Source organism: Lonchura striata, chromosome 35 (genome assembly GCF_050655825.1).
Source record: "Lonchura striata isolate lonStrDom1 chromosome 35, ASM5065582v1, whole genome shotgun sequence".
Classification (NCBI taxonomy): Eukaryota; Metazoa; Chordata; class Aves; order Passeriformes; family Estrildidae; genus Lonchura; species Lonchura striata.
This window is the reverse complement of record NC_140737.1, coordinates 4,065,876-4,314,858: the sequence shown is the minus strand read 5'-3', so window position 1 is coordinate 4,314,858 and position 248,983 is coordinate 4,065,876. Positions and strand designations below refer to the sequence as shown.

The 248,983-nt window shown below is 52.2% G+C and overlaps 7 protein-coding genes and 1 long non-coding RNA gene across 8 annotated transcripts; 2 read left to right on the top strand and 6 right to left on the bottom strand.

The window, feature by feature from the left end:
- Window positions 1-6,582: 6,582 nt before the first annotated feature.
- LOC146764288 (uncharacterized) lies at window positions 6,583-9,319 on the bottom strand. The gene is made up of 2 exons (XR_014950944.1): window positions 8,689-9,319; window positions 6,583-8,242 (listed from the first exon to the last, which is right to left on the bottom strand). It is a non-coding gene; the product is annotated as an uncharacterized LOC146764288 (long non-coding RNA).
- Window positions 9,320-25,806: 16,487 nt separating this feature from the next.
- On the top strand, window positions 25,807-246,310 carry LOC146764282 (uncharacterized). Its single transcript, XM_085564993.1, is given in 15 exon segments — window positions 25,807-25,841; window positions 26,219-26,246; window positions 26,675-26,780; window positions 40,291-40,971; window positions 41,148-41,235; window positions 42,066-42,114; window positions 43,127-43,236; window positions 43,991-44,108; window positions 44,501-44,600; window positions 45,018-45,214; window positions 45,631-45,768; window positions 226,123-226,441; window positions 226,444-226,993; window positions 232,765-232,767; window positions 244,659-246,310. Coding segments are annotated over 15 exon segments (3,363 nt in total). The 3' UTR covers window positions 245,500-246,310.
- LOC146764287 (uncharacterized) lies at window positions 94,743-98,150 on the bottom strand. The gene has a single exon (XM_085565344.1). It carries the CDS (start codon window positions 96,041-96,043, stop codon window positions 95,219-95,221), a length of 825 nt encoding a protein of 274 aa, XP_085421470.1. The 5' UTR covers window positions 96,044-98,150; the 3' UTR covers window positions 94,743-95,218.
- On the bottom strand, window positions 148,298-149,132 carry LOC146764286 (olfactory receptor 14J1-like). The gene has a single exon (XM_085564962.1). The coding sequence runs from the start codon at window positions 148,985-148,987 to the stop codon at window positions 148,298-148,300; it is 690 nt and encodes a 229-aa protein (XP_085421088.1). The 5' UTR covers window positions 148,988-149,132.
- LOC146764285 (olfactory receptor 14J1-like) lies at window positions 168,510-170,569 on the bottom strand. Its single transcript, XM_085565301.1, has one exon. The coding sequence runs from the start codon at window positions 169,794-169,796 to the stop codon at window positions 168,864-168,866; it is 933 nt and encodes a 310-aa protein (XP_085421427.1). The 5' UTR covers window positions 169,797-170,569; the 3' UTR covers window positions 168,510-168,863.
- Window positions 197,333-198,970, top strand: LOC146764284 (olfactory receptor 14A16-like). Its single transcript, XM_085565306.1, has one exon. The coding sequence runs from the start codon at window positions 197,518-197,520 to the stop codon at window positions 198,448-198,450; it is 933 nt and encodes a 310-aa protein (XP_085421432.1). The 5' UTR covers window positions 197,333-197,517; the 3' UTR covers window positions 198,451-198,970.
- On the bottom strand, window positions 211,778-213,254 carry LOC144248755 (olfactory receptor 14J1-like). The gene has a single exon (XM_077790747.2). The coding sequence runs from the start codon at window positions 213,041-213,043 to the stop codon at window positions 212,111-212,113; it is 933 nt and encodes a 310-aa protein (XP_077646873.2). The 5' UTR covers window positions 213,044-213,254; the 3' UTR covers window positions 211,778-212,110.
- Window positions 234,306-242,576, bottom strand: LOC146764283 (uncharacterized). Its single transcript, XM_085564961.1, has 2 exons — window positions 242,485-242,576; window positions 234,306-235,719 (listed from the first exon to the last, which is right to left on the bottom strand). The coding sequence occupies exons 1-2, from the start codon at window positions 242,574-242,576 to the stop codon at window positions 234,957-234,959; spliced, it is 855 nt and encodes a 284-aa protein (XP_085421087.1). The 3' UTR covers window positions 234,306-234,956.
- Window positions 246,311-248,983: the final 2,673 nt, after the last annotated feature.

Below are 248,983 nucleotides of genomic sequence, written 5' to 3'. Positions count from 1 at the left end.
CCAACACCTACCCCAGACACTGCCCCCGGCAGGGCTGCAGACACCTGGTCTGCAAAAGGCTGAGAAGGAAATCCAGCAATTCCCACCTCATTAACAGCAGAAGCAAAGAAATCCGGGTCCAATAGGAAACCAAATACTAAAAACTGCATGACTTGAAACAACAGAACATTAAACCAATGCATTTAGACTGTATCCAGTTTGGGAAAAATAGACTAAAACCCACGTGTTATGGAACAATTTTCTTTGCACACCCGGGCTGTGTGGGGATGGAATGATTTCTGTTGCACATCCTGGCCAGAATCAAGGAATGCCTTGACTCTAACACTAAACCTATTGGTGGAGTTTTTCTTTTTCCTGCAGTTCCAATGCAAACTTTAGAGAATTAGAGTATTTTCTTCTAATAATCCCTCTTCTATATTGCCGGTTATGTTTGGGTCAGAGATGTGAAAATGAATTTTTACTCCAAGGAGAAGTAGAAAAAAACTGAATTGCGTTGGAATTTTTTGAGTATGTTTCTGTAAGAGATACAAAAATTTTTTTCTGGGTTTTTCAACATTCACCTTTAGGCTGTACTTCGCAAAAATAGAAGAGATTTAAAGGTCACCCTTTAAGTCACAAATATTAAATGGATCATTTGAAGGGGAAAAAAAAAAAAAGCAGCAGGTTGTGGGGGGGGCACATGTGAGGTGCTGAAGCTCCTCTGGAAGAGAAGCTGCATTCCAGGCACCCAGAAGGAGCTTTAGAAATGCAAATTAACACCGCTGGGGCAAAGTGGGGACAATGTACCTGGCTCTTCTTGCCTGGGGCAGGAATTGGCTGATTCCCTCTGCCCCTCACCCCAAGCTCTGCCTGCTTGCACAGATGGAATCTGCACAGCTGAAGGCAGAGCCCATGCTGAGGATCTCTGACTCTGCAACAGAAACGGCTGAAGCTGCAAAGGGAAACAGCAAATGGAGAATGTTGGGAAAACTGCACTAAAATAAGGGGGGGATCATCCCTCTGCCCACTCCAACATCTGCTGTCACTGTCTGTGCTGTACAGGGTGTATCAGAGCACTGGGGTTGTTGCTAAAACAAGTTCAAGGAAATCAGTTGGAATTCAACTATTTGATAATGTAATTAGAAAAAAGCAATCAATTGACGCAGCCCCGGATGGAGGGAACACACAAAAATGGGCAAAAGAATTAAAGGACCATCAGAACAAATCCTACAACACCATGGACCAGCCCCTGGGACCCGAATCAATTAATATCAGGACACAGAGAACCCATTTATTATTTCAATGGCATCATTAGATTACAAGCTGTCCTCGGAATAAGAACCAACCAGACAGCTCCAGCTCCTGACCTTCCTGCCGACCAAGCCACTGAAATGAGGAACACAACATTTCACCAAAGGATGGGATCAGATTATCTGTGAGCAGAAAAAACAGGAGTCTGGGGGAAGCAAAGTGGCTCAAACTGCAGTCGGCAAAGACATGACAAGAGAAAACTGCTAAAAAAGATAACAAAGGAATTAGGAGAGCACTTTATGTATTGGTACAAACATGGAAAGGATGGGAATGGGACACAGTTCCCCGGTTCCCCAGCAGACCAGGAATCAAATGAATGCTGCTTCTCCTCTTCTGTGCTGCAGCAACTCTCATCTTTTTACCATGCTCCCCACCTTGGCAGTGCAGCTCATCCAGCAGCTGAGCCAGGGCATGCAGGTGGCAGCCAGGCCTCCTGATCCACAAACGGCTACAAAAGGACAGGGAATGAGGGCACCGAGAATAATCCCAAAACCAAAGAGGACCCGGGAATAACAAAACAGAGTCAAGGAGTGAATCTGCCTGGAGATAGGGCCAGGCACTTGTAGATAAGGGGAGAAACCATCAGGTCCAATAAATGTTTCAAATAGACACAGACAGCTGCTCAAAGTGCCGCTACGTTCCCGAACTTCGAGGAGAAGAACAAAGACTTAACAGAGCCATGAATATCGGCTGTTCTACAAAAGGAGGGTGCACATTAACGAGGACAGGCTCCAGGCGCATCGGGAAGTCGGAACCTTCCAAGGAACTCAGCCGGTGGGCAAAGGCAGAGGGAGATGCGGCCGGGAAAATGAGGATAAAAAGGAGGCTGCGGACTACAGCCACGGCAGAGAGCGCACGGCAAATGCCCCACGGCCTCTGCCCCTGCTCGGCAATAAAGTCACTTTGACAGGACTCCTCGCTCTCCGCCGGGCACACGAACCTCCGGCGACGGGAATTTCCCCGCCCGCTCCCGGCCGCGGGGCAGCCCCTCTGTCCTACCCACAGCAGCCGGGCCGAGCCAGCGCTGCTCCGGCAGCGGCTCCTGCCCGGCCCCGGCGGGAAGGAGACCGCGGGCAGCCGCTCCCGCAGCGCCCTCAGCCCGGGGCCGGCACGGGCCGGACACGGCACCGGCGAGCCGCCGGAGCCCCCTGCCGCCCCCTCCGCCCGCAGCCAGCCCCGAGCCCCCGCAGAGCCCAGCGCGGCTCCCACCTGCGCCGGGGCCGCCTCCGAGCTCCGCCGCCGCCGCCTCACCGCGCTCCGGCCGCTGCCGCCGCTGCCGGGCCCGCACAGCCGCTCGGCCAATGGCGGCGCTGCGCGGCCACGGCCGCCCTCAGCCCGCCGCCGGGGCCGCGCCGCGCCCCGCTCCGCCAATCAGCGCGCCGCAACTGCGACTGACGGCACCGGCGGCCAATGGCAGCGAGCTCGGGGCGGGCTCTGCGCACGGCCCCGCCTCGCCCCGCGCTCTCGGCGCCCCCGGGCTGCGTGAGGGGAAAGCCGGAGATGAGGAACAGCCCCGGCACGGGCCCGGGCCGAGCCGGGATTGAGCTGCCCACACAAACAAACTTCTCCGCGCCTCCCGCCACGGCTTTCCCGGCCCTGCGCCTCCCGTGCCTCCGCCTCTGCGGGAAGCCCAGGAGCCTCACTTCTCCTGCCCCTCGTTAGCGCATCAGTGCTTCGCTTTGATTTCCCCCGAAAAGGGAAACCTGCCCCAAGCCCTGTGGGTGGGTGGGGCAGGGGAGAGATTTCTGGCAGAAAACTCCAAAGACTCGGAGCAGGAGAAGGAGAAGTCAGTGCAGAGCCTTAAATGCAGCTTTCCCCACGCCTCCCTGCTCCCAGCTGCACCTCCTCCCCCGGCAGGGCAGGAGACAGGGAATGGGGCCATGCTCAGCTCATCCCCCGGGGCTTCTCCCTCTGCTCAGGGACAGGAGTCGTTCCCTGCTGCACCCTGCGCTCTCTCCCGGCCGAGACTTCTCCAGGAACTTCTCGGAGCGGAGTCCATCCCCTGGGCACAGCCCCCTCCGAGTGCTGCAGCGTGGGTCACTGTGCCACGGGCTCAGTCCTGCCAGGACAGGCTGCTCCAGCGGGGCCCCTCTGCCCGCGGGCTCACAGCCTCCTCTCAGGCATCGCCGAGCTCCAGCCCGGCTCCTGCAGGGGCTGCGGGGGATCTCTGCATCCCCATGGACCTGCAGGGGATCTCTGCATCCCCATGGACCTGCAGGGGATCTCTGCATCCCCCTGGACCTGCAGGGGATCTCTGCATCCCCATGGACCTGCAGGGGGATCTCTGCATCCCCATGGACCTGCAGGGGATCTCTGCAGCCCCATTGTAATATATGTTGTGGAATAATTCGTGCTTATGAAAAATATACATCAAGTCAGTTGTGCTTGTACAAAAAGATTCTTAAAGTTTTAAATGACCAGTGGCTGCAGCCGGGGCTGGAGACACCACAGTTGGCAGAGAAACAAAGACCTAATTTACAAATGAAAAAAGGTAGCTTGGTGCAGAGATGGGCCCTTTCCGGGGAAAATCCAGGAGAGTCCCAACGTTTAACCCCTGCTCTGCTGGGGAGCCACGAAAGTGTGTCCCATTCCCATCCTTTACATGCTTGGACCAATACATAAACTGCTTTCCTATTTCCTTTTTTATCTTTTTCAACACTTTCCCCTTGTCATCTCTTTGCCAGCAGCAGTTTGAGTCATTTAGTTTTCCACAAACTCCTCCTTTTTCTGCTCACAGATAATCTGATCCCATCCCCTGGTGAAATGTTGTGTTCCTCATTTCAGTGGCTTGGTCAGCAGGAAGGTCAGGAGCTGGAGCTGTCTGGTTGGTTCTCATTCCGAGGACAGTTTGTAATCTAATGATGCCATTGAAATTATAAATGGTTTCTCTGTCTCCTGATAGGAATTTTTGAAAAATGCCGATCATTTGGTTTTTAGAATTTTAAAAGTTTACTAATAATAAAATGGTGAAAAAAATAGGAATAGAATTAGACTGATAAAAAATTAGAGTTAGGACAATTACAAGACAATAAAAAGGAAAGAATATCTGAGGTCCAGATGCTCTCAGGCACTTAAGCCAAGATAAATGTACCCTGTGAATGAAGGAATCACCCCTAAAACAATACACTGTTGCATATTCATATATCCTTCATGGTTATGCATACATTCTATTTGAAACAAAAAACTCTGTCTGTTGTATGTCAACTGCTTTCTTTAATTCCCACGGGGTCTTCGAGTCTGAGCAAGGCGTGAAGAAATCAGCTTCTTCTAATAAGAAAACCATAAATTGCTCTTCTCTGGAGAATTTGCGTGTTCCTTGAAGCGAGTATCTCATTCCTTAAACCCCCCCCCCCCAACACACACATACATAGTTTCTTTTTTAACTACTAAAGCTTCATTTTATCTACAAAGCTACCTTTACCATACTGTTATATGTAGCAGATATAATTGGCGCCATTTCTAGCACGATATATGTGATATTGAATATTTGTTAGATTTGTTAGAACACTCTAACACTCTACACGTTTGTATTAGGATTCCCCCCCTCCCTCGCAGGTGAGACCGGGTGTATATTGGAAACTGATTTACAAGTAAGAAGGTGCGGCTCCCCAGGAGATGGGCCATGGCTGGGGAGATACAGGAACCCCCGGTGCTGATCCTTGCCTGAAGGACCCGAGATGGATATCATGGAAATCCTTGGGCAGACACAGGTGAATGCAGCATTCCCTCCCGTAAATTTCATCAAGGGATTCAACAAACTCCAGACACTGAATTGTTCTCCCTCATCACCGAAGCAGAAAATCTTATTAACATGTGGACTCTTAATGAAAGAAAAGACTGACTGCTGAAATCTTGGCCTCAGGCAGAATTTTCCCTATAACAACTGCTTGTGCCAGGATGGAGGTGTGTGGGCATAGAGGAAAACCTCTGCTGAGGCTGACCTCTTTGTTGCACACCCAGGGCTGAACCCGGGCTCCGCTCTGTTCTTTCCTTGTGGCTGGCCAGGTAGAATTTGATTGCAAAATAAATATTTTATTTTTTCATATTAATTTGGCTGGACAAATTTTCATTTATAACAGTTGTAACACATAAAAGGAAGAATCCCTATTTCTTCCACCATCCCATCCTCAATACATTACCCCACCAGTTAGTTTTTAACACTGTTTTCCCATTTTTGGATTGGTGTCTGGGTTGTTTTTTTCTAGGATGACCTCCCCATTGTCATCTATTTTCAACAGTCTGATACATTAAACTTTCCATAAACACCCTGTTCATTAGCCAATAAACAGTCTAAAGCCAACCTATTCTAGTACACTGCAGTTTTTCCCCATTTTGCCTGCAGGTACTCAATTTGGGTGGGTCTGTGGCTGTTGACATGGGTGTGTGTACCAAAAAGGAACTTTGGTTTCTTTCCATGTAATACTTTCTGTAGCATTTGTGACATGATCTTGCTTGTATCTCAGAAGGGAAAAGACAACAAATGGGAGACAGAAACAGGAATGACAGAGGTCTGGCATGGCTTATAGCCCCACCTCCCCTGCCTGTGGGGTTGCTGCCCACAGCAGGTACGTGTGATCTTCTCACTGGTGAGTACAGTGCTCAATCCAGGCTTGCCCTCTGTTTCGCTTGTCACTCCTTTTTGCTGATTTTTCTATGCAAGTCCTTTTCAACACTCCTTTGGTGTGTTTTGGTGTTGTCCATTTTAGATGTGATAGTCCATTCCTCACGTTTCTTCACAAGTCCTCTGCCTCTGTTTCCCACTTTCTCTAACAACCTGAATACCACCTTCTTTCAACTACTCAAAAAGTCCTTTCTCTCAATATACCATTCAACACAATCCACCTGCCTCCAAGGAGATAAAGTAAAGCTCAAAATAAACAATCTACATTATATTATATACTTCCATTCATCTACATTTACTCACTTTTATTTTTCACTCACTCTCACATACAAGGTACCTTTTGCTTTCAAACAGTCTACATTACATATCTACACCCTGAGTGCTCATGGAATGTTAATCCATCAACCCAGCAGGTTTAATCCTGGATGTCTCTCAACCCAGCAGAATTTTAGGTGTTACTGTTTTCCAGCCCCAGATCCCCTTGGACATTTTTAACCTACAGTCCAGCTGTGTTGTCCAACCCCAGATCCCCTTGGGCATAACCTCAACATGCAACCCTGAGTGCTCTTGGAATGCAAATCCCCCAAATCCTCCTCTGGAAGGAGCCCCCAGAAAACAAACCCCCACGGCTCCTCCCCACCCACCTGATTTGGGAAGAATTTTCTCTGAGAGAAGTGGAAAAGAACCTGTTTATTTAACAAACAAAACACTCCCCAGCACTAAAAAAAATGAACAACACCAGATGACAACAAAACTCTTTCACCACTCTGAAGAGATGACAAATCCAGAAAGTCTCTCCTGGGGGTGGTCGCCCGGGTCTGGGCGCTGGGGATTGCTCTGGGCACTGGGGATGGCTGCTGCAGATCACAGAGCGCAGGCTCCCGGTGCTCCTCGGGGTTCCCAGGTCCCAGACCAGAGCAGGTTGGATGGTATTCAGAAGAAGGAAAGGGAAAGAAACAGTCCAGGGAAAAAAATGGAATGCCTAGTTCAACTAACTAACAGGAAAAAGCAAAGGCAAGAGCGGAAGCAAGAGCAAGCAAACAAAGCCAGCAAAAGCAAGCCAAGCCAGCCCACACAAGCCTCTTGTGGAGAACAGACCATGGGGGGAGGTGAGCCAGCTGATAACAAGACAAAACAAACCTTCACTTTCAGAGTCAGTTCTGAGAGCACAGAACAGAATATCAAACATGAACAGAACCCATGATTGGGGATACAAACACCAGAACCTCACCCTGGGACACCTGGGTTTCCACATCAGCAGGAGACAGTTCCTGACAGTTGAAGGGTCAGCGGCAGGGTCCTCAGCACACCCGTTCCTTAAATGTTATCTGGCCATGCAGACGGTTTTAGCTACTTCCACAAGTACTTTAAATCAACATTGGCTGTTTCACAAATACCTCTGAGTTATTACTGTCAGTTAGTTACAAAAATAAAAGCATTAGTTATTATTTCACAACTACAGCTACTTCTGCAAAAGTTAACATTCTAATGCACAACACATGGCATCCACTTCAATATTTTGCAAAAGCCAAAACTAGTATGTATGTTTTTCACACTGTGCACAAACTAAACTATCATCCATGAATGATGTTCTGAGGATATGAGCTACACAGGGACCAGGGCATTGACCACAAAAAGCTGACAAATTATACTACAGCAAAAGCACTTAAAATTGATTACAAATTGCACTGTATCAAAATCGTTGTGATTAAGAATAAGTTGCAGAAGTCAAGACATAAGAGCAAAAGCCACCAACTACATAGTTCTCTATAACAAACCCAGGGCAGGTGTTTCCCTTGCAGGGAGCACTGGGGCCTTCCCCGGGCCCCTTCTGCCCTCTGGCAGAGCCGGTGGCATTTTCCAGCACACGCAGTTTGTAACCAAGAGTCGGGTGCAGCCCAGAAGGCTCCGAGCGCCTCCTCCCAGGCTGACTCTGCAGATCCGAGGCTGCTCTGGGCTCTGCCAGGGCTCTGCTGGGGCTCAGCTCTGGGCCAGGCTGGGCCCGCTCTCCCCTCACATTGCTCCGGGCAGCCGAGTCACGGAGGGAGGAGGAAGGGACACCTCAAGGGAGTTGAGGTTTAAGAGAGTTTTTATTCAAAAAACTGCCATACCAAACAGGCTGTCATAAGAGCCATAACAAACAGGCTGTCCTAACTACCATAACCAACTAGCACTGCTAACTACCATCACTAATTAGTTGTCCTCACTAACTACTGTAACTAAAAGCTGTCCTCAAGTGCTTCATCTCCTCTGCTGCTCCCTCAGTTGCTTTGCTGCGGTGATCAGAGGGGTCAGGCTGGAGAGAGGCTTGGCTGATGATAAAAATGGGTGCTGCCCAAAGGATAAAAAAGAAAGAAATGAACTGTTACTTTGCAGAGTCAACTTCCTCACAGACTCTGTTGCAACAGGACAAAGGGAAATGGTCTGAAACTCAGGAGAGGGAAGCAGGCTCAGGTTAGATCGAAGGCAGAATCTTTTTGCCAGGAGTGGGGAAACGCTGACAGAAGGTGCCCAGGGATGTGGGAGGTGCCTCCTCCCTGGGAACATCCAAGCTCAGGCCAGGCAGGGCTCTGAGCACCGAACCTGCCTGAAGATGGCCCTGCTCCTTGTGGGGCACCAGGGGCAGATGACCTCGAAAGGACCCTGCCAAGCCAAACCCGGCGAGGATTCTGCTTGCTTTGCGTGTGGAACGCAGCGAGGCTGGAGACTATCGGAGGGGCCCCAGCAGAAAACCCCTCCCTGGCGCTGCTGCTTCCCCTCAGCCGCTCGGCATTCACCTGCAGCAGCTCCTGGGCAGACCAGCGCTGCTCCTCGTCCGGCTCCAGGCTGCACTCGAGGAAGTCCCGCAGCAGAGCCGACAGGCGCCGGGGCTCCTGCAGCTGCGGGGTCCCGTTGTGCCGGATCAGAGCGCGAGCCTGCAGGAAAAGCAAACTCAGCGCTCTGCCAGCTTCCTTCCCACCCACAGGTGCTCACAGCGACCCCGGGTTCTCAGCCCCAGCTCCAGGGGCACTTTCCTCCCTGGCACAGATGCTGCTCACAGCTCATTGTCCTGTGCTAACCAAAAAACCCAAACACTGGTGCTGCCACAGCCATTGGAAAGAGCTGATGCTCTTGATTCACATTTTCAGGTCATCCTCACAGACAGAAGAGCTGGAACAGCATAAATCCCAAAGCAAATTGTTGCTGGAGACTGCAGAATATTTGTTTGTGTTGAGGCTTGAGTGCTCTGCGAATTCCCTTTCCCAGGTGCAGAAACCTCCAGCTGCTGCTCCCAGTGCAGGGTCACCCTGTGCTCACAGGGCTCTGCAGCCCCTGGAGAATTTGCCTCTTACCATGGCCCTTGTTTCCTTGAAGTAAGGAGGTTCTCCTTCCACCATCTCAATGGTCACAATGCCAAAGGACCAGATGTCCACCTAAGGGCCATAAGGAGAACTGGTCACAACTTCTGGGGCCATCCAGTGAGCAGTGCCAACCATGGAGCTGCACCGGTCCTGCTCAGAGCTGAGCTGAGCACAGAGGCCAAAATCAGCTGAGGACAGAAACAAACACTGTCAAAGGCAGCTGGAATGAGGAAACCAAGCACCAAGACTCCCCACTCTCAGTCTGAGAATGCAGTAGTGAAGTCAGCTGGAAAAGTGCTCAGGGCTGTAGCCAAGGGAAGGTGGAACTGGACCCTTAAAGAAACCCTCAGCTTTTGTGCAGTGGCTTTTACTGATTCCCTTGAAGCTTTAGATTCCAACTCCTGCCCCTCTGGCTGGGCCATACCCAGAGCAAAGCCACCCCTGGCACCCTGCTGCTCTCCGGAGCTCTCTGCAGGGGCAGCCACTCTCAGCTGGCAGCAGGGGCCGGGCAGTGCCCCCAGCAGCCCTTGTGGGGCTCTGGCCGGCACTGGGAAGCAGCCCCACAGCCGCACCCGGGAGCGCCGTGCCTGGCCAGGAACACCCACCCAGCTTGACAGAGCCGGCCATGCCCAGGAGGATGTTGGAGCTCTTCAGATCTCTGTGGATCACCCGGTTCGCATGGAGGAAATCCAGGCCCTGCAGGCACTGAGAGAGAACAAGAAACACCAGGACAAAAACCAATGGCTGGAATCTATCACACAAGAAAGGACAGTTCTGAATTGTGCCAGCAGCAGCTTTGCTGTGACAGGCCAGGAGTGCAGAGCAGACAGGCTCCAGGCAAACGGTTCAAGGCAAAGCTGAGAACAGCACATCAAATCCAGAACAGACAGAGAGTGCCACAACAGCAGGAAAGAGAGCAAGAACAGAGCAGAAGTGCAGCGATGCTGGCAGGCCGTTCACTGCAGAGGCTCTTTCTTCTCCAGCTCATAAAAACAACAGAGAAACAGAGCCCTGAGCATGGAGCCACTCCTGTTCTCACGCCTCTGTGGAAGGACCATCGTGCCCAAGCCGTGGCAGCCACAGGCAGGATCCCTCACCTCCCGACTGACAGCTGCCATCTCTCCTTCAGCCATGCATGTCTGTCTGACAACGTCCTGCAAAGTTCCTCCATCCATGTATTCCATCACCAGCCAGAGATCTCCGTCAACAAGGAAGCTGGAAGAGGAAAGCAGTGACATGGAGACGAATGTGCAGTGCTCAATTCCCCCATGGAAAAGCCTGGAGTGGAGTTTTGTTTCCAGGTCACTTGTCCATGAGGATAGAATCAGATGGAGAGACATTCCTGCCAGGCTGCAGAGTCCTTGGAATCTGCACAGTCTAAAGGAGGAGACACCTGTGAGAAAGGAGAGGCCTTAGATGGCAAGCAGGTGAAAAATGAAGTTTAGCAACAGCCCAGATCAGTGTGGAACCACAACACTGGCCCCCAGCTGGTTCAGCTTCTGAGCTCATCAGTTCCACCATTCCCTGCAGAACAAGGCAACACAACTCCCAGGGTTATCCAGGGGAGGAGGCCTTGCAGCACTTGGGACAAAAGCAATCAGAAAACCTTTCAGAAAGTCCCTTCAGAAACAGGCAAGGCCAATGCAAAATGGGCAAATGAGGCATTTCTGGAAAAAAGGCCCTGGTTTTCCTGGCATCTGCAGCAATGGAAAAGGGCTGGGAAGAAGAAGCCAAGGGAAATAATTTCTGCTGTAATTTATCAGCACTTGTTGTAAGACACAGAAAACGGGGTCAACTTGAAGGGAAAACCAAACCAAAGCAACCAAAGCACATGGAGGGAGCGAACTGCCAGGCTGCTGTTTTGGGAAGATATGGCTGGGTCAGGCATTTTCAAAACAGGCTACAGACTACGGGTGCCAGGAAAGGTTAAGGCAGGGCCCGTGCATGGGATGAGGCCTGGAGCACTCACCTGTCCAAAGAGTTGACAATGTTGGGGTTCTTCGTGTCCTTCAGGAGCAGGAGCTCATTCACAGCGCGTTCCCCGTTCTGCCCTCTGAGACTCATTTTCTTTATGGCCACCTGAGGGGACATTGCAGACCTTTAACTGGAGGAGTCTGTGGCAGGAGGCCACAGCCAACACGGGGCGAGGCTTTTTGGAGCGACGGAGCCGGGCTGTGCCAAACTGCCCTGGGATGGGCACCAGAGCTCAGCAAGGGCCACTCCCACAGCCCATTGCTCTGCTCGCTGGGGCTGCTTACAGGACACACGGCCAGAGACATTTGGCCTTGCAAGCTCTGCAGAAATGGCCCCTCAGCTGTCAGCCTCCAAGCTCTAACCACATTCTCTGCACCTACAGTCTTCTCAAATGGCCTCAACACTCTCATTACTATTCAAACACATTTTGCAAGCGGGAGGTAATTCTGGTTCTGTGAAAACAGAGCAAGACAGCCAGGAACCCTTTAGCAATTGCATGGGATTTGGTCATGATTTCAGATGCAGCTGCTTTTTTTGGGATTGCACAACAAAGCAAACACACACATCCATTGCTCAGGTGATCCCTGCCACAGGCTGTCACTGACCCCAGACCCAAACAACTGCAGGGTTTAGGAGAGAGTTTTGCCCTGGACATCCATCTTCTCATTTCTCTCCCTCTCTCTCTGTGGACAGCTGAAGCGGAATTAAATCCCCAAATTGAGCCCAAGCAGGATCTCACCCTAATTAGGCCTTGAGGTACCCTTTGAAGATGAAAGGCAGGATGGAAAAACTGCTAAATAGTGTTCCTGTCTGAGGCTGGGGTGAAGATAAATTGGGCCTCAGTCTCCAGCACTGATGCATTCACACTTTTAGATGTGAAGAGCAAGCCAGCATGTCCTGCTCTGACAGACACCTCTGCCCTCCTTGCATCCCTTTGGGCACTCCAGAAGGACCAAGTGTGTCCCAACTGTGCTCTGCAGGCTGACACTGCTCTGCCTTCAGAGGAGCAGCCTGTGCAGGAAAGCTCTGCTGGCCCCCAGAGCTCCAGCCACAGCTCCCAGCAGAGGGGAGAGCCCTGGAGAGCTGCCACATGTGTATATTTCCTAAAATATGAATATCGATCTAATATCGATCTCCAACTGAGACAGACAAAAACTCTCTAAGAGTTTAAAGTTAGAAAGTGTATGTTTATTGAGACAGCCAGGCAGTACGTGGGATAATTCCCTCATGCACACTGCAAAAATCACAGGTATTACAAAGCTTTTTTATTTACAGAAGTCTTGAATACACAAAATATGAATGCATATTCATATCCCTGTCACTTCCTCTGCTCCGCTTCACATGCTAATTGGCAAAAAGGCAATTAAGCATGTGTGGTTCTGTTCCCTGAAATGACTCGGGGGTCCATTTTGGGGAGGGATCTCCAAAATGAAGAAGTAAAATAAGTCTTCCTCGTTCTGACCTTTCTGCCTTTCCCATGCACACGTGACAAATGAATCCTTGCCGTTTCCCTGTGCTTAATGGATTCCTAAAGAATGGGAAGTCTGCAACTTTTTTTATCATCTTCACTTTTGGCCCTGGCCCACACTGGGAAGGAGTTAGATAAACCCGTGTGGGCATTTCTCTTCCCAAGGGGCTCCTGGGGAGACAAAGGAGACAAGAAGGATTCCCCATCTCGTGACATTCCCTTTTTTCCTTCAGTAGCCCTATTGCAGTCACTGCATACAAGAGTTTACTTGATCCCTTTGGTGCCAGGGAGCACCCAGAACTTGAACCTCGCTGGATCCAGCCCTGTCTGCCCATCACAGAGGGAAAAGATAAAGAACCTGGGTGGGGGTTGAGCCAAAATGGCATTTTGCCACTTCTGATCTGCTCCCAGCTTTTGCAGCAGGGCAACAACCCCATCTCTGCAAACCACTCCCTTTTGCAAGGCACACGTGGACCTCGCTGGCAGCTCAGGGCTCCTGAAGGGGCTGCTGCAGTTGGCAACTAGAGCTGTTGTTGAACTTTTCACATTGCTAAACCCCCCCTGCCAAATGCCATCAACTGCTTGAGGAAGGACACAAAAATATTACCCTGGAGGAAGTGGGGCCAAAAGCTTGGAAAAGGATGAAAGAAATGTTCTGATGATGACAATGTCAAAAAACCACAATTTATTTTTGATAGCAAATGAGTACCCACAGCCCTCCAGCCCTCCCAGACTGGCAGGCCAAGTGGGGCCGTTTCCATGGCGTGAGGAGCTGGCAGCCTGCAGAGAGAAACCAGAGAGCCACGGTCAGTCACAGAAGGCTCCTGTGCCCCTGTCCCACCACGGCCTGTGCCTGGGCCAGGCTCCTGTGTGCTCAGAGCCCAAACCCCCCAACCCATTCTCCGTTTTTAGCAAAGGGCAGAGTGGTAAGCCATATTCCATCTCCTCTGCTGAAGCACAGCCCAGCAGCCTCCTCAGCAGCTGCAAGGGCGGGGTGCCCGTGAGCCTGGTTTCCTGGCTCCCTGGCAGACCAGGGGTTAAACGTTGGGTGTCTCCTGGATTTTCCCCGGAAAGGGCCCATCTCTGCACCGAGCTACCTTTTTTCATTTGTAAATTAGGTCTTTCTTTCTCTGCCAACTGTGGTGTCTCCAGCCCCGGCTGCAGCCACTGGTCATTTAAAACTTGAAGATTCTTTTTCTACAAGCAAAACTGACATGATGTATATTTTACAAAAGCACAAATTATTCCATAACATATATTACAATGGGGCCGCAGAGATCCCCTGCAGGTCCATGGGGATGCAGAGATCCCCTGCAGCCCCTGCAGGAGCCGGGCTGGAGCTCGGCGATGCCTGAGAGGAGGCTGTGAGCCCGCGGGCAGAGGGGCCCCGCTGGAGCAGGCTGTCCTGGCAGGACCGAGCCCGTGGCACAGTGACCCACGCTGCAGCACTCGGAGGGGGCTGTGCCCAGGGGATGGACTCCGCTCCGAGAAGTTCCGGGAGAAGTCTCGGCCGGGAGAGAGCGCAGGGTGCAGCAGGGAACGACTCCTGTCCCTGAGCAGAGGGAGAAGCCCCGGGGGATGAGCTGAGCATGGCCCCATTCCCTGTCTCCTGCCCTGCCGGGGGAGGAGGTGCAGCTGGGAGCAGGGAGGCGTGGGGAAAGCTGCATTTAAGGCTCTGCGCTGACTTCTCCTTCTTCTGCTCTGAGTCTTTGGAGTTTTCTGACAGAAATCTCTCCCCTGCCCCACCCACCCACAGGGCTTGGGGCAGGTTTCCCTTTAGGGGGGAAATCAAAGCGAAGCACTGATGCGCTAACGAGGGGCAGGAGAAGTGAGGCTCCTGGGCTTCCCGCAGAGGCGGAGGCACGGAAGGCGCAGGGCCGGGAAAGCCGTGGCGGGAGGCGCGGAGAAGTTTGTTTGTGTGGGCAGCTCAATCCCGGCTCGGCCCGGGCCCGTGCCGGGGCTGTTGCTCATCTCCGGCTTTCCCCTCACGCAGCCCGGGGGCGCCGAGAGCGCGGGGCGAGGCGGGGCCGTGCGCAGAGCCCGCCCCGAGCTCGCTGCCATTGGCCGCCGGTGCCGTCAGTCGCGGTTGCGGCGCGCTGATTGGTGGGAGCGGGGCGCGGCGCGGCCCCGGCGGCGGGCTGAGGGCGGCCGTAGCCGCCCGGCGCCGCCATTGGCCGAGCGGCTGTGCGGGCCCGGCAGCGGCGGCAGTGGCCGGAGCGCGGTGAGGCGGCGGCGGCGGAGCTCGGAGGCGGCCCCGGCGCAGGTGGGAGCCGCGCCGGGCTCTGCGGGGGCTCGGGGCCGGCTGCGGGCGGAGGGGGCGGCAGGGGGTGAGATAAGTGGAAGATCATTTGTTCACTGTGGTATGCTCGCTTACCTTGGTTTGCATAAGAATGTACTGGTGTGTCTTTGAAATGCTTATTTGCTTACAAGGTGATAAGGACGTTGAGATTAGAGTCCTGGGTGTGTGTATCTGGTCTGCTTGCTGTATCTCAAAAAAAGAGACTTAGAAGCTATCACAACGACCAGACTCAGACTACATCTGGAGAGTCACGCCTGCAAGGAGAAGGGGGGGGATAAAAGGAAGGTTGGGAGAGAACATTTTTGCGCGCCGTTGGTGGAGCAGGAGACTCCCCGGCCGCCCAGCGCTGTGCTTTGCCTGCCTTACTCGCTTGCTATTTTAAATAAAATTGCTTTATTGAATTAAGACACTTCAAATTGTCGTATCACAATTTATAACAATTTGGTGCCGTGACTCAGATGGAGAAGTAGATCAGTCGCTACGGGACGATCGGGAGGCGCCCCGCCCTTATGGCGGCCCGGCTGCCCCAGGCTTTCTGATCACTCTCCACTGACGAACCTAAATTGAGTAACGGGCAAAGGAGAACTGGTTACCCCTGTAAACTTTGTGCACAAAGAACCAGCGAAGACGCAGGACGCGTGAGTATAGGCCGGTTTCCCGCTCGGTTTGGGGTGGTTTTCCCGGAGTGCTGTGTGTGAGAGGTCTCGTGGAGACCAAGTGAGTGCGGACTCTGTATTAGTGCGTTTTCCATTCCCCGCGAGGGGCTGGGCCACGAACCAGGGGAGCATGTGTGTGAGAAATTGAGTGCACTCCGGAAGATGGGACAGAGGAAAAGCAAGCCCTCTGGTCCCATGGGAGAGGGGACCCATGCTAAGCTTCCCCAGATTCCCAGGGATAGCCCCTTGGGTTTGATGATAATTAATTGGGATGCTTTCCCATCTAGAAAAGGGAAAGACAAAGTTAAAATGATACATTATTGTATGGAAGTGGGGGGGGGGGAAACAAATTAGGGGAGACCATTTGTATTGGCCGGTATTCGGGTCCTTTGAGGATTGGATTTGTCAGGCTCTAAATATATATGTTAACTCAAAGGAAGCCTTTGATTCAGAAGAGAGCGAATATGCTTCCCTGTGGACAGTTGGGGAGACAAGGACAAAACTATTTGCCTTATCAGCCAGGGAAAAGAACAAGAAAAACAAGGAGGAAGATAATATGCCCCCCTACATTCCTCCTCCATATATTCCTCCACTCCCGCCCCCTGCTAGTCAAAATATATATCCCCAGCTGCCTGCGGACCCGGTTGGCCCCGGGGTCCCCACGGCTCCTTCAGACTCTGATGATGAGGCAGAGAGTGGAGGAACAAGGGAAAACAATCGTAGGGTAACTAGAAGTCAGACTTGGAAAAAGGAACAGGAATTGGGGATGTTTCCCCTAAGAGAACAAAGCATTGGTATGATCCCAAATCCCCAAGCGGGACAGGAGAAGAAACAGTGAGGCAAGAAAGTATTAAATTACTAAACTTCCTAAGCCTAAAAGGACTAAAAGTATCCAAATCTAAATTACAGTTTGTAGAGGAGGAGGTGAAGTATTTGGGGCATTATTTAAGTGGAGGGGTAAAAGATTGATCCTGAAAGAGTGAAAGGAATCCTCTCGATTCCAGCCCCCAGAAATAAAAGGCAAGTTCGTCAGCTACTGGGGTTAATTGCATATTGCAGACAATGGATTGAAAATTACAGTCAGAAGGTCAGATTCCTCTATGATAAATTAAGCCAAGATAGCCTAATGAAATGGAGCCCCACGGATGATCAGCGACTCCAGAAGCTCCAGAATGATTTGGTAAACGCGCCAGTCCTCAGCCTACCTGATTTTAAAAGACCCTTCTATTTGTTTGTTAATACGGAGGGGGGAACAGCATACGGGGTTTTAACCCAAGAATGGGTGGATAAAAAGAAGCCTGTAGCATATTTATCTAAATTACTGGATCCGGTGAGCAGAGGATGGCCTACATGCTTGCAGGCTATAGTAGCCACTGCCCTTTTGGTAGAAGAGGCTCATAAAATAACTTTTAATGGAAAATTGAAAGTATTATCCCCACATAATATCAGAGGAATCTTACAACAGAAAGCTGATAAATGGATTACAGATTCTAGGCTTCTGAAGTATGAAGGTATTTTAATTGATTCCCCCAATTTGTCACTTGAAGTGGTTACCTCGCAAAATCCTGCCCAATTTTTGTATGGGAAACCCTGTGATGAAAAGTTAGCACATGACTGTTTTCAAACTATTGAAAGTCAAACAAAAATTAGACCCGATCTGGAAGAGGAAGAATTGGACGAAGGGGAGCGATTGTTTGTAGATGGTTCTTCTCGGGTTGTAGAAGGGAAAAGAAAGTCAGGATATGCTATAATTGCGGAAAAAGATTTAAAGGTAATTGAATCCGGACCACTAAGTAACTCCTGGTCTGCACAAGCTTGTGAATTATATGCAGTACTCAGGGCTTTAAGGTTATTAAAAGGAAAAATTGGAACAATATACACAGACTCTAAATATGCATATGGGGTAGTGCACACATTTGGAAAAATTTGGGAAGAGAGGGGACTTATAAACTCACAGGGAAAAGATCTAATTCATCAAGAGCTAATTGTCCAAGTTTTAAATGCCTTAAGGGGCCCGGCTCAAATTGCTGTGGTCCACTTAAGGGGACACCAGAGAGGATTGGACTTTAGAAACAGGGGAAATAATTTAGCTGACCAAGAAGCCAAGAAAGCAGCCCTACGAACTCGGGGGGACATGGGGCAGAGCGACACTGTATCTGTGGACTCCCCCAAAGAAAAATGGCAAATATATAGTTTTACCACTCAAGAAAAGGAAAAATTACAAAAGATGGGAATTGAGGAGGGGTCTGAAGGGCAATGGAAGCTCCCAGATGGGAGAACTGTTTTACCTAAAAGCAAGGCCTCAGAAATTTTGCAAAGATTGCATGACCAGACTCATTGGGGAACTCAGGCATTAGTAGATCAATTTGCCACTAAATATATGAGTATTGGAATCTATGATTTGGCTAAAAGAGTAGTGGGAGATTGTCTGATCTGTCAAAAAGTAAACAGAAAACATCTTAGAGAAAGGCCCATGGGAGGAAGGGAATTAGCTCACAGGCCTTTTGCCAAAATAAAAATAGACTTCACTGAATTGCCTAAAGTGGGTAGATATAAATATTTGTTAGTAATAGTAGATCATCTCACCCATTTTGTAGAAGCTTACCCCACTACTCGGACTACTGCTCAGACAGTGGTCAGAATATTATTAGAAGAAATAATCCCTAGATATGGGATAGTAGAAACAATAGATTCTGATAGGGGGACCCCACTTTGTGTCCAAAATAACTGAGGATATCTCACATGCTCTGGGAATTAAGTGGGAATACCATACCCCATGGCATCCCCAAAGTTCGGGAAGAGTGGAAAGAATGAATGGGGAACTAAAAAAGCAATTAACCAAATTAATAATAGAAACAAAATTGACATGGGTCAAGTGTCTCCCTTTAGCCCTATTGTACATAAGAACAAGACCCAGAGCAGATGTTGGGATTTCCTCTTTTGAAATGCTATACGGGATGCCATATGATTTGGAGGAACCCCGAGACCACCCCCGGTTGAAGGACTATAAAATAACCTCATATATTATTGCCTTAATGAAACGCCGCAATGAACTTTGGGAAAAAGGAATCATTACGCAAAGACCCCCTTTAGATTTAAAAATACATAAAATATACCCAGGAGACTATGTGTTAATAAAATCCTGGAAAGAATCTACACTAACCCCACAATGGGAAGGTCCTTATCTTGTGTTACTCACTACAGAAACTGCAATTCGGACTGCAGAAAGAGGATGGACACATGCCAGTCGAGTAAAAGGACCAGTTAACAACACTGTGTGGCAAGTAACCAGTCCTCCCGGGAACCTGAAATTGAAGTTACAGAGAAACTAATGGACTCTTCTCAGATTGAATACACATCAGACTTATATTACTTAGATAGTAGACTAATTAGTAATTCAAGTGTTAGAGTAAAGTGTAAAAATCAAGATTGTAATTGCTATCCTTTTGTATGCTATATCTGTAAGGTGTGTGGGGAACGGTGGTGGTCACATTGCAACAGAGGGTATCCTCCACGAGGAACTTGCAATTCCTGTTGGAATGTACAAAGAGAGATTACAGCTTGGGTACTGACCTGTAAAGTGACTAGAGGGGAAATCCGATTGGAATCTAAAGAGTGGTGGGAAATTTTCTCAAAAGGCATTCACCCAGACTATTACTGCTACCATACAAACGAGCCGAGCCCACTTGTGGCAGAGGTCATAGAAGGCCTTTGTAGGAAAGACCTAAAAGGGGTCAGTTGTACCGCACCAGAGGTAAAAGATCAGAATTGGCGTTCTTACTGCATGCGGCAAGGCACTAGAGGGCATAAATCCCCTCCTGAAGAATATTCTTGCTGCCGAGAAGATGGTACACCCTGTGGCTCGAAGCACCCGAGTCGACAGGCGAGGCAGAGAAGTAAACAGCTGTGGAGGAAGGAGCCCTCAGGATGGAATACGCAAGCAATATTTGCGGAACTACCCCGGGACTGGGAGTAACAAAGGCAGAAATAGTTTTTGGGCTCAAGGGTATTTTGGTGATAACCAGTTAATAGAGGGAAAGAAGTCACAAGGATATAATTGTTGCAGTGTGAGAAACCAGACCCCACATGCCATTTGCTTACTGCTTGTGATTTTCCTTTGTATATCTTGTAATACTGCGGAAGTAACAACTCATGAACCTTTCAAGTGGACTTTAGGAAGATGGGAGGATTCACGAGTTATAAGGAGCAATACTACAGCTGGAGCTCCCACTTTCCAGTTACCTGTGGCATCCTTAGGTACTCGTTGGGGTTCCCATTGGGTTTCATCGTTTTATATGTGTCCTGCTTCGAATCCTGGTAAAGGGTATTGCAATAGTCCTGGACAATATTACTGTGCATATTGGGGTTGTGAAACAATAGCTGGTACATGGGACCCCCCCACTCCTGATCCATACATTAAGGTGGTCTGGAAGCCAGATGGTTGTATTCCTCCCGGCTACAGGGCAGGTCATAAACCCCCAGAAAATATTTGCAGGAATATACAAATTACTGCATTAAGGCCAGAGGATAGTATATGGTTAATTGGAAAAACTTGGGGCGTTCATTTATATTCGGCTGATTTTGGCAATTTTGGTAGCTTAATATTTATAAAGAAGGAAATTGTGCCCCCTGATCCTGAACCTGTAGGGCCAAACCCAGTGTTATTAGAAAAGGAGGTTGTTTTAGCCAACCAAACAAAAGAAAGGGATCAGACCCAGAATAAAATTCAGAATGAAAACACTTCAGGAGTCGAACAGGAAAAAACCCAGGAAGGTAATATACTCTGGAAGATTATGAAAGCGAGTTATGGTGTCCTAAACAGAACCAACCCAAAACTGACGGAAGACTGTTGGCTGTGCTATAATTTAAGACCCCCATTTTATGAAGCCATAGGAGTCACTGCAAAGCCCAGAAGAGTGAATGGAACTAATCCGAATCAGTGTTTGTGGAAAAAGGGTAAAGAGACAACACCGGGGCTTACCTTGGCTCAGGTAACAGGGAAAGGGAGATGCATAGGAAAAATCCCAACACAAAGAGAATACCTTTGTGGAGTAATAGAAACAGGTGGGAAGAAACCGGCTGACTGGCTATTGCCAGCAGCTAACACTAAGTGGGTATGTAACACTCTGGGTGTCACACCGTGCATCTCACTGAAACTGTTTAATCCAAACCAAGACTACTGCATCCAGGTAACGATTATACCCAGAATTACCTACCATACAAGTGACTACATATATGAACAACAAACTGTGCCAGAACACCATCTAATGAAAAGGGAACCCCTCACTGCCTTAACTATTGCAACTCTCCTTACCATCGGGGGAATAGGAGCTGGAACTGGGGTGGCATCCCTAGTAAATCAACAAAAGAAATTTAAAGCATTAAGAATTTCAGTAGATGAAGATCTGAGTAAAATTGAGCAGGCCATCGATGGATTGGTAAAATCATTAAGGTCCCTATCTGAGGTGGTGTTGCAGAACAGAAGGGGTTTAGACTTGCTATTATTACAACAAGGGGGATTGTGTGTAGCCCTGAAGGAGGAATGCTGTGCATACGCTGATCATACTGGAGTTGTTACAGACACCATGGCAGAATTAAGGAGAAGATTAGAGCAGAGAAAGAGGGAAAGAGAGGCACAGCAAAGTTGGTATGAATCATGGTTCAATCAATCTCCTTGGTTAACTACCTTGTTATCCACCCTTGCAGGACCTCTGATACTGATAATATTGGGACTGACCTTTGGGCCATGCATCTTCAATAAGGCAATAAAAATAGTAAAGGGACGCTTAGAGGCAGCACATTTAATGCTCATTAGGGCAAAACATGAACCCATACACGATGTAGATGAGACCCTAATACTAAGTCACCAAGAGTTACAAAGATTCAGTGAACAAAATAAAGATGAACAAGAAAAAGGGGGGAATTGAGATAAGTGGAAGATCATTTGTTCACTGAAGCAAGACTGTGGTATGCTTACTTACCTAGGTTTGCATAAGAATGTACTGGTGTGTCTTTGAAATGCTTATTTGCTTACAAGGTGATAAGGAGGTTGAGATTAAAGTCCTGGGTGTGTGTGTATCTGGTCTGCTTGCTGTATCTCAAAAGAAGAGACTTAGAAGCTATCACAACGACCAGACTCAGACTACATCTGGATAGTCACGTCTGCAAGGAGGAGGGGGGGGATAAAAGGAAGGTTGGGAGAGAACATTTTTGCGCGCCGTTGGTGGAGCAGGAGACTCCCCGGCCGCCCAGCACTGTGCTTTGCCTGCCTTACTCGCTTGCTGTTTTAAATAAAATTGCTTTATTGAATTAAGACACTTCAAATTGTCGTGTCACAATTTATAACACTAATCAATGTAACCGTCTTGGTTTGACAAGACAGGAGTCTGTGAAGGAGGGCAAAGCCTCCTGTGCAATGGAGAAGGTAAACCCCCCTCCCTCCGAATTACCAGGATTTTTAAATTAAAAGGCTCTCAGGCAAAGATATGGGAATGGGAGTAACAATTCTTTACTAGGAGAAACTAAATAACAATTTAAAAAGGCAAATGCAATCGGTAGAAACAAAACTAGTGAAAAAAGTCCACAACCTGAGGATTCGGGGTGTTGGTAGCAGTCCGGTTGAAATGACAGCTGCTCCTCTTGCAGTGGCTGATGAATTGCAGCTGAAGTGGCGATCTTTAGAAGGGTATAGTTTTCTCTGAAGATCTGGTGGCAGTTGGGCTGGTCTTCCTCTGGGAATCCAGCGAAGGGGCCACTTCTCTGGGAATCCCACCGAAGGTGCCGCTTCTCTGAATCCCGCAAAGAGAGAGCTGCTCTGTCCCCCCAAAAGCTACCCCTTTATACCATAAAAGAGTGCTTGGCTTCCCCCTCTGGGTGGAGCATCTCACAATGGGATGGTGTTACGTTACCAGCCCTGCAGTGAGCCAGTCAATGGCCCATTAACAAACGATTACCTCTTCGGAGCAAACCATTGTCTTTGGGAGAGATAACAAACCTGCCCAACCTCCAACAGATGGCAAATAGAATACAAGCTTATATTACAAACCAGGCCAATAACATAATACAAATCCTATTCAATTTAATACCTGCAAAAAGCCAACCATAAAATATGCATTTTTCACAGAGGACATCTGGAGGCTGCTGCAGGGACAGCGATGTCACCGCTGTGACGTCCTCGGGGACGGTGACATCATCAGGGACATCGCTGCTGTCACTTCTCCCCTCTCCACAAACCACACTGGATTTGAGACGAATTTGGGGAATTTTCTGGGAATTTTCATTGCAATTGTCCCAAATGCCGATGGGAATTCCTGGGGTGATGTCATTGGGGACACTTGGGGACATTCTGAGGATGCTCTGGGGACACTGATGGGGGTGGCGGTGGGTCAGGGGATGAATGAGCCCCTCGGTGCCTTGCAGCAGAGCCGGGTTATAAATGACAATAGAATAATCAGCTTTTGAAATTCTGTATTGCCTTCTGCACGTTGTTATTGAGCACGAGGATTTTGCTGTGGTACTTGATATTGATTACTGATAATTCCTTGCAGCTGCTCGCTGGTACAATAAAATCGCTCCCTTTATGTGTGCAGTGTATAATAAATTTACTGCTAGAGTAATAAACAGATATTATGTCATAGGCCTTAGAATATTAAAAATAGATAATCATTAAATAGATCAATAATAAATATTGAAATAGAGACTATGCAATGTTAAAATACTTTTGTGTGACTGACTCAGGTGTAAAACAATTCAGTTGTTTCCCACATCTGCGGACCAGCCTCACCAGGTGATACCAGTGACACAAAGCTCAGAAGAATTTATGAATTTATCGGGGGCCTGAAACAACAGGGTGGAACCATGAGAAGAAATCAAAAATATTGACTTAATCTACAGAATGTCCTGCAGACAAGACAGATGTGAGACCCAAACACGAGTTCCTGGGACACCCAAACCTCCCGGGAGTGTTTGAATAATGTCAAAACTCAGGAATGTGTTCGTGGCCTTGCAGTGGAACTGGATCCAGAGAACGAAGGTTTAAGTTGAGGGCCAGTTCTTTGGCCAAGCCCCAAAACCCTTTTTTATCCCTGATTAAACTTTATTTAGTAATCCCTTAGTGAACTTTGTTTTTCACACCCGGCTGGGATTTGGGGGGGCCGGGGGGGTCCCTGGACAGCCCCGCTGCTGAGCACTGACCCCCCCTCACTGAGCACCGGGACCCCCCAAAAAACGCACCCACACCTCTTCAGTGCCCCCGACCCCCCGAACACCGGGCCCGGACCCCCCTTTGTGCCCCCCACCCATCACGGGGGTTCCGCCCCCTCCCCTTTGACCCCCCAGAGCCGCGGGACCCCCGGGAACAGTGCCGGGACCGGGGGGGCCCAGGGATGTGAGAATTGGATTCGTAAAGGATTCCCAAATCCTGGCAGAAAGCTCACACTGCCTTGGACTTGTCCATGCAAACTCTGAGATTTTATTGTGCCAGCGAGCAGCTGCAAGGAATTATCAATAATCAATATCAGTATGAGCACCTGAGCAAAATGCTGGGAGTCAATAGTAACCTGCAAAAGGCAATAGAGAAATGCCAAACCCAATAGAAAAAGCAGAAAAATGCAAAAGGCAGCAGGGGAATGCAAAAGCCTTCTGAGTGCTCTCAGAATGTCCCCAGGTGCAGCTGGTAACATCATCCCAGAAACTCCCATCAGCATGTGGGACAATGCCCATGAAAATTCCCAGAAAATTCTCCAAATTGGTCTCAAATCCCGCGCAAGGAGGGGACTGGTGATGCCAGCGCTGTCCACCAGGATGTCACTGTCCCTGATGCCATCAGAGCGGTGCCATCGCTGCAGCAGCCTGGGGAGATCCTCCATGGCTTTTTGGCACCGCTGGGCCAGGGCGCGCCTGCTGGGGTCACCGGGGCCGCCGGAGCCACCACAGGGACTCAAGAGGAGGTCGTGGATGTCCCCAAGTGTCCCCAGCAGGTGATCCTTGCCCAGGCAGGCACTGACATCCCACGGCTGCTCAAACTCGGCCACTTCGGCCACCAAGGCCTCAGGGACATCGGGGGACTCCTTCTTTGTCCCCTCCAGGATGGCCTCGATGTCCCCAAGCCGGCGCTGCAGCTCCTCGGGGAACCACCTGCCTCCTTCACACTCTTCCACCAAGCGCTCCAGCGGCCCCAGGGCCACCTGTGCCCAGTGTCCCCTTCTGGTGGCCACCATGGCTCGGCTGCTGGCCACCACGGCCTCTCCCACGGCCTCGTTGGTGGCCGCAGCCACCTGGGCCTTGTGGGTGGCCCTGCCGAGGCCCTCTTTTCCCTGCCCAGGGACACCTTCAGCTGCTGGGCTGTGGCCACCAGGCTGCTCCCAGCTGTCCTCCTGCGGGTGGCCACGTTCTGCAGGTCCCCAGCCCGGATGGCAGCGATGGCCGCGTCCCAGCGGGCGTCACGGAGCTCGGTGGCATCCCAGGCCAGCAGGGCACGGCTGTCCTCGAGCCTGACCACCAACTCCTGCCAGGCCCAGCCCGCAGCTCTCACATCGGCCCAGGTGGCCCCTGGGGTGGCCCCAAGCACGGCCAGGGCCCGGCCGAGGGAGGGGACACCACGGTGGCCCAGGGAGGTGACATCGCCCTGCTCCAGGGTCTCACCGAGACTCCAGGTGAAGTTCCTCAGGTTCCCGTGCAGGGACTCTGGGGACATGAGCTGCTGCTCGTCCCTCTGTAACCTGGTCATGGTGGCTGCCACACACAGGGTGGCCACCACATTCACCAGTGACTCCAGCTGATACGGGGACACCTGGGGAGGGGACAGGGGAGGTGTCAGGGACCTGGTGGCACTTGTGGCCTCCTGCAGTGGCCCCTGTGTCCTCCCAGTGACCCCTTTGTCCCCTCCCTGGAGGGATCTGATGTCCCCTCTGTCCCTTTGTCACCCCCTCATCCCCTCTGTCACACCCCTGCCACCCCCCACTGTCCCCTCTTCTTGCCCAGGGAGACTTAAACTGTGTCTGTGTCTCCCACAGTTTCTGCTCAGTCAGGCCTCAGATATCCGGCCCCTTTATCAGCTCCATTGCTTTACTCTCTGTTTTATTCCCCATACGGGGACACCAGGGCTCTGCCCAACGAGGGTCACTGGGGATCATCCAGCCCGGATCCTCCCATGGGGGATGGAGCTGCAGCAGCGCACCAAGCTCTTCCCTCACTCTCTTCCCTCACTCCAAGCTCTTCCCTCACTCCAAGCTCTTCCCTCACTCGGGGCACTCACAGGGCTTCCCTTAGTGGTGCCTCCGTTGGTGTTTGGTCAAGGTTGATCTCTGTGTGAAGCTCTTCCCACACTTCCCACACTCGTAGGGCCTCTCCCCGGTGTGGATGCGCCGGTGCACGGTGAGGTGGAAGTTGTGCTTGAAGCCCTTCCCACAGTCGGGGCAGCGGTAGGGCCTCTCCTCTGTGTGAATCCGCTCATGCTTGAGGACATCGGAGCTGGTTTGAAACCTCTTCCCACACTGGGGACACTCGTAGGGCCTCTCCCCAGTGTGGATGCGCTGGTGTATTCCCAAGGCAGAGCTCCACCCAAAGCTCTTCCCACATTCCAAGCACTCATAGGGCCGTTCCCCAGTGTGGATCACCTGGTGTTCGAACAGGCTAGACCTCTGTATGAAGCTCTTCCCACACTTCCCACACTCATAGGGCCTCTCCCCGGTGTGGATGCGCCGGTGCACCGTGAGGCTGGAGTTGTGCTTGAAGCCCTTCCCGCAGTCGGGGCAGCGGTAGGGCCTCTCCTCTGTATGAATCCGCTCATGTCTGAGGAGATGGGAGCTTCTCTGAAATCTCTTCCCACACTCCCCACACTCGTAGGGCCTCTCCCCAGTGTGGATCCTCTGGTGCCGGATGAGGCTGGAGCTCCAGCTGAAACCCTTCCCACATTCCAAGCACTTGTGGGGCTTCTCCCTGCCATGAGGCTTCTCCACCAGCTCCGAGCTCCGCCTGGATCTCCGCCCGCCTTCCTGGCTCAGGGGGGCTCTTTCCTCCCTGCAGCTCCCTGGGCTGGGTTTGCAGCTCCTCCTCCTGCAGCATCTCCGGGGCTTTTCCTCCTCCTCCATCCAGCCACACCCAGGGAATGACAAATCCTGGTTTGGGGAAAAAACAAGAGAAGAGCACCTTGGACTGGAGGTTCCTCCTTGCCCAAGTTCATCTCAGGAAGTCATTGGGAATCTTGTGTCTGTAAGAACCTCCAAAGCACCAAGATTCAGCCCAAAAATCCCGTAAACTTCCAAAACACAGAACAAAAACACCCCAAACATCAACCAAACATCAAAAGCCAGCAAAAACCTCCTCCAAAAGATAAAGATTCAGCTGCCACATAAAACCAAAGCACCAACATTTAGCCCAAGAAAGCTCAGAAACACCAAGATTCACCCCGTGAAAATTGTGGATCCCCCTCCACAGTCACCTGCTGCATGTGGGGGGAGCAGCGCTCCTGGGCTGAGGGAGAGGCTGCCCTATAAGGACTGGTGGAACCTTCTGCTGCTTCCTCTTTCTGCTCCTTCTCCTCCTCCTCTTGTGTGCCTGCTCTTCCTCACACTCCTCTTCCTAGTGCCATTCCTCCTTATCCTGCAAATTCCCCCCTTCTCATGCCACCTTCATCGTTTGACCATTCTGTTCCTCAAGCCTGCTTCTCCTTCCCTTCTCCTCCTGCCCCCAGCCCCAGCACCCACTGCCGGCTCCCTCTTCCCCCCACACCCACAGCATCCCAGCGCAGGGGCAGGGATGGAGCTGGGGCAGGTCGGGCTGGGGCAGCGCTGGGCTCTCGGCCGCTCCCGCCCGCACTCGGTCCCCACTGCAGCCGCTCCCGCCAGGACAGCGCGGGGGGCCCGGCCTTGGCGCTGCCCCACTCCCACCTCCCCAAATTCCCCTCGCGGGGCCATGGGGCCGAGGGGGGGCGCAGGTGGGTCCAGGTGGGGAACGCGGGGAGCTGCGAGTCTGCCTGGCAACTGGTGAGTCATCAGCGCCGCGGGCTCTGATTGGCTGAGCTCTGCCCGAGCCCTGGGGCTGCAGCACAGAGGGGACACCCTGCTCCAGGGGGGATGTCCCACAAACGGGGGACCCATTAAAGGAACAACAGGAAAGTGTCTTTACAAACAGATGCTCTGAAGCTGCTCGGAGATACGGCCAGGAACCTGTACATAAGGAAGTGACAGGAGAAGCCATCTGTTTCAGAAAATGTTATCAGTTGATGACACAGACTGCTATTCAGCCAAGGTCCTGCTCAATTCATGAACCTCCAGAAGAACAAGACTTAACAGAGCCATGAATATCGTTTCAAATAAAAAAGTGGGGCGAATATGAAGGGGGTATATAGAAGGTCGATTGGGAAGTCTGTACCTCTCAAGTGCTTCAGCCAATGAGGAAAGCAGAGGGAGATGTGGCCAGGAAAATTAGGATGAAGAGGAGGCTGTGTCCTCCAACAGTTGGGGAGATCCCATGGGGAATGTCCCATGGCCTCTCCCATTTTTAGGAAAGAAATTACTTTTACAGTACTCCTGTCTGCTCTGTGGACAGAATCCTCTGGTGATGTCAATTTTCCTGCAAACCCTGGGGTTCATCCCGAATTCCTTCCACCATCCGGGGCGGCGGGCAGGGAGTGCAGCTGAAGGTGCCTCACCCACTTTGGGTGATCAGCTCCCTTGGCTGGCGGCAGCACCAGGGATTGATTGGGGACCCGGGAGTGACCAGGAGACAGACGAGTGACACATCAGCGGGGTCTGTGAAGAGTCAGCAGGGAGAGAGCACTGAAAATCTCATCAGTGAGTGCCCTGGGATCCTCGGGGAGTGAACATGGCAGGGCACCCATGGAGGGGAGAAAAGGGAAAGCCAGGGAGGGGGTCTGGCCAAAGGGATGATGATCCCAAAATGTCTCTGAAGGGTCCCTTGGGAGAATGCTGAGGTAGTTTGCACATTCCCCCAGAGGTAATTAAGGACATGGACACCCAGGGGGGCAAGAAGGGAAGTGGAGAAGGGATTTGGACAGTAGTCTATGGATGGCGTTGGTGTGCTGGGAAGGGATCGGGTGAAGGGGAGTGTGCAGCAATATGGTTCAGACAAGAAGCAGCAGGAAGAATCTATAAGGTAAGAAAAAGGAGGATGAAAAAGAGGAGGAAGAGAAATATATTTGGGATGTTATCCAGCAGGGTCTTTTCCAGAATTTGCCACCTGATCCAGATGCTTTCCATCCCCGGTTTCCAGGAGAGGAAAAGCAGGAGGTCAGGATGCCAGGGGTTTCTCTGCGCTGGCAGCGGCAGCACCGGGCGCAGAGGTGCGGCACCGGGAGCACGGGCTGGGGCCTGTGGGGAGCTGCGGGGCCGGGCCGGGGCTGTGGGGCAGCCGGGGCTCAGCGCCGGGCGCTGCCTGACCCCACCAGCCCCGGGCAGGGCCGGCAGTGGCCCCCGGCCCCCAGGAGGCTGCGGGACGCCCCGGCCGCTGCCCGGCCCCGGGGAGCTGCCGGCCCTGCCCGCCGGGGGGGCCGCCTTTGGACACTGCGGCAGGACAGGCACCGGCTCTGCCACACGGGCTGGGCAGGGACCCTGAGCACAAGGGGGAAAACAAAGGAACAGCTGGGAAATGCAGAGTGCACATGGAAGGATCAGGATTTGCTGTTCAGGATTTGCTTTGGGTCCCTGCAGAAAGGAAAGGTTTTGCAGAAAGCTCAGCAGCTCTCAGAGGATGAGCACCCACAGGCAGTGACCGGGGCTGCAGGAGTGGCACAAGAAGGCCCTGCAGCACTTGGGCACAAAGGCACAGCAGCTGAAGGCAAGAAGGGATGAGCAAAAGGCCAAGCTGAAGGCAAAGGCCATGGCAGAGTTCCCACAGCCCCTGAGGGATCAACCCCAAGGCCCAAGGGGGCCCCAGCACCCAGGGCATGACGGGGTCGGCCACAAGCACCTGGCAGAGGCATTGCCCTCCTGGCCAGGGCAGAGCCCACCCAAACAGCCCCTGGGAAGGAGTCAGGGCTCCAGCTGCAGCCCACAAGGACACTGCAAGCACAGACAGCAGCACCCTCAGCAGCAGCAAGTCCACCCCTGCATGGACATGGATTGTCAGGGCTCTCTGAGCTCCCATCCCACCGGGGACCCACCACACTGGAGCCCTGGAGAACATTCAGGCTGGGTCTGCATCCAGAGGAGGCCTCTCCTGATGGACACAGGGGCCTCTCCATCCACTCTGAATATTACACCTAAGGGGGGAAAATTGTAAAGGAATGTTTAATTATTAAGGGAATAAATGGGAAAGCCGAGCTGGTATAATTTGTTCAATTATTATTACAAGCTGTGGAGGATAGATTTGAAATAAACTAATTTATTTTTCTTCCTACTGTGATTGTAATTAACTAGGAAGGAATTTGATGGTGGCATTGGAATATTGTAAAAGGTGATACAGAGGCTATTGCTGCTGTACCTTTGTGTCAAATGTCTGGCAAGGCCTGTGCTGAAGGTGTGGGCAGCCCCAGGGAAAGAGGGAAAATTTGATGTGGAGCCTCTCCAAATTACTTGGAAGCAACCAGGACAAGTGGTGTCTAAAAGCAACACCCTGTTCCAGGGGAGGGAAGGAAGGGCTCACAGCCTGGTATGGAGTCCCTGCTAAAGGCAGGGCTCTTGGAGCCAGGGATGTCTCCCTACAGCACTCCTATCCTGCCAGTCAGGGAATCAGATGGCTCCAATGAGGAGGACAAGAACAAGTGCTAGACAAAGCCCCTGTGAAATGGCTGAATTTCCTGGCAAAATACATCTTTTGAGTATCTGGAAAAAGAAAAAAGAAAAAGGCAAATTGAGAAGAAAATGGTTAAATATTTTGGAAATATTTGGACTGAAGATTCCTGGTGGATTTACCTAGAGAGGGTCTGGGCAATCTAAGAAGTAACATATCCCAGCACCAAAAAGGACCTGAAACAATTTTGAGGATTAATACAGAATTACACAGCCCGGATTGAGGATTCTCTGTTCCAGACAGAACATTGTAGGACTTTTTGACCCCAGACAGCCTCCATGCTGTGGTATGGACAGGAGAAAGAGAGCAAAACTTCAGAAAATGAAAACCTAAAAATATTGATTCTGCAGCTGTGGCTCTTCCAGACTCAGAAAATAAATTGGAATTGTACGTGGATGTTAAACAGGGCCATGCCAAAGGAATCCTTGGGCCAAAATGTTTCACCCAGTGGCCAAAGTGGCCTCATTGTCTGCAGAATTGTGCAGCCACAGATTCAACAGAACCGAGGCCCAAAACCTGATGACAACAGGATCTCCAACTGTTCCAGTCTGCCATCAAGGTCAAGCTTTGATCACCAAAAGAGCCTCGCAATGGATGAGCAGTGCTGGGTTATTACAGTGTGAAACTTGTGCAGTGGCACAGGAGGATTCAGAACTGAGGACAGGGGAAGGGTTTAACCCAGCCTCCTGTTTGAACAGCCCACAGAGGGGCTGGGAAGAAACCCAGCACTGCATTCAAATGACACAGCTCCAGACCCAGCCTGGGGGAGATTCAGGAGACATTGCCTGGCCTGAGGCAGAAAATGTCTTGGTGGATGGCTCTTCAAGGGCAGCAGAAGGGAAAAGAGTTCCAAGACACGCTGTTATTGAGGAAAGGGAATCAGACAAAGCGCAGGTTACCCCCCATGGTCAGCTCAACTGGCACAGCTGTGTGTGGCTTGTAAGAGCCTGGCACTGAAATGCCCTGAGCAGGAAGGCTTCAATATCTTCTGGTGACCCCATCTCACCTAACAGGGGGGCAAAAGCAATTCTGATTGCTCAGCAACCACTGGATCACTTACTAAGGCATTTCTAAAAGACATAATTCCAATAAAAGGGATTGTGGAAGCAACAGACTCAAGAAGCAGAACTCATTTTACAGGAAAGATCCTCCAGGGGCTTATGGAAGCTTTAGGAATACAGTGGGACCTCCGTAACCTCTTGGCAACCCCAGAGCTCAGGCTGGGTACAAAGAATGTAAGGGGAAAGAAAGAAACACCTTTGGAAGCTGGGGATAGAGACCAAGATGCCATGGGTATGGTTTTTGCCATTGGCTTGGGCAAGAAGAAGAGCCAGACACAGGGCACATATTCAATTATTTCCCCTTGCAATTGATATCAGGAATTCCTTACCCTGGTAATTCTCCACCTAGTGCAGGGTGGAGATAAGGGATGCACGTTTAAAGCAGTCTGTGGCCAGAATCCTGTCTCTGGTGCAATCTCTCCCCCAGGAAGCTGGGCTGGCACAGAGCCTGCCTTGGCACTTTGCTGCTGCCAACATCCAAGCAGGACATGGGCTCTGCCTAAGGAGTGCAAAGCAGCACCACTGGTGGCCAAGTGGCGTGGCCCATGCCAAGGGGCCCCGAGGCCAGAAACAGCCGCCAGCACAGCTGAACACGGGGGGACCCCTCAGCCTGGGCTCCAGGTCTCTGCAGCCCCGGAGATTTGCACTTCCCGCCTGCAGCAGGAGGATGGGAGGCCCCCCCGAGCCTGCACTGAAGGCAGCGCAGCAGCAGCCAGGGCTCCACAGCGGGGCAAGGCCCTGGGCCTGCCCACACCTCCTCTGCTGAAATCCTCGGCCTGGCCACCCTCCCTGGGCAGCTCCAGCCACCGGGGCCAGCCCTTGCTGCCACTGCTGCAGCTTCAGTGCTCTCTGGGCCTGCACTGCCACAGCTGCTGGGGACACACCGGGACAATTCCACTCTGGCTCTCACTCACACTCACACACTGCCCTGCCTGTCAGTGCATCCATGGAAAATAGACCAGCTCACAGACTTGAACATTGTTAACCTTTGATTTCTCTACTCAGGCTTGCTTTGCCTTGGCCTTGGGGAAAGAAATGTTAAAGGTTTTGTTAAGGGATGTTACACCACTCAGTGGAGATGAGTTTAACATCTCAACACACTGGGAATGGCCCAAAAGACACCGACAAAGATAAGGACCAGCAGCAAAACATCAACCCCAACAGCAAACAGCAACCAACACCTACCCCAGACACTGCCCCCGGCAGGGCTGCAGACACCTTGTCTGCAAAAGGCTGAGAAGGAAATCCAGCACTTCCCACCTCATTAACAGTAGAAGCAAAGAAATCCGGATCCAATAGGAAACCAAATACTAAAAACTGCATGACTTGAAACTACAGAACATTAAACCAATCTATTTAGATTGCTTGAGACTGCACAACTTTGGGAAAAACCTAGTAAAACCCACATATAATGGAACGATTTTCTCTGCACACCCAGGTTATGTGAGGATGGAATGATTTCTGTTACACATCCTGGCCAGAATCAAGGAATGCCTTGATTCTAACACTAAAAAGAATAGTGAAGTTTTTCTTTTTCCTAAAGTTTCAGTGCAAAGTTTATAGCATTAGAGTATTTTTTTAATACTTATACTTCTATATAGCTGGTTATGTTTGGGTAAAGGAGGTAAGAATCAGTTTTTCTTCCGAGGGGAAGTAGAAAAAGCTGAATTACCTTGGGATTTTTTGTCTATGTTTGTGCGTAGCTGTAAAAGATACCAAAATTTTGATCTGGGTTTTTCGAAGTTCACCTTTAGGCTGCATCACTAGAAGAGATTTAAAGGTGACCCCTAAACTCTTAAGCAGGCAGCCAAGAGAGGAGCTTCAGAGATGCAAATTAACACTGCTGGGGCAAAGTGGGGACAATGTACCTGGCTCTTCTTGCTTGGGGCAGGAATTGGCTGATTCCCTCTGCCCCTCACCCCAAGCTCTGCCTGCTTGCACAGATGGAATTTGCACAGCTGAAGGCAGAGCCCATGCTGAGGATCTCTGACTCTGCAACAGAAACGGCTGAAGCTGCAAAGGGAAACAGCAAATGGAGAATGTTGTGAAAACTTCACTAAAATAAGGGGGGGGTGATCATCCCTCTGCCCACTCCAACATCTGCTGTCACTGTCTGTGCTGTACAGGGTGTATCAGAGCACTGGGGTTTTTCCTATAACAAGTTCAGGGAGGTCAGCTGGAATTCAAGTATTTGAAGATGGAATAAGAAAAAAACACTCAGTTGATGCAACCTTAGCTTGCGGGAGCACCCAAAAATGGGGAAAAGTATTGAATGGCCACCAGAACAAATCCTACAACACCATGGACCAGCCACTGGGAACCCAAACCAATTCATATCAGGAGACAGAGAAACCTTTTATCATTTCAATACCATCATTTGATTACAAGCTGTCCTTGAAAGAAGAACCAACCAGACAGCTCCAGCTCCTGACCTTCCTGCCGACCAAGGCACTGAAATGAGGAACACAACATTTCACACGGGGATGGGATAAGATTATCTGTTAGCAGAAAAAGGAGGAGTTTCTGGAAAGCTAAATTAATCAAACTGCCGTTGGCAAAGAGATGACAAGGGAAAAGTGCTGAAAAAGATAACAAAGGAAATAGGAGAGAAGTTTATTTATCAGTCCAAACATGGAAAGGATGGGAATGGGGCAGGCTTTTGTGGCTCCCAGGCACACCAAGGGTTAAAGGAATGCTGCTTCTCCTCTTCTGTGCTGCAGCAACTCTCATCTTTTTACCATGCTCCACACCTTGGCAGTGCAGCTCATCCAGCAGCTGAGCCAGGGCAGGCAGGTGCCAGCCAGGCCTCCTGATCCACAAACGGCTACAAAAGGACAGGGAATGAGGGCACCGAGAATAATCCCAAAACCAAAGAGGACCCGGGAAGGACAAAACAGAGTCAAGGAGTGAATGTGCCTGGAGATAGGGCCGGGCACTTGTAGATAAGGGGAGAAACCATCAGTCCCAATAAATGTTACAAATTGACCCAGACGGCTGCTCAAAGTCCCGCTACATTCCCGAACTTCGAGGAGTAGAACAAAGACTTAACAGAGCCATGAATATCGGCTGTTCTACAAAAGGAGGGTGCACATTAACGAGGACAGGCAGCAGGCGCATCGGGAAGTCGGAACCTTCCAAGGAACTCAGCCGGTGGGCAAAGGCAGAGGGAGATGCGGCCGGGAAAATGAGGATAAAAAGGAGGCTGCGGACTACAGCCACGGCAGAGAGCGCACGGCAAATGCCCCACGGCCTCTGCCCCTGCTCGGCAATAAAGTCACTTTGACAGGACTCCTCGCTCTCCGCCGGGCACACGAACCTCCGGCGACGGGAATTTCCCCGCCCGCTCCCGGCCGCGGGGCAGCCCCTCTGTCCTGCCCACAGCAGCCGGGCCGAGCCAGCGCTGCTCCGGCAGCGGCTCCTGCCCGGCCCCGGCGGGAAGGAGACCGCGGGCAGCCGCTCCCGCAGCGCCCTCAGCCCGGGGCCGGCACGGGCCGGACACGGCACCGGCGAGCCGCCGGAGCCCCCTGCCGCCCCCTCCGCCCGCAGCCAGCCCCGAGCCCCCGCAGAGCCCAGCGCGGCTCCCACCTGCGCCGGGGCCGCCTCCGAGCTCCGCCGCCGCCGCCTCACCGCGCTCCGGCCGCTGCCGCCGCTGCCGGGCCCGCACAGCCGCTCGGCCAATGGCGGCGCTGCGCGGCCACGGCCGCCCTCAGCCCGCCGCCGGGGCCGCGCCGCGCCCCGCTCCCACCAATCAGCGCGCCGCAACCGCGACTGACGGCACCGGCGGCCAATGGCAGCGAGCTCGGGGCGGGCTCTGCGCACGGCCCCGCCTCGCCCCGCGCTCTCGGCGCCCCCGGGCTGCGTGAGGGGAAAGCCGGAGATGAGGAACAGCCCCGGCACGGGCCCGGGCCCGAGCCGGGATTGAGCTGCCCACACAAACAAACTTCTCCGCGCCTCCCGCCACGGCTTTCCCGGCCCTGCGCCTCCCGTGCCTCCGCCTCTGCGGGAAGCCCAGGAGCCTCACTTCTCCTGCCCCTCGTTGGCGCATCAGTGCTTCGCTTTGATTTCCCCCGAAAAGGGAAACCTGCCCAAAGCCCTGTGGGTGGGTGGGGCAGGGGAGAGATTTCTGTCAGAAAACTCCAAAGACTCGGAGCAGGAGAAGGAGAAGTCAGTGCAGAGCCTTAAATGCAGCTTTCCCCACGCCTCCCTGCTCCCAGCTGCACCTCCTCCCCCGGCAGGGCAGGAGACAGGGAATGGGGCCATGCTCAGCTCATCCCCCGGGGCTTCTCCCTCTGCTCAGGGACAGGAGTCGTTCCCTGCTGCACCCTGCGCTCTCTCCCGGCCGAGACTTCTCCAGGAACTTCTCGGAGCGGAGTCCATCCCCTGGGCACAGCCCCCTCCGAGTGCTGCAGCGTGGGTCACTGTGCCACGGGCTCAGTCCTGCCAGGACAGGCTGCTCCAGCGGGGCCCCTCTGCCCGCGGGCTCACAGCCTCCTCTCAGGCATCGCCGGTGGGAAAAACGCTAATTACCTGGTTTTTAAAATTTTTAAACTTTCATAATAATAAAATTGTTATAAAAATAATAATACTGTTAGAATAGTAAAGTTTAGAGTTAGGATAATTATAAGACAATAAAAAGCAAAGAATTACAGACGTCTGGATTCTTTTGGACACTAAATTACGAAAAGCATACTTTATGGACAAAGGAATAGCTTTAAAAGTAAAGCTGGTTGCATATTCATATATTTTTCATACCTTCTGTTTAAAACAAGAACTCTTTCTGTTGTATGTAAACTGTTTCATTTAATTCTTAAGGCGTCTTCAACTCTGAGTAAGGTTTGAAGAAATTAGCTTCTTTTGATAGCAAAACTATAAATGCTTTTTTTTTTTTTCCTGAAGATTTAGGTGTTCTTTAAAGTGAGTATGTCATTCTAAAAAAAAAAAAAAAAAACCTCCCACCACATACATAGTCTCTATTTTATTATTTTGGAACCTAAAACTTACACCATTAGTTTATTTAACACACTAATTAAGAGAATGAATACAGAATAACTTTCTAACATTACACATATAATATTCATTAAAATATTTGCGAAAAGCCAGTCATAAAATATGCATTTTTCACCATCTTTCTTCTTATTTTTTATAAATCATTTGGCTTAAGCAATATTTTTTATTTGCTTGTATTCTTTGGACTCCGTTGGTAATCTAATAAAACATGGGATTAAACAAAGAAGAAACATTAAAACACTTGTAACACATAAAAGGAAGAATTTTATTTTTTTCTACTATTTCATTCTCAATACAGTAACCCACTTCTTAGTGTTTAACATTATTTTCTCATTTTTGGACTGATACCTGGGTCATAATCTTTTTTAATATATCTTTTGGTTTTGGGATTTTTTTTCTTTTCTAGGATGACTTCCCTATTGCTATCTATTTTTAATAATTTGTATACTCTTTTTTTTATCTAATAAATAGTTTAACGCTAACATATTTTAATACACTGCAGATTTTGTTTGGTTTTCCTGGCTTAATATTAACTCTAATGTTTGAGTAGCTTTGTTTCTTATGTTCCTTATAACTGTTTGGAGTTTTATAATATGATTTAGTATAAAATTGGGGGTTAATACAGAGTTAGACTGTTGTGTTGGTTTTACTTTTTTTTTGTTTACTAATTGTTTTTTACTGGATTTTGGACTATGTTTTTAAGATTAAATGTAAAGCAAATCCATCTCTCTCCTTTTGGATATTCTATGCTTTATGTATTACTACTTTTTCTTAACTTCTTTGCAATCTAATAATTTTCCCCCTTTTTCCTGCAGGTACTTAATTTGGATGGGTTATAACAGTGGCCAGGAAACCCTCGGCTTCTTCTCTCCACGGGGTTCCTCTTCTTCCTAAGACCCAGTCCCAGTTTCCCCGGGGGGGATTCTCTCTTTTTTATCACTCCCTTGGTCTCTTTACTGGCCGCTTTTCCCACGAAAAAGACGAAAAGCAGCGTGAGAGGCTGCAGCAATCACTTGGCAAGTCTGGGGTACCCAGCAGCCTCTGTCACAAACATTCATTCCCCCCTTATCCGCCCCATCCCGACAAATACTCACCTGTCCTTTGTCCTTGGGTCTTGGTTCTTCGTGTATACTTTAGTCTCAGGGGCTAATTACCGCGGTTTTAGGGAATCCTTTCCCTGTTCTTTGTTTTATTGTCTCCTTTTGCCCGTGGATCATAACCTGTGTCTGTGGTCACACACCAGGGGAACAGAGCGAGGCTGCCTAAATAGGGCAGGACCCGTCTTCCTCACCCTGACTCTCCTCAAGCCCCGGCAGAGAGGTGTTAGAAACCATCCTGTGCTACCATAATTGTGAAAAACGCCAATCACTTGGCTCCCTGGGCTGGGTTTGCAGCTCCTCCTCCTGCAGCATCTCCGGGGCTTTTCCTCCTCTGCCATCCAGCCATGCCCTGGCAATGAAAAATCCTGGTTTGGGGAAAAACAAGGTGGGAGCGCCTTGGACTGGAGGCTCCTCCTGCCCAAGTCCATCCCTAGAACTCAGCAGGACTCTTGTGTCCATGAAAATCTCCACAGTATCAAGGTTCAGCCCAAAACAACTCTCCCAGGAGTTCCCTATCTCTGATCTCTCCACTTTTGGGATTCCAGAGGTTTCCTTTCCTTGGGATGATGGGGGTCCAATGGCTCCAGGGGTTCCCCTTTCTCAGGTGTCCTGCTTAGGGATGATCCAGGGGCTGTTGGGGCTCCATGGGGTCCCTTCTCCCCTGATGCTCTACTCTGAGATCCCAGGGGTCCCAGGGGTTCCTCCTCTCCAGGCTCCCCCCCTTTCCAGCCAGCCGGGGATTCCTCAGATCCAGGATCGCCCCTCTCTGCTCTCCCCACTCCGGGGGTCCCAGGGGTTCCCCTCCTCTGCTCCCCCGGGGGTCCCCAGGACCAATGTCCTCCCCCTGGTGACACTGGGCAAGGGCCACATGGACTCCCAAAGATCCCCCAAGGGGCTCAGCTTTGGGGTCCTGCAAGATCCAAACCTACACACACACAGAGAAAAAAACCTCCCAGGGTTTATTTGGGCCTCCCAGACGACATCTGGGGCTCAATTCCACAATCTGCAAGCTCCCAACACACCCCAATAAAAAACCCTCTCAGAGACCCCCCGATAGATTTGGGGCGAGCTCCCCCTCCCCTCTCACCTGCAGGATGAGCTGGGGGCGATGGTCCCGGGGCCAAGGGTGCTGCGACCTCAGGGGGCACTGGAACCTCCTGTTTCTCCTCCTTTTTCTGCTCCTGATCCTCCTCTTCCTGCTCCCCCTTTTCCTCTCTCCCTCCTCCTCCTCCTTCCTAATCCCACCTCCTGCCCAGTTCCTGCCTTCTGTATATTTAGAGTGGAGCACCTTGCTTGTTTTTAGAGCGAGAACAAAGATCCCAGCGGGAACACGGCTTGCTGGCTTTAGTCAGAAGTAGCAGTGACTAAAGGTCCTGTTTCCTCTGCTGTGCTCCCGTCCTTGTTCCTCCTCAGTGTTCAGGCTGGGCTATGGGGTGTCCCTGTTTGCTGCATTTTCAGAGCTCCTCCTGGAGCCTTTGGGCAATAGGCTGTGCCCTGGGAGGGTTCTTTGTGCTCCTTTGTGACCCAGGAGAACCTTCCGGGCGGTTTCTGCGTGAGCTGCTGCTGTGATGTCACAGGAGCACTGCCACGTCCCCGAGGTGCTCCCGTGGCTGTGGGACATGGAGGCCTCAGTGTCCCCAGTGGCTCTGGGCACTGCTCCGTGCCGGAGGATCCTCCTGCCCGAGGCATTCTCAGCACCAGCCCAGCCCTGACGGGTGTCCTTGTGTGCTTGCAGGGCTGCAGTCTGCAGACGTGTGCAGCGCAGCCAAAATGATCCAGCACGTTGCTGCTGCAGTTTGCACGCTGTACTCTGTGGCTTATTCGGGGTATTTTTTAACCCACTTGGCACGTAAGTTGAGGTTTTCCCTCGGTGCTGTGGCTTTGGGCTTGCTGTGTGCTTTCTGTTCTTCCTCTGGACCCGAGCTGACTTTGTAACCAAATGGCCATGAAGGCTCCATTGCTTTGGGAGAGCTCCTGCCAGCAGCTGCAGCTGAAAAAGGGGGTGTCTGCAGCCAGCGGGGCGCGCACAGCATTTGCAATGAGCCCTGGTGGGTTCTGTTCCCTCCAGCGGGGAGTCTGTGGCAGCAGAGCCGGGAACTCCCTGCCCAGCCAAGAACTGACCCAGCCCAGCATTTTGTGCTGTTCTCTTGCTGTGGGAAGGGACTGTGGCTCCTGGAGGGACGCTGGGAAAGCAAAATGCTCTCTCGGGGTTGCCCTGCTCCGTGGCATTTCCCACCACAGGCAGTTTTTTCCTGACAGCATCTGGTTCATGTTCCCTCTCCCGTTGCAGGGCACCTCGTGTGTGGATTCCGAGCAGCTCCTCCTCCGGTGAGTGGGAAAGGAACCTTTGGTGTTTGGAATTGTGCAGCAAGCTGTGAGCTCGGCGTGTGGCAGCCGAGTGCCAGCCTGGGAGGCTGAAGGGAAGTTCCTGTTAGAGTCTTTGCAGCAGCAGCAGCAAAGGGATCCCAGCAGATTTCTCTTTTTCTGCTGCAGAGCTTCTGAAGAGCTGCAGGTCTGGTTTTGCAGGCAGAGGATTGCTTGCTGGCTTTAGCCACAGTGGAATATGGAAATCCCAACAATAAGTGGCAATGTCGACTTTAGCCCATTGTTAGGTTGAAGGGATCCAAACCCAATTTCTGCTTAGTGCAGCTGGATGTGCAGCTGAGGATGAATAAGGTGATCACTGAGATAGAACTTCCCGTCCCTCACGCTGCCGTCTGTCCACAGGGCACAAAAGCAGCACCAGCCCCTCCTCTGGCTCCCTCTGCTCCCAAAGAGGAGGCCAAAGAGGAGGAAGACAGCAGTGAGCTCCCCGCTGTTCTGGGGGACTCTGGTGAACTTCCCTCGGTGCCAGGGGATGACAGTGAACTTCCCGCTGCTCTGGGAGACGAGGGCGAACATCCCGTGCTGTGGGAATACAGCGGCGAGGCTCCCGCGGCGTGGGACAAGGACAGTGGACATCTCCCGGCGTGGGACAAGGGCGGTGGATGTCCCCTGGTGCGGGACGAGGATGGCCAAGCCCCCATGGTGTGGGATGAGGACAGAGGACATCTCCCGCTGTGGGATGAGGACAGAGGACATCCTGTGCCTTGGGAAGAGGAGGCTGAACTTCTCCCAGCATGGGAAGAGGACAGTGAACATCCCCTGGCTTGGAAAGATGATGGCAAACCTGCAGCGTTTTGGGAAGAGGATGGAGAACCTCCCTGTGCTTGGGAAGAGGATCCAGAACCTCCCTGTGGTTGGGAAGAGGACACTGATCCTCCCTGTGCTTGGGAAGAGGACACGGAACCTCCCTCCGCTGTGGGATCCTGGGCTGAAGGTTCTGACAGCAGCACAGCCCTGCAGCCAGAGGGGAGAGGGGAGTGGTGCCTGGTGCAGCTGAGTACGTCTGCTCTGTTCCTGTGTTCAGAGCAGGGGCTGTGTGTGTGTCTCGGCATCAGCTGCAGCCAGCGTTGCTCTGCAGCTGAATGTCACAGGGGCATTTATTGTCCTTCCCAGCTGAGACCAAGGGGCTCACGGCCCCAGGGAGTGGGGCTGCATTCTGGCTCTGCTCTGGCGGGGTCTCGCTCTGGGAGGGAGCCTCTTCCACGTGGTTTCTTTCAGGGAACATCGTGAGCGTGGAGGAGCCTGCCGAGAAATACCTGGAAGTGGAGCAGATTGGCCAAGGGTAAGTGCACGGCAGCTACTTCTGCACAAGCAGCCCAGGGGCTGTGCTGGTGCAGGATCAAGGGAGAAGTCAGGAGAGCTCCAAACACCTTCAGACACTGGGGTGCCATCCTGCTGTCTCTCAGTCCTGATCAGAATTGAGAACTGTGGTCAGAAGGAGCCGTCACAGGCCCCTGAAGCTGGCAGTGTCCTGCCTGCAGCAAGGAGCAGGACCTGGAAGATCTTCTGTGTCTGGAACTGGATTGCCTAAAAGAGCCACTCACCATCTGGAGACTGTCAGACAACATCTCTCAAGGAGATTTCTTTCAAATATTTTACTTCATAAAATATCTTCCGGTCAGAATTAACAACCTAAAGGTTTAGAAACAGGAACCAGAGATGAACTAATGAGTGCTCTATTCTAGCACAACTCGTAGAGCCCATACATTCAGGAACAGACACAGAGCTGGTGCACTCTGGGGGAAAATGCATCACCTGCCTGATGGCAGGGCCCTTGTGGATCCTGCAGGTCTTAGGCAGGAAATGGAAAAGGATGAAATGCATTCTTTTCCAGTTCTTTAGACACCCATTGCTCACCTCAGGTTTTGAACTAAAGCAATTCAGCTTGGACATTTGGGATTTGCTCCAGCCCAATTCCTTCGTGTTGGGTCTCAGTTTTCTCTTGCACACCTGGCATGGCAGAGGGCTGGTGGCTGCTGTGCTGTTGTTGCAAGGGTCGATGCACCCAGGTGTTTGTGAGCGCTGCAGGCAGCAGAGATCTCCTGTCTGGGTTAGCTTTCACTCCCAGGGCCTCAAGCACTGCTTCTTTCTTCTCTGCTGTTTTGTCTCCAGGGCTTTCGGAACCGTTTCCAAAGGACTCGACAGGGCCACTGGAGGAGAGGTCAGTGCCAACACGCCCAGCACGTCTGGCAGCTCTCCAGGGCTCTCCCCTCTGCTGGGAGCTGTGGCTGCAGCTCTGGGGGCCAGCAGAGCTTTCCTGCACAGGCTGCTCCTTTGAAGGCAGAGCAGTGTCAGCCTGCAGAGCACAGCTGGGACACACTTGGTCCTTCTGGAGTGCCCAAAGGGATGCAAGGAGGGCAGCGGTGTCTGTCAGAGCAGGACACGCTGGCTTGCTCTTCATATCTAAAAGTGTGAATGGATCAGGGCTGGAGACTGAGGCCCAATTTATCTTCACCCCAGCCTCAGACAGGAACACTATTTAGCAGTTTTTCCATCCTGCCTTTCATCTTCAAAAGGTACCTCAAGGCCTAATTAGGGAGAGATTCTGCTTGGGCTCAATTTGGGGCTTTAGTTCCACTTCAGCTGTCCACAGAGAGAGAGGGATAGAAATGAAAAGATGGATGTCCAGGGCGAAGCTCTCTCCTAAACCCTGCAGCTGTGTTTGGGTCTGGGGTCAGTGACAGCCTGTGACAGGGATCACCTGAGCAATGGATGTGTGTGTTTGCTTTGTTGTGCAATCCCAAACAAAGCAGCTGCATCTGAAATCATGACCAAATCCCATTGAATTGCTAAAGGGTTCCCGGCTGTTTTGCTCTGTTTTCACAGAACCAGAATTACCTCCTGCTTGCAAAATGTGTTTGAATAATAATGAGAGTGTTGAGGCTATTTGAGAAGACTGTAGGTGCAGAGAATGTGGTTAGAGCTTGGAGGCTGACAGCTGAGGGGCCATTTCTGCAGAGCTTGCAAGGCCAAATGTCTCTGGCCGTGTGTCCTGTAAGCAGCCCCAGCGAGCAGAGCAATGGGCTGTGGGAGTGGCCCTTGCTGAGCTCTGGTGCCCATCCCAGGGCAGTTTGGCACAGCCCGGCTCCGTCGCTCCAAAAAGCCTCGCCCCGTGTTGGCTGTGGCCTCCTGCCACAGACTCCTCCAGTTAAAGGTCTGCAATGTCCCCTCAGGTGGCCATAAAGAAAATGAGTCTCAGAGGGCAGAACAGGGAACGCGCTGTGAATGAGCTCCTGCTCCTGAAGGACAAGAAGAACCCCAACATTGTCAACTCTTTGGACAGGTGAGTGCTCCAGGCCTCATCCTGTGCACGGGCCCTGCCTTAACCTTTCCTGGCACCCGTAGTCTGTAGCCTGTTTTGAAAATGCCTGACCCAGCCGTATCTTCCCAAAACAACAGCCTGGCAGTTCGCTCCCTCCGTGTGCTTTGGTTGCTTTGGTTTGGTTTTTCCTTCAAGCTGACCCTGTTTTCTGTGTCTTACAACAAGTGCTGATAAACCACAGCAGAAATTATTTCCCTTGGTTTCTTCTTCCCAGCCCTTTTCCATTGCTGCGGATGCCAGGAAGACCAGGGCCTTGTTTCCAGAAATGCCTCATTTGCCCATTTTGCACTGGCCTTGCCTGTTTCTGAAGGGACTTTCTGAAAGGTTTTCTGATTGCTTTTGTCCCAAGTGCTGCACGGCCTCCTCCCCTGGATAACCCTGGGAGTTGTGTTGCCTTGTTCTGCAGGGAATGGTGGAACTGATGAGCTCAGAAGCTGAACCAGCTGGGGGCCAGTGTTGTGTTTCCACACTGATCTGGGCTGTTGCTAAACTGCATTTTTCACCTGCTTGCCATCTAAGGACTCTCCTTTCTCACAGGGGTCTCCTCCTTTAGACTGTGCAGATTCCAAGGACTCTGCAGCCTGGCAGGAATGTCTCTCCATCTGATTCTGTCCTCATGGACAAGTGACCTGGAAACAAAACTACACTCCAGGCTTTTCCATGGGGGAATTGAGCATTGCACATTTGTCTCCATGCCACTGCTTTCCTCTTCCAGCTTCCTTGTTGGCGGAGATCTCTGGCTGGTGATGGAATACATGGATGGAGGAACTTTGCAGGACGTTGTCAGACAGACACGCATGGCTGAAGGAGAGATGGCAGCTGTCAGTCGGGAGGTGAGGGATCCTGCCTGTGGCTGCCATGGCTTGGGCACGATGGTCCTTCCACAGAGGCGTGAGAACAGGAGTGGCTCCATGCTCAGGGCTCTGTTTCTCTGTTGTTTTTATGAGCTGGAGAAGAAAGAGCCTCTGCAGTGAACGGCCTGCCAGCATCGCTGCACTTCTGCTCTGTTCTTGCTCTCTTTCCTGCTGTTGTGGCACTCTCTGTCTGTTCTGGATTTGATGTGCTGTTCTCAGCTTTGCCCTGAACCGTTTGCCTGGAGCCTGTCTGCTCTGCACTCCTGGCCTGTCACAGCAAAGCTGCTGCTGGCAGAATTCAGAACTGTCCTTTCTTGTGTGATAGATTCCGGCCACTGGTTTTTGTCCTGGTGTTTCTTGTTCTCTCTCAGTGCCTGCAGGGCCTGGATTTCCTCCATGCGAACCGGGTGATCCACAGAGATCTGAAGAGCTCCAACATCCTCCTGGGCATGGCCAGCTCTGTCAAGCTGGGTGGGTGTTCCTGGCCAGGCACGGCGCTCCCGGGTGCGGCTGTGGGGCTGCTTCCCAGTGCCGGCCAGAGCCCCACAAGGGCTGCTGGGGGCACTGCCCGGCCCCTGCTGCCAGCTGAGAGCGGCTGCCCCTGCAGAGAGCTCCGGAGAGCAGCAGGGTGCCAGGGGTGGCTTTGCTCTGGGTATGGCCCTGCCAGAGGGGCAGGAGTTGGAATCTAAAGCTTCAAGGGAATCAGTAAAAGCCACTGCACGAAAGCTGAGGGTTTCTTTAAGGGTCCAGTTCCACCTTCCCTTGGCTACAGCCCTGAGCACTTTTCCAGCTCACTTCACTACTGCATTCTCAGACTGAGAGTGGGGAGTCTTGGTGCTTGGTTTCCTCATTCCAGCTGCCTTTGACAGTGTTTGTTTCTGTCCTCAGCTGATTTTGGCCTCTGTGCTCAGCTCAGCTCTGAGCAGGACCGGTGCAGCTCCATGGTGGGCACTGCTCACTGGATGGCCCCAGAAGTTGTGACCAGTTCTCCTTATGGCCCCAAGGTGGACATCCGGTCCTTTGGCATTGTGACCATCGAGATGGTGGAAGGAGAACCTCCTTACTTCAAGGAAACGAGGGCCATGGTAAGAGGCAAATTCTCCAGGGGCTGCAGAGCCCTGTGAGCACAGGGTGACCCTGCACTGGGAGCAGCAGCTGGAGGTTTCTGCACCTGGGGAAGGGAATTCCCAGAGCACTTGGGCCTCAACACAGACAAATGTTCTGCAGTCTCCAGCAACAATTTGCTTTGGGATTTATGCTGTTGCAGCTCTTCTGGCTCTGAGGATGACCTGAAAATGTGAATCAAGTGCATCAGCTCTTTCCAATGGCTGTGGCAGCACCAGGGTTTGGGTTTTTTGTTGGCACAGGACAATGAGCTGTGAGCAGCATCTGTGCCAGGGAGGAAAGTGCCCCTGGAGCTGGGGCTGAGAACCCGGGGTCGCTGTGAGCACCTGTGGGTGGGAAGGAAGCTGGCAGAGCGCTGAGTTTGCTTTTCCTGCAGGCTCGCGCTCTGATCCGGCACAACGGGACCCCGCAGCTGCAGGAGCCCCGGCGCCTGTCGGCTCTGCTGCGGGACTTCCTCGAGTGCAGCCTGGAGCCGGACGAGGAGCAGCGCTGGTCTGCCCAGGAGCTGCTGCAGGTGAATGCCGAGCGGCCGAGGGGAAGCAGCAGCGCCAGGGAGGGGTTTTCTGCTGGGGCCCCTCCGATAGTCTCCAGCCTCGCTGCGTTCCACACGCAAAGCAAGCAGAATCCTCGCCGGGTTTGGCTTGGCAGGGTCCTTTCGAGGGCATCTGTCCCTGGTGCCCCACAAGGAGCAGGGCCATCTTCAGGCAGGTCCGGTGCTCAGAGCCCTGCCTGGCCTGAGCTTGGATGTTCCCAGGGAGGAGGCACCTCCCACATCCCTGGGCACCTTCTGTCAGTGTTTCCCCACTCCTGGCAAAAAGATTCTGCCTTAGATCTAATCTGAGCCTGCTTCCCTCTTCTGAGTTTCAGACCATTTCCCTTTGTCCTGTTGCAACAGAGCCTGTGAGTAAGTTGGCTTTGGAAAGTAACAGTTCATTTCTTTCTTTTTTATCCTTTGGGCAGCACCCATTTTTATCATCAGCCAAGCCTCTCTCCAGCCTGACCCCTCTGATCACCGCAGCAAAGCAACTGAGGGAGCAGCGGAGGAGATGAAGCACTGGAGGACAGCTGTTAGTTACAGTAGTTAGTTAGGACAACTAGTTAGTGATGGTAGTTAGAAGTGTTAGTTGGTTATGGTAGTTAGGACAGCCTGTTTGTTACGGCTCTTATGACAGCCTGTTTGGTATGGCAGTTTTTTGAATAAAAACTCTCTTAAGCCTCAACTCCCTTGAGGTGTCCCTTCCTCCTCCCTCTGTGACTCGGCTGCCCGGAGCAATGTGAGGGGAGAGCGGGCCCAGCCTGGCCCAGAGCTGAGCCCCAGCAGAGCCCTGGCAGAGCCCAGAGCAGCCTCGGATCTGCAGAGTCAGCCTGGGAGGAGGCGCTCAGAGCCTTCTGGGCTGCACCCGACTCTTGGTTACAAACTGCGTGTGCTGGAAAATGCCACCGGCTCTGCCAGAGGGCAGAAGGGGCCCGGGGAAGGCCCCAGTGCTCCCTACAAGGGAAACACCGGCCCTGGGTTTGTTATAGAGAACTATGTAGTTGGTGGCTTTTGCTCTTATGTCTTGACTTCTGCAACTTATTCTTAGTCACAACGATTTTGATGCAGTATAGTTTGTAATCACTTTTAACTGCTTTTGCTGTAGTATAATTTGTCAGCTTTTTGTGGCCAATGCCCTGGCCCCTGTGTAGCTCATATCCTCAGAACATCATTCATGGATGATAGTTTAGTTTGTGCACAGTGTGAAAAACATACATACTAGTTTTGGCTTTTGCAAAATATTGAACTGGATGCCATGTGTTGTGCAATAGAATGTTAACTTTTGCAGAAGTAGCTGTAGTTGTGAAATAATAAATAATGCTTTTATTTTTGTAACTAACTGACAGTAATAACTCAGAGGTATTTGTGAAACAGCCAATGTTGATTTAAAGTACTTGTGGAAGTAGCTAAAACCGTCTGCATGGCCAGATAACATTTAAGGAACGGATGTAATGAGGACCCTGCCGCTGACCCTTCGACTGTCAGGAACTGTTGCCTGCTGATGTGGAAACCCAGGTGTCCCAGGGTGAGGTTCTGGTGTTTGTATCCCCAATCATGGGTTCTGTTCATGTTTGATATTCTGTTCTGTGCTCTCAGAACTGACTCTGAAAGTGAAGGTTTGTTTTGTTATCAGCTGGCTCACCTCCCGCCCTGGTCTGTTCTCCACAAGAGGCTTGTGTGGGCTGGCTTGGCTTGCTTTTGCTGGCTTTGTTTGCTTGCTCTTGCTTCCGCTCTTGCCTTTGCTTTTTCCTGTTAGTTAGTTTAACTAGGCAGTCCAGTTTTTTCCCTGGACTGTTTCTTTTCCCTTTCCCTTTCCTGAATACCATCCAACCTGCTTTGGACTGGGACCTGGGAACACCGAGGAGCACCCAGAGTCTGTGCTTTGTGATCTGCAGCAGCCATCCCCAGTGCCCAGAGCAATCCCCAGCGCCCAGACCCGGGCGACCACCCCCAGGAGAGACTTCCTGGATTTGTCATCTCTTCAGAGTGGTGAAAGAGTTTTGTTGTCATCTGGTGTTGTTCATTTTTTTTTAGTGCTGGGGAGTATTTTGTTTTTTAAATAAAGAGGTTCTTTTCCACTTCTCTCAGAGAAAATTCTTCCCGAATCAGGTGGGTGGGGAGGGGCTGTGGGGGTTTGTTTTCTGGGGGCTCCTTCCAGAGGAGGATTTGGGGGATTTGCATTCCAAGAGCACTCAGGGTTGCGGATTGAGGTTATGCCCAAGGGGATCTGGGGTTGGACAACACAGCTGGACTGAGGGTTAAAAATATCCAAGGGGATCTGGGGTTGGAAAACAGTAACACCTAAAATTCTGCTGGGTTGAGAGACATCCAGGATTAAACCTGCTGGGTTGATGGATTAACATTCCATGAGCACTCAGGGTGTAGATATGTAATGTAGACTGTTTGAAAGTAAAAGGTACCTTGTATGTGAGAGTGAGTGAAAAATAAAAGTGAGTAAATGTAGATTAATGGAAGTATATATAATGTAGATTGTTTATTTTGAGCTTTACTTTATCTCCTTGGAGGGAGGTGGATTGTGTTGAATGGTATTGTGAGAGAAAGGACTTTTTGAGTAGTTGAAAGAAGGTGGTATTCAGGTTGTTAGAGAAAGTGGGAAACAGAGGCAGAGGACTTGTGAAGAAACGTGAGGAATGGACTATCACATCTAAAATGGGCAACACCAAAACACACCAAAGGAGTGTTGAAAAGGACTTGCATAGAAAAATCAGCAAAAAGGAGTGACAAGCGAAACAGAGGGCAAGCCTGGATTGAGCACTGTACTCACCAGCGAGAAGATCACACGTACCTGCTGTGGGCAGCAACCCCACAGGCAGGGGAGGTGGGGGTATAAGCCATGCCAGACCTCTGTCATTCCTGTTTCTGTCTCTCATTTGTTGTCTTTTCCCTTCTGATATAGCAGCAAGATCGTGTCACAAATGCTACAGAAAGTGTTACATGGAAAGAAACCAAAGTTCCTTTTTGGTACACACACCCATGTCAACAGCCACAGACCCACCCAAATTGAGTACCTGCAGGCAAAATGGGGAAAAACTGCAGTGTACCAGAATAGGCTGGCTTTAGACTATTTATTGGCTAATGAAGGGGTGTTTGTGGAAAGTTTAATATATCAGACTGTTGAAAATAGATGACAACGGGGAGGTCATCCTAGAAAAAAACAACCCAGACACCAATCCAAATATGGGAAAACAGTGTTAAAAACTAACTGGTGGGGTAATGTACTGTGGATGGGATGGTGGAATAAATGGGGATTCTTCCTTTTATGTGTTACAACTGTTATAAATGAAAATTTGTCCAGCCAAATTAACATTAAAAAAAAATATATTTATTTTGCAATCAAATTCTATCTAGGCCAGCCACAAGGAAAGAACAGAGCCGAGCCCGGGGTCGGCCCTGGGTGTGCAACAAAGAGGTCAGCCTCAGCAGAGGTTTTCCTCTAAGCCCACACACCTCCATCCTGGCACAAGCGGTTTTTATAGGGAAAATTCTGCCTGAGGCCAAGATTTTGGCAGTCAGTGTTCTCTTCAGAGTCCACATGTTAATAAGATTTTCTTTTTTGGTGATGAGGGAGAACAATTCAGTGTCTGGAGTTTGTTGAATCCCTTGATGAAATTTACGGGAGGGAACGCTGCATTCACCTGTGTCTGCCCAAGGATTTCCATGATATCCATCTCGGGTCCTTCAGGCAAGGATCAGCACCGGGGGTTCCTGTATCTCCCCAGCCATGGCCTATCTCCTGGGGAGCCGCACCTTCTTACTTGTAAATCAGTTTCCAATATACACCCGGTCTCACCTGCGAGGGTGGGGGGGAATGCTTATACAAACGTGTAGAGTGTTAGAGTGTTCTAACAAATGTAACAAATATTCAATGTCACATATATAATATTAGAAATGGTGCCAATGATATCTGCTACATATAACAGTATGGTAAATGTAGCTTTGTAGATAAAATGAAGCTTTAGTAGTTAAAAAAGAAACTATGTATGTGTGTGTTGGGGGGGGGGGTTTAAGGAATGGGATACTCACTTCAAGGAACACACAAATTCTCCAGAGAAGAGCAATTTGTGGTTTTCTTATTAGAAGAAGCTGATTTCTTCACGCCTTGCTCAGACTTGAAGACCCCGTGGGAATTAAAGAAAGCAGTTGACATACAACAGGCAGAGTTTTTTGTTTCAAATAGAATGTATGCATAACCATGAAGGATATATGAATATGCAACAGTGTATTGTTTTAGGGGTGATTCAATTGTTCACAAGGTACATTCTTCTTGGCTTAAGTGCCTGAGAGCATCTGGACCTCAGATATTCTTTCTTTTTTTTTGTCTTGTAATTGTCCTAACTCTAAATTTTTATCACTCTAATTCTATTCCTATTTTTTTCACCATTTTATTATTATTAAACTTTTAAAATTCTAAAAACCAAATGATTGGCATTTTTCACAAATTCCTATCAGGAGCCAGAGAAACCATTTATCATTTCAATGGCATCATTAGATTACAAGCTGTCCTCGGAATAAGAACCAACCAGACAGCTCCAGCTCCTGACCTTCCTGCCGACCAAGCCACTGAAATGAGGAACACAACATTTCAGCAGGAGATGGGATCAGATTATCTGTTAGCAGAAAAAGGAGGAGTTTGTGGAAAACTAAATTACTCAAACTGATGCTGGCAAAGAGAAGGAGAAAGTCCTGAAAAAGATAAAAGAGTAAATAGGAGAGCAGTTTATGTATTGGTCCAAACATGTAAAGGATGGGAATGGGACACGGTTTCGTAGATACCCGGCAGACCAGGGGTTAAACGGTGGGAGTCTCCTGGATTGATCCCGGAAAGGGCCCATCTCTGCACAGAGATACCTTTTTTCATTTGTAAATTAGGTCTTTCTTTCTCTGCCAAATGTGGTGTCTCCAGCCCCGGCTGCAGCCACTGCTCATTTAAAACTTGAAGATTCTTTTTCTAGAGGCACAACTGACTTGATGTATATTTTACATAAGCACGAATTATTCCATAACACATATTACAATGGGGCTGCGGATATTCCCTGCAGGTCCATGGGGATGCAGAGATCCCGCAGCTGGGAGCAGGGAGGCGTGGGGAAAGCGGCATTTAAGGCTCTGCACCGACTTCTCCTTCTCCTGCTCCGAGTCTTTGGAGTTTTCTGACAGAAATCTCTCCCCTGCCCCACCCACCCACAGGGCTTCGGGCAGGTTTCCCTTTTCGGGGGAAATCAAAGCGAAGCACTGATGCGCTAACGAGGGGCAGGAGAAGTGAGGCTCCTGGGCTTCCCGCAGAGGCGGAGGCACGGGAGGCGCAGGGCCGGGAAAGCCGTGGCGGGAGGCGCGGAGAAGTTTGTTTGTGTGGGCAGCTCAATCCCGGCTCGGCCCGGGCCCGTGCCGGGGCTGTTCCTCATCTCCGGCTTTCCCCTCACGCAGCCCGGGGGCGCCGAGAGCGCGGGGCGAGGCGGGGCCGTGCGCAGAGCCCGCCCCGAGCTCGCTGCCATTGGCCGCCGGTGCCGTCAGTCGCGGTTGCGGCGCGCTGATTGGTGGGAGCGGGGCGCGGCGCGGCCCCGGCGGCGGGCTGAGGGCGGCCGTGGCCGCGCAGCGCCGCCATTGGCCGAGCGGCTGTGCGGGCCCGGCAGCGGCGGCAGCGGCCGGAGCGCGGTGAGGCGGCGGCGGCGGAGCTCGGAGGCGGCCCCGGCGCAGGTGGGAGCCGCGCTGGGCTCTGCGGGGGCTCGGGGCTGGCTGCGGGCGGAGGGGGCGGCAGGGGGCTCCGGCGGCTCGCCGGAGCCGTGTCCGGCCCGTGCCGGCCCCGGGCTGAGGGCGCTGCGGGAGCGGCTGCCCGCGGTCTCCTTCCCGCCGGGGCCGGGCAGGAGCCGCTGCCGGAGCAGCGCTGGCTCGGCCCGGCTGCTGTGGGTAGGACAGAGGGGCTGCCCCGCGGCCGGGAGCGGGCGGGGAAATTCCCGTCGCCGGAGGTTTGTGTGCCCGGAGGAGAGCGAGGAGTCCTGTCAAAGTGACTTTATTGCCGAGCAGGGGCAGAGGCCGTGGGGCATTTGCCGTGCGCTCTCTGCCGTGGCTGTAGTCCGCAGCCTCCTTTTTATCCTCATTTTCCCGGCCGATCTCCCTCTGCCTTTGCCCACCGGCTGAGTTCCTTGGAAGGTTCCGACTTCCCGATGTGCCTGGAGCCTGTCCTCGTTAATGTGCACCCTCCTTTTGTAGAACAGCCGATATTCATGGCTCTGTTAAGTCTTTGTTCTCCCCCTCGAAGTTCGGGAATGCAGCGGGACTTTGAGCAGCTGTCTGGGTCAATTTGTAACATTTATTGGAACTGATGGTTTCTCCCTTTATCTACAAGTGCCCGGCCCTATCTCCAGGCAGATTCACTCCTTGACTCTGTTTTGTCCTTCCCGGGTCCTCTTTGGTTTTGGGATTATTCTCGGTGCCCTCATTCCCTGTCCTTTTGTAGCCGTTTGTGGATCAGGAGGCCTGGCTGGCACCTGCATGCCCTGGCTCAGCTGCTGGATGAGCTGCACTGCCAAGGTGTGGAGCATGGTAAAAAGATGAGAGTTGCTGCAGCACAGAAGAGGAGAAGCAGCATTCCTTTAACCCCTGGTGTGCTGGGGAGCCAGGAAAGCGTGTCCCATTCCCATCCTTTCCATGTTTGGACCAATACATAAACTGCTCTCTATTTCCTTTCTTATAATTTTTAGCAGTTTTCTCATAATCTCTTTGCCAACAGCAGTTTGAGCCATTTAGTTTTCCACAAACTCCTCCTTTTTCTGTTCACAGATAATCTGATCCCATCTCCTGCTGAAATGTTGTGTTCCTCATTTCAGTGGCTTGGTCGGCAGGAAGGTCAGGAGCTGGAGCTGTCTGGTTGGTTCTTATTCTGAGGACAGCTTGAAATCTAATTATGCCATTGAAATGATAAATGGGTTCTCTGGCTCCTGATATGAATTGGTTCGGGTTCTCAGGGGCTGATCCATGGTGTTGTAGGATTTGTTCTGGTGGCCATTCATCTTTTCCCCATTTTTGGGTGCTCCCTTCAGCTGGGGCTCCATCAATTGACCGCTTTTTTCTAATTACATCATCAAATACTTGAATTCCAACTGATTTCCCTGAACTTGTTCTAGGAAAAGCCCCAGTGCTCTGATACACCCTGTACAGCACAGACAGTGACAGCAGATGTTGGAGTGGGCAGAGGGATGATCCCCCCCTTATTTTAGTGAAGTTTTCCCAACATTCTCCATTTGCTGTTTCCCTTTGCAGCTTCAGCCATTTCTGTTGCAGAGTCAGAGATCCTCAGCTTGGGCTCTGCCTTCAGCTTTGCAGATTCCATCTGTGCAAGCAGGCAGAGCTTGGGGTGAGGGGCAGAGGGAATCAGCCAATTCCTGCCCCAGGCAAGAAGAGCCAGGTACATTGTCCTCACTTTTCCCCAGCAGTGTTAATTTGCATTTCTAAAGCTCCTGTCCAGGCTACCTGTTTAAACATTAAGGGCTCACTTTAAATCTCTTCTAGTGATGCAGCCTAAAGGTGAACTTCGAAAAACCCAGATCAAAATTTTGGTTTATTTTACTGCTATGCAAAAACATAGACAAAAAAATCCCAAGGTGATTCAGTTTTTTTCTACTTCCCCTCGGAAGAAAAACTCATTCTCACATTCTTTACCCAAACCTAACCAGCTACATAGAAGTATGAGTAATAAAAAAATACTCTAATGCTATAAACTTTGCATTGAAACTTCAGGAAAAAGAAAAACTTCACTAATCTTTTTAGTGTTAGAGTAAAGGCATTCCTTGATTCTGGCCAGGATGTGCAACAAAAATCATTCCATTCCCACATAGCCCAGGTGTGCAGAGAAAATAGTTCCATTACATGTGGGTTTTACTCGATTTTCCCCAAATTTGTGCAGTCTGAAGCAATCTAAATCCACTGGTTTAATGTTCTGTAGTTTCAAGTTGTGCAGTTTTTAGTATTTGGTTTCCTCTTGGACCCGGATTTCTTTGCTTGTGCTGTTAATGAGGTGGGAAGTGCTGGATTTCCTCTCAGCCTTTTGCAGGCCAGGTGTCTGCAGCCCTGCCGGGGGCAGTGTCTGGGGTAGGTGTTGGTTGCTGTTTGCTGCTGGGGTTGATGTTTTGCTGCTGGTCGTTGTCTTTGTGGGTATCTTTTGGGCCAATCCCAGTGTGTTGAGGTGTTAAACTCATCTCCACTGAGTGGTGTAACATCCCTTAACAAAACCTTTAACATTTGTTTCCCCAAGGCCAAGGCAAAGCAAGCCTGAGTAGAGAAATCAAAGGTTAACAATGTTCAAGTCTATGAGCTGGTCTATTTTCCATGGATGCAGTGGCAGGCAGGGCAGTGTGTGAGTGTGAGTGAGAGCCAGAGTGGAATTGTCCCGGTGTGTCCCCAGCAGCTGTGGCAGTGCAGGCCCAGCGAGCACTGAAGCTGCAGCAGTGGCAGCAAGGGCTGGCCCCGGTGGCTGGAGCTGCCCAGGGAGGGTGGCCAGGCCGAGGATTTCAGCAGAGGAGGTGTGGGCAGGCCCAGGGCCTTGCCGCGCTGTGGAGCCCTGGCTGCTGCTGCGCTGCCTTCAGTGCAGGCTCAGGGGGGCCTCCCATCCTCCTGCTGCAGGCGGGAAGTGCAAATCTCCGGGGCTGCAGAGACCTGGAGCCCAGGCTGAGGGGTCCCCCCGTGTTCAGCTGTGCTGGCGGCTGTTTCTGGCCTCGGGGCCCCTTGGCATGGGCCACGCCACTTGGCCACCAGTGGTGCTGCTTTGCACTCCTTAGGCAGAGCCCATGTCCTGCTTGGATGCTGCCAGCAGCAAAGTGCCAAGGCAGGCTCTGTGCCAGCCCAGCTTCCTGGGAGAGATTGCACCAGAGACAGGATTCTGGCCACAGACTGCTTTAAATGTGCATCCCTTATCTCCACCCTGCACTAGGTGCAGAATTACCAGGGTAAGGAATTCCCAAGATCAATTGGAAGGGAGAGAATCGAATATCTTTCCTGGGTCTGGCTCTTCTTCTTGCCCAAGCCAATGGCAAAAGCTGTACCCATGGCATCTTGGTTTCTATCCCCAGCTTCCAAAGGTGTTTCTTTCTTTCCCCATTCATTCTTTGTACCCAGCCTGAGCTGTGGGGGTGCCAGGGGTTCTGGAGGTCCCATTGTATTCCTAAAGCTGCCATAAGCCCCTGGAGGATCTTTCCTGTAAAATGAGTTCTGCTCTTTGAATCTGTTGTTTCCGCAATCCCTTTTATTGGAATGATTTCTTTTAGAAATACCTTAATAAGTGATCCAGTGGTTGCTGAGCAATCAGAATTGCTTTTGCCCCCCTGTTAGGTGAGATGGTGTCACCAGAAGATATTGAAGCCTTCCTGCTCAGGGCATTTCAGTGCCAGGCTCTTACAAGCACACACAGCTGTGCTGGTTGAGCTGACCATGGGGGTAACCTGCGCTTTGTCTGATTCCCTTTCCTCAATAACAGCGTGTCTTGGAACTCTTTTCCCTTCTGCTGCCCTTGAAGAGCCATCCACAAAGACATTTTCTGCCTCAGGCCAGGCAATGTCTCCTGAATCTCCCCCAGGCTGGGTCTGGAGCTGTGTCACTTGAATGCAGTGCTGGGTTTCTTCCCAGCCCCTCTGTGGGCTGTTCAAACAGGAGGCTGGGTTAAACCCTTCCCCTGTCCTCAGTTCTGAATCCTCCTGTGCCACTGAACAAGTTTCACACTGTAATAACCCAGCACTGCTCATCCATTGTGAGGTTCTTTTGGTTACCAAAGCTTGAACTTGATGGCAGACTGGAACAGTTGGAGATCCTGTTGTCATCAGTTTTTGGGCCTCGGTTCCCATTGAAACTGTGGCTGCACAATTCTGCAGCCAATGAGGCCACTGTGGCCACTGGGTGAAACATTTTGGCCCAAAAATTCCTTTGGCATGGCCCTGTTTAACATTCACCTACAATTCCAATTTCTTTTCTGTAGGGAGCACTGTGCTCCAGGACGGTTTAGGTGAATGGAGACGAGAGATCTCTGAAGTTGCTCTTGGGATATAAGGTTTATTAGGGATGGAGAAAGGTCTTGCTTGGAGCTGCCAGATGCAGCACTTGGCAAGCTTGAGGGGATGGGGGAGGGGAGAGAGAAGAGGATGCTCTAGGACAGGGTGGAGGTCCTCAGAGGGGGGAAGATACAAGAGAGCGTCTGGCCCCTCAGAGACCCTTATCAGGGGCTTCAAGGTGGGCTGGAACAAGACTTGGGCCAATGGTGTTACAGGCACTTGATGTTTTAGGGGAGGGTTACAGGTGAACCATACATTTTGGGGGGTGAAATGGAACAGTCTATTTGACTTTTGGATTTATCCGTAGGTAACTGTATTGTCCAGCCAGTAGGGAGGATTGTTTTCAGCCTGGCTGTATTATGAATAATTAAATTTATCCATCCTTCCCAACACTTTTCTGAGTCTGGAAGAGCCACAGCTGAGGCATCAATATTTTTGGTTGTTCATTTTCTCAAGTTTTGCTCTCTTTCTCCTGCCCATACCACAATATGGAGGCTGTCTGGGGTTAAAAAGTCCTACAGTGTTCTGGCTGGAACAGAGAATCCTCAATCCAGGTTGTGTAATTCCCTTCTAATCCTCAGCATTGTCACAACTCCTTTTTGTTCGTGGGTAGTGTTACTTCTGAGATTGCCCACACCCACTCTGGGTCATTCAACCCAGAGAAAAACCCCTGGCATCCTGACCTCCTGCTTTTCCTCTCCTGGAAACCGGGGATGGAAAGGATCTGGATCAGCTGGCAAATTTCGAGAATAAGACCCTGCTGAAAATCATCCCAATCCTGAGTATTTTTCTCCTTCTTCTCTTTTCTGTCATCCTTTTTATTACCACATAGATTCCTCCTGCTGCCTCTTGCTGTAATGATATTGCTGCACACTCCCCTTCACCTGATCCCTTCCCAGCACACCAACACCCTCCATTCCCTTGTTTTCCAAATGCCTTCTCAATTTCCCTTATTTCCTCCCTGGGTGTCCATGTCCTTAATTACCTGTGGGGGAATGTGCAAACTACCTCAGCATTCTCGAAAGGAACCCTTCAGAGACATTTTGGGATCATCATCCCTTTGGCCAGGACCCTCCCTGGCTTTCCCTTTTCTCCCCTCCATGGGTGCCCTGCCATGTTCACTCCCCGAGGATCCCAGGACACTCACTGATGAGATTTTCAGTGCTCTCTCCCTGCTGACTCTTCACAGACCCCCTGATGTGTCACTCGTCTGTCTCCTGGTCACTCCCGGGTCCCCAGTCAATCCCAGGTGCCGCCGCCAGCCAAGGGAGCCGATCACCCAAAGTGGGTGAGGCACCTTCAGCTGCACTCCCTGCCCGCCGCCCCGGAGGGTGGAAGGAATTCAGGATGAGCCCCAGGGTGTGCAGGTAAACTGACATCACCAGAGAATTCTGTCCACAGAGCAGACAGAGGTGTCCTGTAGAAGTAATTTCATTCCAAAAAATGGGAGAGGCCATGGGACATTCCCGATGGGATCTCTCCAATTGGAGGACACAGCCTCCTTTTCATCCTAATTCTGGCCACATCTCCCTCTGCTTTCCCCATTGGCTGAAGTACTTGAGAGCTGCAGACTTCCCAATCCACCTATTACATACCCCCTTAATACGCTCCCCACTTTTGTATAGCAAACGATTTTCATGGCTCTGTTAAGGCTTTGTTGTTCTTCTGGAAGTTCATTAATAGAGCAGGACCTTGGCTGAGCAGCAGTCTGTGTCATCAGTTGATAGCATTTTCTGAAACAGATGGCTTCTCCTGTCACTTCCTTACATAAAAGTTGTCTGGCCCTATCTCCGAGCCGATTCAGAGCATTTGTTTGTAAAGACACTTTCCTGTTGTTCCTTTCATGGGTCCCCCGTTTGTGGGACATCCCCCCTGGAGCAGGGTGTCCCCTCTGTGCTGCAGCCCCAGGGCTCGGGCAGAGCTCAGCCAATCAGAGCCCGCGGCGCTGATGACTCACCAGTTGCCAGGCAGACTCGCAGCTCACCGCGTTCCCCACCTGGACCCACCTGCGCCCCCCCTCGGCCCCATGGCCCCGCGAGGGGAATTTGGGGAGGTGGGAGTGGGGCAGCGCCAAGGCCGGGCCCCCCCGCGCTGTCCTGGCGGGAGCGGCTGCAGTGGGGACCGAGTGCGGGCGGGAGCGGCCGAGAGCCCAGCGCTGCCCCAGCCCGGCCTGCCCCAGCTCCATCCCTGCCCCTGCGCTGGGATGCTGTGGGGCTGGGGGGAAGAGGGAGCCGGCAGTGGGTGCTGGGGCTGGGGGCAGGAGGAGAAGGGAAGGAGAAGCAGTCTTGAGGAACAGAATGGTAAAACGGTGCAGATGGCAGGAGAGGGTGGGATTGTGCAAGAGAAGGAGGAATAGCAGGAGGAAGATGAGTGTGAGGAAGAGCAGAGACACAGAGAAGGAGAAGTAGGAGCAGTAAGAGGAAGCAGCAGAAGGTTCCACCACTCCTTCTAGTTGCAGCCTCCCCCCAGCCCCAGGAGCATTGGTCCCCCCACATCCAGCAGGTGAGTATGGAGATGGATCTGCGATCTTCACGGGGTGAATCATGGTGTTTCTGAGCTTGATCTGTGTCTTGAAGTTTTTGGGATTTTTGGGCTGAAACTTCGTGTTTTGTATGTTCTTACAGACACAAGATTCCCAATGATTTCCTGAGATGAACTTGTGCAAGGAGGAACCTCCAGTCCAAGTTGCTCTCCTCTGTTTTTTTGCCCCAAACCAGGATTTGTCATTCCCTGGGCTTGGCTGGATGGAGGAGGAGGAAAAGCCCCGGAGATGCTGCAGGAGGAGGAGCTGCAAACCCAGCCCAGGGAGCTGTGGGGAGGAAAGAGCCCCCCTGAGCCAGGAAGGCAGGCGGAGATCCAGGCGGAGCTCGGAGCTGGTGGAGAAGCCTCATGGCAGGGAGAAGCCCCACAAGTGCTTGGAATGTGGGAAGGGTTATAGCCGTAGCTACCATCTCATTGAGCACCAGAGGATCCACACTGGGGAGAGGCCCTACGAGTGTGGGGAGTGTGGGAAGAGGTTTCAGAGCAGCTCCTATCTCCTCAGACACGAGCGGATTCACACAGAGGAGAGGCCCTACCACTGCCCCGACTGCGGGAAGGGCTTCAAGCAAAACTCCCACCTCACCGTGCACCGGCGCATCCACACCGGGGAGAGGCCCTACAAGTGTGGGAAGTGTGGGAAGAGCTTCAAAGACATGTCTGGCCTGATCCAGCACCAGGTGATCCATGCTGGGGAACGGCCCTATGAGTGCTTGGAATGTGGGAAGAGCTTTGGGTGGAGCTCACACCTGAGAAGACACCAGCGCATCCACTCTGGGGAGAGGCCCTACGAGTGTCCCCAGTGTGGGAAGAGGTTTCAGACCAGCTTCAGTGTCCTCCTACATGAGCGGATTCACACAGAGGAGAGGCCCTACCGCTGCTCCGACTGCGGGAAGGGCTTCAAGCAAAACTCCAGCCTCACCGTGCACCGGCGCATCCACACTGGGGAGAGGCCCTACGAGTGTGGGAAGTGTGGGAAGAGCTTCTCACAGTACTCAACCTTGACCCGGCACAAACGGAGGTGCCACTAAGGGAAGCCCTGTGAGTGCCCCGAGTGAGGGAAGAGCTTGGACTGAGGGAAGAGAGTGAGGGAAGAGCTTGGTGTGCTGCTGCAGCTCCATCCCCCATGGGAGGATCCGGGCTGGATGATCCCCAGTGACCCCCGTGGGGCAGAGCCCTGGTGTCCCCGTATGGGGAATAAAACAGAGAGTAAAGCAATGGAGCTGATAAAGGGGCCCGATATCTGAGGCCTGACTGAGCAGAAACTGTGGGAGACACAGACACAGTTTGTCTCCCTGGGCAAGAAGAAGGGACAGTGGGGGGTGACAGGGGTGTGACAGAGGGGATGAGGAGGTGACAAAGGGACAGAGGGGACATCAGATCCCTCCCGGGAGGGGACAAAGGGGACCCTGGGAGGGCACAGGGGCCACCGCAGGAGGCCACAAGTGCCACCAGGTCCCTGACACCTCCTCTGTCTCCTCCCCAGGTGTCCCCATAGCAGTTGGTGTCACTGGTGAATGTGGTGGCTACCCTGGGTGAGGTGGCAGCCACCGTGACCAGGTTACAGAGGGACGAGCAGCAGGTCATGTCCCCAGAGTCCCTGCACGGGAACCTGAGGAACTTCACCTGGAGTCTCCGTGAGACCCTGGAGCAGGGCGATGTCACCTCCCTGGGCCACCGTGGTGTCCCGTCCCTGGGCCAGGCCCTGGCCGTGCTTGGGGCCACCCCAGGGGCACCTGGGCCGATGTGAGAGCTGCGGGCTGGGCCTGGCAGGAGTTTGTGGTCAGGCTCGAGGACAGCCGTGCCCTGCTGGCCTGGGATGCCACCGAGCTCCGCGACGCCCGCTGGGACGCGGCCATCGCTGCCATCCGGGCCGGGGATTCCTGGCACAATAAAATCTCAGAGTTTGCAGACAAGTCCAAGGCAGTGTGAGCTTTCTGCCAGGATTTGGGAATCCTTTACGAATCCAATTCTCACATCCCTGGGCCCCCCAGGTCCCGGCGCTGTTCCCGGGGGTCCCGCGGCTCTGGGGGGTCAAAGGGGAGGGGGCGGAACCCCCGTGATGGGTGGGGGGCACAAAGGGGGGTCCGGGCCCGGTGCTCGGGGGGTCGGGGGCACTGAAGGGGTGCGGGTGCAGTTTTTGGGGGGTCCCGGTGCTCGGTGAGGGGGGGTCAGTGCTCAGCAGTGGGGGCTGTCCAGGGACGCCCCCCGGCCCCCCCAAATCCCAGCCGGGTGTGAGAAACAAAGTTCACTAAGGGATTACTAAACAAAGTTTAATCAGGGATAAAAAAGGGTTTTGGGGCTGGCCAAAGAACTCGCCCTCAACTTAACCCTTTGTTCTCCAGATCCGGTTCCACTGCAGGGCCACAAACACACTCCTGAGTTTTGACATTATTCAAACACTCCCGGGAGTTTTGGGTGTCCCAGGAACTCGTGTTTGGGTCTCACCTCTGACTTGTCTGCAGGACATTCTGTAGATTAAGTCAATATTTTTGATTTCTTCTCATGGTTCCACCCTGTTGTTTCAGGCCCCCTGATAAATTCATAAATTCTTCTGAGCTTTGTGTCACTGGTATCACCTGGTGGGGCTGGTCCACAGATGTGGGAAACACTGGAATTGTTTTACACCTGAGTCAGTCACACAAAAGCATTTTAACATTGCATAGTCTCTATTTCAATGTTTATTATTGATCTGTTTAATATTTATCTATTTTTAATATATTAAGGCATATGATACAATATCTGTTTATTACTCTAGCAGTAAATTTGTTATACGCTGCACACATAAGCGGATCAATTTTATTGTTCCAGGGAGCAGCTGCAAGGAATTATCAGTAATCCATATCAATATCAAGTACCACAGCAAAATCCTCGTGATCAATAACACCTGCAGAAGGCAATACAGAATTTCAAAAGCTGATTATTCTATTGTCATTTATAACCCGGCTCTGCTGCAAGGCACCGAGGGGCTCATTCAGCCCCTGCCCCACCACCACCCCCATCAGTGTCCCCAGAGCATCCTCAGAATGTCCCCAAGTGTCCCCAGTGACGTCACCCCAGGAATTCCCATCAGCATTTGGGACAATTGCAATGAAAATTCCCAGAAAATTCCCCGAATTCGTCTCAAATCCCGCGTGGGGAGGGGAGAGGGGAGAAGTGACAGCAGCGATGTCCCTGATGATGTCACCGTCCCCGACGACGTCACAGCGGTGACATCGCTGTCCCTGCAGCAGCCTCGGGATGTCCTCTGTGAAAAATGCATATTTTATGGTTGGCTTTTGCAAGTATTAAATTGAATAGGACTTGTATTATGTTACATTGATTAGTAGTGCTGTATTAACATTTTAATGGTAGGGTAAATGTAGATTTGTGGTTAAAACGGAAACTCTGTGCATGGGAAGAAAGGAATGAGGTACTTGCACCGGGACAGCAGCCACAGGACACCGAAATCTTCCAGAGAAAAAGAATTTACAGCTTATTGTAAATGCAGGCGAGCCGGGGGGAAGAAATGACGATGCCTGACTCCAGCTCAGAAGGATGAATGGTTTCTTTATTAGAACTATACTAATATACATTAATATACTGTTTAAAGGAGACACTAAAACTACTAACCTGCTTTTTCTATTAATATACTGTTTAAAGGAGATACTAAAACTACAAACCTGCTTTTTCTATTAATATACTGTTTAAAGGAGACACTAAAATACAAACCTGCTTTTTCTATTAATATATTGTTTAAAGGAGATACTAAAACTACAAACCTGCTTTTTCTAACTCCCAAATCGAACTCCTCACAACTCGTGACCCTCTCTGAGATTCCAGCCCCAGATGGGTTGGATTGGCCCCAGGCTCAAACGATCCTCACCAGAACCCAACCCAGCAACCACCCCACAACAATTTGGGTAACAAATCGTTAAACGATTCTCCAAACACGTTCCACATGCTAAAACAAGGAGCAGAAACAGAAATTGTTTTCTCTCTCGTTTCCCTCCGTGCTCCTCTGTGGAAAATGCTGGGAGGCAGAGCAATGTGCTGCCACAAGCGCTCCCTGATTAAAGGAAATTCACTCTCCGTGCCCCGCTCAGCCCTGCGGGCGCCGCGGGATTGAGAAGAGGCTGCCACTGCTCCGGGCTCTGTGGCTGGACAGGATTGATGCATCATGCATGAGATCGATGAATATGCATCAGGCTGCTGCTTTTAGGTTATTCCTTGTTCAAGGCGTGGCTTTGGCAGCTCAGTGCCCGAACCATCCGGACGTCCGTAATCCCTCGCTTTTTATTGTCTTGTCACTGTCCTGACCTCATTGTCCACATTGTTATTGCTCTGATTTTATCGCTGGTTTTTAATAACTGTTTTATTACTAATAAACTTTTACAATTTGAAAAACCAACTGATTGGCATTTTTTGCAGTGCCCAAAAACATCCGGATGTCCGAAATTCTTCACTTTTTATTGTCTTGTCATCGTCCTGACCCTCATTGTCCAGATTCTTATTGCTCCAATTTAATTGCTATTTTTATAACTATTTTATTACTAATTAACTTTTTGAATCAGTAATTTTTTAACATTTTAAAAACCAGCTAGTGGCATTTTTCACGGTGCCCAAGAACTCCTGGATGTCCAAAATTCTTAATTTTTTATCGTCTCATGGTGTCCTCATCCTCATTGTCCACATTTTTATTACTCTGATATTATTTATTAGTTTATTTTTTTTTGTTACTATTGTATTTTTATTTTTATTTTTATTTTTATTTTTAATAACTATTTTATTACTAATAAACTTTTAAAATTTAAAAAATAAGTGATTGTTATTTTCCACAGTGCCCAAAAACTCGCAGATGTCCGAAATTCTTTGTTTTTCATCGGCTTGTGGTGCCTGACACTTGCTGTCCACATTTTTATTACTCTGATTTTATTTTTAAATTTTATTTTATTTTTATTTTATTTTTTCTTATTTTTATTGTTTATATTTTTAATAACTATTTTATTACTAATAAACTTTTAACATTTCAGAAACAACTGATCAGTGTTTTCACAGTGCCCAAAAACTGCTGGATGTCTGAAATTCTTCATTTTTTATCATCTCGTGGTGTCCTGCCCCTCATTGTCCAAATTTTTATTAATCCTATTTTATTGCTATTTTTATACTTACTCTATTAATAATTAACTTGTTTGAATCAGTAATTTTTAAAAGATTTTAAAGAACCAGAACTGGCATTTTTCATGGTGCCCAAAAACATCCGGGCATCCAAAATTTTTTTCTTTTTATCGCCTCGTGGTGTCCTAAATGTCATTGTCCAGATTTTGATTACTCTGATTTTATTTTTTATTTTAATTTTATTTTTTATTATTTTAATATTTTCTTTTCTTTTTTTTAATAACTATTTTATTTCTAATAAATTTTTAAAATTTCAAGAACAACTGACTGGTGTTTTCACAGTGCCCAAAACTCCTGGATGTCCAAAATTCTTCATTTTTTATCTTCTTGTGGTGTCCTGACCCTCATTGTCCACGTTTTTATTGCTCCGATTTTATCGCTATTATAATTATTAATTTATTACTAATTAACTTGTTTAGCTATTAATTTATTACTAACTTGTGTAATAATTAATTTATTACTAATTAACTTGTGTAATCAGTGATTGGTTTGTGATTTTACAGACGCGCGATCGGCGCTTTCAGAGCTCGCGGCGAGCGGGAAACGTTACACGGGAACGAGCTTTGGATCGATTCCTGTGTGATACTGATCAATAATCAATAATCAATAACTAATGCTGGATCGATTCCTGTGTGACACTGATCAATAATCAATAACGAATGCTGGATCGATTCCTGTGTGACATTGTTCAATAATCAATAATTAATAACTAATACTGGAACTATTAATTGTGATATTGATTAATTAATAATAAATAATTGACATTGGATTGATTTCTCTGTAGCATTGATTAATATTAAGTAATAATGAAGAGTGGATAAAAGTTTCTGTAATATCGAGTGATTAATATTTAATAGTTACTAATATCTAATAACATAGATTGATTCCTTTGTGATATTGATTAATAATTTATAATTTATATTGGATTATTTTATTTTTAACATTGATTAACACTATTGGATTTGTTACTTTGTAATATTAATAATTAATAATATAGGATTGATTTCCTTGTAATATTGATTAATAATAAATAAATAATATCATAGGATTAATTTATGTGTAATATTGATTCTTAATAATCAATAATTAATAATTAATATTGGATAGATTTCTTTGTAATATCGATTAATTAATACTTAATAATTGATAATAGATCAATTTCTTTTTAGTGTTGATTAATTAATAATCAATAGTTGATATTGGGTCTATTTATTTGCAATGCTAGTAATAATAAAGAATTAATAATTACTACTGAATTTATTTCTCTGCAATATTGATTAATTAATAATCAATAGTTGATATCAGATAAATTTATTTGTAATGGTTAGTAATAATCAAGTATCAATAATCAATAATCAATAATCAATAATTAATATTGGATTGATTTATTTGTAATATTGTGAAAAATGCCGATTGAATGATGCGCAGCTATTGATTATTGATAACTCACTGATACTGATTATTGATGATTCACTGCTATTGGTTATTGATAACTCGTTGCTATTGCTCATTGGTAACTCCCTGCTATTGATTATTGATAAGTCCCTGCTATTGATTATTGATAACTCCCTGCTATTGATTATTGATGACTCACTGCTTCTGATTATTGATAGCTCTCTGCTATTGATTATTGATAATCTGCTATTGATTATTGATAACTCACTGCTGTTGATTATTGATAAGTAACTGCTGTTGATTATTGATAACTCACTGTTATTGAATTGGAGGTGGGGAGATGAAGGAACCCGGGGGGAGGAAACTCGTTTTTTTTCCTTTCCTCCCCCGTATTTTTCCCCCTTTTTTTGTCACTTTTTTTTCCCCCATTTTTTCCTCCTTTTTTTGCCCCTCTCTCTCCTGTGATAAAAGCGAAGATTTGATGAGAAATCGATAAAATGGGAAACGAAACTTTTCTAAAATTGCTTTTTAAAAAAAAAATCCAATGAACAATTGGAGCTGGGTAATTGGTTCTTTAATGACTTTAAATTTGTGCTTTGGGTTTTTTAATCAATGCTTTAAAAAAGAACCTTAAAATCCAAACCGGAACAAACTCCTCCAGTGCCACCAACCCCACCGGTGTCCCCAATGTCCCCAAATGTCTCCAAATGTTCCAAATCCCCACTCAGGACACTTCGGTTTGGGGGGTGGATGTCAACCCCCGTTTATTTTGGAAATATTTGGTGACACTGGGGACATTTGGGGACACTGGGGAAGTTTGGGGAGCTTGGGGACATTTGTGGTTGGGAACATTTTGGGGGGGGGTGGTTGGGGACATTTTTGGGGGTTTGGGGACATCAGAGCTGTCACATGAAGAGCCCCCCTGGAGTGAGAGAGGAGGGGACACCTGGGGACATTGGGGACACCTGGGACATGGGGACACGGAGATGAAGTGGGACACTGGGGACATCGGGGACACCGGTGTCATCTCCCCGCCGAGGGCCACAGGTGCAGGCTGAGCCCCCCGATGACGATGGCCACCAGGGCCATCCCCGCCATGTCCTCCACGCTGGGCCCGGTGGCACCTGTGGGGACATTGGGGACGCATCACCGACACCCCTGGGTGGCACCGACACCCCCGGGTGGCACCAAGCCCGTCCTGGTGGCACCGGCCACCCCCCGATGTCCCCAGCTCTGCTCCTGATGTCCCTTAGGAGATCCCAGTCCTGTCCCCAGTGTCCCCAACCCCATCCCCGGTGTCCCCAACCCCGTCCCAGCTGTCCCCATCTCCATCCCTGTGTCCCCAACCCTGTCCCCAGTATCCCCAACCCCATCCCAAGTGCCCCCAACCCTGTCCCAAATATCCTCAAACCCTTCCCAGGTGTCTCCAACCCTGTCCCCAGTGTCCCCAGGCATCCCTGGTGTCCCAAGACCCTCCAAACCCCGTTCCCAATGTCCCCAAGTGTCCCCAAGCCCACTCCTGATGTCCCCAACCCCATCCCAGGTGTCCCCAGCCCCAGTCCTGGTATCCAAGACCCTCCAAACCCAGCTGCAGGTGTCCCCAGCCTTGCTCCTGTGTCCCCAACTCCATCCCAGGTGTCCCCAGCCCCAGTCCTGGTGTCCCAAGACCCTCCACACCCCATCCCTGATGTCCCCAGGTGTGTCCCCAGGTGTCCCTCACCTGCCACCACCACGGTGACCCGGTGTGGGGTGTCCCACGCCGTGTGTGTCACCAGGCAGCTGTAGCTGTCCCCCGGTGCCGGCGCAGCCACGCGCAGCCCCGCGCTGCGGCTGAAGGTGCCGTCGGCCGCGCCCCGGTGCCCGGAGCTCCAGCTGGGCCCCAGGGTGGTCACCGGGGTGTCCCCCAAAGTGTCCCCCAAAGTGTCCCCCGAGGTGTCCTCCAGGCGTGGCCGGGCATGGCCGCGGGCGCGGCGCTCCCAGCGGATCTCCACGTCCAGCGGGAAGAAGCCAACGGCGTCGCAGCGCAGCTCGGCCGGGAGCCCCGGGGACAGCCGGGACGGCAGCAGGGACACCCGGGGAGGGGCTGGGACACGGGACAGTGAGCTGGGGATACTGGGAGGGACTGGGAGGGAACTGGGGGGCAACTGTGAGGGTCTGGGGGAACTGGGAGGGACTGGGACATACTGGGAGGGACTGGGACATACTGGGAGCCCCTGGGAGCCCCGGCCCCGCCCATTCCCGGCACTGACCAATCAGGCGCAGCCGCAGCACCTGCTGCACCTGCCCTGGGCGCGCTCACGGAGCAGACGAAGGCGCCGTCGTCCGACCCCGAGAGCGGCGGCAGCTGCAGCGACACCTCCCTGGCGCCCCCCGGCGGCTGGGAGGACTGAGGAAACGTTCGGCCTCAGTGGCGCCCCCCGGCAGCTGGGAGGACCGTGGCTGTTCTGTGCCCAAAATCACACCAGAACCCCCCCAAAAAACCCCCCAAAAATACTCCCAAAACCCCACAAAAATCGCCCCCTAAACCCTTCCCACAAACAAAACACACAAAAAAAGTCCCCAGAAATCACCCCCAAAACTCCCCCAAAAAAACGCGAAAAAATGCCCCCAAAACCCCCAAAAATCACCCACCAAACCCGTCCAGGACCTCCCAAAAAGCCCCAAAAATGCTCCCAAAAACCTTCAAAAAACCGTTCAATACCCACAGCGCCCCCTAGTGGCCATGAGTACCGAGGCTGTCCCGTGCCAGTGGCGTCCCCTGGTGGCCGGGAGGGCCAAAACCATCCACTGCCAGTGGCGTCCCCTAGCGGCTGGGAGGACCAAAGCAGTTCCATGCCTGCAGCGCCCCCTAGCGGCCAGGAGGACCACGGCTGTTCCAGGCCCACAGCGCCCCCTGGTGGCCAGGAGGACCAAGGCTGTCCATTGGCGCCCCCTACCGGCTGGGAGGACTGAGGCCGCCCACTCCCAGCAGCGCCCCCTGGCGGCCAGGAGGATTTGAACTCCCCCCCCGCTCGGTGGCGCCCCCCGCTGTCCCCGCAGGGCTCTGCAGCCCCTCCCCTCCCCTCCCCTGCGCGGTGCCGGGGGGGCTCCCGTGGCCCCCCAGGAACAGCAGCACCCCCGGCGCGGCCTCAGTGCGGCGGGCGGCGGCCGAGTCGAAGGCCAGCAGGTGCCGCGTGGTGCCGTGGCGGTGCCGCAGCCGCTGCAGCGTGAAGGGCCCGGCCGGGGCGCAAAGGCGCAGTGCAGCCGCCCCGGCACCCCCAGCAGCGCCCACGTCTGCGGCGTCCGCGTGGACACCAACAGGGACACTGCAGGGTGGGACAGGGCGTCATGGGTGTGCGGACATCAGGGACACCGGGGGAACATTGGGGATGTGGGGACATCTGGGAAGTGGGGGGACATTGGGGACACCAGAGACATTGGGAACAATGCGGATCTGGGGGGACATCGGGGACATCAGGGATGTAGGAGACGTGGGGATAATGGGGACATCGGGGACAATAGGGGGACATCAGGGATGTGGGAACATCTGGGGGGACATCGGGGACATCAGAGACATTGGGATAATGGGTGGACATCGGGGACATGGGGACATTGGGGTCACATTGGGGATGTGGGGACAATAGGGATAATGGGGACAATGGGGGGACACTGGGGACATCAGAGACATCAGGGACATTGGGACAGTGGGGGGACAATGGGGACAATGTGGAAAATGGGGATGTGGGGTGTCCTGGCTTGTAAGATCAGCATGTATTCTATTGCCATCTGTTGGAGGTCGGGCAGTTTTCTTATCTCTTCCAAGAACAATGTCTCCCTCCGGGGAGATATCTTCTGTTCATGGACCATTGAATGACTCACTGCATGACCGGTAAAGTTACATCATCCCATTGTGAGATGCTCCACCCAGAGGGAGGAGCCAAGCATTCCTACCTGAATAAAATCAACACTTTTTGGGGCACTGGACAGCCACTTCGCTGGATTCCCAGAGGAGAAGCTTCTTCTCTGCTGAATTCCCAGAGGAAGACCAAGCCCAACTACTACCAGCACTTCAGAGAAAACTCCACCCTTCTAGAGATCACTGCTTCAGCAGCATTTCATCTGCCACTCCAGGAGGAACAGCCACCATTTAACTGGACTACTACCAACACCCTGACTCCTCAGGGTGTCAGGTTTCTGACTCCATCACTAGTTTTATTCATACTAATTACATTTTTTAAAAATTATTATTTTAATTTAGTTTTACTCCTAGTAAATAACTGTTATTCCATTCCCATATCTTTACCTGAGAGTCTTTTGTTAAATTGTGGTAATTCGGAGGGAGGGGGTTTACCTTTTCCATTTCACAGGAGGCTTTTGCCTTCCTTCACAAACTCCTGTCTTTTCAAACCTAGACATGGGCCTTGCTCGTTTTTTGTCCCTTGTGTGTGTGTGTTGTGGGCTCGGGTCTGTCTCTAGATTTTCTTGTGGGCAGGGCCGGCCCTGTTGGCCGTGTGGAGCCCCCGTGGTTTTCTGGGCTTGTGCCAGAGGGTGTTGGGGTGGGTTGAAGGGCGCTGCTGAGGGGCTGCCAGGTGCCTCTGGCACACCGCCCTGAGAGCGCCCGGTCTCGTCTGATCTCGGGAGCTGAGCAGGGTTGGGCCCTGCTGCTGCTGGGGGCAGCAAGGATGATGTCAAGGATGACAACCTCTTGCTCCACCTGACCACCGGCAGGCTGAAGATGGTGGACTTTGATTCTGACACCTCCTTTAAAGCCAGGTTCCACAGGGAATTTGCAGATGAGTGCACACACTGGGGGATGCTCCCAGATTTGGGCATTGCACAGCCTGGCTGGGAACCAAAGGTTCCTCCTTTGCTGGGGCGGATGCAGCTGATCCTTCAGTCGGCTGCCAGGCTGCTTCTGGCAGGGCTGGGGGCATGGGCTGGGGTGGATATGAAATGGGAGTGGGCTCCTGGCCCTGCCAACAGCCCCCAGCACCCACCGTGCCCCGGGCTGGGGCTGGGCTGGGGCAGCCAGCCTGACACAAACAAACCCCCATGGTGGGAGCAGAGGTGGGACTCCAGACCCTGTGCAGGGGCTGCTTTGCTTTGCAGGCAAGGAAGGGCTTGGGCTGCTCCACTGCCCTTGTTTGCTTTGGGATCACCATGGGGGCCGTGCAGGGGAAGGGAGAAAGTCTGGGATTCCCTCCCCATGGTGGGTTTTTCCCTGGCATGCAGGGGTTGGGCCTTCTTTAAGGTCCTGACAGAGATAAGATTTTTGACCATTTTTCTTGTTCTCCTTTTTGTCTGTAACCTATTTTCCATAATTTGATGTTTGTTTTTCTAGAGGAAGCGTTCCAGGTGGGGTCCAGTCTGGATCAGGAAGTGCTTGGGAGCAGCTGCGGCGTGGATGGGCCGTGCCCTTGGAGAAGGCTGAGGGCATCGTTTGGGAGCAGCTTTTCTTCCAGCGGGGGATGGCATGAGGTGGGTCCTGTCTGCTGGGGATGGTGGGATCAGAGCTCTGGGGAGATGGCAGCGAGCACAGGAGCGTCCTGCTCTGGGCAGCTGCTGAGGGCTGGAGGTGCCGTGGCTGGCTGCAGGCTGGGCACATGTCCTGCCCTCCTGCTCTGCTCCCAAAGGCAGCAATGATGGGCAGCTCTGGGCACAGCTCTGGCACGGCCAGCATGGCCTGGGCACCACGGGCGGCTGGGACAAGGGGACAGGAGCCTTCAGCTGACGGGGCTTTCTGGTTTCTCTCCTTGCAGCCGGGCTCTGCGGGTGCTGAGGCTGCTCTGGGCTCTGCCAGGGCCCTGCTGGAGCTCAGCACTGGGCTGCAATCAGCCAAAGGAGAAATGGGGTGCCCTGCAGCACAGACTGGCTTGAGCATTTCAGCAACACAGCTCAAGTCTGCAGAGTGTACACCTCCAAGGAAAAACACGCAGCCACCCAAAAATAAACTTGTTCAATAACTTCTGAAATGAAATCAATCTGGGATGACCCCAAATGACTTTTTGCAGCTTTCTCAAACAGCAGCTCAGCCCTTCTCTGAACTGTTCTCTCCCCCACCTGCCTTTTACTTCCCAACTGCTCCCTCTTTTCCCCCAGTGAGTTCCCAGCCCATTCCAGTCTCCATCACACTGTTGCCTTCCTTGGTGCCCCTCACCATGAGGAAGGCTGAGCCCCAGACTTAGGGACTCATCCTGTCACTGGCTGAGGAGCAGCAATGTCTCAGAGGTCCGGTGGGATTTTAGTGTCATTCAGAGCTGCTCTCCAGCCCCCAGCTCTCCTCACTGCTGAGTTCCCGCTCCCTTTTCCTCGTCCTTGCAGCAGGATGAGCTCTGTGAATCCCCTGGAGCCTCCCCACTCTTCCCAGCCCACACACCCACCTCAGTTAGGCTGAAGCAGCAGCTTCTCTGTCCCCTCTGGCACACCAGTGCAGTCCCCTGTGCGGGGAGCCCCAGCCCCAGAGCACAGCACTCAGCAGTGCAGTCGGGGCTGGAGCAGCTGCCCTGCAGCCCTGCCTTGGCTCTTTGTGGCAGGGAATGCTCCCTGTTTGCAGCTGTCCCTGCAGGATGGCCCCAGGGCAGAGCCCAGCCGGGCTCCCACTGCAGCCCCTGAAGCTTGGGGCAGACAGTGGTCCCAGAGCTGAGGTTCACGGGGAGCTCCCGGAGCTGTGCCTCGCACTCTGTTGCCGTGTCACCGTGCAGGCTGGCTTGTACAGGGTGAATGTACCAGCCCTGCTTTGACTGACAGGGGCCGGGCCCATCACATCTCTCCCAAGGCTGCAGGCATTGCCCAGGCCAGGATCTGAAGGGGCACAGAGATCAGAGCAGTGAAATCATCCAGACTGGGTTTTCAAAAGCCCTTTAGAAGGAAGGGCTTGAGAATAAGCGTGCTCTGTTTGCCTCACGAACATTGGGGTGAGTGGTCTCTTTGGCTCCAACCCACTTTCCTCCCCGAGCCAACGTTACCCACCCCCTCACACGTCCCCCTCGTGCCTTCCCACTGCCTTGTCTTGTCAGGGCTTCCACAGCCCCTCATCCCTTCGTGGCCCCGTCCCCTCAGGGTCTCCCCAGCCCGGCCAACCTGCCCGGCAGCAGCACCGCAGCCCCACAGGAGCTCCAGAGGAGCCCCACCAAGAGGCACCTGGGAGCCCTCAGCAATCCAGCCAGCAACACACGGGCAGGAGGACACGGATGGCGCTTCCTGCCTGGGACAGGGCTTGTGGCCATCTCCAGGCACCGCTCTCACAGAGATCCCCACAGCTCCAGCCCCTGCCCATCTGCCCTGTGGGCAGCACAAAGGCTTCAGCAGAGCCACCAAAGGCCAAGGGGCTTCTGGCCATTTTCCCTGCAACCCTGCATGCCTGGGCAGCTTGCTGAGCCCAGGAAACCTTTTCACCCTCTTCCCCTCGGCCCTGCAGAGCCTGGGCAGCCAAAGAAAATCCTGGGAGTCTGTCTATAGCAACACATCCTATATTTAAAGCTAAAGAAATACAGAAAGAAAGAAAAGAACAATCTTAAAGAAACTAAACATTCCTGCTGGCTCGGGTGGCCCCAGCAGACAGAGCCTCTGGAATCAGCTCTCTGCAGAGCTCCAGCAGTGCAGCCAGCCGAGCCCCAACAGACGAGGCCGTCTCCTCCATGCCCTGCAGAGCCAATCCTGCAGGTTGTCAAAGAGGGAATAAGGAGCTCTCTCTGCTTCCTGGAGGATGTACAATGTTTGAACTGCCAGGCTTGCGACGGCAACACTGTTGTCATTTTCCATGCCTTCAAGGGCTGAAAGAGAGAGGAACAGAGCCATGGTCAGTTCCCACATCTGAGGGGACCCGAGGGGACTCTGTGCCAGGGCCATCCCAGCCGGCTGTGGCCATGGCCAGCAGGGAGCAGGGAGCAACTGGATCAGCCCGAAGCTGCTGGCCACGAATCCCCCAGGTGCCCTGAAAGCTCTGTGTGCTCTGCCCACGCCGGCCCTGGTCCGCACAGGGAGCAGAGCCCTCCGCAGCCGGGGCAGGGCTCGCAGCTCCCCCGGCAGCCCCCGCTGGCAGCCCGCTGCCCTCACTCACCCTCAGAGAGGAGCTGGAGCTCTTCCTTCCTCCCCCTCAGGTGCCGCCCGGCCGTCCCTGGGAACACAGAGCCTGTCAGGCCCAGGGCACAGCTCCCTGCCAGCGGCGCCGCCAGCCCTGTGCCCACACGCCCTCCTGGCCCAGCTCGTGGCTCACCCATGAACCTGACGGCCGCCTCTCGCAGGGGCTCCTGTGGGCTCTGCAGGTAGGGCAGGGCCCGGCAGAGGTGCTCGGCCACGCTGCTGCTGTCCTCTGCCAGCTGGAGAGAGCGGCAGGAGGGAAGGGTTGGCCCCGCAGCCCCCCGGGCCGGGGCTCCATGGGCACCCGGCTGGGGCCGCAGGAGCCTGGAGCAGAGCCCGCGCGGCCTCGGGCTGCAGCAGCGGGCAGGGGCACAGCTGCCAGCCCGCACACCGAGCACCGCGCTCAGGGGCTGCTCCAGGCTGGGGCTGCGGCTTCCCGGCCCTCCTTACCAGGCACTCGGGGAACTGCCACAGCTTCTGGTTCTGCACCAGCTCTCCAAGATCCCTCCTCTTCAGGAACTCGGCCGCACAGAGCAGCGTTTCCTGAGAAGCCTGGAGAGCAGCAGAGACGCGGAGATGGCCCCACAGCCCAGGGCACAGGACCCCGTCCCTGTGCCAAGGCCAGCAGGAGCTGCAGCCTGCGAGGCGCCAGGGCAGGGCCAGCCCAGCCCCTGCCAGGGGCCAGCGGCAGCTGCCGAGTCCTCACCTCTGCCACTCGCTGATTCTCATCGTGGCAGTGCAAGGAGAGGGGCAGCAGGCTCTGGCACACGTGTGCCTTCAGGGCCTTTCGCTCCTCTTCCGGAAAAAAATCCAGCATCTCCCGGAAGATAAACATGGAGCACAACTGCACCTGGCTGTCCTCCTGTATGAAAGGAAGGAAGAAAGGCCTCAGCGTCAGCTGCTTCAGGCCCACTTGGGCACAGCCTGTGAGTGCACAGGGCACAAAGTGTGCGGGCAGCACCCGCTGGCCGTGGCTGGAGGCGCAGAGCCTTACGTTGTCAAAGAGTGGCAGGAGCGCCTCAGCCAGCTGCAGGGCGAGGGCGCTGGTTATTGGGGCACCATTGCACAGGAACAAACCCCTGAGGAGAACCGTGGTCATCCTGAGCATGGCGCTGTCATCTTCCTGCAGGAGCTCCACGAGCCTTTCATGCAGGCTCCACATCCTTATGGCCATCTACTTGTGGAACACAAGTGTGTGAAACACCATCCTGCTGCCACAGGGCCCAGGGGCCCAAGGCCTGTGCCAAAGCCCCAGGGACTGCCTTCCCCAGCCCCACGCTGGCAGCACGGCTTCAGCCCCTGCGCTCTTCTCACCGAGACACTGGTGGTGCCGAGCGCCACGAGGCCTCGGAGTGCCAAGCGACACCTCCCCCTGCACTTGCTCTGCAGGTGCTTGGACAAGAACTGCAGGACGCTGTCACGGCACTCACTCAAGTTCAGGTGCTCCAGGATCTGAAAGGCACAGGCCGGTGACGGGGGAGCGGCCGGCGGGAGCCCAGAACCGCCCAGGGCCGGGCCCAGGCAGCAGCACAGGGCACGGGCTCCGTCCCAGGCACTGCGGCCAAGAGAGGGCAGAGAGCTGGGAGGCAGCTCAGCGAGGCAGCGCCGGCCTTCAGGCTCACCTCCACAAGGAACGCCAGGGCGGCCAAATCCCGGCACGGCGTGTCCTTGCTGAGCAGCGCGAGCAGGTGGAATGCAATGGCGGAACACGCGGCTTTGGATGCGCGGTGCATTTCTCTGACAGGAGGAAACAGGAGCCAAAGCCCTGAGCCAGCGGGGGCAAACCTCTCCCAGGACTGCCTCACAGAGCTCTGGCCTTTCTCCACCACCCTGCAAGGGGCAGCTGAGCCCTCTGGGAGGTTGCTGCTCTTGGGCACGCTCCTCTCCCAGCCTTTTGCAGCCTCCTTGGCCATCCCTTGGTGACAAGGCCTTCTGGCCCACGGCCACGGGGACTGTGTGGGGCACCTCGGGCACAGGGCACACATGCCGGGGACAGCTGGGGAGCAGGGGGTCTCACCTGGCCAGCACGCCCACAGCACAGTGGTGGGTGTCAGCACAGAGCAGTGTGTCCCAGCCACGCTTGTCTTCCACGGCCACCACCACATCCTCATAGTGCAGTCGGCAGAGCAGGGCCTTGAGGGTCTGCTCTGCAAAGCTGTGCACAGAGCAAAGCCCAGGTCACGCTGGGAGCACTGGCCCCTGCCCTGGGCACATGGCAGGGACAGGAGGACTGGCATGGAGCACCTGCTGGGGCCGGTGGCAAGGCCGTGTTGCTGCTGGCATCCCTTCCAGAAGGTATCGACCTCCTCTGGCACATCCAGAGTGCTGAAGAGCACTTGGAAGAGCAGATGCACAAAGAGGCCGGGGAAACACACGGTGACTACGTGTGGCACACAGGGCAGCTGGAGGATCTTCCACATCACCACGGTTGCCTGCAAAGGACAGAGCAGCCCGAGACAGCGCTCAGTGCCGAGGTGTCCGTGTGGCAGGGCCCGAGCACAGGAGGGAGATGCCCGGAGAGACACAGGGGGAGCACCGGGCCTGGTGGCCCTGGAGCTGCCCCGAGGCCAGGTTTCAGCCCAGCGCCTGAGGCAGGGAGACGCCGTGGGGGAGGGAGGATGGAGAGCTGCTGGAGAGGTGGCCTTGGGGCCAGCAGAGGCAGAAACTCACAGCCAGGGCAAGGACAGCCGTGTGGTCCCCATCGGAGGTGCACGTGCTGTGCTCTGGCCAGCTCCCCAGCACATCGAGGAGCACGAGCATGGCCAGCTCTGCAGTCCTGGGCGAGCACATGATGCTCTTCCACATGGCCAGAGCAGCTCTGTGGGGTCAGAGCTCTGTCTCAGAGGAGTCTGGGACACAGCAGCGTGGCCTGGGCGGCAGCGGGGAGCTGAGCTGCTCTGCCAGCCCTGCCTCTGCCCACTGCCCCTCACCAGCAGCACGCAGGCAGCCCAGCCCTGTGGGGACTGGCCCCTGAGGGACAGGGGGGAAGCATGGCAGCACGCTGGGGGGCTGGCAGGGGCCAGGGCAGGCAAAGGGAGCAGCCAGAGGGCCCTGGAATTCTCTGTGTCAGACACCTGGGACAGGCTGCACAGGGGGAAGGGCTGCTGAGCCCTGAGCCCTCTGGGCAGGTGGGCCCCGTACCTGTCACACAATGGGGCCACACGCAGGAGAGCCATCACCACGTCAGAGGGCTGTGCCTCTGTCAGATCCAGAAGGGGCCTGTACAGATTGTACTCAGGAAACTCATTGGCCACGAGCCACTGGTGGATGAACCTCACCATGGCAGGCACCTGGAGAAGGCAGGGGAGACTTGGAAAGCTGCTGGAGGAAGGAATGTGCCCAGCTGCCCCAGAGAAGTGCTTCCCTTGCCACCACACTGCCATGGCCTCAAAGGCTCCCAGGGAGCAGCAGGCGTGGCTTGGGAGGCCAAGCAATTGCTGGGAGGAGAAAAGCCAGGCCACAGGCTGCTCACTTGCTCTGGGCTGGAAGGACCCTCCTCCACAAGCATATCCAGCAGGGCAGCGCTGCTCTTGGTTTTGAAGATGGGAGAGTACGCTCTGAGCACGGTGCCCATGGCGCTGGTCTCTTCCTCCTGAATCCTCTTCATGAATTTGCAAACCATCTGCAGCAGAAGGGCAAGAAGCCCGGGATGCTGCATGGAGTGCTCCGAGCACAGTGCTGGGCTGAGCAGTGCCAGCAGGCCCAGCCCAGGTGGGGATGGCTGCAGGTACCTGTGCTGTTCTGCGGAAGCGGCCACGGGTGCGTTCCTGCTCTCGTGTGCGCTGCACGGCTGCACCTGGCAAAGAGCGAGCACAGCCCGAGCTGAGGGGCTGCGGGAGAGGCCGGAGAACACAGCCCAGCCCTGCGCTGCCTAGGCAGGGACAGCCCCGCGACGGCCCAGGGCACGGAGCACGGCTGTGGGGTGTCTGCCCAGCCCCTATTCCATCCTGTCCATGGGCATGGCCCCAGGGGATGGGATGGGATGGGATGGGATGGGATGGGATGGGATGGGATGTGGCATGGCATGGCATGGCATGGCATGGCATGGCATGGCATGGCATGGCATGGCATGGCATGGCATGGCATGGCATGGCATGGCATGGGGCCAAGCTGGCTGCAGGCACCAGCCCTGTGGCCCAGCTCTTCCACTCACCCTTCTGCGGTGGCTTGAACTGCTCCACCTCTTCAGGCTGCTGTGCTGGGGCAGCTCCAGGGCCTTCTTTCTCCTCCTTGCCCCAGGCCAGCTTGGGCACCCTCGCAGGTCTGAGCTCTACGTCACTGCCTGGATTCATGGCTACTTGCAGAAGGTGAAAAGGAAAAGGTCCGAGTCATCAAGTGCTGCAGTCGTGCCTTGAGGGCAACTGCAAGAGTGAAGTCTTGGCAAGGCTACAGGACAGCAAGTCCTGCACTCTGGGCCTGGGGGCTCCAGCCACAAGGACAGGAGACTCCTCTCAAGGACGGTGCAAAGCAAATGCCACGGTCTGCCCTCGAGGGCAGCTGCGGAAGAGATGCCTCAGGAAGGCCAGGGGTCACTAAGTGCTCTGGTCTGGCCACGAGCTCACCTGCAGGAGTAATACCTCGGGAAAGCTCCTGGTCGGCAAGGAACAAGTGGCTGTACGAGGGCTCCTCACAGCACCGCTCTCTCCTGTCCTCTCTCACCACGTGCACTGAGCACTCTGGCGTGGCCTTGTCACTGCCAACACCTCTGCCAGAGCGTGTCACAAAGGGCCCTTGGAATCCCTGTCCCGTTCCATTCCACAGTGACCATGCTGCACCGTGTCACCAAGGGCCCTTGGATCCCCTGTCCCGTTCCATTCCACGGTGACCATGCTGCACCGTGTCACAAAGGGCCCTTGCACGCACTGCCACCTGCCCTGGGGCCACCCCCAGCCCCCCAGAGTGGCCCAGGGTGGAAGGAATGCCTTGCCCCAGGTGTGTCAGACAGCCCAACAGGATCTTTGGGAAGGGCTCAGCCCATCAGCAAACGCTGCCCTGCTCTGCGGGCTCAGAGCAGCAGGAGCCCCCGCAGCTGCCGACGCAGCCGCGGCGGGAAGGGCACGGGGCCTCCACAGAAGCTGGCACGGCCTCCTCGGGACACGTCCCACACGGTGGCCATCCTGAGCACGGCCGTGGGACACGGACCAGGAGTGGTGTTGTGGCGCGGCATGTGCTCCCCTCGCCGCGATTCCCCGAGCGGAAGGCGTGCTGGGCGGCGAGAGGGAAGAGAACGGGCGGCCGCTCCCCCTGCGAAGGTCTGCAGTCCCAGTCTGTGGTGCGGGAACAGACGGAGGCGACACGGGACTTGGGGGTGAACAGGATGGTTTTATTCAGTGAGCCCCAAGACCCCCTCGGGAGCGGGAGCAGAGGTTTTAGACAAGAATTCAGGGAGACGGGTGTAGGAACAGCAACCAATGAGGGAATAGCAGGGGAGGAGTTTAGGGCAGAAATAACCCATCACAAACCTATCGGGAGAAGCAGAGAAGTGAAATAACACAAAATAAGCAATAGGGTTTTGAGTCTCACCAAACAGACAGGGAATGCTCTGAAAGCAGAGGAGGGGGCTAGGATGAATGACAGGGAAGGTTCCAGGGAAAGGGGCAGGGTAAAGGAGGATTGACAACTTGGAGATGAGGGGTTAGGGGAGAGCTAGGGAATACTGACAACTGGGGAGAGGAGGAGATTAGGGATGGGGAGGGAAACAGATATTGAACAAAAATCAAATTAAAGACACACCACTGCATCTCCCTCTTTTCTTTTTACAAAAGGAAGGAGAATTCTGTGGCTTATGCAAATTAATACAACATGCAAATAATATAAAATTATAACATAAATAATGTAAGCTTCATTAACAAAATACAACAGGATCATATGATAACATTGCAAATTACTTAAAGGACATGAAAGACACATCATTGCATTTATAGGGCTGGAAGAGTAGTAACATCTTTGTCTTTTCAAATGCCTTAAATACTGCAACTGGACCTGCTGCATACAGGTAGAAGTTAGGAATCCCATTTATTTGAATCTACTTCTGCTACAACTCAACTCTTACCCAGAGCCAGTAGCTGGCAGGAGACTGGGTGGTGCTCGGGCCTGTGGCAGCAGAGGGCTGGAGGTGAGTGGCAATAGTGCCAGGAAGGACACCCGGCTGTATGAAAGCTGGAGACAATATTATAACTCTAGCTGGCTATACTGCTCCTAAATCAGACACAAAACTGCACAAAAGTTGCTGCTTTGCTGCTCTGAGTAACAATCTAAAATAATGTAAATAATACTAGATGGAATGGTTAAGTGATTGAAAACAAACAAAAATAAATGTTGAAATTTAATTGAAACAATTGAAATAAAACAATTAAAATAAAATATTTGAATTTAAATAAAACAATTATAATTAAATTAGTTGGAATTAAAATTGTGTAATTGCAATAAAGAAAAAATTGTAACAAAGAATTAATGATAATAAAGATAAGTAATGAATTAAAATAAAACAATTGAAATAAACAAATCTGAGAAACAATTAAATAAAACAAATAGAATTGAAATCAGATTAAGAATAATTAAAAATCATGTGATTGAAATAGAATGAAATAATTAACAGAAATTAAGCTAAATAATTGAATTAGAATGATTAAAATCACAACTATCCAATTTAAATAAAATAATTAAATGGAATTATTGGAATTAAATAATTAAATTGGACAAATTTTGTCTAATACAATAAAAGATCAACTAAATATAACTAATAAATTTTTAATCCTCGCAGCAATGCAGCAAGCCTGAAGTGATACAGTAGCTACGTGATTCCTGTAGCAATGATGGTCACAAACACAGCCTTTAAGTCAAAAAATATCAGAAAATAATAAATTAATTATAATTACAACAAAACAGCTTAATATAAAATTCCCTTTCGGGAAGGACCTTTCTAGGCTAATTGGGGACACAGGAGGAGTCAAAAGAAAGATTTTTTGATATGTTTTACTACTCAAATAATAACATTACACATTACAAAAAAGGCGTAAATCGAAAGACATTAAAAAAGGATAAACTAATTATGATTACAACACATGAAGCACGTAAAAAGTTAATATAACGTATACTAAATTGTACTAACTGAATTCCAAATCAAGGGTAAAAAACACAGCAGAATTTGTAACTTGATCCGATTTAGAACTTGATTTGTTGCGGCGCTTGTAATGTTCAGCTTCTTAAATTCTTAAAGCACAGTCAGCGGATAGCGATGTGGTTTGTCCAATTTGAATATTTGTTTGAGAGGTAGGCATAATATCTTGGGTATTAATTAAATGGGATGATCTTTCTTTCTATAAAATATAACTCAACAAACAGATTATTCAAAAAATAATCAAAAGCAAAAAGAAGAATTCATAGTTAAATAAAAAGGAACATTGGGTGGGGTACATTAAGGAATAGGATAGGGGAATCAGACAATCACTTAATTAGTGATTGTCATGAATAATAAGGGGAATTGGTAAGGGGTGGACCAGGATGCCGCCATCTTAGGGGGAAAACAAAATGACGGACCCCCAGTCCCGGGTTTCGACTCCATTTCTTCGGGAGAGGGTCCCTCCCGATCCTTCCCCTCAGAGGAAGAGCCAGAAGAAGGACTGGGGAATATCCAACCCCTCCTCCCCCAGTAGGGACTAGCCTCGTGCAGGGATGGTGCAGGGCTATTGGGAGAGAGATGGGACTGGCGGGAAGCCAGGGGCGGAAAAGAAGGGTCAAGGCAGGAAAACGGGTTCCAAGTGGCGTTGCCATCACCATCTTGGAAAGGGGTGCCGGGTACACTGCACTTGGCCTGAACAGTGTCCAGCAGGGCACTTGGGGTGGCTCGGCCACAGCAATCCCCAAGGGAGGATAGGAAAAGGTTTAGGAAAGTCCGAGGGGATGGGGGCATAGGGAGCTTCACAGAAGCAAAAAGGGGAAATTTATAGGAGGGGGGCCCGACGCAGCTGGATGTCGGTGCAATGCGTGGGTGTAAAGGGCCTATTTTAACAACCCTCCCATAGTTAACGTGTCGCCTTTTAGATGTTCGTCTCACTTGTGTCTTTTCTACCCCCTCCGTCCAGCCCAGAATGGGGAGGGGAGGATAGAGAAGACAACATTTTCGAGAAGAAGAAAAAGCAATCCAATATGGGTCACCACAAAACACTGGGCGAAGAGTAACACTCAGCGAAGAGTGCTAGCCCCCCCCCAAGAAAAAGAAAACCCACCCGCCTGCCAGGGACATGCAGGGATACAGCCCCAGTCTGGGCGCAGACGGGGGTTAAAACGCAAAAAGAAAAGCAGCAAACCCAGCCGTCCGTTGGGGCGGTCCCCACCCCGTCTAGCCCACCTTACCCTCCGGGCCCGGGCGGTGATGACTTGAATCTTCTCCTCAACTCGATGGAAAAGTCGCGCTAAAACTGGGGATGTTCCTTCCCGGTTTGGCCCTTCCGGAGGCTTAGGTGTTCCCATTAAACCAAAGTTCGTCCCTGAAGCCTTGGTTTTGGCCACTATCTGCCTCCGGTGGTCTCGCTGCAGATGCCTTGACCGAGGGATTCAAATGTGGTTTTCCATAAAAGACCAAGTGAGGAATTATCATCTCCTCCTTGGAAAAGGAAAGGGAAGCCCACCTGTTTTAGCACATGGCCGGCAGGTCCCGATAAAGCAAAAAAAAAGAGGAAAGCCACCTCCTCTCAGTCAGCCTTTCTTCAGGCTCAACTCCCGAGCCACTGCCAAACCGCACTCTTTGTCCTCAGGTAAGTCTGCCCGCTTAAAGCCTCTGCAGCCCGGCTGCCCCCGCAGCGCAGCTGCTCCCGGGCGGGTAGAGAGCACAGTGGCAAGGACAAAGAGGTTACGGAGCTTCAATCTTCTTGTTGCTCGGCGCTCAGCTCCTCTTATCATCCGGCAGAGCTTCCATGGCCATAGATATTTCTCTTCCCTCCTTCTTCTTCTGTGAGGCGGTTGCCCCCACGAATTTGCCCATTTTTTCTACAAGATGAAGGAGGGAACCATCCTCTGCTACCAATTGTTGTGGCGCGGCATGCGCTCCCCTCGCCGCGATTCCCCGAGCGGTGCCGTGCTGGGCGGCGAGAGGGAAGAGAACGGGCGGCCGTTCCCCCTGCGAAGGTCTGCAGTCCCAGTCTGTGGTGCGGGAACAGACGGAGGCGACACGGGACTTGGGGGTGAACAGGATGGTTTTATTCAGTGAGCCCCAAGACCCCCTCGGGAGCGGGAGCAGAGGTTTTAGACAAGAATTCAGGGAGACGGGTGTAGGAACAGCAACCAATGAGGGAATAGCAGGGGAGGAGTTTAGGGCAGAAATAACCCATCACAAACCTATCGGGAGAAGCAGAGAAGTGAAATAACACAAAATAAGCAATAGGGTTTTGAGTCTCACCAAACAGACAGGGAATGCTCTGGAAGCAGAGGAGGGGGGTAGGATGAATGACAGGGAAGGTTCCAGGGAAAGGGGCAGGGAAACGGAGGGCTGACAACTTGGAGATAAGGGGTTAGGGGAGAGCTAGGGAATACTGACAACTGGGGAGAGGGGGAGATTAGGGATGGGGGAGAAACAGATATTGAACAAAAATCAAATTAAAGACACACCACCGCATTGTGGGCCAGGGCAGGAATGCTGCTCTGAGCCCTGGGGCCCGGGCAGCGCTGACAGCAGCAGGTGAGGCACAGTCCCCGCCCAAGCAGAGTTCCCCCTGTCAATCATGGTAACATCTCATCCTTCTTTTCTGTATAAAATTCTGTGTATTGTTCTCTGTCACCCATCTGCAAGGGCCCTTTGCAAACATGGGGACAGAGGACAGCGTGCATCTAATTTACACTGGAGCTGCAGCATTCCCCTCCAGGAACTGTTAGGGGAGAACTCAGGCCACAGGCATAATGCTTCTTGGTTACAAATTGAACTTATCTCTAAGAGCAGAAAGCTATTTAACCCTGAGCCCATTTAACCCTTAGAGAAAAACCCGATTTTAAAAAACAACCTTTCAGCACTTGATCCCTTGGAGAAAAACCGAATTCCCAGAAAACAGTCTGTAAACAGAAAACCTGTTTGTAAACATGAGAAATAATTTGTAAACAAATCAAGTCCTTATATGAACTGTCCATGAGGCAGGTGATAATTTGTAATGCTGTTTGTGGTTTCCAGTGTCCATATTTTAGGCAGCTGTATTGTACTGTTGTAGGATTTATTGTAAAACATGAGAACAGACTCAGAGGGGAGGAGGGTGTACCCTCAATCCAACCCCTTTCCCCTTTTTTCTTTGTATAATAAATAATAATAGGAACAGAACATGGATTTTGAATACTACTAACTTATGCAAACTTTCATACACGTTTACTGATAACATTTTTCTTTACCAGCCAGGTTCAGGGTGAAGAACTTGATTGGGAGATGTTTTGATCAGGGTAAGGAACTTGGTTGGGAGACATTTTCTGTATTTATATTTTATCTAGTGCAAACCATATACTTTTTTCCCTTTGTTAGAAATTTTGTTATTGACTTTAATAGCTGACTTTTAACTTCTGAAATTATGGCAAGTGGCAGAATTTCAGTGAAAAAACTTTGCAACTGCAATTTGCTTATGATAAATCCATGTTCTATGTGGACCTCAGTGGATATTCTTTGAATCATACCAGTTTATCTTGAAGCAATGCAAGTATAATTACTTGAATATTAAGAAAAGACATGTTAATACACATACTAGGACTTCTTTAAGACATTGATTTACTAAAATATGAATATCGATCTAATATTGATATCTAATTGAGACAGACAAAAACTCTCTGTTGCTTCTCTTTCAACCGCCACTCTGCTCTCGGGGGTTCCTCGCCGCTGTCCCCCGTCCCTCCCCGGCCCCCCGGGACCCTCCGGCTAGCCGTCCCCTCCGGGGGCCGGGGTTTTCCGCGGTCCCGCTGCCCTGGGCTCACCAGGCAGCGTCTGGGTTAGCACGGTCCGAGCTGCGGCGCTGCCTCAGTCGCCGCAAGGGTTCGAGATAAAGAGACCAAGAGAGACCAATGGTATGCTTGTCCAGAGAGATTGTATTGCCTGAAGCATTGCAGTGACCAAAGGCCCTGGGCTATTGCCCAGATACAGTTTTATACAGCAAAATTAAGAGATAAGGTCTTAAACAATAGAGACAGTGTTCAACTAAGGCACATCAGAACCACCCCAGGGCCAGGTCCAATGGGAACTGCTCAGGGGTGGGGAGAAGGGGGTCTACAGAGGAATGCTGAAGCGGGACTTTCCCGAAACAGTGGAGCATACATAAATGTATCTTTTCCCTCAGTTTACCACTCCCAAGGCCTTTCTAATACAATGGGGCATACATGAATGTATCCTTTTCCTCAGTTTACCATTCCCAAGGCCTTTCTAAAACAATCCTCCATGCTACCATGCCAGCATGACTGCAACAACTCTCTAAGAGTTTAAAGTTAGAAAGTGTATGTTTATCGAGACAGCCGAGCAGTACGTGGGATAATTCCCTAATGCACACTGCAAAAATCACAGGTATTACAAAGCTTTTTTATTTACAGAAGTCCTGAATACACAAAATATGAATGCATATTCATATCCCTGTCACTTACCCTGCTCCGCTTCATATGCTAATTGGCAAAAAGGCAATTAAGCATGTGTAGTTCTGTTCCCTGAAATGAGTCAGGGGTCCATTTTGGGGAGGGGTCTCCAAAATGAAGAAGTAAAATAAGTCTTCCTCGTTCTGACCTTTCTGCCTTTCCCATGCATACGTGACAAATCAATCCTTGCCGTTTTCCTGTGCTTAATGGATTCCTAAAGAATGGGAAGTCTGCAACTGTTTTTGTGTCCCTGAAATCTGTTGATCACATTCTGTTTCTCATGATAAGCACAGCTACCAAACATAAAGCTGGCAAGCAATGAGTTAATAGATCCTGGATATCTTATCTAAGATCCAGCTCCTGCTAACTATGAACAAAGCCGATTTATCTACTTCTGCTAAGTCAGCAACATCCAATTTAACTATCATCTTAACTTTCCTAAAATTCTTAATTCTTCAAAATTAATGTCTCACCGGGAATGGGGACAGGGAATGGGAATGGGGACAGGGAATGGGAATGGGAATGGAGACAGGGACTGGGAGTGGTGACAGAGACAGGGAATGGGGACAGGGACCAGGAATGGGGACAGGGAATAGGACTGGGAATGGGGACAGGGACAGGGAATACAGTACAGGCATCAAGAAAGGGGTCTGGATTGGGATGGGAGCAGGACGGGAATGGGACAGGGGGGACAAGGGAACAGGCAGGGCCAGGGGACTATGGAAGGGGAGTAAGGAATGGGGCAGCCGCTGCAGGGGGACGAGGCGTTGGGATGGGGCACATGGGGACAGTTGCAGGGCAGGGGGTCCTTGACCAGCTGCCCAGAACCTCCACCAGGATCTCCCAGGGCAACTGGAGCCACTCAGCCTGGGGTGCACAAAGCCCTGAGCAACCCCCAGGTCCCTCCCAGGAACCCTCAAGTCCCTCAAACCCAGCATCCCCCACATCCCCTGCAAGACCCCCCCATGTCCCCATCCTTGTCTGAGCTCAACATCTTTATTTTTACCTGCTTTTAAGAGTTTTGAAAGGGCAAAGAGAAATGAAAAGAAAATCCAGGCCACAGGGAGCCAGGAGGCTGTGGAGCCCCCCAGCCGGGTGTCTTCCCAACATGGATCAGCAGCACCACGGGTCACCGGGGCTCTGCCCACCAGGGCTCACTGGGGATCATCCAGCACGGATCCTCCCATGGGGGATGGAGCTGGAGCAGCGCACGGAGCTCTTTCCACACTGGGGCACTCGCAGGGCTGCCCTTTGTGGTGCCTCTGCTGGTTTGGGGTCAAGGCTGAGCTGTGTGATGAGCTCTTCCCACATCTGGGACACTTGTAGGGCCTGGAACATCACCAGGAGCGGGGCTGGGATGTGCCCTGGGGCCTGGGACATCACCAGGAGAGGAGCTGGGATGTGCCCTGGTGCCTGGGACATCACCAGGAGCGGGGCTGGCTCTGATGCTCTCCGGTGCCTGGGACATGACACGGGGCGGTGCTGGCTGGGGTTTGTTTGGTGCCTGTGCAATCCCAAGGGCAGTGTCACAGCGGGGCAGCTCTCAGTGTCCCCAGCAGGTCACAGTGTCCAGGGCAGCCCGTGCCAGCGGTCACTGCGCACACGGGGCAGGCTGGGCTGGACAGGGGACGGGGCAGAAACGCTGCCCCGGGACTGGGGTCTGCCCCTGCCTCTGGGGCCCAGCCCCTGCTGGGAGCGCCTTGGGCAAGGCACGGGGCTGCTGCTGGGCCAGGGGGACAGGCCGTGCCCCCTGTCCCCTGCTGCTGGGCCAGGGGGACAGGCCGTGCCCCCTGTCCCCTGCTGCTGGGCCAGGAGTGTTATGGACAAATTCAATTGGGGAGGCTAATTATAGATAAATCAAGTAACAAGAATTTATTAAGCAAGCGGTATTAAGCAAAAGAACAGCGCTGGGTGGCCGGGGAGCCTCTGCTCTGCCACGGCGCGCCTTCCCCTTTGACTTTTTTGTTTCCATAATTATTTTTTTTTCCGGTTGACATATTTTCTCTCGATGCACTCTGTGCCGGTGCAATTGGTTGCTGGGGGTCTTTTTTTCTGCCCTTGGTGGTCATAGGAATGAAGGCTCCTCATCTTCCTTGCAGATTGTCCTTGGCCCAAAAGTTAACTTGTATATAATTAGTTACACAGTCTTCTATGCTAGTTGCATTCCCTACTCAGTTCAAATTCTTATCTTCTTTAATGCTTGTTTTGATGAACAAAGACCTTTTTATTTATTACAGTCCCCCCTTTTTCTCTTTACCAATTTGTTCATTAAAATGCTTTAACTCTTGGTAGCTTAAGACCAGGGTTTCATCTACTCCTAAGTCCCTGGGCAATGTTTCCTACCTATCTCTAATAAGCATTAGATGAGCTGCCTCTAGTCTTCCCTTTACAATGTCTATGATTTTATTAAAAATGTAAGGTCTGAAAGTTAAACTTAGTAACAACAATATTACGGGACCTGCAATCTCCCTTATACAGAATTTCTCCTTGAGTGCCATACCCTGGAGTTTTGCATCCCTCAGGGTACCATGAGACCTTTAAAAATTTATCTGGATGGGTGACAGCCAAGGCGGTTGCTATGGTTCCACAGCCCCAATACCCACACAGATATTCCCCAGGATAATGACAATATCCCCTCCCAGGATTGGAACTAGGACACCAATAGGTAGCCTGGAGTTCAGGTTTACTCCATCCCCACATAGAGTTTACCAAGTCTTTGTTAGTAACAAAAAATGGGAGCTACAGTGGTGGCATTATGCTTAACAACTTTCCCTTGTTTTGGTCAGAGTCCAATTAAATGGCTGGTGTGCATAGTCCCCTTGACCAGGCCAGGTACAACATATAACTAATAGGCACAGGATTTGCCAGCAAGGGTGAAATCCAAACCGCCCCAGGGTTTGATTATCATTATCTCCCCATTCCCAGTGTTTGTTTTGACATGTTATTGTCGGGCTCACCTTTACCCTTGGGAGATCAGTATCCTTGAGGCAGTTCTTGAAATACTTTGAATTGTCCCAGTCTGAGGGCTCTTTCCTCCACCGCTTCTCATCCCTCTGCCTCGCTCGCCGACTTGGTTGCTCCGGGCTGCGAGGCGCACCATCTTCTCGGAGCAAGGATATTCTTCAGGAGGACCCAAACTCTGTTTTTGTTGCCTCTTATTGAATGATTCCTAGCTTTTATCCTTCACTTGAGGTGAGTCACACTGAATCCCAGGTAAAGTTTTCCAGCAATTCCCTTTGATAATTTGAACAATTAGGGGAATTGGTTCATTGGAGTGGAAACAACAATTTTCAGGCCTAGCCCCCTTAGTAAACACCTCCCACCACTCTTGGATTCCCTTGGTAGGGTCCCGTTCTCTTCTCCAATCCTTAGGACTGACTCTGTCAGTTCTAACTGATAACACCTTTACAAATACCCCTAGGAGGAGTGCCTCTGTAACTATGGACCCACCACCGTTCCTGCAAATTTTACAAATAGAGCATACAAAAGGGTAACAATCACAATCCTTCTTTGTACAATATACTCTAAAATCATTAGTTATAGGATATCCATAGTCCAATATCCCACTCTACCAGCTGGTTCGTACAATTCTTACTGAGTCCATTCAGTCCATTTAAATGTGACCTTGAGGTCCCCGGGCTGGCTGGTTATTCTCCAGGGCTCTTGGGCAGCAGCAGGAATCGCTCCCTTTATTCGGCTCGCATGGGTCCACCCCTTCTCGGCGGGTCTGACTGCAGTTTCTGTAGTGAGTAAAACAACACAGGGGGCTTCCCAGTGTGGGGTTAGTGAGGTTTCTTTCTAGGTTTCTTATTAACACCTTATCACCTGGATTTATATTATGGATTTCTAGGTCTAAAGGAGGTTGTTGCACTAGTAACTCGGCTCTTCTAAGCCCTTCCCGAGCCTTCACAAGTTGCATGACAAATTAATTAATTTGTTGATTACTTATTTCAGGGTGATCTAGAGGAGAATCCATGTCATAAGGCATCCCATAAAGCATTTCAAATGGAGAAATTCCAATATTGGTTCTGGCTGAGTTCTTATATTTAACAAGGCTAAAGGTAAACATTTTTACCCAAGATAACTGTGTTTTATACATCAATTTAGTTAGTTGTTTCTTAATTTTCCCATTTACCCTTTCCACTTTACCTGAGCTTTGTGGATGACAGGGAGTACGATATTGCCACTTTGTTCCTAGAGCTGTAACTACTTCTTTAATTATTTTGGAGGCAAAGTGTGGCCCTCTGTCTGAGTCTATTACTTCTGCTAGTGTGTAGCGGGGGATTATCTCTTCTAATAGTATTTTTACTACTGTTTGTGTAGTTGCCCTGGAGGTAGGGAATGCCTCTACAAAGTGAGTCAAGTGATTTATTATCACCAATAAGTGTTTATACCTTCCTACTTCAGGCAAATCAGTAAAATCTATTTGAATGTGGGGAAACGGTCTATGTGCCAATTCCCGCGCCCCCCATTTCCCACACCACTCAGGATTTCTCACACCTGGGTCTACTCCTGGGTCAGGGGTCTCTTCAGCCCCTCTAGAAATTTCAGCCCTCATTCTAGAGAGACTGCAGACTGTATAGAGAAAATTACCAGATTAAACACCAGGAAGATGGTCTCTTTAACAGTCAGGGGAAACGGAACATTCTCTAATAGGGAGCTGAGAGATTCAGAGGAGAAGAAGGAAAGCAACGGCTGAAAAGCCTCATCCCCTGCTTCCCCTCTAACAAACTGGCTGCACAACCATGACCATGAGCCATGCATTCCTGGAACAGACTTCAGCACCTTCATAAACCCCTGAAAGCCATTACACCCAAGCCCAGCCTGATGGGTATTCTGGTCAGTGCCCTTCTACTGCAAAAGCTACGTATTAGGGACAATACCAGAGCTATTCCTGGATAAGAAAATAAACCTAGGGACCATAGAGGGATTAAGATCTCTAAAAAACCCTAGGGACCAGAAACACATACAGGCCTCCACTCTAAAAGACACTATGAATTCAAACAACATAGCCAGTAACTGCTCCATACTAACACAAAGTAATTGGAACCAAAATATTATTAGAACAGGGTTTTTCTTTTCACTCTCTCCAGCCACGAAATGGGCAGCAAAATATTTGTCCTAGTCTAGGGCAAATGTGGGAGAAAAACCTCTGGAAGGAGCCCCCAGAAAACAAACCCCCACGGCCCCTCCCAACACCCCTGATTTGGGAAGAATTTTCTCTGAGAGAAGTGGAAAAGAACCTGTTTATTTAACAAACAAAACCCTTCCCAGCACTATAAAAATGAACAACACCAGATGACAACAAAACTCTTTCACCACTCTGCAGAGATGACAAATCCAGAAAGTCTCTCCTGGGGGTGGTCGCCCGGGTCTGGGCGCTGGGGATTGCTCTGGGCACTGGGGATGGCTGCTGCAGATCACAGAGCGCAGGCTCTCGGTGCTCCTCGGGGTTCCCAGGTCCCAGACCAGAGCAGGTTGGATGGTATTCAGAAGAAGGAAAGGGAAAGAAACAGTCCACGGAAAGAATTGGACTGCTTAGCTAAATTAATTTAAAAAGCAAAGGCAAAAGAAGAAGCACGCAAAAAAAAGCAAAGCAAAGCAAGGAAAAGCCAGCAAGCAAAGCAAAGCAAGCCAGCATTGGCCTCTTCTAGACAGCAGACCATGGGGGGAGGTGAGCAGGCTGATAACAAGGCAAAACAAACCTTCACTTTCAGAGTCAGTTCTGAGAGCACAGAACAGAATATCAAACATAAACAGAACACACGATTGGAGATACAAACACCATAACATCACCCTTGGACATTCCACCCCTTATCTCTGTATCTTCAACATCATGTAAAAACTTCATCAAGTAAAAACTTCTTTCACTTACTCATACACATTTCTTTCTATTTCACTTGCTCAAACCTTTGTCACTTACACATTTCCTTCTGTCTCATGTCTGTGTGGTTTCATGTACAGACACACTGGCAGCAACATCCAGCAAACAGTGATATTTGCACATGAGTCTCACCCCACAATCAGATCCCCCTGAGGTACACATCGTGTTGCTCCATCTCTCTGCATTATCCACCATGTACAACCTGGTCCCTGAGCAAAGACAATCCCACAAATGGGTTTGTCTGTACTCAAGGCAGAATTGATCCACACTGATTTCCCTAACAAACCTCTGACATGTGCCACTGGGACTTTATCTCCATCTACTATATTCAGGGGCTCAGACTGGGCAGGACCTGCTCGACTGGTGGAACCTCGGCTGTTAACTAACCACGTGGCCTTTGCTAAATGTTGCTCCCAATTTTTGAAAGATCCCCCACCCAATGCTTTTAAGGTGGTTTTTAACAGTCCATTGTGCCTCTCCACTCTGCCTGCAGCTGGTGCATGGTTGGGGATGTGGTGCACCCACTCAATGCCATGTTCCCTAGCCCAGGTGTTGATAAGGCTGTTCTTGAAATGAGTCCCATGGTCTGACTCAATCCTCTCAGGGGTACCATGCCTCCACAGGACCTGCTTTTCAAGGCCCAGGATGGTGTTACGGGCTGTAGCATGAGACACAGGGTAGGTTTCCAACCATCCAGTGGTGGCTTTTACCATGGTGAGCACGTAGCGCTTGCCTTGGCGTGTCTGGGGCAGTGTGATGTGGTCAATCTGCCAGGCCTCCCCATACTTGTACTTGGACCCCCGCCCACCATACCACAGGGGCTTCATCCGCCTGGCCTGTTTGATGGCAGCACAGGTCTCACAGTCATGGATCACCTGAGAAATACTGTCCATGGTTAGATCCACCCCTCGGTCTCGTACCCACTTGTAGGTGGCATCTCTGCCCTGATGGCCTGAGGCATCACTGGCCCATTGTGCTCATAGCAAAAACCACTGGTTGAGGCTCACAGTCTGGTTTAGCTGCTGGCTTAGGCTCACAGTCTGGTTTAGCTGCTGGCTTAGGCTCCCTGTCTGGTTTAGCTGCTGGCTTCCAGCCGGGGCTGTTGGCTGCAGCCTGAGTGACTGGGATAGCTGCTGATTTATCTCCCTGCCCCCCTTCCTCTGTCTGCTGCCCTACAGTATCTAGCACGGTGTCATAAGCACATGCCAGGGCCCAGCTCACTGCAATGATCTTTTTCTCCTTAGACTTATCATGGCATTTATCTTTCAGGTACTCTGCCACCTCAGCTGGATTCTGAATTTGTTCACATGTTCTTGAGTTCCCTCACATCTCCTGAATTGAGAGGTACCTCCACATAACCTAGTCCCAGAATTTGGGTTGATTGTCCATGCTGACCAACATTGGGGTTAGGGATCATTCCCAAAGCTACTTCTCTTCATGGATATAGGGCTTGCCCTTCCCTTTCTCTTTCCCCCCTTGTTAGACTACGAGTAATGCAGTGATTTTCCTCAGGGACCGGCTCTGGGATTTCTACCTCTTGGTTATCAAAATCGCCCCCTTGATCTAAATCGGGGTAGACTGCGGGTGGTGCTGGTGGGGGTGGAGGAGGGGGAGGTATGCATGGTAGAGGGGGTGCAGTTGGAACTTCCTCAGGCTTTTTATTTTTCTTTTTCCCTCCCTGGGTGCTTCAGGCAAAAAGTTTTGCTCTTGTTTCCCCCACTATCCAGACAGCAGCATACTTGCTCTCTTCCATATCAAAAGGTTCTTTGGAGTTTACATAAATGTTTAATGCCTGGCAAATCCAGTCCTTGAAGTTTCCAAACACTGGCCAAAATAAATTATCACTACAGATTTGTTTTCCTCCCCATTCTTTTATACAATAATGTATTATTTTGCCACAGCCTTCCCTTTCCTTGAAGGATATTCATCCCAAGATTTTATCATTAGACCTAACGGACTGTCAGGGGGGATCTGGGGAAGCGTTACCGGGGTCCCCGTCCCCATGGAAGCAGAGGGCTTGCTTTTCCTCTGTCCCATCTCCCAGGACACCTTCAGGCACACACACACTCGCGGCCCCTGTTGGTGCCCAGCCCCTCGCGGGCTCTGCAAACCGCACTACTCAGAGCTCTGCCCGTGCCTCGTCCTACAAGGACGTCTCACGCGTTATGTCCTGGGATCCCAGCCCAACCCAGCGGATCCCCACTTTTATACTCACGCTGTCCTGCGTCTTCGCCCGGCTTCGTGCACAAAGATTACGGGGTTACCGGGATCCCTTGTGCTCAATACCGAATTTGGGTTCGTCGGTAAGGGTCTGGGAAGGAAAAGCCTGCACCAGGGCCGCTGCAGAGGCAGCGGGGCGCCTCCCTGATTAGGAATTCCCACCCGTTCACCCTTATCCGAGTCACGGCACCAAATTTGTTATGGACAAATTCAACTGGAGAGGCTAATTATAGATAAATCAATTAACAAGAATTTATTAAGCAAGCAGTATTAAGCAAAAGAACAGTGCTGGGCAGCCAGGGAGCCTCTGCTCTGCCACGGAGCACCTTCCCCCTTTGACCTTTTTGTTTTTATAGTCCCATTTTCTTTTGGGTTGATGTATTTTCTCTCAATGCACTCTGTGCCAGTGCAATTGGTTGCTTGGGGGTCTTTTTTTCCCTTGGGGCCCTTGGGGGTCATAGGAATGAAGGCTCCTCATCTTCCTTGCAGATTGTCCTTGGCCTAAAATTTAACTTGTATATAATTAGTTACACAGTCTTCTATGCTAATTGCATTACCTACTCAGTTCAAATTCTTATCTCCCTTAACACTCGTTTTGATGAACAAAGACCTTTTTATTTATTACACCCACTCTCTCCCAGTGCCCCCCAGCGTGTCCATCTCTCTGCTGCCCTCGAGCTCCTGGCCCAGCCCCGGCCGCCTGCTCCCATCCAGCTGAGGTGGTTCCAGGGCCAGCAGGAGCTCTCTGTGGTGGCCACCGACGTGGTCCCCAACGGGGACTGGACCCACCGGCTCCTGGTGCTGCTGGAAACCCCAACCCGGGCCGGGCTCACCTCCACCTGCCAGGTGGAGCATGTCAGCCTGGAGCACCCCCTGAGTTGGAACTGGGGTACAGGGGAGGAATTGGGGGTGCTGGGAGAGCCACTGGGATGTGCTGGGAGCACCTGGGAGGGAATTGGAGAGAGCCTGGTTTCAACTGGGATAGGAGGTTGTGGGTTTGGAAGGGCTAAGAAGGGGTTTGAAGGATAATGGGGAGGGTGGGATGGGGTTCTGAGGGTCCTGGTGGGCACTAGGAAGGGACTGGGAGAGGATTTGGGGGTCCTGGGGCAGTGGGGGCGACTGGAAGGAGGCTGTGGGATCTTGAGAGGGACAGGAGGGGCTTTGGTGGGTCCTGGGGAGGTCAGGAAGGGATCAAGAGGGAGGTTTCAGGGGATCCTGAGTGGGCTGGGAGTGATGAGGATGGTGGTTGGAGGGGTTTTGGGTGTCTATGAGAGTTTTTGGGAGATCCTGACCCCTGTGGAAACTCCAGAGATGCTGCTGGATGCTGCCGCAGCAAGATGCTGACAGGAACTGGAGACTCCCGAGTTGGGTTTTGTCTTCCTGGCACTGGGGATCGGGTTCTACCTGCGCAAGAGAGTCTGCGGGGTCCCGTGAGTCATGTCCCCCCTCCTCTGGAATGTTTGTGCTCCCCGGGGCCCCCAGCCCGGTGTCACCCCCTTTTCTCTGCCCACAGAGCTCCTGAGCCGCCGGCGGCCGCAGCCGCTCCCCGAGGCCTGGAGCCCAGTCGGGAACCCACCCTCCATCATGATGCTGATTTTGGGGGGGTCCTGTGTCTCCAGACCTGCTGTCACTCGGCCCCTGCCCCCTGCTCCCAGTGTTCCCAGTAAAGCTTCCCAGTTAAACCCAGCCCAGTTCATGGGGGCACTGGGGAGGGACTTGGGGGGACCCCACGGCGGGGCCGGCCCTGGGCAGGGAGGGCGGGTCCAGGTGGGGAACACTGCCTGCTGCGGGTCTGCCCGGCAACTGGTGAGTCATCAGCCCCGCTCGCTCTCATTGGCTGACTCTTCTCCACCGCGTTCTCTCATTGGCTGAGGAGAGGCCCGGCAGTGCCGAGAAGGAACGGGAGAGATCCCGCCCCGAGCACCGGCGCGGGGACAACAGACACAGCCTGGGCACAGGGAGGGAATTTATTACCAACCAAACCACGGCAGCACCAGGAGAAGGGAAAGAAATCCCTCCAGCGCCTTCCCCACCCAACGGGGATCACCCACAACAGGGTTATCCACCATGGAGAGACGGGGACATCCGAGTTTAGAACAAAGCCAATTTTATTAAGTGTACCAGGTGTTTATACAGGGATTGACTTGTATGGTGCTTATAGAGGGCTCTGTTTTTGGTAACAATTTCCCATTGGATACACATTCTTGGTGACATCCAGTAACCTGGGAACATTTATCTTATCACAAAGTCTCACAGCATTTTTTCTGGTCACTTCTTGCCCAGGGAGACTTCAAGTGTGTCTGTGTCTAATACAGTTTCTGCTCAGTCAGACCTCAGGTATCAAGCCCCTTTATCAGCTCCATTGCTTTACTCTCTGTTTTATTCCCCATACGGGGGCACCAGGGCTCTGCCCAACGGGGGTCACTGGGGATCATCCAGGCCGGATCCTCCCATGGGGGATGGAGATGCAGCAGCACATCAAGCTCTTCCCTCACTCCAAGCTCTTCCCTCACTCGGGGCACTCACGGGGCTTCCCTTAGTGGTGCCTCCGTTGGTGCTGGGTCAAGTGAGAGCTCTGTGAGAAGCCCTTCCCACACTTCCCACACTCGTAGGGCCTCTCCCCGGTGTGGATGCGCCGGTGCACGGTGAGGTGGGAGTTTTCCTTGAAGCCCTTCCCGCAGTCGGGGCAGCGGTAGGGCCTCTCCTCTGTGTGAATCCGCTCATGTCTGAGGAAATCGGAGCTGGTCTGAAACCTCTTCCCACACTGGGGACACTCGTAGGGCCTCTCCCCAGTGTGGATGCACTGGTGTGCTCGCAGGTGTGAGCTCCTCCCAAAGCTCTTCCCACATTCCAAGCACTCATAGGGCCGCTCCCCAGTGTGGACCACCTGGTGATTGATCAGGCCAGACCTGTCTATGAAGCCCTTCCCACACTTCCCACACTCGTAGGGCCTCTCCCCGGTGTGGATGCGCCGGTGCACGGTGAGGCTGGAGTTGTGCTTGAAGCCCTTCCCACAGTCGGGGCAGCAGAAGGGCCTCTCCTCTGTGTGACTCCGCTCATGTCTGAGGAGATGGGATCTGGTCCGAAACCTCTTCCCACACTCCCCACACTCGTAGAGCCTCTCCCCGGTGTGGATCCTCTGGTGCTCAATCAGGTTGGATCTCCAGCTGAAACCCTTCCCACATTCCAAGCACTTGTGGGGCTTCTCCCTGCCATGAGGCTTCTCCACCAGCTCCGAGCTCCGCCTGGATCTCCGCCCGCCTTCCTGGCTCAGGGGGGCTCTTTCCTCCCCGCAGCTCCCTGGGCTGGGTTTGCAGCTCCTCCTCCTGCAGCATCTCCGGGGCTTTTCCTCCTCCTCCATCCAGCCACGCCCTGGCAATGATAAATCCTGGTTTGAGGGAAAAACAAGAGGGGAGCACCTTGGACTGGAGGTTCCTCCTTGCCCAAGTTCATCTCAGGAAGTCATTGGGAATCTTGTGTCTGTAAGAACATCCAAAACACCAAGATTCAGCCCAAAAATCCCACAAACTTCAAGACACAGATGAAGCTCAGAAACACCAAGATTCACCCTGTGAAAATCATGGATCCATCTCCATAGTCACCTGCTGCATGTGGGGGGAGCAATGCTACTGGGGCTGGGGGGACACTGCAAGTAGAAGGAGTGGTGGAACCTTCTGCTGCTTCCTCTTTCTGCTCCTCCTCCTCTTGTGTCTCTACTCTTCCTCACACTCCTCTTTCTCCTGCTATTCCTCCTTCTCCTGCACAATCCCACCTTCTCCTGCCATGTCCATCGTTTGACCATTCTGTTCCTCAAGCCTGCTTCTCCTTCCCCTCTCCTCCTGCCCCCAGGCCCAGCACCCACTGCCGGCTCCCTCTTCCCCCCACACCCACAGCATCCCAGCGCAGGGGCAGGGATGGAGCTGGGGCAGGTCGGGCTGGGGCAGCGCTGGGCTCTCGGCCGCTCCCGCCCGCACTCGGTCCCCACTGCAGCCGCTCCCGCCAGGACAGCGCGGGGGGGCCCGGCCTTGGCGCTGCCCCACTCCCACCTCCCCAAATTCCCCTCGCGGGGCCATGGGGCCGAGGGGGGGCGCAGGTGGGTCCAGGTGGGGAACGCGGGGAGCTGCGAGTCTGCCTGGCAACTGGTGAGTCATCAGCGCCGCGGGCTCTGATTGGCTGAGCTCTGCCCGAGCCCTGGGGCTGCAGCACAGAGGGGACACCCTGCTCCAGGGGGGATGTCCCACAAACGGGGGACCCCATGAAAGGAACAACAGGAAAGTGTCTTTACAAACAGATGCTCTGAAGCTGCTCGGAGATAGTACCAGGGACCTGTTCATAAGGAAGAGACAGGAGAAGCCATCGGTTTCAGGAAATAAGGGATGACACAGACTGCTGCTCAGACAAGGTCCTACTCTATTCATGAACTTCCAGAAACATAAAAAAGCCTTAACAGAGCCATGAATATCGTTTGCCATATAGAAGTGGGGTGTATATGAAGGGGGAATATAGAAGGTGGATTGGGAAGTCTGTACCTCTCAAGTGCTTCAGCCAATGAGGAAAGCAGAGGGAGATGTGGCCAGGAGAATTAGGATGTAAAGGAGGCTGTGTGCTCCAACAATTGGAGATAACCCATCGGGAATGTCCAAAGGCCTTTCCCATTTTTTGGAATTAAATTACTTCTACAGGACTCCTCTGTCTGCTTTCTGGACAGAATTCTCTGCTGATGTCAATTTTCCCGCACACCCTGGGGCTCATCCCAAATTCCTTCCACCCTCCGGGGCGGCGGGCAGCAAGTGCAGCTGAAGGTGCCTCACCCACTTTGGGTGATCGGCTCCCTTGGCTGGCGGCGGCACCGGGGATTGACTGGGGACCCGGGAGTGACCAGGAGACAGACGAGTGACACATCAGGGGGTCTGTGAAAGGTCAGCAGTGAGAGAGCACTGAAAATCTCATCAGTGAGTGCCCTGGGATCCTCGGGGAGTGAACATGGCAGGGCACCCATGGAGGGGAGAAAAGGGAAAGCCAGGAAGGGGGCCTGGCCAAAGGGATGATGATCCCAAAATGTCTCTGAAGGGTCCCTTGGGAGAATACTGAGGAAGTGGAGAAGGGATTTGGACAACAGGGGATGGATGGTGTTGGTGTGCTGGGAAGGAATCAGGTGAAGGGGAGTGTGCAAAAATATGGTTCAGGCAAGAAGCAACAGGAGGAATCTATGTGGTAAGAAAAAGGATGATGGCAAAGAGGAGGAAGAGAAAAATACTCTGGATTGGGATGTTTTTGCACAGAGTCTTAACCTCACAATTTGCCAGCTAATATTTTGAAGTCCCAGTTGCCCAGACAGGAAAAGCAGGAGGTCAGGATGCCAGGGGTTTCTCTGCGCTGGCAGCGGCAGCACCGGGCGCAGAGGTGCGGCACCGGGAGCACGGGCTGGGGCCTGTGGGGAGCTGCGGGGCCGGGCCGGGGCTGTGGGGCAGCCGGGGCTCAGCGCCGGGCGCTGCCTGACCCCACCAGCCCCGGGCAGGGCCGGCAGTGGCCCCCGGCCCCCAGGAGGCTGCGGGACGCCCCGGCCGCTGCCCGGCCCCGGGGAGCTGCCGGCCCTGCCCGCCGGGGGGGCCGCCTTTGGACACTGCGGCAGGACAGGCACCGGCTCTGCCACACGGGCTGGGCAGGGACCCTGAGCACAACGGGGAAAACAAAGGAACAGCTGGGAAATGCAGAGTGCACATGGAAGGATCAGGATTTGCTGTTCAGGATTTGCTTTGGGTCCCTGCAGAAAGGAAAGGTTTTGCAGAAAGCTCAGCAGCTCTCAGAGGATGAGCACCCACAGGCAGTGACCGGGGCTGCAGGAGTGGCAGAAGAAGGCCCTGCAGCACTTGGGCACAAGGGCACAGCAGCTGAAGGCAAGAAGGGATGAGCAAAAGGCCAAGCTGAAGGCAAAGGCCACGGCAGAGTTCCTACAGCCCCTGAGGGATCAACCCCAGGGCCCAAGGGGGCCCCAGCACCCAGGGCATGACGGGGTCGGCCACAAGCACCTGGCAGAGGCATTGCCCTCCTGGCCAGGGCAGAGCCCACCCAAACAGCCCCTGGGAAGGAGTCAGGGCTCCAGCTGCAGCCCACAAGGACACTGCAAGCACAGACAGCAGCACCCTCAGCAGCAGCAAGTCCACCCCTGCATGGACATGGATTGGCAGGGCTCTCTGAGCTCCCATCCCACCGGGGACCCACCACACTGGAGCCCTGGAGAACATTCAGGCTGGGTCTGCATCCAGAAGAGGCCTCTCCTGATGGACACAGGGGCCTCTCCATCCACCCTGAATCTTACACCTAAGGGGGGAAAATTCTAAAGGAGTGTTTTCATTATTAAGGGAATAAATGGGAAAGCTGAGCTGGTATCATTTGTTCAATCACTATTAGGAGCTGTGGAGGATAGGTTTGAAATAAACTATTTTCTTTTTCTTCCTACTCTGATTGTAATTAACTAGGAAGGAATCTGATGGTGGCATTGTAATATTGTAAAAGGTGATACAGAGGCTATTGCTGCTGTACCTTTGTGTCATATGTCTGGCAAGGCCTGTGCTGAAGGGAACCCAGAGGTGTGGGCAGCCCCATGGAAAGAGGGAAAATTTGATATGGAGCCTCTCCAAATTACTTGGAAGCAACCAGGACAAGTGGTGTCTAAAAGCAACACCCTGTTCCAGGGGAGGGAAGGAAGGGCTCACAGCCTGGTATGGAGTCCCTGCTAAAGGCAGGGCTCTTGGAGCCAGGGATGTCTCCCTACAGCACTCCTATCCTGCCAGTCAGGGAATCGGATGGCTCCAATGAGGAGGACAAGAACAAGTGGTAGACAAACAAAGCCTCTGTGAAATGGCTGAATTTTCTGGCTAAGAAAAATCTTTTGACTACTTGGTAAAAAAAAAGGCAAATGGTGGAGAAAAAGGTTAAAAATTTGGGATATATTTTGACGGAAGGTTTGTGCTTGAATGACCCAGAGTGGGTGTGGGCAATCTTAGAAGTAACACTACCCAGGAACAAAAAGGAGCTGTGACAATGCTGAGGATTAGAAAGGAATTACACAACCTGGATTGAGGATTCTCTGTTCCAGCCAGAACACTGTAGGACTTTTTAACCCCAGACAGCCTCCATGCTGTGGTATGGACAGGAGAAAGAGAGCAGAACTTGAGAAAATGAACAACCAAAAATATTGATGCCTCAGCTCTGGCTCTTCCAGACTCAGAAAAGTGTTGGGAAGGATGGATAAATATAATTATTCATAATACAGCCATGCTGAAAACAATCCTCCCTACTGGCTGGACAATACCGTTACCTACAGATAAGTCCAAAAGTCAAATAGAACTGTTCCATCTCACCCCCCAAAATGTATGGTTCACCTGTAACCCTCCCCTAAAACATCAAGTGCCTGTAACACCATTGGCCCAAGTCTTGCTCCAGCCCACCTTGAAGCCCCTGATAAGGGGTCTCCGAGGGGCCAGACGCTCTCTTGTATCTTCCCCCCTCTGAGGACCTCCACCCTGTCCTAGAGCATCCTCTTGTCTCTCCCCTCCCCCATCCCCTCAAGCTTGCCAGGTGCTGCATCTGGCAGCTCCAAGCAAGACCTTTCTCCATCCCTAATAAACCTTATATCCCAAGAGCAACTTCAGAGATCTCTCGTCTCCATTCCCCTAAACCGTCCTGGAGCACAGTGCTCCCTACAGAAAAGAAATTGGAATTCTAGGTGAATGTTAAACAGGGACATGCCAAAGGAATCCTTGGGCCAAAATGTTTCACCCAATGGCCGGAGTGGCCTCATTGTCTGCAGAATTATGCAGCCACAGATTCAACAGAACCGAGGCCCAAAATTGATGACAACAGGATCTCCAACTGTTCCAGTCTGCCATCAAGTTCAAGCTTTGATCACCAAAAGAGCCTCGCAATGGATGAGCAATGCTCGGTTACTACGGTGTGAAACTTGTTCAGTGGCACAGGAGGATTCAGAAGTGAGGACATGTGAGAACCCCGGCCTTGCTCTGGGGTCTCATATGGTGGTGAAATTCCTCCTCCAACCCGTGCTTCCAAAGACAAACTCCACAGGCTTTAGCTGTTCGGTCTCAAGGCAGTTTATTGCTAGTTATCTAACAGATTATGTTCTTGGACTGTGGCTATTTGATCAGCGGCCTGGGCAGAGGCACACACACACACTGACATCCTCTCTCTCTGCTGTCTTCTTCGTCTCTCTCCCCGCCCAGGGCTGCTGCTATCTTTTATAAGATATATTATGTATAACATGTTTACAATTATTCCCCAATACCTACTACCTACGTTGCCAAGTGTTTTTCTACTCTAAACCAATCTGTGAGTGCCAACATCACCAAGAACATGGAGGTAAGGAAAAAGAAGGAGGAAGAACAGGATCAGCCCACTTTCCTCCATCTTAAAACTTCTGACCCCCATGTACAAAGTGAAAACCCCCCTGTACATGTGTTAAAACCCCCCTGTACAATACTAAAAAAATTTCCCCTCTACTTTGTAACTACTTTTACTACACTATCTAACCTTTTGTGACTGCTTGTTCCACCTCCAAAGTTGGTAATTCATTCCATGGCTCAAACTCAAAATCACAGCTGTTTTTCAGCTGTCTGCCAGGGTCTACAATGCTTCTGACCAAGGCCTGGAACCTCTAAAAATGTCTGAGAGACATTATGAGTTCCCACAAGGACAGGGGAAGGGTTTAACCCAGCCTCCTGTTTGAACAGCCCACAGAGGGGCTGGGAAGAAACCCAGCACTGCATTCAAGTGACACAGCTCCAGACCCAGCCTGGGGGAGATTCAGGAGACATTGCCTGGCCTCAGGCAGAAAATGTCTTTGTGGATGGCTCTTCAAGGGCAGCAGAAGGGAAAAGAGTTCCAAGACAAGCTGTTATTGAGGAAAGGGAATCAGACAAAGCACAGGTTACCCCCCATGGTCAGCTCAACCGGCACAGCTGTGTGTGCTTGTAAGAGCCTGGCACTGAAATGCCCTGAGCAGGAAGGCTTCAATATCTTCTGGTGACACCATCTCACCTAACAGGGGGGCAAAAGCAATTCTGATTGCTCAGCAACCACTGGATCACTTAATAAGGCATCTCTAAAAGAAGTAATTTCTATAAAAGGGATTGCGGAAACAACAGATTCAAAGAGCAGAACTCATTTTACAGGAAAGATCCTCCAGGGGCTTATGGCAGCTTTAGGAATACAATGGGACCTCTTGACCCAGAGCTCAGGCTGGGTACAAAGAATGAATGGGGAAAGAAAGAAACACCTTTGGAAGCTGGGGATAGAAACCAAGATGCCATGGGTATGGCTTTTGCCATTGGCTTGGGCAAGAAGAAGAGCCAGAGCCAGGGCAGATATTCAATTATTTCCCCTTGGAATTGACCTTGTGAATTCCTTACCCTGGGAATTCTCCACCCAGTGCAGGGTGCAGATAAGGGATGCACATTTAAAGCAGTCTGTGGCCAGAATCCTGTCTCTGGTGCAATCTCTCCCCCAGGAAGCTGGGCTGGCACAGAGCCTGCCTTGGCACTTTGCTGCTGCCAACATCCAAGCAGGACATGGGCTCTGCCTAAGGAGTGCAAAGCAGCACCACTGGTGGCCAAGTGGCGTGGCCCATGCCAAGGGGCCCCGAGGCCAGAAACAGCCGCCAGCACAGCTGAACACGGGGGGACCCCTCAGCCTGGGCTCCAGGTCTCTGCAGCCCCGGAGATTTGCACTTCCCGCCTGCAGCAGGAGGATGGGAGGCCCCCCTGAGCCTGCACTGAAGGCAGCGCAGCAGCAGCCAGGGCTCCACAGCGGGGCAAGGCCCTGGGCCTGCCCACACCTCCTCTGCTGAAATCCTCGGCCTGGCCACCCTCCTTGGGCAGCTCCAGCCACCGGGGCCAGCCCTTGCTGCCACTGCTGCAGCTTCAGTGCTCGCTGGGCCTGCACTGCCACAGCTGCTGGGGACACACCGGAACAATTCCACTCAGTTACACTCACACTGCATTAGCTGGGTTGGTGGAAAATGTAGCAAGTTTCATTAAAAAAAAAAAATTATTTCTCTACTCAGGCTTGGTTTGCCTTTGCCTTGCAGAAAGAAATGTTAAAGGTTTTGTTAAGGGCTGTTACACCACTCAGTGGAGATGAGTTGAACATCTCAACACACTGGGAATACCCCAAAAGATACCCACAAAACATCAGTGCCCAGCAGCAAACAGCAACCAACACCTACCCCAGACACTGCCCCCGGCAGAGTTAGAGGCACCTGGTCTGCAAAAGTCTGGGAAGGAAATCCAGGAGTTCGAACCTAATTAACATCAGAGGCAAAGAAATCTGGGTCCAGTAGGAAACCAAATACTAAAAACTACACAACTTGGAAGCAATGAACATTAAACCAATGGATTTAGATTGGTTCAGACTGTATATAGTTTAGGAAAAATCTAGTAAAACTCACATGTCATGGAATGATTTTCTCTGCACAGCTAGGCTGTGTGTGGATGAAATTATTTCTGTTGCACATCTTTGCCAGAACCAAGGAATGCCTTGACTCTCTAACACTAAAGATATTGTTGGAAATTTTTTTTCCCTGCAGTTTCAGAGACAAGATTACACCATGAGAATAACTTTCCATAACAATTGTCCTGGCTTGTAAAATAAGCATGTATTCTATATGCCATCTGTTGGAGGTTGGGCAGTTTTCTTATCTCTTCCAAGAACAATGTCTCCCTCTGGGGAGATATCTTCTGACAATGGACCATTGAATGACTCACTGCATGACCGATAAAGTTACATCATCCCATTGTGAGATGCTCCACCCAGAGGGAGGAGCCAAGCACCCCTACCTGCATAAAATCTGCACTTTTTGGGACACTGAGCAGCTATTAGCTGGATTCCCAGAAAAGCAGCTCTCTTCTCTGCTGGTGTCCCAGAGGAAGACCAAGCCCAACTACTACCAGACCTTCAAAGAAAACTCCACCCTTCTAGAGATCACCAATCCAGCAGCATTTCATCTGCCACTCCAGAAAAAACAGCCACCATTAAACTAGACTACTGCCAACACCCTAACTCCTCAGGGTGTTAGGTTTCTGACTCTATCACTAGTTTTGTTTGTACTAATTACATTTTTATTGTTATTCTTTTTATTTAGTTTTTCTCCTAATAAGGAACTGTTACTCCCATTCCCATATCTTTACCTAAGAGCTTTTTTTGAAATTGTGGTAATTCGGAGAGAGGGAGTTTACCTTTTCCATTTCACAATAGGCTTTTGCCTTCCTTCACAGACTCCTGCCTTTCCAAACCAAGACAGAGCCCTTGGACAATCTTCCACCCCTGTACCTGAATTCTCCTCCCCAGGCTCAGGCCCCTGTGCCTGCACCAGCGGGGCACCCGCCTCAGCCTGCACAGGCACAGGCACCGCCGTGTAACACACAGCCCTCGGCTCCGCTGCTGCCGGACCCATCAGGTCCCTCCCAGCCCCACCTGCACCACAACAGGCAGACGATCCCGGGCACACACCTCCCCCTGGGAAAACTGCTTATCCTCCAGCTAGCAGAACACGGTGCAAGACACGGAGAGAAAACCATGATGATAGTGAGGAGGAAGGGGACAGACCCAGTCTTTACCCTCTAAGGGAAGTACCAACCGCTCCCGGAGTCATTGGGTACGTAAATGTGCCGATCAATATGGGAGATGTAAGAGCTTTCAGCAAGGAAATGCGGAAATTAATGGATAATCCTCTAGGGGTGGCAGAGAGGCTGGATGAATTTTTGGGGAACATCATCTATTCATATGATGACATCTGCGCCATTCTAAGGTCGTTATTCAACGCCGAGGAACGGGACATGATACGGCAGGCTGCAATAAATGATTGAGAACACAGGAATCCCCAGGGAGGGAGTGGCACGAGAGAAAGCCTGAACAGAGGCCATCATAGAACACCCAGGCAGAGAAGGATCAGTCTAAAATGATAGGGCTAAGGAACATGGTAATACAGGGAATTTGGGGGATGGTACCAAAGGGACAGAACATTAGTAAATCATTGGGGGAATGCCAGGGGAGGGATGAAATACCCACCAAATGGCTGGAGAGGCTGAGAAAGAGCCTCCAAATGTATTCGGGCACCGACCCTAATTCACCTGTCAGGGGTATTCTGTTTAAAACACAATTTGTTGCTAAATCATGGGAGGACATATGGAAAAAGCTAGAAAAAAGAGAAACTTGTCAAGAGAAAAGCCTCCAAGAATTGCTAAGGGAGACACAGAAGGCTTACATGAGAAGGAATGATGAAAAATAAAAAGCACAGGCAAGGATACTGGTGGCACAATAAGGGAAGTGCAAAAACAGGAGCAGATACAAAATCCCGGAAAGCTGGCACAAACACAACAGCCCCAGGGAAAACCTAACCCCTCTCAGAAGAAAGGCATAAACAAACAGGTTAGCAGCCCTGAGTGCTTTTACTGTCAACAGAAAGGGCACTTCAAAAGAGACTGTAAGAAGAGAATGAAGGATGAACAGATCTTCCAGGAGGATTAGAGGTGTCAGGGGCTTTATAATTTGGGGTCCAGAACACCTGGAGAGCCCTTGATAAAATTAAAAATTAGACCCCAAAAACAAGAATTGGTGGTTTTGGTCAATTCAGGAGCAGAAAGAACTACAGTTCAGCGACTGCCACCTGGATGTACTAAAAGCAAGGATTCAATGGTGGTCATTGGGGCTAAAGGGGAACCCTTTAAGGTTCCGGTTTTAACAAATGTGGAAATAGAAAATAAGTTTTATCTGGGGAACATAGTACTGGTAGAAGAAGCAGATTATAATTTGCTGGGGGGGGATCTAATGGTAGCTCTGGGGATAAGCCTGATAGCACAGGACTCCCAGCTCACAGTAAGTTTATACAAAATAACTGCTGAGGACAAAAATGAGATAAATCGCAAAGTGTGATTTGGGAAGAGGCGGGGAGGTTAAACACTCCACTCAGGAAGAGGCGGGGAGGTTAAACATGGAGCCAATTCACACTGAGATCCAGAGACCGGAGGATCCAATCAGGATTAAACAGTACTGCATTCCCATGAAAGGCAGGAATGGACTGAAGGCTGTAATAGAAGATCTAAGAAAGAAAGGCACATTGGAACTGTGCATGTCAAGACATTACACTCCTACCTTGGCAGTACAGAAGGCAGATGGTAATTACAGGCTGGTGCAAGATTTGAGGGTGGTAAATCTATTCTCTGTACTCACCAAACCTATTTGGACAAGCCCTTGAAAAACTCTTAAGTGAGTTTGTGCCCGTTAAAGGGACCAAATTACTACAATACGTAGATGACCTATTGGCAGCCGGACTTAGGGAGGAGGATGTGTGGGACCATAGCACTATTAAACTTCTTTGGGGAAAAAGGGTTGAAGGTCTCAAACTGAAATTACAGTTCACAGAGCCTGAGGTCAAGTACCTAGGGCATTGGTTAACAAAAGGTAAGAAGTTGGATCCGGACAGGATAACTGGTATCATTACTTTACCCCCTCCATGAACAAAAAAGGAGGTCAGGCAGCTGCTGGGGCTTCCAGGATACTGCAGGCAATGGATCGAGGGATATAGTGAGAAGGAAAAGTTTCTTCATGAAAAGCTTATCACGGACAAGCTAAAGTAGACAGAGCAGGATGAGGAGGGTTCCAAGAAATTAAAAGAAACCCTCGCAGCAGCTCCAGAGTTGAGCCTCCCTGATGTAAAGAAACCTTTTCAGCTGTTCCTGGACATCAGTAATCACACTGCCCATGGGGTTTTAACGCAGGATTGGGCAGGGGCCAAGAAGCTGGTGGGGTATGTATCAAAGCTTTTAGATCCTGTAAGCAGGGATCTTACAAGCAATTGTAGCAGTGACAGTATTGGTGGAGGAGGCTAAGAAGGTGACTGTTACAGAATTGCTGAGAGAGAGGGCATGATTTATGTCTGAAGTGAGAATTGAGCTTCCCCTCAGTCTAGGCCACAGATTTGGGGCTTGTGAGGCCTTCCAGCCTCCGACACAGTTAGAAATGAAGAGCTTGTGGCGCAGATAGAAATTGTATTAAGGTGTGATGCGAAGCACTGGGCTGTCTGGGTGTAAAGTAGTATAGGTTTATAGTGTAAGGTTTAGGCCACTTTAAGACAAAGGTAAACAATGTTAGCTTGCCAATGAGAGTGCTTTGTAAACTATAAACTGTATAGAAGTGTATAAAAACTGCCATCTTCTCTCAAATGGAGAACATTGCATTAATCATATTGGTTGGATGTGTGTTCTGTCCTGTCCAGCTTCCCGTTATCTGAGGTCCCTGGTTGCAGGTGACCGTCGGGGCATTCTGCAGCAAAAGGCTGACAAGTGGCCAACTGACGCCAGGCTCCTACAATATGAGGCTGTATTAATCCACTCCCGGGATTTGGAATTGTGAACTACCTCGGTGCAAAATCACGCGCGATTCCTGGCTGGGGAAGCCGCAGGAGTGCCTTCCCATGACTGCGCAGAAGTGGTGGAGCTGCAGATCAAAATAATGCCAGATTTAGAAGAAGGTGAAAAATGGTTTGTGGGTGGTTCTGCAAGGGTCATAGATGGGAAAAGGAAATCAGGATATTTCCTGATGGCAAAACCAGGGAGGTAGTGGAATCAGGACCCCTGAATCCCGGATGGTCAGCACAAGCTTGTGAGTTGTACGCAGTATTGAGGGCCCTGTGGAAATTAGAAGGGAAAAAAGGAACAATTTTTACAGATTCAAATTATGCATTTGGGGTGGTACACATATTTGGAAAGATTTGGGAAGAACGAGGGTTACTCAATACTCAGGGAAAGAGGCTAGTGCATGAAGAAATAATCAGGCAAATCTTAAAGGTTATAAGGGGGCCAGAGGCAATTGCCATAGTCCACGTGAAAGGGCACCAGACAGGAATGCAGTTCAGGACCCAAGGGAACAATTTAGCAGACAAAGAGGCCAAAAGCGTGCCTCTAATGAAGGTAAGTACCCCAGGAATCGAAGAAGGGGAGGTACAGGAATATCCTCCCCACCCCTTCCTGAAGGAAATCGAGGGGTACAAGAAGATAGGAGGCCAGCTAGAAGGAGGTAAGTGGAAATTGCCAGATGGGAGGGAGCTGTTGTCTAAAGACTACAGCAGAAACATCCTGAGGAGATTACATCAACAAACACACTGGGGATTCCAGGCCCTGGCAGAGCAATTCCCTGGATTCTTCGGGTGCAAGGGGATTTATGAACTGGTAAAACAAGAGGTGCAGGGGTGTATGATTTGTCAAAAGATTAATCAGGCAAAAACACGGCAGCTGGCACTGGGAAGTCACCCAGTGGCATACAGACCTTTCAAAAGGATTCAGGTAGATTTTACTGATCTGCCTAAGGTGGGGAGATATAAATTTTTATTGGTAATAGTGGACAAACTAACCCACAGGGTAGAAGCTCTCCTGAGCTCTCAGGTGATGGCTCAGACAGTATCAAAATTTCTACTAGAAGAAATCATACCCTGATGTGGGTTAGTAAAATACATAGATGCGGACCAGGAGACACACTTCACCTCAAAAATTATTAGACAACAAGCCAACGCTCTGGGGATCCAGTGGGAATACCACACCCCATGGCATCCTCAGAGCTCTGAACAAGTTGAAAGGATAAATCAAACATTAAAGGTTCAATTAGCAAAATTGATTTTGGAAACAAAAATGTCCTGGTTAGAGCGCCTCCCTTTAGCCTTGCTGAATATCCAGACCATGCCTCACTCCGAGACTGGAGTGTCACCTTTCAAAATGCTGTATGGGATGCCATATGAACATGGTATGCCAGTGGGGCATCCGAGGATAGAAGATGCACAGACACAGCCGTATCTCATAGCCATAAGTAAGAATCTGCAGGAATTGCGGAAGCAGGGAATAATAACACAAGGTGCCCCTTTAGGTTTTTCCACACATAAAGTACAACCTGGGGACAAAGTGCTCATAAAAACGTGGAGAGAAGCCCCACTGACACCTCACTGGGAAAGCCCTTTTCTTGTCCTCTTAACCACAGATACAGCAATACAAACAGCAGAAAAGGGGTGGACACACGCATCCCGAGTGAAGAAGGTCGAGCACCAGGAAGAGATGCCAGAGTGAAAAGTCACCTCTCCTCCTGGGGATTTGAAGATAACCTTGTGGTGGCCAAGTAAATGACTGACAGGGATCTGATAAGATGCACTGAACCTCATTGTGAATGTTATCCATTTGTATATTTCAAATGTGAGTATTGTAACAAGGTTTGGGTCACACACTGTAGAAGGGAATATTGGCCAAAGGGTTTATGTGATAAGTGCCTAGAAGGGGAACTAGCCATATCTTAGAGCTGTGGGTCTCAGATTCAGTCAAAGAAAGAAACTGAGAATTTCTAGCCAGGCAAAAAAGCTGGGAAAGAGCTGGGGAAGAATGTAAATAATGCTTTATTTCTCTTGTTTTTCACATTGTTTATAGTTAAGTTCTATCACTGTGTGTCAAGCACTTTTGCACCAATGCTCTGGATGGTTTTCACTTCAGAACAAATAGATTTGATCCTTGCGAAGCTCTGTATAAAAGAGCTGTGTATTTTGAATAAATGGGAGTTTTACTCTCAGCAGCCTTCTGAGTCAAGTCTATTCATTCCCATCCTGCCTCGACAGCAACAAGAGCTTGCCACAAGCCTAGGAATAATCGAAGCGGACTCTGAGATCTGCTTTCATTTGTTTCAAAACAGGCTAAGGGGAAAATTGAGATCAAAAGCTCAAATCATTACTGTTGAGTGCCGGAGGTTAAATAAAGTACCCTGCAGTGCAGATACAGTTAAACTACCGAGGTGGAGCATCTTTAAACGGAGGTATGCAGCTCAGTCCAGGTATGACACCACAGAAGACTATTCTTGCTGCCGAGAAAATGGTTTACCTCACCACTGGTGGCAACCCAGTGAGCACAGGCAAAGGCAGAGGAATAATAATCGTGGGGATCCTGATCAATCTGAGTCCAGCAATGTGCCTCAAGACCAGCACGCGTTGCACTAACTGGCCCAGCACAGAGGTGTGAGGCCCCGGTGAAGGTGCGGGCTCTGCATACAGACTGTCCGGAGAGCACACGGGGAATCGGAGGCTCCGACAGCCCCAGCCCCAAGGAACTGCGGCAAGGGTAAGATAAGCAGGCACTGTCCCATAAACGGCACCCAGCAGGGGATACGCAAGCTAAAAGAAAGAATAAGGTGTTACTCACAAAGGGCGACCCCCAAGGACAGGCAGTCAGAGCACAAGGAACATAAAAGAAATGTTGAACAGATATCTGTCCCAATCTGTGATAAATGTAACCGCACAGTATGGACTGGGGGAAGGATGGAGTCAGTGTTTGTAGCATACTTTCAGGCTAACCCATTGTGTTATGACAATAACCACTTGGGAATGTGTGTTATGGGTGGACAGACATACTGGGTCGGGAAGAATTTAAATATGAGACCAAGATGTCCCTCAAAAATGAGCCAAAAATGGACCTTTTAGAGGATTGGGATGACCGCCTTTGTTTGCAATATGACAGGATGTTCTGCTTTTCAAGAACAAAGAGGGAGTGGACCCGGAGAGCAAAATTAAACAGGTATCACAGGAACTAAAAAGACAAGAGGCAGAGATGAGAAAAAGAAGGATGGAGCAAGAAAGGCTGAGAACTCTAAGCGAGCAATATGATCAGCTCAAAAAACAATATACCAGTTGGAGTTTCCCTGCCTCCAATCAAAACCTATTTGTGGATCTGATGCAAGAAACTGCAACAGAATTGGGGCTGTCCAATTGCTGGATCTGCAGAGGGCTCAAGTCTGCAGAGAAGTGGCCTTGAAAAGGTGAGAGCTTAGCTCTAGATCAACTCCTGAAATGGGATAATGCTATAATTGGGACATTTTGCATTAGCAGGGAGGGAAAGGAGCACACTGAAATGGTGGGATACACTTCATGTCTGTCCACTCCAACAGTAAATTCCTTTAACAAAAGCCAGTACCTAGTAGGTACCTAGTAGGGTACTGGAGCTGGGAAAAAGGCACTAAATGTGAATGGAGAGAAAAAAATTGAACACTGCTGGAACAAAGGCTCTGGAGCTAACCCTTACCAATCCTTAGAGAATTGAGAGGATTCTGGAGTAAACCCAAAAACACAAAAGTCAGGTGGAAAGCCCTGAATGGTTTATATTGGATTTGTGGGAAGAAAGCATACAGCAAACTACCTCAGTGGTGGAGAGGATCATGCACTATTCAATTGATCAGACACGTTTTCTTTACCCTACCTCAATCAGAACACAGCTCACTAGGGGCCCCCTTATACAAAACTTTGAGCAGAAGAAGGGATTTGAAAAAGAAATTCCCTATCTTTGGTGGGGGTCAGACCTGGGGTGAGAAGTGGCCAGCAGAAAGAATAATAGAGGATTATGGTCCTGCAACATGGGCCCAGGATGAAAGCTGGGGGTATAGGACCCCAATTTATCTGTTAAACCGACTAATAAGACTTTGGGCAGTGGTAGACATGGTCTCTAACCACACCTCAAATGCCCTTGAGCTGTTGTCTAAACAACACTCCCAAATGAGGGCCTTGGTGTATCAAAACAGAATAGCCCTGGACTATTTACTAGCAGAGGGAGTAGGGGTCTGTGGAAAGTTTAATGAATCATAATGCTCTATAGAGATTGATGACTATGGAGAAACCATCAGAGGCCTGTGACAGAAATTAAAAGGGTAGCACATGTCCCAGTACAAAAATGGAACTCCGTACTCCAAGCATCCTGGTGGGATCATCTGTTTGATGGAGCATGGTGGAAAAAGGTAATATTTTTTTATATTGTGTTCAATAGCTGGGATCATATTCCTACCCTGCCTGATACCATGCTTTATCAGGTCGATACACTCAGTAGTGCAGGGTATGCAGGTGGCTGCCATGCCCACAGACCCAGAATGTGCTATGGGAAAAACAAATCAGGTATCAAAAATAATGAAATTGGGGGAGGAAAATCTACACGGTAGGGCAGCAGGTGCTTTGGCCAGATTCAAAGAGCAGATACAGGGAGAAGGGGATGTCTACAAATTGTACCAGGGAATTCCAAGACAAGAGTGGGATAATAAGCCTTCAGGGAACTAAGAGGATTATTTCCTTCTTATAAAGAACTAGGAAATGAGATAGTAGTATAGGGTAAAGTCACACATAATTATGTAGAAAGTTTAGAAATCAGGAATTACTATGTTTATGTAGAAGGGGAGGGATTGTTTTGTGTATATGGGATAATTCATGCAGATAAAAATTGCCATATATATTTTATGTATGTATTGGTAAGAAATACCCTTATAAAAAGATTTTTAAGCACACAAGTCAGTGTTCGGGATTGCATCACAGCGTTGAAACCACCTGGACAAGAGGAAGGAGATCTTCATTTACAAATGAATGAATGTGGCCAGCCCAGAGATGGGTGTTCCTCAAGGTGATCCACCAGGATGATGAATACCTGATAAATATCTAAGACTGAGATAGCTGGAGCCATCTGTGAGATACATCTCAATACTGGATTCCTGGATTCTGGGAACACATCGTGGATGTTTATCACTCCCCGGACATGGTTTTGTTCCCTGGATGTTTATCACTCCCCGGCCATGGTTTTGTTCAGCTCCTTGCAGAGAAAGAACTCCACAGGAATATGTGCAGACCTGAAAGGAAGAAAAGGGACTCTGCCTCGGGCAGGAAAAATCATATAACGACCTCTCAGCAGGACAGTCGGTGTGAAACAGAGGGGACCCTCTGCTGTAGCGATCAGACCTGTGTCTCGCCCAGCACCGGTACCCAGGCTCTGCACTGACCCTTTTTGACTGGATTGTGGCTCTTCTTTTTTTTTTTTTCTCTAAATTTATACTTTGATCATTTAATAAATTTTCATTAATTAATAAATTGGAGCATTCATTTATCACAAAGGTAATCCTTTAACTCATTAACAGTTAATAGTGTGTTTAAAAATATGCTTTAAAAAGAAAAAATAAAAGCAGCATATTCTGGGGTGGCCACATATGAGTCATCCAATGGCTGATCTGGAAGAGAATTTTCCTTCCAGCAGCCTGGAGAGGAGCTTAAGAAATGCAAATTAACAGTGCTGGGGTAAAGCATGGACAATGTATTTGGGTTTCTTGCCTGGGGCTGGAATTGGGCTGATTCCCTCTGCCCCCTCACCCCAAACTCTGCCATCTCCCACAGATGGAATTTGCACAGCTGAAGGCAGAGCCCGTGCTGAGGATCTCTGACTCTGCAACAGAAATGGCTGAAGCTGCAAAGGGAAACAGCAAATGGAGAATGTTGGGAAAACTTCACTAAAATAAGGGGGGGATCATCCCTCTGCCCACTCCAACATCTGCTGTCACTGTCTATGTTTTATAGGGTGGATTAGAGCATTGGGGGTTTTGCTACCACAAGTTCAGAAAAATCAGTTAGAATACAAGTATTTGATGTTTACATTAGAGAAAATCAGTCAATTGATGGAGCCCCAGCTGAAGGGAGCACCCCAAAATGGGGAAAAGATGAAGGGCCACCAGAACAAATCCTACAACACCATGGACCAGCCCCTGAGAACCCAAACCAATTCCTATCAGGAGACAGATAAACCATTTATCATTTCAATGGCATCATTAAATTACAAGCTGTCCTCCAAATAAGAACCAACCAGACAACTCCAACTCCTGACCTTCCTGCTGACCAAGCCACTGAAATGAGGAACACAACATTTCACCAGGGGATGGGATCAGATTATCTGTTAGCAGAAAAAGGAGGAGTTTATGGAAAACTCAGTGACTCAAACTGCTGTTGGCAAAGAGATGACCAAGGAAAACTGGTGAAAAAGCTAACAAAGGAAATAAGAAAATAGCTCATGTTCTGGCCCAAATGTGGAAAGGATGGGTATGGGACGCGGTTTTGTGGTGCACTGGCAGACCATGGGTTAAACGAATGCTGCTTCTCCTCTTCTGTGCTGCAGCAACTCTCATCTTTTTACCATGCTCCACACCTTGGCAGTGCAGCTCATCCAGCAGCTGAGCCAGGGCATGCAGGTGGCAGCCAGGCCTCCTGATCCACAAACGGCTACAAAAGGACAGGGAATGAGGGCACCGAGAATAATCCCAAAACCAAAGAGGACCCGGGAAGGACAAAACAGAGTCAAGGAGTGAATCTGCCTGGAGATAGGGCCAGGCACGTGTAGATAAGGAAGCAACGTGAGAAACCATCAGTTCAATTAAATGTTACAAATTGACCCAGACGGCTGCTCAAAGTCCCGCTACATTCCCGAACTTCGAGGAGTAGAACAAAGACTTAACAGAGCCATGAATATCGGCTGTTCTACAAAAGGAGGGTGCACATTAACGAGGACAGGCAGCAGGCGCATCGGGAAGTCGGAACCTTCCAAGGAACTCAGCCGGTGGGCAAAGGCAGAGGGAGATGCGGCGGGGAAAATGAGGATAAAAAGGAGGCTGCGGACTACAGCCACGGCAGAGAGCGCACGGCAAATGCCCCACGGCCTCTGCCCCTGCTCGGCAATAAAGTCACTTTGACAGGACTCCTCGCTCTCCGCCGGGCACACGAACCTCCGGCGACGGGAATTTCCCCGCCCGCTGCCGGCCGCGGGGCAGCCCCTCTGTCCTACCCACAGCAGCCGGGCCGAGCCAGCGCTGCTCCGGCAGCGGCTCCTGCCCGGCCCCGGCGGGAAGGAGACCGCGGGCAGCCGCTCCCGCAGCGCCCTCAGCCCGGGGCCGGCACGGGCCGGACACGGCACCGGCGAGCCGCCGGAGCCCCCTGCCGCCCCCTCCGCCCGCAGCCAGCCCCGAGCCCCCGCAGAGCCCAGCGCGGCTCCCACCTGCGCCGGGGCCGCCTCCGAGCTCCGCCGCCGCCGCCTCACCGCGCTCCGGCCGCTGCCGCCGCTGCCGGGCCCGCACAGCCGCTCGGCCAATGGCGGCGCTGCGCGGCCACGGCCGCCCTCAGCCCGCCGCCGGGGCCGCGCCGCGCCCCGCTCCCACCAATCAGCGCGCCGCAACCGCGACTGACGGCACCGGCGGCCAATGGCAGCGAGCTCGGGGCGGGCTCTGCGCACGGCCCCGCCTCGCCCCGCGCTCTCGGCGCCCCCGGGCTGCGTGAGGGGAAAGCCGGAGATGAGGAACAGCCCCGGCACGGGCCCGGGCCCGAGCCGGGATTGAGCTGCCCACACAAACAAACTTCTCCGCGCCTCCCGCCACGGCTTTCCCGGCCCTGCGCCTCCCGTGCCTCCGCCTCTGCGGGAAGCCCACGAGCCTCACTTCTCCTGCCCCTCGTTAGCGCATCAGAGCTTCGCTTTGATTTCCCCCAAAAAGGGAAACCTGCCCCAAGCCCTGTGGGTGAGTGGGGCAGGGGAGAGATTTCTGGCAGAAAACTCCAAAGACGCGGAGCAGGAGCAGGAGAAGTCAGTGCAGAGCCTTAAATGCAGCTTTCCCCACGCCTCCCTGCTCCCAGCTGCACCTCCTCCCCCGGCAGGGCAGGAGACAGGGAATGGGGCCATGCTCAGCTCATCCCCCGGGGCTTCTCCCTCTGCTCAGGGACAGGAGTCGTTCCCTGCTGCACCCTGCGCTCTCTCCCGGCCGAGACTTCTCCAGGAACTTCTCGGAGCGGAGTCCATCCCCTGGGCACAGCCCCCTCCGAGTGCTGCAGCGTGGGTCACTGTGCCACGGGCTCAGTCCTGCCAGGACAGGCTGCTCCAGCGGGGCCCCTCTGCCCGCGGGCTCACAGCCTCCTCTCAGGCATCGCCGAGCTCCAGCCCGGCTCCTCCAGGGGCTGCAGGGGATCTCTGCATCCCCATGGACCTGCAGGGGATCTCTGCATCCCCATGGACCTGCATGGGGATCTCTGCATCCCCATGGATCTGCAGGGGATCTCTGCAGCCCCATTGTAATATACGTTATGGAACAATTTGTACTTATGAAAAATATACATCAAGTCAGTTGTGCTTGTAGAAAAAGATTCTTAAAGTTTTAAATGACCAGTGGCTGCAGCCGAGGCTGGAGAAACCACAGATGGCAGAGAAAGAAAGACCTAATTTAGAAATGAAAAAAGGTAGCTCGGTGCAGAGATGGGCTCTTTCCGGGGACAATCCAGGAGACACCCAACGTTTAACCCCTGGTCTGCCGGGGAGCCAGGAAACCGAGCACACGGGCATCCCGCCCTTGCAGCTGCTGAGGAGGCTGCTGGGCTGTGCTTCAGCAGAGGAGATGGAATGTGGCTTACCACTCTGCCCTTCTCTAAAAACGGAGAATGGGTCAGGAGGTTTGGGCTCTGAGCACACAGCAGCCTGGCCCAGGCACAGGCCGTGGTGGGACAGGGGCACAGGAGCCTTCTGTGACTGACCGTGGCTCTCTGGTTTCTCTCTGCAGACTGCCAGCTCCTCGTGCCATGGAAACAGCCCCACTCGGCTGCCAGTCTGGGAGGGCTGGAGGGCTGTGGGTACTCATTTGCTGTCAAAAATAAATTGTGGGTTTTTTTGTCATTGTCATTGTCATCATCAGAACATTTCTTTCATCCTTTTCCAAGTTTTTGGCCCCTCCAGGGTAATATTTTTGTGTCCTTCCTCAGCCACTTGATGGCATTTGGATGGGGGGGGGGGTAAGCAATGTGAAAAGTTCAACAACAGCTCCAGTTGCCAACTGCAGCAGCCCCTTCAGGAGCCCTGAGCTACCAGCGAGGTCCACGTGTGCCTTGCAAAAGGGAGTGGTTTGCAGAGATGGGGTTGTTGCCCTGCTGCAAAAGCTGGGAGAAGATCAGAAGTGGCAAAATGCCATTTTGGCTCAACCCCCACCCAGGTTCTTTATCTTTTCCCTCTGCTCGGTGATAGGCAGACAGGGCTGGATCCAGCGAGGTTCAAGTTCTGGGTTCTCCCTGGCATCAAAGGGATCAACTAAACTCTTGTATGCAGTGACTGCAATAGGGCTACTGAAGGAAAAAAGGGAATGTCATGAGATGGGGAATCCTTCTTGTCTCCTCTGTCTCCCCAGGAGCCCCTTGGAAAGGGAAATACCCACTGGGTTTATCTGACTCCTTCCCAGCCAGCCCTTCCCTCGCTCCCGGGTCTCATTTGCTCCGCAGGATTCACCAGCTCGCTCAGCTCAGAGGAGCTCTCAGAGGAGAAAACGCTGCCTGGCGTGGGGCTGCCCGATCCCTGTCTCACCTTGATTCCATTTGCCCCCTCCCTGCCCCATCCAAGAGACCGAAGGATCCCCCACAGCCCCACGGTCCTGCAGCAGATCCCGGCATGTTCCCTGCTCCGCTCCTTGGTGCCCTGGGAGGCTCCAGAGCCCTCCCTGTGTGCGGGACAGCGGCTGCAGCACCGCTGCGCCCGCGGGCGAGCAGCGCCCAGGAGCAGCTGCGCCAGCTCCAAGCCTGAAGGGAATCCTCAGCGCACACAAATGACAGCTGGCACTTCAGGGGCTGGCAGGAGAAGCTCAACCCATCTGCTCGCTGCCCTTCCCAGCCATGGCCACGCTGGTGCAATTGGAAGAGTCGCCCCTGCCCAGGAAGCTCTCAGGTCGAAGAGAGGAGCAAAAGCCACAGGTTTCTGAGGTGTTAGCTGCCACTGCCTCTGGTTTTCCTTCCAATTCCTAAGGGGTTTTGACTGGTTTTACCATTTCAACACTTTCTGTGTAGAATGCTTATTTTATGATTGGCTTTTCACAAATGTTACCATGAATATTATATGTGTAATGTTAGAAAGTTATGCTGTATTCATTCTCTTAAGTAGTGTGTTAAATAGAGTTTTAGGTAACAACATAATATTTAAATAGAAACTCTGCGATGTAGGATTTTTTTACTTGCCCAAGCAAGAGATGAGATAATCAATAAACTCTTCACACAGGGATGGCGGTGACTTGGGGCACATAAAGAGTTACAACCTCCTTATCAGAAAAGACAAACATTCTTCCATCTTGTCTCCATCTTTATGGAAGCACCAGGATTAAGGGAAAGAAGCTGACAAAATCCAGAAAAGTTCCTAATTTGCAAGGAATTTATGCATCATGTATGAGATACATGAATATGCAATAGGCTATTGCTTTTAAGGTTATTCCTTTGTTCACAAGGCATGCTTGTCCTGGCTTAAATGTCCGAGAGCATCTGGACGTCTATAATTTTTTGCTTTTTATTGTCTTGTAATTGTCCTAACTCTAAATTTGATTACTCTAATTGTGTTACTATTTTTATAACCATTTTATTATTATTAAACGTTTAAAATTTTAAAAACCAAGTGATTGGCGTTTTTCACAACGTTCCAGGCTCCCGGGGACCCCCTTATCGGTATGTCCGACCCCGCAGGCTGCAGAGGGTCCCCCAGCTCCGGTGCCGCCCTTCTCCGCTCCCCAGCCCCGCCCCGCCGGTACCGGGCGATCCCCGGTGGCTCCGGGCTGACGATGCAGCGCCTGCCCCGGGCAGCCCAACCCCACCGCGGGAGGGTCCCACGCATCCCCGGCCCAGCGCCGGGGCTCTGCCGGCAGCCAGCACCGGGACCCCAAAATTCTGCTGTCCCGGGGCCACCGAGCGGGCACCCGGCCCTTGGCCCTGTCATAGATACATATTATAATATTGGCTTTTTGCAAATATTCCACTGGATTTTATATGTGTGGTGTTACAATAACTTTGTTATATAGTTTTTATTTCTGTTGTTCATTGATTACGCTCAGACATACTAGTGCCATAGCTGATAGAAGCATGCTTGTGTTAAAATTCCTGCTTGGATGGGATAACATCCAGTGAGCACAGGATGAGGACACCTGTACAGATCTGCCAACCATCAGCACTCACCGTCTGAAGGCAGTGTGGGCCGGGGCCAAAACTGAAGATGATGATAAAAAAGGACCAAAACCACAACCAAGGAATACACATGCCCTAAAAAGGTGGAACCGAGGAGGAGCCATGCTGAACAGTTCTTGGAATATGTAAACTAGCTTGGGAAAAAGTTTACTATGCATAAGGGACTATGAATATGCAACAGGCTGGTGTAAGGGAAAAGGTATTCAAGGGGTATCTCCGGAGATAACCGTGTGCTCTTGGCTCAGTGCCGAGATGCACCCGGCCCTAACAACCTTTGCTCTATGGCCCTTGTCTCCTCTTGTCCTGTATTAAACTTTTTAAATGTTCCCAGGGCAGTGAAGGTGTTTTTCCCAGCCCCGAGCAGAGAGCTCTGCCCGGCGGCTCCCGGGAAAGGCGGCGGCGCTCGGCAGCGGCCCCGGCCCGCCCGGCCCGCGGGAATTCCCCGCAGCGGGACAAAATCCTGCCCCGAAGGAGCGCTCGGAACGCCGCCTGCGGCTCCTCCGTGCCCCGCAGGTGCCGCAGCTGCCCCGCTGCGGCAGGCGCGGCTCTGGAGCAGGGAGGCTCTGCGGGACCCCCGGGCTGTGCCCCCTCCCGGGCCGTGCCCCGGGGCTGATGCTCGGCCCGGGCTCTCTCGCTGTCCCGGCTCCCGCAGGCTCCCGGCGGGAGCGGCACCGCCCGCCCGGCGCCGCAGGGCCGAGCCCTGCCCAGCAAAGGCTCCGTGTCCACGGCCGGGCCCTGCCGGGGCTGCGGCCGCTGCCCGGCCCGGCACAACCCGCAGCGCCCGGCGCGGCTCCCTCCAGCCGGGCACTGCGGCTCCAACCAGGCGGAATATTCAGCGCACGGAATCTCTGTCAGCGCTGCTCACATTGCAAAAACAGCTGCTGCCGAGGCAATCCCAGCTCCCACTGAAGCCTTCCACCCAAAATGCTGCCTTCAGCTCGGACACACCGGTAAGAAACCCAAGAGCAAACTGAAAGCTCATTAGAGAATCTTGCACAATCACATCCAAGAACATTTTGTTACAAAATCACAAATATTAACAGAAGCTGAGAAAGTCAACAATGTTAGAAAACAAGCTTCCAACAATGGGACTCGAAGAGCTAAGAGCATGTGTTTGAATGGAATAAGCCCTCTCTGACATGTGAGCAATGCCATGGAATTTCTCAAACCAGGGAAATAGGGAGGCCTGGCAGCAGCAGCTTCACACACAGCAATGACAGAGAACAGGGCAGGGCAAGAGGCTGACAGAACTCTAACCGCTACTTGCAATGAAGTACCTTTGTTTCCAGTTCTAATCTAGCCACTATTAATATAGAGTCCAAAAGACTAAAAATACTAGTAATAATAATAACAACTGTACCATTAATAGCAAAAAATTGAGAGAATAGAAATAATAAGAATTAATAGTGGTAATAAAAACCCTACCATACTTATACCAGGTTTGCATGGCCAGGTTTTGGTAAGGCAGGGGATCTAGGAGCAGCTTCTGTGAGAGCAGCTGTTCCTCCATGTCCCACAGAGTCAATTCCAGCTGGCTCCAGGACAGACTGGCTGCTGGACAAGGCTGGCCCAGTTAGAAATGGTGGTAACACCTTTGGAATAAGAGATTTAAGGAAATGGGTGATCCTGGAATTGTGGCTGTGAGCAGGGAGGAACAGGGTGAGGACCTGTGAGGGGAACAGCTCTGCACATCCCCAGGGCAGGGCAGGGCAGGAGGGGCAGGAGCTGCTCCAGCTGCTGGAGCTGATTGCCCTGAGATTCCCTGGTCAGTCCCTGGTGAGGCAGCTGGGCCCTGCAGCCCGTGGAGGGCACGGAGGGCAGAGATGCACCTGCAGCGCCTGGAGGAGCCCGTGCTGGAGCAGGGGGATGCCTGAGCGGAGGCTGTGACCCCATGAGAAACCTGTGCTGGAGCAGGGACCTGGCAGGGACCTGCAAACCCCTGGAGAGGAGCCCACGCTGGAGCAGGGCCCTGCCAGGACTTGTGAGCCCATGGAGGAGCGAGCCACGCTGCAGCAGCTTGTGGAGAACTGCTGTCCGTGGGATGAACTCACCGTGGAGAAGTTCATGGAGAAGCGTCTCCAGGAGGGACCCCTGGCACAGCAGGGGAATGACTCCTCTCCCCAAGCAGCAGGAGAAACAACCGGGGATGAACTGACCAGAGCCCCCATTCCCTGTCTCCCTGCACCCACTGCGGGGGGAGGTAGAGATGGGAAGGAGGGAGGAAAGGGCAGAAGGTGTTTTTAAAGCTTTGTTTTACTTCTCACTATCCTGCCCTGATCCAGATAGCAAAAATTCCATTAATATCTCCAATTTTGAAAATGGTTTGCCCATGATGGCATTTGCTGAGTGATCTGTCGCAGTCCTTAGCTCAACCCATGAAGCCTTCATTCTGTTTTCTCCCTCCTGTCCATCTCTGGAGGGGAGTGAGAGAGCAGCTTTGGTGGGTGCCTGACATCCAGCCAGGGTGAACAGACAACACTTCCTTTCCTTCATTCATTCTTTCTTTCCAGAGGTCACTGTGAAGGGGTTGAGTGGGGCTTTGACAGAGGGAGTGAAGGTGGTGGGGAGTGGTGGGGACAGGAGCCACAGGGACGAGGGACAGGCATCAGAGGGGCCTGGGCAGCTGGCAGGGGGCACGGCCTGTCCCCTGGCCCAGCAGCAGGGGACAGGGGGCACGGCCTGTCCCCCTGGCCCAGCAGCAGCCCCGTGCCCTGCCCAAGGCGCTCCCAGCAGGGGCTGGGCCCCAGAGGCAGGGGGAGACCCCAGTCCCGGGGCAGCGTTTCTGACCCATCCCCTGTCCAGCCCAGCCTGCCCCATGTGTGCAGTGACCGCTGGCACGGGCTGCCCTGGACACTGTGACCTGCTGGGGACACTGAGAGCTGCCCCACTGTGACACTGCCCTTGGGATTGCACAGGCACCAAACAAACCCCAGCCAGCACCGCCCCTTGTCATGTCCCAGGCACTGGAGAGCATCAGAGCCAGCCCCGCTCCTGGTGATGTCCCAGGCACCAGAGCACATCCCAGCCCCGCTCCTGGTGATGTCCCATGCACCAGAGCACATCCCAGCCCTGCTCCTGGTGATGTCCAGGCACCAGAGCACATCCCAGCCCTGCTCCTGGTGATGTCCAGGCACCAGAGCACATCCCAGCCCCGCTCCTGATGATGTCCCAGGCACCAGGGCACATCCCAGCACCGTTCCTGGTGATAGATTTCAGGGGCACAAAAACAGTTGCAGACTTCCCATACTTTAGGAATCCATTAAGCACAGGAAAACGGCAAAGATTCATTTGTCACGTATGCATGGGAAAGGCAGAAAGGTCAGAACGAGGAAGACTTATTTTGCTTCTTCATTTTGGAGACCCCTCCCCAAAATGGACCCCCAACTCATTTCAGGGAACAGAACTACACATGCTTAATTGCCTTTTTGCCAATTAGCACATGAAGCGGAGCAGAGGAAGTGACAGGGATATGAATATGCATTCATATTTGTGTATTCAAGACTTCTGCAAATAAAAAAGCTTTGTAATACCTGTGATTTTTGCAGTGTGCATTAGGGAATTATCCCATGTACTGCCCGGCTGTCTCAATAAACATACACTTTCTAACTTTAAACCCTTAGAGAGTTTTTGTCCATCTCAGTTGGATATAGATATTAAATTGATACTCATATTTCAGTAAATCATTGTCTTAAAGATGTCCTAGTATGTGTATTAACATGTCTTTTCTTAATATTCTAGTAATTATTCTTGCATTGTTTCAAGATAAACTGGTATGATTCAAAGAATATCCACTGAGGTACACATAGAACATCGATTTATCATAAGCAAATTGCAGTTCCAAAGTTTTTTCACTGAAATTCTGCCACTTGTCATAATTTTAAAAGTCAGCTATTAAAGTCAACAACAAAATTTCTAACTTTGAACAAAGGGAAAAAAGTATACGGTTTGCATGAGATAAAATATAAATACAGAAAATGTCTCCTAACCAAGTTCCTTGCCCTGATCAAAACATCTCCCAATCAAGTTCTTCACCCTGAACCTGGCTGGTAAAGAAAAATATTATCAGTAAACGTGGATGAAATTTTGCATAAGTTAATAGTATTCAAAATCCATGTTCTAATCCTATTATTATTTCTTAGACAACGAAAAAAGGGGAAAGGGGTTGGATTGAGGGTACACCCTCCTCCCCTCTGAGTCTGTTCTCATGTTTTACAATAAATCCTACAACAGTACAATACAGCTGCCTAAAATATGGACACTGGAAACCACAGACAGCATTACAAATGATCACCTGCCTCATGGACAGTTCATATAAGGACTTGATTTGTTTACAAATTATTTCTCATGTTTACAAACAGTTTTTCTGTTTACAGATTGTTTTCTGGGAGTTCAGTTTTTCCCCAAGGGATCAAGTGCTTAAAGGTTGTTTTTTAAAATTGGGTTTTTCTCTAAGGGTTAAATGGGCTCAGGGTTAAATAGCTTTCTGCTTTTAGAGATAAGTTCAATTTGTAACCAAGAAGCATTATGCCTGTGGCCTGAGTTCTCCCCTAACAGTTCCTGGAGGGGAATGCTGCAGCTCCAGTGCAAATTAGATGCACACTGTCCTCTGTCACCATGTTGGCAAAGGGCCCTTGCAGATGGGTGACAGAGAACAATACACAGAATTTTATAAAGAAAAGAAGGGTGAGGTGTTACCATGATTGACAGGGGTCTTGACCAATCAAATATCTCCCAAAACTGCAGGCACCTCACGGGCCAGAACCTGAAGGGGCATGGAGCTCAAACCAATGAGAGCTTCCAGGCCTGGTCTTTCAAATGCCCTGTGTAAGGGGGGGCTTGGGAAATAAAATCTCTCTGTTGCCCCATGAACTCGGGAGGAGCAGTCTTTGTCTCCTGTGCCCTCGCTGCCCCACGAGACCAAAGAGATGTTCACCAGGGCCCTCCCTGTTTGTGGCTGTCCATTGCCCAGCTGAGCAGGCAGCCAGTTTTGTTTGCAGAGAGCTGCCACAGGAAGACACACAGCAGCTGGAGATTTGAATAGCAGGGCTTGGGCAATTCTTCTTCTTTCAGAGTGCAAGAAAGACACAAAAGCACAAGGAAACATGACAGTGTTTTGGTGGAGTCTCTTTGTCCTGTGAAGTTCAGTAGCTGTTGGTGTTTCTGTGCTGCTGCTAATCCCCTCCATGAAAAAATCATCCCAGGAAGGAGCAACAACATCTGACACTCACCAAGTGTTGCCCCCAGTTGCTCCAGGTGCTGCTCCCAACAGCCCCTGTAGGACGGAGCACAGCCCCCAGTGCACACCAGCTTTGGCTGCCCTCGGGCAGAGAAGCCCTTTTGGGGCACAGGTTTCTGGGGCAGGAGACGGGCACCGGTGCTGCCAGGGCTCGGGGGAACTCTGCTTGGGCGGGGACTGTGCCTCACCTGCTGCTGTCAGCGCTGCCCGGGCCCCAGGGCTCAGAGCAGCATTCCTGCCCTGGCCCACACGTTCCCGGTCTGTGTCCCACGGCCGTGCTTAGGATGGCCACCATGTGGGACGTGTCCCGAGGAGGCCGTGCCAGCTTCTGTGGAGGCCCCGTGCCCTTCCCGCCGCGGCTGCGTCGGCAGCTGCGGGGGCTCCTGCTGCTCTGAGCCCGCAGAGCAGGGCAGCGTTTGCTGATGGGCTGAGCCCTTCCTAAAGATCCTGTTGGGCTGTCTGACACACCTGGGGCAAGGCATTCCTTCCACCCTGGGCCACTCTGGGGGGCTGGGGCTGGCCCCAGGGCAGGTGGCAGTGCGTGCAAGGGCCCTTGGTGACACGGTGCAGCATGGTCACCGTGGAATGGAACGGGACAGGGGATCCAAGGGCCCTTGGTGACACGGTGCAGCATGGTCACCGTGGAATGGAACGGGGCAGGGATTCCAAGGGCCCTTGGTGACACGCTCTGGCAGAGGTGTTGGCAGTTACAAGTTACAGTTACACTCCACAGTGCTCGGTGCACACGACGAGAGAGGACGCGAGAGAGCGGTGCTGTGAGGAGCCCTCGCACAGCCACTCGTTCCTTGCTGACCCAGAGCTTTCCCAAGGTATTATTCCTGCAGGTGAGCTCGTGGCCAGAGCAGAGCACTTGGTGACCCCTGGCCTTCCCGAGGCATCTCTTCTGCAGCTGCCCTCGAGGGCAGACCGTGGCATTTGCTTTTCACTGCCCTTGACAGGAGTCTCCTGTCCTTGTGGCTGGAGCCCCCAGGACCAGAGTGCAGGACTTGCTGTCCTGTAGCCTTGCCAAGACTTCACTCTTGCAGGTGCCCTCAAGGCACGACTGCAGCACTTGCTGACTTGGACCTTTTCCTTTTCACCTTCTGCAAGCAGCCATGAATCCAGGCAGTGTCGCAGAGCACAGACCTGCGAGCGTGCCCAAGCTGGCCTGGGGGAAGGAGGAGAAAGAAGGCCCTGGAACTGCCCCAGCACAGCAGCCTGAAGAGCTGGAGCAGTTCCAGCCACGGCAGAAGGGTGAGTGGCAGAGCTGGGCCACAGGGCTGGTGCCTGCAGCCAGCTTGGCCCCATGCCATGCCATGCCATGCCATGCCATGCCATGCCATGCCATGCCATGCCATGCCATGCCATGCCATGCCATGCCACCCCCTGGGGCCATGCCCATGGACAGGTTGGAATAGGGGCCGGGCAGACACCCCACAGCCGTGCTCCGTGCCCTGGGCCGTCGCGGGGCTGTCCCTGCCTGGGCAGCGCAGGGCTGGGCTGTGTTCTCCGGACTCTCCCGCAGCCCCTCAGCTCGGGCTGCACTCGCTCTTTGCCAGGTGCAGCCGTGCAGCGCACACGAGAGCAGGAACGCACCCGTGGCCGCTTCCGCAGAACAGCGCAGGTACCTGCAGCCATCCCCACCTGGGCTGGGCCTGCTGGCACCGCTCAGCCCAGCACTGTGCTCGGAGCACTCCATGCAGCATCCCGGGCTTCTTGCCCTTCTGCTGCAGATGGTTTGCAAATTCATGAAGAGGATTCGGGAGGAAGAGAGCAGCGCCATGGGCACCGTGCTCAGAGCGTACTCTCCCATCTTCAAAACCAAGACCAGCGCTGCCCTGCTGGATATGCTTGTGGAGGAGGGTCCTTCCAGCCCAAAGCAAGTAAGCAGCCTGTGGCCTGGCTATTCTTCTCCCAGCAATTGCTTGGCCTCCCAAGCCACACCTGCTGCTCCCTGGGAGCCTTTGAGGCCATGGCAGTGTGGAGGCAAGGGAAGCACTTCTCTGGGGCAGCTGGGCACATTCCTTCCTCCGGCAGCTTTCCAAGTCTCCCCTTCCTTCTTCAGGTGCCCGCCATGGTGAGGTACATCCACCAGTGGCTCATGGCCAATGAGTTTCCTGAATACAATCTGTACAGGCCCCTTCTGGATCTGACAGAGGCACAGCCCTCTGACGTGGCGATGGCTCTCCTGTGTGTGGCCCCATTGTGTGACAGGTACGGGGCCCACCTGCCCAGAGGGCTCAGGGCTCAGCAGCCCTTCCCCCTGTGCAGCCTGTCCCAGGTGTCTGACACAGAGAATTCCAGGGCCCTCTGGCTGCTCCCTTTGCCAGCCCTGGCCCCTGCCAGCCCCGCAGCGTGCTGCCATGCTTCCCCCCTGCCCCTCAGGGGCCAGTGCCCACAGGGCTGGGCTGCCTGCGTGCTGCCAGTGAGGGGCAGTGGGCAGAGGCAGGGCTGGCAGAGCAGCTCAGCTCCCCGCTGCCGCCCAGGCCACGCTGCTGTGTCCCAGACTCCTCTGAGACAGAGCTCTGACCCCACAGAGCTGCTCTGGCCATGTGGAAGAACATCATGTGCTCGCTGAGGACTGCAGAGCCGGCCATGCTCGTGCTCCTCGATGTGCTGGGGAGCTGGCCAGAGCACAGCATGTGCACCTCCGATGGGGACCACGCGGCTGTCCTTGCCCTGGCTGTGAGTTTCTGACTCTGCTGGCCCCAAGGCCACCTCTCCAGCAGCTCTCCATCCTCCCTCCCCCACGGCGTCTCCCTGCCTCAGGCGCTGGGCTGAAACCTGGCCTCGGGGCAGCTCCAGGGCCACCAGGCCCGCTGCTCCCCCTGCGTCTCTCCGGGCATCTCCCTCCCGTGCTCGGGCCCTGCCACACGGACACCTCGGCACTGAGCGCTGTCTCAGGCTGCTCTGTCCTTTGCAGGCAACCGTGGTGATGTGGAAGATCCTCCAGCTGCCCTGTGTGCCACATGTAGTCACCGTGCATTTCCCCGGCCTCTTTGTGCATCTGCTCTTCCAAGTGCTCTTCAGCACTCTGGATGTGCCAGAGGAGGTCGATACCTTCTGGAAGGGATGCCAGCAGCAACACGGTCTTGCCACCAGCCCCAGCAGGTGCTCCATGCCAGTCCTCCTGTCCCTGCCATGTGCCCAGGGCAGGGGCCAGTGCTCCCAGTGTAACCTCAGCTTTGCTCTGTGCACAGCTTTGCAGAGCAGACCCTCAAGGCCCTGCTCTGCCAACTTCACTATGAGGATGTGGTGGTGGCCATGGAAGACAAGCGTGGCTGGGACACACTGCTCTGTGCTGACACCCACCACTGTGCTGTGGGCGTGCTGGCCAGGTGAGACCCCCTGCTCCCCAGCTGTCCCCGGCATGTGTGCCCTGTGCCCGAGGTGCCCCACACAGTCCCCGTGGCCGTGGGCCAGAAGGCCTTGTCACCAAGGGACGGCCAAGGAGGCTGCAAAAGGCTGGGAGAGGAGCATGCCCAAGAGCAGCAACCTCCCAGAGGGCTCAGCTGCCCCTTGCAGGGTGGTGGAGAAAGGCCAGAGCTCTGTGAGGCAGTCCTGGGAGAGGTTTGCCCCCGCTGGCTGAGGGCTTTGACTCGTGTTTCCTCCTGTCAGAGAAATGCACCGCGCATCCGAAGCCGCGTGTTCCGGGATTGCGTTCCACCTGCTCGGGCTGCTCAGCAAGGACACGCCGTGCTGGGATTTGGCCGCCCTGGCGTTCCTTGTGGAGGTGAGCCTGAAGGCCGGCGCTGCCTCGCTGAGCTGCCTCCCGGCTCTCTGCCCTCTCTTGGCCACAGTGCCTGGGACGGAGCCCGCGCCCTGTGCTGCTGCCTGGGCCCGGCCCTGGGCGGTTCTGGGCTCCCGCCGGCCGCTCCCCCGTCACCGGCCTGTGCCTTTCAGATCCTGGAGCACCTGAACTTGAGTGAGTGCCGTGACAGCATCCTGCAGTTCCTGTCCAAGCACCTGCAGGGCGAGTGCAGGGGGAGGCGTCGCTTGGCACTCCGAGGCCTCGTGGCGCTCGGCACCACCAGTGTCTCGGTGAGAAGAGCGCAGGGGCTGAAGCCGTGCTGCCAGCGTGGGGCTGGGGAAGGCAGTCCCTGGGGCTTGGCTGGCCTTGGGGCACTGGGGCAGCTGCTGCCAGCTCTCCTGCCTCTGGCTGCAGCTGCCCCAGGGCTTTGGCACAGGCCTTTGGCCCCTGGGCCCTGTGGCAGCAGGATGGTGTTTCACACACTTGTGTTCCACAAGTAGATGGCCATAAGGATGTGGAGCCTGCATGAAAGGCTCGTGGAGCTCCTGAAGGAGGATGACAGCGTCATGCTCAGGATGACCACGGTTCTCCTCAGGGGTTTGTTCCTGTGCAATGGTGCCCCAGTAACCAGCACCCTCGCCCTGCAGCTGGCTGAGGCGCTCCTGCCACTCTTTGACAACGTAAGGCTCTGAGCCTCCAGCCACGGCCAGCGGGTGCTGCCCGCACACTTTGTGCCCTGTGCACTCACAGGCTGTGCCCAGGTGGGCCTGAAGCAGCTGACGCTGAGGCCTTTCTTCCTCCCATCCATACAGGAGGACAGCGAGGTGCAGTTGTGCTCCATGTTTATCTTCAAGGAGATGCTGGATGTTTTTCCAGAAGAGGAAAAAAAGGTCCTGAAGGCACATGTGCGCCAGAGCCTGGTGCCACTCTTCTTCCACTGCCACGATGAGAACCAGCGAGTGGCAGAGGTGAGGACTCGGCAGCTGCCGCTGGCCCCTGGCAGGGGCTGGGCTGGCCCTGCCCTGGTGCCTCGCAGGCTGCAGCTCCTGCTGGCCTTGGCACAGGGACGGGGTCCTGCGCCCTGGGCTGTGGGGCCATCTCCGCGTCTCTGCTGCTCTCCAGGCTTCTCAGGAAACACTGCTCTGTGCGGCCGAGTTCCTCAGGAGGAGGGACCTTGAACAGCTGGTGAAGAACCAGAAGCTGTGGCAGTTCCCCGAGTGCCTGGTAAGGAGGGCCGGGAAGCCGCAGCCCCAGCCTGGAGCAGCCCCTGAGCACGGTGCTCGGTGTGCGGGCTGGCAGCTGTGCCCCTGCCCGCTGCTGCAGCCCGAGGCCGCGCGGGCTCTGCTCCAGGCTCCTGCGGCCCCAGCCGGGTGCCCATGGAGCCCCGGCCCGGGGCGCTGCGGGGCCAACCCTTCCCTCCTGTCGCTCTCTCCAGCTGGCAGAGGACAGCAGCAGCGTGGCCGAGCACCTGCGCCAGGCCCTGCCCTACCTGCAGAGCCCACAGGAGCCCCTGCGAGAGGCGGCCGTCAGGTTCATGGGTGAGCCACGAGCTGGGCCAGGAGGGCGTGTGGGTACAGGGCTGGCGGCGCCGCTGGCAGGGAGCTGTGCCGCTGGGCCTGACAGGCTCTGTGTTCCCAGGGACGGCCGGGCGGCACCTGAGGGGGAGGAAGGAAGAGCTCCAGCTCCTCTCTGAGGGTGACTGAGGGCTGTGGGCTGCCAGCGGGGGCTGCCGGGGGAGCTGCGAGCCCTGCCCCGGCTGCGGAGGGCTCTGCTCCCTGTGCGGACCAGGGCCGGCGTGGGCAGAGCACACAGAGCTTTCAGGGCACCTGGGGGATTCGTGGCCAGCAGCTTCGGGCTGATCCAGCTGGTCCCTGCTCCCTGCTGGCCATGGCCAGAGCCGGCTGGGATGGCCCTGGCACAGAGTCCCCTCGGGTTCCCTCAGATGTGGGAACTGACCATGGCTCTGTTCCTCTCTCTTTCAGCCCTTGAAGGCATGGAAAATGACATCAGTGTCGACGTCGCAAGCCTGGCAGTTCAAACACCATACATCGTCCAGGAAGCAGAGAGAGCTCCATATTCCATCTTTGACAGCCTGCGTGATCGGCTCTGCAGGGCATGGAGGAGACGGCCTCGTCTGTCGAGGCTCGGCTGGCTGCGCTGCTGGAGCTCTGCACAGAGCTGATCCCAGAGGCTCTGTCTGCTGGGGCCACCTGAGCCAGCAGGAATGTTTTGTTTCGTTAAGATTGTTCTTTTCTTTCTTTTTGTTTTTCTTTAGCATGTTAATATAGGATGTGTTGCTATAGACAGACTCCCAGGATCTTTCTTTGGCTGCCCAGGCTCTGCAGGGCTGAGGGGAAGAGGGAGAAAAGGGTTCCTGGGCTCAGCAAGCTGCCCAGGCTTGCAGGGTTGCAGGGAAAATGGCCAGAAGCCCCTTGGCCTTTGGTGGCTCTGATGAAGCCCTTGTGCTGCCCACAGAGCAGATGGGCAGGGGCTGGAGCTGTGGGGATCTCTGTGAGAGCGGTGCCTGGAGATGGCCACAAGCCCTGTCCCAGGCAGGAAGCGCCATCCGTGTCCTCCTGCCCGTGTGTTGCTGGCTGGATTGCTGAGGGCTCCCAGGTGCCTCTTGGTGGGGCTCCTCTGGAGCTCCTGTGGGGCTGTGGCGCTGCTGCCGGGCAGGCTGGCCGGGCTGGGGAGACCCTGAGGGGACGGGGCCACGAAGGGATGAGGGGCTGCGGGAGCCCTGACAGGACAAGGCAGTGGGAAGGCACGAGGGGTACGTGTGAGGGAGAGGGTAACGTTGGCTCGGGGAGGAAAGTGGGTTGGAGCCAAAGAGACCACTCACCCTTATGTTTGTGTGGCAAACAGAGCACATTTATTCTCAAGCCCTTCCTTCTAAAGGGCCTTTGAAAACCCGGTCTGGATTATTTCACTGCTCTGATCTCTGTGCCCCTTCAGATTCTGGCCTGGGCAATGCCTGCAGCCTTGGGAGAGATGTGATGGGCCCGGCCCCTGTCAGTCAAAGCAGGGCTGGTACATTCACCCCGTACAAGCCAGCCTGCACGGTGACATGGCAACAGAGTGCGAGGCACAGCTCCGGGAGCTCCCCGTGAACCTCAGCTCTGGGACCACTGTCTGCCCCAAGCTTCAGGGGCTGCAGTGGGAGCCCGGCTGGGCTCTGCCCTGGGGCCATCCTGCAGGGACAGCTGCAAACAGGGAGCATTCCCTGCCACAAAGAGCCAAGGCAGGGCTGCAGGGCAGCTGCTCCAGCCCCAACTGCACTGCTGAGTGCTGTGCTCTGGGGCTGGGGCTCCCTGCACAGGGGACTGCACTGGTGTGCCAGAGGAGACAGAGAAGCTGCAGCTTCAGCCTAGCTGAGGTGGGTGCGTGGGCTGGAAAGAGTGGGGAGGCTCCAGGGGATTCACAGAGCTCATTCTGCTGCAAGGACGAGGAAAAAGGAGCGGGAACTCAGCAGTGAGGAGAGCTGGGGGCTGGAGAGCAGCTCTGAATGACACTAAAATCCCACCAGACCTCTTGAGACATTGCTGCTCCTCAGCCAGTGACAGGATGAGTCCCTTAGCCTGGGGCTTGGCCTTCCTCATGGCGAGGGGCACCAAGGAAGGGAACAGTGTGATGGAGACTGGAATGGGCTGGGAACTCACTGGGGGAAAAGAGGAAGCAGTTGGGATGTAAAAACAAGGGAGAAGAGAGAACAGTTCAGAGAAGGGCTGAGCTACTGCTTGAGCAAGCTGCAAAAAGTCATTTGGGGTCATCCCAGATTGATTTAATTTCAGAAGTTATTGAACAAGTTTATTTTTTGGGTGGCTGCATGTTTTCTTGAGCTGTATTGCTAAAATGCTCAAGCCAGTCTGTGCTGCAGGGCACCCCATTTCTCCTTTGGCTGATTGCAGCCCCGTGCTGAGCTCCAGCAGGGCCCTGGCAGAGCCCAGAGCAGCCTCAGCACCCGCAGAGCCCGGCTGCAAGGAGAGAAACCAGAAAGCCCCATCAGCTGAAGGCTCCTGTCCCCTTGTCCCAGCCGCCCGCGGTGCCCAGGCCATGCTGGCCGTGCCAGAGCTGTGCCCAGAGCTGCCCATCACTGCTGCCTTTGGGAGCAGAGCAGGAGGGCAGGACATGTGCCCAGCCTGCAGCCAGCCACGGCACCTCCAGCCCTCAGCAGCTGCCCAGAGCAGGACGCTTCTGTGCTCGCTGCCATCTCCCCAGAGCTCTGATCCCACCATCCCCAGCAGACAGGACCCACCTCACGCCATCCCCCGCTGGAAGAAAAGCTGGTCCCAAACGATGCCCTCAGCCTTCTCCAAGGGCACGGCCCATCCACGCTGCAGCTGCTCCCAAGCACGTCCTGATCCAGACTGGACTCCACCTGAAACACTTCTTCTAGAAAGACAAACATCAAATTATGGAAAATAGGTTACAGAGAAAAAGGGGAACAAGAAAAAAGGTCAAAGATCTTATCTCTGTCAGGGGCCTAAGGAAGGCCCAACCCCTGCGTGCCAGGGAAAAACCCACCATGGGGGAGGGAATCCCAGGCTTTCTCCCTTCCCCTGCACTGCCCCCATGGTGATCCCAAAGCAAACAAGGGCAGTGGAGCAGCCCAAGCCCTTCCTTGCCTGCAAAGCAAAGCAGCCCCTGCACAGGGTCTGGAGTCCCACCTCTGCTCCCACCATGGGGGTTTGTTTGTGTCAGGCTGGCTGCCCCAGCCCAGCCCCAGTCCGGGGCACAGTGGGTGCTGGGGGCTGTTGGCAGGGCCAGGAGCCCACTCCCATTTCGTACCCACCCCAGCCCATGCCCCCAGCCCTGCCAAAAGCAGCCTGGCAGCCGACTGAAGGATCAGCTGCATCCGCCCCAGCAAAGGGGGAAACTTTGGTTCCCAGCCAGGCTGTGCAATGCCCAAATCTGGGAGCATTCCCCTGTGTTCTCACTGTCCCCAGCAGCAGCCCCACCTGGGACAGCTTCTCCAGGGGCTCCTTCTTCCCTGGGCCAGACCAGGCTGTCAGGGCTCTGCCCAGGGCCCCAGCCATCCATGAGCCATGGCAGGCAAAACCAGGGGGATGTTGGCCACCAGTGCTTGCCACACCAGGTCTCCAGCTCAGCTCCAGCCCATGAGCTGTGTTCCCTCCTGCTGACCCCTGCTCAGAGCTACAGGCAGGACAAAACCTGTCTGGTTGGCTTTGCTACTTAGTGCCAAGAGATGTGTGGAGCTGTTACCTGCCAGGCCCCTGGATCCAACTGTGCATGTGGATCTCTCCCATCTTCTAGGGCAGAGGAACATGGATCACGGAAAATCTCTTCTAAGGATGGCCTGTCCAAGGGCTGCATGGACAAACACCTCTTAATGACATCCTGGCACTCTGGGGAGAGAAACCAGAAATCACCAGTCATTTGGAGAAGTTGCCCCCTTTTCCCGTGCCCAGGCCATGCTGGGTGTGCTTAGAGGTGGGCCTAAACTTCCCCATGGATTTTCTGTTTGGAGGAGAGCAGGAGAGCAGGAGATGTGCCACCTCCTCAGCAGCTGCCAGACCAGAATGCCCATGAGCTGCTGCTGTCTCCCAGCACTGGTATTGCTCCCGAGGCCAGAGATGAGGATCCACCTTGAGAGAGCCATGGTGGGAACAAGATCTGACCCCAGATATCTCCTGGCCCCTCCTGAATGGGAGCTTCCCCGTGACCAGGTGGTGCAGCAGGAGGCCCAGGGATCAGATCGTCGCTGCCTCGCCGTGGTAGCCTTGCTGGTGGATCCCCTCTGGTGGGCTGTAGGACAGGGTTCCTGTGGAACACAGACACAGTTCATCAGGGGGATGCTGCAGCCTCCAGCACCTGGAGGAGCAGCCCTCGTGCCTCCTCCTCCGGCAGGAACCCCCGCTCCGCCAGGAAACCCGACAGGTCTTGGCACCGCTCCGGATGCTCCAGCACCAGCACAAAGCTGTCGGGGAGCTGAGGCCACTCCTGGAGCTGAATGACACCAGCATAGCCAGAGGAGACCTTGTCCAGCAGCACGATCTCCAGGGCTGCGCTGGTGCCGTGGGGCTGCGGGAGGAGCACGATGCCGTCAGTGGGGCTGATGCCGTGCCGGGGGTCGGGAACCCCTCAGCCAGCCCGGGATGCTCTGCGCCCTGCGCTGGCCCCACGCCCGCTCTCCCTCCAGGCGTCCTGGCAGCTCCCACCCTGCCGGGCCCCGGCTCAGCCCCGCCCGGCACGGCCCGGCTTCTGCCGCTGGCCCCGCTCATCACCAGCTCGCCCCGGCGCCGGACGCGGTTCCCTGGCACCCTTTTGATGGCCACCTGCGAGCCGAGGGCAGCAGCGGGCTGAGCTCGCCGCCTGCCCCGCACAGCCCCATCCTTCTCCTCCTTCTCCTTCTCTCCTCCTCCTCCTCCTTCCCCTCCTCCGCGCCCGCCGCCGGCCCCGCCGCTCCCCGGGCGCCGTCCGAGAGCCGCGTGGCCGCGCAGCCGCCGCCGCAGCCGCCGCTGCCCAGCAGCGAACCCGCCGGGGCCGCTCCTGCCGGGCCTCCTGCGCCTTCCCTGCGGGCGGGACGCGGCTGTCAGCGCTCGGCCCGGGCCAGGAGCGGCCCCGAGCGCCGCCCGAGCGCCCCGGGCCGGCCATGCCCCGGCGTTCTCCCCCGGCATCCCAGATTCGCCATGAAATGGGAACCCTGAGCTTGTGGAAGTGCCTGAAGGATGCCCTGTTCCTCTGCAGGGACACTCGGGCTGAGACAGGAGCCGGAGCCCTCTCTGGGGAAGCCTCCTCCGAGCTGGAATTCGTGCCGTGCTGGGAGAGGAGGAGGAGGGGAGAAGGCTGGCGCTGTGTGGCAGGAGCAGGAGGTTTGGGCCGCAGGACATTCCGTCTGCGCCGCTGCCCCGCAGTGGGCAGGAACGCTGTGGGGAAGGCTGGGGGACACTGGAGCGGGATATGGATGACACTGGGGAGAACTGGGAGGGCCTGGGAAAAAACTCAGGTGTATTGGGAGGGACTGGGCTGTGCTGGGAGGGACTGGAGGGGCACTGGGGCTGTACTGGACTGTGCTGGGGATGAACTGGGCTGTGCTGGGAGGGACTGGAGGGGTTGAATGGCTGTTCCCACCCGCACTGCCTCCCATTGGCCGAGGCTCACGTCCATCACTGCCCCAACCAATCAGCGCCATGGATCATGGTTTTGGGGGCGGTGCCTAAGGTCTGCGCCATATTTTCTTTTGCCTACAACTCCCGTCATGCTCTGCGGCCCCATAGAGCCCCATTAAAGCCGGGACTACAACGCCCGTCATGCCCCGCGCTCCACAGAACCCCGGTACCGCCCCCATCTGTCCCATCAGTGTCCCCCAGACCCTCCGGGACCCCCAAGTGCTCTCAGCGTCCATTCGGGACCCCCAAAATTTTACTGGCAAAGTACAAAAGAACAGGGAACTTTGGAAAAGCGTTTAATACAAATCCAATCCAACTTAAACTACTTGTCATAGCAGTAACTTCATTCACTCAGCCCATTTAGCCTGGAAACCCCTAAACACTGAAGTTGTTCAGGTACCCAAAACTGTTCCATATAAAGAGCATTAGAAGGAGAGGAAAGAGAGAGAGACAGGAAGAGAGAAGCTCCACAGAAAGACACACATGTGGCTCCCAGCTCCTGGGGCTCCAGTGTGGGCATGACACAAACCCCAGGAGAAGGCAGAGTCCATACCAGGGGCTGACCTTGTGCTCCTTGGTTTTAAGCTCCTGGGCCTTCGTGGGCCTCCCCCCAGCTGGGACTTCTGATATCTCAGGTGTTCAGAGCTGGGTTAGCGCTGTCCCATCTGTGTGACTGATTGACAGCTCAGCTCAAGGTGTCTGGGGACATTGATCTCATCCAGCCTCTGACAGCGACCACGGTGACACTGGGGAACCTCATGGAGCCTCATGGAGCCATGGGTCAGTTGGGACAAGGCAGGTCCAAGGACGCAGTGGTGACACTGGGGAACCTCATCGAGCCATGGATCAGTTGTGACACTGTGGGGACCTCGTGGAATCAGAGCAGACCATTGGGAAGCTCCCATGGATCCAAGGGCCCAGGGTGACACTGTGCAGCCCAGAGTGTCACGAGGAGCCATTGTGACAGTGTGTCCCCATGGAACCAAGGGAACATGGGACAGGCTGATGCCTTAAGTTTTAGTTTCCATATTTTCCCAATTCTGTGCTGTATCAGTCTGTAACTCTGAACTTCATGCAGAGTGTCAGCAAGTTCTTTTACAGTGTAGTCAGACAAAACAATCCTTTTCCTGCCCGAAAACCATAGACACCGCTGCAGCTTCAGGCCCAAAAAGTGAAAACACCAGCGAATTGAAGAGAGCAGACTGGGAGGATGGGGCTGCATAATCTGAAGGTGTAATTGGACAATTAACCCCAATATGGAAATGAACCAAATCTTACAAAATTGTGAAAACGTGTGACCTGGCGTCCATCCTGGGTGTACCCTCAGCCAGGCCCTTGTACTGCCCAGGTGAATCCTTTGAAGGCCTTTTTAATAAATCCCCACTTTACTCCTGTAACACTGTCCAGCCTCTGCTCTAGGTGGCCTCTCAAGGCATCAAGGCCTGGCTGGCTGGGCCACCTGGGGGCCACCTGACAGGTCCAGCTGACCTTGGCATGTCCAGGGCTGCTGCTCATCTGCCCCTGGAGCACTGGGGCTCGGTGCTCTCCTTCCTGTGAAAAGAACTGTCCTTCTCTTCCAGGTGCCCATAGCCAAAATTTGGATTCCTCTTCTTAGTTTGCTTCTATGCAAAGATTGTTCCCAGATGAAATCTGCCTGGACAGACAGACCTGGCTGGCTTGGCCACCCAGGGGCCACCTCTCATCTTCCTGTGAAACACTGGGACCCTGTGCTTTTCTTTCTTATGGGAAAAAAGCACCTTTCACATCCAGGCACCCATGGCCAAAGTTGGGAATCCGCCTCCAGGATTCCCTATATCCAGGGATTTCTCCCTGGTGAAAGCTTCCAGGAGAGACAAGTCTGGCTGGCCTTGGTCTCCAAAGAGCTGATCCTTATCTGCCTTTGAAACACTGGGGCTTTGTGCTTTCCTTTATGATGAAAAGAACTCTTCTTCCTGCCCAGGTGCCCATGGCCAAAACTGAGATTCCACCTTCAAAATTCTGAATATCCCAGGATTTCCCCCAGATGAAAGGTGCCAGAGAGACAGGTCTGGCTCTCTTGGCCTATGGTGACCACCTCTCATCTCCTTCCAAAACACCTGGGCTCCACGCTTCTCTTTCCTATGGGAAAAACCATCCATCTCGACCAGATGCCCATGGCCAAAGTTTGGAATCCTCCTCCAGAATTCCCTAGGTCCAAGGATTTCTCAGTGACAAAAGCTGCCAGGACAAACAGGTCTGAATGGCCCGGCCTCCCAGGAACCTTCTCTCTCTGCTTCTGCCCCTGCAACACTGGGGCTCTGGGCTTTCCTTCCTATGGAAAAGAACCGCCCTTCTTAGCAATGCAGAAATGGCTGAAATTGGGGTTCCACCTCCCAAATTCCTTATATCCAAGGGTTGCTTTCAGAGAAAAAAATACCACAACGGAGAGGTCTGGCTGCCCTTGGCCTCTGATGGTCACCTTTCATCTGCCCCTGAAACACCGGTGTTCCGTCCTTGCCTTCCTATGGAAAAGAACCGTCCTTCACCTCCAGGCAGCCAGGTCTGAAACTGGCATTCCACCTCTAAAATTCCCTATATCCAAGGACAAAATCTGCCAGCACCATCTGATCTGGCTGCCCTTGGCCTCTGGTGGCTGTGGCTCATCTGCCCCTGCAGCACTGGGGCTGGGTTGTTCCCTTCCTGTGGAGACCATGGTGGCACGGTGAGGACCTGGTGGAACCATGGAGTCCATTGTGACACTTTGGGGCCATGGTGACACCACGGGGCTCCATGGAACCCAGAGACCACCATGAATCTGTGGGGCCTTGTGGAACCATGGAGACCATTCCGACCCTTCAGGGCCTGGTGTCACCAAGTGGGATTGTGACACCTCAGGGCCTCCTGGAAACAAGGGACCATTGGAACACTGTGAGGCTCCATGGAATGAGGGGAAGAGGGAACAGGTCTGGCAGGCTTGGCCTCCCAGGGACCACCTGACAGGTCTGGCTGATCTTGGAATGTCAAGGGCTGCTTCTCATCTGCCCATGAACCACTGGGGCTTCGTGCTTTCCTTGATGTGGAAAAGAACTGTCCCTCTTTTTCGACACCCATGGACAAAATTGGTACTTCCTCTAAAAAATTTCCTGTATGCAAGGGTATCTGCCAGAAAAAAACCTGCCAGCTCTGGCTGGCCTTGGCCTCTGATGGTCGCATCTCAGTTGCCTCAGAAGCACTTGGGGCTCTGTGCCTTCCTTCCTGCAGAAAAGAACTGACCCTCTTGTCCAGGGGCCATGGCACGAACTGGAATGTGGCCACCAAAATTCCATCTATCCTTGCATTGCTCCCAGACAAAAGCTGCCAGGACAGACAGTTCTGCCTGGCCTTGGCCTCTGGTGATATTAGCAGAAGGTTTTCCTTTGCAAACACCTTGGACAGGGCCCAGAGATCTCCCGAGCTGGGTTTTGCAGGCCTCAGGAACATAACCCATGTATGGAGGCTGATGTGCCTGGGCTCAGCTGTGAAGAGACTGAGGACAGATCAGGAGTGGCCTGGCAGGGCTTGAAGGGTGGATTCCAAAATGGTGGAGCTTTTCTCCATAGTGGGAAACAGCCAGAGAGAAAAATTATGCCCCAAATGCAGCTGGGGAAGGACAGACTGGACACAGGAGGAGAGGAATTTCCCTCCCAGGGCAGGGCTGTGGTGCAGCACGTCCCCAGCAGGAGCCTGGAGCAGCCCAAGGCTTTGTGTGGCCAGGCAGGGGCAGCAGGAGGCAGAGCTGCCAGCAAAGGAAGGGCCAGCGAGGTGGGGCAGCCGGGGGTGACGACAGCCTGCAGGGACAGAGGCGCAGGGCAGGGACACCGTGGGACAGCCTGGGCTGCAGAGGGCTCAGGGATGTGCAGCAGCTGCAAGGCCCTGACAGAGCCAACCTGTGCAGCCCTTTGGCCATGGCTGCTGGCCCTGGGCCTGAGGCCACGAGGGGACAAGTGACCATTGCAGCACTGGGGCCTCAGTGCCTCCTTGTCCCTGCTCAGCAGCCTGGCAGGGGCCGCCCCATGGTCCTGGCCTTGGCACTGCACATCCCCACATGCCAGTGCCCATCCCGGGAAGAGCCCTGAGCAATGAGGGAGGGCCAGGATCTGCCTTGCCAGGGGCTGGGGCTCAGGCCTGGGCCCTTTGCATTCCTGAAACACATCCAGGTTTGCTCAGCACCAGAGACACTTTCCCCTTGTTTGTCCCTTGCTTTCATCTCTGCTCCAGCATTATGCTCTACTTGGGGACACTTTCTCAGTCGTGTCCCTCAGTGGGACCCATTAAAACTTCAAGAAACTTCAGTGTTTCAATCACACTTTGAGTTCTTGAGAAGTTTTTTGAGCACACTCTCTGGGAATGAGACTAATGAAAACAACAGCAGCCCCTGAGAGGGTCATTAAAGTCCTTGTGCTGTGTCTCTGCAGCTGAGCTGGGCCGGGCTCCTGGCACAGAGGGTGATCCTGGTAACCAAGCAGAGCTTCAAAAGCACATTTCTCTTGCTGAGCAGCTCTTCTCCCAGCCCAGCAGGGCTGGGGCACTGCCTGCAGCCAGCCCGGGCACAGCACAGAGGCACAGAGAGCTTCAATCAGTCAGGGCTGGGAAGGGGCTGAGAAGTGCCTGGGGCAGAATCACTGCCAGCCCTTGGCACAGGAACCTCTGGCTGCAGGACAATGCAGCTGCAGCTCCTGGAGAGATCTCCTAAAGCTGGAACATCCCAATGCCCACAGATCCTGTGAGTACTGAGTATTTCTGGTGCAGGGGAGGTGAAATGCTCATGAAGCTCTGACATACTGAGGGCTTCTGATTAGTCATAGAATATTTCCAAGACAAGGATTTTGATAAAAATGTGGAAATTTCCTAAGAATTTGTAGTCAGCTGTGTACTATTGAAGAGTGGCAGGGAAAGAAGGATAAATATTAAAGGTTGATTATGAATATTGACAAGTGCATGAGACGTCTGAACTGTTACTTTTAGTGATCAGTAGGTTCACAGGAGATCCCTAATGTGCTTGCAGCCACTCTGCCCATGGACAGCACCAGCAGCACCTTTGCTGGAGCCATCAGGCTCAGTCTGAGCTGTCCTTTCTCCAAGCTGCAAACAGAACCTGCCCCCAGCCTGTGCCCTGCAAACAGGCAGGGTTCTGTCAGGCCAAGGAGAGTGCACAGATATTTGGGGTGTGGGAATGCTGGCAGGGAGAGATGAGGCACAGGGAAACACTTGCAGGAGGAAAATCTCCCGGAAGCAGAGAGAAGATCAGGGAAGGAGAGAAAACAAAACCCAGAAATGCTGTGGCAGGGAGAGTTTAGAGATGTCCAGAGGATCCCCTCCAGTGCAGCCCCTCCCTCTGCACAAGCCCCCTCCCTCCTGTGCCCCAGCCAAGCCTCTGCCCTCAGGGCCGGGGCTCCAAGGCGTGCAGCCCCTCCTGTGCAGGCAGAGCTGCAGCAGAGCCGTGGGGTAGCTCTGCAGCCCCGGGCCCAGTTCCCTCTGCAGAGCACAGGGCTGGGAGCAGCTGCCCAGCACTGGGGGCTCTGGCAGGGGCACAGCTGGCTCAGGGTGACACAGCTGTCCCCAGTGCCCGGCTCTGGGCAATGCTGGCAGTGCAGCCAGGGAAGGAGCTGCACCTCCCTTCATCCAGTGCCATCAGAAGGACACTTGGAAGTGTCCCTGAGATTTCAGTCCAAGCTGGGAGCTTCAATGCAGAGTGCAAAGCTGTCCTAGAGAATCTCTGATTTATGAGATTTATGGGGAAAGGTAGAGGTGTTGTGACACTGAAAATGCTGCTGGGTTGGTGAAATGAACAAGGTCAGTCCTTGGCTACAAATGTGGAGCTGGGCTGTGGTGGATCCATCTGCTCTTACCTGTACCTGAGGGTTTGTAAGAGAAACATGGGAGTGTGACCATCCTTCATGTGAGAAAAATGAAAGCCAAGCGAAGCTCCAAACATAATGAATAATCATCTCCTCTCAGTCTCCACTCATCATCTTTCCTCAGAAAACTCACTGTATTCATCAATGGGATGGAGATATGCTGAGGGTTTCTGATATCCAGGAATACCAGGAGAAACATGGAGGCAGCATAAAAAGAAAACCACAAAACTCTCAAATACAGAAGTGTACACATCTGTGTTACAGAGGAGGGTGTATGGGAAATGGCGTTAACTTTAATTACAGGCATCTCCTCTAACTCTTCACTGTCCTTTCTCCATGAACAGGTGCCCATGTGCAGCCACAGCAAATGTCCAACAGCAGCTCCATCAGCCACTTCCTCCTGCTGGCACTGGCAGACACGCGGCAGCTGCAGCTTCTGCACTTCTGCCTCTTCCTGGGCATCTCCCTGGCTGCCCTCCTGGGCAACGGCCTCATCATCAGCGCCGTAGCCTGCGGCCACCACCTGCACACGCCCATGTTCTTCTTCCTGCTCAACCTGGCCCTCAGTGACCTGGGCTCCATCTGCACCACTGTCCCCAAAGCCATGCACAATTCCCTCTGGGACATCAGGAACATCTCCTACTCAGGATGTGCTGCACAGCTCTTTTTCTTCATGTTCTTCATTTCAGCAGAGTATTTTCTGCTGACCATCATGTGCTACGACCGCTACGTGTCCATCTGCAAACCCCTGCACTACGAGACCCTCCTGGGCAGCAGAGCTTGTGCCCACATGGCAGCAGCTGCCTGAGCCAGTGCCTTTCTCACTGCTCTGCTGCACACAGTCAATACATTTTCCCTGCCCCTGTGCCATGGCAATGCCCTGGGCCAATTTTTCTGTGATATCCCACAGATCCTCAAGCTCTCCTGCTCCAATTCACACCTCAGCGAACTTGGGCTTCTTGTGGTTACTAGCAGTTTATTATTTTGTTGTTTTGTGTTCATTGTTTTCTCCTATGTGCAGATCTTCAGGGCTGTGCTGAGGATCCCTTCTGAGCAGGGACGGCACAAAGCCTTTTCCACCTGCCTCCCTCACCTGGCCATGGTCTCCTTGTTCCTCAGCACTGCTATGTTTGCTCACCTGAAGCCCCTCTCAATGTCCTCCCCATCCCTGGATCTGGCCCTGTCAGTTCTGCGCGATGAAATCCTGCTCAGCGTGGGCAACTGAGCCCTTGAAGGACTTAGTGTCAGGTCAAGGCTTGCTTTCCCTCCCAAAGCCTTCCCTTGGCAGCCTTGGGCAGGGGATTCATCCTCCCTCCCTCCTCCTTCCCACAGACCTGCTCGGAACCACTCCATGGGCACTTTCCATTCTCTGTGTCCGTCCTCAAGTGCAGTGCCAACCTGGGTCAGTCCTGGCTCTGTCCTGAGCTCCCAGGAGCTCACAGGCTGAGATGGCAACGCTCAGCCACACCAGGGCCCTGCCCCTGCCAGCAGCACCCCCACAAGCAGCAGCAGCAGCAGCAGCAGCAGTCGCCTCTCAGCTGTTGGTGCCCCTGCACTGCAGCCCCTCCCGCTGGCACCAACGTTCCCTTGTGGCCTTGGAGACAGTCATGAATCCATCCATGGGGTCACAGAGCCATGGAATCCCAGAGTTCCAGGTTCCTGGAAGCCTGGAGTCATTGAATCCTGAGAACCACACTCAGAGGAGGAGGAGGAGGAGGAGGAGCGGTAGGAGGAGGAGGAGGAGGACGAGGACGAGGAGGATGAGGACGAGGAGGAGGAGGAGGAGGACGACGAGGAGGACGAGGACGAGGACGAGGACGAGGACGAGGACGAGGACGAGGACGAGGAGGAAGAGGACGAGGCGGAGGACGAGGATGAGGAGGAGGAGGAGGAGGAGGAGGAGGAGGAGGACGAGGAGGAGGAGGACGAGGAAGACGAGGAGGAGGAGGAGGACGACAAAGAGGAGGAGGAGGACGAGGAGGAGGACGAGGAGGAGGAGTACGAGGAGGAGGATGAGGAGCCGGAGGACGAGGATGAGTAGGAGGAGGACGAGGATGAGGAGGAGGAGGACGAGGAGGAGGAGGACGAGGAGGAGTATGAGGATGACGAGGAGGACGAGGAGGAGGAGGAGGACGAGGAGGAGGAGGACGAGGAGGAGGAGGATGAGGAGGAGGAGGACAAGGAGGAGGAGGAGGAGGAGGACGAGGAGGAGGAGGAGGAGGAGGAGGACGAGGAGGAGGAGGAGGAGGACGAAGACGAGGAGGAGGATGACGAGGAGGAGGAGGACGAGGACAAGGAGGAGGAGGACGAGGAGGAGGAAGACGAGGAGGAGGAGGAGGAGGACAAAGAGGAGGAGGAGGACTAGGAGGAGGAGGACGAGGAGTAGGACGAGGAGGAGGAGGACGAGGAGGAGGAGGACGAGGAGGTGGAGGACGAGGAGGAGGAGGACGAGGAGGAGGAGGAGGCTGAAGAGGAGGAGGAGGTGGATGAGGAGGAGGACGAGGAGGAGGAGGACGAGGACGAGGATGAGGACGAGGAGGACGAGGACGAGGAGGAGGAGGATGAGGAGGAGGAGGACGAGGAGGAGGAAAAGGAGGACAAGGATGAGGAGGAGGACAAGGAGGAGGAGGACGAGGAGGAGGAAAACGATGACGAGGACGAGGATGAGGAGGATGAGGATGAGGAGGAGGAGGACGAGGAGGAGGAAAAGGAGGACGAGGACGAGGAGGAGGACGAGGAGGAGGAGGACGAGAAGGAGGAGGACAAGGAGGAGGACGAGGAGGAGGAGGACGAGGAGGAGGACGATGACGAGGATGAGGAGGAGGAGGACCAGGAAGAGGAAGACGAGGAGGAGGATGAGGAGGACGAGGAGGACGAGGAGGACGAGGAGGACGAGGAGGACGAGGATGAGGAGGAGGAGGACGAGGAGGAGGATGAGGACGAGGAGGACGTGGAGGATGAGGATGAGGAAGAGGACGAGGAGGATGAGGATGAGGAGGAGGAGGACGAGGATGAGGAGGAGGAGGACGAGGACGAGGAGGAGGAGGACGAGGACGAGGAGGAGGAGGACGAGGAGGAGGTGGACAAGGAGGAGGAGGAGGACGAGGAGGAGGTGGACAAGGAGGAGGAGGAGGACGAGGATGAGGAGGAGGAGGACCAGGAAGAAGAGAACGAGGAGGAGGATGAGGAGGACGAGGAGGACGAGGAGGACGAGGAGGAGAAGGATGAGGACGAGGAGGAGGAAAAGGAGGACGAGGACGAGGAGGAGGAGGATGAGGAGGAGGATGAGGACGAGGAGGACGTGGAGGACGAGGAGGAGGAGGAGGACGAGGAGGACGAGGAGGAGGAGGAGGAGGAGGAGGAGGAGGATGAGGAGGAGGACGAGGAGGAGGAGGAGGACAAGGAGGAGGACGAGGAGGAGGAGGACGAGGAAAAGCAGGAGGAGGAGGACGAGGAGGAGGAGGACGAGGAGGAGGAGTACGAGGAGGAGGACGAGGAGGACGAGGACGAGGAGGAGGAGGACGAGGAGGAGGAGGACGAGGAGGAGGACAAGGAGGAGGAGGACGAGGAGGAGGACGAGGGGGAGGAGGACGAGGAGGAGGATGAGGAGCAGGAGGACGAGTATGAGTAGGATGAGGACGAGGATGAGGAGGAGGAGGACGAGGAGGAGGAGGACGAGGAGGAGGAGGATGAGGAGGAGGAATACGAGGAGGAGGACGACTAGGAGGAGGACGAGGAGGAGGAGGACGAGGAGGAGGACGAAGAGGAGGAGGAGGTGGAGGACGACGACGAGGAGGAGGGGGACGAGGAGGAGGAGGAGGAGGAGGATGAAGACGAGGAGGTGGAGGACAAGGAGGAGGAGGACGAGGAGGAGGAGGAGGAGCCGGAGGACGAGGATGAGTAGGAGGAGGACAAGGATGAGGAGGAGGAGGACGAGGAGGAGGAGGACGAGGAGGAGGAGGAGGAGGAGGAGGACGAGGAGGAGAAGGAGGAGGACGAAGACGAGGAGGAGGAGGACGACGAGGAGGAGGATGAGGAGGAGGAGGACGAGGAGGAGGAGGAGGAGGAGGAGGAGGAGGAGGAGGAGGAGGAGGAGGAGGCGGAGGAGGACGAAGACGAGGAGGAGGAGGACGAGGAGGAGGAGGACGAGGAGGAGGAGGACGAGGACGAGGAGGAGGAGGACGAGGAGGAGGAAGACGAGGAGGAGGACGAGGAGGAGGAGGACGAGGAGGAGGAGGGCGAGGAGGAGGAGGACGAGGAGGAGGAGGACGAGGAGGAGGACGAGGAGGAGGACGAGGAGGAGGAAAACGATGAGGAGGATGAGGACGAGGAGGACGAGGAGGAGGAGGACGAGGAGGAGGAAAAGGAGGAGGAGGAGGAGGAGGAGGAGGAGGAGGAGGAGGAGGAGGAGGAGGAAGAGGACGTGGAGGAGGAGGACGAGGAGGAGGAGGACGAGGAGGAGGATGAGGAGCAGGAGGACGAGGATGAGTAGGAGGAAGACGAGGATGAGGAGGAGGTGGACGAGGAGGAGGAGGACGAGGAGGAGTATGAGGAGGACGAGGAGGACGATGAGCAGGAGGAGGACGAGGAGGAGGAGGACGAGGAGGAGGAGGATGAGGAGGAGGAGGACAAGGAGGAGGAAAAGGAGGACGAGACCGAGGAGGAGGACGAGGAGGAGGAGGACGAGGAGGAGGAGGACGAGGAGGAGGAGTAGGAGGAGGAGGAGGAGGAGGAGGAGTAGGAGGAGGAGGAGGAGGAGGAGGAGGAGGACAAAGAGGAGGAGGAGGACAAGGAGGAGGATGAGGAGGAGGAGGACGAGGAAGAGCAGGAGGAGGAGGAGGACGAGGAGGAGGAGCACGAGGAGGAGGACGAGGACGAGGAGGACGAGGAGGTGGACGAGGAGGAGGAGGAGGACGAGGATGAGGAGGAGGAGGACCAGGAAGAGGAGGACGAGGAGGAGGATGAGGAGGACGAGTAGGACGAGGAGGAGAAGGAAGAGGATGAGGACGAGAAGGAGGACGAGGAGGAGGAGGACGAGGAGGAGGAGTACAAGGAGGAGGACGAGGAGGAGGAGGACGAGGAGGACGAGGAGGAGGAGGACGAGGAGGAGGAGGTGGAGGACGTCCTCCTCGTCCTCGTCCTCATCCTCGTCCTCCTCGTCCTCCTCTTCCTGGTCCTCCTCCTCCTCATCCTCGTCCTCCTCGTCCTCCTCTTCCTTGTCCTCCTCCTCGTCCTCCTCGTCCTCGTCCTCCTCCTTGTGCTCCTCCTCCTCGTCCTCCTCCTCCTCCTGCTCTTCCTCGTCCTCCTCCTCCTCGGCCTCCTCCTACTCATCCTCCTCCTCGTCCTCCTCCTCCTCGTCCTCCTCCTCGTCCTCGTCCTCCTCCTCCTCCTGCTCTTCCTCGTCCTCCTCCTCCTCGTCCTCCTCCTCGTCCTCCTCCTCCTCTTTGTCCTCCTCCTCCTGCTCCTCGGCCTCCTCCTCCTCGTCCTCCTCCTCCTCATCCTCGTCCTCCTCCTCCTCATCCTCATCCTCCTTGTCCTCTTCCTCCTCCTCGTCCTCCTCCTCCTCATCCTCGTCCTCCTTTTCCTCCTCCTCATCCTCGTCCTCCTCCTCCTCGTCCTCCTCCTCCTCGTCCTCCTCCTCCTCGTCCTCCTCCTCGTCCTCGTTCTCCTTTTCCTCCTCCTCGTCCTCCTCCTCCTCATCCTCATCCTCCTCGTCCTCGTCCTCCTCATCGTTTTCCTCCTCCTCGTCCTCTTCCTCTTCCTCGTCCTCCTTTTCCTCCTCCTCCTCCTCGTCCTCCTCCTCCTCGTCCTCCTCCTCCTCCTCCTCCTCCTTCTGCTCCTCGTCCTCGTCCTCGTCCTCGTCCTCCTCCTCCTCGTCCTCCTCCTCCTGGTCTTCGTCCTCCTCCTCCTCCTCCTCGTCCTCCTCCTCCTCGTCGTCATCCTCCACATCCTCCTCCTCTTCCTCCTCCTCCTCGTCCTCCTCCTCCTCGTCCTCCTCCTCTTCTTTGTCCTCCCCCTCCTCCTTCTCGTCCTCCTCCTCCTCGTCCTCGTCCTCCTCCTCCTCATCCCCCTCCTCGTCCTCCTCCTCCTCATCCTCCTCCTCCTCATCATCCTCGTCCTCCTCCTCGTCCTCCTCCTCCTCGTCCTCCTCCTCCTCGTCCTCGTCCTCCTCCTCCTCGTCCTCCTCCTCGTCCTTCTCCTCCTCGTCCTCCTCGTCCTCCTTATCCTCCTCCTCGTCCTCCTCTTCCTGGTCCTCCTCCTCCTCATCCTCGTCCTCCTCGTCCTCCTCTTCCTTGTCCTCCTCCTCGTCCTCCTCGTCCTCGTCCTCCTCCTCGTCCTCCTCCTCCTCGTCTTCGTCCTCCTCCTCCTCGTCCTCATCCTCCTCCTCCTCGTCCTCCTCCTCCTCGTCCTCCTCCTCCTCCTCCTCCACCTCGTCCTCCTCCTCCTCCTCGTCCTATTCCTCCTCGTCCTCCTCCTCCTCATCCTTGTCCTCCTCCTACTCATCCTCGTCCTCTGGCTCCTCATCCTCCTCGTCGTCCTCCTCCTCCTCGTCTTCGTCCTCCTCCTCCTCTTCCTCGTCCTCGTCCTCCTCCTCCTCCTCCTCGTCCTCGTCCTCCTCCTCCTCCTCCTCCTCCTCCTCCTCCTCCTCGTCCTCCTCCTCCTCCTCCTCCTCCTCCTCCTCCTCCTCCTCCTCCTCGTCCTCCTCCTCCTCGTCATCCTCCTCGTCCTCCTCGTCCTCGTCCTCCTCCTCGTCCTCCTCCTCCTCGTCCTCCTTTTCCTCCTCCTCGTCCTCCTCCTCCTCATCCTCATCCTCCTCGTCCTCGTCCTCCTCATCGTTTTTCTCCTCCTCGTCCTCCTCCTCGTCCTCCTCCTCGTCCTCCTCCTCGTCCTCGTCCTCCTTTTCTCCTCCTCCTCCTCGTGCTCCTCCTCCTCATCGTCCTCCTCCTCCTCGTCTTCGTCCTCCTCCTCTTCCTCCTCGTCCTCCTCCTCCTCCTCCTCGTCCTCCTCCTCCTCGTCGTCCTCCTCCTCCTCGTCTTCGTCCTCCTCCTCCTCTTCCTCGTCCTCCTCCTCCTCCTCCTCCTCGTCCTCCTCCTCCTCCTCCTCGTCCTCCTCCTCCTCGTCATCCTCCTCCTCGTCCTCGTCCTCCTCGTCCTCGTCCTCGTCCTCGTCGTCGTCCTCCTCGTCGTCCTCCTCCTCCTCATCCTCGTCCTCCTCCTCCTCCTCGTCCTCCTCCTCCTCCTCGTCCACCTCCTCCTCGTCCTCCTCCTCCTCATCCTCGTCCTCCTCGTCCTCCTCCTCCTCGTCCTCCTCCTCCTCCTCCTCGTCCTCGTCCTCCTCGTCCTCATCCTCGTCCTCATCCTCCTCCTCCTCGTCCTCCTCCTCATCCACCTCCTCCTCCTCTTCAGCCTCCTCCTCCTCCTCGTCCTCCTCCTGGTCCTCCTCGTCCTCGTCCTCCTCCTCGTCCTCCTCCGGAGGGCTTCTGCTGCTGCTGCTGCTGCTCCTTGTGGGGGTGCTGCTGGCAGGGGCAGGGCCCTGGTTTGGCTGAGCATTGCCATGTCAGCCTGTGAGCTCCTGGGAGCTCAGGACAGAGCCAGGACTGACCCAGGTTGGCACTGCACTTGAGGACAGACACAGAGAATGGAAAGTGCCCACAGAGTGGTTCCGAGCAGATCTGTGGGAAGGAGGAGGGAGGGAGGATGAATCCCCTGCCCAAGGCTGCCAAGGGAAGGCTTTGGGAGGGAAAGCAAGGCTTGACCTGACACTAAGTCCTTCAAGGGCTCAGTTGCCCACGCTGAGCAGGATTTCATTGCGCAGAACTGACAGGGCCAGATCCAGGGATTGGGAGGACATCGGGGCAGGCTTCAGGTGAGCAAATTCTGCAGTGCTGAGAAAGAGAGAGACTACAGCCAGATGAGGGAGGCAGGTGGAAAAGGCTTTGTGCCATCCCTGCTCAGAAGGGATCCTCAGCACAGCCCTGAAGATCTGCACATAGGAGAAAACAATGAACACAAAACAACAAAATGATAAACTGCTAGTAACCACAAGAAGCCCAAGTTCCCTGAGGTGGGAATTGGAGCAGGAGAGCTTGAGGATCTGTGGGATATCACCGAAGAACTGGCCCATGGCATTGCCATGGCACAGGGGCAGGGAAAATGTATTGGCTGTGTGCAGCAGAGCATTGAGAAAGGCACTGGCCCAGGCAGATGCTGCCATGTGGGCACAAGCTCTGCTGCCCAGGAGGGTCCCGTAGTGCAGGGGTTTGCAGATGGACACGTAGCGGTCGTAGCACATGATGGTCAGCAGGAAATATTCTGTTGCAGCACAGAAAAGGAAAAAAAAAAACTGTGCAGCACATCCTGTGTAGGAGATGGTGCTGGTGTCCCAGAGGGAATTGTGCATGGCTTTGGGGACAGTGGTGCAGATGGAGCCCAGGTCGCTGAGGGCCAGGTTGAGCAGGAAGAAGAACATGGCCGTGTGCAGGTGGTGGCCGCAGGCTACGGCGCTGATGATGAGGCCGTTGCCCAGGAGGGCAGCCAGGGAGATGCCCAGGAAGAGGCAGAAGTGCAGGAGCTGCAGCTGCCGCGTGTCTGCCAGTGCCAGCAGGAGGAAGTGGCTGATGGAGCTGCTGTTGGACATTTGCTGTGGCTGCACATGGGCACCTGTTCATGGAGAAAGGACAGGGACAAGTCAGGAGAGGCTGCTTGGAGCCAAACCTGGGCCATTCCCTGCAGCCTGTTCTGCTGGAACTCACCCACCCTTGTTCCTGCTCTGGGAAAACCTTCACCCAGGTCCCTGCCTGAGGTCCAGTTGTGCTGGCTGAGTGTGCCAGAAGCAGCCAGGGCAGTGTGTGGGGGCTCTCGAGGAGCCATCCTTGTCCTGCTGCCCTGTGTTTGTGGCCATGTGGCAGAGGGGCAAGGCTGGATATTCAGGATTTATTAGGGGAGTAATTCCTATTGCAGAGAGGCTTGATACCATCTGCACTCATACTTCTAAGGGAAACAAAACAGATGTCAGGAGTTGGTTTAAGGAATTGTTTTCCTACCCACACATCATTGCTGGCCTTCTGAGGTCAGAACTCCCCAGCATTCCTGCTGCACTCAGGATTTGCCACTGAGAGATGTGAGAGGCAAAGGATTCCCCATGGCTGAGGGAAGGTGAGGGGCTGGATGGGCTTGTTCTCCCAGCACTGCTCTGCTCAGCCCCCTCTGCTTCCCTGAGCATCTCCCTGGGCCTGGACATCCCCTCCTGAGAGGTGCCTTGTCCCTGCCAGCGCTCACAGAGCCCATCCCACCCTGTGTGCCCCCGGCCCGGCCCTACAGAAACCTGCCTGTGTGCAGGGCCCTGGCTGGGGCAGGCTCTGTGTGCAGCTGGGCAAGGGCAGCTCAGGAGAGCCCTGCTGGGCCCTGCAGAGGTGATGCTGCTGCTGCCCAGGGCTGAGGAGTGGCTGAAGGCCCTTTGGGAGGCTCCCAGCAGAGACACTGACCAGCCAAAGTCACCGTTCTGGAGCCTCTGTAAATGTTCAAACATTCCTTTGATGATCCTGTGTGTTCCTTTCAACTCAGAATGTTCTGTCATTCTGGGATTACAATTCCTGTTCTGCTTCTCTCAACCCCCTGCTTCCTACAATCAAAAGAGAAAAAAAAGAACCCTTGCAACAGTGTTAGAACAGTAAAGTACAATGCAGAACTTTATTGGAAGCTTCCAGGTGTCCCAGTGGGGATGAGGCACACCCAGGCCCTGATTTCAAGAGTTCATTACGGTTGATTAATTAGGATTTTTAACAGGAACATTCAATAGGAGATTCAGTTGCCCCAATTAGACACTCCTGGCTCAACACATTGCAGTAAATTCGAGGACTTCTTTGCCCCAGTTTTAGTTATGACTGTTCACATTGTGGTCAAAACACAAAATATTACTCTTGTAGGCACTCTTCCTGATAATAAGACTATGCAGTATTTCAGGAATGTATTTAGACAGTCAGTTTATTGTATTAAAATCTAAGAGAAAGGTAGGAAACATACTAGTGTCAGCCAAGATTACAGTTACATAAGTACATAATTGTAGTTTGATAAAGCTAATTAAGAGTTTAGAGGAGTTAAATAAGGATTATAGTTTTATAATTATAAAATAGTAATTTACAGAGCTACCATCCCAACATTCCCATCCTGCTCCTTGCAGGAAATTGAAAACACTCTCAGGAAAGCTCCTGATCATTACAGCAATCCCAGGCTTACCTCCTTTGGGAAGTGTCCTCCGGAGCTGTGCCCAGGCTGGTCTGGAGCTGGGAGCAGCCCTGCCCCAGCCAGCCCCTCTCAGCAGCAGCACCTGCCCTGCTCAGGGTGGCTCCTTCCCCCCACAGCTCCTGGCCAGCGCTGGGAGCAGCTCCAGGGCCGGCTGAGAGCTGTCCCTGGCAGGCAGCAGAGTCCCTGGCCCAGCACAGCGCCCTGGGCTGCAGGACCCTGCTCTGCAGGACAGCCCTGGGCACCCCTGGCTGCTCTGCACAGGAGATGAGCAGAGAATGCACTCACAGGGTCTGTGGGCATTGTAATGTTCCAGCTTTAGGAGATCTCTCCAGGAGCTGCAGCTGCATTGTCCTGCAGCCAGAGGTTCCTGTGCCAAGGGCTGGCAGTGTTTCTGCCCCAGGCACTTCTCAGCCCCTTCCCAGCCCTGACTGATTGAAGCTCTCTGTGCCTCTGTGCTGTGCCCGCGCTGGCTGCAGGCAGTGCCCCAGCCCTGCTGGGCTGGCAGAAGAGCTGCTCAGCAAGAGAAATGTGCTTTTGAAGCTCTGCTTGGTTACCAGGATCACCCTCTGTGCCAGGAGCCCGGCCCAGCTCAACAGCACAGACACAGCACAAGGACTTTAATGACCCTCTGGGGCTTTGTGCTCAGGCCCTGAACATCAGGCCCTGAGAGGGAGCTGCAGAAACCTCTCCAGAACTCCAAGTCAGAATCCAACTGCAAAGTTTCTTGGACTTTTAATGGGTCCCACTGAGGAACAGAACTGAGAAAGTGTCCCAGGCCCCAGGCAGGGCAGAGAACTGGAGGCAGTGATGCCAGGTGGGGACAAAGAGAAGCCAAGTCTTGGTGCCCTGGGGCACAGCAGGGTCTGTGCCACCAAGGGCTGTGAGGAGACACCTTGTCCTGAGGCCCTGGGGCCTCCTGGCACAGCCCCAGCCAGGCTGGGCACTGTCACCCCCTGGTCCTGCCCTCAGCATCCCCCCCTGGCCCACATCCCAGTGGCCTCAAGGATCTGCTGGAAGGATTCCCTGGGGAGCCTTGGTCAGGAATAGCCCTGGGGGCTCCTTCATGCTCCCAGGGACTGCAGGTTTTTCAAAGGACTTTGGGTTTGGCTTTTGCCTTGCAGTCTCTGAGAGCTTTGTGCAATCATGGCCTCCAATTATCTGCTTTAATTATTACCTGGAGAGGCTTTGTCAGGAACAACACTCAGTGGGGCCCATTAATGCTTCAAGGTACTTCAGATATTTTAAGGTACTTGGTGTTTCCCTTTTTATACAGACTCTATGCGAAAGATAGTACAGTCACAGCCTCCAATTATCTGTTTTAAGGAGTCCCTTGAGAGCTTTGCACTCACACTCAGTGTGGCTCATTAATACTTTGAGATACTCAAGAAATTTAAAGTACTTTGGATTTTCCTTTCCACACTGAGAGATTTTTGTGCCATTTTGAGTCTCTGAGAAGATGTTGTGCAATCCTGGCCTCCAGTTCTCTCCTCCAAGGAGTCCATGAGGAGCCTGTGTTGGGGATGGACCTCAGTGGCACCCATTAATGCCTCGAGAAACTTTGCTTTTTCTTCTGAGTTTGACTCCTGGAAAGGTTTGTGCAATCTCCCCTCAAGCCCTGAGGTTCCAAGGCTCAGCTCCAAATGCACCATGGAGCTCATTAGGATCAAGCAAGTCCTGACAAACCATGGCTGTGCCTCGATTTCCCTCTTGTCTGGAGCAGTTCAACAGGAAGATTTCTATGGTGGTTTTCGTTCACCTATTTGAGATTTCTCGGCCAATGCATCAATTAGTGTGGTGGGTTCAGTGCTGACTAATTACCAGTGCACACACTAGAATATACTTACTCATTTCCTGCTGAGAGATAGGATTAGGAGAAAGGCATATTAGGCTCAAACTTAAGGAATGTACAGAAAAGTTTGTTGAAAGTAACTAAAAGAAGGAATAATAAGGATCAGAACAAAATTTCAGAATACTTCCCCTCTCCATACAACCTTTTCTTACTTACTGATTATGTAAAGGGACAAAGCAAAAAATTTTCAGTCACTTTACCACCTCTTGAATAGTCTTTCTTTAGTTCACTTAGAGAGAGGAGTCTCCCTTTCTTGCTATGGAGACTTCTCCACAAGAAAACAGGTGTCTTGTGGCTCTCAATTTGCATGAATTGCAGCCACTCGGAAAAAGTGAAATCATGACACCCCTCCCATTTTTTCACAGCCATTCATACAGCTGTGTTTATGGGCCATTCAGCTTATGGGATATTAGTTTCAAGATGAGCTGTTTAAGAGCAAAGATTGTCTTCATCTCTTTCTGAAATCATCTTCATCTTTGCAGATATCTTCTTCTCTCCCTGAGGGCACAGGGTCTCATCACTCTGCTCTCCTTCTCTGTTCAAACTTCTCATGGGATCACAGCTGCTTCAACATTTGCTCACTTTAGAATGGAGGCCTTTGCTGAACAAAACATCTCCCCATACTTTTCAATGCCTTATAAGGGAAAAGAGAGTCTGATATATCAATGACATCCTTCTCCATAGTTTTACCAGAGGATTCCAGCCCGAAGATCAAGGCATCTCCTCATCCCTCCCACCTGGGACTCAACTTCCTCTTCAACGACCTTGGTGTGTTCATGTTGCTCCTCTGTGTGCCTGCCCTGTGTCCTTTTCTCTCACTGGAGGGAGGATGGCAACACTGGCAGAGTCAATATCTGCCCAGGGCTGCAGATGGTTACATGACCCTGGCCAGGCTCGGTGGCCAATTCTAATTTTGGCCATGGTCCCTGTACATGAAGACCAGTTCTTTTCCATAGGAATAAAGGAACAGAGCTCCACTGTTTTAAGGGCAGATGAGAGGTGATGACCACAGTGCAAGGCCAGCTAGAGCCACCAGATTGTGTTCTGAGAGATACCCTTGAATACAGGAAATTTTTTAGGCAAAATGTCAGTTTTGGCAATGGGCATCTGAAAAGATGGACAGTTCTTTTCCATAAAGAGGAGAGCAGTGAGCCCCAGTGCTCCAGGAGCTGGTGAGAGGCAGCCCTTGAAATCCCAAGATCAGCCAGACCTGTCAGGTGGCCCCTGGCAGGCCAAGCCAGCCATACCTGTTCCATGTTCTCTCGCTTCCATGGGGCCCCACAGTGTCCCAATGGTCCCTTGCTTCCAGGAGGCCCTGAGGTGTCACAATGCCCCCTTGGTGACACCAGGCCCTGAAGGGTCGGAATGGTCTCCATGGGTCCATCAGGCCCCACAGGGTCATAATGGTCTCTGGGCCCATGGAGCCCCGCGGTGTCACCATGGCCCCTTGGTTCCATGGGCTCCAGTGGTGCCACAATGATCCCCTTGGTTCCATGAGGTGCCCACAGTGTCACAGTGATCTCCATGGGAAGGAAAGAACCGAGCCCCAGTGTGGCAGGGGCAGCCACCAGAGGCCAAAGCCAGCCAGACTTGACGGTACTGGCAGATTTTGCCTGGGAGCAACCCTTGAATATAGGGAATTTCAGCCATGGAATCCCAATTTCATGCATGGACACCCAAAGTAGAAGGACCTTTCTTTCCAAAGGATTGAATGGACGGAACACCGGTGTTTGGGAGCCAGATGAAAGGTGGCCACTAGAGGCATAGGGCAGGCAGACCTCTCTGTCCTGGTAGCTTTTGTCTGAAAGAAACCCTTGGATATAGGGAATTTGGGATGTGGAATCCCATTTTTGTTCATTTCTGTATAGAAAAGAAGAACAGTTAATTTCCATAGGAAGGAAAGCACAGAGCTCCAGTGTTTCAAAAGCAGGTGAGAAGCAGCCCCCAAGTGTCCAAGGGCAGCCAGACCTGTCTCTCCTGTCTGATTTCACTTGTCAGCAATCCTTGGATGTAAGGAGTTTTTGAAGTGGAAGGTCAGTTTTGGCCATGGGTGCCTGGACAGGATGGATGATTTTTTCCTATAGGAAAGAAAAACTTGAAGTCCAAGTGTTCTGGAAGAAGATGAGAGGTGGCCACCATTAGGCCAAACTAGTCAGACCTGTCTCTCCTGACACCTTTTGTCTAGAGGCTGTCCTTGGACACAGGGCATTTTGGAGGTGGAATCTCAGTTTTGTCTGTGGGTGCCTGGACAGGGAGAAGAGTTCTTTTCATTAGGAAGGAAAACACAGACCCCCAGTGTTTCAGAGGCAGATGAGTGCCAGCCCTCAGGAAGCCAAGGCCAGCCAGATTTGTGATTCCTGGCATCATTTTTCTGGGAGCTATCATTGGATATAGGGAATTCTGGAGGCAGATCCCAAATTTTGGCCATGGATGCCTAGTTGAGATGGATGGCTTTTCCCATAAGAAAGAAAAGCACATGGTCCCAGTGTCTGAAAGGCAGATGAGAGGTGGCCTTTGGGTGGTCAAGGCAGCCAGACTTGTTTCTCCTGGCAGATTTCATCTGGGAACAATCTTTGCAATATAAGGAAATTTGCAGAAGGAATCCAAATTTTGGCCCTGGGTCCCTGGAGGAGAAGGACAGTTCTCTCTCATAGGAAGGGAAGCCCAGAGCTCCAGTGCTTCAGGGGAGACGAGAAGCAGCCCTAATCATGCCAAGGTGGTCAGGTGGTCCCCAGGAGGCCCAGCCAGCCAGACCTGTTCCATGTTCCCTTGGTACTGTGGGACCCCACAGTGTCACAATGGTCTCCTTGGTTCCATGAGGCCCTGGAGTGTCACAATGTTCCCCTTGATCCTGCAGTGTCACAATGGCCCCGTGCTTCCATGAGGCCTTGCAATGTCACAATGGCTTTGTGGTTCCACAAAGCCCTGATGTGTCACAATGGCCCCTCAGCTCCGTGTGCCCTCACTGTGTCACAATGGCTCCTCTGTGACACTGCGGCTGCACAAGGTCACCATGGACCCTTGGTTCCTTGGGGTCACCAAATTCCACGGTGGTTTCCATGATTCCATGAGGCCCCACAGTGTCACACTGGCCCCTTGGTTCCATGAGGATCTGCAGGGTCACACAGGTTTGTGACATTTGTCCTTGCTGCCCCTCACATCCCCCTGCCCCACAAACATCCCCGAGCCCCCCATGAGGGACAGGCCCTGCTGTGCCTGGCTGGGCTCAGGGCTTGGCCTTTCTGCTTCCCCCAGCCAGCCCAGGCCTTGCTCAGCATTGCAGTTCCCTGCTCTGAGCCTTGGGCTCCCTGCAATCCTGGCCTCAAGGATCTGCTCTCTCCAGTCCCTGGGGAACCATTGGCAGTCCCTGCCCTCACTGGGGCTCTGTGATGCTCCAAGGGACTTGGAGTTTTGCTCCTGACTCCTTGAGCAGCTTCTTCAGCTTTCTCTCAGTGCCTGAGGGTCCTGGACTCAGCTGAAGATCCATTGTAGGGCTCATTAAAGTACACAAAGCCCTCAGTGGGGCGGGCTTCCTCTTCCTGCAATTGTCTACAAGTTTTCAGGCCCTGTACAGCAGATTGGAGTCAGTTTAAAGATCCTTTAAGAAAAGAGATTTAATGGAGCATTAATTATTTATTTTAACAGAGTATTTTTTATTTTCCAGTTCAGAGAAGAGCTGATGGAAGTGATCTTGATGCTCACTGTCTCCTTAGGAGGTCTGGACATGTAGAAGAATGAGCCCCTTGAGGGATGACCCTGTTTGGACAAGCTGCTCCTCACCCCCAGCCTCACCATGTCTGACATTGCCCACCTGGCACTGACATCCCTGTGCCCTGCAACAGAACCTTGTCCCTGAGCTCTGCAGCTCCATGTCCCAGCCCATTGCACCGTGTCCCACCTGCTCTCCTCAGGGCTCTGCCTGCACACAGGCCCAGGAGAAGTTTTCCTCTTGGGAAAGAAAGAATGGAAAAGCTTGAGCAGGTTTCCTAAACAACAAACCCCACTCAGGAACCACCTGCTCAGTACAGGCTGCCTGGAATGGTGTCACCTTTCTACAAGGCACAGTGTGACCAGAAATGACCTCTGGAATCAGAATTGTCTGAGTCTCCCAGCTGAATTCTCTGTCTCTGTCCTTTCCCTGGATCTCTGTTGCAGATGGAAGCTGCTGGTGCCATCCTCACCTTTAAACTCTCTTTGGAATGCAAACAGATGTTCCCAGCTGTGTTAAGCAGGATTTGCTCAATGTTTTTATAAATCTTTTGTGTTCCCCATGGAACGAAGGGGCCATTTTGGCACTGAGAGGGTGACATGGAAGCAAGGAGTCAATGGTGACCCTGGGGTCCCATGGAACCAAGGGGCCCTGGTGACACAGCAGGGCCACGTGGATCCAGTGGTCCATTGTGATACTGTGGATCCAAGGAGACCATGGAGACACCCCCAGAACCTCATGGAACCAAGGAGTCCATGGTGACCCAGCGGGGCTGCAAGGAGCCAATGGTCCATGGTGACACTGACCATCCAAGGAGGCCGTTTGGACACTGTGGAAGCTCATGGAGTGAGGTGGCCATTGTGACACTGAAGAACTTCATGACACCAAATATCCATGGGGACACAGCAGGGTATCATGGAACCCAGGAACTGCTGTTGGCAGTGCAGAAACTCCTGGAACCAGGGGCTGTTGTGGCACTGCAGAACCAACACAGCTGCTGCACCTTGTCCCCTGCCCTGCACAGCTCCTTGGGAGGCACGGCAGGAGCAGCACCCTGAGAGCCTCGGGAATGCCCCTCTGGGATCCATGGCACACACTCCCAGGGCTGGAATTCCAGTTCCCAGCCAGGAAAAGATGTCCCTGCCCTTGAAGGAAAAGCTCTTATGAAAGAGCCAAAAACCAAGTAGAGCAGGATCCTACAGTGACATTTCACTGCCAGCCATCATAACTTCACCCATGATTGTCGTAGCTCATGGATTGGGAATGAAATCAGGGTAGGGTCTTTGGTGGGAGCTGCCCTGGGTCAAGGGAGACACTGAGAGAGAAACAGAGCAGGCAAAGGAAGGCAGGAGAGAAAGGAGGTGTTTTGGTTTGGAATGACAGGTGTCTGCTAAGGAAGGCAAGAGCCTCCCCTGCAATGAAATAATGTAGGCTCTTTCTTTCTGAATTGTTATAAATTTGAAATTAAGGGGGGCTCTCAGGTAAAAATATGGAAGCAAGAATAACAGTTTTTTATTAGGGAAGAAGATGAAAATATGAACAATGCAGCGAACCAGAACAATACTGAGAGAGCCAGAATAAAACCTGACACTCTGTTGAGCAGGTTGTTGGTCGCAGTCCAATTGGAATTGTGTCTGCAGTCCTACAGGAGTGTCAGCTGTGCTTCTGTTAGAGAAGTGATCGTATAGGAAAGGGTGTCTTCCTCTGAAGAGGAAGAGGCAGCTATTCCTCTGAGAAATCCAGCCCAGAAAAGCTGTGTTGGTGGGCCAGAATCTCAAGACTAGATGCAGGTAGGAATGCTTGGCCCCTCCCTCTGGGCGGAACATCTCACAATGGGATGTTACAGTTCTTATCAGTCATGCAGTGACAATAGCCCATTATCAGCAGATGTCTCCCCTGAGGGAGGATTGATTGTGGAAGAGATAAGGAAAAACTGCCCACTTAACACAGGACAACTGCCATACAGATGGCAAATAGAACACATCTTGCTTTTCAGTCTGGGACAGGAGGTCACAAACAAAATCAGCTGAGAAGGCAGCACTCTGAAAATCAAATCAGAACTGACAGAAAATGAATGGGACAGAAATCAATAATTCTGATAGTTTTATTTATTATCAAAATAAATCACACCCAGCCAGCCCACACAATCCTGACCCCACAACCTCAAATTTGGATCTAACTTCTCCCAATCACCTTTCCAACCCCATCTCATCCTGGAGGCTGAGGAATTGAGCAATTTTGGCATGGGACTGAGCCGGGAACCAGCCGTTTTGAGGTAGGATTGAGTCACTTTGAGGTGACAGACCAATCCACTTTGGGTTTTGGAGTGCAAAGATATGGAGAATACTACCAGATATCCCCCAAGAAGCCACAAATCCTCCAGAATATGTTCCCAAACAGTAAATTCCACCTCAAATACCTCTTAAATAGTGGGACTTCTGACATCTCTGGTCAATACTCTTTTTAGGCATTTTTCAGGTGTTTTTAAGTGAAAAAGACAAATCAGAAGTAAATTAGGGCCAAACCAACACCAGAGACCCCTTGAGCATCCCCTGGACTCTGGACAAAACAAACTCAGCAGAAATCAAATTTAATCCTACATAAAATGCCTTTGCTCTTCTCACAAGTCATTTCTGATGGAAACACAAATAAATCCCAAACATTAATAGACCAACAACAGAAGCAATTCTCTGGCAATTCCAAAATTCATCAGTTCCAGCACAGCTCCAACTCAGATGCTGGCAGGTTCCAAAAAAAAAAAAAAAACCATGGAAATTTGGCCCAATACAGATTATTAAAAGGAAGGGAAAGGTCTGGGTGGCTGTCACAAAGGTGACAGGGACCAAGAAAATAATGATTCTCCTCCCAAGCCCGTGAATTCAGGAGTTATTTGGGAATTTAGCTACATGAGCTGGGCTTCTTGTAGGATTTAAGTAGCCTTGTGTTCCTCACTTTGGGGTGAATGATCCTTGTCAGTCTTGCTGGTATCATTTGGTCCCTTTCCTCCAGTGATTTTAACAAACTTTTTAGAAAAGGACAACAAAATATTTTCTTTACACTGGCCACCCACAACAGCCATTTTCCTAATAAGTTCTCCCAAAAGTCACTCAGAGGAAGCTGCATCCAAGTTTCCAAGAGTTCCTCCAGAAAGAGCCACAAACTCCTCAGAGGAGAGAACCATGCTGTTGTCAAAGGCACTTGGGGTCAGAAAACAGTGCCCTGAACTCACTATGCAAAATAATGTTGCAATCTGGTTAACAAAATTGTTAGAGAGATGCCTCTGCCCAAATTAATGAGCTCAGGAGACCAAATCCAAAGTGGATTTTATTGATCAGTAAATGTGAGGTAGAGAAAGATGCAAAGAAAGAGAAAAGGGGAGAGAGCAAGGGAGTGACAGGGACAGAGATCTCCCCTGGAGCAGGGCAAGTGTGTCATTGTCCCCTGTGTGCATGGCCTTCCCAGGGTGGGGTTTTACACCTGAGCCAGTTTGGGTAAGGGGGGTGGTGTTCACCCCCCACCCCAAGCAGGGATTGCCTCACTGTTTCAGGTTACAGTGTCAGATGTAACCAAAAGTGTTTTCAGTCCCCATCTCCATAAACTGTAATCAACAGGTGGGGCAGTGTTCTTTATCTCTTCCTTGGCTCAGCCCTGATAACACCCTCCAGGGCCATCTTCTGTTAATGGGCCATTGAGTGTCACTGCAGCACTGATAAAATTACATCATCCCATTGTGGGATGCTCCGCCCAGGGGAGGAACCAAGCATTCCTGCCTGGATATAATCTCACCCTTGCAACACCACAACCACATTGCCTACTGGATTCCCAGAGGACAAGAACTCCATAACCATGAGTGGACCTTCAGAGCAAGACCAGACACTTCTACAGGATCACTGCTTTGACAGAATCACGTTCATCACTCGAGCTGGACTGCAGCCACCATTTCATCAGACTGCTACCACCACCCTGAGCAACGGGGTGTCAGGTTATATCCCGACTCTGTGAGTTTAAACCAGTGTTTCTGTATCATTGCTTTGATCTTAATTTTCTTATTCAATTGTCATTCTGGCTTAGACTCTCCCTGTTTTGCCTTCAAACCAGTACAAAACTCACTGTGCTTATCCCTTGTTTTCCTCCCAAAACAGGACTTCCCATACCCAAATGTTTGCCAGTTGGAGAATGCTATGAGGAAGAGGAAGATGCCCTGGGACACCAAGGCAGGTGAGGAGGAAGTCAGTGCCCCTTTCCCCCTCTCTCCTGCCCCATCTCCCAGCCCAGCCTGGCCCCCGGCTGCAGGACGGCCCCGCTGCCGGTGCCCTCCTGCCGGGGACGCACTGGGGGAATCTCCTTGTCCTTCTCTGTGGCACGGAGGCAAATCCCATCCTCTCCTTGTCCTTCCTCCCCCAGAGCAGGAGCTGAGGATGGAGAGCTGGGAGGACAAATCCCCACGGCAAAACCTTGTGGAAGAGGCCATTTTGAGTGACTCCACAGAACAGGAATCCAACAGGGAGGAAAAGCTCCAGAGATCCCAGAGGAGGAAGGTCTGCAAACCCAGCCCAGGGTGCTCTGAGAAGGAAAGACCCAGCCTGTGCCGGGAAGGTGGACAGAGCTTCAGTCAGAGCTTGGAGATGGTGGTGCCTGAGAAGCTTCATGATGGGGAGAAGCCCTACAAGTGCTCGGAGTGTGGGAAGAGCTTCAGGCAGAGCAAAACCCTGATCCGCCACCAGATGATCCACACTGTGGAATGGGCCTACAAGTGTGGGGAGTGTGGGAAGGGCTTCGGTTGGAGCTCAGAACTCATCAGGCACCTACGCATCCACACTGGGGAGAGGCCCTATGAGTGTCCTGAGTGTCAGAAGAGGTTTCACACCAGCTCTGATCTTTTCAAACACCAGCGCATTCACATGGATGAGAGGCCCTTCCGCTGCCCTGAATGCGGGAAGGGCTTCAAGCGTAACTCCACCCTGGTCACCCACCGGCGCATCCACACCGGAGAGAGGCCCTACGAGTGTCCCCAGTCGTGAAGAGCTTCACCCGGAGCTTTCACTTGACCCGACATCAACAGAGGCACCAGTAAGGGAAGCCCCGAGAGTGTCCCACCTGCAGGATGAGCCTCATGAGCTGCTCCAGCTCCATCTCCCACTGCAGGACCCACATTGGGCACAGGTCTGGTGACCCACATTCCCTGTGATCCATGTTGGGAACAGACCTGGCTGCTTCTCCTTTTGGTTTGGCCCTAATTTTCCTCTGATTCATCTTTATTCTTTAAACACAGCAAAAACAGGGTTAAATTAAAGAAATTGGTCAAAAATATCTGAAGTCCCATGATTTCACAGGAGTTTGAGGGGGAATTTAGGATTTGGGGACACATTCTGTGTGAAGTGCTCCTGTTGCTAAGAGGCAGGAATTTGATCTCACCCTTCTTGTGTTGCTAACAACTCCTCCCTAGACCCAAACCCAAACTCCATCCCTGGGATACCCTATACAAACCCCAGGGCCCTGCCTTTGCCCTGTCTTTCAGGGGTAAGAAATGGATTCTGGAACCAAGACCTGTCTCATTTGATCCTACCACCAGCAGCTGCACCCTCCTTGAACAGTCTGAACTCAACTTCTGGAGGATTTGTGGGTTCTGGGGTGATTTTGGGCAGTGTTCTCCATCTCTTTACATTTCAAAAGCCAAGAGAGTTGGATCTGTCACCACAAAACCACTCAATCCCACTGAAAACAACTGAATTTTAAACTTTAAAGGCACAATCCCACCTCAAATTGCATGTTATGACCTCAAAAAACCACAATCATATACAAAGCTCACTTGATTCCACAGCTGCCAGGGTGAGATGGAGTTGGGAGGAGATTGGGAGAAGTGGGATCTCAGTTTGGAGCGGTGTGATGGGGATTGTGTGGGGCTGGGTGGCTGGAATGTATTTGATAGCAAATAAAACTTTCAGAGTTACTGATTTCTATACTGTTCATTTTCAGTCAATAGTGTTTGCAGAGTGGCTCCTTCTCAGCTGATTAAATTCCTATAAAAATCCCTTTTTAAAAATCATCTAAACCAAACAATCTAAAAACTAATATCCAAATAAAACCACCCATCTGCAGCCTCTCCCCTGCCCGACCAGTGGCTGGGTGGGGAGGGGCAGCCCCACGGCCTGACTGAGGTTGGCCCAAGGGTGGAGGGGACTGAACCGGGCTGGCTCCCTGCAGATGGAAGGGTGGAGAAATCTGGGATGTCTCCATTCCCCCTCCAGAGTCTCTGTGGAGAGGGAGAGAAAGAGACAGCAAGAGCAGGGAGGGGAGCGGGAGGTGCCCAGCGTGGGAGCTGGAGGTCTGGGCAGAGAGCCCGGCCAGCTGGCCGGGGAATTTGGACTTTTAACCCCCTCTTGGATGATGAAAGCTTTGTGAAATATTATACCTCCTTGATTTGAAAGAGAAGATAAGAGACAGTCTGGGGCCTGAGATGTAAGAAGGAGAAATTCTAGGTGAGAGGAGATGATGGAGTGGTTTTTGGCTAGACTTTCTCTTGTTAGCCATAGACTGAAACAGTTTTCTCCTCCAGGAGAGAGACTGTATTTTAGGAGGATGCATGGTGAGGCAAGAGACCTGCTTCAGCAGCTGAGAAAAAACAGGAGTGGAGTGAATAGAGAAGAGCTGAGGAGTGTTGTGGTGATGCCCCTGTCTTCAGAGAAGAAGAAGAGAAGATCTCTGTTCTTGGACCTTCAGCCCCAGGGGGAAATGGGGCGGGACTGCGGTCCCAAAAATGAAAAACTGAACTGTTCATTTTTTTTTTCTCTCTTGGCAAAGCATCCTTGAAAAGAAAAATCCTAAGAGCAGTCTGTCCATGGAGCAGTCTGTCCATGCATGGTGGTGAGAGCACTGTAACATGGAAAGGAGAGTGTCACACTGGCAGATTCTCTCCGGGCGGTGCCATGTGTGACATGAAAACACAAGAGGTGGCAGCTGTGTTTCTTGGGGGGTCTGTGGCACAGGAGAGACTCTGTTCCCTCGATGGACTGAGTATTGATCCTCTGAAGGGTGGGAACCTGACTGGGGGTCCAAGTTGTGTTTCACTGTGGTTTGTTGGAACTGGGGGGAGCAAGAAGGAGTGTTTTGGAAGGTTTTAATTTTGGATTTTTTTTTTCTTGCTTTTTTCATTTTATAGTAGTAGTAGTTTAATAAAGTTTCTCCTTTGTTATTGGGCCTACTCTGCTCTGTTCCTGATTGCATTTCACAGCAATCATTTGTGGGGTTGCATTTTCATGGGGACACTGGCATTGTGCCAGTGTCAAACCATGACACAGGGGCCACCTGACAGGTCCGGCTGATCTTGGAACATTGAGGGCTGCCTTTCATCAGCCCCTGGAGAACTGGGGCTCTGTGCTTTCCTTGCTATGGAATGAACCATCCATCTTTCCAGGTGTCCACAGCCAAAATTTATACTCCTCCTGAAAAATTCCCTATATGCAAGGGTTCTCTCAGACAAAAGGTGCCAGGATAGACAGCTCTGGCTGGCCTTGGCATCTGGTGGTCACCTCTTATCTAAAGAAAACCTTTGAAAGCCTTTGAAAGCATTTGAGCAGGTTTGGCTGCTGGAACACCAATGAGTCTCTCATTCTCTGAAAAATTCAGATGCTCTTCTGATCCTATGTGTATTTTTTTCTCATTGTGCATTATGTGTGAAATATAATTTTCAGCTAAAAAATCTTATTCTTATCACTCTCACAGTGTTATCTGACACAAAACACCTCATCTACATATGGATCCAGATAACCTGTATAAGCAAACCCAAGGAAGAGTCCACCAGGAATTATATGTCTCTGCTCCCATCTGTCACATCTCCTCTGGAGCTGGACATGCAGCCCCAGAACTTGGGAGGGCTCAGGGGGTCACAAGCTCAGCTCCCACACAGAGAACTTGTGGACCTTGGATGATCTTCCTGCCCCTGCCCGCTCAGCCAGGCTGAGATGGACACTCATGGTTTCTGTGCCAGGCTCTCCCAGCCCAGCCCAGCTCCCTGCCAGCTCTGCCAGCTGCCCTGAGCTCTGGGCAGCACCAAGGGCCTCTCCCCAGCACAGCCCAGCCGGCTCTGGCCCCACAGCTCTGCTCAGCCCAGGCTGCTCTGGGCACTGCCCCACGGCCTCAGCCCCTGCCAAGGGCACAGCAGCAGCTGCAGCTCAGCCAGGACTCAGCCCCACCATGGGGGAAGGGGCTTGGCCAAGGCCAAAGGAGCTCCCTGGCTGCCCTGCTCCCCTCTGCCTGAGGTGCTGAGAGCTCTGCAGCCCCTCCTGCCATCCCATCTGCCCAGGCCAGCACAAGAGCCCCGGCCCTGGGGCCCTCCAGAGCTGCTCCTGCTCCAGGCCCAGGGCCCATCCCAGAGCTGGGGCAGCCACAAAGCTGTGCCCATTTCTGGTCACTGCTGCTCTGAGGGGGATGGATCCTCAACCACTTGGGGGTTGATGATGAATTTTACTACTCCAGAGGCCTTTTCTTTCTTGAGCTCTTCAGTACAGGAAATCAGTGAGAAATGCTCATAAATATTTGTTCAAAATACCCAAACACTGCTTGGGTAGCACCTCGAGTGCTTTGTCCAATTCTGGGGTCCCCAATTTAGGGAGTGTCAGAGTCCAGGACATCCCTCTGGTTGTCCTGGCTGTCTTGAGACCCTGGCAGGGATCTTGGAGACCCTGGCAAGAAGTCAAAAAACATCTGTGGCTTCAATTTAAGCCTGTGGAAAGCTGTCAACTCTGGATGATGAATTACAAATCACAAGAGTTTTAGTAGTGTGATATTTGAACTAACACAGGATGGAAAAATAGAATTTTGGGATCTGTAGAATGGGGTTCAGGGGACAACATGGAGGGATTTTGTCGTGTCCTAACCTTCTTGTTCTTCTTGTCCTCCATGTCTTGGTGTGATAGTGGCACTTTTCTATTGGTTTAAGGTAGAGATCCACTGTCTAAGATAGGTGATGGGAATTGGTGAAGAAATTGTAAACATACACACATCGTTTTGAGTATATAATGTGGGAACTGCCCAGGATCCAGGCCAGACTGATATGGCTTCTGTACTAGGCAGACCACAGCAGTTCAGAGAAAGAATATACAGATAAGAAGAAATAAACAACTTGAAAAAAACAACTAAAAGCATTCCAAGACTCCTCATTTAACTGCGTTCGGGCTAGGGAAGCAAAGACTCTTGGACCTCTCTTGGGGTCACCCTGACCTTCAGGAACCACAAGAGAGAGAAATCCACAAGGAAGGACATGTTGGGGCTGGACTGTGTCCACAGAAGGGCAAAAAGGCTGGGGAGGGGTCTGGAGCACAAGTCCTGTCAGAGTGACTGAGGGAGCTGGGGTTGTTGATCCTGGAGAAGAGGAGGCTCAGGTGAGACCTCATCACTCTCTACAACTCCCTGACAGGACGCTGCAGCTAGGTGGGACTCGGGGTCTTTTCCCAGGGAACAGGGACACGGCAAGAGGACACAGCCTTCAGCTGCACCAGGGGATGTTTATGCTGGACATCAGGAAATATTCTTCACACAAAGGGGGATTGGGCATTGGAATGGGCTGCCCAGGGAGGTGGGTGAGTCACCGTCCCTGGAAGTGTTTCAGAAAAGACTGGATGTGGCACTCAGTGCCATGGTCTGGGTGACAAGGTGGTCTTGGGTCCCAGGTTGGACTCGATGCTCTCCAAGGCCTTTTCCAGCCTGGTTGATTCTCTGATGATTGTGACACTGCACGGCCCAGGGGAAGCAAAGGGCCATTGTGACACTGCGGGGCCTGGTGGCACTGAGAGGACTACGGTGACACTGTGTACGACATGGCACCACAGAGCCAAGGGGTCATTGTGACACTGTGGGGCTGAATGGAAGCAAGGAGTGCATTGTGACAGTCTGGGTCCTGGTGGGACCACAGAGGCCACTGTGACCCTGCAGGGCCTGTGGAACCATGCAGAGATTTGTGACAGAGCAGGACCTCGTGTCATAATGGGGCCATGGTGACACTGCAGGGCCCCATGGAACCAAGGAGCCAGTGCTGCGCATCAGGGACTCCTGGAATGAAGGAAACATGTTTGACGCTGTGGTGGCCCTTGGGACCAAGAGGCCATTGTGACACTGTGGGACCAAGGAGAGCATTGCTACCCTGCCAGACATCATGAAACCAAGGATCCACTGTGACATTGCACGGCCTTGGGGGACCACGGTGACATTGTGACACTGCAGGGCCCAAGGATCCAAGGGACTTTGTGACACCAAGGGGTCCCATGGAACCAAAGGGACATTGTGACACTGGGCGGCCTCATGGAATCATGGAGACCATTGGGTCACTCTGGAGCTGCATGGAACCATGGTGACACCAAGTTGTCTGGGAGTGTGGATCTGCTGGAGGGTAGGAGGGCTCTGCACAGGGCCCTGGACAGGCTGGATCCAGGGCCCAAACCCAACAAGGTGAGGTTTAACAAGTCCAAGTGCCGGGTCCTGCACTTTGGCCACAACAACCCCTGCAGCACTACAGGCTGGGGACAGAGGGGCTGGACAGCAGCCAGGCAGAAAGGGACCTGCAGGGACTGATGGACAGCAGGCTGGACAAGAGCCAGCAGAGTGCCCAGGTGGCCAAGAAGGTCAATGGCTCCTGGCCTGGATCAGGAATGGTGTGGCCAGCAGGACTAGGTCAGTGATTCTTCACCTGTGCTGGGCACTGGTTGGGCAGCACCTTGAGTGCTATGTGCAGTTCTGGGCTCCCAAATTTAGGAAGGATATGGAGGGGCTGGTGCGTGTCCAGAGAAGGGCAACAAGCCTGGGGAGGTTTCTGGGGAGAAAGTCCTTTGAGAAGCAGATGAGTGAGCTGGGGTTGTTGATCCTGGAGAAGAGGACGCTCACGGGAGAGAAAGTGGGGTCAGGGCATAGCTTAAACTTGATGTTATCCAAGGACTTTTCCAACCTTGAGGATTCTGTCATTCACTGAAACCACCCTTGGAGCAGTTGCAGGAGGAGCCCTGGGCCTCCTCTTCAGAAGCGCCAGCAGCCCAGGTCCCTCAGCTTCTCCTCACAGCCCCAAAGCCCATCCTGTCAGTCCTGCAGAGCCTCTGCAGCTCCTCCTCACTGCCCAGAACAGGGAGCCCCACAGGCAGACACAGCAACCCAGATGTGCCCCCCTGGCCTGGGGTGCCTCTGGCAAGGGAGCAGCACCAGGCACTGCAGGAGCCTGCAGACAATTCCTGCAACACTTGTGGGATGATCCTGCTCCCAAAGGGATGTTCCCATGGTGCTGACTCAGGAACTGCAATGGGGAGTTGGGCCAGAGAGGAAAGGGCAAACAGGGATGGGCTGTGTGCACGGGAGGGAACAGGGTTGGGAAAGAGGAAGAAATTTGTAGAAGGAAGAGGAAAGAAAGCAAAGGGGAAACTAAGGAAATGCTCAGGGCAGTTTGGGGATGGCTGCCCGGCAGCCCTGGCTCTGAGCAGCAGCGTCTGCAGTGGGACAGGATACTCCCAGCTGATGGGAACAAACTTTCTGGCTGACTGCAGAGGCCAGGACAAAGCTGAGTGGTTTCCCTGGTGTCCCCCAGCCCTTCCTGGCCCCAGGGGCTGATGGCATTTGTGCTGCCTCAGGTTCATGTCCCCACAGCACCAGCACGGGGGTGCTCCCGCCTGCTGTGTGCAATGCAAACAGGGGCTGCTGAGCCAGTGCTGCCGTGTCTGTGCCTGCAAGGATGCGGCACCTCTGTGAGCTGGGGGAGAGGCCAGGGCTGCAGAGGGGGGATGTTGTTGGCAGCTCCCTGAGGATGCTCTGGGACGCTGCCCTGGGCTGTGCAGCACTGGGGATGGATCAGCCCCTGCTCTGCTGCTCCTTCCCGTCTCCCCCGGGGCCCTTGCAGAGCACCAGCCGTGCTGTTTGCCCCCAGCCTGCCCACGGCCAGCCTGGGGCTGCTCACAGGGGTTTTCTGTGCTGAGCATTGGCCTGGCCGTGTTCTTGAGAGAGCCTGGGCAAGAAGCCTGGAGCCCCCAGGCCCTGGCCTGAGGCGTCAGCGCTGCCCCAGCAGTGCCCATGGCCTGTCCCTGCTGCAGCCCCGGCACTGCCACCCCCAGGACTGTGCCCGGCCCCGAGAGCACTCAGGCCCTGCAGCAACACCAGGGCCACCAGGGCAGCGGGGCAGGGCCACGGGAGCAGCACTGGCAGCACCAAGTGCTGCTGCTCCTGGGCACAGCTGCTGTGCCAGCCCTGATCTGCCCCAGCTCTGCACACAGACATTGCTGCTGTAGCTCCAGAGAAGGCAACAAAAGGGCATCTCTGCAGAAAACACTGCTGGGACATCCTTTAGTTCCCTGAAAGCCACTGAGCGTGGTTTGAGAGCCCCTCATTGACAGAGTCTGTGGCCACAGGGAAGGTGGAGAGAAACAAAATGAGAAATGGCACAAAAAAATTCATTTATTGTGGACAATATAAAAAAAAAAGTAAAACAAAGAATAAGAACCTGCAAAATGAAACCAAAAAGAAATATCAAAGATTACTTTTATTACAAGTGTTTTGCAGAAATTGGCCGACAGTTTAATGTCCCTGAAAGCATCCAGTCATCAGTCTCCCCACTGCAGCCTTGAGCTCCTGGTTCCTCAGGCTGTAGATGAGGGGGTTCAGGGCTGGAGGCACCACCGAGTACAGAACTGACACTGACAGATCCATGGATCGAGAGGAGATGGAAGAGGGTTTCAGGTAGGCAAATACTGCAGTGCTGACAAACAGAGAGATCACGGCCAGGTGAGGGAGGCAGGTGGAAAAGGCTTTGTGCCGTCCCTGCTCAGAAGGGATCCTCAGCACAGCCCTGGAGATCTGCACATAGGAGAAAACAATGAACACAAAACAGCCAAGTGTTAAACAGGTACTAATAGCAAGAAGCCCAATTTCCCTGAGGAAAGATTTGGAGCAGGAGAGCCTGAGGATCTGTGGGATTTCACATAAGAACTGGCCCAGGGCATTGCCCTGGCACAGGGGCAGGGAAAATGTATTGGCTGTGTGCAGCAGAGCATTGAGAAAGGCACTGGCCCAGGCAGCTGCTGCCATGTGGGCACAAGCTCTGCTGCCCAGGAGGGTCCCGTAGTGCAGGGGTTTGCAGATGGACACGTAGCGGTCATAGCACATGATGGTCAGGAGGAAATACTCTGCTCCTAGGAAGAACAGAAAGAAAAAGAGCTGAGCAGCACATCCTGTGTAGGAGATGTTTCTGGTGTCCCAGAGGGAATTGTGCATGGCTTTGGGGACAGTGGTGCAGATGGAGCCCAGGTCACTGAGGGCCAGGTTGAGCAGGAAGAAGAACATGGGCGTGCGCAGGTGGTGGCCGCAGGCTACGGCGCTGATGATGAGGCCGTTGCCCAGGAGGGCAGCCAGGGAGATGCCCAGGAAGAGGCAGAAGTGCAGGAGCTGCAGCTGCCGCGTGTCTGCCCGTGCCAGCAGGAGGAAGTGGCTGATGGAGCTGCTGTTGGACATTTGCTGTGGCTGCACATGGGAATCTGTAAGAAAAAGAATTATGGAATAGTAGAGTGTGGAGAGGACTTTAAATATCCCAGCACAGCTTATGGGAATCTTCCCCCCACTGACTGCCCAGGGCTCTGCTGCCTGGAGCTGTCCCTGCCAGCAGCTGCTTCCCTGTGCCCAGGGCTGACTAAGGAGGGGTGAACCGGCCCAGGTCGGAGACGGAGCAGGTCAAAGCTCCGTGTGTTTTTCTTTCATTTGTTATTTGTTCAATATCTGTTCACACCCCCCATCCCTAATCTCCTCCTCTCCCCAGTTGTCAATCTTCCCTAGCTCTCCCCTAACCCCCTCATCTCCAAGTTGTCAATCCTCCCTTTCCCTGCCCCTTTCCCTGGAACCTTCCCTGTCATTCATCCTAGCCCCCTCCTCTGCTTCCAGAGCATTCCCTGTCTATTTAGTGAGGCTCAACGCCCTATTGATTACTTTGTGCTATTCCACTCCCTTGCTTCCCCTGATAGGTTTGTCATATGTTAGTCCTGCCCTAAACTCGTCCCCTGCTATTCCTTTATTGGTTGCTGTTCCTATACCCTTCCTCCTGAATTCTTGTATAAAACCTCTGCTCCCGCCCCCGAGGGGGTCTTGGGGCTCACTGAATAAAACCATCCTGTTCACCCCCAAGTCCCGTGTCGCCTTCGTCTGTTCCCGCGCCACCAACTGGGACAGCAGAGCTTCACAGGGGGAGTGGCCGCCCGTTCTCTTCCCTCTCGCCGCCCAGCACGGCACCGCTCGGGGTGCCGTGGCGAGGGGAGTGCCTGCCGCATCATAACACAGGGCTGAGCCCTGCCAGAGCTGCCAGAGCCCAGCCCAGCCCTGGGGGCTCAGCTTTGCCCTGCAGACCCCTCCCAGCTCAGGCACTACCCAGGGGCAGCTCTGGCTCTGCAAGCTCTGATGGTAACATCAGAGCAATCCTGAGCAGGCTGGAAAAAGCACAAAGATGATGCATCTAAGGGGCCCTGTGCTGAATTCTGTTACTGCCTGGTTTATTCAGATGTGAAAAAAAACTTTTCTTTTTCTCAATATGAACTGAGAGATGCATACCTATGGGGAATTCCCCATCCAGGCAACAAAGATTAGTACATAAGAAAACAGAAATTTCCCATTTATGCAGTTCCTGTCTTGCTATGCTCCCTGTATAATCCATTTGGAAAAGTTCTGGAGTTAAATGCCATGCTGGGAACAGTCCTGAATAATGCAGCATCCTCACCACACAAGGAGAATATTGCAAGACTTACCAGCTGTCTCCTTTCCCCCAGATCTTGTCCCCCAGTTCTAGGAGCAGCTCCAGGGCCGGCTGAGAGCTGTCCCTGGCAGGCAGCAGAGTCCCTGGCCCAGCACAGCGCCCTGGGCTGCAGGACCCTGCTCTGCAGGACAGCCCTGGGCACCCCTGGCTGCTCTGCACAGGAGACAAGCAGAGAATGCACTCACAGGGTCTGTGGGCATTGGGATGTTCCAGCTTTAGGAGATCTCTCCAGGACCTGCAGCTGCATTGTCCTGCAGCCAGAGGTTCCTGTGCCAAGGGCTGGCAGTGATTCTGCCCCAGACACTTCTCAGCCCCTTCCCAGCCCTGACTGATTGAAGCTCTCTGTGCCTCTGTGCTGTGCCCGCGCTGGCTGCAGGCAGTGCCCCAGCCCTGCTGGGCTGGCAGAAGAGCTGCTCAGCAAGAGAAATGTGCTTTTGAAGCTCTGCTTGGTTGCCAGGATCACCCTCTGTGCCAGGAGCCCGGCCCAGCTCAGCAGCACAGACACAGCACAAGGACTTTAATGACCCTCTGGGGCTTTGTGCTCAGGCCCTGAACACCAGGCCCTGAGAGGGAGCTGCAGAAACCTCTCCAGAACTCCAAGTCAGAATCCAACACCAAAGTTTCTTGGACTTTTAATGGGTCCCACTGAGGGACAGAACTGAGAAAGTGTCCCCAGGCCCCAGGCAGAGCAGAGAACTGGAGGCCCTGATGCCAGGCGGGGACAAAGAGAAGCCAAGTCTTGGTGCCCTGGGGTACAGCAGGGTCTGTGCCACCAAGGGCTGTGAGGAGACACCTTGTCCTGAGGCCCTGGGGCCTCCTGGCACAGCCCCAGCCAGGCTGAGCACTGTCAGCCCCTGGTCCTGCCCTCAGCATCCCCCCCATGCCCACATCCCAGTGGCCTCAAGGATCTGCTGGAAGGAGTCCCTGGGGAGCCTTGGTCAGGAATGGCCCTGGGGGCTCCTTCATGCTGCCAGGGACTGCAGGTTTTTCAAAGGACTTTGGCTTTTGCTTTTTCTTTTCTGAGAGCTTTGTGCAATCATGGCCTCCAATTATCTGCTTTAATTGCTCCCCTGAGATTCTTTGTCAGTAACAACTCAGTGGGCTCATTAATGCTTCAGGGTACTTCAGTTCTTTTAAGGTACTTGGTGTTTCCCTTTTGATCCAGACTCTGTGAGAGGTTTGTTCAATAATGGCCCCAATTATCTGCTTTAAGGAGTCCCTTGAGAGCTTTGTACTGACACTCAGTGGGGCGCATTGATGATTTGAAATACTCAAGGTGTTTAGGGTACTTTGGATTCTCCTTCATACACTGAGTCTCTGAGAGTTTTTTGGGCCATCCTGGCCTCCAGTTCTTCCCTCCAAGGAGTCCATGAGGAACCTGTGTTGGGGATGGATCTCAGTGGGACCCATTCATGCTTTGAGACACTTTGGGTGTTTCTTCTGACTTTGACTCCTTGAAAGGTTTGGGCAATCTCCTCTCAGGCCCTGAAGTTCCAGGGCTCAGCTCCAAAGGAAACACGGAGCTCATTGGGATCAAGCAAGTCCTGACAAACCATGGCTCTGCCTTGATTTCCCTGTGCTCTGGGGCAGTTCATCAGGAAGGTTTGCTGTTGCAGTTATGGAGAAATATTTCAAAGAGTTTCTAGGAAATATATATTCCTATTTTAAAGGATGTATTTTATTCCTGTTCTCCTTCGAGAAGAGGTAGTTGCATCATTCAGTGATTGATACTGACCCAGGGAGTCTCTTAAGGAGATCTGGCCTGGTCAGAGAAGCTGTGCCTTGAGGTCTGACCCAGTGTGGACAGCCTTGCTCCATATTCCCCACCCCCATCCTGTCTGTCCTCACTCACCTGGGACCTGCTTTACTCAGAGAGCTGGCTACACTCAAGGAAAGAGGGATTTCCCTTCCTTCATTTTCAGAGCAATCTAAAACTCCTGAGTTTCCCCACTGAAAACAGACAATGTCCTCAGCTGTGTGCCAAGCCCAAGGTGCCACCAAGACACTTCCAGGCCTGCCCTGGGCCAGCTGTGAGGGTGGATCATCATCCCAACCTGCACTGGGCCATTGCAAGGGGCTGTTGCCATGGTCACTGCACTGACCCCACTGCTGGCTTTGGGTGCCATGGCAGTGCTCATCAGTTCAGGTTTCCTGGGAAACCAGCCCAAGGAGCCATTTCTGCAGCCAGGTTCCATGGCCACTTGCCTGCAGAGCTGCTGCTGCCCTCGGCTGCCATGGCAGCCCTCAGGACAAAGCGGTGCCAGGGCTGTTCCAGGTACAATTGCAGTGACACTCCTTGGTGCCGCCAGGTGCCACGGCAGCGGCCACAGGGACCCGTTCCTTGGTTTGGTGCCATGGCAGCCAAGGCCTGGAGCCACTGTGATGGTTGTTTGCCATGGACACCTGCCCTGGGCCCCTTGCTCAGGGCTGGTGTCACAACCCAGAGCCAGAGGGGGTCCTGTTGCCGGGGGCTTGTGCCATGGCCACCTGCCCTGTGCCGCGCTGGCTGGTTGGGCGCTGTGGAACCAGCAGCAAAGGGCAGAGCCAGGGCCAAAGGCCAGGTCAGGCAGACAGAAAGGGGCAGTGCTGGGCTCTGTTCCCATGGCAGCCCTCACTGGGTGTGACACCTGGGTCACCTGTCCTGGCACTTGCCATGGAAACCCGGCCCATTGGAAATACAACAGTGGACAAAGGTTTTAGTAGGGCCTGTCACACCAGGACAAAGCCTGATGGTTTTAAACTAAAGAGGGACATTCAGATAAGAAGAGATAAGGAAGAAATTTTTGATGATGGGGTTGGTGATACACTAAGGCTGGTTGCCAGGGAGGTGGTCAATGCTCCATGCCTGGAAACATTCCAGTCCAGCAGGGACAGGGCTCTGAACAACCTGATCTGGTGAAAGATGTCCCTGCTCATGACGGGGTTTGGATGAGATGCGCACTGCAGAGCTCTTCCCATCCACATTCCAGGATTGCATGGGGAGAAGGGGCTGCTCAGTGGACTCCATCCACTCCCTTGACTCCTCATTGTCTCTGCTGGAGCCCACATCCAAGAGCCAAACCCAGCCCCTTCTCTGCCTTTCCTGTCCCTGCCCCAGGGGCTGGCAGAGCCAGGCTGGCACCAGTGACCTTTGGTCTGCAGGGCTGATGTCACACTCTGTGGGCTGGGGCAGAGCCCAGCCAGAAATGAGCCCTGAAGCAGCAGCTCTGCAGTGTGGTTGTGACAGCCTAGTCAGAGAGCAAGAAAACTGGGTAAGTTTTCACAGAATCAGCCTGTGAGACTTCAGGGACTTGAAGATAAGCACAGATAGCTTATTATTATAAACAACCTGCAGATGTTGTTTTCCTACTCTCTGTTTTCTTGTTTTTCTCAAAGATTGTTTATCAGAAGGGCGGCTTGTTAATTAGCTGATCAGGTGAAATGTACTAACGAAGTGACCAATCAAATCTCCCTGGATCGGAACAGCTTATAAAAAGGAGCAGTTCCAAATATACGGCACATTATGCCAATCAGCCTCCTGATGAGCCTGTGTCATTTCTAACTCAGCAGTGACCCTGCAGCGCTGGCCACCAGGCCGGGTGCCAAGGGAGGCTTCTGGCCATGCCCTGCAAGCAGCTGCTGCTGCCAAGGTGCCTTTGGTGCCTCGGGCTGTCCCTGGCACAGCTGCCAGCACAGCACTCTGCCCTTGTGCCCGAGGCCTTCCCTGTGCTGGGGCTGGCCTGGGGCTGTTCCTGCAGTGGGACCTGCCCTGCTCCTGGCACAGGAAAGGCAGTTCCTGCTGGAGCAGGAGGCTCTTCCTGCAATGGGCTCAAACCACTCCAGCCAGGCCCTGTTTGCAAAGCCCCAGTGGGAAATGAAGGAGAGGGGTCACGCTGCTTTTGGGGTGAATAATGCTGAAACCAGCCTGACTCTTCCATCCCAAAGTTCAACATCCTCAGAGGGAGCTGAAGCTGTGGCAGAGCTGGAAAAATCCCCCTAGAAAGGAGCAACCAAGGGTCACCACTGAGAGCTTCTGCAGAGCTGCTGAGCTGGCCCAGCCCGGGCACATCTGACTGGCAGGGCAGCACTTCAGACTAGAAAAGCCCCATCCCAGATTTTAACAGCAGCGTCTCCTGACCTTTCCCTTCTTGGGGAATGTGGAGATTCCTCCCTGCATTGGGGACACCCCTCAAGGTCACTGCTCCAGGTTGAACCAAAGAGATTTACCCACAGTCATTGCTCTGAGGGAGTGACATCAATCTCTGCTTAATTACTGTTTGTTCTTTAATACAATTGCTTTGAAATCACTTTGTAGTTCATAATATAAATATCATATCATATCATATCATATCATATCATATCATATCATATATCATATATCATATATCATATATCATATATCATATATCATATATCATATATCATATATATCATATCATAATCATATCATAATCATATATAATAATAAAAATTTTGTAGCTCTTATGCCTTGGTGTAAATATATCTTATTAAGATAATTTTGTCTAATCAATTCCATAATAGATAATATATATTTATAGCAATAGACCTGGTTTGCCATCCTTAACCCATTGGGACAAATTCTATAAAGGTTTAATTCCACCTTTATAATTCTTTACACACACACTGTTGAAAAGTCTGGGACTGGGATTCGAACAAGCTGCTCCAAGGCTCTTCTCACAGAAAGAGATTAGAAAGCCTGGAGGTCCCTGGGGGTATTTTTGGATCTGAGGGGGTTGTTGGGACTCCTTTCTGCACCTCGTGACCCAACAGAAACTTCTCTAATAAACTTTGCCTGAAGCTCCCACTCTGGCCATGACAGGAAGCCCTGTGTGTGTCTGGGATATCCCGGCTCTTTGGCAGCCTGGGGACTCCTGGGATGTCACTGTGGAGCCCCCGTGAGTGCCTGTGACAGATTAGTGCCTTTGCAGCCCAAGGTGCCCTGGGATGTCACCATGGAATGGCTGTGACTGCCTCTGACCACACGGCTCTTTGCCATCCCCAGAAACCCTTGGAAAGGCTCCATGGAGCCCCCTGTCTCTGTGTGTGACATTCCAGCTCTTGAACAGCCTGGAGACTCTTGGAAAGTCCCCATGGAACCCCTCTGAGGGCCTGTGAACAAATCTCATCCTTAGCAGGTAAACATGCCCAGCCCCTGGTGCTATGTTCAGTTTCCATGGCAACCATCCCCAGGAAACCCTCTTGCTCTGGTCAGTTTCCATGGCAACCATCCCCAGCCCCTGTTGCTATGGTCAGTTTCCATCATAACCATCCCCAGCCCCTGTTGCTATGGTCAGTCCCTGGGCAGCTCCATGGAGACCCCATGCCAGGGGTGGTTGCCATGGACACCAGCTCAGGCCTGGAGCCGGAGCCCATTGCCATGGCAACCATTGGCACTCCCATCCCCAGGCTCATGGATCCAGAACCACAGAATTGGCTGAGCTGGGAGGGACCCATCAGGATCCTCGAGTCCAGCTGCTGGCCCTGCACAGGACACCCCAACACTGCCAGCCTGGGCCTGGCAGCGCTGTCCAAACGCTGCTGGAGCTCAGAGAGCCCTGGAGCTGGGACCCTTCCCTGGGGAGCCTGGGCAGTGCCCCAGCAGCCTCTGGGCAAAAACCTTTTCCTGAGATCCAACCTAAGCCTGCCTCGACTCAGCTGCAGCTGCTCCCTCCACTCCTGTCCCTGGGCACCAGAGTGAAGAGGTTCCTTCAGCCCCATCCAGAGACCCGCTCCCAAGGCTGCTGCCATGGCCACCAGGGCTGGCACCAGCTGGGATGCTCGGTTTCCACAGGCCTGGCTTCAGGAATGGGATTCCCCAATTTCCTGCTCCAGCTAAAACCGCGCTGCCGCTCGCTGCCCTCCCGCCTCCCATGGAAAGCACAAAAGGCAAAGATCCCGGGATGGGAAAAGAACAATTTACTGGGAACAGCAACGAGATAAAGAACAAACAGGAACAGAAAAAATATTGAAAACAGAAGGGATAAGAAAAACTATTTACAGGGAAAATTTCAACATCAATGACTGTCTTTTCCTGGCCATGTATTTCCTCCTGTCGGGAAAGGACACCCTTCTCCTCAGGGGAAGAGAGAGAGAGTCCCTTTCCTGCCCCTGGCACTGACCTGAGGTGGGAGTGAATGTAGTGACAGGGCCATGGCCAGACCCTCATGTTCTCCAATCCCACATCAGGTCATTGGCAGGGGCAGGAGAAGGTACAGGTGTCTTCCCAGCATGGATCACAGGGAACAGGGATCACCAGGGATCTTCCCAATGTGGGTTTTTTAATGGGGAATGAAGCTGGAGTGGTGCACAAAGCTCCTCCTGCAGTTGGGGCACTCACAGGGCTTTCCTCACCAGTGCGTCCATTGGTGCCTGGTCAAGTGAGAGCTCTGGGTGAAGCTCTTCCCACACTGGGGACACTCGTATGGCCTCTCCCCGGTGTGGATGCGCCGGTGGGTGATGAGGTGGGAGGTGCGCTTGAAGCCCTTCCCGCGTTCGGGGCAGTGGAAGGGCCTCTCCTCAGTGTGGATCCGCTCATGGAGGACGAGATTGGAGCTGGTGTGAAACCCCTTCCCACACTGGGGACACTCGTAGGGCCTCTCCCCAGTGTGGATGCGCTGGTGGATGACGAGGTTGGAGCTGCAGCTGAATCCCTTCCCACACTTCCCACACTCGTAGGGCCATTCCCCAGTGTGGATCATCTGGTGTCGTTTCAGATTGTTGCTCTGCCTGAAGCTCTTCCCACACTCTGAGCACTTGTAGGGCTTCTCCCCATGGTGAAGCTGCTCATGGAGCTCCAGCTCCAAGATCTGGCTGAAGCTCTGTCCACCTTCCTGACCCAGAGTGGGCCTTTCTTTCTCAGAGCATCCTGGGCTGGGTTTGCAGACCTTCCTCCTGTGGGATCTCCAGGGATTTTCCTCCCTGTTGGATTCCTGCACTGTGGAGTTGCTCAAAATGGGCTCTTCCATGAGGTTCTGCTGCAGGGATTTGTCCTTCCTGGTCTCCATCGTCAGCTCCTGCTCTGGGCTAAAAAGGACAAGGAGAGGATGGGATTTGCCTCCGTGCCAGAGGGAGGGCAAGAAGATCCCCCCAGTGCATCCCCGGCAGGAGGGCACCGGCAGCGGGGCTGTCCAGCAGCCAGGGGCCATGCTGGGCTGGGAGATGGAGCAGGAGAGAGGGAGAAAGGGGCACTGACTTCCTCCTCACCCGCCTCGGTGCACCAGGGCATCTTCCTCTTCCTCACAACCTTCCCCTCCATCTGGCGAATGTTTGGGTATGGGAAATCCTGTTTTGGGAGGAAAACAAGTGATGAGCACAGTGAGTTTTGTACTAGTTTGAAGGCAAACCAGGGGGAGAGTCTAAGCCAGAATAATTGAATAAGAAAATTAAGATCCAAACAATGATACAGAAACACTGGCTTAATCTGACAGATTCAGGATATAACCTGACACCCCGTTGGTCAGGGTGGTGGTAGCTGTCTGATGAAATGGTGGCTGCAGTCCGGCTGGAGTGATGAACGTGATTCTGTCAAAGCGGTAATCCTGTAGAAGGGTCTGGTCTTCCTCTGAAGGTCCATTGGTGGTTATGGAGCACTTGTCCTCTGAGAATGCAGCAGGCAAGGTGGTTGTGGTGTTGCAAATGGTGAGATTATATCCAGGTAGAAATGCTTGGTTCCTCCCCCTGGGCGGAGCATCCCACAATGGGATGATGTAATTTTATCAGTCCTGCAATGACACTCAATGGCCCATTAACAGAAGATGGCCCCTGGAGGGCGTTATCAGGGCTGAGCCATGGAAGAGATAAAGAACACTGCCCCACCTGTTGATAACAGTTTATGGAGATGGGGACTGAAAACACTTTTGGTTACATCTGACACTGTAACCTGAAACAGTGAGGCAATACCTGCTCGGGGTGGGGGGTGAACACCACCCCCCTTACCCAAACTGGCTCTGGTGTAAAACCCCCACCCTGGGAAGGCCACGCACACAGGGGACAATGTCGCACTTGCCCCGCTTCTGGGGAGATCTCTGTCCCTGTCACTCCCTTGCTCTCTCCCCTTTTCTCCTTCTTTCCATCTCTCTCTTAAGTTTGTTAAAATCACTGGAAGAAAGGGAGCAAATCATACCAGCAAGACTGACAAGGATCATTCACCCCAAGGTGAGGAACACAAGGCCACTAAAGTCCTACAAGAAGCCCAGCTCAAGTAGCTAAATTCCCAAATAACTCCTGAATTCAGAGGCTTGGGGGAAGAATCATTATTTTCTTTGTCCCTGTCACCTTTGTTACAGCCACACGGAGCTTTCCCTTCCTTTTAATAATCTGTATTGGGACAAATTTCCATGTTTCTTTTTTTGGAACCTGTCAGCATCTGAGTTGGAGCTGTGTTGGAACCGATGAAATTTGGAATTTCCAGAGAATTGCTTCTGTTGTTAGTTTATTAATGATTGGGATTTGTTTGCATTTTCATCACAAGTGACTTGTGGGAAGAGCAAATCTTCCTCAAGGCATTTTATGGAGGGTTAAGTTTAATTTCTGCTGAGTTTGTTTTTTCCAGTGCTCAGAGGATGCTCAAGGGTCTCTGGTTTTGGTTTGGCCCTAATTTTCTTCCAATTTGTCTTTATCACTTAAAAACATTTGGAAAATGACTAAAATTATTATTGAACAGAGATGTCAATAGTCACACCAATTATGAGGTGTTTGAGGTGGAATATATTGTTTGGGAACATATTCTGGAGGATTTGTGAGTTCTTGGTAGTATTCTCCATATCTTTGCACTCCAAAAGCCAAGGTAGATTTGTCTGTCACCTCAAAATGACTCAATTCCACTGGAAACCCCTCAATCTAACCCCAAAATTGCTCAATCCTACCTCAAAATGGCTGGTTCCCACCTCAGCCCTAAGCCAAAATTACTCAGTTCCACAGCCTCCAGGGTGAGATGGGGTTGGAAGGCGATTGGGAGAAATGAGATCCAAATTTGAGGTTGTGGGGTCAGGATTGTGTGGGGCTGGGTGGTTGTGATTTATTTTGAGAATAAATAAAACGATCAGAATTATTGATTTCTGTCCCATTCCTTTTCTGTCAGCTCTGGTTTGCTTTTCAGAATGCTGCCTTCTCAGCTGATTTTGTGACCTCCTGTCCCAGACTGAAAAGCAAGATGTGTTCTTTTTGCCATCTGTATGGCAGTTGTCCTGTGTTAAGTGGACAGTTTTTCCTTATCTCTTCCACAATCAATCCTCCCTCAGGGGAGACATCTGCTGATAATGGGCTATTGAATGTCACTGCATGACAGATAAGAACTGTAACATCCCATTGTGAGATGTTCAGCCCAGATGGAGGAGCCAAGCATTCCTACCTGCATCTAGTCTTGAGATTCTGGCCCACCAACACAGCTTTTCTGGGCTGGATTTTCCGAGAGGAACAGCTGCCTCTTCCTTTTCTACAGGATCACTTCAACAGAACCACACTCCTGGAGGACTGCAGCCACAATTCCAATTGGACTGCGGCCAACACCCTGTCCAACAGAGTGTCAGGTTGTATTCTGGCTGTCTCAGTGTTGTTTTGGCTCACCGCATTATCCATATTTTCATTTTTTTCCCTAATAAAAAACTTTTATTCCTGCTTCCATATTTTTACCTGAGAGCCCCTATTAATTTCAAATTTACACCAATTCAGAAAGAAAGAGTGTCTTGGTTTGACAAGACAGGAGTCTATGAAGGAGGGCAAAAGCCTCCTGTGCAATGGAGAAGGTAATCCCCCTCCCTCCGAATTACAAGGATTTTTAAATTAAAAGGCTCTCAGGCAAAGATATGGGAATGGGAGTAACAATTCTTTACTAGGAGAAAACTATACAACAATTTAAAAAAGCAAATGCAATCAGTACAAACAAAACTAGTGATAAAGTCCACAACCTGAGGATTCGGGGTGTTGGTAGCAGTTCGGTTGAAATGACAGCTGCTCCTCTTGCAGTGGCTGATGAATTGCAGCTGCAGTGGTGATCTTTAGAAGGGTATAGTTTTCTCTGAAGATCTGGTGGCAGTGGGGCCGGTCTTCCTCTGTGACAGGGCCGCCTCCGAGCTCCGCCGCTGCCGCCTCACCGCGCTCTGGGCGCTTCTCTCGGGAATCCTGCCGAAGGAGCTGCTTCTCTGGGAAATCCCGCAAAGAGAGAGCTGCTCTGTCCCCCAAAAGGTACCACTTAATACAATAAAAAGAGTGCTTGGCTTCCCCCTCTGGGTGGAGCATCTCGCAATGGGATGGTGTTACGTTACCAGCCCTGAGTGAGTCAGTCAATGGCCCATTAACAAACGATTACCTCTTCGGGGCAAACCATTGTTCTTGGAAGAGATAACAAACCTGCCCAACCTCCAACAAATGGCAAATAGAATACAAGCTTATCTTACAACCCAGGACAAGAGTCTACATTTTTTCATTTCAGGGGAGGCTCCTGCCTTCCTTAGAAGACACCTGTCATTCCAAACCAAAACACTTCCTTTCTCTCCTGCCTTCCTTTGCCTGCTCTCTTTCTCTCTCTGTGTCTCCCTTGACCCAGGACAGCTCCCACCAAAGACCCTGCCCTGATTTCATTCCCAGTCAATTAGATGCAACAACCATGGGTGAAGCTATGAAGGCTGGCAGTGAAATGCCACTGTAGGATCTTGCTGCACTTGGCTTTTGACTCTTCCATAAGAGCTTTTCCTTCAAGGTCAGGAACATTTTTCCTGGTTGGGAACTGGAATTCCAGCCCCTGGGAGTGTGTGCCATGGATCCCAGAGGTGCATTCCCGAGGCTGCCAGGGTGCTGCTCCTGCCATGCCTGCCAAGGAGCTCTGCAGGACAGGGGACAAGGTGCAGCAGCTGTGTTGGTGCTGCAGTGCCACAAGGGCCCCTGGTTCCATGAGTTTCAGCACTGTCAACAGCGGTTCCTGGGTTCCCATGATGTCCTGCTGTGTCACCATGGATATTTGGTGTCATGAAGTTCTTCAGTGTCACAATGGCCACCTCACTCCATGAGCTTCTGCAGTGTCCAAATGGCCTCCTTGGATGGGCAGTGTCACCATGGACCATTGGCTCCATGCAGCCCCGCTGGGTCACCATGGACTCCTTGGTTCCATGAGGTTCTGGGGGTGTCTCCATGGTCTCCTTGGATCCACTGTGTCACAAAGGACCACTGGATCCACGTGGCCCTGCTGTGTCACCATGGCCCCTTGGTTCCATGGGACCCCAGGGTCACAATTGACTCCTTGCTTACTCATCCTATGGGAGAGAGCTGTCCTTCTCCTCCAAAACTGGGATTCGTTCCCCAAATTTCCTTATATGCAAAGATTGTTCCCTGATGAAATCTGCCAATAGAAACAGCTCTGGCTGTCTTGGCCATCCAGGGGCCACCTCATCTGCTTTTCAGACACTGCATCCATGTGCTTTTCTTGCTTATGGGCAAAAAGCATCCATCTCAGCCAGGCACCCATGGCCAAAATTTGGCATCTGCCTCCAGTATTCCCTATATACAAGGATAGCTTCCAGAAAAATGATGCCAGGAATCACAAGTCTGGCTGGCCTTGGCTTCCTGAGTTCTGGCACTCATCTGCCTCTGAAACACTGGGGCTCTGTGTTTTCCTTCCTAATGTAAAGAACTCTTCTTCCTGTCCAGGCACCCATGGCTAAAACTGGGATTCCACCTCCAAAACTCTGCACATCCAAGTGTTATAAACGAGCACAATAGGCTGTCAAATCCAATTAAAGGATTTATTAATAGTAGAAAGCGAAAGCAAACCAGCGCGCGCTGGGCGGCAGTCGTTCCAACTACCGCGCCTAGCTCCCCGTTTCCCCCCCACTTATTGGGTTGTCTCTTCCGGGTGTGTGACGCTCTGGTGACGCTCCAGTGTCTCTTCTGCGCAGGCGCACCCTGTTGTTAGGTGGTTGTTCTCTGCCTCTTGATGGCGCCAGTGGTCTTCTTTAAGGTTGTCTCTGCGACCTGGAAATTCCCTCAAAAACAAGAAATGTTATCTCGAGGCACGTTTACATGTTTTGCCAAGTCTGTAACGGAACTATCCTTGAAACATATCTATTTGCTTAGGTGTTTGGGTGCCTAGTAGCAGCCTTTTCAAAACAGTTCTAACTCCCTAAAAACTTCGTAACGAAGTCAACCTTGAAAGATAGTCACTGGAATGCATGAGATAGACACTGGAATGCCTGACAAGATGAGAACATGTTCAGACAAGTACAAGCTCTAATTAAAACTCTATTCTGTGAATATGAGAGACTCTATATGAACAAAAAGGCCTTATTTTCCTAACAATATCCCCCCTTTTTATTTTAACCTCCTTTTTGTTCATTAAAGCGTTCTAACTCTTTCTTGCTTAACTCTAAATACTCTTCAGTCTCTACTTCGCTAAGTGGCTCATACTTTGGCTTTACTATCATTAAATGTGCAGCTTCTAACCTATTTTTCACTAGGGTAATAAGTTTGCTAAGGATACATGGTCCAAAAGTAAGTATTAGAATTAGTAAAATTACTGGTCCCGCAAGGGTGGATAATAGAGTGGTCAGCCAGGGAGAATATGTAAACCAGGATTCATACCAACTTTGCTGGGATTCTCTTTCTCTTTTTCGTTGTTCTATTTGTTTGCGTAACTCAGCCATCGTGTCTTTTACAATACCTGTGTGATCTACATAAGCGCAACATTCTTCTTGTAAAGCAACACATAGTCCCCCTTGCTGTAAGAACAACAAATCTAATCCCCTTCGGTTTTGGAGGACTACCTCAGAAAGGGATTTTACTGATTTAACTAGTTCACTTATGGCTTTATCTATTCTACTTAGATCTTCATCTACAGATGTGCGCAGAGCTTTCATACCTTGGGTTTGACTTACTAAGGAAGCGACCCCTGTTCCGACTCCCGCTCCCCCTATGCTGAGCAAGATTGCTACCGTTAGTGCTGTAAGTGGTTCTCTCTTAACCAAGTAGTGTTCAGGGGTTTGTTGATGTTCTAGCACGTATTCTTTTGGGTGGTATACGATTCTGGGGATTATTAGAACTTGAATGCAGAAGTCTGAATTATTAAAGGCTTTTACCGATAGGCAGGGTGTAACTCCAAGTTGTTGACATACCCATTTAGTATTGACTGCTGGCATAAGCCAATCAAAAGGCTTGTCTGTTCTGTTAATGCTTATTGTTGTGTTGCAGAGGTGTCGCATATCTGCAGGAATTTTTCCTACGCATCTTCCTTGCCCACTAACTTGGGACAAGGTAATGCCTGGAACATTATCTCCTTCTTTTTTCCAGAGACACTCCTTTGGATTTGTACCATTTATTTCCCTTGCTTCGGATGTAATCCCAATAGCTTCATAAAAGGGTGGATTTATCATATAGCAAAGCCAACATCCTTTAGTTAGGTTAGGATGGGTATGATTTAGAACCCCAAAAGTAGCTTGCATGATTTTCCATAAAGTTGTATACCTCTGCACTAATAACTGAGGTTCTTGATTACCTTTGTCTATAACATTATCTCTGGCTTTATTACTTTCTTTTAAGTCATTGGTTATTATTGGATTTGGGCCTATAGGGCTAGGGTCGTGCGGCGCTACTTCTTTTTTTATTTGAATCAGATTTCCCGGATCATGTCCTTCTATCCAATGCCTAACCCCCCATGTTTTGCCTATTAACCACCCAGAATCGCTTGGTTGAGTGATATTTAGGTAAAGAAAGGTGCAGTTCCCAAGTAAGTTTTTCCCAGTCCAAGGCCACTCTCGTGGTCGTTTACATCCTACTGGTCCATGTCCTACCTTTAAATATTTGTCTAATCCCCCACCCGGAGCCCACGCTGATGCTATTGTTTCACAGCCCCAATAGGCACAGTAATAATGTTTGGGGTAATTACAGTATTGCTTCCCTGGGTTTGAAGCGGGGCACATATAGAAGCTTGTTAAGTTTAACAGTCGCCCGCATTTTAAATTCCGAGTTAAATCACAGATTCCAACTTTGAAGCTCGGTGCTCCAGGTCCCGTTATTGTTTGTAAAATATGACGGGTATCGTGATCCTCCCATCTGCTTAAGGTCCATTTAAAGGGTTCATGTGAATTAGCTGTAGCACTCTGAAGGGGAAACCATACAAACATAAAAACCCATAGGATTGAGTGATACGCACTGCAGGGGAGGATGTTACTTATCATGCTCAGTTTTACATTCCCATTTTCCCTCATTCCGTTGTCACCATTCTCATACTCATGATGATTTACGTTCTCTTTCAAGGTTTGGGAGGGCCCCTCATCCCCACTATCTACCTCTCTGTCTCGCCTGTCAACTTGGTTGCTACAAGTTACAGGGCAAGCCATCTTCCCGACAGCAGAGATATTCTTCAGGGGTGGGATCGTTCCCTCTCTCCCACTTTGATCTCCGGGAGTTCCAATTTTTCGTATTCAACTGTGGAGTGTCGCACCTGAGTTTTTTAACTAATTTGCGACACTTAACCTGGACTATATCCGTGAGAAACGGACCCAGGGGCTCGTTGGAATGGTAACAGTGGAATTCAGGGTTGATTCCCTTTACGAAAACCTCCCACCACTCAGGGGATCCTTTAGTCAATTCCCGAGTGGCAACCTTGTAATTTAGTACTTCAGATGTCAATTTGCGCTGCTCCAGCCAGCAGCGTTGACATACACTTTTTGGAGCTCTCCCCTTTCTGCAGTGAGCCCACCACAATCTTTTACAGATTTTGCAGGAAAAACAGGCAAAAGGGTAACAACGACAATCTAACCAACTACACCTTACTCTAATACTTTGATGTTCAGCGTGGCCCTCCCCTTCCCAAGGTCTCTGTTCTTTTTCAAGTCGGATGAACCGATAGAAGGGCTGCTGGGCTGAATCCTCTAGACGTTTACAGTATCCTGGAGGTTTTGTTTCTCCAACTAGTTGTACTTGCAGTTCCCAGTTATCTCCAACCCAAATGTCTTTAGAGCTGATAGAGCTCATGAAAATTATTTGTAAGTTCTCTTTACTGTTAGCTTTAAATCCCCCGGCTTCCCGTCAATTTTCCAGCTCGCTTCTTTGGAAGCTGTATGAAATCGAGTTGGATCCACTGGCCCCTTTATTCTGCTAGCATGAGTCCATCCCTTCTCTGCTGTACGGACTGCGGAGTCAGTGGTGATTAAAACCAGGTATGGTCCGTCCCACTTTGGGGTGATCGAATCTTCCTTCCAGCTCCGGATGAGGACCCAGTCGCCGGGTTGTACCTGGTGTAACACAAGATCTAGGGGTGGTCTTTGGGCCCACATCCCTTTTTCCCATAACTGTTTTTTATATTTCATTAAAATGGTTAAGTATTTATTAATACTTTGATCAGTAATATTAGGATTGGTTTGAACTTTTTCTAGGGAATAGGGCATCCCATATAGCATTTCAAATGGGGACAGTCCTACATCAGCTCGTGGCTGAGTTCGAACATTTAATAATGCCAACGGCAAACATTTTATCCAGGATAATTTAGTTTCTAGTGTTAATTTGGTGAGTTGTTTCTTAATTTCCCCATTCATTCTTTCTACCCTTCCCGAACTCTGTGGATGCCAGGGAGTATGTTGTTCCCATTTTGTGCCCAGAGCTTCTGCTAGCATCTGTGTTATTTTTGAAGTGAAATGGGGGCCTTTATCAGAGTCTATAGTTTCTGGGACCCCATATCTAGGTATTATTTCTTCCAGCAAGGCTTTTGTTACTGTCCGAGCTGTTTCTCTGGCAGTGGGGATTGCTTCTACATAATGTGTTAAATGGTCCACTATAACCAGAAGATATTTTAGTCTCCCTATCTTGGGGAGCTCAGTAAAGTCTACTTGTAAATTTGAAAAGGGCCTCTTTGCCACTGGCCTCCCACCCAGGGGTAGCTTCCTTAGGTTTCTTCTGTTTACTCGTAGACAGGTTGGACAGCTTCTAGTAATCCCTTTCGCTAAGTCATGTAGGCCCACTGTCATATAATGGGTGGCAAAGTGATCCACCAGTCCTTGAGCGCCCCAGTGTGTTCTCTGGTGTAATTTACTGAGCATCCGCTGGGCTATGGCTCTAGGTAAAACCTCCCTCCCATCCTTTAACAGCCATTTCCCTGATTCCTCTTTTATTCCCAATTTTGTAAGCTTCTCTTGTTCTTCCATTGTAAATATAAGCTTATCCTGGGTAGTAGACCCAGGGTTCTTTGGGGTATCTACAAGGTCCTTCCTAATTCCCTCACTTAAGGTTAATGTCTTGATGATTGCAGCTTTCTTTGCCTCATAGTCTGCCGCATTGTTACCCCTACTCCGGTAATCCATTCCCCGTTGATGCCCTTTTAAATGGACCACTGCTATCCTAGTAGGGCCTCTCAAGGCCCTCAGGAGGGTTATTATTAGTTTCTGATGGATTAAGTCCTTTCCCTGTGAATTTACGAGGCCTCTCTCTTCCCATAATTTTCCAAAAGTGTGCACCACCCCGTATCCATATTTAGAATCTGTATAGATGGTCCCCTCTTTTCCTTTTAATAGTTCCAAGGCTCTTAGGATAGCGTATATCTCGCAGGCTTGGGCTGACCATGTTTTGTCTAGGGGTCCAGATTCGATTACTTTTAAATCAGCCCCCCCCACTATGGCATATCCTGATCTCCTTTGCCCCTCAACTACTCTGGATGACCCATCAACAAACAATTTTTCTCCAGTCTCTAATTCTTCTTCCTCCAGGTCAGGTCTAATTTTGGTTTGTTCTTCTATAGTAATTACACAGTCATGTATCAGTGATTCAGTTTCGGGCTCTCCGAAGAGGAAGGAGGCTGGATTTTGTAATGAGGTGGTTTCTAAAGTGAAATTAGGGGTTTCTAATAGAATCCCCTCATATTTTAGGAGCCTGGCGTCGGAGATCCATTTGTCTGCTTTTTGTTGCATTACACTCCGTATGTTATGTGGAGTTAATACCTTCAGAGTGGCATTAAAGGTGATCTTCCTTGCTTCTTCTACTAACTCCGCACAGCCTGCAATTATTTGTAAACAGCCCGGCCATCCCCTGCTTACAGGGTCTAAGATTTTAGACAGATATGCAATAGGTTTCTTTTTCCCCGCCCAGTCCTGGGTAAGTACTCCATAAGTTACTCCATCTGCGATATTAACAAATAAAAAGAAGGGCCTCTTTAAATCTGGGAGGCTTAGGACTGGAGCATGGACCAGAGTTTCTTTTAATTCTTGGAATTTAGATTTTTCCTCCTCTGTCCACTTGAGGTGCCCGTCTTGGGTAAGTTTTTGATACAAAAATCTTGCCTTCCCACTATAGTTCTCAATCCACTGCCTACAATATCCTGTAAGTCCTAATACCTGACGAATTTGCCGTTTACTTTGCGGTAGGGGCAGAGATAGGATTGCTTGTACTCTATCTGGATCAATTCTCTTTTCTCCCTTTTTCAAATAATGTCCCAGGTACCTAACTTCTTCTTCTACAAATTGTAGTTTTGCTTTAGAGACTTTTAATCCTTTTAGTCCCAGGAAATTCAATAGTTTAATACTTTCCTTCCGGACTTTGTCTTCTTCTTTACCTGCTATTAACAAATCATCCACATACTGAACTAGCTTTACCTCTGGGTCTGTTTTATAGTCTTGCAAAATTTGTTCCAGGGCTTGCCCGAATAAATTAGGTGATTCCGTAAAGCCTTGTGGAAGTACCGCCCACCTGAGTTGCTGTCGCCTCCCCGTGTCAGGGTCCTCCCATTCAAAGGCAAAATAATCTCGGCTGGATTCGTCCAGAGGGCAAGCCCAAAAGGCATCCTTCAGGTCTATTACACTATACCACTCATTTTCAGGTCCCAGTTTGCTTAAAAGAGTATAGGGATTTGCCACTACTGGGAATCGGGCCACGGTTCGCTTATTAATTTCCCTAAGGTCGTGCACCAGCCGATAGGATCCGTCTGCCTTTTTTACCGGGAGTATAGGGGTGTTAAAAGGCGACATGCAAGGCTCTAGCAGTCCTTTGTTTAACAGCCTTTCAACCTCAGGTTTTAACCCTCTCCTCCCTTCTAGTGAAATTGGATACTGTTTTATTCTTACCGGGATTTCAGGATTTCTGATTTTCACTGTAAATGGGGTTATATTTAATTTGCCCACAGTCCCTGGATTATACCACACTTCGGGGTTTATTTTCTCTTCATCTTCTAAACGGAGGGAACAAAGTCTGATCTTTAATTCCTTCTCTACCACCTCAATTTGAACTCCCAATTCAACAATCAGGTCTCTCCCTAACAAATTGTAATCCGCTTCAGGAACTAATAGGAAGTCACCCAACCCCACTTTAGTTCCCGATTCCACCACCACCCCTTTGATAATTTGTACTTCAAAAGGTTCCCCCTTAGCCCCTATTACCGTGGCTGTCTGTTTTGACAAATTACAGCCCTGAGGCAGAAATTGAATAGTAGATCTTTCTGCCCCTGTATCGACCAGGAAATCTATTTCCTGGCCTTGGGGACCCACCTTCAATTTTATCAAGGGCTCTTTCTGATGTTTCTTGGTCCCCATAAAATAGAGCCCCTGACTCCCCTATTCGATTTTGAACTCTTCCTCGTCCCTTAGCCTCCTCCTGCACTCCCTCTTGAAATGTCCCTTCTTACCGCAATAATAGCATACCCTCTCTCCTACCTTTCCCTTGTCACCCCCCCCTTTCCGAGTAACTCTCTTTTGTTCTTCCTCTACCCGCCTGCTTTCCCTCACTGCAGCAACCATCATTTTCACCTGTCTTTTCTGACTTTCATCCTCTCTGCGGACATAAACCTTCTGCGCCTCTCGCAATAATTCTGCTAAATCCCTGTCCTGCCAATCATCCATTTTCTGTATCTTTCTCCTGATATCATCCCAAGATTTAGAGACAAACTGGACTTTGAGAATTGCCTGTCCCATTGGGTTATTCGGGTCTAATCCCGAGTACAGCTGGAAACTTTTCCTTAACCTCTCTAACCATTCAGTGGGGGTTTCATCCTTCTTTTGTCGGTCGTTAAATGCTTTATTTATATTCTGGCCCCTAGGAACGGACTCTCTTATGCCATCAATTAATATGGTCCGAAAGTCCCGCATGTGTTAAGTATAGCTTGTAATTCCTCCCAGGTGTATATATTAGGACCTAGAAATTGATCCACCCGCTCTGCCACGCCCAAGGGGTCTTCTAGCAAATTTCCCATCTCCTTCTTAAAGTCTCTAACATCCCCCGAACTTAAAGGCACCGAAATAAATCCAATCCCCGGCTCTGGTCCCCCCATCGGCATTTCCCTTAAGGGAAATAGTTTGCCTTGCGTCTTACTTCGGGTAAGAGGACCACGCGAGCCTGAGGGTTGATCAGAGTCTGAGTCTGATTCTTCCTCATCCGATTGTGAAGGAGGAGGGGGTGCATTTGGTGCAGGGGGAATGTAGGGCGGGGGTGCAATGATTACTTCTTCCGCTCGCCCCTTCTTTTTCTTTCCCCCTGAAGCCTCCGAGAGTTTAAACACGAGCACCTCCGGCTTTTCTATCCAGACTTGGGCATAGGCACTCTCCTCAAGGTTAGAAGGTTGTTTAGCGTGTACCCAACCATTCAATAGTTGCTTTACCCAGTCCTCTGAGGACCCAAAGATGGGCCAAAACACTCCTTTAGAAATCTCTTGTCCTCCCCATACTTCTATGCAATAGTGTATCATCTTTGCCTTATCCTTCCCAGGTGCCCCTGGAAAGTGCTCCCAATTTGTTAGCATAAACCCTAAGGGACTCTCCTTAGGAATTGGGGGAAGTTTTACCCCCGCCGGGGAGGGGGATTTATCCTTGCTTCTCCCCTGCCCCATGTCCTCCGGAGTACCTTCAGTCACTCACGACAGCACAATCGCTTCCCCTGGTTCGTGGCCCAGGCCCTCGCGGGCTCTGGAAAACGCACTACTGAGGGTCCACACTCGCTTGGAGAATCCGGCTGCCAGTCCTCCTCTCACACACACACACACTCGCCGTACTCCGGGATCCCGAACCCCGCCCGAACGGATCCCCTTTATACTCACGCGTCCTGCGCCTTCGTCCGGACTTTTGTGCACAAAAATTACGGGGTACCCTGGGCCCGCTTCCCTTTCTTTGCTTTCGCTCTCTAGGCTTTTAGGTTCGTCGGTCGGGATGAGGGTAAAAACCCCGGTCTGAGTCCGCTCAAGGGAGCGGAATCGTGGCGCCCCTCTCAGAGAGAGGTTCCCCAGATCCCGATCCGAGTCACGGCACCAAATTGTTATAAACGAGCACAATAGGCTGTCAAATCCAATTAAAGGATTTATTAATAGTAGAAAGCGAAAGCAAACCAGCGCGCGCTGGGCGGCAGTCGTTCCAACTACCGCGCCTAGCTCCCCGTTTCCCCCCCACTTATTGGGTTGTCTCTTCCGGGTGTGTGACGCTCTGGTGACGCTCCAGTGTCTCTTCTGCGCAGGCGCACCCTGTTGTTAGGTGGTTGTTCTCTGCCTCTTGATGGCGCCAGTGGTCTTCTTTAAGGTTGTCTCTGCGACCTGGAAATTCCCTCAAAAACAAGAAATGTTATCTCGAGGCACGTTTACATGTTTTGCCAAGTCTGTAACGGAACTATCCTTGAAACATATCTATTTGCTTAGGTGTTTGGGTGCCTAGTAGCAGCCTTTTCAAAACAGTTCTAACTCCCTAAAAACTTCGTAACGAAGTCAACCTTGAAAGATAGTCACTGGAATGCATGAGATAGACACTGGAATGCCTGACAAGATGAGAACATGTTCAGACAAGTACAAGCTCTAATTAAAACTCTATTCTGTGAATATGAGAGACTCTATATGAACAAAAAGGCCTTATTTTCCTAACACAAGGATTGCACCCAAGTGCCAGCTGCCAGAATGGACAGGTCTGGCTGCCTTTGGCCTCTTGGGGGCCTCTTTCATCTGCTTTTGAAACACTGGAGCTCAGTGCTTTCCTTCTAATGGAAAAGAACCTTCTTTCTTCTCAAGGTGTCCATGGTCAAAACTGAGATTCTTCATCCCAAATTCCATATATCAAAGGGTTACTCCATGACAAGAGCTGCCAGGGGAAACAGGTCTGGCTGGCTTAGCCTCAGAGGAGCCACTCTCCCCTCCCCTCCCCTCCCCTCCCCTCCCCTCCCCTCCCCTCCCCTCCCCTCCCCTCCCCTCCCCTCCCCTCCCCTCCCCTCCCCTCCCCTCCCCTCCCCTCCCCTCCCCTCCCCTCCCCTCCCCTCCCCTCCCCTCCCCTCCCCTCCCCTCCTTCCTCCTCTATTCCTTACTTCCTATGCTATACAACCAGCCTTCATGTCTAGGTCTGTGGCCAAAATGAGAATTTGTCCTCACAAAATCCATATATCCTAGGATTGCTCCCAGTCAAAAGCAGCCAGGACAGACAGGTCAGGCTGGCCCTGTCCTCTGGTGATTTTCTTAGAGCATGAGCTGAATGTTTTCATTTGAAAACACCTTGGAGAGGGTCCAGAGATCTCCCAAGGAGGGGTTCTGAGGCCTCGGGCACATGACCACTACATATGGACAAAGGAGCTCTGTGCTCTGTGCTGCTGTGGTGGTTTTGCATCACAGAAGAGATGTCCTGAGAGAAGCTGCTAGCAGTTTCCTGTGTGTCTGACAAAAACTAATCAGTAATTAGCTTTGAGAGCTGACAGTCTGTTAAAGCACTAAGGAAGCTGCAGACGCCTCTGTGCAGACACAAGTTACAGATGAGAAAGCCTGGCTGGGTCTCTCTCCCTTCTGGCCCCACAGAGGTGCCGAGGCCGGCCCAGCCCCGTCTCGGCCGTGGGGCCGGGTGGCTCCTGCCGTGGGGCCGGGCCCCTTCCCAGGGAGCCGCCAGGCGCCATCGGCTGCCGGGCAGGGCAGGGGAGGCCGCGGGGCCGAGGCCGGGCCGTGGCTGCGGGTGCTGACATCTGGCCCTGCCGAGCCCTGCCCCGCCGCCAGCCCGGGCCCGGCCAGGATCCGCCGGGCCCCAGGAGCAGCCCCGGGCCGGGCCGGCTCGGCCAAGGCTCTGCCGCCCTTGGGCTTCGCCCGCAGCCGGCGGGCAGGGCAGGAGAAGCCATCGGCCCCGGCCGTGCTGCTGCTGGGCTCTGGCCTGGCTGCTGAGATCCTGGCCCTGCCCCAGCGCGGCCCAGCCTGACACAGCCCCAGCGCAGCCGCTGCAGAAACCTCCATGGCAAAACAGCTCCGGCCGCAAGCACCGAGCCCGGCCGGGCTCACGGAACCATCTGCAGCCCCGGGAGATATTGACTCTGCCAGTGCTGCCATCCTCCCTCCAGTGAGAGAAAAGGACACAGGGCAGGCACACAGAGGAGCAGCATGGACACACCGAGGGCAGGGAAGGGGAAGCTGAGTCCCACATGGGAGGGATGAGGAGATGCCTTCATCTTGGGGCTGGAATCCTCTGGAAAAGCTGTGGAGAAGGATGTCATTGATACATCAGACTCTCTTTTTCCCTATAAGGCATTGAAAAGTATGGGGCAATGACTTGTTTCAGCAAAGATCTCCATGCTAAAGTAAGGTAATGTTGCAGTAGCTGTGATCCCATGAGAAATTTGAACAGAGAAAGGAAGAATAGTGATGAGACCCTGTGCCCTCAGGGAGAGAAGAAGACCTCTGTTCCCAGAGATGATTTCAGAAAGAGATGAAGAGAACCTTTGCTCTTAAACAGCTCATCTTGAAACTAATATCCCATAACGTGGCCTGGCCCATATGCACAGCTGTGGGAAAAGGTGGGAAAAGATGTGAGGGAGTTCGTGATTGCAGATTTTTCCAGGCAGCTGCTATTTGTGGAAATGAAAAGCCATGAGAAATCTGTTTTCTTGTGGAGAAGTCTCCATAACATTAACAAGAGGAACGTCTCTGCCGAAGTGAAGTGAAGAAAGACTATTCTCAAGGTGGTAAACTGACTGAAAATTTTAGGTTTTTTCTCTTTACATTGTCAGGTTATATGGAGATAGGAAGTGTTCTGAAATTTTGTTCTGATTCTTATTACTCTTTCTTTAGTTATTGTTAATACAATTTTCTTTATACCCTTTTAAAGTTTTGAGCCGACTTTGCCTTTTTCCTAATCCTATCTCACAGCAGGAAATGAGTAAGTATATTCTAGTGAGTGCACTGGTAATTAGCCAGCAATGAACCCACCACATTAATTGAAGCATTGGCTGAGAAATTTCAAAATGGTGAACCAAAACCACTACAAAAACTTCCTGACAAACTGTAAGAGAGCAGAGAGAAATTGAGGCAGAGCCATGGTTTGTCAGGTCTTGCTTGATCCTAATGAGCCCCATGGTGCATTTGGAGCTGAGACTTGGAACCTCAGGGCCTGAGAGGAGATGGCACAAACCTTTCCCGAAGTCAAAGTCAGAGGAAAACCCCAAAGTGGTTGGAGTCTAAAGCATTAATGGGAACCACAAATGTCCATCTATACCACAGGCTCTTCATGGAGTCCTTGGAGGAGAGAACTGGAGGCCAGGATGGCACAAAAACCTCTCAGAGACTGCAAATGGCACAAAGAACTCTCAATGTGGAAAGGAAAACCCAAAGTACCTTACAAAAGTTAAGAATCTCAAAGTATTCATGAGCCCCACTGAGTGTCAGTACAAAGCTCTCAAGGGACTCATGAAAGCAGATAATTGGGGCCATGATTACACAAACCTCTCACAGAGTGGCTCGAAAGGGAAACACCAAGTACCTTAATAAAACTGAAGTACCTTGAAGCATTAATGGGCCCCACTGAGTGTTGTTCCTGACAAAGCCTCTCCAGGGACTAATTAAAGCAGATAATTGGAAGCCATTATTGCAGAAAGCTCTCAGAGACTCCAAGGCAAAGCCAAAGCCAAAGTCCTTTGAAAAACCTGCAGTCCCTGGGAGCATGAAGGAGCCCCCAGGGCCATTCCTGACCAAGGCTCCCCAGGGACTCCTTCCTGCAGATCCTTGAGGCCACTGGGATGTGGGCTAGGGGGGGATGCTGAGGGCAGGACCAGGGGGTGACAGTGCCCAGCCTGGCTGGGGCTGTGCCAGGAGGCCCCAGGGCCTCAGGACAAGGTGTCTCCTCACAGCCCTTGGTGGCACAGACCCTGCTGTGCCCCAGGGCACCAAGACTTGGCTTCTCTTTGTCCCCACCTGCCATCAGTGCCTCCAGTTCTCTGATCTGCCTGGAGCCTGGGGACACTTTCTCAGTCATGTCCCTCAGAGGGACCCATTAAAAGTCCAAGAAACTTTGGAGTTGGATTGTGACTTGGAGTTCTGGAGAGGTTTCTGCAGCTCCCTTCTCAGGGCGTGATGTTCAGGGCCTGAGCACAAAGCCCCAGAGGGTCATTAAAGTCCTTGTGCTGTGTTTGTGCTGCTGAGCTGGGCTGGGCTCCTGGCACAGAGGGTGATCCTGGTAACCAAGCAGAGCTTCAAAAGCACATTTCTCTTGCTGAGCAGCTCTTCTGCCAGCCCAGCAGGGCTGGGGCACTGCCTGCAGCCAGCCTGGGCACAGCACAGAGGCACAGAGAGCTTCAATCAGTCAGGGCTGGGAAGGGGCTGAGAAGTGCCTGGGGCAGAATCACTGCCAGCCCTTGGCACAGGAACCTCTGGCTGCAGGACAATGCAGCTGCAGCTCCTGGAGAGATCTCCTAAAGCTGGAACATCCCAATGCCCACAGACTCTGTGAGTGCATTCTCTGCTCATCTCCTGTGCAGAGCAGCCAGGGGTGCCCAGGGCTGTCCTGCAGAGCAGGGTCCTGCAGCCCAGGGCGCTGTGCTGGGCCAGGGACTCTGCTGCCTGCCAGGGACAGCTCTCAGCCGGCCCTGGAGCTGCTCCCAGCGCTGGCCAGGAGCTGTGGGGGGAAGGAGCCACCCTGAGCAGGGCAGGTGCTGCTGCTGAGAGGGGCTGGCTGGGGCAGGGCTGCTCCCAGCTCCAGACCAGCCTGGGCACAGCTCTGGAGGACACTTCCCAAAGAAGGTAAGCCTAGGATTATATTTATATACTTAGAAAACTATAATCCTTTATTATTGCTATAAAAGTCTTGATTAACTCTCTTAAACTCTTACTGAACAATATTAAACTGTTAGTATATATCTCTATATCTATAATATTTAATTAACTCTAGTACATTTCCTTATGGTTTCTCTTAGAATTTAGAAAAATAAACTGACTGTATAAATACATTTTTGAATTTTATATAGTCTTTTCAACATGGTGAGGACCTACAAGAAGAACATTTTGGTTTTTGTATGCCAGCAGTGATAATGAAAACTGGGGGAAAAAAGTCTTTGGACCTACTCCAATGTGTTGAGCCAGGGGTGTGTAACTAGGACAAGTGAATATCCTTTTGAATGTCCTTGTTAAATATCCTAATTAATCAACCTTAATGAATTGTTGAAATCAGGGGCCGGGTATGCCTCATCCCCACTGGGACACCTGGAAACTTCCAATAGAGATCTGGTTTTTACTTTATTGTTCTCATACTGTTGCAATGCTTTTTTTTATCCTTTAATTATAGACAACAGGGGAATGAGAGAAGCAGAACAGGAATTGTAGTCCCAGAATGACAGAACATTCTGAGTTGAAAAAGACACACAGGATCATCAAAGGAATGTTTGAACATTTACAGAGACTCCAGAACTGTGACTTTGGGTGGTCAGTCTCTCTGCTGGGAGCCTCCCAAAGGGCCTTCAGCCACTCCTCAGCCCTGGGCAGCAGCAGCATCACCTCTGCAGGGCCCAGCAGGGCTCTCCTGAGCTGCCCTTGCCCAGCTGCACACAGAGCCTGCCCCAGCCAGGGCCCTGCACACAGGCAGGTTTCTGTAGGGCCGGGCCCAGGGCACACAGGGTGGGATGGGCTCTGTGAGCGCTGGCAGGGACAAGGCACCTCTCAGGAGGGGATGTCCAGTCCAGGGAGATGCTCAGGGAAGCAGAGGGGGCTGAACAGAGTAGTGCTGGGGGAACAAGCCCATCCAGCCCCTCACCTTCCCTCGGCCACAGGGAATCCTTTGCCTCTCACATCTCTCAGTGGCAAACTCTGAGTGCAGCAGGAATTCTGGGGATTTCTGGCCTCAGAAAGCCAGCAATGGTGTGGGGGTAGGAAAAACATTCCCTACATATTTTCCTTGCTGTCCATGTCCTCCAGACTTGGTAGTGCAGATGGTACCAAGCTTTTCTGCATTAGGAGTGATTCCCCTGACAAATCCTGAATATCCAACCTTGTCCCTCTGCCACATGGCCACAAACCCGGGGCAGCAGGGCAGGGATGGCTCCTTGAGAGCCCCCATGCACAGCCCTGGCTGCTCCTGGCACACTCAGCCAGCACAACTGGACCTCAGGCAGGGACCTGGGTGAAGGTTTTCCCAGAGCAGGAACAAGGGTGGGTGAGTCCCAGCACGACAGGCTGCAGGGAATGGCCCAGGATTGGATCCAAGCAGCCTCTCCTGACTTGTCCCTGTCCTTTCTCCATGAACAGGTGCCCATGTGCAGCCACAGCAAATGTCCAACAGCAGCTCCATCAGCCACTTCCTCCTGCTGGCACTGGCAGACACGCGGCAGCTGCAGCTCCTGCACTTCTGCCTCTTCCTGGGCATCTCCCTGGCTGCCCTCCTGGGCAACGGCCTCATCATCAGCGCCGTAGCCTGCGGCCACCACCTGCACACGCCCATGTTCTTCTTCCTGCTCAACCTGGCCCTCAGCGACCTGGGCTCCATCTGCACCACTGTCCCCAAAGCCATGCACAATTCCCTCTGGGACACCAGAAACATCTCTTACACAGGATGTGCTGCTCAGGTTTTTCTGGTTTTCTTCTTCCTTGGAGCAGGGTATTTCCTGCTGACCATCATGTGCTATGACCGCTACGTGTCCATCTGCAAACCCCTGCACTACGGGACCCTCCTGGGCAGCAGAGCTTGTGCCCACATGGCAGCAGCTGCCTGGGCCAGTGCCTTTCTCTATTCACTGCTGCACACAGCCAATACATTTTCCCTGCCCCTGTGCCATGGCAATGCCTTGGGCCAGTTCTTCTGTGAAATCCCACAGATCCTCAAGCTCTCCTGCTCCAAATCCTATCTAAGGGAACTGGGACTCATTGCTGTTAGTGCCTTTTTGCTTATCGGCTGTTTTGTATTCATTGTTTTCTCCTATGTGCAGATCTTCAGGGCTGTGCTGAGGATCCCCTCTGAGCAGGGACGGCACAAAGCCTTTTCCACCTGCCTCCCTCACCTGGCCGTGGTCTCTCTGTTTATCAGCACATCATTTTTTACCTACCTGAAGCCACTTTCAATGTCTTCCCCATCCCTGGATCTTGCCCTGTCAGTTCTGTACTCGGTGGTGCCTCCAACCCTGAATCCTCTCATCTACAGCCTCAGGAACCAGGAGCTCAAGGCTGCAGTGTGGAGACAGCTGACTGGATGCTGTCAAGCATATTAAACTGCTGGCCAATTGCTGCAAATCACTTGTAATGAAAGTATTCTTTGATACTTCTTGTTGGTTTCATTTGGCGGTTTTTATATATGTTTTATTTTTTTCATATTGTCCACAAAGAATTATCATTTTTTGTGGCATTTCTCATTTTGTTTCTCTCCACCTTCCCTGTACCCATAGACTGTGTCAATAAGGGACTGCAGTCTCTGAGACTTTAAAGGAACTTAAGGATGTCCCAGCAGAGTTTTCTGCAGAGATGCCCTTTTGTTGCCTTCTCTGGAGCTACAGCAGCAATGTCTGTGTGCAGAGCTGGGGCAGATCAGGGCTGGCACAGCAGCTGTGCCCAGGAGCAGCAGCACTTGGTGGTGCCAGTGCTGTTCCATGGCCCTGCCCCGCTGCCCTGGTGGCCCTGGTGTTGCTGCAGGGCCTGAGTGCTCTCGGGGCCGGGCACAGTCCTGGGGGTGGCAGTGCCGGGGCTGCAGCAGGGACAGGCCATGGGCACTGCTGGGGCAGCGCTGACGCCTCAGGCCAGGGCCTGGGGGCTCCAGGCTTCTTGCCCAGGCTCTCTCAAGAACACGGCCAGGCCAATGCTCAGCACAGAAAACCCCCGTGAGCAGACTCAGGCTGGCTGTGGGGAGGCTGGGGGCAAACAGCATGGCTGGTGCTCTGCAAGGGCCCTGGGGGAGACGGGAAGGAGCAGCAGAGCAGGGGCTGATCCATCCCCAGTGCTGCACAGCCCAGGGCAGCGTCCCAGAGCGTCCTCATGGAGCTGCCAACAACATCCCCCCTCTGCAGCCCTGGCCTCTCCCCCAGCTCACAGAGGTGCCGCATCCTTGCAGGCACAGACACGGCAGCACTGGCTCAGCAGCCCCTGTTTGCATTGCACACAGCAGGCGGGAGCACCCCCGTGCTGGTGCTGTGGGGACATGAACCTGAGGCAGCACAAATGCCATCAGCCCCTGGGGCCAGGAAGGGCTGGGGGACGCCAGGGAAACCACTCAGCTTTGTCCTGGCCTCTGCAGCCAGCCAGAAAGTTTGTTCCCATCAGCTGGGAGTATCCTGTCCCACTGCAGACGCTGCTGCTCAGAGCCAGGGCTGCCTGGCAGCCACCCCCAAACTGCCCTGAGCATTTCCTTGGCTTCACCTTTGCTTTCTTTATTCTTTCTGATACAAATTTCTTCCTCTTGCCCATCCTTGTTCCCTCCCCTGCATACAGCCCATCCCTGTTTGCCCTTTCCTCTCTGGCCCCACTCTCCATTGCAGTTCCTGACTTGGCACCTTGGGAACATCCCTTGGGGAGCAGAATCATCCATCCACATCCTTCCACAAGTGCTGCAGGAATTGCCTGCAGGCTCCTGCAGTGCCTGGTGCTGCTCCCTTGCCAGAGGCACCCCAGGCCAGGGGGGCACATCTGGGCTGCTGTGTCTGGCTGTGGGGCTCCCTGTTCTGGGAAGTGAGGAGGAGCTGCAGAGGCTCTGCAGGACTGACAGGATGGGCTTTGGGGCTGTGAGGAGAAGCTGAGGGACCTGGGCTGCTGGAGCTTGAAGAGGAGGCCCAGAGCTCCTCCTGCAGCTGCTCCAAGGGTGGTTTCAGAGAATCCCAGCATCAGCAAGGTTGGAAAAGACCTTGGAGATCATCAAGTCCCACCTGTGCCCTGACACCTCCTTGTCTCCTCTGAACCACCTCTTCTCCAGGATCAACATCAGCCTCTCCTCACAGGACTTGTATTCCAGACCTATCACCAGCTTGTTGCTCTTCTTTGGGCATGCTCCAGGCCCTCCATGTCCTTCCTAAATTGGAGGGCCCAGAACTGGACACAGCACTCGAGGTGCTGCCCAACCAGTGCCAAGCACAGGGGAAGAATCACTGCCCTGCTCCTGCTGGACACACCATTCCTGACCCAGGCCAGGAGCCATTGGCCTTCTTGGCCACCTGGGCACTCTGCTGGCTCTTGTCCAGCCTGCTGTCCATCAGTCCCTGCAGGTCCCTTTCTGCCTGGCTGCTGTCCAGCCCCTCTGTCCCCAGCCTGTAGCGCTGCAGGGGTTGTTGTGGCCAAAGTGCAGGACCCGGCACTTGGACTTGTTACACCTCACCTTGTTGGATTTAGGCCCTGGATCCAGCCTGTCCAGGGCCCTGTGCAGAGCCCTCCTACCCTCCAGCAGATCAACACTCCCAGCCAGATTGCTGTCACCACGGCTCCATGAAGCCTCAGAGTGTCCCAATGGTGTCCATGATTCCATGAAGCCTCCCAGTGTCACAATGTCCCTTTGGTTCCATGGGACCCCTTGGTGTCACAGAGTCCCTTGGATCCTTGGGCCCTGCAGTGTCACAATGTCACCGTGGTCCCCCAAGGCCCTGCAGTGTCACAGTGGATCCTTGGTTCCATGAGGTCTGGCAGGGCAGCAATGCTCTCCTTGGTCCCACAGTGTCACAATGGCCTCTTGGTCCCAAGGGCCACCACGGTGTCCAACGTGTTTCCTTCATTCCGTGAGTTCCTGAGGGGCAGCTCAGGGCCCTTGGTTCCATGGAGCCCTGCAGGGTCACAATGACCCCATCATGACACGAGGTCCTGCTCTGTCACAAAGCGCTGCATGGTTCCACAAGGCCCTGCAGGGTCACAATGGCCTCAGAGTGCCACAATGAATTCCTTGGTGCTGCAGTGTCAAAATGGAGCCCTGGTGACACAAGATCGTTCTGTGTCACCTGGGATCTTGGTTCCATGGGGCACCACAGAATAACAATATTTTCCTCTGTTCTCAGAGTCCTTGATTCCTGTCGGTCTCAGAAATGCCTCAGAATATAGTGGGGAGGGATTTGGGACAAAGTGTTTTTGATTGTCAGACATGAAGAATCTTGATTTTCATATCTGTTCAGACTGCATTAGAAGGTGCTGGGGGTCAATATCAATTGGACATTGCTGATACCAATTTATAAGCAGGAAAATAAATCAGGACAAAACTGCTCTCTCTGCATTTTTTTCAATACAGTATATTCACTTTGAATACACTTCTGAAATCTGTTTCATTAACCACAGAAGAATTGAAAACTAAATATATTCCCAGGACCTTTTCTTTTTCGTGCATTTTGAACAAATATTTATGAGCTTATCTCACTGAATTCCTGAACTGAAGACTCAAGAAAGAAGAGGCCTCTGGAGTAGGAAAATTCATCAGCAGACTCCAAGTGGCTGAGGATCCATCCCCATCAGAGCAGCAATGAGCAGAAATGGGCACAGCTCTGTGGCGGCCCCAGCTCTGCGATGGGCCCTGGGCCTGGAGCAGGAGCAGCTCTGGAGGGCCCCAGGGCCGGGGCTCTTGTGCTGGCCTGGGCAGATGGGATGGCAGGAGGGGTTGCAGAGCTCTCAGCACCTCAGGCAGAGGGGAGCAGGACACCCAGGGAGCTCCTTTGGCCTTGGCCAAGCCCCTTCCCCCATGGTGGGGCTGAGTCCTGGCTGAGCTGCAGCTGCTGCTGTGCCCTTGGCAGGGGCTGAGGCCGTGGGGCAGTGCCCAGAGCAGCCTGGGCTGAGCAGAGCTGTGGGGCCAGAGCCGGCTGGGCTGTGCTGGGGAGAGGCCCTTGGTGCTGCCCAGAGCTCAGGGCAGCTGGCAGAGCTGGCAGGGAGCTGGGCTGGGCTGGGAGAGCCTGGCACAGGAACCATCAGTGTCCATCTCAGCCTGGCTGAGCGGGCAGGGGCAGGACTCAGCCCAGGCCTTGTGGGGCAGGGCCAGCGCCTGGGCAGGCATTGAAAACAGGCAAGAGCCCGAGAGAGGAGGCTGCTCTGTGCCCTTGGGGCACGGACAGAGCAGGGAGGGGCCCAGGACATTTGTCAGCGCCAGCCTCTGTCTGTGCCAGCCCTGGGCAGCCCTGGCTGCTGAGCCCAGCTCTGCCCTGGGCTGAGTTTGGCTGTGGCCCAGCTCCATCCTCCTGCGGGGCTCAGGGCCTGTTCCCGGCCATGGCCAGCCCTGGCCGCCTCTCTGCTGGCCCAGAGGCCGGCAGAGCCCGGGCAGGGCTGTCTGTGCAGCCCCACAGGTGCCACGGGCTCTGCAGGAGCTGGCAGAGGCTGCCCAGCAGGGAGGCCATGGGGCACAGAGCCCCAAGGCTGCCCAGGGCCCCACGGCACAGGGGCCGTTCCCAGCCGCAGTGCTCCTGTCCTGGGCTGGGCTGCACAGGGGCTGTGGCACCATGGCTGGGCCAGCACAGGGCCACAAAGGGGCCCCGCAGCCGCTGCCGGGGCTGGCAGCAAGGCCGGGCACAGACAAGGAATTGCTGAGCATGGCCTGCGCTGGCCAGGGCTGCCTGTGCCCAAGGCAGAGCTCAGCTGCCCTTGGGGGCTGCAGGAACACTCAGGAGCCCAAAGAGCCTCCATGGCTGTGCTGGAGACCAAGGCTGGAACAGGGAAATGCAGGGCTGCTGTGCCATGGGGAGGGCATGGAATTCCAGCACACACCTCAGCTCTCTGATGGTCCCAGCACCGTGCTGGGCCCTGTTCCAGACTGGAGCAGAGCAGATGTTGATGGCACAGGAGCCCTGCGGGGCTGGCAGGGACCTGCAGCTTGCAAGGTGCTCTGCTCTCCCTCAGCTCCTCTCTGAGAGATCCAATCCCAGCTCGGCACCTCAGGGCACAAGTGGCACTGCCTGTCCATGGGCACACAGCTGATGCCTGTCTGGAAAGGGGCACAGGTTTTCATACTTGTACATTTCATATTATGGACGCAAAATTTTATTAACTGGGTCACTTCAGTACTTCTAAGAAAGACCAAAGTTTTCTGTCCAGGAACAAGAATTTCCTGGAAGTGTACTAATGGCAGGAGGAGAAATACTGTCATTGCCTTCTACTTGTGTCACCAATATTCTGTTTATTCCATGCTCCCCCTCTTCCTTCAGGTGTTTCCAGCTCTCCTGTTTAAATTGCCATGTCTAAGGACATCTCTTCACTAGGCCAGCTGGATCTATGTACTTCCTGCTGCTCCCAGATTTCCTTCACCAGATGCTTTCTGGTCATTCAAGTGCTTCTCAACTGACTGGTTTCATGGTTTGAGCTTCAGGGAGTTGTCCAATCTTTCTGAAGTTAATACAAATATCGTATCAGTCAACATCCTTATTGTGCTTATATCTATCAAAGAACTACCTTTTCTTATGTCTTTATCTGAAGCTGTTCCTGCATGGAAATCCCTTGGGGATGGGGGACGTCAGATGCTGCTGGGACATCACAGAGAGCTGAGGGAAGAGCTGTGATGGTTATTTAACTGTTCAAAGGTTCAACTTGTGTTTGTTGGCAAGAAACCTTTCTGTGCCTCTGAGTGTCACCATCCCTGAGCACAAAGGACACAAACCTGATGAGCTGTGGTTCCCACTGCAGGGGCTGCACTTGGACCTTGGCTCTGCACAGGAGAGCTCTTCATCCACTTTCCCTCTTTTCCTCCCTCTGGCCATGGAGGGAGCTCCTGACTTCAGCCTGTGACTCATGTGTGCAAAGAGCAAATCTGGGCAGAATCGGGGCAGGGAGGGTTTGGGGGGACCTTGGGATCTGTGCTGGGCACAGAAAGTGTTTTCCATTGCTCTGAGACTGTCTGCTGTGCACAGTGGATTTAATATCCAGCAGAGGAATGACTTTTGCATTTGATGGAGCTGTGCCTTCCCCAGGCTTTGTTGGCTGGCAATAAATGAACATCCCTCTGTGTCTGGGGCAGCTCCTTCTCCAAGGAAAGCAGGTGGGAGTTGGAGCCCAGGAGCTGAAACCTGCAGGTGCAGCCTGGGCTGGAGGGAGCTCAGATTTGCACAAGGCTGCTCTGAGTGCCAGGGCTGGGATGGGGGAAATGGTGGGGTGGGGGTAGGGACAGAGTCTGATGGATTGTCAGCCACAAAGGGTCTTGATTTATCTTCACCAACTTTAAGCCTGTTCTATTTTAAGTTAATCAAAATGTTCAAGAGGAGAGAAGTAGAAGATGAAGACACAGAAAGAGAGAAAGACAAAATAGATACAGAGAAGCTCACATACAGCTACCAACTCCTGGATTCCAGCAATGTTCAGATGGAAATTCCAAGAGGAGGTAGGGTCAAGATGTGTGCTTGCCTTGTGGTCAGCCTTAAATACCCCTTGGTCTTCCTGGGCCCTTCCCCCAGGTGGGACCTGGGGTCATTTGGTCACTCAGGAGCTGGGCTGGGGCTCCAGAGGTGGCTGTGGAGCATTGCCTGTGCTGTGCCAGGGACTGGCAGACACTGCTGGGATGGGATAGAGGCTCTGGGGGGATTGGGGTTCCAGGGCAGGGCAGGGCTGGGGTTCCAGGGCAGGGCAAGGCTGGACCTGCCCCTTCCACCCCCACACTGAAATGTTTCCAGCCAACAATCTCCTCTAGTTCTGTAACAATAGGCACTGTTGGAGGTGAGCCAGAAATTTGGCCATGGGTGCCTGGAGAAGGACAGTTCTGTTCCTTAGGAAGGAAAGCACGGAGCCCTAGTGTTTGGAAGGCAGGTGAGAGCCTCACTAGGCCAAGGCCAGCCAGAATTGTCAGATTTTGCCTGGGAGCACTTTTTGGAGATAGGGAACTTTGGCGGTGGAAGCCAGTCTCATTCATGGGCACCTTGAGAAGCAGAACAGTTCTTACCCATAAGAAAGAAGAGCACAGACCCTCCCCAGATGAAAAGTGACCTTCATGAAACCACTGCCAAATAGACCTGTCCAGACAATATTCCTATGGGAACAATCCCTGGATATAAGGAAATTTTGAAGTAAAATCCCGATTTTGTCCATGGGTGCTTGGAGGAGAAACAGAGGTCTTTTCCATAGGAAGGAAAACATGGAGTCCCATAGTTTAATTAGCATGAAGAGACCCTCAACATGCCCAGGTCAGCTGGACCAGTCAGGTGGCCCCTGGGAGGCCAAGCCAGGCCTGTTCCATGTTCCCTTGGTTTAATGGGGCCCTGTAGTGTCATAATGGTACCTTGCCCTCCTTGTCCTTTTGTCACACAAACACACATACACACACACAGACACACACACACACAGACACACACACACACACACACAGTTCTCGGTTCCTTTCTGGTTTGATTGCCTGGATTTTGTTTGGTTTTGTTGTTGCTTTGTTTCCTTGCTGTGCCTGAAGTGTCCAGTCAGGAGCAGAGTGACTCTTGCCAAGGAACTTTGTGCTGATGTCACTTTAATATTAAATCTGGTTTTTGCTGGGGATTTTCCCAGCGCTCTGAAGCCCTTGTTGATCACAGGGTGAAGGAGCCCTGGCCCAGGCTCTGGCCCTGGGGGACACGGGGACGCTGCCGGGGGGTCCCTGTCCCCCTGTCCCACCCCCCATGGCTCCAGCCCCTGTCCCCGTGTCAGGCTCTGGGGTCGATCTCATGGAACATCCTCTGGGGGAGGCTGCGGCGCCGGGGGCGGGGGGACCCGGGGGGACAGGGGACCCGCTGTGCACGAGCAGAGTTGGACTTCTCTGGGGGAACTGGGAGGGGACTGGGGCAGAGTGACCTCCGCAGTGACCTCACACAGCCCCTGTGATGTCACACAGCCATCTCTGTGATGTCACAAAGCCCTTGTAATGTCACAGAGCCTACTCTATGATGTCACCCTGTGATGCCATACAGCAGTGCTGTGATGTCACAGAAGATTGTGATGTTACCAAGTCACCTTGTGAAGTCACAGTCTGTTCTGTGTTGTCACAACCTGCTCTATGATGTTACACAGCCACCTGGTGATGTCACAACCCTCTCTCTGATGCCACAGACCCACCCACTATGATGACAAAGGCCTCTATGGCCTCAACCTATTCTGTGACATCACAGCCAGCTCTGTGATGCCACTACCCCCTCAATGATGTCACAAAACCCTCAAGATCTCAGTTACATTGAAACATTGAAGTTTCTTGAACTTTGAAGAGATCCCTGTGAGGAAAATATCTGAGAAAGTGTCCCCAGGTTCCAGTCAGAGCAGAACACTGGAGGCACTGATGACAGCTGGGGACAAGCAAGGGGAAGGTGTCTCTGGTGCTGAGCAAACCTGGATGTGTTGCAGGAATGCAAAGGGCCCAGGCCTGAGCCCCAGCCCCTGGCAAGGCAGATCCTGTCCCTCCCTCATTGCTCAGGGCTCTTCCCGGGATGGGCACTGGCATGTGGGGATGTGCAGTGCCAAGGGCAGGACCATGGGGCGGCCCCTGCCAGGCTGCTGAGCAGGGACAAGGAGGCACTGAGGCCCCAGGGCTGCAAGGGTCACTTGTCCCCTCGTGGCCTCAGGCCCAGGGCCAGCAGCCATGGCCAAAGGGCTGCACAGGTTGGCTCTGTCAGGGCCTTGCAGCTGCTGCACATCCCTGAGCCCTCTGCAGCCCAGGCTGTCCCACGGTGTCCCTGCCCTGCGCCTCTGTCCCTGCAGGCTGTCGTCACCCCCGGCTGCCCCACCTCGCTGGCCCTTCCTTTGCTGGCAGCTCTGCCTCCTGCTGCCCCTGCCTGGCCACGCAAAGCCTTGGCCTGATACCAAAAGGGTTAATTCCATTTTTACCGTGCCTGGGAACTTTTAACACGGGAACAAGGCATGCAGGAGCTGCTTTTCCACCAAGGACAGTTGGAAGTGTAGAAGACACCACCAGTGTGACACTGCAGGGCCCCATGGAAACAAGGGGCCGGTGTGACCCTGCAGGGCCCAATGGATTCAAGGGAACAGGTCACAGGTCTGGTTGGCTTGGCCTGACTGGTCCAACTGCCCTTGGCATGTCGAGGGTTTCTTCTCATGTACCCCTGAAACAGAGCCCTGGGGCTCTGGGCTTTCCTTCAAATGGAAAGGAACTGCCCTTCTCAATCAAGCATCCATGGCCAAAATGGAATTCCCCCTCAAAATTCCCAATATCCTGGGATTGCTACCAAACAAAAGCTGCCAATACCAACAAGTCTGTTTGACCTTGTCTTGCTGAGAGCTGGCTCTCACCTGCCTTCAAACACTGAGGCTCTGTGCTTTTCTTCCTGTGGAAAAGAACCGTCCCTCCTGCACAGGCAACCATGGCCAAAACTGACACTTTTCCTCCAAAATTCCCTATGTGCAAGGGTTTCTCCCAGACAGAAACTGCCAGAACAGACTGCTCTGGCTTGCCTTGGCCTCTGGTGGTCTCCCTCTTCTGCCCTGCAACACTGGGGCTCTGCCCTTTCCTTCCTATGAAAACAACCGTTCTTCTTCATCCTTCATCCATCTCCTTCTTTTGGCCAGGTGTCCATGGCCAAAATTGGGATTCCACCTCCAGAAGCCCTATAGTCAAAGATTGCTCCTACACAAAAGCTGCCATGACAGACAGGTCTGGCTGGCCTTGGCCTCCTTAGGGGGGCTCTCACCTGCCTTCCAAACACAGGGGATCCATGCTTCCCTTCCTATGGAAAAGAACTGGCCTTCTCCTTCAGGCACAAATGGCTGAAACTGGGATTCAACATTCGCAATTCCAAATATCTAAGGATTGGTCACAGACAAACCTGCCAGGACAGACAGGTCTATATGGCCTTGGCCTCCAGTGACTGCAGAGTTCATCAGATCCTGAAACACAGGGGGTCTGTGGTTTGCTTTCTGTGAGACCATTGTGACACTGTGGGGCCTTGTGGAACCCAAGGGCCATTGTCACCCTGGGGGCCTCATGGAAGGAAGGGGCCACACTTCAGAAGCAAGCAGAACATTGGGACACTGCAGAGCGCCATGAAACCAAGGGAACATGGAACAGGTCTGGCTGGCTTGGCCTCCCAGGGGCCACCTGACAGGTCCAGCTGATCTTGGAATGTCGAGGGCTGCCTCTCATCAGCCCCTGGAGAACTGGGGCTCTGTGCTTTCCTTCCTATAGAAAAATGCCATCCATCTTTCCAGGTGCCCACAGCCAAAATGGATACTCCAACTGAAAACTTTCATATATGCAAGAGTAATCCCACCCAAAATCTGCCAGGACAGACAGCTCTGGCTGGCATTGGCCTCTGGTGATCACCTCTCATCTCAGGGAAGCCTTGAGAAAAATATTTGAACAGGTTTGGCAGCTGGAACATCAATGAGTCTCTCATCCTCTGAAAAATTCAGATGCTCTTCTGATAAAATGTGTATTTTTTTTCTCATTGTGCATTATGCATGAAATATAATTTTCAGTTAAAAAATATTATTCTTATCACGCCCCCAGTGTTATCTGGCGCAAAACACCTTGTCTAGTGGATGTAGATCACCTATGTCAGCAAACCCAAGAAAGAGTCCAGCAGGAATTATTTGTCTCTGCTCCCATCTGTCACATCTCCTCTGGAGCTGGAGGTGCAGCCCCAGCGCTTGGGAGGGCTCAGGGGTCACAAGCTCAGCCCACACACAGAGAACTTGTGGACCCTGGGGTGCTCTTCCTGCCCCTGCCCGCTCAGCCAGGCTGAGATGGACACTGATGGTTCCTGTGCCAGGCTCTCCCAGCCCAGCCCAGCTCCCTGCCAGCTCTGCCAGCTGCCCTGAGCTCTGGGCAGCACCAAGGGCCTCTCCCCAGCACAGCCCAGCCGGCTCTGGCCCCACAGCTCTGCTCAGCCCAGGCTGCTCTGGGCACTGCCCCACGGCCTCAGCCCCTGCCAAGGGCACAGCAGCAGCTGCAGCTCAGCCAGGACTCAGCCCCACCATGGGGGAAGGGGCTTGGCCAAGGCCAAAGGAGCTCCCTGGCTGCCCTGCTCCCCTCTGCCTGAGGTGCTGAGAGCTCTGCAGCCCCTCCTGCCATCCCATCTGCCCAGGCCAGCACAAGAGCCCCGGCCCTGGGGCCCTCCAGAGCTGCTCCTGCTCCAGGCCCAGGGCCCATCGCAGAGCTGGGGCAGCCACAGAGCTGTGCCCATTTCTGCTCATTGCTGCTCTGATGGGGATGCATCGTCAGCCCCTTGGAGGTTGCTGATGAATTTTCCTACTCCAGAGGCTTCTTCTTTCTTGAGCTCTTCAGTTCACAAATTCAGTGGGAAAAGCTCATAAACATATGTTCAAAATGCTTGAACAAGAAAAACCCCTGGGAATAACTGAAGTTTTCAATTCTTCTGTGGTTAATTAGACAGATTTCACAAGTGTATTTAAAGTGAATATAGTGTAGTGAAAACAATGAGAGAGAATTTTTTTTTCTGTTTTCTTTTCCTGTTTATTGATTGTTATCAGCAATGTCCAATTGATATTGGCCCTCAGCACTTTCTAGTGCAATTTGAACAGATATGAAAATCAAGACCCTTCATGGATGACAATCAATTACACTTTGTCTCTTCCCTCACCCCACAGTTTCCCTCATCCAAGCCCTGGCCCTCCTATGGATCAGGAATGGTGTGGCCAGCAGGACCAGGGCAGTGATTCTTCCCCTGTGCTGGGCACTGGTTGGGCAGCACCTCGAGTGCTGTGTCCAGTTCTGGACACCCAATTTAGGAAGGACATGGAGGGGCTGGAGCATTTCCAGAGAAGGGCAGCAAGGCTGGTGTGAGGTCTGAAGCACAACTCTTGTGAGAAGTGGCTGAGGGAGCTGGGGTTGTTGATCCTGGAAAAGAGGAGTCTCAAGTGAGACCTCATCACTCTCTGCAACTCCCGACAGGAGGATGCAGCCAAGTGGGAGTCAGGCTCTTTTCCCCATGAACAGTGACAGGACAAGAGGATACAGCTTTTAGCTGCAGCAGGGGACATTTAACCTGGACATCAGTAAATATTCTTCACACAATGGGGGATTTGGTATTGGAATGTGCTGCCCAGGGAGGTGGGTGGAAGTGTTTAAGGAAAGACTGGCTGTGGCACTCAGTGCCATGGTCTGGGTGACAAGATGGTGTTGGGTCCCAGGTTGGACTTGATGTTTTCCAAGGTCTTTTCCAGCCTGGTTGATTCTCTGGTGATTGTGACACTGCAGGGCCCTGGGGAAGCAAGGGGCCATTGTGACACTGCAGGGCCTGGTGGCACTGAGAGGACCATGGTGACACTGTGTACGACATGGCACCACAGAGCCACAGGGTCACTGTGACACTGTGGGGCTGAATGGGAGCAAGGAGTGCATTGTGACAGTCTGGGTCCTGGTGGAACCACAGAGGTCACTGTGACCCTGCAGGGCCTTGTGGAACCATGCAGAGATTTGTGACAGAGCAGGACCTCGTGTCATAATGGGGCCATGGTGACACTGCAGGGTCCCTTGGAACCAAGCAGCCAGTGGTGCTCCTCAGGGACTCATGGATTGAAGGAAACAGTTTGGACACCATGGTGGACCTTGGGACCAAGAGGCCATTGTGACACTGTGGCACCAAGGAGAGCATTGCTGCCCTGGGGGCAAGGATCTGGAACCAAGGATCCACTGTGACACTGCAGGGCCTTGGGGGACAATGGTGACATTGTAATACTGTGGGGCCCAATGATCCAAGGGACTCTGTGACAACAAGGGGTCTCATGGAACCAAATGGACATTGTGACACTGGGAGGCCTCATGGAATCATGGAGACCATTGGGACTCTCTGTGGCCTCATGGAACCATTGTGACACCAAGTTGGCTGGGAGTGTGGATCTGCTGGAGGGTAGGAGGGCTCTGCACAGGGCCCTGGACAGGCTGGATCCAGGGCCCAAACCCAACAAGGGGAGGTTTAACAAGTCCAAGTGTCAGGTCCTGCACTTTGGCCACAACAACCCCTGCAGCGCTACAGGCTGGGGACAGAGGGGCTGGACAGCAGCCAGGCAGAAAGGGACCTGCAGGGACTGATGGACAGAAGGCTGGACATGAGCCAGCAGTGTGCCCAGGTGGCCAAGAAGGCCAATGGCTCCTGGCCTGGATCAGGAATGGTGTGGCCAGCAGGAGCAGGGCAGTGATTCTTCCCCTGTCCTGGGCAGTGGTTGGGCAGCACCTGGAGTGCTGTGTCCAGTTCTGAGCCCCCCAATTTAGGAAGGCCATGAAGGGGCTGGAGCATGTCCAGAGAAGGGAAAAAAGGCTGGGGAGGGCTCTGGAGCACAATTCCTGTGAGGAGCAGCTGAGGGAGCTGCAGTTGTTGATCCTGGAGAAGAGGAGGCTCAGGGGAGACAAGGTGGTGTCGGGGCACAGGTTGGACTTGATGATCTCCATGATTCCATGAGGCCTCCCCGTGCTCACGGGGGTTTTCTGTGCTGAGCATTGGCCTGGCCGTGTTCTTGAGAGAGCCTGGGCAAGGAGCCTGGAGCCCCCAGGCCCTGGCCTGAGGTGTCAGCGGTGCCCCAGCAGTGCCCATGGCCTGTCCCTGCTGCAGCCCCGGCACTGCCACCCCCAGGACTGTGCCCGGCCCCGAGAGCACTCAGGCCCTGCAGCAACACCAGGGCCACCAGGGCAGCGGGGCAGGGCCACGGGAGCAGCACTGGCAGCACCAAGTGCTGCTGCTCCTGGGCACAGCTGCTGTGCCAGCCCTGATCTGCCCCAGCTCTGCACACAGACATTGCTGCTGCAGCTCCAGAGAAGGCAAAAAAAGGGCATCTCTGCAGAAAACACTGCTGGGACATCCTTAAGTTCCTTTAAAGCCAGTGATAGTACAACCCCTCATTGACAGAGTCTGTGGCCAAAGGCAAGATGAAGAGAAACAAAATGAGAAATGGCACAATCAATTACATTTTTTGTGGAAAATATGAAAAAAAACCCAAAGGAAAAAAATCCCTAAAACCAAACCAACAAGTATCAAAATGACTTTTATTAAAAGTTATTTGCTGAAATGGGCCAGCAGTTTAATGTTCCTGAAAGCATCCAGTCATCAGTCTCCTCACTGCAGCCTTGAGCTCCTGGTTCCTCAGGCTGTAGATGAGGGGGTTCAGGGCTGGAGGCACCACCGAGTACAGAACTGACAGGGCCACATCCAGGGATGGGGAGGACATGGAGGGGGGCTTGAGATTGCAAAACGCTGCAGTGCTCACAAACAGGGAGACCACGGCCAGGTGAGGGAGGCAGGTGGAAAAGGCTTTGTGCCGTCCCTGCTCAGAGGGGATCCTCAGCACAGCCCTGAGGATCTGCACATAGGAGAAAACAATGAACACAAAACAACCAAATGCCAAACACACACTAACAGCAATGAGCCCAAGTTCCCTGAGGTAGGATTTTGAGCAGGAGATTTTGAGGATCTGTGGGATTTCACAGAAGAACTGGCCCAGGGCATTGCCATGGCACAGGGGCAGGGAAAATGTATTGGCTGTTTGCATCAGAGCATTGAGAAAGCCACTGGCCCAGGCAGTTGCTGCCATGTGGGCACAAGCTCTGCTGCCCAGGAGGGTCCCGTAGTGCAGGGGTTTGCAGATGGACACGTAGCGGTCATAGCACATGATGGTCAGGAGGAAATACTCTGATCCAAGGAAGAAGATAACCAGAAAAACCTGAGCAGCACATCCTGTGTAGGAGATGTTCCTGGTACCCCAGAGGGAATTGTGCATGGCTTTGGGGACAGTGGTGCAGATGGAGCCCAGGTCGCTGAGGGCCAGGTTGAGCAGGAAGAAGAACATGGGCGTGTGCAGGTGGTGGCCGCAGGCTACGGCGCTGATGATGAGGCCGTTGCCCAGGAGGGCAGCCAGGGAGATGCCCAGGAAGAGGCAGAAGTGCAGGAGCTGCAGCTGCCGCGTGTCTGCCAGTGCCAGCAGGAGGAAGTGGCTGATGGAGCTGCTGTTGGACATTTGCTGTGGCTGCACATGGGCACCTGTTCATGGATAAAGGACAAGGACAAGTCAGGAGAGGCTGCTTGGAGCCAAACCTGGGCCATTCCCTGCAGGCTGTCCTGCTGGGACTCACCCACCCCTGTTCCTGCTCTGGGAAAACCTTCACCCAGGTCCCTGCCTGAGGTCCAGTTGTGCTGGCTGAGTGTGCCAGGAGCAGTCAGGGCTGTGCCTGGGGGCTCTCGAGGAGCCATCCCTGCCCTGCTGCCCCGGGTTTGTGGCCATGTGGCAGAGGGACAAGGCTGTATATTCAGGATTTGTCAGGGGAATCACTCCTAATGCAGAAAAGCTTGGTACCATCTGCACTACCAAGTCTGGAGGACATGGACAGCAAGGAAAATATGTAGGGAATATTTTCCCTATCCACACACCATTGCTGGCTTTCTGAGGTCAGAAATCCCCAGCATTCCTGCTGCACTCAGAGTTTGCCACTGAGAGTTGAGAGAGGCAAAGGATTCCCTGTGGCCGAGGGAAGGTGAGGGGCTGGATGGGCTTGTTCCCCCAGCACTGCTCTGTCCAGCCCCCTCTGCTTCCCTGAGCATCTCCCTGGGCCTGGACATCCCCTCCTGAGAGGTGCCTTGTCCCTGCCAGCGCTCACAGAGCCCATCCCACCCTGTGTGCCCTGGGCCCGGCCCTACAGAAACCTGCCTGTGTGCAGGGCCCTGGCTGGGGCAGGCTCTGTGTGCAGCTGGGCAAGGGCAGCTCAGGAGAGCCCTGCTGGGCCCTGCAGAGGTGATGCTGCTGCTGCCCAGGGCTGAGGAGTGGCTGAAGGCCCTTTGGGAGGCTCCCAGCAGAGACACTGACCACCCAAAGTCACAGTTCTGGAGTCTCTGTAAATGTTCAAACATTCCTTTGATGATCCTGTGTGTCCCTTTCAACTCACAATGTTCTGTCATTCTGGGACTACAATTCCTGTTCTGCTTCTCTCATCCCCCCGCTGCCTATAATCAAAAGACAAAAAAAGGACCCTTGCAACAGTGTTAGAACAGTAAAGTAAAAACCAGACCTTTATTGGAAGTTTCCAGGTGTCCCAGTGAGGATGAGGCACACCCGGCCCCTGATTTCAACAATTCATTAAGGTTGATTAGTTATGATATTTAACAAGGACATTCAAAAGGATATTCACTTGTCCTAGTTAGACACCCCTGGCTCAACACATTGGTGTAGGTCCAAAGACCTTTTTCCCACAGTTTTCATTATCACTGCTGGCATACAAAACCCAAAATGTTCTTCTTTTAGGTCCTCACCATGTTGAAAAGACTACATAATATTCAAAAATGAATTTATACAGTCAGTTTATTTTTCTAAATTCTAAGAGAAACCATAAGGAAATGTACTAGAGTTAATTAAATATTATAGATATAGAGATATATAATAACAGTTTAATATTGTTCAGTAAGAGTTTAAGAGAGTTAATCAAGACTTTTATAGCAATAATAAAGGATTATAGTTTTCTAAGTATATAAATATAATCCTAGGCTTACCTTCTTTGGGAAGTGTCCTCCGGAGCTGAGCCCAGGCTGGTCTGGAGCTGGGAGCAGCCCTGCCCCAGCCAGCCCCTCTCAGCAGCAGCACCTGCCCTGCTCAGAGTGGCTCCTTCCCCCCACAGCTCCTGGCCAGCGCTGGGAGCAGCTCCAGGGCCGGCTGAGAGCTGTCTCTGGCAGGCAGCAGAGTCCCTGGCCCAGCACAGCGCCCTGGGCTGCAGGACCCTGCTCTGCAGGACAGCCCTGGGCACCCCTGGCTGCTCTGCACAGGAGATGAGCAGAGAATGCACTCACAGGCTCTGTGGGCATTGTAATGTTCCAGCTTTAGGAGATCTCTCCAGGAGCTGCAGCTGCATTGTCCTGCAGCCAGAGGTTCCTGTGCCAAGGGCTGGCAGTGATTCTGCCCCAGGCACTTCTCAGCCCCTTCCCAGCCCTGACTGATTGAAGCTCTCTGTGTCTCTGTGCTGTGCCCGGGCTGGCTGCAGGCAGTGCCCCAGCCCTGCTGGGCTGGCAGAAGAGCTGCTCAGCAAGAGAAATGTGCTTTTGAAGCTCTGCTTGGTTACCAGGATCACCCTCTGTGCCAGGAGCCCGGCCCAGCTCAGCAGCACAGACACAGCACAAGGACTTTAATGACCCTCTGGGGCTTTGTGCTCAGGCCCTGAACATCAGGCCCTCAGAGGGAGCTGTAGAAACCTCTGGAGAACCCGAAGTCAGGATCCAACTCCAAAGTTTCTCTGACTTTTAATGGGTCCCACTGAGGGACACGACTGAGAAAGTGTCCCCAGGCCCCAGGCAGATCAGAGAACTGGAGGCACTGATGGCAGGTGGGGACAAAGAGAAGCCAAGTCTTGGTGCCCTGGGGCACAGCAGGGTCTGTGCCACCAAGGGCTGTGAGGAGACACCTTGTCCTGAGGCCCTGGGGCCTCCTGGCACAGCCCCAGCCAGGCTGGGCACTGTCACCCCCTGGTCCTGCCCTCAGCATCCCCCCCTAGCCCACATCCCAGTGGCCTCAAGGATCTGCTGGAAGGAGTCCCTGGGGAGTCTTGGTCAGGAATGGCCCTGGGGGCTCCTTCATGCGCCCAGGGACTGCAGGTTTTTCAAAGGACTTTGGGTTTGGCTTTTGCTTTGGAGTCTCTGAGAGGTTTCTGCAATCATGGCCACAATTATCTGCTGTAATTAGTCCCTGGAGAGGCTTTGTCAGTAACAACACTCAGTGGGGCCCATTAATGCTTCAAGGTACTTCAGTTCTTTTAAGGTACTTAGTATTTCCCTTTTGCTACAGACTCTGTGAGAGGTTTGTGCAATCATGGCCCCAATTATCTGTATTAATGAGTCCCTTGAGAGCTTTGTACTGACACTCAGTGGAGCTCATGAATACTTTGATATTCTTAACTTTTGTAAGGTACTTTGGATTTTCCTTTCCACATTGAGAGTTGTGTCATTTGCAGTCTCTGAGAGGTTTTTGTGCCATCCTGGCCTCCAGTTCTCTCCTCCAAGGACTCTATTAAGAGCCTGTGGTATAGATGGACCTTTGTGGGTCCCATTAATGCTTTAGACTCCAACCATTTTGGGGTTTTCCTCTGACTTTGACTTCGGGAAAGGTTTGTGCAATCTCCTCTCAGGCCCTGAGGTTCCAGGGCTCAGCTCCAAATGCACCACAGGGCTCATTAGGATCAAGCAAGTCCTGAAAAAACATGGCTTTATCTTGATTTCCCTCTGCTCTAATGCAGTTCATCAGGAAGTTTTCTGTAGTGGTTTTGCTTCACCAATTTGAGATTTCTCAGCCAATGCATTAATTAGTGTGGTGGGTTCAGTGTTGGCTAATTACCAGTGCACTCAATAGAATATACTTACTCATTTAATGCTCTGAGATACGATTAGGAAAAAGGAAAAGTGGGCTCAGAACTTTAAAAGAAAAGTTTAAACTTCTAAAGAAAAGTTTATTAGTGGTAACTAAATAAAAGAGTAATAAGAATCAGAACAAAACTTTCAGAACACTTCATCTCTCCATACAACCTGACAATGTAAAGAAACCAAACCTAAAATTTTCTGTCAGCTAAGAGAGGGAAAAGTTACTCTTGTTAATGTTTGGAGACTTCTCCACAAGAAAACAGTTATCTCATGGCTTTTCATTTCCATGAATAGCAGCTGCCATGAAAAATCTGTAATTGCCAAGTCCCTCCCATTTTTTCAGAGCTTTTCCCACAGCTGTGTTTATAGCCCATGTTAAATTATGGGATATTAGTTTAAAGATGAGCTGTTTAAGAGCAAATATTCTCTTCACCTGTTTCTGAAATCATCTTCATTTCTGGGAAGAGATGTGATCTCTCCTTGAGGGCACAGGGCCTCATCGCTCTTTCTTTTCAAACTTCTCATGCGATCACAGCTACTGCAACACTTGCTTGCTTTAGCATGGGGGCCTTTACTGAATAAGTCATCTCTCCATTCTTTTTGTTATAAATGAAAAATTGTCCAGCCAAATTAATATGAAAAAATAAAATATTTATTTTGCTATTAGATTCTATCTAGCCAGCCACAAGGAAAGAACAGAGCTGAGCCCGGGGTTGGCCCTGGGTGTGCAACAAAGAGGTCAGCCTCAGCAGAGGTTTTCCTCTATGCCCACACACCTCCATCCTGGCACAAACAGTTTTTATAGGGAAAATTCTGCCTGAGGCCAAGACTTTGACAGTCAGTCTTTTCTTTTATTCAGAGTCCATATGTTAATGAGATTTTCTGTTTTGGTGATAAAGAAGAACAATTCAGTGTCAGGTGTTAGTTAATCCCCTGATGTAATTTACCAGAACACTGTATTCACATGTATCTGTCCAAGGATTTCCATGATATCCATCTTGGGTCATTCACACGACATCAGCACCTGGAGTCCCCCTATCTCTCCAGACATGGCCCATCTCCTGCCCAGCGACATCCTTTGACATGTAAATTTGGCTTCAACATGCACCAGGTTTCGCTTGTGAGGTGGGGGGGGAGTCCTAATTCAAATGTTTATACTCCAACAAATATTCAATATCACATACATCATATTAGAAATGGTGCAAATTATATCTACTACATAAGATTTTCAATGCCTTATAGGCAAAAAGAGAGTCTGATGTATCAATGACATCCTTCTCCACAGCTTTACCAGAGAATTCCAGCCCCAAGACCAAGGTATCTCCTCATCCCTCCCATGTGGGACTCAACTTCCCCTTCCCTGCCCTCGGTGTGTCCATGTTGCTCCTCTGTGTGCCTGCCCTGTGTCCTTTTCTCTCACTGGAGGGAGGATGGAAGCACTGGCAGAGTCAATATCTCCCGGGGCTGCAGATGGTTCCGTGAGCCCGGCCGGGCTCGGTGCTTGCGGCCGGAGCTGTTTTGCCATGGAGGTTTCTGCAGCGGCTGCGCTGGGGCTGTGTCAGGCTGGGCCGCGCTGGGGCAGGGCCAGGATCTCAGCAGCCAGGCCAGAGCCCAGCAGCAGCACGGCCGGGGCCGATGGCTTCTCCTGCCCTGCCCGCCGGCTGCGGGCGAAGCCCAAGGGCGGCAGAGCCTTGGCCGAGCTGGCCCGGCCCGGGGCTGCTCCTGGGGCCCGGCGGATCCTGGCCGGGCCCGGGCTGGCGGCGGGGCAGGGCTCGGCAGGGCCAGATGTCAGCACCCGCAGCCACGGCCCGGCCTCGGCCCCGCGGCCTCCCCTGCCCTGCCCGGCAGCCGATGGCGCCTGGCGGCTCCCTGGGAAGGGGCCCGGCCCCACGGCAGGAGCCTCCCGGCCCCACAGCCGAGACGGGGCTGGGCCGGCCTCGGCACCTCTGTGGGGCCAGAAGGGAGAGAGACCCAGCCAGGCTTTCTCATCTGTAACTTGTCCATGTGTAGTGCTCATGTGCCCAAGCCCCCAAAACCTCTCATTGGGAGATCTCTGGCCCTCTGCAAGGTGTTTTCTAATAAAAATATTAAGCTCATGGTCTATGAAATTTACCAGTGGACAGGGCTAATCCATCCTGTCTGTCCTGGCTACTTTTGTCTGGGAGCAATCCTTGGATATACGGACTTTAGGAGGCCACATTTTAATTTTGGCCATGGACCATGGACAAGAAGACCATTTATATTCCACAGGAAAGAAGGAACAGAGCGCCAGTGTTTCAGGGGCAGATGAGAGGTGACCACTACAGTGCAAGGCCAGCCAGAGCTGGCTGGTTTTTTCCTAAGACATACCCTTGCATACAGGAAATTGTTTAGGGAGAATACCAGTTTTGGCAATGGGCATCTGAACACAGACGGTTCTTTCCCATAGCAAGTAAAGCACATATCCCCTTTGCTCCAGGAGCTGATGAGAGGCAGCCCTTGGCATTCCAACATCAGCCAGACCTGTCAGGTGACCCCTGGCAGGCCAAGCCAGCCAGACCTGGTCCATGTTCCCTCGCTTCCATGGGGCCCCACATTGTCCCAATGGTCCCTTGCTTCCAGGAGGACCTGAGGTGTCACAATGCCCCCTTGGTGACACCAGGCCCTGAAGGGTCAGAATGGTCTCCATGGTTCCATCAGGCCCCACAGAGTCATAATGGTCTCTGGGTCCATGAAGCCCCGCGGTGTCACCATGGCCCCTTGGTTCCATGGGCTCCAGTGGTGCCACAATGATCCCCTTGGTTCCGTGAGGTGCCCACAGTGTCACAGTGATTTCCATTGGAAGGAAAGAACCGAGCCCCAGTGTGGCAGGGGCAGCCACCAGAGGCCAAGGCCAGATAGACTTGATGGTACTGGCAGATTTTGGCTGGGAGCAACCCTTGGATATAGGGAATTTTAGAGGTGGAATCCCAATTTCAGACATGGACACCCAAAGTAGAAGGTTGGTTCTTTTCCACAGGAAGAAAAGCACGGAACACCGGTGTTTCAGGGACAGATTAAAGGCTTCCAGCAGAGGCCTAAGCCTGCCAGACTTCTCTGTCCTGGTAGCTTTTGTCTGAAAGCAACCCTTGGATAGAGCAAATTTGGGAAGTGGAACCCAAATTTCAGCCATTTCTGTGTAGATAAGAAGGACAGTTTTTTTTCCATAGGAAGGAAAGCACAGAGCCCCAGTGTTTCAAAGGCAGAAGTGAAGAGAGGTGGCTCTTGAGAGGCCAAGCCAGCCAGACCTGTTTGTCCTGGCAGCTTTTGTCATGGAGAGATCCTTGGATATATGGAATTTGGGAGAAGGAATCTCAATTTTGACCATAAACACCTTGAGAAGAAGGACAGGTCTTTTCATTGGAAGGAAACCACTGACCCCAGTGTTTTGAAAGCAGGTGAGAGGCATCCCCAAGAGGCCAAGGGCAGCCAAATCTGTCTGTCCTGGCAGATTTCACTGGGAGCAATCGTTGGATGTACAGAGTTTTGGAGGTGGAATCCCAATTCTGGCCATGGACGCCTGCTCAGGATGGATGTTTTTTTCCTATAGGAAAGAAAAGCACAAAATCCAAGAGTTCTGGAAGAAGATGAGATGTGGCCAGCCTTAGGCCAAGCCAGCCAGACCTCTCTCTCCTGACAACTTTCATCTAGGGGCTATCCTTGGACATAGAGCATTTTGGAGGTGGAATCTCAGTTTTGGCCATGGACACCTAGACAGAAAGAAGAGTTTTTTCATTAGGAAGGAAAGCACAGAGCCCCAATGTTTCAGAGGCACATGAGTGCCAGCCCTCAGGAAGCCAAGGCCAGCCAGATTTGTGATTCCTGGCATCATTTTTCTGGGAGCTATCATTGGATATAGGGAATACGGAGGCAGATGCCCAATTTTGGCCATGGGTACCTGGTTGAGATGGATAGTTTTTATCCCATAATAAAGAAAAGCACATGGTCCCAGTGTTTGAAAGGCAGATGAGAGGTGGCCCCTGAGTGGCCAAGGCAGCCAGATCTGTCTCTCCTGGCAGATTTCATCTATAAACAATCCTTGTAATATAAGGAAATTTGGAGGAGGAATTCCAGTTTTGGCTATAGGCCCCTGGAGGAGAAGAATAGTTCTCTCCCATAGGAAGGAAAGCCCAGAGCCCCAATGTCACTATGGGACGTGAGAAGACATGATGGGCACCTTTGTGTATGTGACGGTAAAAGAAATGTAATTTACTTCCGACTCCAACATTTATAGTTTTCCAAAGGTGACAGTGGATTGGAGGGTGAAAGTGCCACCTCTCCAATGATACTGGACAAAACTACCATCCATCAAATTTCCCCTCCTCTATGAAGGAATGCAAAGCAATAAATTATTTACAGAAAGTTGCGTGAGAAAATTTGCTACAAGAATGTAAACTCAGAAGGTTTTAGAAAATCTTAAAATATCAGGCCGACACCCCAGTGCTTCAGGGGCTGACGAGAAGTAGCCCTCGACATGCCAAGGTCAGCCAGACCTGTCAGGTGCTCCCCAGGAGGCCCAGCCAGCCAGACCTGTTCCATGTTCCCTTGGTTCTGTGGGACCCCACAGTGTCACAATGGTCTCCTTGGATAAATCAGTCTCTGGAGTGTCACAATGTTCCCCTTGCTTCTGCAGTGTCACAATGGCCCCGTGCTTCCATGAGGCCTTGCAGTGTCACAATGGCTTCGTGGTTCCACAGAGCCCTGATGTGTCACAATGGCCCCTGGGCTCCGTGTGCCCTTGCTGTGTCATAACGGCTCCTCTGTGACACTGCAGCTGCACAAGGTCACCATGGACCCTTGGTTCCTTGGGGTCTCTGTGTTCAAAATGGTCTCCTTGATTCCATGAGGCAGCACAGTGCCACAATGGCCCCTTGGTTCCATGAGGATCTGCAGCGTCACACAGATTTGTGACATTTGTCCTTGCTGCCCCTCACATCCCCCTGCCCCACAAACAGCCCCAGCCACCCGTGAGGGACAGGCCCTGCTGTGCCAGGCTGGGCTCAGGGCTTGGCCTTTCTGCTTCCCCCAGCCACCCCAGGCCTTGCTCAGCATTGCAGTTCCCTGCTCTGAGCCTTGGGCTCCCTGCAATCCTGGCCTCAAGGATCTGCTCTCACCAGTCCTTGGGAGCCTTTGGCAATCCCTGCCCTCAGTGGGGCCCAGTGATGCTCCAAGGGACTTGGACCTTTGCTTCTGACTCCTTGAGCAGCTTCTTCAGCCTTCTCTCAGTGCCTGAGGGTCCTGGACAGGGGCCCAAATCCATGTTGGGGATCATCAAAACAAAGAAAGCCCTCAGGGACGCTTTGTCTTCATTCAATTGTGTGCAAATCTCCAAAACTTGTGCAGCTGATAGGAGTCTGTTTGGAGTTCTTGTAAGGAGGAGGATTTCAAAGTGCACTACATTAATTTTATTCTTTAATCAAGTGAGTATTCTTTGTTTCCAGTTCAGAGAAGAGCTGATAGAAGCATTCCCCAGGTGACCTTGATGCTCACTGTCTCATTAGGAGGTCTGGGCATGTAGAAGAATGAGCCCCCTGAGGGCTGATCCTGTTTGGACAAGCTGCTCCTCACCCCCAGCCTCACCATGTCTGACATCGCCCACCTGGCACTGACATCCCTGTGCCCTGCAGCAGAACCTTGTCCCTGAGCTCTGCGGCTCCATGTCCCAGCCCCTTGCACCGTGTCCCACCTGCTCTCCTCAGGGCTCTGCCTGTACACAGGCCCAGGAGAAGATTTCCTGTTGGGAAAGAAAGAATGGAAAAGCCTGAGCAGGTTTCCTGAACAACAAACCCCACTCACGAGCCACCTGCTCAGTACAGGCTGCCTGGAATGGTGTCACCTTTCTACAAGGGACAGTGTGACCAGAAATGATCACTGGAAGCAGAATTCTTTGAGCCTCCCAGCTGAATTCTCTGTTCCTGTCCTTTCCCTGGATCTCTGTTGCAGATGGAAGCTGCTGGTGCCATCCACACCTTTAAACTCTCTTTGGAATGAAAACCGATGTTCCCACGTGATTTAAGCAGGATTTGCTCAATGTTTTTATAAATCTTTTGTGTTCCCCATGGAACAAAGGGGCCATTTTGGCACTGAGGGGGTTACATGGAAAAAAGGAGTCAGTTGTGACCCTGGGGTCCCATGGAACCACGGGGCCATGGTGACACAGCAGGGCCACGTGGATCCAGTGGTCCATTGTGACACTGTGGATCCAAGGAGACCATGGAGACACCCCCAGAACCTCATGGAACCAAGGAGTCCATGGTGACCCAGCGGGGGTGCATGGAGCCAATGGTCCATGGTGACACTGCCCATCCAAGGAGGCCATTTGGACACTGTGGAAGCTGATGGAGCGAGGTGGCCATTGTGACACTGAAGAACTTCATGACACCAAATATCCATGGGGACATAGCAGGACATCATGGGAACACAGGAACCGCTGTTGGCAGTGTGGAAACTCCTGGAACCAGGGGCTGCTGTGGGACTTCAGAACCAGCACAGCTGCTGCACCTTGTCTCCTGCCCTGCACAGCTCCTTGGGAGGCACGGCAGGAGCAACACCCTGGGAGCCTCGGGAATGCCCCTCTGGCATCCATGGCACATGCTCCCAGGGGCTGGAATTCCAGTTCCCAGCCAGGAAAAGATGTTCCTGCCCTTGAAGGCAAAGCTCTTATGGAAGAGCCAAAAGCCAAGTGGAGCAAGATCTTAGAGTGACATTTCACTGCCAGACTCCCTCACTTCACCCATGGTTGTTGTAGCTCATGGATTGGGAATTAAATCAGGGCAGGGTCTTTGGTGGGAGCAGCCCTGGGTCAAAGGAGGCACTGAGAGAGAAACAGAGCAGGCAAAGGAAGGCAGGAGAGAAAGGAGGTGTTTTGGTTTGGAAAGACAGGTGTCTGCTAAGGAAGGCAGGAGCCTCCCCTGAAATGGAAAAATGTAGACTCTTTCAGAATTGTCATAAATTTGAAATTAAGGGGGGCTCTCAGATAAAAATATGGGAGCAGGAATGACTGTTTTTTATTAGGGAAGAAAACAGAACTATAAAATAAACAATGCAGTAAACTGAAATAACACCGACAGAGTCAGAATATAACCCGATACCCTTTTGGACAGGGTACTTGCCACAGTCCAATTGGAATTGTGGGTGCAGTCGTCCAGGAGTGTCAGGTGTGGTTCTGTTGGAGAAGTGATCCTGTAGGAATGGGAGTCTTCTTCTGAAGAGGAAAAGGCAGCTGTTCCTATGGGAAATCCAATGCAGAAAAATCTGTGTTGGTGGGCCAAATCTCAAGACTAGATGCAGGTAGGAATTCTTGGCTCCTCCCTCTGGGCAGAGCATCTCACAATGGGATGTTACAGTTCTTATCAGTCATGCAGTGACATTCAATAGCCCATTATCAGCAGATGTCTCCTTTGAGGGAGGATTGATTGTGGAAGAGATAAGGAAAAGCTGCCCACTTAACACAGCACAACTGCCATACAGATGGCAAATAGAACACATCTTGCTTTTCAGTCTGGGACAGGAGGACACAAACAAAATCAGCTGAGAAGGCGGCCCTCTGAAAAGCAAATCAGAACTGATGGAAAATGAATGGGACAGAAATCAGTAATTCTGATCGTTTTATTTATTATCAAAATAAATCACACCCACCCAGCCCCACACAATCCTGATCCCACAACCTCAAATTTGGATCTCACTTCTCCCGATCACCTTCCAACCCCATCTCATCCTGTAGGCTGAGGAATCGAGTAATTTTGGCACTGGACTGAGGTGGGAACCAGCCATTTTGAGGTGGGATGTAGCCAGTTTGGAGTAAGACTCTGGGGCTTCCTGGGAGGTTGAGTCATTTTGAGGTGAAAGTGCAACCCACCTTGGATTTTGGAGTGCAAAGATATGGAGAATACTCCCATATATCCCCCAAGAACCCACAAATCCTCTAGAATATGTTCCCAAACAGTAAATTCCACCTCAAATACCTCTTAAATGGTGGGACTTTTGACATCTCTGGTCAATAATAATTTTAGTCATTTTTCAGGTGTTTCTAAGTGAAAAAGACGAATCAGAAGAAAATTAGGGCCAAACCAAAACCAGAGATCCCTTGAGCATCCCCTGGGCACTAGACTAAACAAACTCAGCAGAAATTAAACTTAACCCTACATAAAATGCCTTGAGGAAGATTTGCTCTTCCCACAAGTCACTTGTGATGGAAATGCAAATAAATCCCAAACATTAATGAACCAACAACAGAAGCAATTCTGTGGCAATTCCAAATTTCATGAGTTCCAGCACAGCTCCAACTCAGATGCTGGCGGTTCTAAAAAAAGAAATCAGGAAAATTTTCCCAATACAGATTATTAAAAGAATGGGAAAGGTCTGTGTACCTGTCACAAAGGTGACAGGGAGCAAGAAAATAATTCTTCTCCCCCCAAAGCCCATGAATTCAGGAGTTATTTGGGAATTTAGCTACTTGAGCTGGGCTTCTTGTAGGACTTTAGTAGCCTTGTGTTCCTCAGCTTGGGGTGAATGATCCTTGTCATTCTCGTTGGTATAATTTGCTCCCTTTCTTCCAGTGATTTTAACAAAATTAAGAGAGACATGGAAAGAAAGAGAAAAGGGGAGAAAGCAAGGGAGTGACAGGGACAGAGCTCTCCCCAGAAGCGGGGCAAGTGTGACATTGTCCCCTGTGTGCGTGGCCTTCCCAGGGTGGAGGTTTTACACCGGAGCCAGTTTGGGTAAGGGGGGTGGTGTTCACCCCCCACCCCGAGCAGGGATTGCCTCACTGTTTTAGGTTACAGTGTCAGATGTAATCAAAAGTGTTTTCAGTCCCCATCTCCATAAACTGTTATCAACAGGTGGGGCAGTGTTCTTTATCTCTTCCATGGCTCAGCCCTGATAACGCCCTCCAGGGCCATCTTCTCTTAATGGGCCATTGAGTGTCACTGCAGCACTGATAAAATTACATCATCCCATTGTGGGATGCTCCGCCCAGGGGGAGGAACCAAGTATTCCTACCTGGATATAATCTCACCATTTGCAACACCACAACCACCTTGCCTACTGGATTCCCAGAGGACAAGAACTCCATAACCACCACTGGACCCTCAGAGGAAGACCAGACCCTTCTACGGGATCACTGCTTTGACAGAATCACGTTCATCACTCGAGCTGGACTGCAGCCACCATTTCATCAGACTGCTACCACCACCCTGACCAACGGGGTGTCAGGTTATATCCTGACTCTGTCAGGTTAAGCCAGTGTTTCTGTATCATTGCCATGATCTTAGATTTCTTATTCAATTGTCATTCTGGCTTAGACTCTCCCCCTGGTTTGCCTTCAAACCTGTACAAAACTCACTGTACTCATCCCTTGTTTTCCTTCCAAAACAGGATTTCCTGTACCCAAATGTTCACCAGATGGAGGAGAAGGTTGCGAGGAAGAGGAAGATGCCCTGGGACACTGAGGCAGGTGAGGAGGAAGTCAGTGCCCCTTTCCCCCTCTCTCCTGCTCTATCTCCCAGCCCAGCCTGGCCCCCGGCTGCTGGACAGTCCCGCTGCCGGTGCCCTCCTGCCAGGGATGCACTGGGGGGATCTTCTTGCCCTTCCCTCTGGCAATGTGGCAAATCCCATCCGCTCCTTGTCCTTCCTCCCCCAGAGCAGGAGCTGAGGATGGAGACCAGGAAAGACAAATCCCTGCAGCAGAACCTCATGGAAGAAGCCGTTTTAAGCAACTCCACAGCGCAGGAATCCAACAGGGAGGAAAATCCCTGGAGATCTCACAGGAGGAGGGGCTGCAAGCCCAGCCCAGGATGCTCTGAGGAGGAAAGACCCACTCTGGGCCAGGAAGGTGGGCAGAGCTTCCGCCAGAGCTCAGAGTTGGTGGTCCCTGAACAGCTTCCTGATGGGGAGAAGCCCTACAAGTGCTTGGAGTGTGGGAAGAGCTTCAGGCAGAGCAACAATCTGAAACGACACCTGATGATCCACATTGGGGAATGGCCATACGAGTGTGGGGAGTGTGGGAAGGGCTCAGCTGCAACTCCCACCTTGTCAGCCACTTACACATCCACACTGGGGAGAGGCCCTACAAGTGTGGGGAGTGTGGGAAGGGATTCAGCTCCAACTCTCACCTTGTCAGCCACCAACGCATCCACACTGGGGAGAGGCCCTATGAGTGTCCCGAGTGTCAGAAGAGTTTTGGCAGCATCTCTGATCTCCTCAGACACCAGCGGATTCACAAGGATGAGAGGCCCTCCCGCTGCCCAGACTGCGGGAAGGGCTTCAAGCAAAACTCCACCCTCGTCACACACCAGCGCATCCACACTGGGGAGAGGCCCTACATGTGCCCCACTTGTGGGAAGACGTTTCACAGCAGCTCCCATCTCCTCCTGCATGAGTGGATTCACACTGAGGAGAGGCGCTTCCTCTGCCCCGACTGTGGCAAGGGCTTCAAGCACAAGTGCAACCTTGTCAGCCACCAACGCATCCACACTGGGGAGAGGCCCTACTTGTGTCCCCAGTGTGGGAAGAGCTTCACCCAGAGATCTCACTTGACGAAACACCAATGGAGCCACCAGTAAGGGAAGTCCTGAAAATTCTCCAGCTGCAGGAAGAGCTTTGTGCACTGCTCCAGTTTCATCCCCCATTGGAGGACCCTGTTGGGAAGAGCCCTGGTGATCCATGTTCCCTGTTATCCATGCTGGGAAGACACCTGTCCCTTTTCCTGCCCCTGCCAATGACCTGATATGGGATTGAAGGACATGAGGGTCTGGCCATGGCCCTGTCACTACATTCACTCCCACCTCAGGTCATTGCCAGGGGCAGGAAAGGGACTCTTTCTCTCTCCCTGAGGAGACAGGTGTCCTTTCCATGCAGGAGGAAACACGTGGCCAGGATGATACAATTGATGGTGATGTAGTTTTCCCCTGTAAATAGTTATTCTTATCCCTTCTGTTGTCAATATTTTTTCTGTTTCTGTTTGTTCCTTATCTCATTGCTGTTCCCCGTAAATTATTCTTATTCCAGCCTGGAATATTTGCCTTTTGTGCTTTCCATGGTAAGTGAGAGGGCAACAAATGGCAGGGCAGTTTTAGCGGAAGCAGGAAATTGAGGAATCCCATTCCTGAACCCCGGCCTGTGGAAACCGAGCATCCCAGCTGATGCCAGCCCTGGTGGCCATGGCAGCAGCCTTGGGAGCGGGTCTCTGGATGGGGCTGAAGGAACCTCTTCACTCTGGTGCCCAGGGACAGGAGTGGAGGGAGTGGCTGCAGCTGAGTCGGGGCAGGCTTAGGTTGGATCTCAGGAAAAGGTTTTTGCCCAGAGGCTGCTGGGGCACTGCCCAGGCTCCCCAGGGAAGGGTCACAGCTCCAGGGCTCTCTGAGCTCCAGCAGCATTTGGACAGCGCTGCCAGGCCCAGGCTGGCAGTGTTGGGGTGTCCTGTGCAGGGCCAGCAGTTGGACTCGAGGATCCTGATGGGTCCCTCCCAGCTCAGCCAATTCTGTGGTTCTGGATCCATGACCCTGGGGATGGGAGTGCCAATGGTTGCCATGGCAATGGGCTCCGGCTCCAGGCCTGAGCTGGTGTCCATGGCAACCAGCCCTGGCATGGGATCTCCATGGAGCTGCCCAGGGACTGACCATAGCAACAGGGGTGGGGATGGTTGCCATGGAAACTGACCATAGCAACAGGGGCTGGGGATGGTTGCCATGGAAACTGACCATAGCAATGGCCATATTGGGATTTCACCACCAATGTTGACTGTTGTGACAGACTGAAGGAGATTGTTGGCTGGAAACATTTCATGTGTGGGGGAGGAAGGGGCAGGTCCAGCCCTGTCCTGCCCTGGAACCCCAGCACTGCCCTGCCCTGGAACCCCAATCCCCCCAGAGCCTCTATCCCAGCCCAGCAGTGTCTGCCAGTCCCTGGCGCAGCACAGACAATGCTCCACAGCCACCTCTGGAGCCCCAGCCCAGCTCCTGAGTGACCAAATGACCCCAAGTCCCACCTGGGGGAAGGCCCAGGAAGACCAAGGGGTATTTAAGGCTGACCACAAGGCAAGCACATATCTTGACCCTACCTCCTCTTGGAATTTCCATCTGAACATTGCTGGAATCCAGGAGTTGGTAGCTGAGTGTGTGCTTCTCTGTATCTTATTGTTCTCTCTTTTTGTATCTACCTCTTCTATTTCTGTACTCTTGCCAGTATTGATTAACTTAAAATTGAACAGGCTCAGAGTTTGTGAAGTTGAATGGTCCAAGTCAATGCTTTGAGAAGTTTTTTTTGTTGATTGAATGCCATATTAAAATGTTTGCCAAAGTTTCACTGATTTTCTAAATTTCCCAGTAAAGGCTGTTTTGTTGTTTAGAGCTCCTGAGAAAATCTTGATAGTATTGCTCTAGTGCATCCAACTCAGAGTGTTGCAGATGATAGATAGATATGATTGTTCATAAATAATACAGCTAGGATGAGAACAGTTCTCCCAGCTAGCCAGATGTCACTTCTGCCCTTGGATGAATCCTGGAGTGAAATGGACTGTTCCATCTCACCCCCCAGAAGATGTGTGGCTCATCCCACACCTCTGTACCTGCCCCTAAAACATCAGCGTCTGTAACCCCATTGGCCCATGCCTTATCCCAGCCCACCTAGGAGCCCCTGATAAGGGGGCTCCGAGAAGCCATGCGGCCACTTGGAACCTCTTCCCGCTCTTGGAACCTCTCCCCTCTCTTAGAACTTCCTCCCCTCTTAGAACCTTTCCCTCCTTTCTTAGGGCTTCCCCTCTCCTAAACCCTCCTTTTGTCTCTCCCCTCCCCTGCCCTCTTAATCCCGGCCACATGCTACGCCTGAGAGCACGAGGCTTGGACCTTCCTGCACCCCCAATAAACCTCTTTCCCCAAGAGCAACCTTCAGAGATCTCTGCCTCCCTCCACCCACACCGTGCTGGAGTGTGGTCATCCCGCATTTAGGTCCCTGGGCTATTTGTTTTTTGAGTTGAAAAGACTAAAGTGGTTTCAGTGGTATAATATACACATTGCTTGTCAGGTTGAGATCAAAGCAGCTTTAGCTATAAGAGAATAGAAGATGTCTGCACTTGGCAAACTCTTATTTTTCCTCCACGTATGCTGTACATTCATCAAAGAGCGTCTTCACAAGAGATACTTTCAGCTGTCACCCACTCCTAAAACTATTGCAGCTGCCTTCCTTTCTTCCTCAAAAAGATAGAATGGGGCTTTTTTCAGCCCCAGCCATCCTTCTCACTGTGCAGAGATAGGGACTGTGCAGTGCCATACAAGTTCCTCAGCCTGGGGACAGGTGCTCATTCTCTCCTGCCTCCAATGGTGTGAGTAACAAACTTGCAAGCAGGAGACACTAACAGAAGCAGGTGTCTCTCACTTTTTTTTCTTTTTCTCTCTTTTTTTTTGTTGTCACTTTCCAGTATTCTGTGAGCAGTAAAAATCCTTAAATATTTGCAGGGGAAACTAAATTTTTTGTTCTTGTTTTTGCTTGACTAAAAATCTGGGGGTTTGCCAAGATACAGATCAAACCAACAGCAATCACTGTCAGTGGGATTTTTTTCCATGTTGAAAAAGTTTAACAATTAAATTCCATCATTTACTCTGACATGTTGAGATATCAGTCACTATTGCATGGGCCAAGCACTTATTCTGGATTATATCTCCCAGTTATATAACCAAGTATTCCTTCAGTACAATGGTCTTTTTGCCAAAAGATTTGATGTTCCATAGAAGATGCAATTACTGTACAGAGTTTGTGCATAAAAACAAAAATCCTCAATCTCTGACATATGTATAGAGCTGACAAAGGAAAGAAATTCAGTATCAGAGCTGGGTAAAATGGCTCATGGTTCAAGTGGTTGTTTGTAATGCTTTTAATAAAAAAATCCTCTGCTGTTGTTTTTAAATACATGTAGTCAAATCTGGAAAGTTGAGCATAAGAACATAATGTAGCCACAGTAGGATAATGGACTGAAAAAAATAACCACTGAAAAGACTGAATAAAAAATAAACATTCCCCACTTTGTCCCCCAATTTTTCTGGAATTTTTTAAAGCTAAAAACTACAAAACCAAAATTTACAGAGCTATTTTTTCTGAAGTGTGGACTATACAGTAGAGATAATGAAAATGAGAACAAACCTCCTGGGATGGTTGTGCTACTTTGCCCTGCCAGATACAGAAACATTTCTATACTTTAAGTATTTTATGTTGCTTTAAATTTTATTTCATTTCTAGGGAACAACAGTACCTCAGGTCATTTTGATGTCAGATTGTATTTCACATCATTTCTGTATGAGGTGCATTTCTTTTCTTTGGATACTTCAGGAAAACATTATGAGGAGCCTGAAAATTGATTATATGAGCTGTGGTCAGGATGCAGCCTTACAGAAAAATCATGAGCACTAAACTTTCCTTGCCAGCAACAATTAAAATATGTAAACCAGCATTTTAAAGAGTTTGAGTTGAATGGTGATGACTTTAAATGCTTTTTAAAGATGGTGACAAAAGTACTTATGGGTATTTTCCCCTATACTCATACAATTCTGTGTCTTTAATGCACTGTAATCATAATAAATATTTCCAGAACTGAAGAAACAGAGCCTGAGAGCTTGTCCATCCTAGAAGTTTCTATTGTTCTCATAAATTTTTCTCTACAATTATCTCTTCTCTTGGAAACACTGTGACATAACCATGCTGCCATAATAAGCATAAGCAGTAGAAATCAAATTCAGAGCTACACAACTTATTTTACAAGGAGAACAGATAATGAAATGGTAAGTAGTGTCAATATACATTAATGGAAAAAATTGCCTAAGCCCTGCATGACTCTGAAAGAGCAAGCTTTCCAGTTATTTTCGAATATTCTGATCCACATGGAAAATGCAGAGAAGTCCTATTTTGCAGGGCTGATTTGCTTTGTATGTGAGCCATAGCAAGGTCAGAGTCCTTGGAAGGACACTGCTTCTTACCTCAAGATTTCTGTGAGCTTCTGCCTTGCTTCTGGCTTGGAAGACCTTGAAAGGCAAAGAAAGAAGAGGAAACCAGTGCACTTTTAACCAGGGGTGACTCAAGAGATTAAATCGCTGCCCACTGGCCATGCTTCACAGAGCACAAAGCGAAGATTGACTGCCCATGACGACATTTGAACCTTGTGTCATTGCTGTGAATCCTCCTGGGTGTACCTTGCTCCTTAGACTGAAGGCACTGTCATTGAGCAAGCTGGGGGTTAAAGCAGCCTTTTTATTTTGGATAGTAATTCATTAATACTTGGGGACTGAGAGGATTTGGGTTGAAGTACTTATTACAGCCTATTTCTGCCTTGGTGGAAGGAGGTGAGAAGTACAGAGTACCTGAAGAAAGGAAGAATTGAGATATGCCAAAGAACCAAAAATCTTGATTGGCCACCTAGAGCAAATCTCTGTGGGCTTTAGGAAACTGTGGGGTGGCTGCTCTCACCTGCTTCATGACTGGCCTTTCTTTTCTTGCATATTATTTTCATTTCTACTGTTTGTAGTGTTTTTTCTTGCACTTTGCTCCTTACTATGAATTAGTATGCTGTTCAAAGCTAAATATCAGCCAAATTGATAAAGATAGGTTATTTATATCTTCTCAGGATTTAAATGCCACAGAAAAAAGTTGGGGGACTTGAGCAGATCAAGCAATGTTTTACCCTGCAGCCCCATGTAAGTGACTAACTGCTTTAATGGCAGGTACATTGACAGCTTTAGTTTGGATATGGAGGGAAAATAGATTGTTTTTTGGAAGACACTGCTACTTTACTCAAATTTGCTACACTACAGCTCAAGGGTTAGAGCACACCTAGACAGTGTGACCATGTTGTAACTATCACTGTGTTCATTTGTAGTTTTTTACTCAGAAGTTGAAGCTTCTTCTTCTTCCTTTAATTAGCTGCATCTATCAGGACCTGTTTTGTTTTCTGCTATAAATTGTGGGTCAAATAAAAAGAAGGACAGATTTCAGGCAATTTGAGAAATTTTTCTTCTTTTATTATTTCTTCACACATATATATGTAGATATTGCTGAAGGGCAGCTATTACTGAAGGGTAGCTCAATCTTTTAGGACTAAATTGTTCCCTAGGAGTTGTAAAAGTGACTGTGTAAAGAAAACTTCAGCAATCTTTCCAAAGATTGCTAAAAAAATTCAGGAGTACTCTGCTGCAAAATTTCAGGCATTTCAGGGCATTTTCACTTCAAACTTCAAGCATTTCTATGGACATGCTCAAGAGACAGCATACTTAATATATCAAACATCTCTGTTTGCAAAGAGTCTTTATTTCAGATAGAGGTATAGGAAGGACATTCTCAAAGATATAGAGGGTTACGTACAAAGAATGACATATTTCAGGCAATTTGAGAAACTTAACTTCTTTTATTAGTTTCTCAAACATAGATATTCAAGTATTATTTAAAAGCAGACAAGCAACTAGGGGAATTCTCTAAACTAAGGGTAATTCTCTAAACTAAGGGTTTAAACTAATCTAGTCTAAACTCTATTTCTCTACACTAAGGGTAGCTTTGCAAAATAGTTATATACTGCCAACACTAAAGGGCCTCTGGAATGAATGCTAAGAAACAAGTCTAATTAAAACTACAACTCACTAAATAACTACATTAAGTCCCTAATAGGCTAGGTTGCTGTCTTAGAGGTATTCCAAGCAACCTCCATCAGCTTCACTGTTCTTCTGCAAGGATGTGCAGGTGGAGCCAGTTTCTGCCTCTTTGACTTAGGCAACAGCACTGTTGTAAATGGAAGGTGAAGGGCAAGGCCACTCATGGAAGTGTCTGCACAACGAAACCATTTGCTGCACCATCTTCCTTTCACAGGAGCAGGAAAGCAGCTTCAGGATTGCCACGGACAAATACAACAATCACAAAGAGTCGACGTTGCAGCAATCGGCTGCAAACTTCTCCATCAGAGCTTTGTGCAGGGAATTCTTCTCAGTGTTGGAGAGCATCATCCAGAGGCGAAAGTGCAGCTGAGCATAAGCCTCCATTGCCTTTCTGTGGGCATCCGGATCTCGGGCCAGGTACTCAAAGAGGTTGAGTGGCTCAACCTTTTGCATTGCTGGCGGCAAGCTGATCTCTGCAGGAAGCTTCTCGTTGCCTAGAACAAAATGGTCCAGGCGTTTCCATTTCAGGCAGAGCTGCATGTATGCCATGATGTCCTACAGCCGCAGTGGAAATTCCTTCCTGCGCCAGTAGACCGGTGGTAAGATGTTTAACACATGCATGACCAGAGTCTTCCAGTTAGAGGTGGAAAAACCTGTGCCGCTCAGCATGCATGTGAAGAGCTGCAGGTATTTCAGGTGCAACCTCTTACATGGTATCTGCCTGGCAATGTGCTGGAAGAATTTTGCCTCCGCCACAGCGAATGTCTCAGGCCATGCTGTTCTTGTGAGGATGTTGGCCTTGGCGGGCTGACTGCTCACAAGGTTACCGGAGTTGCCTTTCTGGGCCTCTAAGGGCTGGTTGACCACAAAGATGTCATAGTCCCCTTAGCACACCCCAAAAAGCATCTCCACCGACAGGGTCCTCTTGCCTCTGCTCAGCTGGAATTGGCAGGACCGGCTACAGGGCTGAAACACCAAGTGCCATGAGTATGACTGAGGTACATGCAACCACGAGCATCTCACCATCTGGAAGAACTAGCGGGAGGTTTTCTCCACATCCAGGTAGGAGCCGGTGCAGAGTGTCTCCAGGAGGCTGCGCTGCTGCTTCCGCCGCAGCTCCTCCTGCGAGTGGTGCAGGAGGCACAACAGCTTCTCGCCCAGCTGCTCGCTCTCACACATGCACACCAGCTCCACATGGACGCTGAAGGTCCTTGCTGCCGTCTGCCCTGCACTGCTTGGCTCTAGGTGGAAGGTGTGCCCTGGCGGGATTCAGTGGGACCAGCACACGGTACACCCCATCCCACTCATGGGGGCTCCAGCCCTCAAAGGCACTGCCCACCCCGATGGCTACTCGAGGCACCGGATCAAAGCTATTGCTCACGCTGTACACAAAGACACGCGTGAAGCTCTCCATCAGCTCAGCTGTCACTGAGGAGCCTCTCTCCAGGTCCTCCACAGGCCACTCTATACCATCCACTAAAAGGATGTCCTTCTCATTCCCAGCATCTTGGGTGTCTTCTCTGTTTTCAATTCCACCACTGGCATTTTCTTCCCTGCCACCATCACTGCCACCTTTTTCACTGGCAGCCACATTACCTTGTTCCTCTTCTTGTCTATCATTATTCTTGTTTCCCTCCACATTCACATCAGCCTGTTATTCATCCTTGTTTCTATCATTGCCATCTTCTGCTATCACATCCTTATTTACTTCCTCAGGTGCAGGAAAACCACTATGGGCAATTTCATTCCCACATTGATTGCTATCTTCCTGCCCAGTCCAGTCTTTACTTCTTTGGTCATTGGCACGTCTGCTTTCCTGCACCTTCACATCCATGTATTCTTCTGTTCCATCTACATTGTCTTCACCTTCATTTACATCAGTGTTTTTGCCTGCCTTTATAGTAACACTATTGTTTTTTTCTTCATTTCCTTCTCCTTCTTCCTTTCCAGTGTCCTTGTCTTGGTCCACCTGTACATCCTTGGTTTTTTCTTCATTTGCTTCTCTAGATCTTCTTTATTTCCAGCAACATTGCCAGGTTCTTCTTCATTTCCTTCAGTGGTAGTGTCTCCTGGCATATCCCCATCACTCTGTCCTTCTTTCTTTAAGTGATAGCCATTGTCGACATCGCTGTCTTCCTTCACATCATAATTGCCACTGTTGACATCGCTGTCCTCCTTCATCTTCACATCATAATTGTCTTCAGTGGCATCATCCTTGTTGCCATCATCTGCAGCCACAGGTCTGCCTTCTCTGTCATCTTCAGTGCCGCTGTTTTCTGCCTCCAGAGTCATATCTCTGTCTTCTTCACCTTCCTCTGGATCAGCGGTGTCTTCTTCCTGTTCAGTTATTCTCTCATCTCCCAAGGTCTTGCGGGAGCTCTGGTCCTTGCTGCTGCTGCTGGCCTCACAGCTCCTTCTCCTGCAGCCCAGCCACAGGCCCAAGAGGAGCAGGATGCCAGCAAGAACCCAGAATGGCCACTGCTGCAGGGCACCAAAGAGCATGGCTCCCCAGCCCTCATCCTGCTGCTGCAGGGGCCCCTGCTCCAGCTCCTGCATCAGCCGGGCCATCTCATGGTCCAGCAGCTCCTGACGCTCCCGCATTCTCTGGTGCGTGGCCTCATCCAGCCCATCCCCAGCTGGCTGGGGGTACTGGATCAGGCTTTGCACAAGCACAAACAGCAGTGACAGTAAAGCCACGGTCTGCAGGAGGGCACACAGGAGGGGCTCAGTGGGGCCGGAATGGAGACAGTGAGGGGCAGGAGCGGCAGGGATGTGGTGGCAGGAAGGAAAGGGCCCCCGGCAGCTGGCAAGGCTGCACCGCTGCCCCGCGCGCCCCGCGCCCCCAGCAAGGCGCTGCGCCCGGCGCTGGGCCCTGGAGACGGGGCAGCCCCGGGGACCGGCGCTCCTGTCCCAGCCCTCCTCCAGCCCCCTCTCCCCTCTGCTGTGTACTCACCGCTTGCCGAGGCTCTACTGGGGCAGCGGCACCGGCCTGGGGCCTTTTATAGTTGCCCCCATTGTGACACGGCCCCTGTGCTGTCACAGAGCCCAGAGCGCATCACAGGCCAGCCCCGCCCGCCGTCCCAGCCCGGTCATGGAACTCATCATGGCCCCGATGCAGAGAAGAAAGGAACTGAAGTCTTTTTTTGTGTTTCAGGCTCTCTTATGTAGTTTGTCTCACAGCCACACAGCACTCCCCCTACCCCAGACTGGATGTGAGACTTCAAAAGGTGATGCATGTCATCTGCATCCTGTTCTGTTCAGCACTTGAGACAAAACACCTCAACACCTCTTTCTGCTGCTGCTGGAAGGGGCAGATGACATGGCTTGAGCTATGCTTGTAGGAAGCTACCAAAACAGTAATAGCCTCTTCAGCTGCACACTCACTAGGCAGAGGAATTTACCTCAAGGCACATGTTGGACCTGAAGGCACATCTGGAAGTGAAAAAGCATCTTGAGAAAAAATATCTGCGTTTAGTCTCAGAGGAAGAATTTGAGCCACCTCAGAGCATTTCTGTTTTGTTCTATAATTTTGGGGTTGGCGGCTTTTTTTTTTTTTTTTCTTTTTTTTGAGGGCATAATAATTGTAATAAACGCTACCAAATGTGAATTTCCTCTCTCCCTTCTTTGATGGAAGACAAGTAATGAAAAAGTGGCAATTGCTCGTTCTCTGCATCTTACTCCAACATTTGCTGTTATTAAAATTTGTATCTTCTTTTCACTAGTCCATCAGTTTGAGGTGATGTCTGCAAATGAATAATAATTTTTCTTACCACTGTATCCTCAGCTTTAAGAGGATTCTCTCCCTTTCATATTCAGATCTTTCATTTTCTGCTTTATGCATCCTTTAAAGACCAGAAGCCTTTTCCCTCTGCTTTTTAATTTACTTAGGAAAAGCACATTAATTAAACAGTTACATTTGGTTGGTTGAAGGTTGCCCATGATATTTATTTAGCTGGAGGTTTATCTGGCTGTCAGAATAACTCACTGGAGAGATCACAATTTTATAACAATGCTGGTCAACCAATGTGACCTTCAACAGGACCACCTGTGGTGAACCTTGTGAGCCCGCCTGTGGCACTCATCCCTGCCTTTTCTGGCATGATTTTATATGCTACTGCACCTCAGGCACACAGTATGTAACTCCTGTCAAGCCTTCAAGACACTAGAAGTGTGATTCTGGAAATGCTGATAAATATAAAAGATACGACTCAGAGACAGCCATGTTACCTCTTCTTCTAAGGTTTCCAGGCCTGTAAACGAGGGGGGACAGGAACAACCAGACAATCAATTTATGGAACACTGAAAAGGTCAAGATATTGTAATATGCTGTATTGCACTGAATCTATGGGATATTAAAATTCAGATGGTTCATTCCTAAAAAATATTTGCAGTTGCACAAATAGAGAAGCACAGATTTCCACCATGGTGGCAATTACACAAACAAATGGATCTACTCCAATTACAGTTCGAGACAAACATCTTTGTGTGAGCTTCTTTGGAGCTTTTATATTTGGAGTACTGAGTTGTTCCACTCAAGCAGAGGAACTTAACCTGATACCAGGGATGGAAGGCTTCTTCCCTTCTTCTTTCTCATAAACAAAATGATGAGAAAACATTAACAGTCAGATCAACCTCTGCTAACCTTTTAACTTCAGCTGTTGATATGACTAAGTCAGGAGCCTCTGTTAGACTATTTTTACCTCTTATTTTCTTTCTCTCCTTTCTGATCCTTAATTTGCACTTTACATTTCAATTGATTTGTTGGGCTAAGGAATTTTGCCACTATTAGCTTTACTTTGACAAACCTCTCTTATTTTAGCATAGAGGGTCCCAGAAATTTAGCTAGGAGCCATTTTGACATAAGGGAAAGATCAGGTTTCTGGTCTATGTGACCCTGTACATTTTACAGGCTTTTGAGGAAAAACTCCTTTTCTACAGGATGCAATTTCTAAACCTCTGGACATTGCTAGTCTAATCGACCCTAAGTGGTGACCAACATTTTTTAAATCCTTATCAAACTCTGGACCTGCAGCTACAACTGAGGCTGCAGCAGGAACACATGGAGCAGAAAGGATATTATATGTATCTCGCAGAAAATAGTCTTCTCAGTACATCCCTCCTCTCAGTGCTTGCTTATATTAAGCACTGAAAGTCACAGTTCTCTATACAGAGCAGAACCTGACTATTTAGAAAGGAAATAATTTAGCCAGCTAACCCAGACAGAGAATTGAGGCATTACTTCAGGAGAAATGAGGAAGGTGATGTCTGCCATTAGTCTTCAGTTACAAGAAGAAATAAATCCTGTCCCAAATTAAAGCAAGAGTTGCAGACCTCTTGCATTGTGACTACAAACAAAGTTGAAAGAGTATTCTGGCAAGAGCTTCTGAATTTAAATACAGAAATGACACAGGTCATGTGAGAACCAAAGAATGGAAACATTAATAAAGGAAGCAAAACCCTGTCCATGTCACTCCAAGATGTCTTCTGATATCCATGGCAGAATGGTGAGTTTGACAGAAACATTTATGTCTGCCAGGCAGATATCCAGTTATAGGAAAAAAATCTGTTTGTCTATGAAAACGCAGTTTTCAGTAAAAAAGATGAAAAGTAATTTTGAATGTATATAAACAATACAAAATCATTCTTCAGGATATCTTTATGTATCAGGAGGCACATCTTTTATAACACTTTTATTGCTATATTTGTGAATAACTGTTTTGCAGTGCTATTTTAACTCAAATAATTAAGCTTTCCTTCTGTTTTATGTTTAAAAGTTTGGGGGTTGGGGTTTTTTGGCATTTGGAAGCAAGTCAACTGGAGAGCATTTTCTGTGCCATCTGAGGTCAAAAGTAACAGCATGGAGTCAGAGAAGGCCATTCAGCAGGCAATTTGTATCCTCAGTTGGGTATCCCTTCTGTAGAATGCAGCTGGTATAAACTATACAGGGTCTGGGGCTACAGAAACAGCAGAAATTAAGAAAGTGAATTTTCTAGAAAAGCTTGAAGTATAGAAAACTTTGAGCATGCTGTTAAAGAAGTTGTGAGTTTGGTTCAGGGGACTGCAGAGATGATCGTTTCTTCAGTCATATTTCAGTTGTTAATACAAAAGGAAATAGATCTTTTGATCACTTTTTCCTGTTAATAATCTGTTTTTAAACACTTCTTATAGATTGTTTTGCACTCATAGTATGATAACAAACACAATTCTTGAAAAATTCAGCTACATGTGAAAATTAGATTTGGAAAAAATGGTGCTTCTTTACAAGTGTTGAAGTAGTTCTCTCTTCTTTGAGTAACTCCAGCTTTAGAGCAGGTATTTGAAAGTTACTAGTGAATCATACCTATGTCCTTCACCATTCTAAACAGACATCTGCACTTTGAGCCACTTTGGAAGCCTCAGCTGTTATGTGCAGTGCCTTCTCCATAAATAGCCAAAAGTTAGGGTGCTGGGGACTCCATCTTCACTGAGAAAATCCATTCTAAAACTTGCTGAAACTATTACTATCTAATCCCCAGTTTCTAAAGGTGTTTCTTTCTTTCCCCATTTATTCTTTGTACCCAGCCTGAGCTCTGGGGGTGCCAGGGGTTCTGGAGGTCCCATTTGTATTCCTAAAGCTGCCATAACCCCCTGGAGGAACTCTCCTGCAAAATTAGTTCTGCTCTCTGAGTCTATGGCTTCCACAGTCCCTTTTATTGGAATTATGTCTTTTAGAAATGCCTTAGTAAGTGATCCAGTGGTTGCTGAGCAGTCAGAATTGCTTTTGCCCCCCTGTTAGGTGAGATGGGGTCACCAGAAGATATTGAAGCCTTCCTGCTCAGGGCATTTCAGTGCCAGGCTCTTACAAGCACACACAGCTGTGCCGGTTGAGCTGACCATGGGGGTAACCTGCACTTTGTCTGATTCCCTTTCCTCAATAACAGCGTGTCTTGGAACTCTTTTCCCTTCTGCTGCCCTTGAAGAGCCATCCAGAAACACATTTTCTGCCTCAGGCCAGGCAATGTCTCCTGAATCTCCCCCAGGCTGGGTCTGGAGCTGTGTCACTTGAATGCAGTGCTGGGTTTCTTCCCAGCCCCTCTTTGGGCTGTTCAAGCAGGAGGCTGGGTTAAACCCTTCCCCTGTCCTCAGTTCTGAATCCTCCTGTGCCACTGAACAAGTTTCACACTGTAATAACCGAGCACTGCTCATCCATTGCGAGGCTCTTTTGGTGATCAAAGCTTGAACTTGATGGCAGACTGGAACAGTTGGAGATCCTGTTGTCATCAGGTTTTGGGCCTGGGTCCCCGCTGAAGCTGTGGCTGCACAATTCTGCAGGCAATGAGGCCACTCTGGCCACTGGGTGAAACATTTTGGCCCAAGAATTCCTTTGGCATGGCCCTGTTGAACATTCACCTACAATTCCAATTTCTTTTCTGAGTCTGGAAGCGCCACAGCTGAGGCATCAGTATTTTTGGTTGTTCATTTTCTCAAGTTTTGCTCTCTTTCTCCTGTCCATACCACAGCATGGAGGCTGTCTGAGGTTAAAAAGTCCTACAGTGTTCTGGCTGGAACAGAGAATCCTCAATCCAGGCTGTGTAATTCCCTATTTATCCTCAAAATTGTCTCAGCTCCTTTTTGGTCCAGGGAAATGTTACTTCTGAGATTGCCCAGTGCCTCTCTGGGTCAATTCACCAGGAATCTTCAGTCCCAGTATTTCCCAAATATTTAACCTTTTTCTCCACCATTTACCATTTGTTTTTTTTTTTTCCCCCAATACTCAAAAGATATTTTTAGCCAGGAAATTCAGCCATTTCACTGGGGCTTTGTCTACCACTTGTTCTTGTCCTCCTCATTGGAGCCATCTGATTCCCTGACTGGCAGGATAGGAGTGCTGTAGGGAGACATCCCTGGCTCCAAAAGCACTGCCTTTAGCAGGGACTCCATACCAGGCTGTGAGCCCTTCCTTCCCTCCCCTGGAACAGGGTGTTGCTTTTAGACACCACTTGTCCTGGTTGCTTCCAAGTAATTTGGAGAGGCTCCACATCAAATTTTCCCCCTGGGGCTGCCCACACCTCTGGGTTCCCTTCAGCACAGGCCTTGCCAGACATTTGACCCAAAGGTACAGCAGCAATAGCCTCTGTATCACCTTTTACAATATTACAATGCCACCATCAAATTCCTTCCTAGTCAATTACAATCAGAGTAGGAAGAAAAAGAAATTAGTTTATTTCAAACCTACCCCTCACAGCTCCTAATAGCGATTGAACAAGTGATACCAGCTCAACTTTCCCATTTATTCCCTTAATAATGAAAACATTCCTTTACAATTTTCCCCCCTTAGGTGTAAGATTCCAAGTGGATGGAGAGGCCCCTGTGTCCATCAGGAGAGGCCTTCTCTGGATGCAGACCCAGCCTGAATGTTCTCCAGGGCTCCAGTGTGGTGGGTCCCCGGTGGGATGGGAGCTCAGAGAGCCCTGACAATCCATGTCCATGCAGGGGTGGACTTGCTCCTGCTGAGGGTGCTGCTGTCTGTGCTTGCAGTGTCCTTGTGGGCTGCAGCTGGAGCCCTGACTCCTTCCCAGGGGCTGTTTGGGTGGGCTCTGCCCTGGCCAGGAGGGCAATGCCTCTGCCAGGTGCTTGTGGCCGACCCCGTCATGCCCTGGGTGCTGGGGCTCCCTTGGGCCCTGGGGTTGATCCCTCAGGGCTCTGGGAACTCTGCCATGGCCTTTGCCTTCAGCTTGGCCTTTTGCTCATCCCTTCTTGCCTTCAGCTGCTGTGCCTTTGTGCCCAAGTGCTGCAGGGCCTTCTTGTGCCACTCCTGCAGCCCCGGTCACTGCCTGTGGGTGCTCATCCTCTGAGAGCTGCTGAGCTTTCTGCAAAACCTTTCCTTTCTGCAGGGACCCAAAGCAAATTCTGAACAGCAAATCCTGATCCTTCCATGTGCACTCTGCATTTCCCAGCTGCTCCTCTGTTTTCCCCGTTGTGCTCAGGGTCCCTGCCCAGCCCGTGTGGCAGAGCCGGTGCCTGTCCTGCCGCAGTGTCCAAAGGCGGCCCCCCCGGCGGGCAGGGCCGGCAGCTCCCCGGGGCCGGGCAGCGGCCGGGGCGTCCCGCAGCCTCCTGGGGGCCGGGGGCCACTGCCGGCCCTGCCCGGGGCTGGTGGGGTCAGGCAGCGCCCGGCGCTGAGCCCCGGCTGCCCCACAGCCCCGGCCCGGCCCCGCAGCTCCCCACAGGCCCCAGCCCGTGCTCCCGCTGCCGCACCTCTGCGCCCGGTGCTGCCGCTGCCAGCGCAGAGAAACCCCTGGCATCCTGACCTCCTGCTTTTCTTGTCTTGGGCAACTGGGAATTCAAAATATTAGCTGGCAAATTGTGAGGTTAAGACTCTGTGGAAAAACATCCCAATCCAGAGTATTTTTCTCTTCCTCCTCTTTGCTATCATCCTTTTTCTTACCACATAGATTCCTCCTGTTGCTTCTTGCCAGAACCATATTGCTGCACACTCCCCTTCACCTGATTCCTTCCCAGGACACGAATACCATCCATCCCCTGTTGTCTAAATGCCTTCTCCACTTTCCTTGTTGCCTCCCTGGGTGTCCATGTCCTTAATTAGCTCTGGGGGAATGTGCAAACTACCTCAACATTCTCCCAAGGGACCCTTCAGAGACATTTTGGGATCATCATCCCTTTGGCTAGGCCCCCTCCCTGTCTTTCCCTTTTCTCCCCTCCATGGGTGCCCTGCCATGTTCACTCCCCGAAGATCCCGGGCACTCACTGATGAGATTTTCAGTGCTCTCTCCCTGCTGACTCTTCACAGACCCCCCTGATGTGTCACTCGTCTGTCTCCTGATCACTCCCGGGTCCCCAATCAATCCCCGGTGCCGCCGCCAGCCAAGGGAGCTGATCACCCAAAGTGGGTGAGGCACCTTCAGCTGCCCTCCCTGCCCGCTGCCCTGGAGGGTGGAAGGAATTCGGGATGAGCCCCAGGGTGTGCGGAAAAATTGACATCACCAGACGATTCTGTCCACAGAGCAGACAGAGGAGTCCTGTAAATGGAATTTCATTCCTAAAAATGGGAGAGGCCATGGGACATTCCCCATGGGATATCTCCAATTGTTGGAGGACACAGTCTCTTTTTCATCTGAACTTTCTTGGCCACATCTCCCTCTGCTCTCCCCACTGGCTGAAGCACTTGACAGGTACAGACTTCCCAATCCACCTACTACATACCCACCTTGATATGTTCCCTGCTGTTATATAGCAAACGATATTCATGGCTCTGTTAAGTCTTTGTTGTTCTTCTGGAATTTCATGAATAGGGAAGGACCTTGGCTGAGCAGCAGTTTGTGTCATCAATTGATAACATTTTCTGAAACTGATGGTGTCTCCTGTCATTTCCTTTTTTACAGCTCCCTGGCCCTATGTCCGAGCAGATTCAGAGCATCTGTTTGTAAAGACACTTTCCTGTTGTTCCTTCCATGGGGTCCCCCGTTTGTGGGACATCCCCCCTGGAGCAGGGTGTCCCCTCTGTGCTGCAGCCCCAGGGCTCGGGCCGAGCTCAGCCAATCAGAGCCCGCGGCGCTGATGACTCACCAGTTGCCAGGCAGACTCGCAGCTCCCCGCGTTCCCCACCTGGACCCACCTGCGCCCCCCCCTCGGCCCCATGGCCCCGCGAGGGGAATTTGGGGAGGTGGGAGTGGGGCAGCGCCAAGGCCGGGCCCCCCCGCGCTGTCCTGGCGGGAGCGGCTGCAGTGGGGACCGAGTGCGGGCGGGAGCGGCCGAGAGCCCAGCGCTGCCCCAGCCCGACCTGCCCCAGCTCCATCCCTGCCCCTGCGCTGGGATGCTGTGGGTGTGGGGGGAAGAGGGAGCCGGCAGTGGGTGCTGGGCCTGGGGGCAGGAGGAGAAGGGAAGGAGAAGCAGGCTTGAGGAACAAAATGGTCAAACGGTGCAGGTGGCAGGAGAGGGTGGGATTGTGCAGGAGAAGGAGGAATAGCAGGAGGAAGAGGAGTGTGAGGAAGAGTAGAGACACAAGAGGAGGAGGAGAAGGAGCAGAAAGAGGAAGCAGCAGAAGGTTCCACCACTCCCTGTGTCTGCAGCCTCCCCCAGCCCCAGGAGCGCTGCTCTCTCCACATGCAGCAGGTGACTGTGGAAGTGGATCCATGATTTTCACGGGGTGAATCTTGGTGTTTCTGAGCTTGCTTGGGCTAAATGTTGGTGCTTTGGTTTTATGTGGCAGCTGAATCTTTATATTTTGGAGGAGGTTTTTGCTGAGCTGTGATGTTTGGGGAGGTTTTGATTTGTGTCTTAAAGTTTGTGGGATTTTTGGGCTGAATCTTGGTGTTTTGGAGGTTCTTACAGACACAAGATTCCCAATGACTTCCTGAGATGAACTTGGGAAGAAGGAACTTCCAGTCCAAGCAGCTCTCCTCTTGTTTTTCCCTCAAACCAGGATTTGTCATTCCCTGGGTGTGGCTGGATGGAGGAGGAGGAAAAGCCCCGGAGATGCTGCAGGAGGAGGAGCTGCAAACCCAGCCCAGGGAGCTTCAGGGAGGAAAGAGCCCCCCTGAGCCAGGAAGGCTGGCGGAGATCCAGGCGGAGCTCGGAGCTGGTGGAGAAGCCTCATGGCAGGGAGAAGCCCCACAAGTGCTTGGAATGTGGGAAGGGTTTCAGCTGGAGCTACCAACTGATCGAGCACCAGAGGATCCACACTGGGGAGAGGCCCTACGAGTGTGGGGAGTGTGGGAAGAGGTTTCGGACCAGCTCCAATCTCCTCAAACATGAGCGGAGTCACACAGAGGAGAGGCCCTACCGCTGCCCCGACTGCGGGAAGGGCTTCAAGCACAACTCCTACCTCACCGTGCACCGGCGCATCCACACTGGGGAGAGGCCCTACGAGTGTGGGAAGTGTGGAAAGGGTTTCAAAGACATGTCTGGCCTGAATGAGCACCAGGTGGTCCACACTGGGGAACGGCCCTTTGAGTGCTTGGAATGTGGGAAGAGCTTTGGGAGGAGGTCAGGCCTGAGAAAACACCAGCGCATCCACACTGGGGAGAGGCCCTACGAGTGTGGGAAGTGTGGGAAGGGCTTCAGACACAGGTCTGGCCTGATCGAGCACCAGGTGATCCACACTGGGGAACGGCCCTATGAGTGCTTGGAATGTGGGGAGAGGTTTCGGTGGAGCTCAGACTTTAGAACACACCAGCGCATCCACACTGGGGAGAGGCCCTACGAGTGTGGGGAGTGTGGGAAGAGGTTTCGGACCAGCTCCAGTGTCCTCCTACATGAGCGGATTCACACAGAGGAGAGGCCCTACCGCTGCCCCGACTGCGGGAAGGGCTTCAAGCGAAACTCCCACCTCACTGAGCACCAGCGCATCCACACCGGGGAGAGGCCCTACAAGTGTGGGAAGTGTGGGAAGAACTTCTCCATGAGCTCAAACTTGACCCAGCACCAACAGAGGCACCACTAAGGGAAGCCCTGTAAGTGCCCCGAGTGAGGGAAGAGCTTGGAGTGAGGGAAGAGCTTGGTGCGCTGCTGCAGCTCCATCCCCCATGGGAGGATCAGGCCTGGATGATCCCCAGTGACCCCCGTTGGGCAGAGCCCTGATGATCCGTGTTCCTGGTGATCCCTGTTTGGTGTGGGGAAGGTGTTGGCTTTTTCTCCTTGTGCTGCTGTGATTTTGGTGGGTTCCCATGGATGGGGGATGGGAGGTGAGTGGGGGTCCTGGTGCACTGGGGGGGCTCATGGCTCGGGGGGTCCCAGTGCTTTTGGGGGGATCGGTGAAGAGGGGAAGCAGGTATTGGGGGGGTCCCAGTAAACTGGGGGAGACCCTGATGATAACAGGGGGTCCTGGGAGATAACGGGGCGGGTGGGGGGGGGGGGGAAAGACCAAACCCTAAGGGACTCCCCTGGTGCTGGTGAACCCCCCAAGCCCCCTCAGTGCTTGGGGTCCCCCCCAGTCACAGCACTGTTCCTGGGGGTCCCACAGCTCTGGGGGGATCAAAGGGGAGGGGATGGAACCTCCGTCATGGGTGGGGGACACAAAGGGGAATCCAGGCCCAGTGCTTGGGGGGGTCAGAGCACGAGGGGGGCCCGGTCCCTGTCCCAGTGCATGGGGGTGGTGCTGCCCGGGGGTACCGGTGCCTGGGGGGTTCCCAGGGTTTGAGGGGGGTTCGGTCCCTATCCCGGTGCCTGGTGAGGGGGGGACAGTGCCCGGGGGGCTCCCACTGCTCGGTAATTGGGGGGTGTCGGAATCCAGGACATTCTTCTGGCTGCCAGGATGGCTCGAGACCCTGGCAGTGGGCTCAGAGACCTTGGCACGGTGTCAAGAACAACAGTGGCTTTGGTTTTAGCCCCTGGAGAAAATTGCCAACTTTGTATGAGGAATTACAAAATACAAGGGTTTGAGTAGCGTGGTAGGTGAATTAACACAGGGTGGAAAAGTAAAATTTTAGGGTTTTACAATACGGGGTTTAAGGGAAGAAGATGGAGGGATTTGGGCGTGTCCTGACTTTCTTCTCCTTCTTCTTGCCCTCCATGTCTTGCTGAGATGATGACACTATTTTATTCACTGTCCAACATAAATTATAGATATTGGCACGTTAATGTAAACACAGTACAGGTAGTTTTTAGTGTAAAAGGCAAACAGCGCCCTGAGGGCAGGGAGGCTGCCACAGACCGAGCTGCCAGACACAGCTCAGCAGAGCAGACAAAGCGTGTTAGAGACAAGGGAAAATAAACGGCCCTGAGAAGCAAAGCTCCACATCTCGACTCCTTCTCTGCCCGCGTGGGCTGGGAGAAAAGGACTTTTCACAATCTCGGGGTCATCTCGACCACCAGAAAACTGAGGGAGGGTTTCCACTCGTCCCAGTGCCCGGTGAGGGGGGGTCAGGGCTCGACGGGGTTCGGGGGCACTGAAGGGGGTGCGGGTGCGGTTTTTGGGGGGTCCTGGCACCCCCCTGGGCAGGGTCAGTGCTCAGCAGCGGGGGCTGCCTGGGGACCCCCCCGGCCCCCAAATCCCAGCCGGGTCTCCTGCAGGGCACTGAGGGGAGGCTCGTTCACCCCCCTGCCCCCACCAGCGTCGCCACACGCCTTCCCAAAGTGTCCCCAAGTGCTCCCAAAGTGCCATCAGGATGTCCCCGAGTCTCTGCAGAGGTGACACCGGCCTGATTACAGCCCAGTGGTGATGTTGCTCTGTGCACAGCAGCCTCGGGATGTCCTCCATGGCTCTTTGGCACTGCTCGGCCACCACGCGGCCACCGTGGCCAGGAGAGGGACAGAAGAAGAGGGTGTTGATGTCCCCAAGTGTCCCCAGCAGGTGACGCGTGGCCAGGCGGGCACTGGCCTCCCACAGCTGCTCAGCCTCGGTCACTGTGGCCACCAAGGCCACACGGAAATCAGGGGACACCTCCATTGTCCCCTCCAGGGCAGCCTCGATGTCCCCGAGCCGGCGCTGCAGCTCCCGGGGGAACGCGGTGGCTTCGTCACACACGGCCACCAAGTCCCCCAGCAGCCCCAGGTGCAGCTCCAGCCGCTGTCCGCTCCTGGTGGCCGCATCCCTGCAGGCGTCGCGGAGCTTGGTGGCCCCCTTGGCCAGCCGGGCCCAGCTGTCCATGAGCCTATCCAGGACACACTGCCAGGCACTGGCCAGGGCTCTCACATCGGCCCAGGTGGTCCCTGGGGTGTCCCCGAGGTGGGCCAGGGTCCAGCCCAGGGAGGGGACAGGGTGGTGGCCCAGGGAGGGGACAGGGCGGTGGCACAGGTAGTCCTGGAGGTGAAAGATCAAGGTCCCCACAGCCACCCGCAGGAACTCTGGGGACACGGCCAGCAGCACGTCCCTGTGCGGCCTGGCCACGGTGGCCGTCAGTTCTCTCAGGGTGGCCACCAGCTTGCCCAGTGTGGCCACCACGGCCACCATCGCCTCCAGCAGCTGGTGGGGGGACAGCTTGGGAGGGGACAAGGGAGGTGTCAGGGACCTGGTGGCACTTGTGGCCTCCTACAGTGGCCCCTGTGCCCTCCCAGGGTTCCATTGTCCCCTCCCTGGAGGGCTCTGCTGTCCCCTCTGTCCCTTTGCCACCCCCTCATCCCCCACTGTCCCTCCCTGTTCCCTCCTGCCACCTTCAGTCCCCTCCACCCCTCTGCCCCCCCCCCGTGTCCCCACTGTCCCCTCCTGCCACGCCTCTGTCCCTCTGCCACCCGTGTGCCCCCAGTCCCCTCCCGCCCCCAAGCCGGGATTGTCGCACCTCGTGGGGCTCCATGGCTGCTGGGGACACTCCGGGGAGGGGACACGGCCGGGGACACTTGGGGACACGCGGGAACATGGCTGGGGAGGGAAAACAGGAAGAGGTGACATCATCGCCCCAGCCCCGCCCCACCTTTGGCCGCTTTTGGGGAGTCCTGAGGAGATTTTGGGGAAGTCCTAGGTGAGCTTTAGGGGGTCCCAGGTGAGGGTTTGGAGGGTCCCAGAGGAGAATTCCCAATGATTTGTGGTTTCCCAGCTGCCCAGGTGAGGTCTGGGGGTCCCAGGAGAAGTTTGGGGGTCTCAGGTGAGAGTTTGGGGGGTTCCAGGTGAGGTTTGGGGGTCCCAGGTGAGGTTTGCAGGGTCCTGAGGAGATTTTGGAGGGGTGCAGGTGAGCTTTAGGGTGTCCCAGGTGAGAATTCCCAAAGATTTGGGGGTTCCCAGGTGAAAACAGCTCCGGGGGACCGAGGGGGGAGGGGCTGGGGAGGTTTCGGGGTGTGTCCCATGGGTGGGGGAGGGGCGGTGAGGGAGGGTCTGGGGGAATTTGGGGGGGTGGGTGGGGGCAGGACGAACCCCCAGACACTGACCCCGCCCCCTTGGGCCCCGCCCCGTGTTTTATCCCCGCCCCTCGCTGCTGGACACGCCCAGCGAGCGCCCCGCCCCCTCAGGCCCCGCCCCTCCCCATTCCCAGCTCCGCGTTCTGGCCCCGCCCCCG

Excerpts from the sequence above, each read along its gene's own strand:
- LOC146764287 (XM_085565344.1), bottom strand. The coding sequence starts at position 96,043 with ATGGAGGAGGAGGAAAAGCCCCGGAGATGCTGCAGGAGGAGGAGCTGC.
- LOC146764286 (XM_085564962.1), bottom strand. The coding sequence starts at position 148,987 with ATGTTCTTCTTCCTGCTCAACCTGGCCCTCAGCGACCTGGGCTCCATC.
- LOC146764285 (XM_085565301.1), bottom strand. The coding sequence starts at position 169,796 with ATGTCCAACAGCAGCTCCATCAGCCACTTCCTCCTGCTGGCACGGGCA.
- LOC146764284 (XM_085565306.1), top strand. The coding sequence starts at position 197,518 with ATGTCCAACAGCAGCTCCATCAGCCACTTCCTCCTGCTGGCACTGGCA.
- LOC144248755 (XM_077790747.2), bottom strand. The coding sequence starts at position 213,043 with ATGTCCAACAGCAGCTCCATCAGCCACTTCCTCCTGCTGGCACTGGCA.
- LOC146764283 (XM_085564961.1), bottom strand. The coding sequence starts at position 242,576 with ATGGATGGTATTCGTGTCCTGGGAAGGAATCAGGTGAAGGGGAGTGTG. Across the intron at positions 235,720-242,484 it reads CAACAGGAGGAATCTATGTG|CCTGATCCAGTACCCCCAGC; the intron begins GTAAGAAAAAGG and ends GCTTGTGCAAAG.